The following is a 223,548-nucleotide window of genomic DNA, read 5'->3' on the forward strand; positions in this document are numbered from 1 at the left end:
ATGCGAAGGACAAATTCCTTTTGCGATTGACTTGGCCACACAATCATGTACATCAGCTGCCTGGCAAGGCAAAAGTGCCTCTTCTGAAGAACAGTGAGAAACTTTACAACAGTTATTACCAAAATATTCTTAATAAGATAATCTGTCCTCCAGCTCATTGCAGTACAGAAGAAGGGCAAGCCAGTTTCAAAGAAAACCTAAATCTCTTTTTTCAAAGTAACAGTGATAAAAAAAAATGGAAATTCTCAGTTTCGAAAGGAAAACGATATAAGTGATCTTAACACCAGCTTTAGAAATAATAAGCATTTTGGATACACTGCTTCGCTTCATTCCGTTTATATTTAAATGTGTCTTCTAGAAGAAATATTTAAATTACGTCAGTAATGTATTTCCTGCGTGCATTTTTTTATTGATACTTTGAATTATGCATATTCGATATTTATCTTTGAACTTATAATGGCGTCATCCTGTGCGACACTAACAGCAACTCCAACAGGTACACAAAATCATGTTAGTTTACAGACTTTAGACAGAATAAAATCATTTATAAGATTGCCATGGTGCTTCCGCTGCTATAGGGAAATGTAAAGCAAGCCTAACTCCTTTAGATGAATAGCGAAGGTTAAAATAGATTATGTTTTCTTGAAAATATATTACGAACTCGTTTGCAAAGTTATAAAAGCTGATTGTTACTTTCTCCGGATATTAATTCTGACTTCCAACAGAAAGTAACGGCATTCCAAGTTGAAGGTATGGAACTGAGTCCAGTTTCAGAAGAAGAAAACTAGAATAATGGAAGAGAAAGCTGCTTCGTGTGGGCTGTAGTTGACAGTTGTTAGTATAAAAGTCTATCTCTACACATTCCCTTTGATCGTAGATATTGTGAAGTGGCGCCGAGATCAAAGACTGGCCCTCAGCACTTCATGGGTGGATGGAGGGGGACAGGCAGTCTGTGTCATGTTTCAGGACGGTAGTTGAGTTTCCCCGAACACCATGTCATTAAGATATGGATATCAAAGCGGACATATTCCTGAAAATAGAAAATAAAAAGAATAGAGACAAGCAGTTTTAGATCAATACAAACTTAATTGCATACAATTAGTATATTAAATTTTAATTGTGTATTAAATATACATTTGAATATCCTCTGAGCAGCGCAAAGAGACTACTAGAATAACCGATGGGGTTCTGTCAATTATACAACAGAAACTCTCTGTTGCAGGGACAAAGAACTGGTTATCCGATTGTATCGGACAATGTCCAGAATCCATCGCGAATATGGCATACAGGTTTCAAGAACTAATTTTAGGAAGGAGTGCAGAGAAGAGCAACGAGATTAGCCGGAGGAACCAAAGGATATTTCTTTACAGAACCCCAGAGTTCAGTAAATTACAATCTCTGGAAATGAGGGAATCGCGTGGCGATTCAATTGAAATATGTAAAGCTTTAAAAGGCTGAGTAAACCAAATGATTATCGCACCGAATATACGTTGATGATATTAAGATCTTGAAGTTCCAAGAATCGCACGCTGGTATTTAAATGGTTTGCGCTACGGCCGTAAGGTTGACCTTAGTGCGCATGCATGCCAAGTGGGAACTCGCTCGACTGCTTCACTCGTGTGTCACAGCTGTTTGATTGCGTAATGTCGCAGTTTGAACAGCTTGCTAACATCTAGTTCTTAAAACGTGGGAAAAGTGCTACAGAAAGTTTATGGAGATGATGCTTTGAAGAAAACAGCAGTTTAAGAGTGGTTTAATCCTTTTAAAAACAGCGCAGTGGACGCCCTTCAACGTCACGAAATTGAAGGAGCTCTTGCAAAATGACAGGCGAATGGTGGTGTTCAGATTGCTCATGAAGTTGAATTGTCTGTAGGCTCCGTACACGCAATCCTCATGAAAGATTTAGGGATGCATCGCGTGTCTGCAAAGTTTATTGCACCTTGCTGTCAGACGATCGAATGGACTGCAGGTAAGATTGTCATTTGTTCGAAAAATCTAGCAGGATGCGAGTTTCCTAAGAAAAGTGCAAGGTGGAAATCATCCGAATGCATACAAAAATATTCCCACGGCCCAAGAAGTCTCGTGCGACAAAATCCAACATCATGCTGATCGGTTTTTTTTTTTTTTTTTTTTCATAAAATGAAGCATAGTGCTTCACCTCAGATTGTCACGTTTCCGTGAGAATCTGAGGCGAAGGTGACATCAAAAACGGAAGGATAGCTGGATCCTGCACCATGACTGCGCCCAATCACATGGTGGTAGCAGTTTTTGGCTGCGAAAAAAAAAAATCGCAGTCATGCAGCAGCCCCCCCCCCCCACTCCTCGACCTTGAACTGTCTGGCTGTTCCCTAAACTGAACGGAGTTGGAGGGGGCCCCGGTTCCACTTGACAATCAACACTATGTTCCCTAAATTGAAATGGGGCTTGGGATCGTCGTTTTAATACAATGGACCGCGTCCCTACACGCGCTAAAAAAACGCAATTTTAAGGAATGTTTCAAAGCTTGGGAAGGCCAATGGTGTTTTTGTGTAGAAGATGATTAGGTTAGTAAGAACAACTGTTTACTCAATGTACTTTTATAGTAATATTTCGGGTAAATGTACCTCGTGTCTGGAAGGCGACTAAGAGCTTTATCTACTTCATCTTTTATTACAACTGGTGCTACAGCAAAGAATTAAAGAAGCGGAAACTGCAAAAAAATTAGAGAAAGATGTTATTATCACTCAGCAATAAATATTATGAAATGTTCGCATGATCTGTCGTTGTAATATGACAGATGGTGGAAAGAATACTGATATTTCATAATTTTCGCTGCTGATAGCGATATACGGCTTAAGTTCAAAATAGAATTGCCCATAAAATTTTATTTTGAACATAATAAGCAATGCTTGTTCGTAAGTTACTACATTAGTTGGCCAAAAATTAGAAACCTTTATTCAATATATAGTAAGGCCTCTTTTTGCTACGCCCGTACACGTTGCGACACGGTTTCCACTAAGTGTCCGAGGGAGTCTAGCTCCAGATTTGACCATTCTTCCATCAGGATATTTGTTAGCTGCTCCATTGTGATCGGTAGGGAACTGAGAAGCCCAATCCCTCTTTCCAACTTGTCCCAGACATTCTCAATTGGATTCAGTAAAATCCCAGATTTAACTTCGGCTAGGGTAGATGTTGGAAAAATCATGGGAATATTCCTCGAACCATTCAGATGCAAATTTTGCACAGTGCATCGTTATGTTGAAATTCTTTCAAGACGAGAACGCAACTTTCTTCAAAGAATTTCAAACGACAACATTTAGCGTGGTGGATAATTACGTTGTCATCTTGAAAGAATCCATTACAGTCCGCTTAAAAATGAAACAATGCAGGGTTAAGTTGGTCCGGTACGGTAGAAATAGTCATTGGAGGTAACATGCCTTCTAATGGTATGAGCAGACCCAATCTTTAGGCCTACTAAGAGAACATATTCAATACCACCTCCAGCCGCTTGAGTGTTGAACTCAGACGGTCTGGATGCATGGCTTCATGAGGTTCACGCCACATTTTCACTCTACCGTTGGTACAAAAAAAGTGTAAATCGAAACTCGTCAGATCACATGATCTTTTTCCACAGTCCAGTCTTGGCATTAGTGGCACCACTCCAGTCGATCTTATGATTTTTTTACAGGAAAAAAAAAAAAAAAAGTGGCTTTCGTGCAGGCACGACTGCCAGATCCTACTCTTTAAATCCAGCCCCATAGTTTAGTTGGAAATGGATCTTTCTTTGCTTAAATTTAATTTTTTTTCAGTCATTCAGCCTGAGGTCGCCGCATCTGCTTGAGACAAGAAATTTACTGTTGTGTATGGAGGTTGTTCAGTAGCAGGATTTACATATTTGGCCGTCGCAATCAGATCGTGTTTCAAACTATGGAGTACGATATACCAAATTTCAATCCAGATACTGAAATGAACACTTCATACAATAAAAGCTCAGTAAAATGTGTAACAAAAAGAACTCGCAATAAAGAAATTAGAAAATTCCAGTCTTCATATTGAGTTCCTTAAGATTTCAATCAAGTAAGAAAGATATTTTTTCTACTCATTATTCTTTAATCTAGTTTTATGGGAAATGTATGTAAATAAAGTGAAAGAAAATCCACGTTAGTTTCTTTACTTAACTTCTCTACAATTGACAAAAAAAGTAGAACGATGTTTAACCCAAGCACAAAATAATGTGAGAAACACAGTCAGCAAACCTGTGCTAACCATCTTCCACACAATTTAAAATTTTATCTAATACATACATATATTTATTTATTTAGTTAGTGCGTACCTAGAGAGTTCATAAAGAATCCGTGTCGAGCCGCTGGATCGATGCTTTTCTAAGAAAGAAAGAAATATTAGAAAGAATAAAGCAAAATTATGGAAAGTATACAACATGATCTAGACTAGACTCTGATTTATCGACCACACATTCACTGTTGGTATCCACATTTGTATAAACTACACTAAATTCTCAAAAATACTCTGACTCGCCTCGAATACTGATAAAGTAAATCTTGCACGCAATACGCAAATTTGGAAGTAGTAAAGTACCACGAGATCTTCATAAATATCAGTAGCGACAAGTATGGATCACAGTGCCGATCTTCAGGAATCAGAAGCCAGATGATCATCCCGACAGTCGTTTTTTGCAAATATTGAAGCCGAAGGGATTGAAAACAAAACCTGTGGACCGACAAGTCGTGCTACACACTGTTCGAGTCAAGCAAGAATTTGGAAAAGGCCTTGAGAATATCGCTCAGACTATATTCGTCCCAACAATAAAGTTTTGAGAAGATATTTTAGAACGACCCCCTTCTCAAAAGTATGTCGCTTCCAATAATGTGGACAGACCACTGTTCATAGGACCTTGCACAATCTTATGACCGCGTACGAATTGCAATTTGACTTTTCCGAACTACCTACATTTTAGCAGTTTAAGTTTAAGTGAAGGGATCGTTTATGTACCACCACATAACTCTGCAAACCACAAAGCTAGGTTTATAGACATGTGGTTTCAAGTGAATAACATTGCAGAATAGGGCCGCCTGTGCCAGAACCATGACTCGAAGCTCGTGGAATATATTTGTCTAAGGGACATGAGATTCTGGTTCCGTCCACTTTTGTGTGAGAAACTTTTATTAAAGAACTTTCAAAAGGTAGATGAAAAATGTACCCTCTGGAAGTTAAGTTTGTTGAAATAACGACCGATAGCTCCTGTGCCATGCCCATTTCATGAGCACTTTTACTTTCTTTCATCAATGCATTTCGGTGAAATATTTCTAATCTAAGTTTTCTGACTCATTCATTCACTCTCAGTTTTATACTGTTCGTTTATATTACATGAAGCCAAACTTACTTTTCATTCTCTTCCACAGAGTTCTGCTTTTCGGTTTCTGAGTCTAAACTCCCGCTGCTGTGTTCACCAACTGCCTGTGACCTCTGAAACGATGACTGACGAGTAGTTTTAGCACCAGAGTCTGGTTTGCTTCTGCTCTTTCCTATTGGTAAGGTAGGTTTTTTGCTGATATCATCAAGTGTGTGTTCGGACCAGCCTTGACGCTGACGACCATCTTGGCTAGTTCCTGGACGGCTCAGATCATCCATTTCGGTGTGTTCTTTGATGTCACTTTCTGTAAGCTCGGAATGGTTTTTGGTGCTGCTTCGTGAAGCGCCTTCTTGGCTTCCGTAGGAACTAGCATCGGCATCTTTTAATGACTCAGCAAGATCCTGCAGGTTGATTGTTTCCAGGCCAAGAGTGGAAGGCGATCGCGATGCCATCTGAAGGGTAGATATAGATTTTCGGTCATCGTCTTTATAAGGCTCGCGGTCATCTTCAGTGCCAGGGTCGAGGAACTCGATTCCGTTGTCCCCTTCACTTCCAGACGTACTGGAGCCAAATTTTCCACGTTTCGTTTTCTTAAGATCGGAAGATGACTTTGACTCAGATTTTTTTTTATCTTTACTTTTCGGCGAATCTGCAGAAAATAACAGAATGTAAATTACGTGACTAGCCGATATACATTTTTCTACATTTAGCATAAAGTAAAGCGATTAAATTCTGACACTGAAAACTGTAGTCACTTTTGTTTTAGAGGCAGAATAATATGAAAATATAATTTCATGATATTTTCAAATTCACTGAAATCACTCTTTCTCCTTATCATCGATTTTTAATGGCTGACTTTCCTTCTTATACAGTACTGTTAATTAAAGTGATTGATTGGTTGGTTGTAGGCGCAGCGACTCAGGCCATGTTATATATAATATGTTTGTAAATTGCGTGTTTGCTGTTTTCTGGAAGAAAAATCCAAATTTTCGAGAGAAACCATGCTATCCTCGCATGAAACCAACTAACTCGGCCACATTGTGAAAAAGACCCATAAAAATTGCTCGCGTCATTTGATGGGGTTGGAACTCAGGTCTTTTCCACCCTGTGTGGGGAAGACGATGATTATACTAACTGTACTACCCACGAGGGCAGGCGCAGCAGTGCGTAGCACACGCTTCTTGATTAGACCGGGGTTAGAGCCCGTGACCACCAAATACGGAGGATGCGGAAAGGTCAGGTAATGACCACCGCATATCCCGGAGCAATATGGCCTAAGTTGCTAATGCTACTAAAAACCAAACAAACAACAAAACAACCACGAGGGCAATGTATAAGCACTAAATGAGAATTAATTATGATTTGCGGAGTTCATAATACCCTGGAGTCTTCATTCCGTTACTCGCATTTCGGGTCCTTAACGTATAGTACTACCACCATAATGAGACAAAAGAGTATCCACGAACCAAAACATTTTTATTGCGCTTTAAATTATCTAAATGCCCATTCTGGATGTTGCACTAGTTATGCAACGACAGTTGTAAGTGGAATGCCCCCACATCCTATGGGGGCATTCAAATCTCAGCTGAAATAATTTCAGAATTTCTACACTTAGGCCAAGCCTTCGAATGTTTATAACAACAGTGGCGCCACAGGTATGAGACATTTGATTTTAATTTTACTAAAAAAAAATAGTTTAATTACGCAGGCGCCAATGCACCTTTAGAATTCAGCCTTCCGCAAATATAGTAATTATACTGTATCATGTTTGTGACAGAAATCAATGAATAGAAGACATGGTACCTGAAGCAAAAAGCCATAGTACTGTGCTTCCAGTTAGCTGATCAGTGTATTTTTTTTTTTTTTTTTTTTTTTTTTTTTTGTTGTTAAATTCAACTAACTCGAATTATCTTCGCTGGTGACCTAAACATGAGAGGTAATGGACAATAGAAGTACTTATCGAACTCTGGCACCATATGTGCGTTGAAGGATGAGAAAACAAAAGATGCTAGATTGATGTATTTGAATTTCTATAGATTGTAATTTCCAGAAAATGCATATGAAGGAAGGTTGTTGTAAAAAACAGAAGTAATAGGTTATTATTTTTGTAATAAAGAAGGGTGCCTATGGAAATATCCGCAGAAAAGGCAACAGATTTAACTGTGCGTAGGGAGAGATGCGAGGGAACATAAATTAATTCGACTACTTTGTTTTGATTGAATCTGGCTAGTAGTTTAAGAGAAGTCTTAGTTGTGGGGGGACATCGTCTCAGATGTAGAACAATATTTCATGGTAAAGCACACTATGATTTGCTTTTTAACATGGAGCACTGTTGCGTTGGGGGTAAATAAGGGTTGTTTCCACAATGTAGAGCAAATAGAATTATCCAGAACACCAATGTAGGACGGCACATTCATTGATCTATGCATTACGACCTCTCTGGGCCTAGTTCAAAGTACGAATTCCCTCTCTCCACAAATTGTTGCTAGGACAGCTCGTGGGATTCTGTGAATGGTATACAGGAATTTTTCTAGCAGGAACTAAGAGGTGATTATTTCGTTGTATAAGGAAATGGTTGGGCCGCACACGAGTACTGCATACCTCATTTGAGGAAAGATGTGGATCTGTTGGAACAGGCGCAAAGAAGAGCAACAAGATTGGTTAGAAACACAAAAGTACCTTACCAGGAAAGACTACTTCTAAAAATTGCAGTGTCCGAAAACTAGGCACCTTCGAGAGACCTGAACGAAGTGTTTAAAGATTAAATAAACTGAATGGGATAAGTAAACTAAATGCTGATGTATCCTTACTCTTTCTCGGATGAAGCACGTTAAGCCGCCGTAGGTAGCCGAGTGGCCAAGTTAGAGTACACAAACTTTGAGCGACCGTGATTCAAGCACCCAGTAACTACTAAATAGTAATGATTTTGTATCTCTCTATCTTTTGAACTCCTCTCACAATATGTCCCGGAGTATAAACAGTTTATAAGGTGGCATAAATTCAAACTGAAAAAGAATGATTACAGAATAGATATGTGAAAATTTGCTTTCACAAAGTTATTGATTGTTAAAACAAACTTCCATCTTGTGATGTGGAAGTGAATAGTTTCAACAAATTTAAGAACGGACTAGAGAAGCTGTTAGAAGGAATGGACAGGCGAGTTTTTTATTTTTTGCTGATGATATATAAGCTCACCTCCATGCATCATTTTCCAATTAATAATACTACCTTCATAGTTGGGACAACACATGCAGGTATTACCCGTTCTCCGAGTACTTCCAAACAACCCAAATTCGAACGCGTTAATGTAACTGGAGGAACGTACAGCACGACTGGTCGCTCCACACAACTGACTTCAAGTGATCCGGGTTCGATGTATATTTGTTTTTTGTAATGAGGGTTAGTGGACCGCATCAAATCCATGATATGCAACTCTTTACGTTCCGTGAAAACACTTACAGTTTCCTTGGTTCTATGTTGTTATATGGGAGAAATGTTTTTGCATGCTATTGGGCTAAGTGTCATTCCTGGACGTCTATTTCTTCAACATATATTGTTTTTTTTTTACGTGGGTTGTTTAATTTCTGAGAATGCACAGTCATTTCTCATACATGAGATCCAACTCCCATTTCCCTCTGAAATTCTGTTAACTCGTTCTGCGTGCATGTTCTAAATGAATTCCGAACTATTTTGGCCTGTAAAGATGACCAGCGATCATCTTTACAGGCCAAAACATTTTTATATTTCGTAGTCACAGAAAATTTAATGCAATAAAGGAGCTTGCCACGGTAGGGCAGTGCAGTTATTGAAAACTAGAGATTTTATTATTAAAAATTAATGCTGAATTTCTATTTGTCCCGTCGTAATGAAATTTTGGGTGGGTCAAGTGATCTTTTTAAAAGACTAAAATATAAAAGTTCATGAAAAGTTATTCAGTGGAAGGAGAAATGGTGAATACAATCATACGTATTTGCACCTTAAAAAAAACTACCACTTCAATATGCGCGGTGTTTGAACTGATAACATCTCGAATACATTAATTTCACAACAAAAAAACCTAATCATCTCAGTTTTGTTTTCTTTTCTTTTCTTTTTTCTTCCTAAAAATTTAAACAAACAGTCAGTTTCTCACATTAAAGTGATAATTTTTCAAATTTTTAAAACAACCCATAAATTATTGTAACAACTTGTAAAAAACTATCAATTCAATAACATAATCTGGAAAACCGGTTGTCCAGTAACAAAACTTAATAAAAATTAAATAATTTAGATAGGGAAAATAAGACAGCAAATACAGGCTCCTGAATTGGGTCCCACAGCTGTTGACTGTAGCAAAGCACAATTAACATATGTATATGTTAATGGTGTTAATAATTTATAATCATAAATTATTATGATTATAGAATCGACTACGACTGACTTCAAGTTTCGGTATTAACTTTTAAACTTTTTACCTTAAGATTCACATGGATTACTTAACAACGTAAAAATACATAAAATATCAAAACGTAAGAACAAAGAATAAATTATACATTTTTGGAAATGTTAACTGCAAAGAGGATAAATTGAAATCAAACTTTTGGATGATGTTATTCCTCCAATAGTTTCGCGATGTGTAATATGAGAATAAACCAACTCTACATTAAGTGCTTGTAAGGAGTAATCTGCGACCTGAGGAAAGTAGAATATTAACTACTGCCTAAAAAACTGTTTCTTCTCCATTAATTAAAAATAACAGCACTTTACCTTTGCTTCCCTTTTCTGATATCTGGCTAATAGTTATGACGGGGAGTTCTCCGCTTCCTGTTGAGCTATCTCGTCTCGATCTTCGCTTCTTTTCTAAACTTTCTCCTTTCCTTAACATCTCCACAGACTTCGGTAATGGTTTTTGAGTTCTATCATATGGAAAGAAAGAGAGAGAGAGAGATTTAGTTACACATAAAAACAAAAATTGCTTCTGAAATGTTCTGGTCCGCGAACTACTTTGCAATCAAAAGATTCCGTTAACCAATTACACAACCCGCTTCTGCTACCGGTAACTTGGACGAGTTTCATTTCGGACAGTCCGCGGATCTCTAATAAACCGCAGCTAATAGACCACTGAATCGGGAGAAAAGACTCGTTTTTATTGGCTTCTGGTGAATCCTCCTTGACAGTGGAGTGTCATATACTTGGCACTCGTTTGGAAAGAAAGCTGTAGTAACGAATGGGCCTGGAGTACTGGGGTCCATAGTTTAATATACGTAAGTTAGTTATAAACCAGTTATACAACTGTGGTTTATCCACAGTTATAAAACTGTGGATAACCCATCTCCACCGTGAAATCAAGAGCGCTGACTACAACAAGTCCAGACTGTTACAACATCTACAAGGTAAGGTCTCGCCTATCGTATTTACGAACCTTATACATACCATCTGCCATCGGGCTAATCAGATCTCTGATACCTACCGTTTACGCCAACAACGCAAATTCATAAACTTAAGCATAGAAGCTAACTCCTTAAAGGCGAACACACGTTCAAATGACACAACTTTCTTCGTCTTGAATCTAAGCAGCAAACAACTATCTAGCGAGCAGCTGAATGTTTTATCCAACGGCATGAAATTCGCCGCTATACCATCCAAACCTCCATTCACACAGCTCGCTATGGGTATAGAAGCCAATATTACCAACCTTCCCGAAGAAACTGCCAACGAGATCCGTTTCAGGACTGCCGCAATCCTCCGCAGCACTCGAAAAACTTACTCAAACCTTAACCATCGTCAGCGTGCCGCCTTATCATCTATAAGAAAAGACAACTCCATCGTCGTACTTCCTGCGGATAAAGGGCGCCGGACCGTTGTGTTGGACCGATCAACCTACCGAGAGAAAGCCCTGACCCTACTACTAGACCCAAACGTATATGAACCTCTATCTGATCCACCCATTAAGGTCTTGAAACGTCTAGAGACACATGTCAATAAACTCGTCCACACATGGTTTAAAGATAAGAAGATCTCGACCACAACTCAGCGTCTTCTACGTGCTACTGGCTGCCAACTACCGCAATTCTATGGATTACCAAAGGTCCACAAACCGGTATTCCCCTCAGACCTATAGTGTCGTGCTGCAGTGCCCCAACGTATGAACTGTCCAAACATATCGCGCGCCTCCTCTCACCTCTTATAGGTAATACATCGCACACCGTTAAAAATAGCAGTGAATTCATCCACCTCATTAAGGACCTTTCAATCCCTGACAACACTGTCATGGCATCATTTGATGTGGTTTCTTTATTCACTTCAATTCCCGTCCAACAGGCCGTGCACTGCGCCAGAAGGCTCCTCGAGAACGACTTAAGCCTCCAATCCAGGACATCACTATCCACTGATGACATCTGTACCGCCCTCAACCTATGCTTATCAAGCAGCATCTTCACTTTTGAGGATTCACTCTACCAGCAGGTACATGGCACTGCTATGGGTGCCCCTGTCAGTTCCGTAGTAGCCAACATTGCCATGGAAGATCTGGAGGAGCAGATACACCAGAACCCACCTACACCTATTACAACATGGTGTAGATACGTTGACGATATTTTTACCGTAATACCACGTGGTTCTGAAACTGCACTGCTGGAATACCTCAACTCCCTATCTAATTTCATCAAGTTTACCATAGAATCAGAGATGAACGGTACGCTCCCGTTCCTGGACGTCCTAGTGCATCGCGTAGGCCCACATCTAGAGACCTCAGTATACCGCAAACCCATGTGGTGCGGTCAATTCACTAACTGCAGGTCCGGCCACGCACCAAGCCATCTCAATAGCACTGCCCGCACCCTATTCTCCAGGGCTTGGAGCCATTCCAGCACCGACACAATTAGGCGTAACGAGATCTCCCGTGTGAAGGCGGACCTTACCAAATGTGGTTATCCATCCCATGTACTAAGCAGATGCCTATTACAGGCAGAAGAACTCACATCCAACATAAGACCACCGAACCAAGTCGGTATATCGTCCGCCTACATTCCCTATTATCCAGGCGTGTCAGGACGGATCTCGAAGGTCCTTAGAAGTTACAACATCAAATGTGTGCAATTACCCTGCAGGAACCTACGTTCACTTGTCTCCAGCGTGAAGACCCCTGTCACACCTGTCTTACGCAGCAATGTGGTATATCGCATCACCTGTAGAGACTGTAACAGTTGATACATAGGAGAAACATCAAGACGTCTCCAGGGTCGCCTCACGGAACACGACAGAGCAATCCGGCTTGCCGAAACTGACCAGTCCGCGGTCGCGGAACATTTTTGGGCCACCAACCACGATCTTGACCCCAAACGCGACTTTGAAATAGTAGACCACTCACGACACTTTCGCCACCGCCTATGGCTAGAATCACTCAACATAGTAAACAATCCAAAGGCATTAAATCGCCAGAAAGGCATACGTCTACATCCCATCCTAGAGACAACCGTTTTATTGATGGATGATCAGTGGCGTAGAAAGCAGCACGTCCGCGCAACAACAATGACGCATGATTAACGTTCCTCACTCAGCTCGTTGTATTGTATTTAATTTGTCAGTTGACAAAGGGACACGCGTCCCGAAAGCTACTGATTTTTGTTAATCTATTTGTATAACTGGTTTATAACTAACTTACGTATATTAAAGAAAGCTCTGTTCAAATCCATTCTTTGATTGGAGGTAATTGGAATCCTGTTGTCAACCCATTCTTCATATTTATTCTTCTCTTTTATTATTTATTTTTTTTTCATGTATGGATATCTCTAATGGTAAGAATTCTTATGTACAAATATACATATACTGGGTTTGACTCCACCCCCAGCCGATGTTGAAAAATACTTCCAATTGAGAACTTTAAATGTGCGAGTCAATCGACAGGACGAGAGTTGCACTCCTTTTCCTCCCAGAATCTCTAATCGCTTGTCTTTCACCAGCCATGTTTTATCAATACATTGCGAGAAGGTTTGCATGATTAGTTTGCTGGTTTGTAGGAAGTATCATGTGCGTGTTTAACACCACGCACATGATACTTCCTAGAAGATTTCTCATGAAAATGAAGCAGAAAAAAAAAAGAACTAGAACAATAAAAATGGTAAAACAGGGCAGTTGTTCAAGGGGGAAGACAGTCCATACTTGAAGAACATTCGAAAACTATTAATGTAGTGCAGAAAAAACAGTTGTAAAAAGTAGCTTTATTAGGAGATATCATGTATAGCAAGGAAGCCACAGGCTTTTGCTGCACCGGCAAAAAAAATGTAAACAAGAAAATACAAATTATGCAGTTCCCTCCTTATATAGGTTAGTATCCAGTTGACCTTTGAATTTTTTCAAACTGTCAGTCTCAACTACCTGCGGAGGCAACAACTGTGATGATTAATTGTACAAGTTGGTTGAAGCGACATGCGATTTTAGTTTTGTGGTAGCCTTGAAATGTATTTAAATATTCTAAATGGCTTAAGAGGAAGAAACCTTTTTTTCTCTCATCTTTTCATCATATAAATTTTCCTCCATAGGAAGTTGTATTTATCTTCTTTAAGATGTCTTTTCGCTGTTGCAAAGACATACAGAGATCTCTGAATAATGAAAGTGTGCCATATTTTAGAAATCTACTTCGCGCCCCTGCTAGTAGAAACAAGTTAAGTAGTGTGCACATTGCCTTACATCTCGGGAATGAGACTTTTTGTTAAATTATATTATTCGAATTACTTTTAATTATTTACTGACTCAACAGGTTTCTTACTATTCAGCTATACTAAGTTCCGTAGATAATATTAACGTGTTAGACAACTAAGCATATGGCATGCAGTTTGCGGGTTATGCATCAGTTTCCACAGTAAAATATTTTACACCTCGAGTGCTAAGGCATTCGAGCTGTAACTTAAAATGAAATTTTATAATTACTCTCTGCAATAATAACCGCCAAGCGGTGATGGTTACTATTGCAGAGGAATAATTAACATAATTTCAGTCATAATTCGATTTTCATATGCATCTCTATGGCAAACAGCCGTGTTTAAAAATCATCTCCCAGAAGCAGTTATCAATTGGTCAACCAAATACTCCCGAGCACTGTAGGAAAACAACATTAACCTGTGACCACCATAAGTCAAAAAGAAACAATTTACTTCTTAAAACCAAAATTTTTTTCTAAAATTATGTGCTTTTGAAAATTCATATTATCTGGCTTCCATCTGCGAAAGGTGTTATTCTCATCTTCACTGTCTTAATCTACCTGTTTTTGTTTTGAAAGATAATTTATTCTTCACCGGGATAAATTACCTTTACTTGGAGATTCGCTGTTCTGTTCGTCAGAAAACACAGTTACAATAATGCCACGTTTCCTTATGCCCATCCGTTGTAGTAAACAAATCTTCCAAACTTCTAAATCACTCTCTCACCATACACTCCTCTAAATAAATAAGCAAAACAGCTTTAGAAAGTTAATTTATATCCAGATAAGCTATGATGATACTAATGCAGCTGAAAATTTAAAATGAACATTGTCGCTACTTACTGCTTTTTCTTCTGTTCTTTCGACTGTGATGAATCATCTTGATCCTCCAACTTCTCATCTACTCGCCCTTCCTCTGACGTCACGTCGTACTGCACAACCTTCTTATCTGTATTAGAAGGGATAAAATTATTTGGAAATAATATGAAACTAAATAAAAATCATTTAAAAAGTAGATAAAATATTCCCAATCAGCATTTTGATATTTCTGTACAATCCACCCAGAATGGATATCGCAAAATATTTAATCGCAACTTAATTTAATCAGTCAATGGTAACCTTTGGTTTTCGTGTACGACTGGATAGGTGCAAGAACATAATTTATGTCAGCATTAAAAGAGGACATTTCATTTGAAATAGTAATCAAACGAATTTGTAACTTTTCTTTTATATCCAAGCAAAAGAAGAAGAAAAAGGCATTATCGTATATAAGGTATCAATGCTTTTTTGATGAAATGAAGAGAAGAACATGTGGAAAATATCTTATACAATTATAAGAAAATATAGAATGGATTATATATAAAGATTTCGGAAGAATGCACTTAAATTTTCAGAACTGAATCTAACTATTGGCTCAAACGGTACGTTCGCAGAGAGAGAGATGGTAGAACAGCGCGTCCAGCCTCTCTTTAGGCTATAAGCCAAAAGAGGTAAACTACCGAAAGTCGCGGGCGGAAAGTCCAGTTTCTTACCGTTAATTATGCATTTTTTTTGTTAAAATAGAATTTATTTTTTTGTTATCTACATTGAAAACCGATTTTTCAAGTCAGTGTGAAACGGTATTTCGTAAAAAGCTAATTTTAAACTCGGGGGATGCATAACACTTGAAGCCTGGACCTCTCCGTGGGAGAAGATTTTAAGGTTAGCAATTATATTCGACACTTCTTTCAAGGTGGAAAGTAATGACACTGAAGTCCTGAACAATGGCATTTAATAATTTGCAAGATGGATTCTACGATTTCGGATATTCTCTCTTTTGAATGGTTGCTGGGATAAAGTTAGAAGATAAGTTGGTCAATCTTGATTAAAGCAGTTACTAATAATAGATTTCAAAACAAAGAGCAAGAAATCTCTTTTAACAGTAAGAGGGGAATCATCTTTAGCGATGCCTCCTCTACTCAGCTGAGGGAGAGATTCTCTAACCAAAATTTCATTTTGTTGAGAGACAAATTCTTTTTTTTAATAATAATATAAATTCGCCAATGCAGCTTTCCACTGAATGCGAATTTTGGAATTTCTAGATAGGGTGAATCATCCTACATTGCTCAGACTTCTGTAGAAGCTGTAACATCCAGGATTTTCAAATAAAGAGACGACTCAAAAATATATACAATGTATTTTATGTGCAACGAAAATTTAAATCATTGATATTGCGTATATTAATATTACATCAAGTATTTATTTTCCACCTGAAATGCAGTTAAAAGATGGTGTTTTAACAGATCCATGAGTTAGACCGTAATGCAAAATGACGCACACTCGCTTGACTTTCGAGAGCAAGGTAAAGCAGTTTTTAAATTTGTACCCAGCAGACGAACCAAGAGAAACCTTCTCCTCACTGCTGATCATCATCAACGACGAATGCTGTGGTGTGAACAAACACTAGTTGGACCCTGGAGGACTGGAAATGAGTGTGCTGGTTGGACGTGCCCAAATATACCTGGTGTAACGCCAGCAAGGCCATCGTACATGGTGCCTACTATCAGGCAGGTAGCGAGGGTTGCAAAAATATTCCACATTAATACGTGGCATGTTTGCTGGCAAGAACTAGAACCCTTGGTACCTATGAACTAACGTTTCACTGGTGAAATCAATGGGGAGCTATGTGAACTCTGCCATGTTCCATTTTTTCCTGGATAGAAACGAATCTTCCTTTATGATAATACACAGTATCATCGAGGAACACAGTGAAAATATCACCCATGTTGCTTGGTCTCCATATTCGCCAGTGTTAATCTAGTTGAAAAATTGTAGGATGTTTTGGAATGGAAAGTGAAGCGTGTGGATATGCAACTGTCATCTATTCCGACACTGTGGAAAGCCTTGCATGCAGCATCGCTGCAGATCCCTTTCAACGTCTTTAAGTATCTAGTGGAGTCGATGCCTAGGCAAATTGCGGCTGATAGCTTGAAGAAATTCAAAGGTCAGCTGCATAATTATCTACGGGGGGAGGGACATATATACACTGCTCATACTAAATGTAGCTTTTGTTAATAGCGAAGATTTCTCTTACGACAAACAGCTATGCACTTAATCATCAAATTCCCGAAAAACATCACGACCGAGTTATAATAAAGTATTTAAGCAATAAATATGCTGAATTATTAGAGATTATACTGAATGTAATATATATATGAAAAACAGTTTCATTATAGGTATTGTCCATTATTGGAGAATTCTCCTAATTTTATTCTTTCGCATTAACAGAAATGCCTCTTCGTAAGTTAAGAGGTTGTTTCAAATTATATGAATGAGAAAGGGCTATAAACATTAAGAATTCGAACAACGTGCTTGAACATCTGTTTGTACATAAATGCACACATAGATTCACCAGACACCAGCTCGTGCAACTATAAAATGGAGCCACTTACAACCACCACCCGTCTCTGATGTTGAACCGTTGTTGGAGCCATCTCGATCCTCGTCGCCACTCACATGATTCCAGGAGCGGAATTTGTTTGGAAGGATGGGCAGGACTTTTCTGGCCGATGTCCACTTGCCGGTGGAAGGACCGTCAGTGTTATCTCCTTCACTGGATTGGCCTAGAGACATAACAGTTTTGTACTTTCATACCAATGTAATATTAATGAGCCATGTCAGTTGGACGCCACGACAGACAGGAGAAAAGCTGGACACACTAACACAGACAATACAAGCAACAAGAATGGCAGCTTTCGTGCACGGAGAAGTGAACAAAAGAGTAGATAATTAGGACATGAAGTAATCAGAATGCACAATTTTGGGTTACGAAAACATCACAAATAAATGGACAGTAGCCAGCAGTTAGTCCAAAGTAGTTCGATAGCTAGTTCTAAACATGCATTATGATATTAACAGTCTCTTATAATAAAATGATCTTCAAAGATGTGATCTGGACGAGAGATCTGCAAAATTTGGGATAATTACTCATGTAGAGTTAATTTGGCCCGGCTTTCATATTGCAGTGTCTGTTTACTTGTGAGTAACCCTCTTTTGTGCAAACCCTTGAAACAGCAAAGCAATACAAACATAACAAATTTCTCGTTTAATTTTTAGCAGTAAAAGCGTTAAAATAATATTTAATGATTTATGAAATTCTATATCAGTATGTACCACATTCCAATCATCGAATAGGTGAACAGCTAATAAAAGCACAATCAATAAAGCGACGATTGTTACAAATGAACTTAAGATTACAAATACGAGATAAAGACAGGATCATTATGTTATAGTTTTTTTTTTAATACTCCTTTCTTTTATGTAGGCACTCCTATGATGGGTGTCAACAGAAACGATTAATGGAGCTGTTTCAGGGCTTATTTCGAGATTATCCAGTGCTAAAACGTGGGTATATCATTTTGACCCAGAAATGTTTCTCAACACTGTTCGGAAACATACGCCAGTCTCTACTTCCAAAGATATTTTGTGTCACCGTATTTGCAGGAAATATCATGACCACAGTAGCTTGGGATGTTGATGAAGTTTTATTCGTGATTTCTTCGCGAAAGGAAATTGAGAATCGCAGCTTGGCATTTGACGGATCCTCTCTCAAGGAAATTTAAAATATGGTTAACTCTGTTTTTGTGGAAATCAAGAAGGCGATGACAGACAGTGTCTCCGGTAAATGTCATATCCTGGAACGACATATAGTGGAAAATAATATTCCATCATAACTAAGAAGGCTAGGAAATCACATCTTTTGAGTTGGCAAAATCTAGCACAGAGAGCTAGAAAACCAACATTCAATAATCGTTCAAGATAATAAAATTAGATACTTAAGAATTTTAGTATAAGAGATGAGAATCTTGAAATTCAGAATCGATAAGCGATTTGGTGTTTTAAATACGAAAGCTGTGCGCTTAAGTACTCCCTTAACTGAATTTGTAAATTCTCACTGATATAAGATTGATATCTACCTAGCAGAAGAGCATCGGTTATGAAAGAAGATTAAGTGTGTTTGGAAATCATAGCTGAACATATGAGTATTCTATTATATTCAATCTAAAATTATGTTTTCATGAAATTGTTTATCGACTTCATCGCTCCATTCTTAAAAAAATCGTTATGCATACGACATACTGTGGAATATGTGGATTAAATTCAGAATGACCAATCTTTACGCTTACCTTCCTTAGCTTTTGTGGCTTCATCTTTTTCTTTCTGTTTATCTTCATTCTTCTCCTGCGAATACAAATAACACATAATTTAGTAACAAAGAAGGAGTTTCATTAAAAAATTCATCCAAACAGAAATGTGGCTAAATTTATTACCTTTCAAAGTTTCACAGCGTTTATATTTATCATTTCACTACTACAGTATTACGTCCCTTACTAAAAAGGCATACAAGTACATTAGGTACAACCTGATAGTTTCTTTTAATTTTTTTTTTTCCTGTGGAGGGCATTGCATCCTGCTTTAAGACATTTTTACTTATTTGTAAAGTTATATACATGACGAAGTTTTAATGAATTAATTATAAGAGGATATCGTGGAAAAAGCTTTTGTTATTTAATGATTTAATTAAGCAAACCTCTACTGTTCTTTGATTAACTATTAAAGGATCCCACTTACTCTTCTGAGCTGCATCTTCAGATCATTGTTAGACTCACGCAAAGATCCAGTCATGGAGACGAGGTAGTAAATAATCAAGCTACGAGAAAAAAAAAAGATTAAATTCAGGAATACGTCATATGAAAATCATTAATAAAACATAGCACGCTAACCTTCTGAAATAAAGTACTACTGCATACCCTTCAACAACTGTATAGCCAGATTTTTCCAAAAAAATTTGAATAGCTAGCTTCTAAACCTAAATTAACTTATATTGTAGTTGGATTATAGCATGTTTTCGAGGAATGGTGGTGTTCCACTTACATTAAAAGCAGCAGCAAGGGTATCACCACTGCTGGAGACGTTAGGTATTCCACGATGTTATTCATCCACGCAGGAAGTGACTCTTCAATGTAACTTGTAAAGACCTTGTATATACGCTCAGAGCCACTACAAGAAACAAAAAAGTTACAATTTTAATTTCTCAATAAAGATTTAACAAAAGAATTCACACCATAGATAATACTGTTTGTATAGGAGTGCATATTATCATTATTTGTGCCTAAAATAAGAAAACTTTTCTTTACAAGGTACAAATCATAAGAACTACATGACTGACTTTTGCAATTCGTGCAAATGGAGTGTTACCATAATTGAATTCTATTAATAATGTTTCCACCAGTGAATGAAAAACACCTAGCATTATCTTCTACAATTCAAACAAATTATAATATATAAAAAGAAAATAAAACTGAATTTTAAAATATGTCCAGAGCGATTCAGTAAAAATACCGTTCAGAGAAGCGCCTGTTGTGATGTGACAGATCCCATCGTATCGACAGACAATTTGTGCGCAGAATTATTTGACTGCTGGTGAATCAATGTGGTGTCCTTCACTTCAAGTTTGACCATTAAGCGCCTTCTTCGGGGAAGAGCAAACAATAAATGGTTATGCACGACAGAGCACGGATGTCGGTGGGTGTTGTAGCACATGACATCCCTAGCACCCACTGAAGTAAAAATTTACAATACAAGAGGTACATTTAATTTCACTGATTATCCAACATTTCCAAATAAGATCGTAGTGTCATTTTTGTAGAGCCTCCAACAAATTGCCCGCTCCATATCCCAGTTATCATTTGAATCAAATCGTGCATCAATCATTAGAATTTTTCCCGGTATCTACACATATCAGTCTGATTGAGAAATAGAATCTTGCTGAGTTTTCTGACAATATAAATATTATACACAGAATCCACTTTGCCACTTAGGTGTCTTCTATTCTTATTTTCGCATTTGTGATGTTATTTTTGTCTCATTTTAAGGTTGTCCTTAATTAACTTGGCAATTTCTCTTTACGTTCCTTGTGTAGAAATGGCCTTGCTCTCCTGGCAGACATTAATAATTTCTCTTATTTTGAATATTGTTCCTTTCTGTTAGCTGTTCCTTTTCATTTTTCTGAAACTGTTAGATTATTCCAAGATGGACAGAAAATTCAGCTTACTCTGCAATTTTGCTTTTCACCATCGATAATATCTAATTCCGGTTATTTTGTTTTTATCCTAACGCTACGTTCCATTATACATCGCTCGATAAAATTAACAGAACAAAATGTTTTTTCACGAATATTTCACTGTGAACAATGTCGATCGAAGGGGAATATTTGGTATAAGGGCATTTTGGCATGCAAATTCCGAATATCCAATAGAAATCAATCTACCACCTTACAGAGCCGCACATTATGCAAATGCAAATTATTCATGCCTATAAAAACACGGGTTGCGACCACATCACTTCATTCCCATTTTTTTGCTTTCTCAGTGGGACAGCAACATCTCCAGTACTCAACATGGCTAGCCATCATCGTTATGTGATTCTTTGAGATAGCGGACCGTTAGCTTAATGTGTCATGTAGCGTCGTTCGGCACTATGGAAGCAGTTTCAGAAGAGATGAACCATTACAAGAAGAGTCGCCCGAGGGCTACATCAACCAGAACAGACCGTATCTGGCTCTAACAGCAAGACGGAACCCTACAATGTCCTGTCATCAACTGTCTCTTGAGGTTTCTGCGGCCACAAGTGAAACCATTTCCAGCTGAACTGTGTTAAGAGGGGTCAATTTAAGGAAATCAGTGGTTTGTATTCCATTAACCCCAAATCACCGCACTTGGAGCCTTGACAAATAGGATACAGTTCTGTTCTTTAATGAGTTCCGTTTTAGCTTACTAACAGATTCTAGGCGTTATTTCATCTGGAGACAACAAGGAATGCAGTACCATCCTCCCCAACATCAGAGAAAGGGACAATTACGGTGGAGTCAGTGTTCTCGTAATAATGATCAACGGTCGCACTCCTCTTCATGTTTTTGATAGGAGTACTGTAACTGCGCAGTGATACCGAGAAGAGATCATGGAATCCTATGTGCGACTTCTTAGGAGAGCGGTTAGCTCAGATTTTCTTTTCATGCACGACAATGCCACTGCACATAGTGATGGAGGAATATATTTAAACTGAAGATATCCAACGACTGCCATAGCCAGCACGATCACCAGACTTAAATCCGATCGAACGCGTGTGGGACACGCTTGGGCGTCGCATTACACGCCAGCAGCCAACTCCTCGATGGAATTACTAAAACTATACTTCTTGGATTAAAGGTTGGGTAAAAGCTAGGCGACAGCGGATAATCATATTTGGTGAGCTAAGGTCTACGCTGGCAGAAGAATGGGATTTGTTGTCACAGAATCTTATAAACACCCTTATATCGAGCATGATTCACCGCTGTCTAGCCGTTGGAATTATTATATGGCGTATGATCCTTCCAACGGCTAGACAGCTCGTACTGATGTCATGTGACCTTATTTTCGAGCATACTGTATCAATTTCTGTAATGTGACGTTTTTAGTAATTCTTATACAATCCCGATAAATGTTCCTTGTACCTGTCCGACTTGCTGTCTACTCATTTCATCATTATAAATAAATAAATATTCATTTATTGCAAATGCAGCAAGCCCATCACAGCACTAGGCTAGGGGCATAAATTCAGTACAAGGAGATAAATATAAAAACAAATGTATAGCAGAATTCATATATACATTAACAATGAATAGGAATTATAATGATTTTATATATACATATTTCAGAACATCACATTTGGCTCTCGGATGCAGTTACCGGGTTGCAGGCAGGCAGCTGTTTTTATTCCTCATCAATTGATTGTAAATCTGACTCCTATAGGCTTCAGAGTTGAGCAACCTCTTGCAATCAATGTTGTGATAATTTATGAGGTGAAGGGATGCATTGGGAAACATTCTGTCCATTTGTTTGAGTATGGAGAGTTTGGATTTGAATTGCTGTTGGTTTCTTGAATTTTCTCTGTTTGGGGAGGGAGCTATTAGGGCTAAGTTTGGTGAATCGCTTGCAGAGTAATTAACTTTGCAAGAAGCATGATTCCAGACTCGTTGATCATCTGTTGCAGAGGCTTTTTTTTTAAGTTTTCATAAAGCTGTTGCCTGGATAAAACTAAGCTTACTGTTCAGCCATCTAAGAACTTTTTTATGGTACACCATCGTACCAAATAGTGTTGTAAGGACCCGTCCTTACATTAATTAATAAAAATGGTTAAATATTATGAGAATTTAACTGTAATAACGAATAGTGGTTTTCTGGTAAAAACAACATAAGTTAAGTAGCACTGGAATTCAAAAATACCTTCCAGTCACTCCTTGTGTAGTTGTAGCTTGTTTGTATGGAAGTTCTTTGACGAGTCAGTGAAAGTAATATACCATGACTAATCCCCCATTAAGACAGAGGCAGATGCACCATAGAAAGGGCCTAGAGTGCTTAAGCTGGCCCTCTTAAAGATTTCACGGTGAAACGCTATTAGAGGTAGGCGACGTCACCAGGTGTGCGCGCGTGAGGTCACGGGAGGAGCTGTGACGCTTCTCAGTTGACCTGAACTTCCGCTTCTCTTTCTGGATTGTTCTGGTATGTTCGAGGTCCGCGGAAGTTGGGGCACAAAGAGTAAAGAAGACCCGCCCACGGAAGAGGAGAGGAGACAAATGAGAACACAGGAAAAAGGATGTGCAGATCTCCTATTGGCCAGGAAGAAAGGAGAGGGAATTTTGAGAGGGAGATTCTGAAGAAGTTCGTGGGATTCTGGAAAAGTTTTCGTGGCATTCGGAAGAAGATTTCGGAGGAGTCGGAAGAAGTTCACGGAGCGGTCTGGAGAATGAATTGAAGGAGTTGGAGAACGATACAAACCAGAGCAGTAGTCTAATTTGGGTGATAGCTGCAGACCTGAGATAGATGGAAGCAGTGATAGAAATTCTGCATATCCCGACAGTCCGTAGGAATGTTCACCTGTAAACATGGAAGCCGTAGTGAGGAAGAAGGAAGAATCACACCCTGAGAATTATATAGGCAAAGCCAGTCGAATGAGTGGTCGAACCATTGACCTACCCGAAAACCCCTCTATCCACGGAAGAAGAAATGCTGACCGGTAAAGAGTATGCGACACTGATTGATTCCAGCCGTTCAGTACCCGGTAGGGAAACACCATGATCACCGAGATCCCCAAATGAGCGCCCCCGCATTCCAGTACCTGAATGACCGATATGAAAGGAAGCCGAGCAGAGAGGAAAGTTCCAGGCCAAACACGTAAGTGCTAGAGAGTTGACCGACATAGGTGTGCTTAATTTATTAAGGAGAGGACTTTAGAATAAATAGATATTTATAGTTAAGGAGGGAGGTTTAAGTAATGAATATATGAATAAAAGTGTAAGGTAATTAAGACGGACGTAGCCTATAATTTGAAGTGAAGCTCCTCATATATATGCTTGCTGGAAAGAGAGGGTATAATAGATAACTGAGAATTGTTTAAAGTTGGGAAAGGTTTTCATAATATGTATGAAATTGAAGGTTGAAATTTAAATTTATTATGAGTTGATTTGTGGAGAGTATTTCTGATTTGAGTAGGGGCTAATTAATAAGTGATATATAAAGGTATAGAGGATTAACTGTTCTGAAAGGTAATGTTTAATTGAATTGATTGATATTTCCTGTTGACCTGATTGCAGAAAGGGTGTCTAATTGAATAAATGCAATTTTTTTTACAAATTGAGACACGAACTCTGAAGGTTTTTGTGAGCCAGTTCATTGGCTGGTAGTTGTTGGTTTATTATACAGACTGTTCAGAAGAAGAGTGGGAAGAATCTATGTAAGGTGTATGACACGACCTATTGAAGTCCCTGTAAAGAACATGAAGAGACACCATGTCATAATGAATAATAATGTGTATTAGAATAGAATATCTGATGATGAAACAATTGAGTTTGAACAAGATATTTACACATATAAAGGTTAATGAATTAACAAGTCACCAGCCAAATATAGTTTGACCAAATACTATTGCTAATTTCTGTATGATATGTTAATAAACATTGTTTTATTTTACATTCAAGTGTTGGAGTCTGTCATTCCGAAACTCAGCCAATCCTGTGGAGAAATACTTAAAATAATTAAGGTCCCCTACGAGTCAGGTAATCTTCTGAGAACAAACAAGTCAGATGCTAAAGTGGGAGGATTGGACTACGGGGATATACATATAAAAAAGGGGATAAATTATAATAATTAAAATATAAAGAAATTTAGGGCAACCAAGAAAAACAATAATAACCAAGAACAACCCCCACAATTGGCGAGCACCCCCCCCACAGTGTCCTGCTTCATCGCAAGCTACACGAGTTACGCCACCCGTTAATTTTGTCGAGTAGTGTAATTGACCAATACACATTAGTCTAATTTTATGTTAATTTTTAACACAGCTCTATTATGCCCAATACAGGGGTCGCCACTATCGGTTTTTCTCTAAATTTCATTAGAGGTTGTTATTGTTGCATTTCTCCAAAATTAGATTTTTTCATGCGAGTTTCAGTAGTCCACACTTGGATTTATTTTGGACACAAGTATCTAGCTGATCGTTTTCAATTTGTAATTTGGTTCTCTGTAGGGTGAACAATACGCCTCTTCTTAGACAATGACTTGGTTTGGTTATTTTCTAAGGATAGATTTAAGTTATTTATTTCGTATTTTCATTCAGAAATCTGATGCTTATCTTATCTAAAGAGATCACCAGTAAATTCTGAGACCGTCCCCTTGGATTTAGAACCACATACCAATAAATAAAGAAGGTGCAAAAGAGATGGTGGACAAATATAGACTGGCGAGTCTGACTTCAGTAGTGGGTAAAATCATGATGTCTGTGATTATTGACGACACAGGCCCATCTCGATAGGAATTATCTTTAATAGATCACAGCATAGGTTCGTGAAGGGGAAGGCTCACCTGACCAATCTGGTTAGTTATAACGAATTCAAACAAATACAAAAAACAGGTTTTGATATTATTTTCCTTCACTTCGGTAAAGCTTTTGGCATAGTTACTTATGAAAGGCTTATATGTAACTGGAGCAAATCGGAATTACTAAAAACTATACTTCTTGGATTAGAGGTTGCGTAAAAGCTAGGCGATAGAGGATAATCATAAATGAACATCCCTTAGGAAGAATCAGGGCAGCAAGTGGAGCCCTTCAGAGATCACTGTGCGTCCCCTCTTGTTTCTGATCTTTCCAAAACCATATATGCAAATAATCTAAATATTTTAGAATGGTTGCAGTTATGGTCCTCGAAGTTCCTGATTATTGCATTTGGAAAGAATCTATTTAGTAATTTTTATCCTGTTGAGGCTAGAGCAGAAGTTCGAGTTGCTACTTCTATGTGACTCTACAAGAATTCTCCGCCTAAACATTCCCAAATGTTAATATGATCCTGAATTTGGCTACTTAAACTTATAATTTTTCAATTCTGATTCTGTGTATGATGGAGGTACAGTTAAGGCTGGCTGTTGTATTATGTAGATCCTGTGTTGGTTTTAGTTTGGTAAACCATCCTTAGCCCAATTTCAGAATCCAGTATTCGATACTTAATTTTCTTGCAGCTGCAGAACAAATCACAGAACCATAGCAGAAAATGAATATCAGATAGGCATTAATGTGCTTCATTATAATGGTCTCGTTGTGTGTTCAGCAGAGATCCATTTTTAATTTCAAAATGCTCTTAGTGCTTTTGAATGGAAATAGGAAATATGGTGCGAAAAGCTTAGCTTCGAGGATAACAAGTAGAAACCGGATAGAAGGTGAAGAAGTGACCTGCGGCTAAGGGCAGGAGTTTTATGACCGAGAGAGAGAGTGACACATTTTGATTTATTGGGGTTGATAGCGAAGTTGAATGATTTACAGTATAAGACAAAATGTTTTCTAAGGTGAAGTTGTGCTGATTACTTTAGAAAACCAAAATGAAGTGAGGCCGAAGAGTTTCCGGACATAGGAAGGCTCGGCGGATTTTTATTAGAAATGTAACAAAATAGTTGTGAGGAGTAGTAATAGGGTTCCTCCTTTCGGTAGTCCATATTTAGCTTGTATAATGACTCTCATTAGTGACTGCGAAATGTCTCACTGACAAAAGCTTTTCACGATAATTATAAAATATTCCACAGTAATTCTTGAAAAGCTGGAGCAGACTTTGAGTTTGCTTCAGCTGCAATATAAAATCTTAAGGGGCGACTGGACCTCACGAAATTTTCCTTCGAGCAGCGTGCTGTAGATTATTAGAATTAATTATCTGCCGAGGTGGAAAGTTAAGTTCAAAAGGGTGAGAAGTTAAGTTCAGAAGATGGTCGCTTTTTGGTCAAAGTGAGGATGGAATGAGTGATTATGTTTTTTTTTTTTTTGGATAGATTCATAAAAATCCACTTCCTTGCATCATTTAACCATTTCGGTACAAATACTAAATTCATTCTCAAGGTTTTTTGTGATTCGAATGAAGAATATGTATACGCGTCTTGCACAATCCTTCACAAAAATTCTTAATTTAACGCCTAACTTTTTTTTTAACCTTAACATTATTACGTGAATGCTGATCATTCTACAGAAAGAGTATCTACTTTTTTTTCGCATTCAGGCTTGATGTTATCCTCCAGTAAAATATTACAGACAACTTCCATAGCAAATATAAAACATTAAGATGATATTTAGTGATAAATAAATAATCTTCATTGCTGGAACTTTACAGTGCTTTTTTAACAAACCCATCAGAGTCAAAGCGAGGAATTAGCTATTGTGCAAGTGACTTTGTCCATATCGAACTCTACTCCTCCAAATAATTCCTTTACAGAGATATATGAAAGAGACCACAGAAATACCAACTATACTGAATCTAAATATCGGGAAAATTATTAAAATAAATCTTTTTTTTTATTTAAAGATATATTTATTGTGTTCGTAATGCTGATCTGCCCACGTATTTTACATTAATTAATTAATTAATTTAAAATATTAAATTTTATTAATTTCCAGTTCATTTTATTATCTTTGGTCTGAATATTAGTTATGTGAAACTGTACAGCATCATAGAATATATTTTTATTAAAAGATAGAATACTTTCAGAGCCAAATATAATGAACTGTAATTTTAAGTATGAATGCAGCTTATGACCAATTTAAATATAATTTCTGACGATGTAAGGTAAAATAATTAAATATTTCTCTTTGTACACACTGCAGAGTTAGGTACCAGAAATGGAATTAATAACTCACTACTTTGTGTAAAGGAAAGAGAGATCGCATAGTGGTCCTAAATAAGTTCTATACAGTGGGACCATTGAACACAAAAAAAAAAAAAAAAAAAAAAAAAAAAGACAAATGGTTCTTTTTACTCAGTTCTGCTGGAGTGAGCTTGTATAACTATATGATAATTGGAGTTGCTTCTTCTGATATGAAGCGTAAGTGAAGGAAAGTTTTTTTTTGTAAAACAGTACATAAATCTCATTGGAAAAGTTTTCTATTAATCAAACAGATAGCAATATCCATGTGATAAGGAAACTTAACATAATGATAGTAGAAAAACATGGTCACCATGTTTTTCCAGACATGGTAGTACCCCAAAAAATCCATTAAATTATAATTCAGCAGAAAAATATTGACTATTTATATAGTTCTTACCTAAATGGACCGCAGTGCCAAGAGGGCTCTAACCAGACTACGGCATATCCTACAGGTAATGTACACAGGAATAGCATGATAAGTAGTAGTGCGTAGTAAAAATTGTTGGAACGGGATGCCCTGAAAACAGTTTCATGAGGAATGTTGCAGGTGAGTACTGCCCAACTACGAATATAAACCATGATGCATAGTTTGACTGTGTTAATAGCTGGAAGTCCAGGAGAAAAGAACATTCCCATCCTGAAAAACAAAGAAATACATTATAGGTCTGTTATTTATGCTGACGTCTGAAATGAATCAATTCAATAAAAATAATTAACTCACTATAACAATTCCACTGCCATAGGGTACAATTTGCATACAACAGTATTCAAAACGATCTTTCTGATTTCAAAACAAAATATGAAACACTAAGCAGATGATATTAAAAATCATATTCTGGGAGAGAAATTCAACTTTAACCTGGTCGAATAAGTTACAATAGTCCCCACAAAGTTTGCAATTCCTAGTCTTCGAAGATGGTGATTACCTCCCTGAACGCTTCCCATTTGTCAATTGAAATTTTTTAACAAGATTAGTTGTTAAAAATTTTAGTTGTCAAGTTCGTTTTAAAAATTGTCTGAACCTTTGTAAAAACAAAATTCCTTTACTTTAGCTTTGACAAGGTGTCTCAACCCGAGAAGTATTTTTCCTTCTCTTATTTCACACAGCTAAACCAGTTAGCAAGAGGAACAAGCAGTATTTCGTGGTCATGGTTGAATCCGCTTCATCGTAACATTAATAAACTAATAGTCCTCAGAAATTATGCAGACTTACTCTGGATCCTTTTTGCCATGATTTCTTTTAATGATGAAGCAACAGTTCGTTTATGTTTCAGTTCAGATAACTGATAAAATGTTCCTGTCTGGGGAAGCCAATATTACGTATTAAAATTAGTGATAACTCTGAAGTCGACGCTGCACATTCTTTAATAAAAAGTGTGCGCGCTTGATCAGAAGACAGTAGTTACCTTAATAGGTTACATTTATGCCCGATTCCGGTATTAACTGCTACAGGATAAACCAAATATTGCGTTCCAGGCAAGACGGTGAGCCACCTGATTTCGAAAAACACAGTAACAGTATTCCCTAATGAGGCTCATCCTGATCATCGGACTAAACAGTCTTCCTCCCACGATATCGCCCTCTATGATTTATTTCTATGGAAATGCTCCAAAGGTTTAGTATAGATTGGAGTATATCTATAGAAATAATCCAATCCTTAATTATCACCCTGTAAAACTTATAAACAATGAAAGGAAGAAACGATTGACAATCGTTTTGATGTTGTGCAAGGTTGAATGCATATCGAACATTTTAGTTTTGATATAAAAATATTTTTCTAGTTTCTTTTGTGCTCAGGTATATCAGGTAGATCATTTTGCATAACTGCATAAGGGAAAATGGATTGGATATATCAGTTTAAATTTAAATAGGAGAGATAGATATGTACTCACCAGATCATGCCTTGATTGTTCACTAAATGAAGAATATTTTCAGCAATTTTGAAATCTCCATAGCCAGGCTGCAATTGTAACAATATTGTATTACATATTTTTCTTGCATCTGCACACATATTAGTCCTTCAGAGATTTCATTCCTATTGTATATATATATTACTGGTATTTTTCCTTGAACAATAGTTAAATTCACAGGAAAAATATTCGATTTTATTGATTCTAAATGTATATCAGATAGCCAAATTTAGGTTGAGGCAAACTATTTATCAAAGAAATAAATTCCTGGAGAAGGAGCTCATTCTTACTATTGTGATTCAACTCTGTTCTGCATATTCTTGATATAGTGAAATTTGTTTTCCAAATTATTTCATATTCTGCTGTGAAGTGTTGAAGACTGGTGTTACACAGCATATCTACCTTTAAATTGACCAAAGTATGCATATCGTTATAATAAATAACCCTTTAAAATGTCCCATATAAGCAAAAGGAACAGAAGTTAGTTTTATGGTCGAGTTAAAGAGGAAGCCAAAAAGTGGAAAAATTTAGACTTATGACATGACCATTGGTAAATGTCTCCTTTAACCAGTCCTTTAAGGATGGAGAGGTGGAGTGTAATGTTGAACATCATCTACTGTAAAGAAAGTGTTGCACAGGTCTTAAGGTTTGCAACCTTAAGACAGGTCAAAATACCGTCACAGAACTCTACAACCAAGCGATACTTCACACACACCTATCAGTTACATAAATCTGTGCTTGCCATTATATTTCCCACAGATCATTCGGTTTGAACCTGTAACTTGAAAAAGTTCTCGGAATCTGGTGGCAGAGTTCTGAAACATTTTTAAAATAATTCTCAGCATAGTTAGTTGTCTGAAGGCACCAGGGGTTTCTCCCATCTCCACATAGTGTGAAACAACTTCCGTTTAAATATTCTAATTTCCGATGAATAGTTTGCTCTATACAGTGTCGAAGTTAGTATGTTTTTAACCAATATTATTCCGGCAATAGTTTAAATATCATTTTTTCAATTCTCTCTCTACATTATATATATTAATAATTTCAGAAACTGCAACTAATTATTTCTGAATTGTGTCACTTATGACCTGCAGCTAACATTAAGGTTAGCTGCAGGAACCACCATTGTGTTTCTCATCTCTCAAGGATAATATAATATGAAGATTTCACTTGAATGGACAGACACTAATAGCTCATAGACAGGAAAAGATGGATGCAGGACTGTGCAATGGTATTGGGGACCCCTTTATTTTGTTTAACTATGTTATTAATATTTTTGATGCCCCTACTGTGTCGGGGGCTCTTGCTGCGTCTTATCCAGTGCGCAGCCTTAGAAAGATGAACCTTTATCTTATGGTAGCGGTTTTTTCAAAACTGTTTCTTTTATGATCCTCTTTAAAACAAACAGTATATTATCCTTGTTTACAGATATTGTACGCATAATTTTAAAGTATGAAAATAATTTAATACAGTTCATTATGTTCATTTATGAAAACATATTTAAAAGGTAAACGCTGCAAGTTTTTTCCTAAACTTAAAATTTAATAGAAGTGAATTATTTCTTTCCTTTTAGTCTTTTCTTTCTAATAATTACTTGCATTTCTCAAAGGGGGCGCAAGGGTTAAATGAAACTTTGCCCCATGGGTTAATCCCGGATTGTGACACTATCACCACGAATTTTCTGGGCATTATATTAGAAATAAAGAGCACCTCCCTTACGGTAACTCGTTTATTTGTAATGCGGTACCGTCTGACTGATGGCTATTTAGATGGTAAGTTCCGTCTCTCTCTCTGAGGATAGCTAGGCACTTCAATTGCGCAGCAACTAACAACCGAGCGATGATTTTATGTTCGATCCAATAAATCATGATTTTCGATCTGATTTGGCCTCTCTCGAGAAATCATTTTTTTTTAAATATTCATAGACAACATCTAAGCCTTATGCTCTCTCCCAATCGTCGCAATATGGTACAGATAATTGCCCCTAATATCTAACTTCCCTTCTATTGCTATTGATATTTTAAAATTTATTTTTTTTTTTTTTTTTTTTTTTTTGATTTGGTAGTTGTTGGCGCATCGGCTTCTGTGGCCATATTGCACCTCCCAAGGTTTTTGCAGTACTTTGATCCAAGCCCGAGGCGAGAATCGAACCCGCGACCTTTGGGTTGCCGGGCAGGTACTTTACCCACTCGGCTAGCCCGGTCGGCTTTAAAATTTATTTAAGGTCCTCAATGATAAGGGTAATACTAATACATTAACATCCAATATTAAATAACGCCTTCCTCTCGGAAATGAAAGAAACCCATCCCTCTTTAATCTTTCATTTTACACAGAATTATGGTAAATATGGCCCTTTAAACTTTTAGCTTCGATTTTTATAAATATATTATTATGTTGGTGCGCAACAACTCACTGACATTACTTAGTTATTGCTATTAAGGGTTAATGGCAAGAAATACAAATTACACTACGTTATGAAATTATTGCTCACTTAACAATGCGTTATAATTTGTGTTTCTTACTATTAATGCTTAACTCAACAAGTCTGACATCGATGGTGTTGAATTCTGTGTGATCTATGGAATCTAGATTTCTATAATGACCACGTGAATATTAGGATAGTTTATTTAGCTTTTTAACTAAATCACTGCCGATTAAGGTATCGTTTTGGGAACCCATCCGCAGACCATACAGAGAACGTGCACTAGGAATTGAGACATTCGGCAAGCAGGGATCTGGCAACAGCCTATGTAGGTATGGTCTTAGTATGGGTTCCGGTACGGTTACCGAAACGTTACCCTAATGTATAGTGATTTAGCTAATAACTAAATAAACTATCTTAATATTCACGTGGTATAAGAGTGGTCATTGTAGAAATCCATATTCCATGGAAAACCACCAGGTAACGTCTTTCTCCAACTATATTAGATCTGTGTGATCTTTCAAATTTCACTGAGGAAGTACCAGCGATTCTAATAATAAACATATGCATTGTTAATTCTTGATAATTAAAAATAATCTGCCCTGTATACGATAATTGTGAAATTCATCTGTACTGTACGCACTGAATATTTTGAGTTCCAAGATAGTTTCCTTGGGCTGTGGTGCCATCACCACGAGTAACTTAGATGTTTTATTGCAGATAAAAAGCACTTTCTTCATGAGAAATAGAGTCATAATACGAGGGATCACTACTCCAGATGTATTTAGTCCGAGAATGAAATAAAAATCTTTATATTTTGATGTAAGAGATTTGTAACATGAGCGTAAACTATCAGGAAAATGCTTGATGTTTTTAGATAGGGCTGAAACCGTTTAAAGCTATTTTTTTTTTCTATTATCACCAAATGTATTACTGCGGAAATGAGAGGAATAAATACTTACAAAATTCTTTTCTAAGTCCCAGCACCAACAGTTGTTAGCATAGCGGACAAATAGCGCCCTGAGAAAATCCATAAGAATGGTGGTGATCACAGTCATCACAAGGTCCATTACAGTTAACTTCACCAGTTCCTGAAATACAGCGTTTTCTATATATTAGTATTTATTAACAATAGTCTTTATAAAACACAATCAGCGTGTTATTCAAATAGATACTTCCGTTATTAGCTGTTCGTATTTCGTTTCCTAAGAAACTATATACCAATCTATATTCAAGCTTTCTTGAATACCATCCATCACCTGAGGAAACTAGTATTCCTTAATAGGTTATATTGATATATTTAGCGATCGCACTTTCACATCCTAATGAATCTTATATACATTTCTGCATCTGTTGCCTCAGTAAACTTAACTCTATTATTACAAGTGATGATAAACTAGTAGATACTAAAACCACCCTAGTCTCACGACACATTGAGATCATGTTTGTGGCATACGTTACCAAAGAACCACAACCTATCCTTAAGCAAGCACTATTTAATATACAACAGGGGTGACCAAAAGGTCGATCACGCTGAATTCTAAATATATATAAAAAATAGATTAGTCAAAATCTAAATATTATTATGCGCCCAACTTCATACGCTTATTACAAATCCGTTGAACCACGTGACTACCCTTGCCACTGCGCAGCCCCTAGGCTTGTCTAGCGAAACTTCACGCAGTTATGTTGTGGAGAGCATAGTGTATGTGTCAAATTCTTATTTAGATTACTTAATATTAATACCTAGCCAGTACTTATACGTTAATTTAATACCTTTTGATTTAAAATGAATACTACAAAAAAGAGTAAAACGTATCATTTTCATCAAGAGTCGGAACTAGAATACTTTTTTGTAATGATAAAAGAAAAATGTCTTTTGATTTGCAATGCTTCCGTGGTTATACCCAAAAAAGGAAATTTAGAAAGGCACTTCAACGCACTCTATGGCAAATACCAATCGGATTTTCCACCTAATAGTGACCTTAGAAAAAATAAAATTACCACCATTTAAGCTCGTATCAATAACAACAGATGGAGCTAAAACAATGACGGGCATCTTAATGGATTCATCGCATTGTGCCAAAAGGATAATAAATTCCCAGATTTTTTGAGTTACCACTGTATCATCCACCAAGTGTTAGCCAGCAAAAGATTAAATACTAAAAGGTGTCATGGACATAGCTTTCAAAATCGTGAATTCCATCAGAGGACAATCTCTTAAAAGGAGACTTTTCAAAATGCAACTCGATGAAAATGAACCAGATCTGATATTACACACAGGTGTGAGGTGACTGAGTCGGAGTAAGTTTCTACAGAGATTTCGAAATTTGCTAAATGAAATTAAAAAATTTGTTGATCAAAGGGTGATGATTATGAGCAACTGCAAGATACGGAGTGGTTGTGTGATCTGGCTTTTTTGACAGATTTTACCAGTAAATGAAGTGATCTGAATTTGAAATTAGAAGGAAAAAATAAAAATGTGGGTGACATGATTAGTAGTATTTCTGCATATAGATATCAAATTTTGGCAATGACTAAGAATTTCAAAGAAAAAAAAATTCGATCATTTTGCAAATATGCAAGGTTATTTGCAAAAATCCGTTTTTGAATTTAATAGTGAGAAATATGTTTCTGAAATTGAGAAAGTTGTGGATGATTTTGAAACCAGATTCAGTGATTTTAAAACAATTGAAGCCGCTGTTCAATATATTTGAACTCGCTGACAAAAGCTGTTCACGATAATTATAAAATATTCCACAGTAATTCTTGAAAAAATAAAATTACCACCATTTAAGCTCGTATCAATAACAACAGATGGAGCTAAAGCAATGACGGGGCATCTTAACGGATTCATCAGTGATTTTAAAACATTTGAAGACATTGTTCAATATATTTAATGTCGACTTAGATACGAAACAAATTTCAGAAAATATTACTTGAAAATGAAATTATTACGTTGCAAAACGATATCTTCCTAAAAGCCAGATCATCAAAAAAGGACTTTTGGAAATATGTTTGCCAAGAAAAGTACCCAAATGCAAAAAAATGCAGAACTTTTAAATTCCTGTTTTGGTTCCACATATCTATGTGAATCGGCCTTTTCGTATTTGAAACAAACAAAGACGAAGAATCGCTCTTCGTCTACTCTTATTGACTTGCATACAGACGATTCTTTACGGTTGGCCTTATCGCAGTATATCCCCGATTTTGAAAGCTTGGAAGATGACATGAAGTCACAGACTACACATAAATTAAAAATTTAAGTACGTATGAATTTAAAATAAAAATTCTTAATTGTATTTAATTTTAAAATTTACAGCCAACATATTTCAATGTGTTGATTAACTTTTTTAACCATGTGCAATGAAATTCTTGAGATGGTAGATCGCGGCACAAATTAAGTTGGCCACCCCTGACATACAAGATGTTATTTCTTAGCTGAAATTTTTGAGTTTGGTGTTAAAAAAGTGTTTAGATTTTAAGATTTATAAATTAGGCTCTTGCTTCATTAGTGGTTTATTATTATAAACTATAAAGTATTTAAGGGCAAAGGCCTCATGCTACGAGGTAGAATGACTAACATGTAGGTTAGTGCAAATGCATCATTTTAACATAGCTATCTACCAAAGTAGTTAAATTAATTAATTAAATTGGCATCGTTTTGGTTATATCTCATATTGTGACTGCCTTCACAACGAGTTGCGAAGGCAGTCACAACTGAAGTCTTCTCCACTTGTGAAGTGTTATTCGAGGTAGTACAATACCATGGCAACTCGTTGTGAAGGCAGTCACTATATGAGATAACCAAAACGATGCCAATTTAATTAATTAATTTAACTACTTTGGTAGATAGCTATGTTAAAATGGTGCATCTGCACTAACCTACATATTAGACATACTGTTTATTATTTTTTTTTCTCAATGTATAAGTTGGTTCCCAACCTCAGTTTAGTCTAACTTTAAATTCAAATAATCCGAATTCATTTGAATTTTAAAAAATAACACAAGGGTTAGGCGGGACACAAACTGATCTCGTTCTATTGAGCTAAACGCATGGCGTGACGGTACATAAGTACACGTGCTTTGAGTGACCATGATTCAAGGTCGCGTGACTACTAAACATGCTGCTGTTTCTTGTATCTGTCTATATCTTGTGAACTCCTCTGATCATGTGGTCGTCCTGATAAGCAAAACTTATACAAGTTGGGTTTTTTTTTTTGTTTTTTTAAATTTAAATAAAAACGGCTTACGTTCGTTTCAGAAAAGTACATCCATGACATTTTGAGACTAAATCGAGGATGGAGAACTACTTACCCAATGAGAAAAAAAGTAGCTGATTAGGAAATTTTTCAATTTATAAATCGTAAAATCTAAGCTGTAATACTTAGTCCAATTTGAACTTCACATTCAAAAATTTTAGCCCAAATATGCAAGTAGCCTAGACAAAAAAATAACGAAGCTAGACTCGTTTGCCTTGTGAATGAAAGATAACAGCTCACTATTTATTTCTGAGAAGCAAATGATGCTAACATTGTTTACGTTGGATTCTTCTTCAGTCCTCTGTCAAAAATTCAAGCCGTAATCAAGGGTTCGCGAAAAATTACTTTCCTAGCTCCTCTCCTGGAAATTAGCTTAAAACTATCAGAAATCGAAATATTCATGCATCACACATTTTCTATGCACGCCGATTAACTCAGTACCCTCAATAAGGAAAAAGGTGAAAAAATTACATTTTTTAAAGACAGTATTCTCACTCACCTGTCCAAACATGGTTTCCCAACACAATTTCCTCAATGTTTCTTTGGTTTCCTCGTCCACATGAAGTAGATCTTCCATGCTGGGAGGTGCAAGTCGTTTAGTAGTGTCCCTACACCTCGCCGGACAAGGAGGTTCTGGTGTCACTTTTATTACATCCGGACAATCGGGTCCTACGCACACTGTTCCCGTTCCGTTATCCGGCATCGTACCAGTGGCAGTACCGTTGATATCTAAGTCGGTGGTGAAAGTGGACAGCGTTCCATTCTCGTCGTACATCCATGGCGGCGTGTCTGTAGTCCAAACGTCTGTACCATACGGGACGGTCGTGGGACACACCGGTATAATCACTGTGCAATCCTCGTCCGGGCTCTCGGTAGTGATGGAATCGGCATCCGTGTAGTATTCGGTGGTGTCATTTGCGACGCTCGTTCGATTTGCTAGCCACGTGCTCACGGTACTCACACTAATTAAGAACGGGGGCGTCTCTGTGGTATCGTTTCCGAACACCGTCCGAAAAGTGGAACTGAAGTTTCCAAACACACCCGCTAACTCGTCACTGTAGTCCAAAGGAACGTCCCACGGGATGTTGTGAATAGTGTCAAAAACAGATGAGATATTACTTAAAACCACAGGGGGGAAAGCACCGTGTGGACCTCCTGCAAATGTAGACGTCCAATTAGCTACTCCGTACGCAGTGAGGTTCATTATGCTCCAAAATATGGAGTCATACCCCGCCTCTTGGTCCATTCCATCGGTGGCGACGCCTGTGGGAAACACTGAAACAAAGGTCGTGTTGAGAGCGTCCAGGATGTCAGTGGCATTCATTGACGAGGTGCTGTCCAAAGTGGTACTTAAGAAGGCGAGGGTGCAGTTTTGAACTATGATGAAAGTGCAGTTCTGGAGATCGGAGTCTGTAGGGGAGGCAGTGGGACTCATTACAAGGGATTCTTGGGCCAACACCAAATTGAAGCTCGGTAAGGGAGAGGCGGGTTTAGAGGATCCCGAATCTATTATCATTGCTTCGTCGTTCATATGGAGCCGATTGGTAATGTTCTGCCCTATTTCCAAAAGGGCAGTTGTCTGAAACAAGAAACAAACATCTTTTATAACTTCATTCCGTGTCAGTAATATCAGTATCAGAATACTGTTTTAGTCTAAATATCTACAAATATATGTAGTCGATCGTAAATTTATTTAAAATGAGTACAAACAGTTGTTTTGTAAAAAAAAAAACAACTGGGGTTTTCTTTTATATTCAAGGCATTGTTTTTCTCCTTAACTCTCTGAGTGTTTAGAATTAACGATAACAAAACGCTTCCAAAACAAGTCATAAGAATGGAAAAATAACAGATTTGATCAGCCAAAATCGCTTTTGTCCAATAGTGAGGATGAACTTCACTTATGACATTTCTTCACTCTTTTGTCGTAATTTCTCAGTCTACGATTCCTTCGGTTTTAGAGGTTCTCGCTGTGAATCTGCCCATTTTGATATTTTTTTGTAAGCAACGTGATGCCTTATTTAGATTACTGGTGATTTAAAGCGTGCAGTATAAGTTAAATTGTCAACTCTTCCTATATCTATTTAATTCATAAAAATTATGTATTTAATAACAAGTTCTAGTATCCCCGCTTTTAGTGAGAGATACCATAATTTTTATCGGTCATTGAAATAATTCTTTTGTGGATGCAATTTATCCATATCAGTTAATTCCGAAGAAGGGTGCATTTTTTCCATTCCGTTATTTTCCACTTTGAAAAAAAAAAAAAAAAAAAAGTGGAGAAATGTAACCGTCAGCTTGAAATCTTCCCTTTGATATGAAATTCGTTAAGTTTCATTCCCTGATGAAACTTCACGACTTCTGCCTGAGATCAACTTTTGATACCTTTGGAGAAAAGGTAGGTAGATTGCTAAATCTTCCCTTTGATTTCCCAACTAGCGATTCGTAGGCAGGGCGAAGTACATAGGGGAGGAGATAGCCTCAGGAAGCGTTCGTTTAATATTTACTTATAAATATTTGATAGTAGGAACCAGAGCTCTAATGCTCAATACGTTCTACGTTGATACAAAAGGTCGATTATCTTTAATCAATTTTTCAATGCCTATAAATATTCAACGACGGAATCTGCTTTGGGCTCAGAAATACAAATATTAATCAGCAGATTCTTAAACAGGGGTTACCCCCTGGCTACAATAAACAACAGTAATATTTAAAAAATTCTTTATTTCTGTCTCATATGTTGAACAGTGGCACTAACAGATTCTTTAAAGATACCGAATTTAAAATTGTGGCCAGGCCAATACGGAAATTGCACACTGAACTGAAAGGACTGAACAATCGCTCAGTACTTTCATCGTTCGCAACACAAATAAATGACCTGGTATACATTTCTTGCTGCGATTACGACTCGTCTTATCAAGGTTCTACGCGGTTTCCTCTCAATTTTCGTGTTAATCAACACACAGCTTCAGTTCGTGTGTTGCTCCAAAATCTCGATCAGCAGCGTCAGAATTAGCCTTTCATGCCGTTAACGAAAAATTTTTATTTAACAAGGCCAAAATACTTAATGTCCAACGTAATTATACGAGACTATTACTAATTGCAGAAACCGTCGAAATTAAATTACACGAGAATTCTGTTAATGTTCGCCGGCCATATCTAATCTCCGATTCGTGGTCTTTTACGTGCATGCGCGAAGACAAATAATCCCTATTTAAGGTTCAGGCTCACCCCTATTCGGTAATTTTCATTCCTGTGATCGTGACATTCGGTCGAAAAGCGTTATCAGCTTCAGGAAAGAAAATCGTTTTGCAATTTTTTCCGTTGAATTAATTTTTACTTAATTTTGAATTGCGTTAAATTGATTTTTAATCTTTTACTGTAATGTAAGATTTTCGATTTTTCAAATTGTTTTCGTTTTAATTTCTGGAGAGTATCATACGGAAGTGTTCTACGTGTCATACTGAGGTAAACTTATCTTATTCTTTTACAAATTACTTATAAATAGTATATACAGGGGGTGCCATATCTTATCTCAAGCGGAAAAATGTCAAAACCATTCTGATTTCGTAGTTTCTTCTATATCTGCTTAAAATGCGTAATAATAAATGGCCCTCTGTTTGCAAACTTCTCAACTAATGGTGGAATACTTCGTGTCACTCTTCTTTCATTATCGTCTCCTCATTGGCTAGAATTCTTAACCTTAGGTTCTTCAGTAGAAGGTGACTATTTCTTACTAAAAACGTGATCCGTGCAACCGCATATTATAAACAATTTCCACCACGCAGTGAAAATCTCCAATTACGTTTTCTTGAATGATTCTTGCTGCATGAGTTGATCCTCTCGCTACATCATATCGAAATTAAAATTCCAAGGAGTGGCCAGTTCCTATAACGCGGGCGACAGCTGTGTGATACGGTTCATTGTACTGCAGACACTAGCTTTGGCAGCTAATAAACAGTTGCTAACTCTTTACAAATCTCAAATCAGTCTTGCATTAAAATGTTGTTCTCACATCGAGGGTTGGTGCCTCTAAAATTTCTCTGAACACTCTTCAATTCGATCCAAAAAAGAGCAATCAGGTTAATTAATGATTTCCCTTACAAACTTCGTTACAAGAAGGAAAGAGACGTTTCATTAAATCAAAAAGGCAGACACTGCAATATTGTTCATAGCAAATTAAAACAAGCAAAATATTATTACTATCAATAAAAACAGCACGGAGCATATGACTGAATACAGGTTCAAGGAATGGGCTAATAGCACTTTTTGGTAATCCCAGGACCGAATCAGATGGAGAGAACTGCAAATGGGGCCAAAAATTTGGACCTCGTGAAAGAATTAAGCATGGGAATGGATTCGATCCAAGAGAATCCAGCACGACCTCTTTTGTGTGAAATTCATATCACAAAAAAAGAGCGTAATGAAGGCAATCAACGATCTACCCAATAAGGCTACTGTTGGACCAGATAAATTTTCAATGTTCATACTTAAAATTAGTGATTTTATAATAGATATTTTACTACACATCTATCATGAAGTCATCAAATCGGGAGGGTTCTCACAAGCTTGGAAAATTACATTGTAACTATAATACCAAAGATTAGAAACCTAAAATTAACTATAGATTATAGACCAATTTCGGTTAGTTGTACCCTAAAGAAGGTATTTGAAAAAGCATTGCATCCTACTATCAACCAACACTTCTTCAGCCATTGACCGTCACATTTGCATTCAGTCATTTCAGGGAGATCGACAACAACAACAAACAAACTTACTGGAAACCGTTTTTCGCGTGCAGAAAGCACTAAATGAGGAAAAACAAATGGATATTATTTTTTGGATATTTCTGAGGCCTATGACAGCATCTAAATTCCAGCGCTCATACAGATTTTAAGGAATTACTTTAGAAGAGGGAGAAAATTTGTTAAGCGTAATAAGTGGCCTGCTCGAATAAAGACAACTTACTATTAAGCACCGAAAGCTACAATCTTCCTTCACAATCTCGTGAGGTATGCCACAGGGAGTTTTTTCCGCTACCCTCTTCACGGCCGCCCTGCAGCCGTTTCTTGCTCGGAACTGCGCTTTTTTAACGTATGCTGACGATGTGAACTTCTTCGTCACGTACAAAGACGGCAGAAGGCATTTGCCAGATGGCAAATAGCAAAATCCGGAAATTTGAGAATTATCTAGTTGGCACTGGGTTCCGTATTAAAGCACAGAAGTAGGCCCAAATGACCGTAACTAACGAACAGAAGAAAAATGGCATCTCGATCTTTGTGAACGGGTCTAGTGTGGCAAAAGTGCACTCTCACCTGGACCTAGGTGTTCAGAGGCACAACAGACTTACCTTCGCTCATATGAAGACAAAAATATATGCTGCTTTATGGGCTACTAATTGCTACAAGAGCTTGTAGGAATTAGGTACCCTCATCTTGCGACCAAGTACATTTTAAAGTGTTTCCTTCCGATTCCAATGTATGCCTCTCAAATTTGGTCTTCTGCTCCTGATTCGCATTAAAAGAACCAGTACTCGATCCTTAACGGACGGTTTAACAGAGTTGCTGGCCGCCCATTTACCATCTCAAGGACAATTCTCTAATTGGTATCACACCCTGGATGCCGCGGTCAATCAATAGGAATATACACACTCTCGCACAAATACTCACAAGTGGATTGGTTGCCAGCCCTAGATAATGTTCTAGCCAAACCGCGTAACCACTGCTAGACTTTGCGGAGGAGTAAATCTCCCACTTCGTCCAACCCTCAACAATCTTTGTAGCCTGCAAATATTCTTTCCATCAAATACAGTAAAAATATTTAACTATCTGCAGATAGATGCTGAAAAACTGGGAGAATGCAACATACCGGAAAGAGATCTTCCAGAATTCTTATAGACTCACCGAAATATGAATCAGCTGTAAGATCAAACACCTTGCCATCTAAAAATAATTCTGCAATTTACGAACAGAAATGAGATGTCATGCTATACCTAGGACCACGCAGAACGTTCTCCAAATATAAAGGGACTGTGACAACATACCAAAGATTTGCGACTAAATAAAACTGTTTCATGTATCATAAGTCAAACTTCTACTTTAAGGAAATAATATTTGGTAAGCTATAGACTAAAAAATATGCCTTCATTAACAATTGTGTAAATATATAGTTTATAATTTATATATGGAATACTGGAATTACTGATTTGTGAATATAGAATTAACAATGTATATACAGAATTTTTCATGCGTAAATATATATTAAATATAAAATGTGTATAATATTTTGGGACGAGACTACGTGTTCAGTATATGTAACCCACTGCCCGTAGTATCTCGTACCCTTCTATGCAATTAGAACCCTCATGGCACTTAGCCATCCCGTGGTAGTTCCTTTTGTGGAATAAATGGATAATAATAATAACTTACTCCACTCCCGATCACATAGACATCCAGTTTCTGCTGCATTCCTTCTTACAGATATTTTCCTGGCCACTGTTTGGTTTTTGAATTAGCACTGATTTCCTTTCTTTTCTTCCAAATTAGTCAGTGCCTGCGCATCGACCAGCCTGAATTTATTCATAGTTCCATTCCAAATTCAGTATAAAAAACATATTTACTTCTATTATTCAAAATAACCTTCTCCCTAACGTATTTCCTGAAAATTACAACCTACAGAAAATTAAATTCGAACATCCACAAGTTTCTTCTGTGATCTCAACCGTTCAATTTTCGGGAGTTAGAATAGTTGAAATCACCTTTCATATTTGGAAGATTACCATAAAAAATAAATTAGTTCTATCATTTTGAAAAGAAAACTGCACTATCTCTTACCATTCTATCCACTTTATCGAACAGAGCGAAAATGAGAGTGTAGAGATTTAGGAGGTACAGCAATAGAATCCTGAAAAAAAATAATAAATTAGACATATAAGGTCAATTTATGAATTCATTATGTTATCTGTTATCATAATTCTTACGAGCTGCGGACATCAATTAGATAACTAACGTTGCCTGCTACTGTTTAAAGAGTGTTCCACTAAACCAGTCAAACTGTTAATTAGGTGATTTTGAGTTTAAATTGTTGTAGGAACGCGTATCCCATTCTCAGGCATTACAAGGGTATGAATGCATAAAGTTGAGCTCAGATTATTGTTCAAAATGGGTAAATGAAAAGGAAATCGTGGGAATTCATGAAAATTTTTGATTTGTATAATAGCTTCGGTAATAATAATATTAAGTTTCAGTAAGTTTTGTTACGCAACATAAATTACAGTAATTTTATTAAAAATGTCATATTTCAGTTATGTTACATTCTTTTCAAAATGGCTGCCGCAATTCTCTATAATGAAGTCAGCACCCATGATTCACTGCAAAAATACGTTCTTCCCCTGTCTGCGATTTTTGCTAACACCCCGAGTGCTTCGTGTACTCCTACAGGAAGAAATCATGGGGTTGATGCTGAGGTCCAACAACTTCGGTCAGATTTGTGGACCGTCGAAATCATGGGGTAAATGGCGAATTTGACATTCTGTTACTTTTCGACTGATGTAAGATGCTGCATCATTACTCACAGTTTAAAATGTTCATAGCCTCTTAACGCATGAGAATGGAATACATATTTATAAAACAATTTTGAGTAAAAATTAACTTATTAATAACCTCCTCAAGATTGGCTATCTAAAGTTATCCGTTTGACGTAAATTTCAGTGATAAGCACCGTTTTCTAAAGAACGGATGTCAACAAATAGGGTTCATGTCTTTGTGGATTTTTCTTTTTGACATTATATTACTGTTTTGGGCTTTGCTAACATATCTTAGCTTGGTTTCATAAATCAGCCTAGTCGGTACGATGCACTGTCATCCGTCCCTCGTTTGGAGAGATCTAGGTTCGATTCCTGTCAATGACTGACAGAATTTCTAAAGTCTTCTTCATTCCAGCTGTAGTTAGCCGATATCAGGTGGAGGGGATAGGGCTTTCACTGCGATTTATTTCGGGTATTTCAGCCAGAACAACACGCAAATTGACCCTTGAACTCGCGTAAACACTTAACGGTTATGAGTGAACGCTCGGGGGCGGTTAACACTAACATCATTAATATTTACATGGGTTCCACAACCGAAATAAAGCGCTACGTTACTAGTATTGCTTTTGTGTAAACTTCATTATGAATGGTCTGAGCATTATTCATTCAGTGTATAATAAATAATCTTACCTCGCTAGCTGCCACCGTAATTGAACTCGAGGATGATAGCGTTCCGCGATACCAATCAAGTCGAATAAGTTTGGGAAGATAATAGATATCATGGAAATCACCAGCGTTACCTGGTGGAAAAACAAAAAACTGGATTAGTCTGGTTGCTCGAAAGAAATGTTTAGTGTAATTGCTTTAATATTATATACTCTTAAAGTTCTTCATGCTTAATAATCAAACGCTTTCAGCGTTAAGTTTCATTGAAAATAAATAAAAGTAAAAAGAGACTGATATACTTGGACGGTATGTTGAAGAAAATACATTCTTTCAATGTCAGAAGAGACTTTTATTCTCTATTTATTTCAAATTAATAATAATAAACACTGCCAACCTCATTACTTAAGAAAACACCTTTCTCGTTGCTTATATCACCTACAGAGGGGCTGCTATTCATAAACATTCTCCGTGACATTTACCTCATTTTGTCTGTACCAAGAGTCCTCTGCTTCTGGTTCTTGGGACCTTTGAACAACTAAAACCACAGCATATGCACTGGATGCAAGAAGGATGAGCACAAAAAAATTAGCAGCAATACGAACAGTAATGAGTTTCCAACTGAAATAGAAACGGAAAGTAGAATAAGTAATCCATTCCATACTTTCAAAAAAAAATTAATTAATTAAATTCATACTGCTAAACATGCTTGTCATGTTATGATGTTATCCACAAAGTGCTATTATTTCTACGCTTATCCTTGAATTTATTGGCCCTTTATTGCTCATATCCTTCTTGGCTTTCTTTGAGTTGGTGTATTACTCCAAGATTTCGTTTTCTTCCAATTTCGCGTTAAATCATGCCTCCAAATGGTTTTTAGTAGGTAATTATATGAAGAGCATGCTAATTAAGAAGTTAGATTAAAGATCGTTGGAGGGACACAGGAAGAGGAGACGTCCCGAATAGATCCTTTCCCTGAAAGTTGGGGGGGAAAATGTTTTTGATAGTTTTATATTCTGATCATAAAAGTTTAAGAAAATGAGAAATACTAGCACTCTACGTTGCGCAAATCTTGATAGTTGTATTGCCTAAATTGATAATGAAATTTCTCAATAAGTGCAGCCATCGCGGGTGGCACAGTGATATTTTCGCAAAATATAATATAGCCTTAGCGGTTAACACAAACCCACCTAAGTACATGAAGAAATATGGGAATATCGATCCATTCATCTCCCACCGAGTCAAGTTTCTGCGTTTTAGTTATTTTACAATCCATTACCATAGGTATATGGTCATAAAATGCAAATTATGATATCAATCTGGATTATTACGCATCCACTATCCTATACTAGGATGATGAATCGAAATACTTTACAAAGATCTTTGTTCTGGCGATTTTATTAATTTCATTCTCACTCGCTATGGATCCTACGAGGACAGAATTTCAGTTCAGTTTAATAAAAGTTCGTGACTTTGTGAAATGTTATGTGTTTTCATTCCTGGAGTGATGAATTATTTTACACATATGTCTATGTTTCATGTTCCTTAACCAATGATCTATGGCTGCATATAAACGAATCTCCCGCATCACATCATACTGTATTCTTTAACAACTTTATAATCTAAAATCCAAGCTTCGTATTTTTTCAATCGACTAATAACCCCATTCTGCACTGCGCAACAGAAGTTGTGGATCTGTTATTATATGGAGATGCACCTGCCGATATTGACGACTATGGTCAGGCAGAAAAGGAAGTTGAAGATCTGATAGCAGGCAGTAGAAATATGACAATATGATTTCATCTCAAATACTTCAGTATATGTTTTGAAAACTAAGGTTTAGTGAAAGGATTATCGTTTTAAAATGGATTGAGGAATAAGAAATCATATAACCTGAATAATTTACATAAATATGATATCTTATTTTTGTGTAAATGATTTTGGTGGTACGATTCGGACAAATTATCAGGTTGGGATAGTCTAATATTACAAAGAGCATTCTTTTTAAGTAACTCACCTTACCATCTGTCGTGTTAAATGATCAAAGTATAGATAAGAAATCATTTACCGACTTTCTTCATCCTGAAATGCATTCCAGTCGAATGCCTCCCTCTATTTTAAATACAAATAAAACTTAATTTACTCGACAATGAAATCTGGAAGGAGTTTTTGAAGATAAATGATCTTGTAGCAATAAGAAAAAACTCGTTATCGCTACGAGATGCATTACCTTCAAACTAACAACTCCCTTCAGATTTCATTTTTAAGTAAATTAAGTTTTATTTATGATATCTTAAATATCGTAGGTTTAAAAACAGGCAGGCTTCGACTGGAATACACTTCAGAATGAAGAAGTGTCCGTTTTTTAAATAAACTTTCCTCATAAGTTTTAAAATTCTTTAATCCATACTTTTTTAAGATTAGATTAGGTTAAAAGACACAGCAACTAGTAGCTATAGCGTATAACTAATATCAGATTAGGACAGTTAAAATAGTTGAATAATTTCATTACCTTTAATTGTAATTAAAGTTAATTATAATTTTGTTTGATTTAAAAAATATATAAATTCTGCTTTCTCGTTACATATATTCACAAAATTATACTATATGTATATCGTATCCTTAGATTGTATGGAAAGTTGCTACTCCATCCCTACCATTACTTAGGCTATCTAAGACCTGGATAAAACTCCTTAAAAATACTGCTGGAAGATCCACAGCTATAGATATAGTAAATAAATTTAGCATCTTTAATTCATTTTGCCTGAAGACAAATGAACAATTACACGGATCCATTAGCAAGAAGCTGTAAGGAAAGAGCTAGTTGTTGTAGAATGCCTGGATTTTATCGAAATTATGCATGCACACAAGAGTGTGACCCGAATATCATCTCCAGTGTTTCAGATTCTAAGGGTGTGTGGATTAGAAATACGACGTGCGCCTATCTTCCATGAGAAATATTCAGCATCTGTCTCAAGCACTAAAAGAGGGAAGTCTAGTTCTCTAAATCTTCCTAAGTATTTCTTCTTCCGGTTGGAGCAGCCATCTAAATATTTTTTTTATTCATCACAATTCCAAACCACCACAGACAGCCGTTTAACAAAACGTAGAGTGAGTACTACCGATGCAAATTTTCAATGACAGAGGCGTTTTTATGACGTTTCCATTTTATTATGCGATTTAAGCAATGAAATTTTCTACTTGTTTATAATGATGCGATCCTTTTACTTGCTAATGGATTTATTTAGTGCTATATCTAGAAAGTTTGTCTTACAACACACACTTCATAAGAAATGAAGGCAATTTCAGTGTGTCGGGAATTACTACTTACCTTCGGGCTTCTTTCTTCTTTTCCCTTTCTTCTAGAATGGCTTCCTGTTAAATATAAATTAATTTTTTAATTATGATTACCGAAAATCATTAATTCAAACAGGACATCAATTCAAATTATAACTAATATATAATACCGAAATAAAAAAAATTCAGAAGCTTATGAGAATCAATATTTCGATTTACTGTTTTGTAAACATTACTTGAAGGAACTAGGTGCAATTGACGAGAGTAAATTGATAATTAATTTTAAAAACAATTTGAACATTAAATGCTGAATACGTTCAATACTGAAAAATTACTTGATATTTCTGTGTAAATTAAATGCAGTCATAGTACTGAACAAAATCAAAGTGCACTACTAAAACTGAAACCATGATCATCTTCACCCCGCCCCGTCTGCTCATTATCACTACAGAGTCCTTTACAGAAAGAAGCATCACCGTCGAAGGCAAAAAATTTCTATTTCTTCTCTACGTTTACTCTAGCGTTCCAAGAGGATATCTACACTCGGTTCTTTATTTTTCATCAGAACAAAACAACATAAAGAAAACAATGTCCAATACTAATTACTGTTTGCTGACGAAATAAAAACTGCAAAATGATATCCTCTTATGAGAACGATGTGTAAAGATTTATTCAAGGACTGTATTTATGAACTTATTAACGTAAAATTGTTAATAAAGCTCGCATGGGTATTCGTAAGCTGTGGCAACCCCTGGAGAGGTTTAAGTGAATTATATAGTTTAGAAAATTCGTACCGCTGTCTCTGTGTGACTTCCCTGTAATACAAAGGAGTTGTCCACAAATGATGCTTTCGAGGCTACTTGCTAGCATCAACCAATTGTACTATTGGTTGCCTCAGAAGCTGAGAGCCTTCCGCCGTTTATGAGAGCCTTTCTTCGTTCAAAACTGTTCCATCCACCATCTCTCCCGTTCAAACAGTTTCGTGCTGGCAGTGGATAGCTTACTAATGGATGGTTCACCTTTCTTACTTTTTTTTTAGGCTTGTTACTGATGTAAATTTTGTAGCAAAGCAACTAAGGCTATGAGGCAGTGTACTGTGTTTGTAAATTGTACGTATTCAACAATCTGTTTGCGCGATTTGCTGAATGAAAATGTATATGAACCCAAGAGGCGTAGAAGAACAGCAATCGTAATCACTGCGACTCGCGAGAGCACTATTGATGAGTTCGAAGCATTCTTTTCTCACGTGTTCGTGTATGCTATTTAACTAGCCTCTGTAACAGAGCAGTGTATTTGAGGTTCCATTTTGCGTTACAGATCGATGGTGTCCTCTGTATAGTTTTTTTTCCAGTGGGAGCCGTGGAGTGTTTTCCCAGAAACTCTCTCTGTCATGCAAATCAGTTAGAATATACCGATTTCCCATGACTCTACTTGCCTGGAGGCTTATCCAAAAAGGCGTCTCCGTAGCTATGTGGAAGGAACAACAGTGCGTAGCACACGCTTCTTGATTAGACCAGGGTTCAAGCCTGTCACCACCAAATACGGAGGATGCAGAAAGGTTAGGGAATGACCACCGCATATCCCAGGAGCAATATGGCCTTAGTTGCTAATGCTCCTAAAAACCAAATAACAAGACAAACAAACAAGCTTATCCAAGCAAAAATCACTCCAAACCTCCATATCTGTTTTACCTAACATTTCTTCAGTAATAACTGATAATACGCGCACACACACACAATCATTGTTTCTTAGTGAGTCCAATTCCTGCGATTCCGAAATAGAACAAGCATTTCGTTGTACTGTCTTCAATGCCTACTGGTACTGTTTCACACATTTACAACAGTCGGACACTCGTCGGTTACAATGCGTATGGCCTTTAAGAAAACAAAATTTAGTGCATTGCACACAGGGAAATTCATATTTAATATTATAGGGCGGTCCCTTAGATAAATGGTTTATAAAATGAAAAATGAACTGTTTTAAATCTAAAAAAAAATGCACGTTGTTGTTTACAAATATTTAGAAATTGGATTTTTTCGTAAATACTGATTATCGAAGATAATCATAAATTTTAATACTAATTATCTACGATAATCAGTATTAAAATTTAAACTACGACAGCGGCTGTGTATTTTTTTATACTCCTTGATGGCAGAATAATATAAGCGTAGTTTGTGGTTCGAAAATAGTGTGCATCTCTCTCTCTCTCTTTCATATACCTCTAATCGCAGGATCCAAGTGGACATAATCTTATTGTGATCATCATCATTGAATTCCTTTATTCCGAATTTCTGTTTATTTATCATCCATGTACACTATCGTACTACAACGTGTAAAAATTCTTGAACAAAATGGTAGACATATTGAGGATCTTTGAGATACTGATAATAAATAAGTCTACTTCGGTTACTCTCACAGGCGACATAGTCACCGTCCTCCTACACTTGAAAGAAGCGTGTTCGAATATACGCGAGAAATGTAAGGGCTTTTGTACAGCGTGGCCGAGTTAGTCAGTCTCAATCGAGGGTTGCACAATTCGTTTTTTCCCGTAAACTCGTGGTTTTTCATCCAACAAACTGGCCGAAGAATACACGCCAATACAGATAAAATATGCTGATAGCTCATAACATTAGTTGCTTTAACACTTACCTCATCCCTAATTTAACCTAACTTACTTTGGTTAAATTCTATTATTTTTACTGATAATTTTCAGGTTATCCACTGCAGTACCAAATTCCCTCTGGTGTTTACTTGCTACCTTCTAGGGAATTCCCTGGGATCTCAATCTTTTACCCGACAGTTCAGTTACGAATTTTAAAAGTCATTGCAATTGCAGATTTAAAAACACCCTTTTTTTAACAACGTGCGAGACGTATTACGGCGCCTTTCGATTAAAATATACGATTACGAGTATTCACAAAATTTAAGATAAGGAGATAATTTATATGTAAACTTCACAATACAAACTTGCAAAGAATATGCAAATGTTGTAATGAATATAGCGAAAAAAAAACTCCATTGTCTACTTACTTTGAACCCCATCACTAGAGAGGCCACTTTGTTGTAGGCAGTTTCTTGATTTCCGATCATATAATCCCATCCTGTGAACAGCTTCCAGGCAAATGTACATTCATCGTCTTTCTCGGACAGTTTGCTCATTCTGGCATTTTCGGCCATTCTGGAATATGAAAATTAGTTGATTAATTCTTTCTTCTACATTAGTATACTGCAAGTTAACGAAGGTATCGAACTGTAGTGTCAGCATCGATTTAATCAACTGCGAATTCAGCAACTTAAATTTTAAATGATTTACACCCGTCCAATGATTTCGCTAAAAGCGGATCGAATCAGTTCTCTCTTACTGGTTACAAATTATTTTGTATTACTACAGAACAGAACTGTAAGGGTTGAAATGTGGCTCCATATAATCCCAGACACATGTCCCTGTCTTAATCTTTGAATGTAATAATCACCCCCTAGCTTACTGCTGTCCAGGGGGGGCTCTAAAGCAAAGCAATAAACAGATATTAATAATAATAAATAACTTACGCTATTTGAATGGGCTTACCTCCTTAAAATAGCAAAGAAACTGAAAATATATACACTTAAGGAAGTGAGAAAATATGCCAAAGGGAGCCGATAGCCTTCTTCTGTCTTCACTCTGTTGCTATAGTAACCGTAAAATATTGGAGAATATTTGAGATAACCCTATAAATAAAAGCAAAATAAAGAATTAACGATGTTGAATTTCTAAAATTATATTCTACATAAAAAGAGAACATAATTTACATATAATTAGGTCTTATTATAATCTGTGCATTTTTATCCATATAGGATATCCTCAATATTTCTACATAATTCTACCTTTATTATTTTTTTCCCCTTAAATTTTGTTCACCAAATAAAATTTTGGAAAAATACGCCACTGAAAATGCTTATATGCCTTTTGGATTTTTATCTAATCAATGAATTGGATTTTACTAAATCAAGTTGTCGTTAAAACAAATGTTTATATGGCAGTATTTTGGTACAGATTGAAAGCGTCTCCCTAGGCGAAAAACAGACCTCTTTGTTTCTTTGCACACAGAGATGGAAGGAGCTGGAACATCCTATACAGAGGTGGAAGGATTAATATTAGAATTATATGTATATTATCTTGTAGCTAGCAGAGTAACTACAATCGCTGTAATTCTATACTATTTGGAAAACGCGTGGGTTGGTTTGAATTTCGTCTTGATGGGAAGAATTTATGGGCTTTATCAATATTGTGGCCGAGGAAGTAAGCCTCGGGCAAGATTTTCATGATTTCGTTCCCTTCCCCAGATTACTCAGAAAAAGAATGATTTTTTTATCTTGCAAAATAGGCATACCGATCACAGAATATATGCATTTTTATTTATTTTATTATTATTTTTTTAATACTCTTGCATTTATTTTGAAATCTCAGAATTACAGTGATGGAAATTGCTAGGTTTAATTTTTAAGCGCGTTATAATATGCTAAGGGCATCTTATCTTCACCATGTCCGTCCGCATGTAACAAAGGGACTCCCAGTGGGCGGATTTTTATGAGTAATTTTGTATTTGAGCTTGTTAAAAATATTTGTCGAGCGAAACCAAATTTCTTTAAAATCGGACAAACAGAAAGTGGAGCAATTATTTCTTTTTTTTTTTTTTACGAACAGTTTGTAGGGAAAAGTAATTCATATATTAAATGTAGTTTTAATGCACTACCGCGTGTATTGTAACGTAAGACTCGTAAATGTGGTTTCGCTTGTGAAGAGATACGTTTAAACAGAGAGAAAATACTTTAAAAAAGAGTAATAAATATTATACAATTCTAATTAAACTAAATGGCTAAGTTTAGAGAACGTAAAGTTATAGAGTTTTATTACGTGTTCTATAAAGTTATAATCTTAGTAATTAATTGAAAACGAGATAACTATATTTACTTTTCACTTCAGTTAATCACAGAAAATGAAAAAAAAAAGTTTAATTTAAGGAAGAAAAAAATCGAACGCACCTGAAATGTGGCGCACTGCGTAAATTTGCACCGAGGTGATCAAAGCCATGGAGGCCCAATCTGGACCTACCTTCTTAGAATAGCAAATAAGATGAGAATATGTACACTTAATAGAGGTGAAAAATAAGCAAAACATAGATAGCCCCCCCTTCTTCACTCTATTGAACTATCACTGGTCAGTACAGTACAGTAATGGAGTATTAACGGATAACGAGCGATTAGGGATGCAAATTTATATTTCGACACACTGCCACGACAACATCGAACTTATAAAAGATCGTATGAAAATTAATGAGACAATGAACACGTCAACCAGCCCAGCTTGTACAGGTTTTTAATATTAAATCCAAATTTTTGACGATTTCAAAAACTGAGTTCAGCACTGAATAGTACTGAAGGGCGACTTTTAAAGCGATTAAGTTCCTATATTTAAGTACAATGATCTTAGTTTTCCCGGACTGAACATCGATACTTTTTATGGTCTGTCCTCGTTCTACTTGGCATATAAACAACTAAAAACTAAAACTTGCCTCAAAATCCCAAATGGCCTGCAAGTTGAGGGCACTGTCTTGTTCATCGCTCTCTACTTCTTTTCTCATTCCGGTAGCATCGACATCACCTCTAAGCACCTGTATAAACAATATAGAAGTTTGAATTACGATACGAATGTTCTCAATTTCATATATATTAAAATCAAAGGCCTATAGAATTAATTACCAATGACCCTTAATCAGTTAATATTGCTTCTGTATGCATCCTTAATGCGCGTATGCGCAAAATTTTAGATTAAAATTACCAACTTAGCGAATAGTCTACTTTATTTCTTTCTACCTTAAATGAAAAAAAAAAAAAAAAGATACTAACTTCTGGTACCATTAGGAAGCAGCACACAAAAGCAGAAATGAAGCAATTAATCCAGAATACCCAACGGAGAAAAGTAAAGTAAGAAGCCACTACTGAGCCGAAATGACCTAGAAAGGAAAAAGAACATCTGTAAGTAAATATTAAAAAATAAATACATGTATACAAAAAGCCATTGATCACGTGCGAAATTCGCGCAACAGAGCTATATAAAACTGACTCTAAAAGACAGAGATGGGAGCGTTGTTGAGAGTTGAATGCATCAAAACACAATTAAAAAATATCCACGAGAAAAAAAGGAGCTGGATGCAAAGATCAGCAGCTTTTTTTAAATTTTCGTTTCAAGAGGCATAAATCTCATTTACATTGGCGCGAAATCTCGCCTACAAATCCATATGCCCAATGGACAATTTTTAAGAACACTACTTCAACTCGCCCTTCCCCTCCGAAAGAATAGTTATTTGCTATCCATCTCAGAACTCACTTTCTATCCTTTTGATCCTCATTTCCCACGGAGTTAGGGATACCATAAAATTGGCCACCTCTCTTTTGAATCTGTTCCACCCCTGAAAGAGAGAACTGAATTTTATTATTTATAATACAGGAAACCACTGCTTAATTTTTAAAACATCGGTTAAATAGTTTGATGAAATCTAATGTTATCTATTTTAATGTGAATTTTTCCAAGTAGATAGACTTTGTTCGGCTTCTGAAATGTCACAAATTTCATCTTAAAAAATATACTGATATGAAAGATACACTAAGCAAATTCCATCCCCTGTAGCATTGACAGAACAGTGTTCGATAAACATTTTTATTTAAACTACTCTAAAGTAAACACATATCTTTGCCATGTAAATCTTACTCGTTTTATCCAGACAGTTTAAACTGTCGAAATAAAACGAGATAGGGATATCAATCGCTCGTCTTCCTCTACCTTGGGCGAATACTTGCTTTTTATTAAACCTCATGTAGGAGACTTAATAAAAATGCAAATTTTGGAACAGCGCGTGAACCTGTAGTTTATAGTTAAATTAAAAGTTATGAAAAAATACTTCAAGATACGAGAGGATAAAAATATAACTCGGGAAAGCATATAAGAGTTTTGTATGCTCCCGAATTTGGCTCCACCTGACTTTTTTTTTCTATTCCCAGGAAGTCAAGAACAGAGTGAACTGTATTTCGAGAGAGGACTGGATGAAAGAAAAGAGTTTTCGTGAATTTTATACGGTAGCAACACATACTGTGAATGAAGATTATGTAATATTTCTAAGATGAAACTTTTATTTGAGGTGGCTTTAGGATAGATACAGTTTTCGAATTCTCTAAAGAAATACAAAAATAAAATTTTATAAACAATAAATTCAGATTAGTAAAATAAAAGCTGTCATGGAACTTTAATAAAGTTTGAAATAAATATCTAAAGACGTGCTATTAATATTTTCTTTTTACCTGAGTAAAACTGCGTGGTGAGTGTCTTAAAAAGAAAAAGTTAATACCACATCGTTAAATATTGATTGATACCATTATCGACACTTTAGGTTGCTGTAGGGTTACCACGCGTACCCGGATTTGATTGCCTACCTGCTCCATTTTTACAATGTGTCCCGGAAAGTTGAAAAATTATCACGTGCTTCAGGCCACTATTTCCAGGTCAATATTCTGCACTTCACATAAGGAACTCGCTACAAATCGCCAACGATGACGTTTACCACTTCATTAGAGCATGGCAAAGTTGTTTGAACGGCAGAACAATCTTTATCTTTACAATCAGTTTCGCTAATATTGCGCTACTTCCAAATACTTTTTTTTTATCTCTTCTTTTTTTTTCTTTTAATTAACGAGAATATTAACCTGTCAGAGATGACATTACATCGAACAAGGTTAATCTGCTATTTAGCCGATACTGAATAAATGGTAGATGAACCATTTCGTGATGTCATTTATTTGAAAGCATTGCAATACCAGTGAAACTCGCTAAGAAGGTAAAGTTAGTTCTTGTTTATAGGTCAGAGGAACTTGACAATAAATTATAATTACAATCATTAACCATAATTTAGCAGTTCACGGTAACCACTGTCACTCAAACAGCGTGTACTACTGCACTCTCGCTCCTGACCTTGGCTACGTTCTGCTGTCAGAATGAAGATTGCATAAATTAAGCAGAATAGAGCCTACTGGCTGCAAAAAAACAAAACAAACATAAAATAAAATACAAAATAAGAGCACAAAATAGTACACTGACTCTATATAATTTAATACACACGTGTAATTAATTAATTTCTATAATATATATATTATAATCTAATTAATATGACAATTAAATTAAAATCATTTATTAATATTATAACTATAATTAGCGTAATTAAATAAATTCGTAATTTCATTTATCAAATAACAATTATTATTATTTCGTAATTTCTATCTCCAAAAATGAAGAATAGTAATAGTATTCGCCATATAGTTGTTATTTGGTTTTTAGGAGCATTAGCAACTAAGGCCATATTGCAACGAGGATATGCGGTGGTCATTCCCTGACCTTTCCGCATCCTCCGTATTTGGTGGTCACGGGCTCGAACCCCGGTCTAATCAAGAAGCGTGTGCTACGCACTGCTGCTCCTGGCTATATAGTGCAAGAAAGCCACAGGCTTTTGCTGCATTGGCAAAAAAAAAAAAAAAAAAAACAATCGACAAGTAGATAGAAAACAAATTATATGCTTCCCTCCTCACATAGGTAACTATCCAATTGACCTTTGAATTTATTCATACTGTCAGTCTCAGCTATCTGCGAGGGCAGCTTGTTCCAAAAATCAACGACTCGCTGGCTAAAAGAAAACACTTCCTACAATCTAATCTAAACCTCAACCCCTGTAATTTGAATTTATGCCCTCTAGTTTCTTTATAACAGTGAGAATTCAATCTTCATTAATTTTTATCTTTACAATAGATAAAATATCTTTACAAAAGATTTGAGGTTTATAAGGCTCTGGGCCTTATAAACCTCAATAAGATCACCTCTGTGGTGCCTGGTTGCCAAGCTCTGTAGCTCACATAATCGGAGTCTTTTCTCATACGGTGGTCCTTCTCCCGATCTCATCATTCCAGTTGCCCTGGTCTTTTTTCAGATGAGGTCTCCATATTTGAAAATAGTATTCCAATTGCCTTATACAGTAGGATAATGACCTCGCTATCTCCGTAGGGTACCGTTCGATAAATCATCGATACGACACCATGTGCTTTCCTGACTACTGTTTCTACAGTTTACACTGTTCAGAAAACTTCATATCTACCCGTATTGTAAATCCCAGATCCCTTTCCTCCTCCACTGTTTTTAATTCAACCCCACCAGGTGCATAATTTATCTGTGGGTTGCTATTCTCCAAGTGACCTTGCATTTAGCAGCATTAAAACATAGCTGCCACTTCTCTGACCATCTTTGAAGCCTGTTCAAGCCATCCTGAAGGAGCGCTACTTCGCAGTGATCATTACCGACTCTGCCAATCTTTAAGTAATTTGCAAATTTCGACATCACAACTTCTATCTCTTCGTCGATGTCATTTATGAAAATGAGAAACAACAGTGGTCCAAGAATCAGTCCTTGAGGGTCCCCCACTCCTAACGTTACACAAATCTGAAGAATATCCATTAATTACAACCCTCTACCTTGCAGCCATCCAGCAATCCTTCTCAGTAATCCTACCTGTTCAAGCTTATACAGTAACCTCTCGTGAGGGACAGAGTTAAATCCAAATAAACAATGACGAAATTGTTCCCTAAATCCAGCCTATGAGTAACTGTGATAAAATAGCCTACTAACTTAGTTAAACATGATTTTCCCTTAATAAATTCACGTTGTGTCCTTCAGAATGCCATATCTGTCTAAATGTCCCCCTGGATTGCCCTCTTGGAAGCAATTGTTAAAATTGCTTCTAAGATTTTTCCTACCGCTGAAGTCAGACCAACCGGCCTGTAGTTACCAACAATCCAAAGGAATCTCTACTGAGTCTAAAAATGCTTCATAATTAATCTCAAATGGTTCAATATACACTCCCTCGCCCACGGCGCCTCCGTAGCCAGGTGGGAAGGAGCAGCAGTGCGTAGCACATGCTTCTTGATTAGACCGGGGTTCGAGCCCGTCACCACCAAATACGGAGGATGCGGAAAGGTCAAGGAATGACCACCGCATATCCTGGAGCAATATGGCCTTAGTTGCTAATGCTCCTAAAAACCAAACAACAACAACAACCCTCGCCCACAAAACTACACGGTATATGGTATCAATTCCTGGAGCATTACTTGCTTTTATGCTTAAAAGTTTTTCTAAAAAATAATCATCTGTAATAACGATTTCACATGGCTCAGCCTCACTCGCACGGCCTCTTCTCAGCATGAAAGGTCTTTCATTAGTAAAGGTAAAGCCGATGTAACGTACCTATTCAATTCATCCGCAACATCAGCTGAGTTATCTAAGACTTTCCCATACCCAGTGCACAAAGGTCCTATCTCTATGCTTTCTTCTTTATTGAATTCACATACATGAAAAATTCTTTGTCTCCATTCTTTGCTCTCTTAGCCAATGCTTTCTCATATGCAGCCTTGCCCCCCCCCCCGACCTTATTTGTGATACTATTACAGAGCAACTTGTATCTGTTGTAGGCTTCAATACTTTTCATCGCTCTGTAACTGTCCCATGTTGCTTTTTTCTGCTCTATTTGACCAGCCAGCTTCGCAGTCATCCTCCTCCTGCAATATTTTCTTACAGGTATGTATGCGTTCATGGCTTCTGTGATTTTTGCTTTAAAAAGTATTTATTAAAAGGTATTCGCCTAATTCACGACGCTATACAGTGCCTTAAACTGTCAAAGTTCCCTCTTATGAAGTTAAAACCGTGCCTTTACCTACTGCAAATCTTTCTTTATCTTCCAACTGACGATTGCATGATCACTTCCTGACAATGATTCCTGCACTTTAAGCCCTGTGATGTCATCTGATTTGTTAGTAATGATGAGGTCAAGAATATTCTCAGCCCGAGTACTTTCTCTAACATGCTGGTACAAATAATAATAATCCAATTTATTTAAAAAAGTTTTTCCCCAACGTGAGTTTTCCTCCCGCTTATTCCAATCAATTCGGGACAGATTAAAGTCACCCACAATAAGACATTCACGCTTGTTTGTCCATTCCATCTGCGTGTAAAGACTCTCGTCATATTCTTTACAATCTTTTGGTCTGGAGATTGCTTCCATTCTCATTGTTCCTTTGCTTCAAACTAACTCACACAACACAGATTCTAAGCTGGCAGACATAACTTCAGGCTCAGCAAAAGCTCTCGTCGCGCTCATAAGAATCATGATCCCTTCACCCCTTCTATCTTCCCTAAATGCATAATACATACCATAGTGGGACTCGTCATCGCCAATTTCCGTGTGGCACCACCTTTCTGTTAGCCCTATTATATCATAATCCTTCCTCTCGTGTCTGGGCAGAATTGCACACAGTAAATGGTAAGTGTTTATTTTTCATTCTTTATGTTGGTCATTTTTTCTCCGAATTTGATGGGGAAAAAAAAATGGTAACCCTAGGTTATTTACTCTTATAAAGTTTTAATTTAAAATATGAAATTAAAAGATAACGGTTAGCTAATTTATAATGATGGATGTTGATTATCTTATATGATTGTGCTTGTTTTAGTTCTTTGTATAACATTCAGTACTCGTATCAAATTTTGTTTGTACACTGTTATTGAATTTTTGCCTATTGTGTATCGGATGTTTTAAATAAATAAGGAGCAATTTTACAAAATTTCTCACATGTGTATTAATTAATAACGTCTGTTTCAATTTGTCATCGGGAAGGTTAGTCGGTCTAGGGAGAGGGTCGCATGGTTCTTCGAAAAGTGGGTTTATCGCCCAAGCAAACAGCAGTTTCACCGAAGAATACACGCAATTACAGACAACATACTGACGCCTCATTGCCTTAGTGGCCTATGCTTAATGACACGAACGCATATCAATAAATTTGATGTTTCAAACATGAAATGCGATGATTTTTCAAGTTAATTTAATTGAAATACGCACATTAACCGATGCGCTTTAATTCGTTTTGAATTCCTTTAGGATGTTTAAAATTAGAGCTGAGGAAACTACGGCCATGAAGAATCAATAGATAGCTCTGTAAGATGTGGGTATTGTATGGCCAGTTTTCCTCTTTTATGAAATGAAAAAACCGAATTTCTGGGTTGGGGGAACCGTGCAAAATCAATCCGCAAAGTCGAATTAACTTGAATCTTGTGAAAATTTCTTCAGGCCCGACAAAAAAATTTCTCAGCTTCAGTCGGCGAAGGGAATTGCACGTACGGTGTTATTTTATCGTTTTTGGTATTTACGTGTCTTCCTACATTGAAGAAGTGTCTTACTGAAAAAGTTTTAATATTACGAGAACAAACTTACCCTACTCCACAGAATTCTGTACTTCGCTAGAATGTCCTTTGATTTCTTGCTCTGAGCCAGTTCTCCTTCATGCTTTTTCACATAAGCTTTGGCGCGTCTGAAATGGTGTATAATAGTTTTTATATAACCAATGAAATTAAAAACACAGGCTACATGTACAACTAATGATATCAAGAGTAGGAGACCGGCAGAATTGCTTAACAAGTACAGGTCACTGTTGAAAAAAAGCGGTGAAATAGGGTTGAATTTGAAAGTGTCTGCAATTCTGCCCAGACACGATAGGAGGGAGTATATGATGAGAGCCTTGTCGATCAATTCGGCCCTGGAAAGATTGTGCAAGGCTCAAGGGGTAGAATTTTTTGCAGCCTGGACTGTACTTGTTAACAGGAGAGATTGCTTCTACAGGGATGGGATACACTTAAATAGAAAGGGTGCAAGAATATTTGCTGATGCTATCGAGGCAGTGTTAGGTGGGTCGGGAAACTGCTAGCTTGGGGGGAGACAAAGACGAATAGATTAACAGTAGCCACTGGCAGAGGTGAAAGAATTCTTCCACTGCTTCTATTGGAATGAGCAGAAGCCTGAAAAACAAGATGCAGGATATTTCAGAGACTGCTGGGAGTCATTGGGGTACAAGTAAACACATGGGTTGTGTTAGGGTAGCTAAGAATAGAAATAGGTGCATGTATACTTACGTGTACACCAATGCTAGGAGTTTAGTAAATAAATTTGAGGTATTGCTCAAAACATCAAAGGCAGATATTGTTGGGATATCAGAGACGTGGTGTCACACAGATATAAAGAATGCAGAACTAGAATTTGGGGAGTACAACGTCTACAGAAAGGATAGACTGGATAGGAAGGGAGGAGGGGTTATGCTATTAGTTAAGAAATACATAAAATCCAAGGAAGTGAAGCCAGTGGACATCGCTGGACAGTGCAGTGTCGAATCAGTTTGGTGTGACATAAGCATTGGGAGATCAAAATTGAGAGTAGGAGTGTGCTATAGGCCTAATGACTCTGATGAGTATAATAAGAAACTGTACAGGGAAATAGAATGGGCCAGTAAATCAGAGAGTCTTATAATGGGAGATTTTAATTTCCCAGATATTGACTGGAATTTGGGAGCTGGTCACTCACACACTAGCAAGGCTTTTGTGGATTTATTGGATGATTGTTTTTTACATGAGCATGTTCGAGAGGCAACTATAGGGAGTAATACTCTTGATTTGATTATCAGCAGTGATTCTTCATGCATTAAGAATCTGCAGATAAATGAACCACTAGGTGGCAGTGATCACAGTGTGCTGAAGTGGGATTTACTCAAAGAGGTAACTACCATTAGGAGTAAAGGGAAGGGTTATTGCTTTGGTAAAGGCAACTACGATGGACTGAGACAGTATTTAAATTCTATACAGTTGGACCAACTGATGATGTTACCAAGAGCAAATGCAAAATGGGAAGCATTCAAAGAACTTATCTTGGAAGCTACTAGGCTTTACATACCAACCAAGAAATATTGTTCAAGGTTTAGGCCTAAATGGATGTCAGATGAACTGATGAGGCATATGGCAGAGAAGAAACATGCATGGGATACATACAAATTAACACATGACACAGAAGCCTATGACAGATACAAGTTGATCTGTAACCAAGTTACCAAGGAGGTTAGGCAGGCGAAGGCAGATTAAGAGAAATCTTTGGCAAGGGATGCAAAGAAAAACAGCAAAGAGTTCTTTACTTATGTAAACTCTAGAAGGAAGGGGATGAATCAGATTGGTCCACTTGATATCGATGGGTCAACTGTTGATGATCCTGCTCAGGTAGCTAATAAACTAAATGAATATTTTGCATCGACATTCACACATGAGGAGTTATCTAACGAGGGGAAAGCCAGAGATGTATTCAACTCTAGCAGTAAGGTAGAGAATCTTGTAATAACTGAGAGTAAAGTGGAGGAGAAATTGTTGAAAATAAACACAAGAAAGGCACCCGGGGTGGATGGGATCTATCCAGTTATATTAAAGGAGGCAGCAGAGGAAGTAAGCAAACCCTTAGCCATAATTATGAGAGCTTCCTTGGACTCAGGGGAGGTACCCACAGACTGGAGATGTGCAAATGTGACCCCCAATTCACAAAGGAGGATCAAAGGCTGACACAAGTAATTATAGAACTGTGAGTTTAACTTCTGTTGCAGGAAAATTAATGGAGGCACTAGTTAAAGAAGCACTGCAGGATCATTTAGACAAGACTTCAGTTATAGCTCGGACACAGCATGGTTTTGTTAAGGGGAAGTCTTGCCTGACCAATTTGATTGGATACTATGATGCAGTCACAAAGGAACTGGATGCAGGGAATAACTTTGATATTGTATACTTGGATCTTAGAAAGGCTTTTGATACTGTTGCACATGGAAGACTGCTGCATAAATTGGAGCAGTGTGACATTGGAGGCAAATTGCTGCTGTGGATAAAGGGGTGGTGAGGGGGAGAAGACAAAGAGTGGTAATCAATGGCCACTGCTCATCTTGGACTAATGTTATTAGTGGAGTCCCTCAAGGCTCAGTGTTGGGTCCATTATTGTTTTCTGTATTTATAAATTATATTGATGATGGTATATCAAGCTTAATGTCGAAGTTTGCAGACGATACAAAGGTTGGCAAGGACACTACTGACACTATGCTGCTGCAACAGGATCTGCAAAGGTTGAGCAGATGGGCTGAGAGGTGGCAAATGAAGTTTAACTTTGACAAATGTAAAGTACTACACATGGGAAACAGCAACCCCAGAGCAACGTATCAACTCTGTGGTACTACACTGAGAGTGGTAGAGAATGAAAGGGACCTGGGAGTGGTTGTGCAGGCAGATATGAAGTTCTCTGAGCAGTGCAGACGGGCTGCAAGAGTAGCTCATGGTGTATTGTCAATGATATATAGGAATTTTTCTAGCAGGGATAAGGAGGTGATTATTCCCTTGTACAAGGCAATGGTCAGGCCACACCTACAGTACTGTATACAGGTCTGGGGGCCTCATTTGAAGAAGGATGTAGAGCTCCTGGAACGAGTACAGAGACGGGCAACAAGATTAGTGAATGGAACAAAGGGGTGCTCTTACGAAGAAAGGCTTAAGTTTTGCAAATTACAGTGTCTGGAGACTAGGCACCAGCGAGGTGATCTAATTGAGGTGTATAAAGCCTTGAATGGTTTGAGCATGCTCAATGCTGATGGGATTCTTCCTCTCGCTCAGAATAATCACCTGATAGGGCAAAAATTCAAATTGAGGAAAGACAGATGTAGGATAGACGTGCGGAAATTTGCCTTTAGCCAGCGGGTGGTTGGTTGGTGGAACAGACTTCCATCCCTTGTCGTGGAAGTTGATAGCCTAAATAAGTTTAAGGCTCAGCTGGACAGGTATTTTGAACGAACAGAGTGGTGAAGTGGAAGTGTTTTTTTTTTTTTTTTTTTTTTTTTTTTGGCTGATGCTGCATAAGCTTGCTTTCTTGCATCAAATGCCTCTACTAATGCTAATGCTAACTAAAATTACAGCGTGATAGAAAATTGTCGTTATATCAATATTGGTTGAGTGGATTTTAACAGTGACGTATGAAAATGTTTATATGTCTAAATCAAAATGCGTGTGCATTCATCCCCTCTTTGAGGCGGTAATCCTTGGAGGGGATGAACGTTTTTGCCTGAAACGCTCCCGAGCCACTTCCGGTTCTGACGGGAACAGTACACGTTCACGTGAGATGCACCGTGAACCTGCTGGTATTTAATGATGCACCGCAGAACAGAAATTACACTGTTGAGAAAGAAGGCAGAAGCCTTTGAAAGCTTCAGTTAGTATTTTAGCGCTTTTAACCCAGTATATTTTATTGCATTTTAAATTCGGCATTTTATTATTATCCTGTATATCACAGTTGTTTTATTTTAAAATTACTATCAGTAATATTTTGTTTGTAAATAATTTATTGTAAATATTAAATATTTTAAAAATTTGGGTTTTTCGTCTTTCGTTTTATTCCATGGTTGGTGGAAAACACTAAAAATCATAGTATGAGTATACCCAACCCCAGAGGCCTATTTGAAGAGTAGTAAGCAGAGTATAGATCATAGCGCGCCACTAAAATCTAGAAGTGTATTGTCAACTACTGAAATCTATTTGAATCTCCCAATTAAAGCATAGTCAACCTCGTGAAAAGACAGAAATATGAGTATCATGAAACTATCCGGTAGAACAAGGTGATAGTATGTGTAAAGCACCAAGGGAGCTAAGACTAGGAGGCGTCGGTATATCGTATTGGTATCAGCATATATTCTTCGGTCGGTTTTTTTGTTTGCAGGACGAAACCCTAGTTCAAGGAGATAAAAACCATACAACCCTCTGAGGTCTTCGCGTTGTAAAAAATTATATAAACCTATAGAGTGTTTCAAAAGTATGTGCAAAAAATTGTGGGATGTATTCTTTGTCCAAAATAAGAAAGAAGGGGAAAAAAAATTGTGTGCCGAGCACGCATAGCGGAAGTTAAGTGAAACTTCTTTAGGCGAACATCTATCACTTGACCGAGGATCCTGTATTGACCGTATGAATGCCGCAGGCGACGAATCTGCATGAAATGGAGCCTCGAAGTTATGAGAAGTTCCGTTATCAAATCTAGTTCCGGAAGTTCTGTGTCCTCAGATGATATTTAAAATTTGATTTGGATAGAGCCAGAATCACTTTGTCCTTGAGAGGCACCACAGCTGTTACGGGCAGATATTTGACTTATATCCTCATTCGGAAATGCTATTTGAAGAAGATCTCGAGCTGCTACAATCTTCACATCGTTCTCGAACCGAAGCCGATCACACACACGCAACAGACCGAACCGAAATCATCATCCAGGAATGTGCGTTTAAAATGTCCGTGGATGCTTCGGTGTTTCTTAAAATCCTGTCGCTGTTCCTGCTATCTATTACAAGTTGAAAGGTTTCATGAGTACTTCTGGCAGTCGGTTTTGGCTTCTTCGCTTTTCGTTTACGACTAGACTTCGCAGACTCTTCATCGTTTTCATTTGCAGTATCGACTTCCATGATTCCTTCTTCCAAATTCACTTCTCACATTTCTGGGGAGATGCAAGGCTCTAAAGATGGGGATGGACCTTCTCCGGCTTCTCTGTTCAACTCCATCGCACGCTGTAATTTCTTCCGCTGTCGAAATAGCTTAGATCTCTCCGGAGTGGTAAATTGGTGGTGGGGGAATCATTTCGTGTCGCATTTTCTTGGCGACTTTTGTCAATCTACGGACGCATTGTTGCACGTGTACTATACGCCTTACAACGCTCAGTACAGTGGACTCCCGCTTTACGATTGGTTCACTGTACGATCAAATGACTTTATGATGGACACTCCATAACGGACTGTTCACTATACGATATGCAGTAAACATTGTGATTACGTTTACGAATTGAATTTTAATTATATTAAGGCCGATTCTAATAAGCGAAAATAGGAGGAATATCCACAGGCTATAGAAGTAAAGTTCAGAGTGCCTGTAATGCGTTTACTTATCGCAACGGTCGCATTTTCGTTGCTTTTTTTTGTCAATCCATGAACTCAAGTTACTCCCATCTGAAAACTGCCTGGAGCGCGCCTAAAGAAGTTTCACGTCAAAAAATGCCAAGTAAAAGCTTCTCCCGTCGAGAGAGATTCTAACCCAGGATTTTTCAACAAGGAGTTGAAGGATGATGGTCGTAACCACTGTGCTAATCGAGAGGCTGTAAGATAAGAACACTTAACGAAGAGAGCTCTGCGATTACTGAAGAAGATAGTTACTTCCTACCAGCAGTCTTTCTTTCTCTGAAAACAATGAACTCAAAGGTCAAGGCATCAGCAGGAGTAGCCTTCAATGTGTTTCCTATCTGTATGAAGTTGCAGAGTTTAATTTCAGTAGAAGAGCTTCAGATCCAAAGCCAGACATGACACTAATAAATGCTAATTATCGCATACAGTTTGTTGGTCGTCGTTCTTAGATTTTAGAATGTAAAGATTATATGCCACGAGAAATCAGGCTACGCTGCTAATATTAAACATTGATTTGGAGTGTCTGAAAAAACATGTGAGAGTGCATTTTTCCCAAAATATGGGTTGGAGGTAGTGTTAGACTGTCCGACACTTGCTTCTCGTGGTTTAGACTGGAACTGTTATTGGTAATTCCAAGAATTTCGAATCCACACATTTTCCTTTCTAAAGTCCTCTTCAACTGAGGCTGTAATTCTCCCATCTCATGTGGAGGGAGTAGGATTCCTTCGTGAGTTATTCCAGCCCGCACATATCACATGCAAATCGACCACGAACCACACAGGGATTTGGATAATGGCCGGACTGTTAAAACTAGCAATTATTACGTACACTGTGATAATACCATGAGTCGTTTATGTGCTAGCATAATAGTGCTTCGAGTAATAGCCAGGCTAGTACATACCTAGCTTCAGGAGAAGGATATTGAATTCATATGAATCCTTTCATTGATCTGAATTCTGTGCAACAGCCCGTAGAGATAGACTGGATCATGGCATGGCATGGCTAGCACTTCACTCTCCGAGTGACTTGAAGAAGACATTAAGTAAAATATTACTCATTCTTTTTACTCTATAAAATGGTTAAATGTATTTCAAGAATACTGCTGTAATTAAGCAAAAGGCAAACTCAAGTTCTTAATCTCATTTAAACATGTATTCTTGAAAATCAGTGTCCGGGTAACTTTCAGAGGGTTTTTTTTTTGGGGGGGGGGGGAAAGACAATTCTGTCAATACGAATCAGATAAGTAGTAAATAAATTGAATTGTACAATTTAAAAAAAATTGTTGTAGGAGCCCTTCGCTCCTAGAAGGAAGATAAGAGTTAAATGTAATTAAGGTACGTACCTCAAAATTTTGTACTTTTTCTTCATCCTCCAGGGCTGCTGCTTGATGGTCTCGATTATCTGTTTGTTCATTCTCATATTCTCCCGTATCTCTTCCTCCGTAACCTCCCCCTCGTCGATGGAAATTGCTGTCTCACTAGCAAATAAAAATAGAAATAAAATAAAAATGATCAAGTAGCAAAGTAAGGCGGAAGAAATGAGACGCGTGCATCGCATGATTTTATAGTAAAGAACTTTAAAAGGATATAATGTGGCCGATCTCAAAGTTATGTTAGTAATTAAGGCAAAATTAGTAGCCCCGAACACTTAAAAGTATTCTAATATTATTCATTAAAATATATTTATTAAAGAAGTCATGCGGCGTTTGTCTAACGGGCCTAAATAGAAAAGTGAAACAGGATTAATTGTAGGAAATTGATACGGAGTGATAACATAGTAACAGTAACCTTTCAGTCGATTGGCAAAGCAGCCCGGGAGATTATTAGTTCTTTTAAATCTTGTTTAGGCAATACAGTAACAACGGAGGTCATCTAGAAAACATCAGCAGTTGGAGATAGTTTCTGAAAATGTTTCACCCTCGTGTGGTAAGATCGCCGTCCTCCCCACACAGAGTGGAAAAGACTTGAGTTTGAGAACTGTCGATGACGGGAGGGAGCGGAAGTTCAGCAATGACGTCACATTACCCACGCGACTGGTAAGAAACGATGTGAAATACTGGAATTAAAGCGATAGGATTCGGGGCCACGGTAGACTTGTGGCAACGTTGCTGAATAGTTGGTTGAGGTTCGATTCCAGCACTACGCTAATGGAAATTTTCCCAGGCGCATTGAGTTTGGCGGTCTCAAACCGTGGTCTGAGGTTTTTTCACCGGGATTCACTCCGGTTTTCCTCAACAACAGACAAATCACCCTTCGCGACGAGGGGAACGCGAAATTTTGATAAGGCTACGGACGCGTGTAGACTAACTTCGCTGCGGACTTTACTCTTGAGGGAAGGGAGTTAGTGGGGCAGCTGTGCCACCATCATAAGGTCGGCTGCGGGCAGTCTCTTTAACAGACATGTTCTGCTCCTTATAAGAATGCATTGCAATGCACTAATTTCAGCTGCAGCTAAAATCCATCGATTAAAGCGAATAATTGTGTTGTTCAGCAAAAATCAATTGCTGGAGTTTGCACCTGAAGGAAAATACAAGTTAATTACAAAAAAAAAAAAAGAAAAAAATACTGTACCAGGTACATAATGAGTTCTGCCGCTAGCATATTTAACGTGTTTTACATTTAAGAGTCATCGGCAGGCATTAAAAACGTTTTAATTTTCAGATATTAATAAAATTCATGGATTATTGATAACAGCTACAAAACATGCCTGAGGGTGAAGCTACAAAGCATTATTACACAGCTCCAAAACAGAAGCTTGGAGTATAAATTTCCAAAGTAAAGAGAAAAGTAAAACTACATAAAGAGAACATAAAACAGTAAATTGAAATCTATAGATAAAAATAAAACTAAATAAATAAAAAGAGGACGGATCAGTCAGATTTAAGTGAACAGGTAGGAGTATGGTAGAGCGCTGGTATTTCTTCACACACACACACACATTACAGAATCAGTCTTAGAACTTGCAAGAAGAGTCAATTTTAAGGTTCAGGTAACGGATGAGGTTAGCAATTTCAGTTGCCTCTTGAAGTGTCGAGGGGTGTCAAATATCTCCAGATTGCTTTGTTGATTGATCTTGCAGTCATGTTATAGAAGTTGTAGTGTCCATAATTTGTTCTCACATTGGATGGGTTCAGCAGTGGATGGTTTCTAAAAGCTCTTGTCGGTGCATTGAAGTTTATTTGTGAGATTATTATTATTATCTGTTTATTTCCATAAGGAAACCACCCCGGGACGGCAAAGTGCCAGATGAGATGATTGTTGTTATTATTAGGTTTTTAGGAACATTAGCAACTAAGGCCATATTGCTCCGGGGATATGCGGTGGCTTCCCTGACCTTTCCGCATCCTCCGTATTTGGTGGTTACGGGCTCGAACCCCGGTCTAATCAAGAAGCGTGTGCTACGCACTGCTGCTCCTGCCCACCTCACTACGGAGGCGCCTAGAGACGAGATGAGGGCAATCCATGGTACCGTTTAACAGCTGGTTAAAAAGGAGTAAGTCGACTTTATCTCTTCTTTCTTCCACTCTTGGTAAGATTTCTCATTATATTCAAGGCCACTTTTAAAGCAAACGTACTGCATTGCTCTTTTTTGAATATTTTCAATTTCTAATTTTTGGTAAGCTGGGTGTGGGAACCAGACCTGTGAGACAAAATGGATAATAATATAACAATGTTTTTATTTTATTAATAATAATTACATATCGGTTACTGAAAGTATTCGTCTGCGATCGCTAAAGTAGGATATACAATTTTTACATTGAAGAGTTCACGACTAAATACACCATATTTGTATAGTTGTTCCATTACGTGTAGTATTTATCGAAAGATCTTATGACATGTCCAAGTTGAAGAATGTTTTCATAAATGTGCACAACTCTTTTCCAGCCTCACAGTTTACTTGTAACGAAAAAATTATTCAAACTGAAAACACCAGGTGACTTGAAACCAGATGCGTTTTCGGATTAACGCATTTCCCAGTTTCCGTAAGTTTTTGTATTTTTTAAAACCTTAATATTTCTGTTTCTAAATTCGTAAATCGTTAGCCTTCCAACGATATGCTATACGTCCACATTATCCCGTTTATTACATGAGAAAATTTCCTCGATCACATGTTCATATTTTCCACTATCCTGGAAAAACTACCGCAATTTTCAGAGATTTTTCCTCTAGTATTGAGCTAAAATGAAGCTCCGTGAAAAATTTCATTAAATTTGGTCCAGTAGAAGATAAATTATTGTTGCCATCATACCCGTATGATGGCAGCATACAAGTTACAATAACTGGCTTCTGGCCGAAGTCGACGTCACTTCTGTAACACTTCGCATGACGGTTTTTCGTTACAAAAATTTTGGAATAACGCCAGTAAAAAGTTTTTAACGTCAAAAAGATAGTCAATGTGCGCGGAGCATTTCATTCCAGGCGCGTTAGCAAATGTTAATAATTCACGATTTACAACAAAGAGCATTATTTATGTGCGATCAGATAAAATTTCGTTTCTGCGCATGTCAGCAGACAATATCCAGTGCTTCAGCTACAGCATGTGGATAGACCATGTGATATATATTAAAAAAAGAAAATAATAATAATTGCTGGAATTCTATTAGTGTGATTTTAATGAAACATAAAAAAAATCCATCCACTGGGAAGAGTTATTATTACGTGCAGACGGACGGACGGACAAAGAAATAATAATTGTAGCATTGCTATCAGTAAGATTTTAATGATGTTCGGAATGCTCAACAAACCTTTCTAATAGGTCCAAACATAAAATATACTTCTTTATGATTGTGATGTCATACTATTCTACAAATGGATTTCGCTAACATCTTCCAAGTCAAGGATGTTTTTACTTAAAACATCTTTCGTGCGTACAGGGTACTCACGCTCTAATTTCTTTTCTCCTGGAAACTCGGGTTTTTCTTCCAGCAAACAGAAAATCGACCTCAGACACACTCAATCTATACGCTGAGTAATATCGCCTTAGTCACTGATGCTCTAAAAACCCCTACTACTACTACAAGAACAAATGTTTCTCCACAAATTATGCACTTTTACTCATTTGCTGTAACTGCTGGAGAATCACACCAGGGAGAATCAACAGGGTTGTCTCTACGAAGATTTCTTTGGTAAGGACTGGAAGTCAGGATTTCACCTTTTGAGCTTTTCTATTTCTATTGCTGGCATCAACCAATCGCAATAGATTTTTTAACATCTTTTCAGTCCACTTATTCTTAGGCCCATCATTTTCTTTAGTTTATGGCTAACTTAGGTCTAACAACAATACTCGAGTAATGTTGTTAGACCTAAGTTAAAGTTAACACATTGCGTAATACACTTTTTCGTGGATTCTTCATTCTAAGAACCTCATGTGTTAACCTTCCCTTCAATTTAAGAGTTCTGATCTTTGCACCAGCATCAATAAATAAAATAATACGTTCCAATACTTCCTTTCTGTCCGGAATACCCATTATTACGTCGTACATTAACACAACAGTGAATGAATGAATGTCACGAATTATCTACTCTATTAATGTGAACATTGGAAATTATTAAAGTACGCTTCTTAAATTATGCTCTGTGCGCTGAAGTAATTTTATTTACCAGATTTGACGTATCCAGTAAAGTCATGTTTCTCTGTGCCAAATGATCGAAATAACTGAAATTAAGATATCACAACTAGATAGTTTAACTAAAGTTCTTCAAAGATTTGCAGCCTAGAAGTTCATTAAATGTCCGGGGTTACTCTTTTGTCTCCGTTGAGATCGGCTGACTCAGCCCCGATTAGAGAGGATCTTTTATTCCTTCAGTCTACTATAGTCCAGCGCACTAGAGCGCAATGAAAGATTCTGATAAGTCAATGCATTGACTATTAACAGAATGGTTATACTTTTCGGGATGGCGTGAATCCCGTGTTGACTATTCTGGATACTTTTTAAGTTAAATAAGTTTTTTTCTAAAATATTCAAAAAGTTAAGCCAATACAGGAACGACATACTTAGAATAAAATTGCCTTTAAAAGTTGCACCTCAGTAAGCTTTGAAATTCCATTACCACTTATTCTACAACTTCAAGAATTTGACACGTAATGTGAATAAACGATCTGTAAGCAAACTTATGATTATTATTATCCATAATGCAATACCGTCGTGCAATTGCAGCAAAATCATAAATCAGAATAAATAATAAATCGCCATTGAGGTTATCCGGTAGGCTTGCAGCAGTTGTCAGAAGTGGGAAACAGTTACTTATTCTATAGCTTGTGTCGTGACTATGGCAACGACATCACTGTCAGGAATCTTTTACATCAGCAGAGGCAAAATGATGCTTTTGTAAAAACAGAGCTCTCCCCGTCGGTCATTATATTAAGAGGAGTGAAAAGAAACACCTGCTGAGAAAGTGCTAAAAATAAAAAAATTGGACCAAGGCTGACAGTTTTTTCAGTAAAACTATCTATCCATGGCAACTTTTGGACATAATGATCAACTGGAGTGATGTGTAGTAACTCAGCGTCTGTGTGAGTGTCATTCTATAGCATCTTTATTCAATAACGATATAATCAACCGCTCTTAAAAGAAAAGCAAAGGGGGAGAGTAAATAAGGTTAAACAAAATTACAAGAATTCGGTGTGCATTTCTGTTATATTAAGAATATTTTATACGGAAATTTGGATTCTTCATTCGCATTAATATATTCTACTCTCACCTTAAATCACAAAAACACTCAAATTATGGATCGAATATGAGACATATTTTGTAACAACTAATTCTTTCTTTCATTTCATTGACACGATGAAAGTTTCTCACTTCTTTGGAGTATACTAATGATGGTTTAAAATAAATTTCTTAGCAGAATGTTCTTTCTGATTCAAACAGATATTAAAAATTGCACTTTGGTATCAAGTAAAATTTGACAACTTATTATTACAAAACCACTTAAAACTAAACCTCTGAGATGAATATGAGAAGGAAACGTCCCATAAAAATTTCATCGATGCAATTCACACGGAGTATTCTAGAACTAAGAGATATATTAGACCGAAAGGGTTCAATAGGCCTCCTGCGCAAGCAGTAGCGGACATCAATTGTGTGACCCTTTGAGTCAGTATAAGAATGCTACCACTAAAATGTCAACTGATGAAGCTTTAAGTCTGCCGAGATTATTTAGGCATCTCCTGTGGCGCAGATTTATTATTCGGGCCAGTTAGTTTAGCATTATAGATCTGTCAACCCCGTCTCCCTGTTGTCCTAAACCTATTTCGATGAGACGGCCTTCTGCATACCTTTTTAAAACAGATGAGGGTTTTCATAAAGCGAAATGTAATGTCCCAATAGTTTTGTTTGGGACAAATCCCTCGTTTAATACGGTGCATTCATATAATCGTAAAATCAACAAAATTATTAAACTGATTAATTAATGCTTCTTCTTGAAGAGCTTTTCTTCCAACTGTCCGAAGGCATGTAACTGGCATTTATATTACGTTTCCTATTAGAAAGCCAAAAAAAGGAGCTGAAACTTCAGAAAACGCCCGTTTTATCTTAGAAACCGCAGGATCCTATCAAGTGTGTCACAGGCTGATCAAGAATTGCAGTAGCGTCACTAACGAGATGCGAGTTAATGAGATAATTAATCCGGCAGATGGACCAGATAGTGGAGACATTTCAATAATTTACGAGACATAAAAGGTGGCGAGCGTTGTCACCTTGTGGCTACGTTTTCCGATTACCGGACTGAGAAGGCAACGTCAGCGACCATCTATTCCCCCATTGTCAACCACGCCCTGTTACATGAGTGGGATGACCCCACCGTCACACAAAGGTAGCAGGCACCTTTGTATCCATCCATACTGCTCTAATCTATTATTAATCGTCCGAGACGACAATTTGACGATATGTAGGGGATGGTGACTAAGAGGATAGTCAATGTCAAAATATCATCCTCTTGGCAGCAAGACGGTCATTTTGGAGAATCGCTAAGATAAAGTGACAGAGTTCTGACTGCGTGATAGTCCGCTGTTCCTGGAAAGAACAGAGTGATTTTCGTAGGCACTTGCAATAGTTACTATGGTAACATAAAGAATGGTAATGTCCAATAATTTACCAACGAAGAAAGCTGAAAATTCTAACTAGCGCTGTGGCAATATCAGGCAATCAGAATAGTGACTATTATAGATAATCAGCTGAGGATGGCGATCATATCTCGCATCAGAAGAGTGCATGCTATAATTCCAGCAGCATTCTCTCTTATCTGCGGTATATAAACTTTCCAAGATTTGAAAATTCATTTCTGTCTAAAGTATTGGGATTCACTAGTTTCAGAACAATTAAGATGAATTAAAGAACCAGTTCCTCAGATACCCAAACAAAAATTCACCTGTAGGCAGCGAATGCTCAACATTAGAATAAGTTGCTTCCCAAAGTGGAGGCAGTTGTTTTTTTACAGGGTTTTAGCGCAGCAGCGATTTAGGCCATTTTGTGCCATATATATTATTTTTATAAATTACGTGTGTTTGGTCGATTTGCCTGTTTGCTGGACGAAAAACCATGCTACCCTCGTCTGATACGGACTCACTCAGACATCCTGAAAAAGACCCATAAAATTTCCACGCATCTTTGACGGGATTCAAACTGGTCTTTTCCACCCGATGGTTATATCAAGCGTGCTACCGCGAGGGCTAAAAGGCAGTGAGTCTGTCTAAGTTAAAGACAGAATTGGATGGTTACCTTGCTGGAATGCTATGAATATTATTTTTTTTTATTATTGACGTTAAAAACGTTTATACCGGCGTTATTTGGAAAAAAGCGTTACGTTAAGAAATCGTCACGAAACCCAAAGCGCATGCGTTGTACCGTTATATCAGCATAATATTCCGTAATATTAGCAAGGCGTAATATTCAGTCAATTTCTCATATACTAATAACGCCAATTAGTGGTACTTTATTAGTATATTGGACGTTATCAGTATATGAAAAAAAAATCTCATTTAACCAAAGAATCAAAAAAATACTCTGTGAGAAACTGTTATTAAAAGACTGCAATAGCCACAAATCATACTTACATATTTCAATCATTTTTACGATCTTCGTTGGGACGTTGGTGTTGTACTGACCGAGAACCATCTAAGGCAGTGTTTCCCAATTTAATTTGGCCACGGAACCCTTTCACCATCTTTAAAAATTAAAAAAATAAGGAAGCCTGCGATCAACGTCCCTCCATCTATGCACTGCCCATTTGAGGCGTACTGACAATTCACAATCGGTACAGCATAGTACGGCACTGCCAAAGGTTTGTATCTTCTCTTATTTAAACAAATTATGTTCATCATTTGAAATTACATACATATAATTCGTTTGATTAACATATGAACATGCTGTGATTTCTTAAATTAAAATTATTATAAAAATATCGAATTCATTTTGAAAAACATTATTAAAATTTTTTCCCTTTTTTTTCTGGCGGAACCCGCACTTTCTAAAAGTTCTGTGGAGCCCGCGTAACACCATTACGGAAACATTGATAAAAAGAGATGGCAATAACCATAATTATTAAAACTTCTATCTGAGTAGTGGCATCTTAGATAGTACTGATAAAAACCAAACACTTTTCGTTAAGGTGCCGAGACAAATCGCAATACCATTGACAGATTCAATGTCTTTCTATAAGGGTTTATGCCCTTCTCGCAAGCAAACTTCATTTGTGTCTCCTATCCAAAGAGAATTCATTTAAGGATACAAACTATTCAACGTAATGGTCGTCTGAAATTATCGTAATGGACAGATGCGCCATCAAGCAATAATTACTGTGGGTTCTAGCATAATGGCATATAGCGATAAAATAACAACGGCATCTACAAGTGCCACCAGTTGCTCTTTTGTGCAATCCTGCTCCTATTGTTCCGCTTCTGGTAACAAACTTCTCACAACAGTCCCCTGAAAGTCATTATTGTTGTAATGGCGCATTGGAAATACTTTGAAAGCTTGCGTTAATAAACGCAAGCTTTCAAAATTCTCCTTTCAGTCGCGTGACAATGGTGTCAGTCAATGTCACGTGTTTTACTTTAATCAACTTAATAACATCCAGCTATATTTCCATCTTCTCGCTGTCCCGGCATTGAAGGATGCCGCACCTAGATAAAGTAGGCCATACAGTAGCACGCAATCTCTATAAGAAATATGCGCACGCCCTTTTCGTGAGCTGCTGGAAAAAAAAAAAAAAAAAAAAATGATGATGTGGGGGAGGGGGAAATCTGCTATTCGGCTTTCTTGTTTTGTTTTTTTTTCCCCTTTTGTGTGGTCACATTAGAAAAACTGTAAACTTTTTAGCTGTGGTTATGTTTTGAAAACAGCCCTTTTACCCTTGTACCGTGTGAACTCATGACCAATCTCGAAACTCAATTTAAATTAGTTTTTTTTTTTGTAAACGTTTCATAGTTTGCAAATGGTCGTTGTCATAATATAATATAATATGGCATACACAGGAATTGAGAAAATCTTATCCCGTCTCGAGGGAAGAGTACCACTTGGAGCATGTAAGATTCGAACCATAACTTCACTGCCCTCCACTCATATTAATCGCAGATGATCCCTGAAATGGCGAATCTACGTGAATTGTGCCGCTTTCGTTGTTTCTATAGCGCTTTATCATTTAAAGCCAGAAGCGGCCCCAGGAGATTTTTTGGTGTTCCCTCTTCTACTTGAAGTTTACAGCAAATCAGAATTTTCGGGGAATTTCCCACCCCCCTAAATTTTGGCACCCTGTTCGGGGGAAATCGCTCGATCGTGCCTTAAGCCAGCCCTGATTAAAGCCATATTACACTGCGTGTATCATGCAGTATAATATGGTTTTAATATGGTTAAAGCTGTAAATCGGCCAGTGAACACACTTTTACAAGCGTATTCACTGGCCGATTTACAGCTCCGAATTTATGTATTTACTTAATGTTTTATGGAACGGGTCAAACCACTACATAAGGCCGTCATATCCGAGTGGTCAGGAGAAGGTGCATAAGTACACGTGCTTTGAGTGATCGAGATTCAAGCCCATGACTGCTAAATAGTGTGCTGTTTCTTGTATTCTCTCTATCTTTTGAACTTTTCTGACCATGTCAGAAAAGTTAAATTCGTGTGGTCGTCCCGGAGTATAAACAGAATTTATATTATGAGAGCTGAAAAACCAGGGATAACTAATGAGGGAACTCTATTCCTACCTAAAATTTGCTAACTACAGTCCCGATTGAAGTGGCTTTTAAAAGATTTTTTCTAGTCTCTGATGGGATTGAACCAGACCTTTACAAACAAATGGCACGCGGCCAACCCACTATACAATCAGGGAAACATTTCAGTCGTTTAATCTTTGCATTTGTATAGTTATACAAATACAAAAATTACGCCGATTCCTCTCTATGCTTCAGAAATTTGGTCATCTGTCCCTGCCTCATACCTTCAGAAGTATCTGAGTTTAGAGTACTGGTTGCTTAGATGGATGAACAGGGTGGTAGGCCACCCCCCTAACTATCTCCAGATCTATCCTACAAGCAAATCTGGGCACCACTCCCTGGAAACATATCATCATGACAAAAAATGTCCTCACGCTTGCACGGCTTATAACGAGGCGAATTGATGCTCCATCGGTATCCACATTAATCTCTGGCCCTAGGAGGGCAAGAGGGGAGCACTCCGACTCCTGTCTCCCTCTACGTCTTACGCTGTCAAGCACTAATTTCCTGAGGAACATGTTTCCAGCCAATTGGTCCTCGGATCTTCAATAAATTTAGGATCCATCCTGATAGGTTCTGTGAAGACAAGCCCTACAGGAAGGAAATCCTCAAGAACTGCTACCAGATTATGAACTTATAATACTCACCTGCTCCTGGACAGACTGTTTTTTTGTTTTTTTTTAACTTGCCTATTTGTATATGAAAAAGACTTTTTGTCTTCATGCAATCATATATTTTGTATATTACTGTATATTTTGTACATTATTGTATATTTAATGCTGTAAAAGTCTCGGGTCGAGCACGCATGTACTCTTGTTTATTGTACATTGTGTTCCTCGCACCTTAGTCTGTAAATATTCACACCCTTCTGGCACAGAGCCGTTCCGGGGTGACCCAAGGTTTCTTGGGAAATAAACTGATTTTAATAATAATAATAAATCAGTTGTACGGTCTTTGTGTAGCTGCGTAGTATAACTCTGGTGAGACTTATGGAAAATTAATAACGTCTGAATAAAAATTCCAAAAATATCACCAAAAAATATGACCAATGAACTCTAGACCGAATTTCTTAAACGAAACATTGATACGACTTTACAAAGAACGTTTAGAACATAATGAATCAAAACTAATTATTGAAATAGGTCTAATAAATGCTAAAACCAAACCTGAAACAGAATAAAAAAAATTAGGCTGGAGGATGAAAAGAAGTATGTATTATTTTGAAGGTAAAAACAATTTGAAGAAACCAAAAGCTTTAGGATGTGAATTGCGATATTCAATTATGAATGAAGTACGTGATAAATATAAATTATGTTTATCAAAAAGAGGTTTCAGAAATAATAGTAAAAAAACCCGTGAAACTATGGAAATGTTAGATTTTTTTTTTTTTTTTTCAGACAAAATGTTATTACTCATTATCAACACAAGCGATTACACGAGTATAATATGAGAACAAGGATCATTTTTATCCAAGATAAACTAGTTATATAAAGCCAAGGAATAAAAACCATGCTATTGGACAATATATGCGTTTAATAATATGTAAAAAGTATCAGACTTCAGGGATGCATTTTCAAATGTTATCTATGCGGGTTGTGTGGGTTTCTGTTGAGAGCCAAAGCAACTGTCTGTAGTTGCGTGCATTTTTTGTTTGGTTTGCTGTTTGGAGGACGAAAAATCCGAGTTTCCAGGAGAAAATCCATGCAACTCACGCGTGAAAAAACCCACCATTCCTTGCGTCATTGACGATTCCAATTTTGGTCGCTGATTCCACCCGGTATGGAAAGAAGGAAGGCGGTTATAACTACTGAGCTACTCGCAAGGGCATTTTCAAATGTAATTTCGGGGATTCAAGGTGCTCTTATTCCGATTTTTTTGTTATCTATAAAGTTTTATTTTTAATATATTTAATGCAGAAATAATGAGGCTAAATAAGAATGCAAATTTATAAAGTGCACATAAAAAAACAAACATGTTGACGATCTAATGTTATATTCTGCCATTAATACACTTCTGCTTAACGCGCCTCGTTCTATTTTCTTTATTATATCAAGTTTAGTTCGGCGCGGTACCACATGTCACCGTCCTCCCCACACCGGGTTGAAGAGGCTCGGGTTCGAATCCTGTCAATGACGCGAGGAACTTATGGGCTTTTTTCACTCCATGGCTGAGTTAGTCGGTCTCGGGCATAGATAGTAAAGTTTTTTTTCTCCCAGAAAATGAAGTTTTTCGTACAGCAAAACAGGAAAATCGACCAGAGGACACAATACACATGGGTATATAAATTAACTAAGAGCACGCATAGTACTTTTCTTCTTCCAAGGCTTTCATTCATCAACGTACTTATTTAGAGTTTTCTGTAATTCTTTATCTTAGCTGTCTTTCTGGAATTAATTTCATCACTTAATAAACTTACTAATGAAAGTGTCACTGTGACATGAGCAATGCCCATATCTTGCTATAAATAGCTAAATAAAAAACTTTCTCTTTATTAATTTCCTTAGCTTGTATAAATATTTAAACTTCTCCTGGGAGAGTTCTCTTTCTGCGTACTCCTGTTACGCGGATTAAAAGAAGTCCGAGTTGTTGAACCGCATTAGACAACGTGGAATGTTGTGTCAGTTATGTACACGATGACCAGCTGAACACAGAAGTCAACCCCACCCTTGAGATTAGTTAGGTGTGACTAGAAACGCCTACAAGAGGTGTTGTATATCTCATAAACAGGACCCTGCTATTAATTCCACTGAAATTTCTAACAAGGGTAGTCATAATTATTTGCGCGACATTTGACATTTGGGTAATAAACAAGGAGTATACATGTTGCGATAAAATTGAAGGTCAAAGTAGCTTTACTGATCTCGTCAGTCTCGAAAGGTTAGTAGCATGATTCAACCCGCTAAAACAACTTGAAAAGGCGTGCCACCAAAGAATTAATAGAAATAGAATTAACAGAAGTATTAAAAAGAATTATTAGAAAGTAAAGAACTTCATATAACAGGACATAATGCTACGCAATGAAAAGTAATTAACTAAGAGCACTCATAAGCCAAATTTTTCATAATTACGTGGGTGTTGAGTGGCTTAAAGTTTTCTTCTGTGTCTTCCCGAAACTCCTTGGAGAGGGTAAGAAAAAGCATTCTAAAATTGTTCTAAAAAGCATTCGTTAGAAACCTGTGGCGTTCGGGTTTCTGCTGGAGCAGCCTTAACTTCTTTTGCCAAGAGAAGTTAATGAAGTTAATGAAGAGAAGTTAACTTCTTTTGCCAAGAGAAGTTAATGATGGTCTTACTAAATTCTAGCAGAAAATTAATTATTTGTGGATGCGGGAGATTTGAATGCGATCTTCTGTATATTAAGACTGATAAATAAAAATGTGAGATGTAATCTGTGAAATGAAGGAAAGGGAGATCGTTGTAAAATAATGCTCATTTAGAAGAGACAAAATGTTACGTTGATATTTGGAAAAAAAATGTAAAGAAAAAATCTCGAATGATAACTTATTATTCAATAAAAATAGTAAAGAAATTTAGCCCGTATATTCAACAAAACCAGGCATAGTATGCTATGAAAATATGTCGCTTAGAAGTGGCATTTCCGTCCCAATTTTTTTTTTAGTGGTAAAAAGAAAGAAAAAGATGAAAATGCCACTTTTCACTGAATCACACAAAGTAAACCATATTGCTCCGTGTATACCTCCTGCAAATCTCGTATGTTCTGAGGTCTATTTTCTGTTTTCTGGACGAAAACCAGAGTTTTCAGGACGAAAAAAACCATTCTAACTCATTCGACAGAACTCGAACTCAGGTCCATTCGGCGTGAAGAGAACGGCAATTCTACCAACTGCGCTATCCACGAGGACACTGAACAGTCAAACCTGTCTCTAACAATTCTTTAACTTCTTTAAGAGAAATGCGCATTTCTCTTAAAGAAGATTTTAACCACAACATTTGCATTTCCGTTACATTCTATCGTTAAGTGTCGCTATAGACAAACGTCTATAGCGGCACCTAATGCGCCTATTGCCCTCACCATGCCTGCCGCCCACTAGCATGTAACAACTCAACTCTCAGGATGGATTTTCATGAAATGTATATTTGGACCTTTTAGAAAGATTTGTTGAGCATTCCAAATATCATTAAAATCGGACTAATGGAAATGCTGCAATTATTATTTCTTCGTCCGTCCGTCTGCATGTAATAACTCTTCCCAGTGGATGAATTTTAAGGAAATTTTATATTTCACTTGGTAAGAAAGATTTGTCTACCCTTCTCATGTTTCATTAAAATCACACCAACAGAATTCCAGCAATTATTATTATTTTCTTTTTTTGGAATATATATCACATGGGCTAACCATATACTGTAGCTGAAGCACTGGATATTATACTTGCTTACATGAGCAGAAACGAAATTTTTTCTGATCGCACATAAATAGTGCTTTTTGTTAGTGAATTAGTAACGTTTGCTAACGCGCCTGAAATGAAATGCTCTGCGCACATTAACTACTTTTTTTTTTTTTTTTTTTTTGTAATTAACTTATATTTTGCTGCAGCTATAAACCCCAGCAATTGATTTTTGCTGAAAAGCATAATTATTCGCATTTCAATCGATGTGTTTAGCTGCAAATGAAATTAGTGCGTGCAATGCATTTTTTTAAGGAGCAGAACGGGTCTGTTAAATAGACTGCCCGAAACCCACTAGCCGCTTCCCTCAAGAGTAAAATCCACAGCGTAAACGCTGCGTAGTTTAGTCTACACGCGTCCGTTGCTCTATCAAAATTTCGTGTACCCCTCGTCGCGAAGGGCGATTTGTCTGTTGTGAAAGGAAAACCGGAGTCAATCCCGGTGAAAAATCTCACGACCACGGTTTGAGACCGCCAAACTCAATGCTAATTGAAAACCCCTGGGAAAATTCCCATAAAAGGTAGCAGCTAGAATCGAACCTACCCTATTCAGCAAGCCGCCAACGTGGCCCCCGATGCTCTCGCTTTAATTTCACATCATTTCCCACCAGTCGCGTGGATGGTGTGACATCATTGCTAAACTTCCGTTACATCCAGCAATTAGGTGCCGCTGTAGATGTTTTCACATCAACAAAGAAAAGACGGAAAACAAAACCATTTATGGCAAATATTTAAACAAACAAAATCATTTGTTTGTTGCAATATTTTTCATGAATATGTGCCACACAGTTCAAATTGTAATACCCTATAATTTATCCAATAATCATTCCAGAATAGGAATTATGCTGCACCAGTCAAAAAAAAGTAAATAAATAAAAATAAAAAATAATAATATTATAGCATTATTGCTACATACACTTAAAGGGACATTCTACAAATACCTATTATTGTATAAGACTACTTTCTAGAGCAACAGATTTTTGCCTCAATATTAACCTACAAAATGATGGTAAGGTTTCTGCAACAACAACCCAACAAATGAATTCTTGCTCATGCCGTAGATTTTTTTTTTTTTTTATGAGCTATATACAAGGACACACGCACTCCAAAATTCTGATTGTTTGTTTGTTATTTGTTTTTTAGGAGCATTAGCAACTAAGGCCATATTGCTCCGGGGATATGCGGTGGTCATTCCCTGACCTTTCCGCATCCTCTGTATTTGGCGGTGACGGGCTCGAACCCCGGTCTAATCAAGAAGCGTGTGCTACGCACTGCTGCTCCTTCCCACCTGGCTACCGAGGCGCCTCCAAATTCAGGTCCTCACAGATATCATTGCTTTTCTCCAACACTGGGTGTAATAGATCTGGGCTGAATCCGGCCGAAGTTGAGAAATGCTTCCTAATCGGAGGAACGTACGACTTCTTTCATACTGCTGCCAGATTATTCGGCAGTTACGGTTAGATGGTTTTCCCTCCATGAAACGCCGGTTTTTCCATCTAGCAAACAGACTGTGGAGTACACGCAACAGATATATATGGATGGCTCCTACCCATAGTTGCTCCTATAAATGTTCTAAATGAGTGGTGTTCTATAGATGTGTTGCCGAAATTTTGTAATAAAATTTCTTATGTAAAACGTTAACACAAGAACCTCCAACCTCTATTGGCTGGGCCAAAACATGATAAAACGTTGAATGCCGTGGGCAGCGTTAGCAAGGGCAGACCATTACTACTAAAGCATTTTTTTAAATGGAATTTAACTTCTTTTGTTCAATATTCACATTTACAGTTTAATTTTTTATGTTTACAGTTTAATGTTTTATGTTTAATAATTAAATACTAAAGTCCAGCTAACAATAATAACGTTCTTATTACACGGTTGTAATATTAGCGTTGAATATTGAGGAATATGCATAAAAAAATCATAAGAAAGCAGAAAAATGGAATATCACTAAGACCGGAATTACATGGCCGCAAGTTGGACAATACTTTAACAAAACAACCAGTTATGAATTCCGGGATGAAAAACCAAAGTTGAAAACCGCGCTTTAAAACAGCTTCATGAAAAACTCTACCTCACTTATCCTAGAATTCAATATGCTTGTGAGAACCAAAAATTTCATTACTATGTTAAGTTTGGGAATGAAATTTTTTTTTATTGGTGCAAAGTTTTCTTAGTCATGTAACTTTAACTTTCTCTAATAAGCATTTCATTTTCTATTGCAAAAAGTAACTGATAATTATCATTTCAAAAGTATAAGCTAAAGCTTTCGATTACTTCATTTTATCTTCACTTACTTTTTGGTCAGTTCATCTTTCGAATGAATGTTTAGATCACAAATATCAACGATGTCATATTTGGCGTTTATATCACGAAAAGGGTTGCCTAACGCAAAGGACATAAAGGTTAGGAAGCTGCAAAGAGAGTGCGCGTTAATATATTTTTCCTGTTTTCCTATCCACTTGGGAATAAGTAAACGAACCTGACACACTTCCATTAAGTAGCTCAAATTAGATTTGCGTGTCTGTGTGGCGCAAAGTAGAGCTGTAGCAAACCCAATGATAATATCAGAGTGTGAATTGTTCCAATCAATTTCTTAATTACATCACTACTACAAAGATACGAAGTACTTTTTGATAATACTTAAATTTCTGCGTCTTGCTGGGAAACGGAAAAGTTAATTGATCTTTTACTGAAAAACCTGCTGGATTAAATCTGGTGCCATTTGAGTGGTTACTAAGCAACATTTTATTCTCGCACGAATAACAAAACAGACTTCCAGTTGATGAAAGCACCAATATAAGCCAATATTTTATCATCTGAGGAACTTTTCGAAATTTAGCCCTCTCATCAAACAGTTGGTCCAATGATTGATTATGTCATTGTGTTTCCGAAGATGTTTTCCTCTGAAGTATCTGTCCTAATTAGAGACAGTATTTCCCAATTTTATTTGGTCACGGAACCCTTACATAATCTTTAAAAAAGAATTACGGAATCCCAGTAATATTCTTACAGAACTAAAAAAAAATAATGCAGAAGCAGAATAAGTATGGAATAAAAAACTTATTATTAATAATAATAATTAATAAGATTATTACTAATTAAAAAATCACATTTAATATAAACACAATAAAAATTTTAGCATTTTTCTGACAGAACCCCAGGGTACCGCGAAACTCCATTTGGTAAACACTGGTCTAGGGTTTATATTCGTGGGAGTAATCTGCTTCGCCGATTTTTATTCAAGAATGAACATATTTCAGTAGGAAATAATAAAGTTTACTTTTAATGCCTAAAAACACTACTAAATAGAGGTTAGGAGTGTCAGAAAGTAGTTAACATAATATGCTATGATTAAGCAACTTTATTAAAACTTCTGGAATGGTTGTCAATGATAATTATAACTTTATTTTTGAAAATGATAATTAACACTGATGTAATAGCTAAATTCAGCTTTGTGATTATGATAATTAATTATGTAACGGGCAATTACAGTGTTCTCTCTCTCTAATAACAGAGATACTTCGTTCACGTGAGTGAATTGTAATTTTAGCTTATTGGTAAAACATCAGAAGCACAATCCAACGAAAGAATTCCAAATACTAAACTAAAAACTGGCAAGGTCTCTGGATTCTGCTTTGAAATCTCGTTTTAGGGGTTAGTAGCAGTTAATGGAGTCGTTATAAAAACGAATTCCGACCAGAATTTGTTTTTATAAGACCCATTTTGTACGAAGGCGATTTACCAAAGCATTGTTGGTTCTTAGGTTGGTATTTGGAATTCTTTCGGATGCAGTATTTTATTTCTGACATTCGACTAATATGCTAACTAAACCTTCCATTATTCGACTAATAAGCTAAACTAAAATTTCCATCAAAGAGAAAAGTCAATAATTAACAAATTCATATATAAAAGTCAGTATGGAATAATTTAATATCATGTAAATAAACAGAATATTTCCAAAGCGAAGTGACAAGGTTAAAATCCGTCAATGCATCAGCTCATAGAGAAAATAGAGCAAAAGGAGCTCTAGTGGAGGAGGGGGGGATATCATTCCAAACTAAAAGCCAATTGCACAATAGAACCACGGTTAATGACGTAATAAAAACTTACACCGAGCACACAATTGTCTATTCATAAATTACAATCAGAGGGAGCTTTTCCATCCGAAAGAAATTTAAATAAAACTTCCAAGTATTTGTTCTTTCGATTAATGACTGATATCCTATTAGGATCCAGCCTTCCACTTCGATATGGAGTTCGCGTGAATTTTTATTTTCTACAAAGCATCAAATAATTAATGGTATTGCCGAAAAATGCCGAGTAAATTAGATTTTTTCCACCGTGATTTCTTAGTTCTTGCTTGGTTCCTCCCCACCCCCTTTCGTTTAGGATGAAACATGGAACTAGTCCAAATATCATTCAACGTTCTTTCGTTAAGAGGGTAACGTCTCTTTGGGATGATTCTTTGGCAAATACCCAAACTAGGCAGCTGTCTTGCAGTCTGAGTTGCGATGTTATGCTGCAAAACTACATATCAGAAAACAAGTATTTTATAAAAGGTACGCATGTATTTTAGGGGAATAGGCAAACGTTTCGCTATCAGCATCCGGTTGATGGGGGAGTTAAAAAGTTCCCTGCGCTCACAGGAACTGTTGTCGCATGAAAGAGCCTTCTCTGCGTATTCTTAGCTGTATGGTGGAAATTGCATTTCCATTACGTGGCAGTTCTCGTGACAGAAACTTTTGCATGCAGACCGCTGTTCAAATCAAGAGAAATCTTTCCCGACCACGTCACGATTATGCGAACAGCAGGAGCGTTTTCGTTCGAAATAAAGACGGCTGCGACTGGCTCCCCCGCGAAGCAGCCGAGTCTGTGCGGTTCTATCGCGCATCCGCCTGGCTGTTAAAAGCGGCAGGGCGTAGACGGGTACTGGTGACAAGGAGGTTTTCCCCTCATCTCGGCCTGCGTTCGCAGCATTAAATCTGCGGAGCCGTGGGTGTGGTTACGTGAATCTGCACGAGTGGCATGCTCGAATGCGAGCCTGCGCAACACTGAGTTGGGTGGGGCACCGCTAAGCTCCCTGTGTTCTCCATTATTGATGACAAACTCGGGGAGAGCGAGAGAGAGAGAGAGAGAGAGCTCTTGTCGCGTGGGACGACAGGCGTCTCAGATGCGAAGCAATGAGCAAGGCCGAATCTCTCACTAATACAAAGCATTTATAAATGGATGGGTCGGTGAAGAAAATCATGGTGATGATAGTAGAGGCAGAACACGTGATGCTCTTATCAAATGATGCTGCAGCGAGTTAGTGAATTCTGCGAAAGAAAGAAATGCTTTTTATATCATCTCTTTCGTGTCACATGATGTCTTATTGCGATTTCGATACATCTGTTTGCTCATGTACCTCCACAGTGCATCTGACTGTTTCGTTTTCCTTTTATCTCCACCCTTGCTTCGTTTAATGCATCTGTCTGTCTTTCGTAGAATGCTTTTAATAATGCATACGTAGTACGCATTTTCGTTGTAAATTTATTCGCCACAGAACATTGCTTTTCTAAGTAATGGAATTGCTTTTTTTTGGAAGAGATATTATTCATTTTTTTCTCGTTGTTTCTGTAATGAACGTAAGAAGAGGTAAAACGCATCTTGTATTTCTTCGCTTCTGCTAAAAAAAAAAATTATGTAACTTTATTTGTGTCAAATAAAGTTATATGGCGAGACCTAATACTTCACAAGATCTCTACAGAGTTCCCCTGCTCGATCCTTCAATTACTTTATAATACAATTCATGACTTGTCCTATTTAAAATGTAGAAAAAGGTGGATTTTTTAATTAATTTATTTAAAAACTTCTCCCGCAGGGCATGCAGACCTAGATAAGGGTGAGAACGATGAGAATTATAGAGAATCAGTACAAAACAGTCACCAGTATTAAAATATACGCAAAATTTGGATTAACAAAATAGAGCAAATAGCAATTTCTCATACATAGGTTTAAGTGTAAAATCAATATTGTGATTTTTCAATACCTGCAGGAAACGAAACAGAGGACTTCCAAGTAAGCGTTGAGTATGAGGGACAGGCAGTAAGAAATTAGTTCTATAACGAGAATTCAAGAGGGGTATACTGAAAGGAATCTGTTCAAGAAGAGATGGAGAATGGATAATAGAGTTTATGATATTGCAGACAAAAACAGACCCATGGAGTTGTCTGGCTTCCCCAGTTTTGATCAAATCATCAAAGTTAAAGATGTCGATGATTGCAATTACTAATATTGTAGTTGCCATCGTTTCAGTATTCTGCTACGACTTAGTGGAATCGAAGTTTTTTTTTTTTAAGCCAACAAGAGTGTGCTGTCTAGACCGTTTTTGGCGCATTCCTCGTATGATCCACATATTCACGTCCAACAAGAGGGAATACCAGTGCCAAACAGTCTAATTAGTCGAATGGTGTCGTCTTGTCCAATATTTAGTTCTCCCTTGCAACTAGAATCGGAAGATAATGTTCGCTGCAACATTCCACTAAAACAAATTGTTGAAAAAGAACAGGCTTTAATATTGTGCTTATACTCCGGCACGATTGGAGTATAAACAGAATGTTAAAATAACAGAGGAGTTGACACTTAATCATTGAAAAACTGAATGCAGTCGTTTGCTGTATACAGAAAATTACATGAGCCACGGTCCATTCAAAAGCGTGTGCATTACTGGCTCTCTCGCTTTGACCACTGTTACGTCGGGACTTGCTCATGAATTGGAAGTTTGAACCCCTATTAGCATCAGAATTTCAAACCAAAACCGTGAGGCACTGCTGGACAAGATGAGTCCGTTACACATGTTCGCGCTTTTATCAATCAGTACGTTCGCTTCTACTTTTATCCCACTTCATCGCAAGCTGCACGAGTTACACCACATTTTCTACGTGTTCTGTTAATTTTGTCGGGCAATGTATTATTAAAAAGATTCAAATGTTGGTGTTCTCCACACGTGTGAAGGACACTGCTGCCCTACCCAAGAAGACTAGATAACATATTTTAGTAAAAAGAATCGGGATTATTGGGGTGATTTCTCCATCAAGACCACACTGAAGAGGGAGAAGTGTAGCGATCATCTTAGCCTGGTTAGCTGTGCATCCACATACATATTGACTCCTTTGACACTTTGCAAATTTTGCTGAGTAAGTAATAAGACAAATCCCCTATAGAGTTAAAATCACTAATCTCAGGCTCCAAAACTCTTGAGAACTGGAGAAAGCAGTCAACTTAACAGGTCCTTCATCAAACTGGTCCTTCTTGTAGTAGGATTTTAAGAGCACCAGCGACTAAGGCTGTATTGCTCCGTGCATACTGTTTGTAAATTGCGTGTGTTCTTTGGTCGATTTTCTGTTTTCTGCACGAAAAACCAGAGTTTTAGGGAGAAAAAATCATGCTTCCCTCGCCTAAGACCGACTAACTCAGCCACGTGAAAAAGGCCCATAAAAATTCCGCACGTCATCGACAGGACTTGGACTAAGGTCTTTGCCACCTGGTGTGGGGAGGACGGCGATTCTACCAATTGTGCTACCAGTGAGGGCCTTTACTGGGTCATTTCAGCTTTTGATATAATTGAAGGTACTCCTCCAGAAACCAGACCATGTGTCATTAGTCTTCCTCTTCTCTGTTTGAACAATTAAAGGTAAGCCTTGCCGACACATAATAACAATAAAAACAACTCGCATTGCTTGAATCCAGACAGATGCTAGTGGCATAGTATTTAAAGTTAGGCGCCAACTGTGGTTTCCCACATCTGCGCCGTATGTACTCTGTGATGGAATGTAGAACTACTGCATAATCCAGAAAAAAAGTGTAGTGTCTGGTTTATGCAGCAATGTGTTATGTTCTGTTGTTATGTCTCTGGCTACTTGCTCGCAAGGCCCCTAGTGGGACCCTACGTTTCCCGCCACAACCACTGGGAGATGAGCCAGGCTGCCCTCATGCTCTGGTTGATCTCCGCCAGGGTCGCCTGAGCTTTCTGGACGGAGACCAAATAAAATAAAAAAAAAAAAAAAAAACCGGAAGAGAGTGGGGAAGATAGTACAAGTGGTGGAGTCAAAGTAGGCAAAAGGAGGAGGATGAGGAAAGAAGGCATCGTCCAGCGGAAAGAAGAGGTGGGAAGGGAGAAGTAGGAATCACCCCTGGTCTGTGAGCCCACCGAAGGCCAGGGAAAGGAAAACAGCTTGCAGAACAAGGGGGGTCTGCAAAGTTGGGTAGGTGCAATGGGAAGTGTACGAGTTTGATTGCAATCAGTTCAGTGCCGTCATTCCTACGAGGAAGATGTCCAGTTGGGCGTTCATTCAGTTCTGATTGTGGCCAGTGATGAGGGAAGAGCAGGTAAGAGGAGAGATCATAGCGGTTTAAAGAACATCTGGTCTGAATGTCTATGTTGTGGGATCAAATGTGGAGAGATGATACCAACACCTTTTAAAGACTGCTGTGGCATACCTACTAAAAGCTGAAACGCTTCTTTTGATTTTAACAGGTTGCTCACCGGACTAAGTGTGGCTAAATTTAGATCCAGTAACAGTTTATTACGTAGGTCCAGATAAATGTTTCACGAATGCATTACGTGGTGCCAGTCCTCCAGTTCTCCACATTCACAATGGGCATCATTTACAAGCCCAAAGTCCTGAAGTCTCTTTTTGAATGATCTATGTCCTGTCAGAAGAAAGGTATGTGTTTCGGATCTGCATCGACAATAGTTTTTATCCCCAGGAATTCAATTTCTTTGTTCTTTCTGATAGCATGGGAAAGCCCTGTGAACGCCACTTGTAGGTCAAGGGGGATACAGCCTATTAATACTTGTAGTGCTGCTGTTGATGTCGTTCTACAAGTCAGGGTCATTTTTAATAACATTAACCGTTGTATCTGCAGGATAACGTTCCTAGTGCTGATGATGGACAAACGATAGAACCATACGTCAGCGCCGTATGTTACGAACGGTACAGAAACAGCTGAATAAAGAAGGTGGACTGCAGGTCCCTTAAGACTCCAGTCTTTACGGGTGAAGCAAGCAAGTATATTGATATAATTTTTGGCCTTCTCTTTCATGGACTTTAGATGTGGCACGAAAGTTCTGCGATCATCTAGGGTAACACCTAAATATTTGAATAAACGTTGATTTTTGAGTGCATGTCCTTTATAACGAATGGTTGGTGGTCTGTTGATGTCAAGACGTCCTTTGAGAAGCAGGATTCTACTTTTATCTGTAGAGATTTCCAGCTTATTCTCTTCAGCCCAAACCGACAGGGCATTCAAAACAGTGTTGGCTCTGGTCTCAATAGCTGCACAAGTAGGGCCCTAAACAATGATAACCAGGTCATCTGCATATGAGAACTGCGTGGTATGGGGGAAGTCCTGCAGGAGCCATTCATCCATAATCATAGTCCAAACAGCTGGCCCCAGAACAGAGCTCTGCGGGCAGCCTCTGGTGAGTTGGCGGATGACACTATGAAATTTTGTTTTCACGGTAACTTTTCTGTTAGAGAAGTAATCTGTAAGACATTTGAAGATGTTGAAGGAGTAGCCAGATATTCTGACTCGCCGCAGGATTCCTGGCCACCAGACGGTGTCAAAAGCTCCCTTAAAAATCTATAAAAAGCGCTTGTTATGTTATTTGTTTGTTATTTGGTTTTTAGGAGCATTAGCAACTAAGGCCATATTGCTCCGGGGGGGGGGGGGGAGTATGCGGTGGTCATTCCCTGACCTTTCCGCATCCTCCGTATTTGGGTAAAAAGCGCCAGTACATAACGGGCATCAGAATTATCTGCTAGCTGAGTGATTTGCAGTAGTGCATCAATAATTGAGCATCCCTGCTTGAAGCCAAACTGGAGTGTGGAGGCGAGTGCTTTGGTTTCATAGACAGACTGAAGATCGGTGAGAAGTAATCTCTCAAATACTTTTCCTAATATTGGTAATAGAGCAATTGGACGGTATACTTTGGCTGTACCAGTGGGACGATTTGGATCTTGTGTAGACAGATGCTAGTATGCAGCTTTATGCTCCCATGAGGCTTTCACCAGGACTGTTACTTGGATCTTCAGCACAGACGATGACATTTCATAACCTCTATAGCCAAGCCATCACAACAGTCCATAAATGCCTATCACTAGCCACTTGTTTTGAAACGAAAAGTGTATGTAACAGTTTAGTCAAGCATTCCCTTCATTCTACATGGAATAACCACTAATAACCCCCTTAAAAAGAACAGCATTCCCAAGAACTCTGCAACATAAAAAAATTGTAAAGCTTACAAAGGAAAAATGACCCAACAGAGAACATGCAAATGAGTTTCAATGGCAATTCATCCCCGAAAACTAGTTTGTACATATTCCTAAATAGTAAAGTGCCTCCACTCATTGTCCCAGATAATGTGATATAACCTGGCTTTTTGACATCTCTAGAGCAAAACTCATAAATACAATTAATGCTCTCCCCTTTTTCCATATGCATAAGAGGTAATCTTATACCACAATTCATATGCAGTCGATAATGCTCGCTTATCATGGATACCCTAACGAATGGTTGGATTACTAGTGAATGACCCTGATTCACCTATAGAAATTCTCTACTATGTATATCGTAATAGCCTATAAGCATAGTATGCAACCTGCAACCGCTAAAGTTGGCATCTGGAACTCTATGCAGGATAAGTTTCCGCGTGCACTTATTCTGCGGCGCCAGTGGTATTTCTAAATTTTCTATATTCTGTATCACAATTCGAATATTTGTACAAGAGGCACACGGAAATTTTTATACATGGAAATAAATACCCCATCAAGAAACTAGTTGAAATGAACAAATGTAGCACTCGCTTTGCTGGCATTAGACTTTGTTTAAGTCTAATGTCAGCAAGTATCTTCTTTCATCTTCTCAACCTCCAACTCACGCACGGTACTAAGTACTATAGTTTCTAATACTGTACCTCTCTTTCTCGGAGTTCTCATTTAAAAAAAAAAAAAACTCACAAGGAAATAAAGGTTGCCGATTTTTGCACTAAAGCAACCTCGTCCCTAGTAAATCGCTTTATAAAAGTAAATCTTCCGTACAAAAAACGGAAAAGAGATTGAGACAACCCGATAGATTTCTTCTGCACATTATGTAGCACAAAGTACCTTCAGAATATGAGAGCAGATTACGCCAATTTATTGCTGGCCACACATATAAGATTAAATTTTATGAAGATTTGCTTTTTATGAAGTTTTTGTTAAATTCCTGTCTTATAAATCTGCTGGTTGGGGTAAGTTAAGTACCAAATTAACTGAAGTTGTGAGGTATTGTGTGTAATGACATGATTCGGTTTGGATGTTTGCTGGACGGGAACCAATCCTCACCGGGAGCACCTAACTCACTCAAGTTCTGAAAAAAAAACAGCCAGTAAAAGTTCCACAGTCCAGACAGGATTCAACCCCGGGCTTTTTTCCACACAATGTGGAAGGAGAGTATCGTAACCGCTGAGCTAATTGCCAGGGCTTGACATCAGTAACCTTCCCACAGGCCAATTTGAGATATTTAATCCCTCACAAAAAAAAACTTGCGGTTCCAAATTTATCTATTAAGCCCATCGTAATTGCGAGGATCATCTGCCATTAGTATTCTCATTATCAATTTAAGCATCATCTATTGGAACTCGGTAGAATATTTCAGAAGCTCGTCACTGGAACCCGGTTTCTAGGGACATTGCTAATCTGTTAAACCGCTAGCATTTGTTTCAGTTTGAAAAATTTACAACTTCGCTTATTTTTATTTAATTTTTACTTCAATTACTATTTCATACACTCATTAATGGTGAAACCTAATTTATACCCTCAAATTAAATTCCTGGTCTTATTAGCATTAATAAGTTCTATACAACTTAATTCTTCCCGCTAATTGCAAATAAATGTTATTGTTGTGGATGACAACACGAAGCAGAAACGGAAATAGATTTGAACTTGCTCAAATATCCCCAGCGTGCTGTATTGCAATTTTTGAGTAGAGCTGAATAACCACCGAACATTTTGGAAACTACTCAGGATCCTCTCACTCGGATCAAGCATAGAATTCCCTTAAAGAAACTGCTGGTGGGATCGTTCTATAATCGTGCAGAAGATCTCCAGCAAGCTCAGCGTAATTGTTAGTAGCGTCTACACCATATTGAGGGAGCAAGATAGAAAAAAAAAAAAAAAAGGATGCAAACCCACTTTTATTAAACATTTTTCTGTTTTCATGGTGCTTGAAAGAATTCCACAAATTGAATACAACTTTCAAATCTCAGTGCGGTTCAAATCAAGCTACGCATTCCAAGGTAACGCGAGGTTCAAATTTCGTTCGAATTCCATTCATTACATTGGTACAACTACTCAACACGCAACACTACAGTGGTGCCCTCTGCAGACAAAGGATAAAAGTATTGAACACGCGAACAAGTGAAGCAACCACATCGCTGCTAAACAATATTTACGACCTTCATGTGGATGACTGTCGAGACTAATTAGCTGTCACAGCGGTTAATTACTGCATCCACGATGAAGTTGATTATTCGCGCGGTCACGTGTTGCGACAGACGTTAAAAAATAGATGCAATTACTGGAGCATTGCTATCAGAAGGAATTCATGTTTTGGGACAGCTGTTAGATTATTTAGCAAGGTTTGCAAAAAAATACACGATTTTTTATTGCTCCACTTTCCGAAAAGAAGGGGGATTTATACGATCGCCATGCCTGAAACGCCAAAATACTTGCGTTTTACATTCCGTTCCAACACAACACCATTAACTGAGATAGGATATTCGGATTCGTCTCGCGTATTGCGGCTGTGATCCTTCTATGGAATGAACAGGCGAGCTCCTGATGATTTCTGATGTCCCTGCACATGTAGAAGATAACTCCCATGAGTGATACATACCAAGGAGTATCAAAATGTTCGTACCCTGACCTAGATAAAATATCAGTAGGAAGATGCCGTTTTTAATACAAGTTCTCTACATATTCAGTAACTAACACGTGAAATTTCATTCACGTAGGTGATCGTACACTACAGGTGGAGCCCGAAATCTGAGGAAGGAAGCTATGGTTGATAAAGTGGAGTATCGAGCAGTAATCAAGTTCCTGCATTTGCAGGGCAAGAAAGCTCAGGAAATTGACGAAGAAATGAAAGCTGTGTATGGGCAGAATTGTCCATCCTATGACACTGTAAAAAAGTGGAAACGGGAGTTCCAATGCGGTCGTACAAGTGTCTTTGACGAGCCAAGAGAAGGAAGGCCAACATCCACAAACAGTGAGACGGTTGCAAACGTTGAGCAGATGGTTCTGAGTGACAGACGTGTGACAATTCATTTCATTTTCATTCCAAATGCAGTGGGAATTAGTTATGCGTCTGCCCACAGCATTTTACATGGCCGTCTGCACATGTCTAAGGAGGCGCCTCCGTAGCCAGGTGGGAAGGACCAGCAGTGAGTAGCACACGCTCTTGATTAGACCGGGGTTCGAGCCCGTCAGCACCAAATACGGAGGATGCGGAAAGGTCAGGGAATGGCCACCGCATATTCCCGGAGCAATATGGCCTTAGTTGCTAATGCTCCTAAAAACCAAATAACAAACATGTCTAAGGTCTCCGCATGATGGGTTCCAAGATTGCTGACGCCTTTGCAGAAGCAATGTCGAATGCAATGTTCTCTTCAGCTGTTGGATATGTGTAATGCGGACGTTGAGAACTTTTTTGATCAGTTGGTTATAAATTACGAATGCTGGATGTACCAGTATGATTCGAAGACTAAAGACATGTCAAAACACTGCGTGGACGCCGCTTTGATTCGTCTCAGGAAGTCGTAATTCAAGTGGAATCGTGGTTTCAGGCATGCGGACTTCTGTGATCAAGGCATTAAACAACTTATCCACAGATGGGAGAAATGGAGAGTACATAGAAAAGGATTAAAGTTTCTGTGAAGTTTCACCCTTCTAGGGCTATTATTTCTAGGTAAGGGTACGAACTTTTTAATACCCCCTCTAGGTGTGTATATTAAGCGCCAAAGAAATTACAGCTATGAGGAGTCATTATTTGTGTCTGTAATTGCGTACATTCTTCGGTCGGATTGCTGTTTATTGAACGGAAAACCGAGCTTCAGTGGGGGAGAAAAATCGTGTAATTTCTCCCCCTAACACATCCACTTTGTAGAAAAAGACTGATAAAAATTTCTCGCGTCACTGACGGGATTTACCCCACTTCCTGTCTGTCCACCATATCCTGCATCCCAGGTGTCGGAGATTCACCGTGTTTCCAACATTCCTATAATGGCCAGGGTAGGAAGGACGTGATTATAACCACTGTGCTATCCGAGACGGTATCTGAGGATGTATGGTTTTGTTAACAAGCCCCTTAACAAAACCACAGCATCCTTTTGTTAAGGGGAAGTCTTGCCTGACCAATTTGATTGGATACTATGATGCAGTCACAAAGGAACTGGATGCAGGGAATAACTTTGATATTATATACTTGGATCTTAGAAAGGCCTTTGATACTGTTGTACATGGAAGACTGTTGCACAAATAGGAGAAGTGTGGCATTGGAGGCAAATTGCTGCTATGGATAAAGAGGTGATGAGGGGGAGAAGGCAGAGAGTGGTAATCAATGGACACTGCTCATCGTGGACTAATGTTATTAGTGGAGTCCCTCAGGGTTCAGTGTTGGGTCCATTATTGTTTTCTGTATTTATAAATGATATTGATGATGGTATATCAAGCTTAATGTCCAAGTTTGCAGACGATACAAAGGTTGGCAGGGTTGTCAAGGACACTACGCTGCTGCAACAGGATCTGGAAAGGTTGAGCAGATGGGCTGAGAGGTGGCAAATGAAGTTTAACATTGACAAAGGAAGGCACTAGATATGAGAAACAGCAACCCCAGAGCAACGTATCAACTCTGTGGTACTACACTGACAGTGGTAGAGAATGAAAAGGACTTGGGGGGTAATTGTGCAGGCAGATATGAAGTTCTCTGAGCAGTGCATACGGGCTACAAGAGTAGCTCATGGTGTATTGTCAATGATATATAGGAATTTTTCTAGCAGGGATAAGGAGGTGATTATTCCCTTGTACAAAGCAATGGTCAGGCCACACCTAGAGTACTGTATACAGGTCTGGAGGCCCCATTTCAAGAAGGATGTAGAGCTGCTGGAACGAGTACAGAGAAGGGTAACAAGATTAGTGAATGGAACAAAGGGGTGCTCTTACGAAGAAAGGCTTACGTTTTGCAAATTACAGAGTCTGGAGACTAGGCACCAGCGAGGTGATCTGATAGAGGTGTATAAAGCCTTGAATGGTTTGAGCATGCTCAATGCTGATGGGATTCTTCCTCTTGCTCTGAATAATCACCTGAGAGGGCATAAATTCAAATTGAGGAAAGACGTACGAAAATTTGCCTTTAGCCAGCAGGTAGTTGGAACAGACTTCCATCCCTTGTCGTGGAAGTTGATAGCGGTTTAAGGCTCAGCTGGACAGGTATTTCAAACTTCAAACGTACAGAGGGTTGAAGTGGATTTTTTTTTTTTTTTTTTTTTGGCTGATGCTGCATAAGCTTGCTTTCTTGCATCATATGCCTCTACTAATGCTAATGATGTACCGTTCACCCTAAATTTCACTGTTGACAAAGGAGGAGGTTGCCTTTGAAAGTTTCGATGTGTTTTAGTAATTTCTTTTATAGATTTTAACTTTATCAATGCATTATATTTTATTTAAAATTACATTTTCGTATAAGTTTTAACTTGCACTTAGTATTTTATATATTATTAAATTTTCTGGGATGTTTGTGTGTATTATACAGCTATATGAGAAATCCAGAAAAGTTCTGGTATTGTGCGAGTGACCAACCACAAGTTCCAGTCAATATCAGAAAAGTTAACCCCCATTATAATGACAGATGTTTTTCTTTATTGGCCCATTCTTTTGCCTCTGTAGCTCTTCATTATAATAATCACAATCATTGCTTTCAAAAAGAATTCATGCTTATAACATAATCCTATTCTCATTTTTGGTTTTCCCAGTGCTTATGTCACACCAAATTTACCCAACGTTACACTAGCCACCCACGTTAACTGGGTGCACCGGTTTAGAATCTGTGTGCTTCTTAATCAAGAGTACAACTGCTCTCCGTTTCGCGTGAAAGTATAATGGTTTTGCCACTTTTCACTTGTTCGGAGAGGTCTAGGTTCGAGACCCATCAATGACTGGTAGAATTTCGATATGTCTCTTCAGGCGGGGGCTGTAGCTAGCCGATTTCAGGGGGATAGGGTAGCCCCCTCCCTTGAGTTATTCCGGGTTTTTCAGCCGCCCAACATAAAATTGGCCCGTGAACACACCTTCACAGGCAATGCACAAAAGGCGCCTCCGTAGCCAGGTGGGAAGGAGCAGCAGTGTGTACCACACGCTTCTTGATTAGACTTGGGTTCGAGCCCGTCACCACCAAATATGGAGGATGCGGAAAGGTCAGGGAATGACCACCGCATATGCCGGAGCAATATGGCCTTAGTTGCTAATGCTCCTAAAAATCAAACAACAACGCAATGCACAACCGCAGAATATGTCCTAGGTTTTCGACACTTAGAAAGGTGACATTTGTGTGTTATCAATACTTCGGGTGAGGCCAAATTATTCAACTTCTTATGCACAGTTGGACAGATCCGGAAACGAAATCTGTAAATATATGAAGAATACTATTCATAAAATCTATATGCAACCCTGCGGGCTAGCTATTCTGGAAGGAAAATGACTAAGACTGCTATTCTGTTATACACAACAATAAAAAAACCTTTCCTATACATCATTATGGTTAGGCCATGCCACCTTTCTAATACGGCAAGTTATTTACTCAACTACTCCCACTGATAGGAAAATATGAAAGAATGGTTGAATATTACGGAGAATATTAAGGAAAAACTCACTCTCCCGATGAAGTCGTAAACGAGGAAAGTCGACGTCTCCTACTGGCTTCTGAGAGAAATGGTGAAGAAGGCCTCCTAATAGACTGTCTCCCCCATCTACTTCTTCTCCTTTCACCTAGGCTACTCCGGAGAAAGGCTTCCAGATTCTCATCATCTGGGTCTTCATCCATAGCGCCCTGGAGTCTGAAATAAACAATATCGAAAAGGATATTTCACACACACCTCTATACAAAATGCTTCATTCATGAATTTTAATAAAATTTATGAGTTCAGTTCTGATCGGAATTGACTGTTTATCACCTTTAAGCGCTATTGCAATTTTTATAAAAAAATCTGTATGTACAGGAAGACTTAGGTGTGCCATTTTTTTTCTTTTTTTCCAAAAAGGTGAAATAGTCTAATTATATCCAACCAATCTGAAAGGAAAGAAGAGATACTTATAGATTAACTAGACGAATTATTTTGCTTGCCACCCACCGTAATGATCTGGTTCCTGTTTAAAAAAAAAAAAAAAAAAAAAACTTAAAATAGGTTACGAAGTCTGAAATTTGAATTAGAGAAACTTTCGAAAGAAATGAATTAAGATAGTTCGAAATTCCATTTCCCTGGTGAGACTGGATAAATCTTCCAAATCAGAGCCGTAGAGATATTAAAATTAAAGCGAACTGAAATGAATGCAAAACAATTTAGTAAAAATTGAATTTATCGTTTTTGAAACTGGATAGAAGAAATGAAAAGCATAAAAGAAGCTAAGAGTAGTTGGTGTTTACATTAGGGTTAGTAATACCTAACACTGCCAAACTCTTGTTACACATTTTTTATGTTTGCTTGTCACTCACACAGTTCCTGTTGGAAAGGCTATTTTCGTGTGGGTGTGGACAGGCTGTCACACAGGAACCATATATCATCATATAAACAATGGTTCTTCCACACAGCTAATGGATGACGCTATTTCTAAGCCGGCAGAATTAGCCAGTTTCGCATCATCCAGATAACAGGCGTAGACCATTTTAATCTTCTTTGTCATCGTGGTGTCAGCGGCTGTAACGTTAGTCCTTGAATAAAACCACAGAACATCCCGTTTCTTTCCAATTACAATAAGAGAGGAAGTGAAAAAAAGAAAAAACTTAGTAGCACTTTTATTGCTTTGTTTCTCCATGTACCACATAATGGCAGCACACATTATTTCTTGTTAATGAATCCTATGTTAACGAAATAGATCCGAAGTCTGTTTTATAAATGAAGATACAGCAAGATGAGTTTGGCAAATTTTCCTAATACAGTCTATTACCGTCGAGAGAACACAACAACGCGATTGATTTTTGTATCTACAAAAATAAATCAAATACGAGAGCTGTTCAATATGAATGATCATAATTTTTCATAAACAATCGTACTGCTTGCTATTTCTAGCTGAGCTGCGGAATTCAAGCGCAAACCAAGTTATATCACGTAGCAACTGCGTAAGTGTATTTTGTTTGATACGGCACCAGAGATTTCCCCCATCTCCCCGTTGCTTTCCCAGTTTGCTGAGAAGGCCACAGATTTAAAAGTGTATGGATTTTGTAAGTGTAGTGTTTAGTATCTTTGTTGTTCTTCTGGCTATTTAGCCGCTGGACCACTGCTGAGGCCCAACGTTCCCCACACTTAGCCCCGTGGAGGCAGACCAGGTACCCAGTAGTTTGATATTTATACTCTGGCAGATCCTGAGATTTCAGTGGCTAGAACCTAAAAAAAAAAAAAAAAAATAGAAGGCGCGCGCGAGACGTAAAATATTAGAGACCAATCAGGATCTTACTCAAGAGCAAAGTGATCCTGTTTCAAGAATAAATTCTTGAAACAGGATCACTTTGCTCTTGAGTAAGATCCCTCATGCTGCCTGAATGAGCGATAATTATAATCAAGAGTAATATAGATACAGTCCTCAAGGTCTAATTTACCGAAGCAATAGCTTAGTTTCTCCAGGGCCATTGCACCTGTGACCTTATCTTTAGAGAATTTAAATATGTGAGCCAGGGTCCCAAACTACCTAAATTTGGGATTAGCGTTTCCTCATTCTCTGTATTCTTCTAAGTGCGGAGAGTTTGATGTTTAGAAGTGTTTTTGATCTTCTACACCAAGAGATGCTGAAGGAGATCCGAAAACAGGTTCTCCAGAAATGCTTCTAATAGTGGCATAACTGCTATACCAAGTCTCAAGTGGGGGGGGGGGCACATATGATAGCAAAATATCGAACATGGACTACCGCCAGGTAGGTGACATATATTATATACTATTATATAAGACAAAGAGACTTATCTACCAAACAATAGCACAAAGCATTATGCTCTATTGAGCAGAAACATGGACAGTGAATAAAAGACAACAGGGGAAACTGCTTGCAACAAAAATGGACTAATGGAGAAGAGCAGTAAGAAAATCGAGACTGGAGAAAATAAGAAATGAACAGCTTCGACGAATGATGGAAGTGAAAACTGATATAATATAGGTAATTGAAACAAAAAAGCTGAGGTGGTATGGACATACTAGTAAGAATGGAGAAGGCCAGACTTCCAAAAGTGATTATGAATTGTGTGGCATCAGGAAGAAGGAAGACCAAGGGAGGTGTCGATGGATGGAGTCCATAAAGGCATGGCAGTTCGTGCCATGCCTTTACGTGGCGGAAAAGTCTAGAACAATAGAAGCATTTTATTATTTTTTTTTTTAGGTCGAGGAAAACCCATTGCATAATTGGGCATGTTAAGTCCCCAGCCTATGCAGACGATTTGATCCTTTTCGTGCCTGCCAGCTCAAAATTTCTGCTAACCGAGCAGAAATTTTGGGTAGCCCACTCTGGCTCCTCCAAGAGTGGGCTACCCAGCACAACCTGACCATGAGAAAACCTGAAGCATCCTCCTGAAAGGGAACCTAAGCTGAACCAGACCACCGCAGATTAAGATCAATGCCACATCCATCAAGCCCCAAAGTGCTTCAAATGTCGGAGCAATATTTTCTCCGACATTTGAAGCACTTTGGGTAAACGTGTTAACAACGCCAGTCAACCTGTGGCCATTGTGCCCAACATGGGCATGAATTCAGCACATGCCCTAAGAAAGACCAATCTGCCATTTGTGCAAATTGCAAGAGCAACAAGCTGCCACACGACCACTCCATCAAAGACCTATATGAAAGCCAAGAGTACTTACCAAAATAGAACTAATTAGGGATAGACACCCCACAAACAGAACATACCCAAAAATTACTTTTCTTCAAATTAACGCGGAACGTGCAAAACAGTAGTTGACCAGCTCAAGCATAAAGCCCAAGAAATAAAAATTGACGTAATTCTTATACAGGAACCTTATACATATAATGGCAATGTAATTGGATACCCCTCCTACTACAGAATAATCCCGTGCGCAACTGAAACCCCGTGGACTGCAATAGCAGTCAAAAATACTGAAATAACCATTATTAAGATAACTTCCCTTTGAACTTCTATCAGTGCCTGCGCTGAACTTTCCACAGCCATGGAATCCCTGCACGTGCTTTCGGTCTATTCTAGACCGGGTGCCGACATCACTATAGTAAAAAATCTTCTTAAGACATCTCTGGATACTCTCCCTGGCTCTAAAATTCTTGTCGCTATGGACGCTAACTGTCGTTCTCAACTTTGGCACAGTACCACACCTGACCGGACTTGGACACATAGCGGCGAGGACCTCGGAAATTTCATCACAGCAGTAAACCTTCAGGTACTCAATCGGCTTGGAAATCTCGCTACCTTTAGCTCCACACTTTGGGAGAGTACAATAGACATCACTTTGGCCACCGCTTCAATAGCTCCAAAATTTACAAAATTGAAAGTTCAGGAATCCTGGAAAACGTCCGAATATCGACCCATCACCTTCTCTCTTGGTCGGACTGTTGACAGAGCTCCACCTATGCAGCAGGATACTGTTCGCTTTTGCCCGAAGAAAGCTAACTGGACTCCCTTTCAAGAAGGCTTCAACAGAAAACTATCTGAAGATCCATCTGAACAATGAAGAAAACTATCTGATGTTCAGGATCCATCTGAACAATGCATCGCAATACTAACCAAAATCATTCAAGAAGCATGCATTGAATCCATCCCTAAAAGGAAGGGTTGGCTTTATTAGGAACGCAGAGCTGGATAATCTCAGAAAGGCTGTCCACCGTTCCAGAAAGGAGTTCCAAAGAGCACGATCCACACTACCCCAGACAGAAGTGGATATAGTCAGGGAAGTTTATAGAGTCTTTAGAAATACATACACTGAGACAATACGAAAAAGCAAAGGAGCCTCCTGGAAACAATTTGTCACTACTGCAAGAAATAACCCCTGGGGACTCGTGTACCGCATTGTCATGAATAAGCTCCCCAGATGGGAAACTTTAAATGTAACTACAAAACCTGATGGAACTACTACCAAGACTTAGTTCAGAATCTTTTAAACACTCTCTTCCAATCACAGTGACACTCTGACCTACGACCAAAACGAAATTGCCACCATAAACGACTACTACTCCTCAGACAACGATGAAGGACCATTCACAATGGATGAACTACAAGCTGCCCTCCACACAAGACTAAGGAAGGAAAGACTCCAGGCCATGACCTAATGGAAGTAGATATCATTAAAAAATTTGCAGAGTACTACCCTCTGCGGCTGCTTGCCACCTTCAACAGGTGCCTCGAGTATGGTGAGCTCCCTTCAACCTGGAAGAATGCTCACCTTAAATTAATCTTGAAAAGTGCAGACAAACCACCAGAAAACCTGAAATCGTACCGTCCGATAGCGCTCCTCCCCGTGCTAGCCAAATTAATGGAGAGACTGCTACTTTGACTCAACAGCCATTACATAGCTGCAAACCTAGCTTCAACGCCCCAATTCGGATTCAAGCAAGCAACCAGCACAGTATACGCAATTCACCACCTGATCTCTACAGCTACAACCACAGATTTGAAGTGTTCTATAGCAATAACTGTTGACTTCGAGGGAGCATTCGATAGGATATGGTGGCCCAGCAGCCTTAGGAGGCTCCGTCAGGTCAATATCCCAACCAGCTTATACAAAAATCATACCTAACCTACAGAAAGATTACTGTTGCTGCAAAGTTTCAGCGTTTCACCAGGCAAGTTTCACAGGGCTGCCCTCAGGGTTCTGTCCTGGGACCATTCTTCTGGTCCATTGTCCTGGGCGAGTTCGTGGGGATGGACCTCGAGCAAGCCTCCTCTATGGCATTTGCCGATGACCTCATCCTGATAGTCCATGCTGAGACTAGGGCACAGCTGGAATCCAGATCCAACCATACAATCAGAAAACTACAGGACTGGGCTGCCTTACATTACATAGCTGCAAACCTAGCTTCAACGCCCCAATTCGGATTCAAGCAAGCAACCAGCACAGTATACGCAATTCACCACCTGACTCCCCATTTCCAGAGAAAAGACCAAATCAATCCTGTTGAAGGGAACCTTGCAGATTTCAAGACCTCCAAAAATCAAGATCGCAAACAGACCACTCACGCTCTACTCTGAGATTAAATACCTCGGAATCTTGATAGACGCAAAGCTAACATTTTTCCCCACGCAGTACCTAGCCTCTAAGATAAGGAACTACACAGTCATGATTACATGCATCAGCCAGGCGGACTGGAGGCTTAAACGGAGGGCCCTCTCTCTCTCTCATCTGCAGAGTTATCTTCCTTCCCATAGTTTGTTAAGGTGCAGCTGTGTGGTGTCACAGAGTTATACTTGACAGAAATCGCAGAAAACTGGATTCTATCCAACGCTCTATGCTTTTAACATCAAGAATTACAACAAGAGCTTGTTGCACCGTAAGCACCCCCCCTCTCCAGGTCCTGGCTGGCTGTATGCCCCTCCACCTTGAAGTCATCAAGAGCGGACTACATCATAAACTCAGAAAAGGGATCCCTTGCACAGTCGCTGGCATTCAGCTTGCTATGGCAAATGACCCAAAACAAGAAAAGAGAAGAATAGCAGACAAACTGCGTGAAATATGGCAAGATCACTGGGATTCGACAACAAAAGGTGCTGTTACCAAAAATTTTATTCCAACTGTACCACTGACATACCCAAAGCCTCCTCCCTGGTTTACTCCAGGTCTCCAAATCACCTTCCTGCTTACAGGGTATGGCCCATTTAGACATAAATTAACCGCGACTGGAATTGAAGAAAACCCATTTTGTCTCTGTGGCTATGAAGAAAACTGGGAACATGTCATGTACCTCTGTCCGCAGTATGACGACTACCGGACTAGACTATTCACGAAGATACAGGAAAATCCCCGAAATTCTGAGCACCTTTTCTCACGGAAGAAAACTTCTATATAGCTCTCACTGAGTTCGCCCAAGATGTATTCCAGAGAAGGCGTTCTACCCACTTGAGGCACACATTACCAATTCCAGGACAACCCAACTGATGACACTAAATCTGTGCACTTTTATTTATTTATTTTTACACCTGAATACCTTTGGATTGGTCGGGTGCAACTGAAATCTGGTTTGCCAGATGTGGCATGCAAACATGGCCCTCTCCTTTGAAGACCTCCCTTGTTCTGCAAACTGCTTCCTTACCCTGGCAATGGGTCGGCTCCTAATGCCAGGGGTGATTCTTACTTCTCCTTCTCATCTCTTTGCTCTGCTGGAGGATACCTTCCTTCCTCATCCCCACTTTGATTCCACTTCTCGTACTATCTTCCCCACACAATCTCACCATTTTTTTTTTTTTTTTGTTCTCTGTCAGGAATCTCAGGCTAACCTTGACGGAGAGCAGCTAGTGTACCGTGGAAGTCTGGCTCATCTCCCAGTGGTGGGCAACGTGGAGTCGCACTAGGGGCCCTGCGGCTAAGAAGCCAGAACATTACAACAGCACCCCCAAAACAAAACTTTTCACATACAACACACTACACTTTTTCTGGCTTTTACAGAGTTCTGTATACATCACAAGAGTACTGATGGCGCAGATGTGGGAAACCACAGGTGGCGCTTTACCCAAACACTATGCCACTATGCATAATGGAAAATTTCAAATGAATAAAAAGGTGACGTATAATCCAGAATTTTTCATTGCGCCTCGTGAATGGCAGAATGAACTTCAATAATGTTAACGTCTATGAATTCTAAGATCATTCAAAAGATTGCTGACCTTATTCAAAATAGTCGGAAGATATCGGTCCGTCAATTGGCAACGGTTGTGGATATCAGTATAGAGCAAATCATCCATGTAAAATTAAAATTCAGCAAAGTCTGTTCTTCGGTAAAACAAAAGCTCTGCAATTCTGGTTCCATTTACAACCATAAAGGCTTTTCGAAAAATGCATTCAGAGGTTAGCAGAAGTCGATCTCGAGAAGTAAATCTATGTATTATTGATAAGTGCCAATAAAAGTTTAAAATTAAATTCTCATTCATATTTGACTCTCCCTCGTAAATTCTTTTCGTATTATTTGCTGATGCTTCCTTTCCTACATTAGCTGGTATAATTAAGAATTCTACTGTACACACACTAAACCTTGACATAATTTCACTTCGTAGGGTTATACGATACTCATCTTCAGTCTAGTCCTGTACAGTCTCAAGAGAGAACTCCATCGATTTCAGTAATTGATGACTTCAGTCACGTTAACGAGTGCGACATGCACAATGGCTTATAGATGTTGATCACTGTACTAGTGTGAGAAACGACCATTCAGCACTTAAATGAGTTCAAAAGTAAAGGGAGTATCCATAATTTACACACGTCACAAATTCTAATCAGCTGTTTAGGATACCAGGAAGGAGCGCACCTTTTCACGAGATCAAATTGGAAAAATCCTTTTTGTACATGTGGATTACTATAAAAATTCTGTTAGCATAACTACTTATTACTCGTGCGTCTGATTAAAAACTTACAATCAATGCATATCTTAATTTGTTTCTGGATCTTAAACTTTGAATAAGCAGTACTCATGAAGTATCACTTGAAATACATTACTTCCAGTTAGATGAATACGATATTCATAAGGGCAAACTACAGTATTACCTGAGGTATTTCTTGCAACTTTATTGTAAGAAACAAAAAATAAAAACTGCAAAGCAAAACTGAAATGAAAGAAAATATATTTAGACAAGAGGTTATAGCGAAAGTTCAACGATATCTAACTGAAACACTCCAGAAAGAGGAGAGATAAATCAGGTACAGAATAGATTACAAAAGAACTGACTATAAATGTTTCTTCAGGGATTACATTAATAAATATTCCTAAATAAAATCTTAATCAATGTTGTAAACAAACTGCCTAAGAAATCTAGGAGTTGCCCGGCCTGCTTTTATTGTAAAGATAAAAATTGGGTATTTTATTTTAATGCTATTTTGCTATCCACATTCCAAAAACGCCCTATACCTTATGGACGGAGTCCTTCAAATATGGGACCATCTTTGCGAAGCCCTTACTAAAAAAATAAGAATAACTTCTCCTCGGACTTCGGTCTATATCGGTTAATTGCGTATTACCAAAATCTTAACTCTCTCCCCCGCATCCCCCCCAATGTCGTAGTATGGAAGATGTCTGTCACCACATCATCACACCTATTGTATGCTGTTCAATGTTCAATTATGAATTAAACTGACACCATATTCCTTGATATTAAGTTCAATTTTTTATAAAAAGTTTTTAATACTGGCTTTTATTTACACCTTTTTGGAGGATATCTTGATGGCATTTAATAATAAAACAAGGATTTTTATTCCAAATTAGCACTGACTTGATCTGTTATCAGCGAGTTTGTTGGAAAAGTTCTCGACCCAGGTCCTATTTTTTTTTTAACACATTATAGTTTTATATCTTATGTTGATATAAAACGCTTAGTTATCTGTAAAAAAATTACTTCGCTTGATGTCAACAGATATGCCTCTGTTGAAATTCTCAAAGTGGAGAACTATAGTCTTATCTGAAATAGGATGATAACTAAATATTGAGAAATCACTACAACTTATCATAATCAATATTATTCAAATTATTATTATAACGGGCACCGGCATCTAATATACGCATGCCTGTTTGTAGACGTATGTATTCACGGGTCGAATTTACATGTTGACCCCCTGGGATAGTCTAATTACGGCCTCGATTGAGGAGAACATTAGAAATTCCTCCAGTCGTTGATCATAACTAATAGGAATTCGATTTATTCGTCAACGAATCTCAAAAAAAGGAGAGCTCTCACTCCCAGCTGGGAGAGAGTGACGTGGGACAAAAATCTCGCCTTTCAGTAGCACTTTGAAGGAAAGGTTTTAGTAGTTATATAGGATAATAAATAAGAAGTAACAAGAGTTCAGAACTCACATGACATCAAAAAAATCTCCTGTTCCTGTTTTATTACGTGCGTCTACAATTTAGTGATCTGCTCAAAATATCTATTTAAAGAAATTTTTCAGCCTGGGATATTGGGAGAAAACCTTATTCAACCACAAGTGGCTGAAGTATTACGGGGCACCTCGTTTACAATCTCACGAGATATGCTATGTTCAAACCGGAATAATTCCTTGGATGATTTTCAACTGGTGGTTTAGATGTCTTTCAAACTCAAATATTTGTGGTTAGACAAGATTTTCAGTTCAAGATCCTGGAAGAAAGCAAGGCAATCCCTAAAGCATATATAGTTCTCTTCAGAATACTGAAGTACTAAAACGACTATTCTTGGTAATACCCTGGAATATTAGCGAATTATGATTAATATCGAACAAGTACTATTAAAATAAAATCTCTATGAAGTTGATACACACACACTGTTCTCTCTAGTTTTAGCGAGAATCAAGAATGGCAGAGGCACAATCTATAAAAGTCGAAAACAATTAAGAGAACTAATGTCACACACTCTTTAGATACGCTAAAGAAGCTTATATTTTTAGCATTTTGCAACACGTCTGACGAATGTTACAGGAGAACTGTTTAAAGTAATGATTTCCTGTAGAATGAAGATAGGCATTCAAATAATAAATGTAAGGTTTAAATAAATATTATGATGATTGGTTGCTTGTTTTGTACGAACAAGCGAATTAGCGATTAGATCACATTGCACCTGTATTCATTATGTTTGTACAATTAAATTTATTGTGTCTGTTTACTGGTGAATCTTTGCGTTGTGCGGAATAAAACTCCACCTCCCCCGACTCAGATCTGCTGTGCAGCCTCGATTAAAATGGACACGTAGCTTTTAATTTACACTTTGTTATATAGCATTAACTATCCCTCGTTATTTTTAACGCCAGACGTTAAGTAATAGGACATGAAATTTGATCGATGGAATGACTTTCACAGTCAAAACATAGGTTTACAGTTTCAAATTGATATATCAATTCTTGATGTGTTCTCCGATCCACATTATTTTACAACAAAATTTAAAACTGAAATCAAACCAATTGACACAAAAATCCATTCTAAATCAAAACCAATACAGTGTATATATATGTACAATACTTCTTATTTATCATTTCACTATGCATGTTTTCTAGGCAACACAGTGAGAGCTACCATATCACCCATTTGGAAAAGTTCTGAGGTTCAAGACCCTTTGTAGACTGCAAGAATTCTGATTTATTTATTTATTTATTTTTTTTTTTTTTTGAGTTGGAGAATGTTATTAGCTAGTTTAACAGACACGATGTTCAGCATTCAATTTCCTCGGAACTTACCTTAAAAATTAGCTTAAATCTCGCTAGGTCACGTTTCTTCTTCATCTTATTAGAAAAAAAAATATTTCAACAAGCTGAGCTCGCTATCAGCAATCTGATAAACCTGATATCAAATCAAAGATATCAAAGACAGCATTTTAACGTTCTTATCCTTTAGAAGTCTGATGATATGAGGTAAACGTACAATAAATGCCACTTATTCTACCAGTTGTCTTGTGTCAGAGGGCGCTTTAGTTCGAGTAACTTTTTTCTTTTCTTTTTTTAATGAAAAAGTATCGATTATTTCTGCAGGCCATTGTGTCTGTGTGTAGATGTGCGCGCGTGTCTATGTGTGATTAGCTTAAGAAACGTCTTTACCATGACTTTAATTGTTCAGAAATAATTTTCTAAAAAACTTTGTTCCACAAATGAGATATAATGACTGAACACGCAAGTAATTTAAATTTGAAAAGCAGCTTTCGAAATTGTTTGAATGGCGGCAACGGTTGATAGAGTTCCATTTTCAGTTAGCCAAGTTTTTTTTATTTATTTATTGCATGTCTGCGCTATTTATTAAGAATTTCTTAAAAGGAGCTAATTCGGAAATAACTTTATATTCCTTCGGTTCATAAAAATCTTGAATAGTTCAATAGCAAGACCTTTGACATGGACAGAATTTCGATACTGCAAAGCACGTTAGTTTATATTAGTGCCAGATTTCTAACCTTGGTGCTTTGAGGAAAAGAATTGGATAGAATAGAAACTAGCGCAAACAAAGTAAAAACCAAAATCGAAGACGAAAAGAAGTCAAACCTGCGAAAGCCAATTCTGCCATTTGTTTCATGACCTGAAAAGCGAAATCCAGAACCAATTTACTACTCATAAAATAAAGCAATACTTTGAACTCTAGCATAAACATTACCAAATAAACTTTCCTAGAACAAAACAAAGCCTTCATTCCCATAAAATGAATCGCTGAACTTTCGGGTTAGTCTTTATCACATGTCACCCCCTTCCGATCGACCGTAGCAAGTAGCAGTGATTGACAAGCCTAGCCCCACCTACTTTGTTTTCCTCGCAGTGAATGGAAGCTCTGACTTCTTCAGTATAATGTACCCGTTTTAGTTAGGGTTAATTCTCTTCCCCCCCCCCCTTGCCGCTGTTTTAAAATCGGAAAACGAGTTCCAGATTTTAAAACAGCGGCAAGGAGGGAGAATTCATTCTAATGCTAAGTAAAAAGCAACTGCTTGGAGGGGCTAGGCATGTCAGTCATTGCTACTCGCAACGATCAATCGGAAGAGGTACCAGATTGTAAAGACTAACTAACTTCTGATTGTCCCTCGTGCGTGGTAGCCTTATGAAAGTACCTTTGGAGCTCAGAAATGAAAACACAACAGATTCCCATCCCAGCTAGAGTTTCAAATGTCCTTTCACAACCGTACCAAACTAATTGCTCATCCGACTCTTCAGGACCCCTTTCAGAACTTATAGAAGCTTGAAGCGGGATGCGTAATTTATGGACTTTGTTGAGTGGAATTTCAAAAACCAGAATGGGAAGTTTTTCGGTGGCTATTGGATATATTCTTTGGAGATGAGAGCCATTTGAACTCTTCAAAGTATTAATTATACTACAAGGAGCTTTAAAAATATTCATATATTCGGTTTATTTAAATTATAAGAAACCCTGTAAGTTTTTTGATAGTCATTTATCACAATTATTTCTTCGAAGAAAGAATAAAAGCTAGTGAAATTATTGTGAAGTCACCTTACCTTATTCCAGATCTGAATAAAAAAAAAAAAAAAAAAAAAAAAACACAAGTTAACCTTGAAATTTTTCATGTCATTTCTCATCTCAGCTTATTCTGGCAAATTTATAATTTATTTTCTTCAGATGGGTGCTAGTGATCACATAACTCGACACCAGTTAAAAGCAAAATGCAGCACTTGGGTGTAATTCTTTTACTTTGATTTATGAGTTTCAGAGTAATTAATGGAAAAATACCTTATTATACACGTGCTAAACACAGACACCCAAAAATAAACTGAAAACGTTATTCATAGAACAGACAACTATTACCGACCTTAAAATAGAAGCGCCTAAGATTATTCACCCTATTAGTTGAAGACTGGAAGTGTCTTCTCACAGGTGAACGATCCCATGTGGCTTTATCTGGTTTGGGAGGATGAAAACAGAGAAATCAATACGTTAAGAGGAGACGCTTCGGGACAAGTGCAGGGGTATTCTGTAACGGGATGGAGCTCTTTTACAAACAGTTGCTCGTTTTTAATTTCACAGTGAGATCAACAAATCCCCGGTGAGAGAAATGAGAACAAAAATAAGAGCGGGTGTGAGGAGCCATTATATGTTAATTCGATTAGTACCACTTCTAAAATACGCGAAACTCTGAATAGGGGGAAAACGATCTTTCTTTTGCAAAAGGGGGTGTCTTAATTTAACATATGACGAAATAAAGTCCTCCGTTGCAGTATAGCGGTTTCTTCACTAGTTTGATGAAGTCGGGGTTCGAATCCGGTCAATGACTGTAAGAATTTCTAAAAGCTTTTTCAAAAGGGCTGTAGTTGATTTTTCAGAAATGAACAGAAGAAAAAAAATTAGTTAATTTGCACAAGTTTTAAATTTTTCTTGTTTTATTTTCTTATTTATTTTCAAAAGTGCTCTTTCCATAACAAATTAAATCTTACCGCTCCAAACAATTTCTAACGTGGAACCTGTAGCGCAAGCGCAGTTTGTAATAATATTTTAAACTTATTTAAGCATTCACGTAATATCAAGTTTTTATTTTTTTTTTACATAGTGACATTAAGCTTTTTTTTTTTTTTTGTGTGTAAGTTTCTTTTTATATCCCGGCAGCCACCATTATTATAATTCGCCCGCAATTATTGAAAGTTTTCACAATGAGGGCTTTCAAGTTTAAGACGCCGTTCTATATTGTTTGTTTATAAATATTTATTTGAAAACAGCAGCGAAACAACAAATTGGGCCCCTAGTGGGACCGCCCGTTGCCCACACTTGCCCCGTGGAGGCAGGTCAGGGTACTCAGTAGCTTTATATTCAACACTCTGGCAGGCCCTGCCACCTAGTTTCCGGAGATTTCTGTGGCTAGGGCCTAATAAAAAAAAAGTTATGCGTGGGGCTTATCGCTTAATGCTGTTCCAAAAGGATTAAAGGTTGATTGACTTTTGGATTAGAGTTAAATTTAGTTTGAGGGCTCACGTACATGGTTACAAAGTTAGAGTGCGGAGAGAGAGATTGAAGACTCAATCAAGGAGGTGACAGCTAGAAGTATGGGGGCTACAGGGAAGGCGCCCCCAAGTTTAGCAGTGGTAAGAAACACCAAAGGGAGAATGGGGGTAGCAGGAGAGCGAGACGACGAGTCGTCTCGTCCCCCTGCCAGGAAGAGGAGTTAAAGAGAGGGCCGGGCAAGAGTGCTTGGCTCAGGCCACCAAAGTCGGCCACTGTTCGTCTTCATTCAGTTCTTTTGTATATCTCCATGGTTGCTCTGTGGGGGGCGAAGAAGAGTGTCCTCCCCCCGACAGGGGAGAGGAAAGGAAGTGGGCCGGCTAGGGTGCTCGGTTCAATTAGCCAAAAAGCGGGAGGCAGATGCTTCATTAGAAGCTTCACCACAGTAGCTCCCTCTCTCTCTCATAGGTGCAGACTCAGTCTGTCTTCTGGGGGCTTTCTTCTCATTTTTATGGCTGTCGTGGTTGGTCGAGTTGTGCAATCAGGTTACGTCTTCTGCAAATTTGGAGAAAGCTATATATTCCTATTTGCTGTCAAGAAGATGGTTTTCCCGGTCTCTAGGCAGGAAGGTGATCCTAGTGATAAGCTGGAAGCGGAGGTCATCATAGAGATGACATTCATGCACAAGATGGTGCCAACTCTCCACAGCAGCAGGCAGGATCGGTATTGATGCCCAGGGCTGTGAGTTTGGCTCTGAAGGCTCCGTGTCCGGTGAGTAGGAAGGTTGAATGTAGTCCAGGTGAGGACCATGGCGGTGCTTTCGGGAATAATTTGTCCACATTTGGGAGGAATTTTTTAGTGATTTCTCCTTTGGGGGGGGGAGGTGTTGTCCCATTTGGATTGCCAAATTTTTGTGAGATGGGCAGCAAGTCTCTTCTTTTCTATCGAGAGACTGGTGGCAGGGTCCGCATTTAAGCCCATGAAGGTGCATGCCTTACCTTGGGACAGCTCATAGAGGACTCCACATCTTGCCACTTGGAGATCGAGTGGGAGGGTTCCTGCCAGCACTTGCAAAGCATGAGTGCTTACTGTTCTGCAGACCCGGGTAATAGCTAGTAGCATGGCTCTGTGGGTGGATTCTAATATTCTATGGTTGACTTCCGTGGTGACTTTGGAGTACCATGCTCCTGAAGCATATGTAACTATTGGAATGAAGGCAGCTTTACAGAAGAGCTTGAGTGTTTTGCAGTCCAGTCCCCAGCTCATTCACTTTATCCAACGTGGTGTTGGATATAAGGTATAAGGTATGTTCGTGTCAGACGGCACCTGGGATTTCTCCCATCTCCGCGTGTGTTTCACTGTATCGAGGACAGTACACTGTCAAGCCAGAGACTTGAAAGTGTGTGGGTCGTGTCTGTGCAGTGTGATATGTTGTGCCCATTGTTTATCCGGCTAATTGGCCGCCAGGCCCCTAGTGGGGCCCGACGTTGCCCATACCCTGCCACGTGGAGGCTAGCCGGGTGTATCCAGTATCACAACAATTTGCTCTGGCAGGTCCTGCCACCTAGTTTCCTGGGATTTCAGTGGCTAGGGCCTATTTAAAAAAAAAAAAAAAAAAAAAAAAAATTATGCATTTGACATTAATGCTTAATGGGATTGCTGTTAGGAAATCGCTGGTTAGGGTTGAACACTAAAGAGATGTGTTAAAGGCCAAATAGGTCGGGCAAAATTTTGATGTTATTAAATTTAGACATGTAACGCTAGAAAAAAGCTGATAGTGTTAGATATCTTAGAGATTTGCACAAAACCGGTAGAATTTAGACGTTGGTTATAATTTGGCGGCATTGTTAAGGGGTGTACTAGGTCGATTTAGTGAGAGAGAGAGGGGGGGGGAGATTGAAGACTGGGGAGGAAACAGATAGAAGAATAGGGACGGATAGAGTAGGCATCCCCAAAGAGGTCAGTGGAGACGAGCCCCACCAGGCGAAATATGGGGGGTAGGCAGGGAGGAGAGGAGACAGAGATCCGTCTCCTCCATTCCCTGCCTGGGGATGGGGTTTTAAAGGGAACCAGGTTAGAGTACCCAGTTCGGATCGCCAATGGCGTGTTGGCAGCAAAGCCGCAGAATGTCTTCGTCGGTGTCATGTCCAAGGAGTGTCGAATCCGGTATGAAGGTCCAGCTGCCCATCCCGCTCTGGGGGTGGGATATGTTAGCTGGCAGTGGGGAACCTACCAGGTGAAGGGGGGGGTACACACACATTTACTTCATTCGTAATGTGCATTCTCACTCTACTTGCATTCTTTTTTTTTTTTTTATACTTTTTTCTTATTTTATAATTATTTTTTTTTTTTTTATTTTTTTTTTTATACTTTTTTCTTATTTTATAATTTTTTATATATATATATATATATATATATATATATATTTTTTTTTTTATTTATTTATTTATTTTATTTATTTTTTTTTTTATTATTTCACTCAACTCATTCATCTTTTTCTCACACACCAGGAGGGGATGCAATGATGGGTAGCGTAAATTTAAATACTAATTAAAACCAGGGTTAGTGTGTACTTAACTTAGCATTTGTGGTTTGTGTTCTTTTCTCTCACGCTTGCACTTTTATTCATTCTTCTAGCTCTCATCTCATTTATTCAACTCTTTCTTTCTGCACTGCATTCTCTGGGCACCGCAACTTACTGTTATTCTTCAGTTGTGGTGCAGGCCTAGCTGCAAGGTTTTTTTTTTTTTTTTTTTGCAGGCCAGGGGAGAATGCAGTGATAGTGTTTATGTGGTTTGTAAATGTTTGTTGGTACAATATATATAAAGTAATGTAAGTTATTTTTAACTTTGTATTCTTTTGGCCAATTACATTTGCTCTTCTGCTCATTCCCATTCACTTTCTCTGCATGCATTCCCATCCCCCTCCCCTACACTGGTTTGGGGCCCCAGGTTCCTACACATGGCATGGTAGTCATGGGGAGTTTTGTTATGTCAAGTTTCTGTCAGGGTGCAGAATTCTGCTGGTGTTGGATAGGGACAAGGGACAAGGTATTCTTGTATTGATTGCGGCCTCCAGGGTTACCCCTATATACCGCTGTAGCATCTGTAGGTTATTTATAGCCGGCAAGTGTGTGTGTGTGTAAGTATATATGTGTGTTGTGATGGTTGTTGTTTGCCGGCCCTGGAGTCTTAGCAGCCGGGAGGCAGGGAGCAAGCTACCTGCGTCCCGACTCCCGTCCCTAGCCACGTGGAGGCGCTCCAGGAACTATCTAAATCACACTTAGTGGGATTCCAACAAGTGGAATCCCGGTTATAGTAAATAATGAATAGGGAGGATAAAGTAGGAGAAAAGAAAGTAGAAGAAGAAATGAGAGCAAAACACTCTCTCAGGAAAAGAAGAAACAGGAAAGAGGAAAACACTAGTTGGAAAATCTAACAAGCGAGAGAGCTTGAAGAGGTAAAATTTTGAAGCCTGAAGGCTTGTACATTTGAAAGAAAGATTCCCCAAGCCGGGAAGGAAGCCCAACTTGCACCGACAAGGGGAAAAAGAAAAGTCTCTAGGAAAGAACATAGGTAATGTACAAGTGGCTATTAGATAGCCACTTAAAAAAAAAAAAAAAAAAAGCTGGTGTTGGATAAGGTGAATGAGCTATATACGATAGTCGGTACATCACAAAAGGACAAGGGTACCTTTACTTCAGCAATAAGTCCAAGATAAATACCGCCGTACAGGACTTGCCAAGTACTGTTGAAGTCATAGCCCTTTTGAAACTTTCATTCCTGAAGCGATAGTCTTTTGTTCATCGAAGATTATGATCCCAAACTATACGATTTCTAATCTTGACAATATGAAATGACACTTCATATTGTCATACATTCACTAGGCAAGGGTCCTTTCAGCAGGTTCATTTTACTGCTGGAATGCTACAAAAAAGTATTTCCAGTTAACGTATCTTCTAAACTAACAAGTAATTAGAAAAGTAAATCTCAGTTTCAAACTGTATTATTAAGGTCCGCGAACAGCACAGTTCCTTCTTTTTCTTGTCAGGGTCACGAGTGCATATGGTTCACATAACATATGCACCGTTCTCCAGAATGAAATTCTTCTCTGGTTCAGTTCTTTCGCGATGCAGCAAAATATGGACAAAATTCTGCAGAATTTTATCCACAACCATTCTCACAGACGCTTTGTTCGCAACACTTCGGAGAGGCCTAAGCACTATTAACGCACTGCTAATTTGATGAAACTTGCGTATTGGAATCTGTACAACTCACTTCGTTGAAAGCCATTTTGGAAACTCATTTTCATACACAAGCCTAATTGCTTTAATAATTTGTCCAACATCCTTACCATTTCCATATGTGAGGGGGGGCAACGATTTACAATAAACATCAGGCCCGACGTAGCTGAGTGGTCAAACGCATTAGTTCACTATCCTACTCGTTTCAGTGGACTGTGGTTCACGCTTGCGTGATTGCTAAATATGAATAACGATTGTATTCATAATCGAAATGATTAATTCCTTGTAAACCTCTCCGACCTGGTGGTCGTTCCGGAGTGTAAACAGAACCTCTTTTTTCACAGAAATTCAATTTTATACTCTTCAACACAGCAGTGTACATAACTAAGTAACCCACTTGCTTTACAAAATAACCCAAATGAGATCAAGTGCACATACGGACACCGAGTATAATAGCTTGTCCTCTATTTTGTTTCGCTGCTCGTTTCATTCTTATTTTATTTCGCTTCACCATTTATCCCTCTCTTTTATGGTACTCTTATTTATTTATTTTATTATTATTTTTTTGTGTGTGTAGACGACTCGTTTATCCGAAGTTCCAAACAAGAAATAAATCGAACATGTTGGTTATAGTTCTAGAAAACGCCACAGTAAAAAGAAGCTGCTTGAATTGTACATTTTAAATTTAGCTAAATGAGTGGTTTTTAAATAGTATTATCGCTACTTAATATTTAGGAAATTTGCCACAATTAATTCCATTCACTATCAATACATTTATAGCTTGCTTGAATTATGGTGAATTTTAAATAACCTATTCTTCTAGTTATCGCAATTTTAGAAATATGCAGTATTAGTAATTTTATATAAATAAAAAGAGCTGTTATATATAAATTAGAAATAATTGCCCATATTCTCATAAAGAAACTGCAATCTTAATAATGAGTAGCAAAATAGTATTTGGTGTTGATTGGTTATGTATCACTATTGAAAGCCAAGGCCATGAGACTTCAGTATACAAGTAATCTCCGATTTACGTCGTTTTGAATTTTAAATTATAAATTTAAAAACTGCAATTCTGAAAATTGCAAAGAACAAAATCTCAACAAAAATGAGGTCTTGTTTATTTGATATGTCTTACCATCTTGTTAACAACGTTGAAAACCTGGCTCAGTGATGGCAGATGTGGCTGACAACAAAATATGATCCTGCTCACCGAGAAAGGCAGCGAGGACTAGCCGTCAGTTGTACGATCCGCCGAAGATAACAGGCTTTGAATGTCTTGGAAATTAATATGGATGTGGAATATTAAGAAGTCCATAAACAACACCACGGGAGGAATCATTTGAACGACGAATGGTGTGTGTGTGTGTGTGGCAGAATATAGACCGGAGTGTATTCATGATGTCCAGAAACTTGTTTGTGTCCAGAAATTCAGTTACAGACTGTGGAAATAGCAAATGAGATTGGCTTAGACGAAGTCGACTTAAGTAAAGTGATAGAGATGCTGGACTGATTTAACTGGGAATTGATTGAGCTGGAGCTACAGAGTAAGAGTGCAAGAGGAAAAGAAAAAACACCCGGCACCGCAAGTAAAACCGTTCGCTAGAAAGGGCGATGATGATGAAGCTTTCAGTTTGTTCTAGGAGGATGGCCATTCCGTTTAACATGATCCAAGCAAGGAATGGAGCGACAAGTTGAGTTGTCCAGTTTGTGTAAAGTGTAAAGATGTCTAACGGCACCAGGGGTTTCCCCCATCTCCGCGTTGCTTTCATTGTGGGTGTACCAGTTCACTGGGAAGGCCAGAGATTTAAAAGTGTATGGATTTTGTATAAGTGTAATGTTATGTATCGTTGTTCATCTGGCCATTTAGCCGCTGGACCCCTACTGAGGACCAACGTTGCCCACACTTGGCCCCGTGGAGGCAGACCAGGTACACAGTAGTATGGAGCTTTACTCTGGCAGGCCCTGCCACCTAGTTTCCTGAGATTTCAGTGGCTAGGGCCTATGTAAAAAAAAAAAAAAAAAAAAAAAAAAAATTGTAATGCAACACGCGGCGATTTTCAGGGTAAGACGCTAAGAGATTATCAGAGGCCAAAAGGGCATGCGTGACTTGATTTGAACAATTAAAATTTTGGTAGTGTGGGGCATACACTATGATATTTAGTCAGAGTGGGGAGGAGACTGAAGGCTGGGGGGAAAAGTCAGAAATATGGGGTCAATAGGGAAGACGGCCCCAGAGAAGGTCATTGGGGCATGCCCATGCTCCACCAGGAATAAAAGAGGGGTGGGCAAGGGGGAGAGAAAAACAGCAGAGCCGTCCCCCTCTCCCCCGCCCAGGAATTGGGCTTTCCCTCTTTTCCTCCTGGTGGAGCATGGAGTTGTCCAGTTTGGTGATAAAAACTAGCCAAAAAAATACGAACGTTTATTTAGTATCGAATCAGGAGGCCTTTGTTTCGAATAACAGCAAGTGTGCGCGCGGCATGGATTCTATAAGGTGTTTTTAGTGAATTTTGGTCTAATTGTAACCACTATTCCAGCAAAATATCCCGAGGGCATCATTTCCGAATAGCTTTCTCCAACATATCCCACACATTCTCGATAGGATTTAGATCAGCTGAAAGTGAGGGCCAGGGAAGATGGTGGAAGTCGACGTGTCATGTCCTCCGAACCATTCTTGCAAGATGTGCTGTTGCACTGTCATTCATAAAGTGACCCTCACCTTCGGGATAAAAGAATAACATTTCAGAGTGCAGTAGATCTGATTCAAAATTCAGGCACTCCCTGGATGGCATTCGATCTTCCACCGGTATCAACGGACCCAGTCCGTGCTAACAAAATATTCCCCATACCATGATAACACCTCCAGATGCTTGGGTTCTGTTAAAAAAGCAAGCAGGGTCCATCGCTTCGTGCCACACCCTTTGCCTACCATCAGTGCAAAATCACGACGTTCTCGGTGCCACTGCAAAGCGGATTTTTCTATTTTTCTCTGAAATAAGTTGCGTCCAAATAGGCAGGTGACTACCAATACCCAATTTCTTCAATTCCCTGAGCATTGTATGGGTTGAAACAGGCCAGTTTTGGGATTTATTAGATTCAGATGTTATTTGCTGCACACTGGATATCCTATTTTTCCGTATACAATACTACTTAGAGTACGATGTATTCGCTCTTGAAGAATTGTTTTCCTGCCACGTTTATGTCTTTGAAATGAAGAAGAAAAGAACGTCTTGCTTTCCAGTCATTCAAACCTTTGAGATGGATGCTTTCGAGAAACCATTTATGTCTTTCCGTTTCTTGAACCGTGGTTCCAACTAAACGTGCACCCATGATAAGACGTCTTTCCAAGTCTGATAGATCACGCGTTTTCCCCATTCTGGTTTCAGATTATTGTAATCGAACAACTTGCACAACCTTTATACTCAATGAGGCAACATGTCTTCACCTCAGGCCACAGTTTTCTTTGCCTTTATTCGCATTTCTTCTGTCTGTGATTGTCTTAATACAAAGGTTCGTATTTGTATCAGGACGTATAGAAGTCCTGATACAAATACGAACGGTGTGTAGGTATATAGCTTGAAGAAATAGCGATTCCAAATTTTTGAAAATACCATTAAAACAACAAAGCAATTTATTATTTTGTACAGAAAACACGTCATATAAAAGAAACCTATCTGAACCAAGGAATGCGAGTTTAATTAACAGAGCTGTTAGCTTAACTTCTGTTCCAAGGAAATAAGCGGAGTCATTGGTTAAAGAAGTAATGCAGGACCTCCTAGATAGGAATGAATTTATACTGCAGTCACATCATAGATTTGTTGGAGATTGGTCTAGTCTGACCAATCTTATTGGATACAATAACACAGTGACAAAGGAACTGGATGCAAAAAATAATTTTTACATCATATATTTAGATTTCAGAAAAGCTTTTGATACTTCTGCACATAAAAGACTGCTGTACAAATTGGAGCAGTGGCATTGGGAACACATTACTGCTGTGGATTAAAGGATGGTTGTGAGAGAAAAGACAGTAGTTATCAATGGGCTCTGTTCTTCTTGGACTGCTGTTATTGGTGGAGTTCCCTAGGGTTCAAGTGCTAGTCCATTTTTTTTCCCTATGTTTATTGATGAAGCCTGCTATAGTCTTCATATTGATGAAGACAATAACAGGCTTAATGTCGAGGTTTGCAAATGATACGAAGGTTGGCAAAGTGATTAATGGCAGTAATCAATGTATGCTACAGCAACAACGAAATTAGGCAGATGAGCTGAGAAGTGGCAATTGAAGTTTAACATTGACAAATGCAAAGTACTGCATATGGGTGTCAGTAACCCCAGAGTAACGTACCAACTGTGTGGTACTACACTCAGAGTAGTGATAAAGACCTGGGAGTAATTGTGCAGTCAGATATGAAGTTCTCTGAGCAGTGCAGACAGGCTGCCAGGGCAGCCCACGGGATTTGGTCAATGATATATAGCAAGTTTAATAGAAGGGATAAGAAGATATTATCCCATTGTACAAGACAATGGTTAGGCCACATCTTGAGTACTGCATACAGATCTGGGGATGCCTTAGAAAATGTGGATCTAGAAAGGGTGCAGAGAAGGGCAACGAGACTGGTGAAGGGAACAAAAGTGGTCTTACCAAGAAAGGCTTCAATTCTGCAAATTACAGCATCCTGAGACAAGGCATCTGCGAGGAGATCTGAATCTGTAGGGCCTTGAACGGATTAATTACGTTTAGTGTTAATGGTATCCTTCCTCTTGCTCAGATTACATACGAGGGGGCATAAATTCAAATTGAGGAAGGCTGGTTGCACGATAGAGGTGTGGAAGTTTGTCTTCTGTAAGTCAACCTGCGCGTGGTTCATTGTTGAAACAAACGTCCATTTATTGTTGTGGATATGGGTAGTTTGAATAAATTCAAGGCAGAACTAAACAAATTATTGGAGGGGATGGGCAGGTGATTTGGAAGGATGTTTTTTTTTTTTTTCCCCCATCGTTTATCTCTACTATTAATATAATTCTTAACACACCGTCTTCAGTATATACATACGAGTTAGGTAGGCTATAGTTAGACGATTTCAGTCGAATGGAGTAGAGTTCCTCTCCTTTTCACGGGTTTTTAATCCGCACAATATGCACATCGGCCCGCGAACAAATATTTTTACAGATATAATACACGATTTATTTGTGGCGGGAAATGAGTGACGTTTTACAGATGAGTGATTGTATAGATATAATAACGCGATGAGAGAAAATGAGTGACGAAACCACGTTAACGGCAGAGTCCTTAACCATGGGGCGGGGGGGTGAGGAAATCTCTTGGTAGTATTTTTCAATGTGAGAGATTTTAAGATCAATGCCGTTCACCAGATTTTGGTTTGACGTCGTTGTGAACTGCACTGGGGGCATCCGTTCGTGAATCTAGCACGGGGGCCCAGAATATTTAGTTTCACCACCGAGGTCACCTGACTGAAGACAGCACGCTATTTAACGTTATTCCACCCCCTCCAGTAATTTGCTAATACATGCCGAAGTACACGCGCACTTAATGTGAAATGAGAACCCACAAGAATGTCATGCCGTGATTTAATTGTCATTTCGCCACGAGCCATCTCATCTACAGTTGTAAATGCCCACTTATTTACTTACGATAAGTAGATGTTTAATACAGAAAATCAACTTTAATGATTTTTCTAACAATCCTCATTTGAATATTTTGTTCCACTGACAATTTCTTTAGAGCCATTAGAAATAAAAACACAAGAGGGGCTTCTCTTACCATTATCCGCCCGCCATCAAACAACAAAAAATATAATTCAGCTTCGTAAAGGCAAATAATACAACTTTCTTCAGCTTGCAACCAATTATAGAATTAATCCGTCTTACATAACCTACTCTGCTGTTAGAAGAACTGGAATACGACTTGTAATCTGCATTTTGGATTAATCAAGCTTTTGTGTAGCTCAAAGTTTTGAGAGAAAAAAAAAACATTTTTCATTCTTACTTTTAAAATCAAAAAAGAAACGTGAACTTAACTAGCGTTTATACAATAACGTTGTGTAATAGTTCCTTGGGAAGTTTTACTTTAGTAAAACATGACTTGTTTATGCTGCAACAAAATCGTTGGCTTATAAAGAATTCCTCACTCTCACAGCTGCTGTAATAGTGGTAATATTACTTATATCAAACTGAGTTAAATCGGCATCTTTGGACTCCAAACCGATTCAAAATACGCTGCTCGATTAAACAACATGAAATCTGAAACGGCTTAAGGGCCATTTATTATTCTGTTATTAATTGCTTCACAGGTTTATCTAATTATCGAAAACAGATCACCCAAAATGGCAACTGGATAAAATGAAATTAAAAAAGCGAACACCCTCAAATGAAATTACGACAAATTTGAAACCCACCATAATCGCCAAAGCGAAGAAGTGACCATATGCTTAGCTGTTTTTCCTGCTATCCCTAAAAGAAAGATTTGACACATCATCAGCAACGGAGCCATGTGATTTCATCATAATGAGCGATATTAATTGTACCCCAGGTGATTTGGAAGCTGAACGGATGCTGTTCAGCTTATTGCCACGACCCCACTAAACATGTAACTAAAAGATATCAGCTACCCAACACAGAGCCAATAAATTTCCCTACAACTCATTTAAAATTACTTTCCCTCCTCCAATTTATTAACACATCTATATTATATATATTTTGCTTGACAGTTTATTTTCGATAAAACTAGCACAAAATCTATAGAAATAAAACCAGCGCAGTGAGCATTAGCATAAAATGAAAGAAAAAGAGAGAGAATTTCCAGTCCATTGGATAAGTTTCTGTGTAAGAAAATTCCACAGTTTAGCTCGACTTCCTGTAAATAAGATTTCTCTACTCTTCAATTCTGAATACAATGTGCAGTTTAAGAAATTAAGAAAGCAAGATAGGGGAAGATGGATGCCATTACTTACCGGTTAGGTCCGGAACTATGATGCGAACTTCACATGGACGAAACAAAACTTAGAAAACAGTCGACACAGACAACGACGAAGGGACCTACCTACTCCCACACTACGAACGCTGCCACCACTTCCGTCTACATGGCGAGCGTCTGTTTGAAGCATCACTTCTATCTCGGAGAGGGTATATTATGAGCACCACCCGACTGCATCAGCAGTGGGACGGAGGGTGGGGCCGTGCATGCGCTTTCCGTCTCCTCCTTATGGAGGTGAGGTTTAGACGGAGCATCACACGTTAAGATGACAGGTGCGAAGATGCTACGGTAAGAACGATCATGTGCTTTCCGTTCCTTGCAGAAACCTTAATATTATTCTGCGATTAATTAATCTTAACAACCTCTTAATATTATTTTTCGATTAAAGAATGATGGGTAAGATTTTGGTAGATGCAATGTTCCAATATCAAGTGATAATGTAATACCTGGAATTCTAATTGCACTGAAGGTCTTAAACTCTTTCTTCAAAATAATTTAAGGCATAACATATGATAAAAAATTTGAATTTTTATCATCGCAATAACTAATACACGATTACAGAATATTGCGTAATTAGTTATATTCTGCATTAATGAAGTGCAAACTGGTTAATAATCTATTATCCATTCATTATATTCATATAACTGGATACATTATTTTTCACTTTCACTGACTCAGATTTAACGACGGAAATTATGATGATTCTTCACTTATCAGAACAGCAATAATAACTGTCTTTTGTCGTGTCCTTGTTTTTCCCTCTAAGCGAGACTGCGTCGTTGCTGACGAATGTGTGAAAAAGGCAGGGCTCTGTAAGTCGTAGAGTAAAACTGCTTTAAAAAGAGGTTTGCTATTTGAATTCTGCGGATAAAGGAATAAATCGAATTGCGGAATAAACGAAATTGTAACTGGTAGAATTCTTAAATGCCGTTTCAGTCGAAACTGCAGTTATTATTATTTGCTATATGGTGCAAGAAAGCCTGAGGCTTATGCTGCACCATCCAAAAAAAAAATTCCCGAGTAACCCTGAGAGAGAGAGAGAGTCAGAAGTAGAAAGGAATCACCAAGAAAGAGAAAAACGATGATATCTAGCTCAGGACCCAGAGAGAGAGAGGGGGGGGGGGGAGAAGGACAAGCCTATACTCACTAGATGTGAGCCCCTAGGGTCAGTTAGCCGATCTGGGACGGGGAAAAGTATGTTTCCTCGAAAGGTAAGTATTTCGAATTTTTCAAACCGCACAATATGCAAATCGCCCACCATCTACACATGTGCATACCTCATATTAGAAGTAGAAGCCTTCAATGACTTACACTATGAAGAATTTTTTTTTTTAAATCAAAATTTAGGATTTCGTTTTTCATCAGCGTGTATTTATCAAATTTCCAGTACAGTAAAATTTTCATTTATACCACTACAGCTCCAAAGGGCCCGAAAAGTTCCATTCTCACAGTAACTTTTATTTCCCCCAGTAAACCAACGTAATAGTTACGATTGGCTGTGCATTTTTGTGCCGGTGTACCTGACCCAGAGAGAGAGAGATGGGGAAATAGTAAACTGAGCCCACTGAATATGTTACTTATTATCGTTAAAAGCTACGACTCCAATCACGAACATAATGATTCGTGAATTATTATGGTAACAGTAATTTGCATGACGACTAATTTTGGCTACCTGCTCGTAGAAGTTTAATTCAAATTCAGAAAGAAATCTGCAAGCATTAGTAAATAAAAAAAATTAATGGTATATGATGTATTTAACTCAATTTTTAGCCTTATTGTTTAGCGATGATAATGATATTAATTCAGTTATTTAATAAATAATATCAGTTAAAATTCATTTAATTGATACAATTTATTCATCAGATTAATTAGTAGAGAATTGTTAATTCAAAAAGTAGTTGCTTAAACTACGATAAATTAAATTATCAAATTGAAAATATTCACAACCGAGTGTACGGAATCATATAGAAAGTACGAGATTTATTCGCAGTTTCATGCATCCCGAGAAAATTTAAAGAAAATTCATAATATACTAGGAGGCTTCGCCCCCTACTCACCCATCCCCGCGCACGCTTTTCTACGTAAAATGTAGAGGTACACCAAGTAAGTAAAATCTTTTCTACGTACAAGACACACATGTCGAAACGCACTGGTCGATATCTAATCAGGAAATAACGTATGTATTTATTTACCTTTGCATTTGTAGTGCGCGTCATTCTCAAGGTCAAATAAATATCCCGGTAAAAATCCAGAACGGTGTAGACCCTCCAACATGGCGGCAAGCAAAACAGTGGGAAAGCAGTGATTGACAAGTTGTGACTCCCATATTTCGACAAACGGACAGGAACAAAGCAGTGATTGGCAGATGTCACTGCTTTCCCCGCCCACTGACTTCCTAGATTGATATACCTAGGGTGTTTTCCCCCACATTTTCTGCTGTTTTTAAATCGGGAACTCGTTTTCCCTTTTTAAAACAGCGGGATAGAGGGATAAACACCCTACCTAAGCTATGCCCCCTCTTCGACGACGAAAAACAATCAGAAAAGGGAGGTACTGCCAGTATATATTATCCTGGAATTCAATATCATTGAATTCCATTATATATCATTAGCCAATTATGTAATTATTTACTTGCATTCACTTAGGTAAAGGCCTTTTGCTTCGGGTTCCATAATACATGAGGAATATTGTTGCATCCGAAAGAGCAGGCCTAAAATATTTCACTGAAATATTTATAAACTATACCAATATTTAAAATATTTACAAAATACTAAACCACAGTATTTACAAATATACAATATTCACTACTATACAAAAAGCGTTACAATGGAACATCAAATGTTAGACAGTGAATCACGTGCACGAGGTTGGTGAACGTTATGGAGGCAGTAGTCAATAATTAATTGCATTTGTAGTGACGTACTTGCCTCGCCCTCTTCTCCCATTGGCGCGAATAAATACCACTAGGAGGAAAACTTTTTTTTAATGTATACATAGATATTATTATATTTCAAGAGAACAAAAAAATTCATTTCTGTACTTCAATAATCATAGGTTTTCAGAAATGGGCTAAGTAAAAGAGGTTAGGAAACTGTTTTAATAAAGTAAAAAATAGATTGCAAATTTCACATTTTGAAAAACTGTTTGACTTATTTTAGAAAACTATTCTTTGTTAACAAAGCTCTATTTGCATCGGTGTACGTTCATATTGCGACAGCAAATCCAAGGGAGTTTGTTTTATTGTACCTTAACCAAGCTTTCAATATTCATAGAAGTTTAGAACTTTCAGCCTTACAAGACGAATTTGACATACAATATCTCACTATTTTTAAGTGCGTCTAACTTTTTGTAGGAATCCTCTTCAAAACATCCACATCTAAGTAACAAAATATCCCACAGTTCTTCATTGTTTCAAAATTATTTATCCCATACTGCTGAAATTGGGTTGAAGATTTCCTGCCTCCAACCTATCACCCATTAAAAAAAAAAGAGGCACATTTCTGGAGGAATAGAAACTGAAAACATTTGCAAGGTTGGAGAGGAAAGTCAGGAATGCCTCTTCATTTTCTTTTCAGGAAGTAATGTTCCGCCTAACTGGTATGATATCACATTAAAAAAATCTGCCAAGTATTATGCACTTAGTAACTATGTACTTTCAAGACTTACTCAGTAAATAAGCTACTTGTTATGATTGAATTCGATTGCTGCAGAACTGCCTTGTTTCTTGAGGGGGAAGGCGTAGGAGGAAAATACTACTATAATGTAATTATCCTGGAATTTAATACGCACCGAAATCCTTTATTTAGATTATCGAAATTTACTTTTTTCAGTTATTTTCCTCATAATCAGGAGAATATAAAAGCGTTATTAAAAATCATAATTTCTTGACACGAGCGAGCAGAAAATATCGCAGATGCTGTTGGACGCGGCCATTTGCGTCATTGAATTTGAAATCGAGATCAAGTTTAACTTGTAATGTATTAGTTATAACAGGATGATTCATTCGTTATCAGTTTTTTTCAAACATTAAATTAATCTAACTAAAGCTTTACCATTTTTTTGTTTGTACTCCAGAAATTTTTTGGTTCTTCATTGACACTTTCATTTCAGGGGATAGGGTACAACAGCTGAGTTACCTACAGGCTAGGAAGGTGTACATCTGTTTTAAAACATTAGATATAAATGTAACTAGTCAGTTATATATTAATACTGGTTACAACAGAGAAGAAATTGGTTTAAAAAACTCAATGTACGCAGTAAATTATTACTCATCAGTTTTACAGCTGTAAGAAATTAGCATTACTAGAGGCATATGATACAAGAAAGACAGCTTATACTGCATCAGCCAAAAAGATTTATTGTACGACAGATTGGTATATGACAAATTAATTCGCAATTTTACAAAATTGTACATCGAACTGACAAGCACCGAAATGTCATGCACAGAACGGTCGTACATTTGTGTTGCAACCAATTGATTCCAAATTCTGTGTTAAAATACAGTAAGTGTTCAAGAAAGGTGGCTACTTAACTATAATATACTGTACATATTATGATATCATTTAATTATACTAATACTGAATCATTTGTTACATGCTGTTTGCAGATATACATTTTCGGACTAAAAGTCATGGGAAATGCATGAAATCGTCTGTAACAATGAAATATGAAAATATTTTGGCCTATAAAAATGATCAGTGGTTAGCCTGGGATTCCTTTCAAATATACGATGAACGCACGGAAAGAACTAAGAGTTTCAGGGTGGGAATGATATTTATTATTTTAACGTTACCCGGGACGTAACTCTCGTATGTGTGTATTATGTCTGTGGAAGTGTATGTTCACGGGCCGGTTTGCGTGTGGTGTGATCTGAAAAACCCTGCTCCCTCCGCCTGAGATCGCCTAATTACAGCTTCGATTGAAGAGGACTTTAGAAATTCCTCCAGTGATCGACGAGACTCGAACCAAAAACTCTCTAAACGGGTGGAAATTGGGGAAGCCCCTATACCTCACAGAAGACAGTGGAAATGATAAAAAAAAAAAAAAAAAAAAGTCAGCGTTAACCGAGAACAATCTCATTTATCCATGTGTATACGTCCTTAAATTGCGTATTTTCTGATCGGTTTACTTGTTTTACTGGAAGAAAAACCCAAGTTTCTAGGAGAAAAAACTTTGCTGTCCTCGCCTGAGACTGACTACCCCAACCATTATTCCTCGCGTCGTTGAAGGATTTCGAACTCTTTTCCCACTGGTGTGGGGAAGAACACGGACAGTTGGAGGAATACGCCTTTGCATGTATTAAACATTCCCAATGACCAGACCGAAAATGACCTGACTGATAAGAGCCGACGTGTTTTCAGATAGTTGATTACTTCGCCATCACATCTTAGTGAATCTGAAATTGGAGTTGCGAGCGGTAAAACTTGTGTTTGTTTCCAAGAGGTAGGAAGCGGCATGGCATGAAGTTTCAATGAAAAGCTGCAGTTACAAGTCGTTAACCAAAAAAAAAAAAAAAAACAGACCGTTAATTAGTATTAGCTATACATTTCAAGGAAGCCAAAAGAATTTACAGCACTAGCCAGAAAATATTAAATACATAAAAAAAGTAAGTGTTCAAGAAAGGTGTCCTCGCTTCTCCTTGTGTTTCCTTCCTCACTCGGGTATCTATCCAGCTAATTTTAGAATTTTCCCAAGTTGTCAGCTTGGGAAATCCTATAATCTAGTTATAGGATTTCCAAAATCCTATAATCTAGTTTAAATTCCTTCCCATAAAAATATTTACATCTGTAAATTGTATTCCTTTGTAGATGGGATTTGTGAAAACCAGAAAACAGTGGTCACAAAACTGATCCTTGGGTACCCCAATTAATGGCCCTTATTTCTAGTGAAATAGGAGCAATAAATTGGGGTACCCAAGGGGCCATAAATTGGTCATAATCCGACTATTTCTAGTCGGACTATGGCTTCCTCATTTCATTATTACTGTCCCCCTCTAAGGGGTCTTATAGATCTCATTCGGGTCACTACTCCCCTCCAAGGTGCAAGCAAAGCTCTGTATTCCACATAATCGAAACAGGCGCCTCCGTAGCCAGGTGGGCAGGAGTGGCAGTGCGTAGCACACGCTTCTTGATTAGACCGGTGTTCGAGCCCGTGACCACCAAATACGGAGGATGCGGAAAGGTCAGGGAATGACCACCGCATATCCCCGGGGCAATATGGCCTTAGTTGCTAATGCTCCTAAAAACCAAATAACAACAACATAATCGAAACAAGTGAGCTGTGACAATACCACACTACACAGAGGTTAGCAAGAATGTAGCGTGTATTTAGTATCAAGCGGCACCACGGGTTTCCCCCATCTCCGCGTTGCTTTCATTGTAGGTGTGCCAGTTCACTGGAAAGGCCAGAGATTTAAAAGTGTATGTATACGTATAGTGTTATGTACCGTTGTTCTTCTGGCCATTTAGCCCCTGCTGAGGCCCAACGTTGTCCGCACTGAGCCCCGTGGAGGCAGGCCCGGTATATCAGCATTATAATTATTTACTCTGACAGGTCCTGCCATCTAATTTCCTGAGATTTCGGTGGCTAGGACCTAAAAATAAATAAATAAATAAAAAAACATATATATTTTTTTATCTTTCGCGTGGGGGTGAAGTAATACGCTAGGATTTGAAAGGCCGAAAATATTCGGCCTTTCAAATTAGGATTTAAAGGGTCGATTGACCTACACGTCCAAACAGTAATTTGGACGTGTAAGGCAATCGCTTGTATACAGATAGAATAGGGGAAGGAGACTAAAGACTGGGGAGAGAGACAGAAATATGGGGTCAATAGGGAAGGCAACCCCAATAGGTGTCAGTGGGGCATGCCTATGCCCCACCAGAGGAAAAAATGGGGGTGGCGAGGAGGGGAGGAGACAAGAGGACAGTCACCTCCCCCCTTACAAAGGGGGAGGTGACTGTCCTCCCCCCCCTTTGTAAGAAGGGGCCATGGAAGTGGGGTGGAGAGAAAGCCAGGAAAGAGTGCCCATCTCTGTCGCCAATTGGAGCACTGGCAGCAGACCTGCTGTTCAAGGTGTGGAAAAGATATGGGTCCAACAAAGCACTCAGAACCAGTGCCTCCATGTCATTCATGGGTTTGTGCCCATCCAGGTAGGTTGAGGACAGTCACGTTTATGGTTTATATATCCAACCAGGGTAGAGTGTCTCTTTTGCATCCCGGAGGGGTCTGGTCCATTGATACTGTTTCCGTCATCACGGAAAGCGGTCCAGTACCTTTCCATCAAGTGATCCCATTGTTTCTGTGGTGTGCGTCCTATTCAAATAGGTTGGTTGGGTCAGACAATTTGGATTTCAGTGCTGCTGTATTTGCTCAAAGTCCGGTTGTTGTCGAAGTTTAATGTCTGCTCCAAGGCATACTGTGCCCTCAGTTCCTGATCGCAGAACGGGTTCTTCTTCTGGCAAAGAGTTCCTGTGCGAATCTAGTGAGGTTCTTATATTCTTCGCTTGTGTCCAAGAGATGATGCTCCTGGCCTCGCGGCAGGTAGGTCAATCTTGTTATTAGGTTTCCACGTAGGTCCTCGCAGTTTATACATTCGTGCATGAGGTGGGTACAGCTTTCCGGTTCGCCACATGAACAGTTGGGGTCTTGGAGGAGGCCCAGAGATGTTAGTTTCTCGTTGAAGGGGCCATGACCCATCAATAAGTAGGAGGCATATAGGCTGGGTGGAACCATACAGGTAGTTTCGGGAAAACCCTGTCTACATCAAGTATGAAGCATCGTGTCACCTCCCCTTTGGTTGAGTCTGTCCACCTGTTTGCCATTCCTGTTTTAAGTATGCCAAGAGCCGAGCCTTTTCCATTTTTATATTGTTTGTGGCTTCAGTCGTAAAGCCCGAGTAGGTCACAGAGATTCCTTTTGACACGTAGTAGGCTAGTCCGCATCTGACTACTTCGAGATCTAGTAAGAACCTGGAGCGCCTCCGTGTTCACAGTATTGCAGGCTCGGGTGGATTTGAGCAAGATTGTTCGTTGTGTCGAGACCAGTATTCTTTTGTTGGTGGTCAGTCTGGTCCTAGGGTACCATATTGGTGCACCGTATGTGATCGCCGGGAGAAAAGTGGTCTTGTAGTACAGCAACATAGTTTGTTTACTCATCCCCCAGTCTTTGTGTGAGACTCGCGCAATCAGGCCCGAGTAGTTCCTAATCTTGGTTCTGAGTTGCCTGAAATGCGGTTGGAATTGTGAGCTTGCTGTCAAAAATGATCCTGAGGAATTTCAGTCGTTGGGAGAATTTGATTGTAGCGCGATTTATTTTAATTTACGGTGGCCTCCTTTTGTCCAATGTTCCCTTAAGCAAGATCGAAGTCTTTTGGCAGGCGAGATCTGTAGAAAGTTCTCCGTAGCCCACCGCTGTAAAGTATAAAGAGCTTGATTTGCTCTAGTCTCAAGTTGTGCCCAATTATCTGCCGTCACGGTGAGAATTTAATCATCTGCAAATGCTTCGGTTACCACCTACCTAAGGCCGGTGTTCAGAAAATCATCAAATACTATATTCCACAACAGTGGTCCGAGCACGGAATCCTGGGGGCATCCCCTACGGATGTTCCTGCTGATCTGTTGGTATGGTACTTTCACTTCTATTTTTCGGTGTGAGAGGTAGCTTTTGATATTATTATAAGGGTTGCTTGGGACCTGTGCCATTCTGAGCCTGCCTGACGCTCGGCCACCAAAGTGAGTCGAACGCCCCGGCAAAATCCACTGCAATAGCGAGAAAGTACTTCTGTTGGCAATCATTCAGTGATATCAGTAGGGTTCTCATCGCATTGACCAGGCTTGAATCCGAATTGGTTTTTTGCCTCAAGGTTAGCAGTGGAGTAGTAGTAGTGTTGTATCCGTCTATGAATAAGCCGTTCATATAGCTTACTTAACACTGTTAGGAGCGCTATGGGTCGATATGATTCCGGGAGTGCCGGATTCTTGCTTGGGGCTTTGAGAATTAATTTGACATGTGCTGTTTTCCACTCCACAGAGAATTAGCCAGCCTCCAGGCAGCAATTGTACAACCTTAAGAGAAGTTGGGGTTCTAGGTCAGCAACCTTTTTTATGATTTCAGATTCAAGCATATCTCTTCCGGGCCATCTTTTGGACCTGATCCAGGCAGCCGCTTCGAGTTCTTGCATTGTAAATGGTTGTTCACCCTGTTCCGTGAGGTATTCTTCGTTTTCTTTGCACTGCTTGAGTTGTTGTTCACTGGCGTGCTGTGCTGGTTCCTTCAGTATGGCGTTTAGAAGGTTGTTGACTGATTCTTCCCACGTTGTTGTTAGAGTGCCTTATGGAGTTCGAGTCCTCGTGAGGACTTCTCCCCTAGGAAGCTTGAGTTGTTGTTCACTGGCGGGCTGTGCTGGTTCTTTCAGTATTGCGTTTAGGAGGTTGTTGACTGATTCCTCCCACTTTGTTGTTCGAGTGCCTTGTGGAGTTCGAGTCGTCCTGAGGACTTCTTCCTAGGGAGTTTGTTCGTGGTTACTTTGTATATAACCCCCCAGGGATCCGCGTTTCCAGCTGTGGAGACAAGCAGCTCCCAGGATTTTCTTTTACTCTTTTGGATTTTGTCTGTGTATAAATTTCTTGCCTCCCTACAGCGTTGTCTTAAGGCCTTCACCTCAGCCTGCGGCCAAGACCTGAGGGCTCTTTGGAATTGTTTCCTTATATTTGGGACCTCCCTCCAAAGGGTCTGCAGCTCCCGGGTCCACCATGGGACCATTCCCGCGGAGGGTCTCTTCCTCTTTATGGTTGCAATGCTGGACTCTGTGATTATGTTAGTCACTGTTCTTTGCATGATGTCTGGATCGTTTCTTCTTCTCTATTTGGTGTTGCCTAGCTTTGATAGATGTGGCTAGGTGATCTGCACACTGATTCCAGTCCGCTTTGTGGATTGCAAATCTGTTGGTGAGATATCTGGTGATTCGGATTCTAGTCAGAGTTCTTGAGATTCGGTAGGTGATCAGATGTTGTCCAGGAATTTTCGACTGTCCATCCGTCAATGTGCGTGGCCATATTGGCTGTGGCTAGTAATGTCTATTTCTGCTTCCCAAAGCAGGTTGCAGTAGGTGGGCAGCTGGTGTGGCTGGTTAAGGATCACGAACGGCGAGGTGGCTAGGAAGTCTTCAAGTAGCTGACCATTGTGCGTTGCTCTTCTGCCCTCCGTTTTGCTGTGCCATGCGAGTGACCCGTCTTCTTACAGGCCTGTTACCTTGCTATCTGTTCTTGGAAAGACGTTTGAAAGGCTTATCATGAATCGCTTGAATAATGTGTACAGAGACAAACACCAGGAGTCCGACCGGCGGTTTGGCTTCAGATTGGGCCGTTCTGCTGAGGATGCCGTGGTGAAACTGCTCTCGCTGGTTCGTGGTTCTGAGAGCAAGTACGTGTTGATAATTTTTCTCGACTTCAAGGGAGCTTTGACCGCCTATGGTGGGAAAGCATTTTATGCCGATTGAAGCTTGTGGACTGTCCGATGATATCTACCGTCTCATGCGTAGCTACTTTCACGATGAAATGTGATGCCATGATTTTTTAGATGACGTATCTAAAAAATATAAATACTATTCGTAGTGCTCAGAGCACTACTTGAACCGAAGGTTTCACTTTATTCCCGCATGCCTGCGGATGTTAGCATTGTGTTGCAACTGCTTGTCGTTGCTTATTTAGTTTTGTATTATATGTACATGGTACGTTTAGACTTCTAAATTGATGTAAAAAAAAATTTGTTTGACTTCTAAATTGAGATAGTTTATTTTTAGGTCCGGATTTCCGAGTCGGTAGGATGTTGTTAATTCAGTAGGATTTGATTTTTGGTGCAGGAAGACACCCGCTACAAGTTCGTAGCCCAATTTGGTGAATTTCTGTGCACGAAAGAATATTTTGGCTGTCTCCCACAAACAGGTGCGGGGGGGGGGGGGAACAGATATTCACAAAACACCCCAGAAGACCGGAACAACTTTCTCCTGGGGGTTTTCAGGGGCAGTGAGCACGAAGATGATATTTGTTTTTTCCGTAGGAGCAGTATTTGTGGAATTCGTCTTCCATCATAGAGTGTTTATGGAAGAGAGAGAGGGGGGAACACAAAAGTCATGTTCTCTTCGTTATATCCACAATCTTTGGAAATTGTTGGAGCATAGTCTTTGCCCAAAATTACACTGTTTTTGGATCACCTCCCCAGTCAAGAGCTGGATCCAAGCGCGGCAGCCAGAAATAATTGGACGCACGCTCTATTTCCCTGTTGTCAGCAGCATGGTGACCAGTACCGTCTGGCAAACAAAGGAAACAGATAAAAACGCTTGTATTCAACTAAGCCCACACAAACACAAAAGTTTCTCACCTGGAGAATCCACTGCAGTTTAAAAATTCATTGATCTACTTTGCCTGAAAGGAAACACACTTAATCCACATGTTATTAACTGAAATAGCGGAGCGGTGAATAATGTGTCCGAAGCGGTTGGCAGCAATATAGGCGATCGAAGTTGGCAAGAGTGAATGGGTAAAGGAACACGACGAAAGAATACAGAACGGGAGGATCGTCTTATCCGTCAACTGGTTTACACCGCACCTGCAGCCGCCACTTTGGTAACATCCAATGAGCCGTGACATCAGCTGGCTGTCGCACCAATACCTGAAAAAACCAATGCAAATCCGACTGACAGAAAGGAGCCGCCATGCATTCCGGCCGTTGCATGGATTACCACTGGCTGCTGCATATCGACAACAGCAACTGGAATGGGGCCAAAAACAAGAAAAACCTTGATACAGAATGCTTGAGGTTCTTGAGGTTCTTGAGATTCGCTAGGATCTCATTAAGTAGTGGAAAATGATGCAAGCTAATACAGCAGCAGCCAAAAAAAAAAAGCCTGTTCCATTTCAACTATTCATTCCCTCCAATAATTCGTCTAGTTCTTCCTTGACTTTATTTAAGCTATCAACTTCCACAACAGATGGAAGTTTGTTCCAACAATTCGCCAAACGCTTGCTAAAGGCAAACATCCGCTTACCTATTCTGCAGCCGGCCTTCCTCAATTTGAATTTGTGCATCCTCATGTGTGTGGTCTGAGAAAGAGGACAAATTGCATCACCACTGAGCTTGCTCAATCCATTCAAAGCCTTAAACATCTCAATCAGATCATCTCGCAGGTGCCTAGTCTCCAGACATTACAATTTGCATAATAAAGCTTCCTTGGTAAGAGCACCCCTTTCTTCCCCCTCACCAGTCTCGTTGCACTTCTCTGTACCAGCTGCTCTATATCCTTCCTAAAATTAGGACTCCAGTATGCAGTACTCAAGGTGTGGTCATGCTACCCATAGGTAGTACTTTGCATTTCTCAATATTAAACTTCAATTCCCATTTCCCTAACTTTTCTAGATCCTGTTGCAGCAGTATATTATCATTCCTGTCATTAACCACCCTGCCAACCTTTGCATCATCTGGAAACTTGAAAGTTAATACTGACATACCTTCAATAGTATCATTGTTAAATATAAAACAACGGGCCCAACACCGAATCCTGGGGGACTCCACTAATAAAGTTAGACCACGAAGAGCAGTGTCCATCGAATATCACTTACTTAAAAGGTTAACAGTAGCCGCAGGCAGAGGTGAAGTGATTCTTGCACCGCTTCTATTAAGACGAGCAACGGCCTGGAGGACAGTGTGCTGGGAATTTCAGGGATTGGTGGGAGTCATCATGAAACAAATAAACACATGGGCTGTGTTAGGGTAACTATGAATGAAAATAGTTGCATGTACACCAATCCTAGTAGCATAGTAAATAAATTTGATGAAGTTTAAGTGCTGGTCAAGATATCAAAGGCGCATATTGAAGACATGGTGTCACACAGATATAAGCAGTGCAGAATTAGAATTTGGGGAGTACAATGTGTACAGAAAGGATAGGAAGGGAGAAGGCGTTAAGCTGTTAATTATTAATGTTATATTCGTTTAAATTCTGGAGAGTAACATACGGAAGTATTGTACGTATCATATTGAGGTAAATTTCTCTTTCCCTTATGCAAATATTGAAATCAATGTAGAATATGTTGAGCATCATAGCTCTGGTTTATACTATCAAATTAAGAAACACATACACTGGATTGCAAAACGTAAGGACCAACACTATTTCTAAAGGTTACAACCACAAAATCTTTACTTAAGGTACTCTTTACTGATGAGAGTAGATTCAGTCTCAGCAGCGATTCTGGACGTCAGCTAATCTGGCGAGAGGTTGGCATACGGTAACACCCCGCAAACGTCACCGAAAGGGATCGATATGGCGGTTGAGGTGTTCTCGTCAGGTGAGGCGTTATCTTCGATGGACGTACACAGCTCCAGATACTGGAAGGCGGTAGTGTAACCGGTGCACGCTACTGTACTGAGGTATTCCTTCCCCATGTGCGTCTGTTCTGAGGTGCGATTGGCCCCGAGTTCGTGTTTAAGGATGATAACACCACACCCCATTGCACTGCAGCTGTGATATGCTTTTGGAAAGTGAGGACATTGTTCACATAGATTGGCCTGCCCATTCCACGATCTAAATCCCATCGAACACATATTGGGCACTCTGGGGAGACGCCTAGCGGCACGTCCACACCCACCAGAAAATGTTCACCAGCTGAAGATGGCGCTGACAAAGGAATGGACGATGCTACCGCAAAAACTTATCAACAACATTGTTCTAAGTATGGACAGGCGGTGCAAATCCTGCATCGACATTAGGGGTGGCCATATCTCCTACTGAGGACCGTCTCTTCCTTTTGTTCCATCTTTGGCAGTGATGCATCTGTATCATGGCAGCCAGTGCTACGTTGGCATTTTTGAATAAAGTCCCTATGTACCGTTTTGTTTCTATTGTTGTGTCGGTGTTGTTTCCTTCATCTTTCTGTACCTCACGAAGTTCCTTTGGTATGCTTTTCCCATATCCAGGCCACTCCTATGAGAAGCTACAGGTGACAACCTGACTGGTCCTTAAATTTTGCACAGCAGTGTATAATCTAAGGAAGTGCATCCAGTTGATATAAATGGACAGTGCAATGTTGAGTCAGTTTGGTGTAAGCACTAGGTAAGCAAAAATGAGAGTAGGAGGGTGTTATTGGCCTTATGACTCTAATGAGTACGACGAACAGTTGTACAGAGAAATAGAGTAGGCCAGTAAATCACAATGTCTTATAATATAGGAGATTTTAACTTCCCAGATAATGACTGTAACTTGTGGATTGGTAACTCGAACACTAGCAAAACTTTTGTGGATTTATTGGATGATTGTCTTCTGCAGCAGCACTGCTGAAGTGTTCCAGAGACAACCAGAGGGTGTAATACTCTTGATCTGGTTATTAGCAGTGATTATTCGTGCATTAAGAATTTGCAGATAAAGAAACCACTAGGTGGCAGTGATCAGAGTGTACTGATACGGGATTGAATTTACTATATAGGGGTAAAGGGAAGGGTCTTTGCTTTCATAAAGGCAAGTGGTCTCAGAGACAATTTTTAAAATCTATATAGTGTGACCAACTGGTGGTTACCAACAGCAAATTCTAAATGGGAAGCATTCAAGGAATTAATCGTGGAAATCGCTAGGCTTTTGATACCAACTAAGAAATACTGTTCAAGGTTTAGGCCTAAAATGGATGTCGGATGATCTAATGAGACTCGTGGCAGAGAAGAAAAATGCATGGGATGCATATAAATTATCAAGCAACATAGAAGCCTATGGTAGATGTACACTAGTCTATAATCAAGTCATAAAGGAGGTTAGGCAAGCGAATACAGATTACAATAAATCTTTGGCAAATTTTCTTAACATCAATTTTCTAATAGTTTTTCTTAGCATCAAAAGATGCTAAGAAAAACATCAAAGATTTCTTTAATTATATAAACTCTAGAAGGAAGAGGATGAATCAGATTGGCCCATTTAACATAGATGGTTCGACTATTACTGGTCCTGCTCAGGTTGCTGATAAACTGAATGAGTATTTTGCATCTACATTCATGCATGAGGAATTCGTTAGAGAAGTGGAGGACAGAAGCTTATTAAACTCTATCTTAATGATTTTGTAATAACTGAGAGCAAAGTGGAGGAGAAATCGTTGAAATTAAATTTAAGAAAGGTACCTGGGGTGGATAGGATCTATCCAGTTATATTAAAGGAGGCGCAAAGGAAGTAAGCAAACCCTTAGTCATAATTATGAGAGCATCATTGGTCCCTACGGAGTGCGGATGTGCAAATATATCTCCAATTCACAAAGGGGGATCAAAGGTTGACAATGGTAATTAGAAACCTGTTAGTTTAACTTCTGTTAAAGATGAATTTCAGAATCATCTAGAGAAGACTGCAGTAATAGTTAAGACACAGCATGGGTCTGTTAAAGTGAGGTCTTGTCTGATCAATTTGATTGGATACTATGGTGTGGAAACAAAGAAGCTGGATGCAAAAAATAATTTTGAAATCATATACTTGGATTTCAGGAAAGCTCTTGATACTGTTGCGCAAGCAAAACTACTGTAGAAATTGGAGCGATATGCATTAAAGGCAAGTTGCTACAATGGATAAAGGGATGGTTGCGTGGGAGAAGACAGTGGTAATCAATGGACACTGCTCTTCCTGGACTAATGTTATTAGATTCGGTGCTGGGCCCATTGTTGTTTTGTGTATTCATCAATGATATTGATGAACTGATTGACGGCTTAATGTCCGAATTTGCGGATGATACAAAGATTGGCAGAGTTACTAACGAGAGTAAAGACAGTATGCTACTGAAACAGGATCTAGATAAGTTGGGCAAATGGGCTGAGAAGTGGCAACATTGATAAATGCAAAGTACTGCATATCGGTAGCAGTAACCCAAGAGAAACGTACCAACTGTGTAATACTACACTCAGGGAAGTGGAGAGCGAAAAAGGCCTGGGGTAATTGTGCAGTCAGATGTGAAGTTTTCTGAGCAGTGCAGACAAGCTGCCAGAGCAGGTATGGGGTTTTGTCAATGATATACAAGAATTTTGCTAGTATTGAAAAGGAGGTGATTAACCCTTTGTATAAGGCAATGGTTAGGCTATGCCTTGAGTACTGCTTACAGGTCTGGAGGCCTCATTTTAGGAAGGATGTAGAGTTACTTGAGCTAGTACACAGAAGGGCAACAAGATTAGTGAGGGAAACGAAGGGGTCCTCTTACCAAGAATGTTTAAGTTCTGCAAATTGCAGCATCTGGAGACTAGGTACTTGCGAGGTGATCTGAATAAGGCGTATAATTAAGGTGTATAATAGGTTGAGCAGGCTTAATTCTGATGGTATTCTTCCTCTTGCTCGAACTTGAGGGGGTATAAATTCAAATTGAGAAAAGACAGTTGTTGAGTAGATGTGCGGAAATTTGCCTTTACGCAGCGGGTAGTTGATTGCTGGAACAAATTTCCATCTATCGTTGTGGAATTTGATAGCTTCAATAAATTCAAGGAGGAACTGGACGAATGTATAGAGGGAATGGAAGTGTGACTTTTTCCCCTTTTGGCTGTGCTACTTAAGTTCATACGATTTCTTCTTACTATTGTCTTCTTCCAACCAACCATTCCTTTATCCATAGCAGCAACTTCCTCTTTATGATATACTGCTCCAATTTGTACAGCAGTCTTTTATGTGCAGCAGTATCAAATTCATTTCCTGAAATGCAACTATATGATATCAAAATATTATTTTTTCATCCAGTTCCTTTGTGATCACATGGTATTAACCAATCAAATTGGACAGACAAGATTTCCCCTTAATAAACCCATGCTGTGTCTGAAATATAATTGCAGCCCCGTCTAGATGATCTTGCATTACTTCTTTTACAAGTGATTCCATTATTTTCCCTGGAACAGAAATTAAACTAACAAGCCGCAATTACTGGAATCACCCTTTGATCCTCCTTTGTTAACTGGGGACGCCTTTGCACATCTCTAGTCCTTACAGACCTTCTCTGAATCCAAGGACGCTGTCATAATTATGGTAACAGTTTGCTTACTTCCTTTGCTGTTCCCTTAATGTAACTGGATAGATCCCATCCAGACCAGGTGCCTTTCTTATGTTTAACGTTCTGCTCTCAATTATTACACTCAATTATTTCGCTCCCCGTTAGAGTTGGATAAACTTCTGGCGTCCTGTTCCCTACAGAATTCCTCGTCCGTGAATGTTGAGTAGGATCAATAACAGTGAGAGGCATCGATATCAAGTGGACCAATCTGATTAACCCCCGTCCTTCTAGAGTTTTCTTAAACAAAGAAATATTTGCTGTTTTTCTTCTTCTTCTTCTTATTATTATTATTAATGGTCTTGTATTATTTCTCCCTGATTGGGGGTGCTACCTCGTGACGGGTATTGCTACCAAGCACACAGGATAGTTGTTATTTCCGGTGTTACTGTTGGTCGAGGAACTCTCTGACTATCCTACAGGTGTTCACCATTGCGACTTTCTGGAGTTCCTTGTAGGGGTACGCTGGGAAGTCCTATTCCTGCTAGGCTGTTATGTAGGGTCTTTGCACCATAACTATGGTTGACACGATGATCGGGATGGTCGTTACTTGTTGCATATACCATATCCCTTTGATCTCGTCTTAGCTTCACGTACTTCCTGATTTTTTTCCATGAGTTTTCTGCAGGTTGCCAGTGTTGGGTACCGTTATGTCAACCAGACAGGTAGCCTTTTCCTTCTTGTCCACAAGGGTTATGCCATGGTGGATAGCGGGTTAAGTGCTAGAGAGAACCATAATGGGCTCAGGGCATCTCCCTGAAAGATTCCTCTCTTGATGGGGATTAGCGTGGTTGTGATGCTTTTGACCTTAATGGTGGTACTCCATTTCCCCATTGTTTCTCCTAGGAAGTTTGTCACTATCGAATTGACTTTGTAGATGTTCTATTAGCCAGCTATGAGGCACGGAGTTGAAAGCCTTGCGGTAGGCTTGTAGGCTTGCTCCATAACTGCAGAATCTATGGTTAATTGCTCCTTGCATCCTTTCTGCTGTTCGGCCATTATATTTTGGCTCTCCAAGTTGTCTGATATCTTCCTCGTTATGCAGCTGGTCAGGATCTTGTACATTGTTGGGAGGCAGGTGATTGGCCTATATTTCGCTGGGCGTCTTGGATCTTCATCTTTAGGCTTCAGATATGTGATTCCTTGAGTGAGAACTTTGGGATTGTCTCTGGGTGCCTTATCATTCGTGTGAACTGCTCTGCCAGGTGCTTGTGTGTGCAAGTGAGCTTCTTGTACCAGTAGTTGTGGTCGTTATCTATTCCTGGAGTTTTGCCAGTTGTGAGAATTCTTGATCGTCTGTTTTACTTCTTCCTGAATCTCCCATTTCTTGTACATCCTTGGTTTTCTTGCGTTCTAGTTCTATCCAGGGGGCTCAGCTGTTATGTCTTTATTTCCCCATATATTTCCCCAGAACTCCTCAATCATCTTCTGCTCGGGTGGTCCGTTCCCTTCTTTCCCGTCTTCTCCGAGATTCCTAGGTCCTCATCGAATTCGATAAGTCTTTGGTCCTCATTGAAGATTCGGTTATTTTCCTCTGGGAGCTCTCTTTGTATCGGCGCAGTGTTGCTGAATGTAAGGAGGTTCTGCTTCAATGTGTCCAAGTACTCTCCTATACTCTGATTTTTTGTCTCATATTTGGTGTGGATGCTGTCTCTCTTGAGAATGCTCTTCACTTTTCCAATTAGTTTCTTACTCCTATTGCTCCGTTGGTACTGGGTCAACTGACCTATCTTGACTCTCAATTCTATCTTCTGCTGAAGTCTTCTTTCTCAAGTTGGTGGTTCCTTCTGTTTTCGGTTCTTTTGCTGCTGGTCTCTCGTTTCTCTTTCATTAATTCTCGTGGCTGCTACTGCAGCACAATACATGGCTGTGAGGATGGCTTCCAGTGTTGGCACCATTGCCGTCGAGGTAATGCGGTATTATGTGCCGATTGAGGTGGTCCATGACTCTCCACAAGATTATATTCTGCCTCTGTTTTGGTATCACGTGAATCTTTCTGGGGGTCCATTCCTTCGAATTTAGTTAGGGCCTTCTTCCACTTGTCCTCTATTCTAGATATCATGACCTCATCTCTTTCCACTTCAGCTGCTGTGGGTTGTATTTCTTCTTGATCTTCCTCCTCTGGTTCGATGGTGGTATGTTCTTCCTCCTCTGGTTCGATATTCTTTATCCTTTGTAGTTGATCACTTACTCCTGCTTGATTTTTTCCAAGATAGCAGGAGCTATCAGATTCTTCGTGACGATGGTCCTTCACTAGTCTGCTCTTCGCTGTTCAGTGACCTTAATATCTGGGAATCGTTCCAGCCACTTGGTATGTAGTCTCACCCTGTCAGTTGTCATTTCGGTCTCCAGATTCATCATTTCGTAGTATGCTTGCATGATGTACGTATTCATTTCGATGCTCCACTTCATGCATTGGCGTTTTCTCCCTTCCTGGGTTGTCACTAGCACAGTTGCACAGCAAGCACTTCCAGTTGGTATGGGTTGGATGGTCTTGCCCTTCTCTTGTAGTAGCCATATGGGGGACAGCGCAACTTGCTCCACTGTCTTCCTCGGAAGACCGTCTCTGATTTTTCGAACCAACCCCTCTGCCTAAGGCCTGAACGGGAGTGAATTTATCCTGTGCTACATTCGATGCAGTATGATTAATATTTCTCTGCGACATCCATACGAGGTTGACCTGTTTAGCTTTGGCTTATGTCCAGTGGTAGTTCTCGGGAGTTACGCCAGATGGCACCACAATCTGTCTTAGCCGCCACTCCGACCTTGCGGTAAGTAGATCCCTTGGAGCAGTTTCACGATGTTTATTTATTTATTAATTATTATTACTATTAATTTAATTATTATTCTAATTTAGAATAATAATTAATAATAATAATTTAGAATAATGAGAGAGAGAGAGAGAGAGATCCAGCTCGGAACCCTGGGTTTGCCAAGCCCATATTCACTAGATGTGATCCCCTGGGGCTTAAACCTTTGTCAGAAATTTCTCGTAATCCGCCTTCGCTTGCTTGCTTCTCTGTTACTTGATTAGACTAGCTTATATCTACCATAGACTTCTGTATCACTTGATAATCTATATGCATCCCATGTATTTTTCTTCTAGCCACGAGTTTCCCTAACATCCATTTATGGCTAAACCTTGAATAGTATTTCTCAGTTGGTATCAAAAGCCTAGTAACTTCCAAGATTAATTCCTTGAATGCTTTCCATTTAGAATTTGCTGTTGGTAACATCACCAGTTGGCCCACTGTATATATTTTAAAAATGGTCTGAGACCACTTGTCTTTATGAAAGCAAAAACCCTTCCCTTTCTCCCCCGCATATAGTAGTTAAATCTTAAAGTCAATCCCATATCAGTACACTGTGTTCACTGCCACCTAGTGGTTCTTTTGTCTGCAGATTCTTAATGCATGAATAATCACTGCTGATAACCAGATCAAGAATATTACACTCTCTGTTTGCCTCTTGAAATTGCTGCTGTAGAAAACAGTCATCCAATAAATCTACAAGTCTTGCTAGAGTGCCATGGCCAATCCACAAGTTCCAGTCAATATCTGGAAAGTTAAAATCCGCCATTATAAGATATTCTGATTTACTGGCACACTATTTCTCTGTACACTTGATCGTTCTAGTCATCAGAGTCATTACGCCTATAATACATTCCTACTCTCATTTCTGCATTCGCAGTGCTTCTGTCACACCAAACTGACTCAACACTGGATGCATTGTCTTAAGATTTTATTGTTTCTTAACTAACAGCATAACACCATCCTCCCTTCGTATACTTTCCGTACACATTGTACTCACCCAAATTCCAATTCTAAATTCCTTATATCTGTGTGACACGACGTTGCTAACATTCCAACAATATTCGCCTTTGATATCTTGAAGCACTTAAAAGTTCTCAAATTTATTAATTATACTGCTAGTATTGGTGTTCATGCACCCATTCTTACTCTTAGTTACCCTCACACAGCTCATGTATTTACTTGTTCCATGAGAACTCCCACCAGTTCTTGAAATCCCCAACACCTTGCTTTCCAGGTTGTTTTCATTCCAATAGAAGCAGTGCAAGAAACACTTTCACCTCTGGCTGCAGCTCCTGTTAATCTATTAGTCTGAGCATCCCCTCAAGCTAGCACCCTCTCTATTCAATTTTCATTTTTTTACCCTTTTTATTTTAAGTACCCCATCCTCGTAGAAGTAGTCTCTCCTATTAACAAGCGCAGAACACGCTGAATTCTATCCCATGACCTTTGATTGTTTGTTTGTTTGTTATTTGGTTTTTAGGAGCATTAGCAGCTAAAGCCATATTGCTCCGGGAATATGCGGTGGTCATTCCCTTGACCTTTACGCATCCTCCGTATTTGGTGGTGACGGGCTCGAACCCCAGTCTAATCAAGAAGCGTGTGCTACGCACTGCTGCTCCTTCCCACTTCATATATAGTCATCAACTTTTGTCCCTGACAGATACACGCTGGTCTTATTCCACCTATATTTTTGCACAAAAAAAAAAAACAGATTATTATATTAGGGTTACCTGTAAATGATTACATTAACCCGTATTCGTGTCTGTAAATTGCGTGGGTTCTCTGGTCGATTTTCCTGTTTTGCTGGACGAAAAAACCCGTTTCTGGGGGAAAAACCTTGCTATCTACGCCTGAGACCAACTAACTCAGCCACGGAGTGAAAAAAAAGCCCATTAAAGCTCCTCGCGTCATCGACGGGATTCGAACGTGGGCCTTTTCCATCCGGTGTGGGGAGAATGGTGACGATACGACTGCACAATATACAGTCCATTCCGGTTATTTTGGACACATCGGGACTAGTGCATTTTGCCCCGATTAAGCGGCTGCCCCAATTATCCGAAGTTTCACGTAAATAGTTAAAAATCAAAGTACCCCCCCCCCTTTACAATTCGTTCACAGTACAATCAAATCACGTTACGACGAACTCAACTCAACATAAAGTACCGTTCACTATACGATGTGCAGTAAGCGCCGGTCATTGTGATCACGTTTGTGAATTGAATTTTAATTCTATTGAACAGCGATTCTAATTAGCGAAAATAGCAGGAATACAGTATTCTCCACAGGCTATAAAAGCAAAGATATATTAAGCACAAATTTACCCTTTATTACCTTACCAATTAAAAAATTAAATAACTGAAAATCAGAAGAATATACGTGATAATCGGAATAATTAATATGTACTGTAATATGTACATACGAACTAGTTGAAATTTCTGTTTGCTGACATTTGTGGGTGGGGATTAAAATTTAAAACAGTAAAAAGATAAGCAATCAATAACAAAGAACACGGCACACACAAATTGCAAGTAACACAATACGCGCAAGTGAGAACGGAGTAAAGAATTACAAAGCTTTAAAAATAGGAATGAAGAGAAGAGCTGAAAATAAATTTTTTTATATGATTGAAGATTCCATGGAAGTGTAAACACATTTCACCATAATAACCCACAGAATTCCAGCTGTCGGTATTATCGCAAATTCAGTAAGATCGAGTTTACTGTCTGTTTATGATAATTTCACTAACAGAAAAGCCCAATAAACAGGTGACTGCTAATTGTTTTTGTTTTATGGTTGTGACCTCCAGAATTTCGACCGAACCACATGGTACCGTCGGAGACAATTGTTGGGTAATCTCCAGTGCTGCGGTCTCCTGCCCCAATTAAACGGCATGTTGTCGCAATTAAGCCCTGGCTATTTTCTTGATTGGTTTGTTTTTTTTTAAGATTTGCGCCAAATAAATGGCTGCCCCGATTAACCGGTGGCCCAAATAACCGGAATCCACCGTATTTTCCATTTCACTGATAACAGTCTCCGACAACTAGCTCTTGTGGGACCAGCGCATTCTGCCTTGGGGATTGCCGCTGTGTTACCTGATGAAGTGCAAGCTCTGGCATTGATGTCAGCAGCTGAGCACTTGATGCCCCTCCTCAATTTAAATCCATCGAGCACATCCATCCTGTTCTTCAAGCTCTCATAAAGGCCAACAACGCTGAGTTGGCGCCTAATTTCCTCACTCTTTACATCGACCATACAAAAAGACACCCCCTTTGCAATATCATGTCCCATTCCTGCGAGTTCCACAAACAAACAAGCAGTAGATTTCACAAGACTGTGATTCAGAGCAAAACCACCCTCCTCAGTTTTTGCTGGAGCCAAGGCACTCCCACTACATTCTGTAAAATTGTCTTTTTACTTCACGTTTGCATTTGGGGGCTGTTACTTCGCCGTCACCTTATACTTTTTGTCACTACTGTACTTGTAGTGTGATATTCACTCCGTGTATAAGGCTGTTTTTTTTTTTAGCCTACGCCCGTTGGCGCAGCGCTAGGGAAAAAAAAGAGCAGTTGAAATACTGTTCCATCTTTATGAGTCCGGCTGATTCACAGCAAGAGATCGTTACTCGATCGGATCTGACGAATATCGTGAATGTATTATTTATAAAACTATGAGAAAGTAAATGACTTTCGTCGGAGGAAAGAGTAATGACAATTAAGAAACATACTTTAGGGTGAAATCTGAACCATATAACTACGGGATGATTGTTGTCTGGAAATTGCTTGAGTTGGGGAACGGACTTTAGATCTAGTGACTACTGCTGGGCAGTCTAGAAATTTCACCCCATGCAGATGTGAGGTTCCTCTTTCTCCTCATAAGTTCCTTTTTTTTTATTGCATCAGGTCTCCAAAATAACAGTCCCTGGGATTTTCATTTCCCCACGAAATTAGTGTTTTAACCAATAGAAGCATTGGAAACTCTAAAGGGGGGGAGACATATATATATTCAGATCAGAGAAAAAAAAAAAAACGACGGAGAGATACAGAGAGAGACGGGAAGACCCAGAAAGAGACAAAGAGAGTCTTTTCCTGTGCAAAGCACTTCTCTTTTCTTGAGGCTATCTCGTCAAAAACGTCTTGAGAATCTTTTGCTGCTGGCCCGTTCCTGAATATATCAAAGATTATTCTGGTAAGTCTCACCCTATATTTACGACACGATAGTTTAATAGAATGAAAGTGTTGGACGTTCATACCTGACACTTTCTTCCATAGTCTACTAAGAAACATCCCTCCTCACAGGAACATTCACTAAGATAGCATCAATCTCACAACGCTTAGAAATTTGAGTATAAGATTCGGAGAGATCCATTTCTATAAATATATACCGTAAGTTATGACTGTTAAGTCTGTATAGTACACTTACATATACACCCATATACTCAAGCTGGAGGATGAGTGTTGGTTCCGAGAGTACGGCTGTGCCAACTGAAGACCACATGAAGAACACACACATTTGTACACACGTATTATTAGCCTTGTAGTATATCGTTTTATCCTCTTTGATAAGAAATAGATCTCTTATATAATCAGTATTTTACACCTATTTTTTTTTTGTATGCTAAAATTAATAAATCACGTTTTGTTCAATCATCCTTGCCTCAGCCATTCTCTTGCTACACGTTATCCATAGCACGAGTTTTATAGTAAAAGAACCAGTTTTGCAGCATTTGAGGTCTAACTTATGGATTTCAGAATGAAAAATAACGGCCGTTTCGATATTGCGAGTCTATTCTTGAGAGCCTTGAGAACACGAGATTGTTATCCTAGTATATAAACCACTAGTCAATCATAAGCGTTTTCTGGAACATCAATATTAATGAATAATCTTGCCTGGAAATCTTGTTATACACATTTCATCTTGAATAATATTAAGAATGGAATGACTTAATCTCCATTTGTAGAATGATGCCCAGAAAAACCCCTGTGGAATAATTCAGTCATTTGCTTTCCTGCTCTGTTCGGAGGCATGATTTCAACTCAAATTCAATATAATTGTAAAAATACTACCATAAAGTTTTATCCTAGTAAAACTCCAGATCTTGGGCAAGAACAAAGCAGTGATTGGCAGATGCCAATCACTGCCTTTTCCACAGTCTTTCCTAGGTTGATATGCCTATCATGTTTTTTCCCCCGACTTGCCGCTGTTTTTAAATTGGGAACTCGTTTTCCGATTTTAAAACAGTGGGATAGAGGGGGATAAACACCCTACCTAAGCTAAGCACCCCCCCTCCTCGATGACATAAAACAATCAGAAATAAAACGCCTTCACAATAATCACCCTATCACCGAACTCGACCGTACAATCACTCCATTCTATGAACATGCCCAGACAAGTGGTGTCCAAATAATGAATTTAGCCTTTATAGGAAGGGGAAAGACCTTCCTATCTACGCTTGAGACTGACTAACTCAGCTATGGAGTGAAAATTCCTCGCGTCATTGACGGGATTCGAACCAGGGCCTTTTCCACCCAGTGTGGGGAGGATGGCGATGACACCATGCTACCTGTGTCGCCATGATGTTTAGGTAAAGTGTATTTAGGGTCAAACGGCATCAGGGGTTCCCACATCTCCACATAGTTTACTTTGTGTGGTGATACAGTTTGCTGTAAAGGCCAGAGATTTAAAAGTGTATGGATCTTAAAATGTGTGGTGTCATGTACCATTTTCTTCTGGCCATTTAGCTGCCAGGCCCCTGCTAAGGCCCAACGTTGCCCCGTGCAGGCAGACCATGTACCTAGTAGTATGGATTTACTCTGGCAGGTCCTGCCACCAATTTTCCTGATATTTCAGATGTGAGGACCTGAAAAAAATTTAGTAAATAAAATTAAAATAAAAAAAATTAAAATTAAATAATTTTTGGGCGTTGTATGTTGATCACGTTTCCCATTTTGAAGGGGTTGCGTTTGACAATTTAATGGCCAAGGAGCAGGCGAAATAATCTGTGGGTGCATGACAAGGGATGCAGATGGTCTATAAGGATGGACACATAACCTGGACCATTCAGAAATGCATCTAGACATACCAGAGGTCCCAACATGTGCATGCTGAACATACCCCAGATCCTTACCAACCATGCACTAGGCACTGCTTGAACAGTTCCTTGTTGACATGACAGGTGCATAGCTTTGTATGGTATGCACCAGATACGCACCCTCCTGGAAACGGGACTCATCTGACCAGGAGACCTATCTCCAATCTTCCAAGGTCCCATGCCAATGTTCTTTTGCCCAGTTGGGGTATTGATTCCTGTCATGGTGTTAGCAATGCCATAACCTATTGCAGAAAAACCTAATTGTTTTGTTGGAGACGTTTCTCGTTGAAGTCAGTGGTGATTTGTGCCACTGTCGCTCTCCAGCTAGCTGAAACAATGCAAGACAGACGTCGATGGCCAAGTTCATCCACCACCCTCTGTCCACAATGAGGTGTTATTCCGGAAATGGCGTATTCCTGACACTTGATACTGTCGAACGGGGACAGTGCAATTACTGTACCCACACATCTGGCACCCACTACCATCCCTCTTTCAAAGTTGATTAACTCCCAACGTTTACCAATACTGACATCAAATTACTGTCTACGTGAATGCAGTGCCAAGTGATGAGTTCATCCACTAGCATCCTGATTTCTGGTTGCCAAGGAACCAAGTATCCCATGAATTCTGTCCTTCCAGTCCACAGCATCAGAGAGAGAGAATATCAGTGAATGTGCTTTAGAGAAAACACTTTCACATTGTAGAATAAGAAAAAAATTAACTATTCTTTTTAAGGAATAATTATAACACATTATGTGCCACCTTTATTAATTTACATGGCATTTTTCTTTTAATAATGTACTGTGGAGAAATTTTATTAATTTCTCAGACATAACGCTAGGATTTGAAAGGCCGAAAATATTCGGCCTTTCAAATTAGGATTTAAAGGGTCGATTGACCTACACGTCCAAACAGTAATTTGGACGTGTAAGGCAATCGCTTGTATACAGATAGAATAGGGGAAGGAGACTAAAGACTGGGGAGAGAGACAGAAATATGGGGTCAATAGGGAAGGCAACCCCAATAGGTGTCAGTGGGGCATGCCTATGCCCCACCAGAGGAAAAAATGGGGGTGGCGAGGAGGGGAGGAGACAAGAGGACAGTCACCTCCCCCCTTACAAAGGGGGGAGGTGACTGTCCTCCCCCCCTTTGTAAGAAGGGGCCATGGAAGTGGGGTGGAGAGAAAGCCAGGAAAGAGTGCCCATCTCTGTCGCCAATTGGAGCACTGGCAGCAGACCTGCTGTTCAAGGTGTGGAAAAGATATGGGTCCAACAAAGCACTCAGAACCAGTGCCTCCATGTCATTCATGGGTTTGTGCCCATCCAGGTAGGTTGAGGACAGTCACGTTTATGGTTTATATATCCAACCAGGGTAGTGTCTCTTTTGCATCCCGGAGGGGTCTGGTCCATTGATACTGTTTCCGTCATCACGGAAAGCGGTCCAGTACCTTTCCATCAAGTGATCCCATTGTTTCTGTGGTGTGCGTCCTATTCAAATAGGTTGGTTGGGTCAGACAATTTGGATTTCAGTGCTGCTGTATTTGCTCAAAGTCCGGTTGTTGTCGAAGTTTAATGTCTGCTCCAAGGCATACTGTGCCCTCAGTTCCTGATCGCAGAACGGGTTCTTCTTCTGGCAAAGAGTTCCTGTGCGAATCTAGTGAGGTTCTTATATTCTTCGCTTGTGTCCAAGAGATGATGCTCCTGGCCTCGCGGCAGGTAGGTCAATCTTGTTATTAGGTTTCCTCGTAGGTCCTCGCAGTTTATACATTCGTGCATGAGGTGGGTACAGCTTTCCGGTTCGCCACATGAACAGTTGGGGTCTTGGAGGAGGCCCAGAGATGTTAGTTTCTCGTTGAATCCCAACGAAGAAGGAAGAATCCCACAGCATTCAGTTTGCTCAACCGATTCATGGCCTTATACACCTGAATCAGATCACTTTGCAGATGCCTACTCTCCAAGTGCTGCAATTTGCAGAACTTAAACCTTTCTTCGTAAGGGTACCCCTTTGTTCCCCCTCAACAATCTTGTTGCCCTTCTTTGTACTCGTTCTAGCAACTCTACATCCTTTAGCATTAGTAGAGGCATTTGGTGCAAGAAAGCAAGCTTATGCAGCATCAGCCAAAAAAAAAAAATAAATAAATAAATAAATAAAAAATAACCACTTCCACTTCACCCCTCTGTTCGTTCGAAATACCTGTCCAGCTGAGCCTTAAACTTATTTAGGCTATCAACTTCCACGACAAGGGATGGAAGTCTATTCCAGCAACCAACCACCTGCTGGCTAAAGGCAAATTTCCGCACATCTATCCTACATCTGTCTTTCCTCAATTTGAATTTATGCCCTCTCGGGTGATTATTCTGAGCAAGAGGAAGAATCCCATCAGCATTGAGCATGCTCAAACCATTCAAGGCTTTATACACCTCTATCAGATCACCTCGCTGGTGCCTAGTCTCCATACACTGTAATTAGCAAAACATAAGCCTTTCTTCGTAAGAGCACCCCTTTGTTCCATTCACTAATCTTGTTGCCCTTCTCTGTACTCGTTCCAGCATCTCTACATCCTTCTTGAAATGAGGCCTCCAGACCTGTATACAGTACTCTAAGTGCGGTCTGACCATTGCCTTATACAAGGGAATAATCACCTCCTTATCCCTGCTAGAAAAATTCCTATATATCATCGACAATACACCATGAGCTACTCTTGCAGCCTGTCTGCACTGCTCAGAAAACTTCATATCTGCCTGCACAACCACCCCCAGGTCCCTTTCATTCTCTACCACTGTCAGTGTAGTACCACAGAGTTGATACGTTGCTCTGGGTAGTACTTTACATTTGTCAATGTTAAACTTCATTTACCACCTCTCAGCCCATCTGCTCAACCTTTCCAGATCCTGTTGCAGTAGCATAGTGTCAGTAGTGTTCTTGACAACCCTGCCAACCTTCGTATCATCTGCAAACTTGGACATTAAGCTTGATATACCATCACCAATATCATTTATAAATACAGAAAACAATAATGGACCCAACACTGAACCCTGAGGGACTCCACTAATAACATTAGTCCACGATGAGCAGTGTCCATTGACCACTCTCTGTCTTCTCTCCCTCAACCATCCCTTTATCCATAGCAGCAATTTGCCTCCAATGCCACATTGCTCCAATTTGTGCAGCAGTCTTCCATGTGCAACAGTATCAAAAGCCTTTCTAAGATCCAAGTATATAATATTAAAGTTATTCCCTGCATCCAGTTCTTTTGTGACTGCATCATAGTATCCAATCAAATTGGTCAGGCAAGACTTCCCCTTAACAAAACCTTCCTAAAATGAAGCCTCCAGACCTGTACACAGTACTCAAAGTGCGGAATGACCATTGCCTTGTACAAAGGATAATCACCTCCCTGTCCATGCTAGCAAAATTCCTATATATCATTGACAAGACTCCATGACCTGCCCTGGCAGGTCATGGAGTCTTGCACTGCTCAGCAAACATCACATTTGACTGCTTATTTACCCCAGGTCTTTTTCACTTTCCACTTCCCTGAGTGTAGTACCACACAGTTGGTACATTTCTCTTGAGTTATTGCTACCCATATGCAGTACTTTGCATTTGTAAATTTTAAACTTCAGTTGTCACTTCTCAGCCCATTTGCACAACTTGTCTAGATCCAGTTGGAGTAGCATACTGCCTTTACTGTCGTTACAACCCTGCCAACCTTTGTATCATCTGCAAACTTGGATATTAAACCTGATATACCTTCATCAATATCACTGATGAATACACAAAACAACAATGGGCCCAGCACCAAACCCTGGGGAACTCCACTAATAACATTTGTCCATGAAGAGCAGTGTCCATTGATTACCACTCTCTGCTGTCTCCCACTGAACAATCCCTTTATCCATTGTAGCAACTTATCCTTAATGCCATACCTCTCCAATTTGTACAGCAATCTTTCATGTGCAACAGTATCAAAAGCTTTCCTAAAATCCTAGATATTACATCAAAATTATTTTGATATAATATTCAGTTTCTTTGTGACCACATCATAGTATCCAATCAAATTGGTCAGACAAGACCTCCCTTTAACAAACCCATGCTGTCTTAACTATTACTTGTCTGGATGATTCTGCAATGCTGCTTTAACCAATGACTCCATTATTTTCCCTGGAACACAAGTTAAACTAACAGGTCTATAGTTACTTTTGTCACCTTTTGAACCCCTTTGTGAATTGGTGATACATTTGCATACCTCCAGTCCATGGTGACCTCCCCTGAGTCCAAGGAAGCTCTTATAATTATGACTAAGGGTTTGCTTACTTCCTTTGCTGCCTCCTTTAATATCACTGCTTCTCACTGCTACCATCTTTTATGATCACACTTTTTGAACTTTTATCAGTTTTGATAGTTTTGTCCAGCCAAAATACAAATCTGCCGATCAGATGAACACTTATGAAACTTTTTTTTACGAAAAGTACATGATATTTGGATAAATTCAGTAATAAAATCTGGAGTAGGTGGAAGGTACGATAATAGTATATCAGCAGAATTCATAGAAAGATTTGCTTTTCGTTAGAACATCACACTGAAAGATGAATCAAATTTTTCATCAATGTTGAGATGTTTGTAAAACAAATGCTCACCTTCATGAACAGCCCTAAAATTCTAATACACATTCACTCCTTATATGAATCATATATAGAAGCAATGGTCCATACTAATACTTTTTTTTTTTTCCACCTTAGTTCCTTTTTATTTCTATTCTGCAACAAAAAAAAAAAAAAAAAAAATGAAAATGAGACCATTTTTAAACTGAATGAACACATTTTTCAAGGAAAGCTTTAAAAATTACTAAACATCATATGCAATAGACAACTGCAGTTTAAGATTTATTAAATGGGAAACACAGAAGCCAACATGGTAAAGAATGAACTGTATAAAATTAAGAAGACGTGTCTTTTTTTTTTTTTGTTTTTTTTTTGTTTAATGTATTAAAAAAAGCATAAAAACAATTATTTCGTTTAGAATTTCTATACATATACACATATGGAATGAAAGTTTAAATTTACAATACAGATATCTATATATTTTTCTTCCATTTTTCAAACTGATAATGATAAAGCACTTAAAATTGTAAGCCAAATGATTTTAAACTACATTTGATATTAACTAATATATAGTGCATTTCTGCTAATATGTGTGCCTTCATTTGACAAACCTAAAATAAAAATCAGTCATCTACCAGAATTACAGCTGGAACAAACTTCTGAAATCTGTTTTAGTTGTATTATGCTCAAAATCTTCTTACCAAAATTTTACAAAAAAAATCTAAATAAAGACACATATCCTATATATCCATTTCAACCTTCACAATCTGATGATTTGAGGATCTGGAAAAGAAATATAGTGAAGAATCAATGTCACCTTCTGATGGCAAATTTCATTCAGTCTTAGGTTTCTTTAACCATTGGGTTAGGAATGTATCTGTAACTTTTCTCTTTGATGACCTATCAAAAAATATACAAAATTATGATATAATCTCTCAAGACATTAAATAACCAGCCTTCATAAATCCTGGGATAGACAATTAATCATATACATGAAAATACATTAATGCAAGTGTTTTCCTAATGAGAAAGCACACTCAAAAACAAAATTAAATTATCAAAACTGTGAAACGAATTAACCACTTTATGAAAAACTGAGTGGCAAAGGAATATGATATGGAGGAGGAACCCCCTTATGCAGCTTCCTAGCAAAGTTGATATGGATTTCTTATTTTATTTATTTATTTTTTTGTACTATTTTGTCATTGTTTTTCAAAACAGAACATATTTTGTTCTGTTTCTAGGATCTGAGGGCTACATATATAAAGGGCTCTTAAGATAAGGAGCTTGATTATCCATGCTTTTAATCTGATGGGACAATTTTAGTTTAGGAGCATTCCTATGTCAATGGGCTTCAATACACTGTTATGAGAGCTCAGTCTTTATGGATACATCCAAGAATGCAAGTGTCCTTTTTCCAAGATAAATCAGATCTTGTTTCTGCTATTTAGATAATTATAGAATTCTCAGTTTCTCTTCTTGGGGCTGTTACAAGGATTTTATCTGCAAATCAAAGCCACAGCTTGGGGTGTGTGTTGATAAGCTTCCGAAGTCTATGTGTGTAACTCTGAGATGCACATCTCTGCTAGTATGGGAGAAAGGTGATTTCTCATAGTGAAGTCCTGGTGTTGTTTATTATATTCAGGGCATCCTCTTTTGATAGAGATGCAGGTGATCTGTATTGATATGCAAATCTACTTTATTACCTATGTGCAAGCTTTGGCTTCTTCCAGAGGAGCATTAGTAAACATTCAGGATGTGTCAAACTGGCTAGTATGTCAGTCACTACTGCTGAATGAGATTTGTTTTAGGTTCTATAGTAGTTCTCTTGAGTATTTTTAGGAAATCTTTTCTATGCAACTTGTTTGTTGGGACCTAAACAAGGCCATTTGGCAAGATTTTTCTCTGGATGTCACTTGTTGACAAATTCAAATTATTTTAAAGATACTCGACCTTGCTGCTCATATCTGTATGTAGAGCTGTCTATAGAGGTGTGCATTTACAAATTTGCATATTGCACAAATTGAAAAACTCACAGTGGGGAACTCTACTCCCTGTGCCTGAGATTATATAACTACAGCCTCACCTGAAGAGGATTTTATAAAGTCCTCTAGTTGTCAATAGGAATCAAATCTAAACCTCTCCAAAAATGATAGACAGAAATGTACCATGCTAACTAAGCTGCCATAGAGGATGCTTGCTGCGGGTAATAGAGAGACTTTTTTGCAATCTCTGAAGTTCTAAAACACAGAACTTCAGAAAGGGGATTTCTCATAGTGAAGTCCTGGTGTGAAGCCAAGGACTGTTGTCTTTCTTAGACAATATATAAGCAAAAATATATTAAAATCAACAATGAATGGTTGCAGAACAGATGTGCAGAGCCAGAGAGTAATTGATTATTGAAACAGACAAAAGTTTGTTCCAATAACCTTTTTTGGGCAAATGATATGAGTGGGTGTAGTGTTTTTTGTATGTGTGTGCATGCTCGTGTGCAGATGGTTTTGTATATGCCTGCTTTCTCGCCTCAGCTGCCACTTGATGAAGTTTCCAGATTACTTGAGCAGAAAAAGACAGCATGGAAGCATTACAAGGCAATAAAAAGTACTGAGGCCCATAACAGCTACAAATTGATCTATAATAGTTCCACAGAAAAGGTTAGGCTAGCAAAGGCAGATTACAAGAAAATAGCTGGCAAAGAGTGGGGATAAGGAATTCTTCACATATATAAATGCAAAGAAGAAGACAAACCAGATTGGACCCTTATTGTAACGGATGTGGGATAGTATTAGATACCCCAGCTGATGTTGCAGATGAATTCAACAGTTACTTTGTTTCGATATTTACAGAAGAAAAACCCTATGTCAATGAGAAATTATGGGAGTGAAGTTGAAAAATATGTAATTAATGATATTGAAATTTCATATGATTATTTAATGAAAAAACTTTTGAGCCTACAGGCAAGTATGGCTCCAGGAATTGATGGCATATACCCTACACTTTTAAGGGAGGCAGCAAGTGAGTGCATTGAACCATTAAGGCTAATTATGAGAGCATCGCTGGACTCAGGAGAAATTCCGTTGGATTGGAAATGTGCCAATGTATCGCCAATACACAAAGGTTCTAAGAGTATAGTGGGAAATTACCGACCAGTCAGTCTAACTTCAGTAGTAGGGAAAATCATGGAGGCAATGATCAAGAGTGGAATTCAGGATCATTTAGAGAGAAATGGAATTCTGAAGGATACTCAGCATGGTTTGTAAAGGGAAAATTAAGTTTAACAAATCTGGTTAGCTATTTGTACAGGGTCACTCATGAGCTGGATTTAAGGAATAATTTTGAAATTGTTTATTTAGATTTCAGCAAAGCATTTGAGTCAGTCCCATATAAGTGGTTACTTTATAAGTTGGAACAAGTTGGTATCACAGGGAAAAATCCTTAGATGGATAGCAGGATGGTTTCGGGGCAGGAGGCAGATGGTTGTGATAAATGGTTATTCCTCGGATTGGGTTAATGTAAGAAGTGGGGTTCCCCGAGGATCAGTATTGGGACCACTGTTGTTTTTGATTTTCTTAAATGACATCGATGAAGGGATAGAGGGCACGATGTCTAAATATGTAGATAATGTAAAGATCGGTAGAGTAGTTGTTAATGATCACTGCCAAACAGACTTCTTCAGAGTAACCTAGATAGACTGGGATGGTCAGAAACGTGGGAGCTTACTTTAATTCAGCAAAAAGCAAGGTCTCTCAAGGAACAGCAACTCCAAAATCCTTTTATAGACTTGGAGTTGAACTAAAGTCAGTAGTGGAAGAAAGGGACTTGGAAGTTACGATACGGTCAGACATGAACTTCTCCGAGCATCACAGACGGGCTTCAAGGAAAGCCCATGGTGTCCAATCGATGATTTATCGAACGTTTTCTAGTAGAGATAAGGACGACATAATCCCATTATATAAGACTATTATTAGGCCAAATTTGGAATACTGTGTTCAGGTATGGAGGCCACACCTAAAAAAGAAATTGAGCTTCTTGAAAGGGTCCAGATATCAGTAACTCACCTGGTGAGATTGGCAAAAGTGTTCATATGAGGAAAGACTTCGAATATGTGGGTTGTACAGCTTGGAAACCAGCCACCTTAGAGGAGACTTGGTGTTTAAGGCTCTGAGAGACAAAAGTAAAATGAATTAGGATAAATTTTCACGGTTATAAATGATTCTAGAACTAGGGACCATAAATTCAAGTTACAGATGGAAATGTTTAGATTGGATTGCAGGAAGTTTTATTTTAGCCAGCAAATTATAAATTACTGGAATAAATTATCTACATGAGTAGTTGAGGCTGACAGTTCAGGGGAAATTCAAAGGTCAGCTGGATAGTTATTTATGGAAGGAGAGAAATGCATAGTATTAGCATTAGTTGAGGTATACGATGCAAGAAAGTAAGCTTATGCAGCATCAGCCAAAAAAAATAAAAAATAAAAACCTCCCATTTGACCAATCCATTCACTCCAAATGCCTGTATAGCTTATCAACTTCCACAACAAGAGATGGAAGTCTGTTCCAACAATCAACTACCCGTTGGCTAAAGGCAAATTTCTGCACATCTATTCTACAACTATCTTTCCTCGTTTTGAATTTATGCCTCCTGAGGTTCATAATCTGTGCAAGAGGAAGAATCCCATCAGCACTGAGCTTGCTCAAAACATTCAAGGCCTTATACACATTAATCAGATCACTTCGCAGGTGCCTAGTCTCCAGAAGCTGCAATTTGCAGAACTTAAGCCTTTCTTGGTAAGAGCACCCCTTCGTTCCCCTCACCAATCTTGCCCTTCTTTGTACTCGTTCTAGCAACTCTACATCCTTCCTAAAATGAGGCCTCCAGACCTGTACGCAGTACTCAAGGCGTGGCCTGACCATTGCCTTATACAGAGGGATAATCACCTCCCTTTCCCTGCTAGCAAAATTCCTATGTATCATTGACAAAACCCCATGACCTGCCCTGGCAGCCTGTCTGCATTGCTCAGAAAACTTCATATCTGCCTGCACAATTACTCCCAGGTCTTTTTCATTTTCTACCACCTTAAGTGTAGTACCACACAGTTGGTACGTTTCTCTGGGGTCTTCTACCCATATGCAGTACTTTGCATTTGTCAAGGTTAAACTTCAGTTGCCACTTCTTAGCCCATCTGCCCAAATTATCTAGATCCTGTCGCAGTAGCACACTGCCATTACTGTCATTAACAACCCTGCCAACCTTTGTATCATCTGCAAACTTCGACACTAAGCCTGATATACCTTCATCAATATCACTGATACAGTAGACCCAACACCGAACCCTGTGGGACTCCACTAATAACATTAGTCCAAGAAGAGCAGCACCCATTGATTACCACCCTCTGTCTTCTCGCACTTAACCATCCTTTTATCCATTGTAGCAACTTACCCTTAATACCATTCTGCTCCAATTTGTACAATAGTCTTCCATGCGCAACAGTGTTAAAAGCTTTCCTGAAATCCAAATATATGATATCAAAATTATTTTTTGCATCCAGTTCCTTTGTAACCACATCATAATATCCTATCAAATTTGTCAGACAAGACTTTCCCTTAACAAACCCATGCTGTGTCTGAATTATTGCTGCAGTCTTGTCTAGATGATCCTGCAATGCATGTTATTCAGTAACATCGTTGACTCTGAGTAGGATAGATGTTATTGCTTATATTGCTTCATCTGCATAGTTCTTTATGCATATATATGTATATAAGTTAACATATTTTATATAATTATAGGTTCTAAGGAATTGAAAAGTGGAATAAAAATAAAACACGTTACTTTAACTATCATTAACAAGCTCAACGTGATAGAACTTGAAAATGGTGTTCCTGGAAAAAAAAATTACTGAAGAATTTGGTATTGGCCAACAGGCTGTGTTAGATATTAAAAAACAAAAATAATCTATAGACATTTGCTTTAAAATTCAATGTGGAAAGTGATAAAAGCACCATATCAAATAGACATACATTAAAAAACCAAAAGAAGTGTTGCTGGAAGAAACTGTATTTAAGTAGTATTCACAGCAATGATCAAGTGGCATTGGAGTGCAACACCAGTGCCACCTGATAAATGTATAAAAAGACAATACATTTATCCATCTATAAATGGATAAATGTATTGTTTTTTAAAGTTTTTAAATAAAGGCTCTATGATATTTTTTTATTTATTTTCATCAGCATTACTTATATTTTATTTATTAAATTTTCCATTTATTTGTGTTCTGATTTTGTTCTTTTAAGGCTATCTTTTGCTTCACTAATACAGATTATCGCTTAATTTGGATGGCTTCCCCCCCCCGCAATTAATCCAAATTAGGCGATGGTTTACTAAATTATTTTTTTGTATTCAGTTCCTTTGTTACTGTTTGTTTTGTTTTGGTTTTTTTTTAGGAGCATTAGCAACTAAGGCCATATTGCTCCAGGATATGCGATGGTCATTCCCTGACCTTTCCGCATCCTCCGTATTTAGTGGTGACGGGCTCGAACCCCGGTCTAATCAAGAAGCGTGTGCTACGCACTGCTGCTCCTTCCCACCTGGCTACGGAGGTGCCCTTTGTTACTGTATTATAGTATCCAATCAGATTGGTCATACAAGACTGCCCTATAACACATCCAGGCTGTGAGGGTAGTATAATTGCATTGCTGTCTAGCTGGTTCTGTAACCAGTGACTCCATTTTTTTTTAAACTGGAACAGATGTAAAGCTAACAGGTCTGTAAATACTCATGGCACCTTTTGATCCCAATTTGTGAATTGGGGAGATATGTGCTCATCTCCAGTCCATAGGGACCTTACCCGAATATAACGATGCTCTAATAATTATGGCTAATGGTTTGCTTACCTCCTTTGCTGCCTTCTTTAATATAATTGGATAGATCCCATCCACCCAAGATGCCTTTTTATGTTTAGCTTTGACAATTTCTCTTCTACTTTTCCTTCAGTTATAACAAAATCATTTATCCCCTCATTACAGTTTGATAAACTTCTGGTATCTTCTTCCTTAAAACATTCCTCATATGTGAATGTAGATGCAAAATACCTATTCAGTTTGTCAGCAACCTGAGCTGGGTTGTCAACAGTTAAACCACTGATATCAAGTGGCCTAATGTGAATCAATCCCCTTTCTTCCATTGTTAATATAGGCACAGAAGTCTTTGCTGCTGTTCTTTTCCAGAGACTTCTCACAATATCTGTCTCAAGCTTGCTTAACCTCCTTTGTGACTTGATACATGCTAGTTTATATCTACCATAGGCTTCTGTGTTGCCTGATAATTTATATGCATCCATACATTTTTCTTCTCTGCCACGAGTCTCATTAGTTCATTTGACATCCATTTAGGACTAAACCTTGAACAGCATTTCTTAGTAGGTATGAAATGCCCTAGTAGCTTCCAAAATGAATTGCTTGAATGCTTCCCATTTATAATTTGCTGTCATCTAGAAGTTGCTGTTGGTAACATCATCAGTTGGACTCATTGTAGAGAATTTAAAAACTGTCTAAGATACTGTAATTGCCCTTATGAAATCCCTTTATCCTTGAGAGTAGTTGTCTTTAATAAATTCCACATGAGTACACTGCAATGACTATCGCCCAGTGGGTTTTTACGTGCAAATTCTTAATGCATGAAGAACTGCTGCTGGTAACAAGATGTTGATGGGATAGTTCCACTTGCTAAGATTAAGAACCTGAGGGGGGCATACATTCAAATTGAGGAAAGACAGTTGCAGAACAGATGTGCAGAAAGGCTAAACTAGACATTTGGAGTGACTGGATGGGTGAAATGGGAAGGGCTTTTTTTTTTTTTTTTTTTTGGCTGATGCTCTATAAGCTTGCTTTCTTGCATCATATGCCTCAACTAATACTAATGCTAAAAAGCACTGATTTCTCTTGTTGCCTCTAACATGCTGCTGCTGTAGAAAACAGTCATCAAATAAATCCACAAAATTCTTGCTAGTGTGTGAGTAACCAACACTCACACCCACAAATTCCAATCAAAATCTGGAAAGTTAAAATCCTGCATTATAAGACATTCGGAACCACTCTATTTCTCTATATACTTGTTTGGTACACTCATCATGGTCATTAGGTCTATAGCACACTCCTAATCTCATTTTCATTTTCCCAATGCACATGTAACACCAAACTGACTGAAAATTCCATTGGCCACTCATGTCAACTGGATGCACTGCTTTAGATTTTATGTGCTTCTGAACTAAGAGCCTAACCCCTCCTGTCCAGCCTTTCCTCTCTGTATACATTGTATTCCTCACATTCAAATTCAGCATTGCTGGATGTCCGAAGGTTGAGGTATTAGAAATCAAAATCCACAGACCTTCCAGACTGTTACCAACACGTGGTGTCTTCAATCTGGATGGGCACGTGACAAAACAAAGAACCACCCACTGGAACAGTTGTGACAATGAAATCTGGAAGGATAGGCCATAACTGAGGAACAGTTCAGATCTAGTGTTTGTTACAAAGTGAAGAATAAGAAATTCAATGTCCTGGCACAATCCAAAAGATTCTTTTGAACAGGGTGTGAAACCTCTTAGTCACAGTGCTATTGCTACATGGCCTTTGATCCTCCTCCTTTAATGATCCTCCCAGTTGTGTGAACTGCTGGAGGAGGAAGCTCCCATTGCAACATGCTGCTGTGGGCAGGAACAGTTCAGAGTATGTGTGGTCATTTGATGTGGTCTGCCACAGAACTGATTATGGGTAAATTTGTCTATGAAGAGGCACTCCGGGAATTGAGTTGAACCATGGTTCCACCTGGGAGTGACTTAGAAGCTGAATGGCTTGATTGGTTGAGAGAGATGTGAAATTATCTTATAACATAAGCAGTGCGAATAAGTTATATTATTCTTAAATAACACGTGTGCCCTGCATAAAATGTTATTATCTATAACTTACCCTGTCTAGGTAAGGGATTGTTATCCAGTCATCTTAAAATGTATATATTTACATATTTACAAGACTTACTCAGATTTTACAGGCAAAACACAATCCAGAGTGTTGTTTCTGGAATTATTCACCACTGTAGACACTGCATGCCACTGAAGAGAACTGACAGGATGTAACAGCTTTAGAGCCTATGAATGAGGAGGAAAAAGGTTTTTATAGGAAATAACACTTTATAAGATATTGCAACCTATGGAATTTACTGCATACATATAAATTGAAAAAGACTTCCAAATATACAGATTTATATTATTATACAGGCAGTTCTCGCTTTACGAGTTCCCAGGTTTACGAGTTTTTTTCCCAAGTATCAACAAAATCGAAAATATGAACATTAATTGCAAAAAATGAATGTTAAACATTCATAAATACTGCATTCCAAACCACGTGCATAGCTATACAATACAGTCTACCCCGCTTTACGATATTAATCAGTTCCAGAGACACCATCTTATTGTTAAAATATCATAATGTGAACCCAATAACACATTGTTTTTTTGGTAATTCATTTCAAGATCCTGGAAGTTGAAATTTTCACTGTATAACTAAGCTATTTATCTCTCTAAAAACGCCTTTGTGATATTTTTCTAAAGCACATTTCTGGAGGCCACGACCATAAAACAATAAAAACAATTTGCACTTTCTGGTTTATTGGGCTTTTCTGTTACTGCAGGCAATTATAAATCGGTAGTAAACTCGATGTTATTGCATTTGCGAAAATACTGATAGCTGGAATTGTGTGGTTTTTTTACATTATTATGGTGAAATGTGTTTCCCCTTTACTGAAATTCTTCAATCGTATAAAAAACAAATACATTTTCAATTAAAAAATTATAATTTAATTATAAAAGATTTATAATTAAAAGAGATGATTATCTTGGAAACAAATGCCCCTTGAAACATTTCTGAAGAAAACGACTTCTTGTGCAACAAACCAACGAGTGCCGAGCCAATAATGAGTGATCAACGAGTGTGCATTTAGTCGATGACGATGAAGAATAAACATTCTTTAACATTTGTAAGTCATAAATAATTTCTCTATTATTGTAAAATCAAGCAAATTATAATTTGCTTGATTTTACAGGCCACATTTTCATTTCTTTTGATAAATCAATCATTGTTTAAACAAAATAATTAGCTAACTAATTTCATTGTTGAGAACATAACCCCTATTTTTAACCACATGTCTGTGGGAAATAAATTTCCGCTTTACGAGCACACGCTAGGAACGAATTAACCTGTAAAGTCGAGAACTACCTGTACTTTATTTCTCAGTGATAATTTGGAAAAAAAATTCACTTTTTCCGATGGTCTGCGAGTCTTTTTCATAAAGGCTGTGTGCTCTCCTATTAATATGAAGATATTACTTTTATCAGGCACATTAGCATATATGCACATAAGCACCTATCACATCCTGTCCCCCCTCTGTCTGTCTGTCGATCCACATGTAACAGAGAGACTTCCAGTGGACAAATTTTCATGAAATTTTATATTTGGTTCATATAAAATGATTTGTCAGGTTATCCCATATTGGACAATAGAAATTTGACTATCATCGTTTCTTTTTTCCATATAATTTGTATGGAAAAAGAAATTCATAGATTAAGTGTAATTTTAATGCTATACTGTTAGCTCCGTGCACACTTTGCAGATATTGTTATGTAACAGTCATGAACATGCTATCACTTGTTGACATATACATATATACAAAACAGAGAGAAAATAGACTTTAAAAGAAAATAACTATATTTACTTTTCACTTCAATTAATCACAGAAAAAAAAAACTTTTTTTTTAGAATGAATGCATCTGAAATGTAATGCAGTACGTGCATTAACTAACTTGTAATGACAGTATGTAATTGGATGTTTAGATCTTACTTAATAATAAATAGTTCAATCACTATCACATTTTCTGCAAAAGTTCTGTTGGTCCCCGAAAAGCTTTTAAGATCAATCACAGCCCCCACCACCGCAACCGCAGAAATTATTCAGATAAATGAAAGTATATTTCACATATTATTCTATAAAATGTCTGACTGAAGCCAAATTTTCAGCTTATGTTCTTGTGCCAGGTGTTCTTGTGTGGGAAAATTTCAGGTCTAGTCAGGATTCCGCTGTCATCATTCCCTCTTCCCCCACCTACTAAAACAGCATAAATGAAAATATGTTTTCACATTAATCAGCAAGAAAATGTAAAATGCTACCAAACTTGCAACTTATAATCTGTTGGCCCCTGGGATGGTTCTAAGTTCAATTTCCATTTCAGAACATTCCCTCAGTTTCCCCTTACAGAAATATTAATATAAATTTGGAACAGGAGATCTAATCCATATCAAAATTTCAATGCTTGCTAGAATATTTTAGGAATCTTTATAACAAATTTTCATGTTGATATGGGTTGACTTATTTTGTTATAAATTAGCATTAGTAGTGGCTTATGATGCAAGAAAGCAAGCTTGTATGGCATCAGCCAGAAAAAAAAAAAAATACACTTCCCATTTCACCTATCCATTTTGTCCAAAGCTCTGTCCAGTTATTCTTTAAATCTATTTAAGCTATCAACTTTCACAACGACCGATGGAAGTTTGTTTTAGCAATCAACCACTCGCTGGCTATAGACAAATTTCTGCACATTTGTTCTGCAACCCATCTTTCCTCAATTTGAATTTATGCCCACTCAAGTGCTTAATCTGAGTAAAAGGAAGAATCTCAGCAGCAATGAGCTTGCTCAAATTATTCTAAGCCTTACATATCTCAATCAGATCACTTTGCAAGTGCCTCATCTCCAGATGCTGCAATTTGCAGAATTTAAGCCTTTCTTGGTAAGAGCACTCTGTTTCCCATCACCAAACTCATTGCCCTTCTCTGTACTCATTCCAGCAGCTCTACATCTTTTTAAAATGAGGCCTCCAGACCTATATGCAGTACTCAAGGTATGGCCTGACCATTGTCTTATACAAAGGGATAATCACCTCCTTATCTCTGCTAGCAAAATTACTGTATATCATTGCCAAGACCCCATGAGCTGCTCTGGCAGCCTGTCTGCACTGCTCTTAAAACTGCATAATCTGGCTGCACAATTACCCCCAGGTCTTTTTCATTCTCCACTACCTTGAGTGTAGTACTGTATAGTTGGTACGTTACTCTGGAGTTACTGCTACCCATATGCTGTACTTTGCATTTGTCAATGTTAAACTTCAGTTGCCATCTCTCAGCTCATCTACCCAACTTTTCCAGTATTCTGTTGCAGCAGCGTACTGCCGTTACTGTCATTAATAACTCTGTTATACCTTCATTAATATTAATAAATATAGAAAACAACAATGGTCCCCAGGGGATTCCACTAATAACATCAGTCTATAATGAGCACTGTCCATTGATTACCACTCACTGTGTTCTCCCACTCAATAATCATTTTATCCATAGCAGCAATGTGCCCTTAATGCCATACTGCTCTAATTTGTACAGAGGCCTTTTATATGCAACAGTATCTCACGCTTTGCTGAAATCCAAGTATATGATAACAAATTATCATATACTTGGAATAATTATCACTAATAATTCATGATTTTCAAGAATTATTACTGATAATGTGCCTGAAATGTAATGCATTTCAATCATTAACTAACTTGTTTGTTTTGTATATATTCTCTTAATCTCACTTAATCATTAAAGTTTTTCATTAAGGTTTAATTTCATTTAATCATTAAGGTTCATCAGTAAATTACCAGATAAGAAGTAAAAAACCAAAACTAGTTTTAATCATTCCAAAACTGGCTCTGTGGATCTAATAGCGATACAGGCAAGCAAACAAAGTTTGTTGGATACTTTCTTCAGTAAAATGCAACTGTGAAGACAAAACATTGAGTGTTTCCCATTTGAAAGCTAACAGCAAATAAGAGCATATATCACTTGTGGTCGCTTCTAAAAAAGGTCCTTGCCACAACTATTGGCCATAGATGCCAATCCACCAAAAAATAAATAAAAAATTAAAAGAAAAAACAAAATATCCATGAGAGAAACCATCCCAAATATAGTAAGAAAAATGATACCAACATGAAAGTCATTCTTCTCTTTAAACAGAGTGGATATATAAAAAAAAAAAAACTATACATAATAGCAATATAGTAATAATGATATAGTGCAAGGAAACCAACCATAGACTTTTGCTAGAATGGCCAAAAAAAAAAAAAAAAAGCGAGTAGATAAGAAAAACAAATTATTTGCTTCCCTCACATAGTAACTATCTAGTTGACCTTTGAATTTATTCAAACTGTCAGCCTCAACTACATGCAAAAGCAACCTGTTCTAGCAATCAACAACTCACTGGCTGAAATAAAACTTCCTATAATCTAGTCTAAACCACTTCCCCTGAAATTTTAATTTATGCCCCCAAGTTCTGGTATTCTCTTTAACAGTGAAAAGTCCACCTTCAATCATTTTACTAACCCTTCTCAGAGCTTTATAAACCTCAATCAGGTCATCTCTGAGGTACCTGGCTGCCAAGTTCTGTAGCCCACATAACCAGTCTTTCCTCGTATGGTCTCCCCCTAAGAAAATCTCACCATGCAAGTTGCCCATCTTTGGACCCTTTAAAGAAGTGCAATCTTTTTTTTCAGATGAGGTCTCCATACTCGAACACAGTATTTCAAATGTGGTCTTACAATTGCCTTATACAGTGGGACTATGCCCTCCATATCTCTATAGGATAATGTTATAAATCATCAATAGGAACCTATGGGCTTTCCAGGCTGCCCACTTACACTGCTCAGAAAACTTCATATTTACCTGTATTATAACTCCCAGATCCCTTTCTTCCTCTACTCTTTTTAATTCAATCCCACCAAGTGTAAGACCATGCATTTTTCTGCATTAAAACAAAGCTGCCATTTTTTCTGACCATTCAGTCACCCTGAAGGAGCACTGCTTGGTACTGATCATTAACTACTTTACTAATCTTTATGTCATCTTCAAACTTTGACATCAAGCCTTTTTATCCCATCATCGATGTCCAAGATGTTTGGGGGATCTCACTTTACACCAATTTGAAGAATATTCATTAATCACAATCCTCTGCCTTCTGCAACCCAGCAATCCATCTCAGAATTTTTCCAGTAATTCCAACATGTTCCAGCTTACACAGTAACTTCTCATGAGGGACTGAGTCAAATGCCTTTCTAAAATTTAAATAAACTATGTTGAAATTGTTCTCTACATCCAGCTCATGAGTGACTGTGTCAAAATAGCCTACTAAGTCAGTTACACATGATTTTCCTTTAATAAAACCATGCAATTTCTATCTAAATGTCTCTCTGGATTGCACTCTTAATCACTGCCTTTAAGATTTTTCCTACCACTGATGTCAGACTAGCCAGTCTGTAATTACCGACTTCACTCTTAAAACTGCCTCTATGTACTGGTGATACGTTCTCACCTCTGGCACTTTTCTAATCCAAAGATTCCCACATAATTAACTTCAATGATTCAATATACTCCCTGGCAGCTTTCCTCAAAATTACTGGGTACATACCATCAACTCCAGGAGCATTACTTGCATTTATGCTCAATTTTTTCCAATAAACAGTCATCTGTAATTTCGAAATCAATAATTTCATATAACTCAGCCTCACTGGCACAGCCTCTTCTCAGCACTAGGTTTTTCTTCAGTAAAGACAGATGCAAAGTACCTGTTCCATTCAACTGCAACATCAACTGAGTTGTCTAAGACCTTCCAAGCACACAAGGGTCCAATCTGCTTAGCTTTTTTCTTCCTTTTATTCACATACATGAAAAATTCCCTGTCCCCCATTCTTTGCTCTCTTAGCAAGTACTTTCTCATATGTGTCTTGGCCTCTCTAACCTTATCTGTAGTACTATGACACAGTGGCATAGTATTTGGGGTCAGATGCCACAGGTGGATTCCAATGTGCATGATCAACTGGAGCATTAGACTTCTTAAAAAGCATATATAATACGCTAAATTAGTTACTTTTAAAGATTTCACAAATCATTTCATTGTACTGAAATTTCATTTTAAGGAATATCACTGAAAATTATTTCAAAAGAACCGTTATCTGTTCAGATAAATTTTGCCATACTTTTCTAATTTATAGAAATAGCAATTTTACCTTATTTTACTTGAATGTCAAATAAAGAAAATGATGAAATCCACAGTACAATCTCTGATCAAAAAAACCATATTACATAAAAATTTTAATAAATGCATTTTTTCATTCATTTAAAATTAATTTGTTGTATTAAATATTTTGTCAAAACTATTTTGTTCAAATGAGAATTACAAAGGACTAATAATAAATAAAGTCATCTGGGACATGAAACAGGAGTTCTCCAGGGTACAGTGCTGGGCTTATTGCTGTTTTCACTCTTTATTAATGATACTGATGAAGGCATCAGGTTGAATGTTGAAGTTTGCAGATAATACAAAAGCTGGCAGGGTGGTAAATGACAGCAATTAGAATATGCTGCTGCAACAAGTTCTAGTAGAAAAATTAGGCAGGTGGGCTGAGAAATGGCAACTGAAGTTTAACACTTACAAATACAAGGTAGCAGTAATTCCACAACAACATACTATGTGGCACAACACAGAGTAGTGGAGAATGAAAAAGAGTTGGGATAACTGTGCAGTCAGATATGAAGTTCTCTGACCAATGCAGGCACAGCTAAGCCAGCTCATGAGATTTATATACAATTATATACAGGAATTTTGTCACAAGGGAGAAAGGGGTGATTATCCCTTTGTATAAGGCAATGGTTAGAACACATCTTGAGTACTGCATACAGCTCTGAAAGCCTCATTTTAGGAAGGATGTGGATCTGTTGGAATGGGAGTAACAAAATTAATGCAAAAGAGCAACAATATTAATGTAAGGAACAAAAAAGTATTCTCATCAAGAAAAGGCTTCAGTTCTGTAAATTGTAGCATCTGGAAACTAAGGCACCTGAAAGGAGTTCTGATTGAATTGTTTAAGGTGTTGAATGGATTGAGTAAGCTATATTATGCTGTGGCATCCTTCCTTTTGCTCAGACAATGAGGGGGATATAAATTTAAATTGAAGGATGATTGCAGAACAGATATATGGAAATTTGCCTTCAGCCAGCTAACTGAAGGCAAATTGACTTCCACAACACCAGATGGAACAAATTTCCATCTAGTGTTGTGGAATGGGTTGTTTGAATAATTTCAAGGAAGAACTAGACAAATTATTAGAGTTGGACAAGCAAGTGATGTGCAAAGTGTGTGTGTGTGTGTGTGTGTGTGTGTGTGTGTGTGCGCGCGCGCGCGCAGGCACACGCCAATATGTCAATTTTTATTAATGTTTTGCACTGATACATAAATTTGTCATCATCATGCAGATCAACATCCTTTTTATGACAAAGGTGCCATAGGCCCTATCATTACATACTGGGTGGGGGGCTGAGCATAATCACTCAAAGATATGGAAAATGTGGTAGAGGGTGTGATATTGGATTAGTTGTAATTGCAGTATGCAATGCACACTGTCATTCACTTTCACATTAAATTCTTGTTTGACTGTCAGCTAATACATTTTCAGCATTTGTGAACTTCAAAAATAATCTGCTGTATGGAATTTTTTGCCAAAACTATTTTATTTGAATAAGGGAAATCAGCTAAGGAAGGTAAAGAAAGCCATCACGAGAACCACAAGTAACTTCAGAAACTTTACCATGCAAACTCGTTTCCCGCTAATGCAGTTTCTCCCTGCATTTTCAGTAAACAGATAGTGTGTGTTATCGGTAGTGGCAGCAGAAGTTGATAACAATGTATTGATTAGTTTTTTCATTTATTAAAAGCAGTTTATTGGAGTTCACGAGTGGGCTGAAATTTACTTATGGGTACATCCTCCCGACTGCCTCGGTCTTAGGGTGTCCCCCTCTTCTCCGCTGTTTTAAAATAGGAAAACAACTTCTACTGCCACTACTGATAACACGCACCATCTATAGAAGTCGTTTTCCTATTTTAAAACAGTGGGAAGGGGGGGGGGCTAAACACCCTAAGACCAAGGCAGCCTGTAAGTAAATTTCAGCTGTGTAGGCATTACACTCACAAACTCCAATAATCTGCTTTTAATAATGAGAAAAAAACTAATCAGTACATCGTTATTGACCTCTAATGCCACTACCGATAACACGTACCATCTGTTTATCAAGAATGCAGGGAAAAACTGCGGTAGGCGGAAACAAGTTTGCCTGGTAAGTTTCCTGAGGTTCTTGTGTTGGCTTTCTTCACCTTTGCCGAGAAATCATGTGGGAACTGAAAATATTTTCATTAAGACAGTATTCACTGCAGTGGATTTTACTGTATAATTTAAACTGCATAATGCAGTCTTTCTGGGTAATGCACACCTAGTCAAAAGTAGTTCACTCTAACCAAGTAAGCATTACTTTTGACTAGGTGTTCAAAGTCTTTCAAAATTCCTACTCAATCTATATTTTCTCTTAAAGTAAAACTGTTTAGACCTTTGCTTGAAAATTCCTATGGTTCCACTATGAATTCTGCATTTCAATTTCTAATATGTTTTATTAATTTTACTTTGTATGCATATTGTAATACAAAAGGTATGGACACAATAGTTGTTGTGATGGTGGTAATAAATAGTGATGATAGTGTTAGCCACTACTGTTACTATTAAACTAAAAAATCTTTCCAACAATTTTACCTTTTACAAACCCTTCCTCCAGAATCACATTACATACGTTACACACTGCTGTCACCTCTAACAGAAATAAACAAGAACAAAACAAAGACAAATGTTACCAATATTTGTGGAAGAGGCTAGGTAGTATGTCTGCAGCAAGAGCTTCACAAGAAAGCTGGTTTATTACAGTCAATTGTGTCCTCTTATTCATATAGCATGTATAAGAGTATTTGTATGCAGTATCACTCATCAGGCTGTTCTACGATCAAAGGGATCCCAAGCAATATATAGACCCTGATGATCCAGTACTCAGTAATATAAATCGGTGGTAATATGAAAAGAGAGCAACATTTTTTAATTGTCTGGAGAGGAAACAGCAAGTAGTTAGCCACTATTAGAAATTAAAATGAAATAAATGCACTGTTACACTATATGAGTAAGCTTTTAAGGCATTTATCAAAAGCGTTATCACATCAATCCACATTTGATACACTTCACTACATTTCAAGGTTCTACTAAACCCCGTCTTCAGGCTTGGGGGAGTATAGAAGAAGACAAATCAATTGCAAAATGATTACAGTAATGTGAGGCTACAGATGGTGAGCACATCTGTAGCCTCACATTATTGGCAGCTCAAGTGAGTACACACACTTGAGCAGCCAGATCTGAAAAGTTGTCTTCTCTTTTAAAAATAAATAAAGATAAAATATATCTATAATTTTTTTGATAAAGAGGTACAGTTGACTGAACTGAACCTGTTAGCTTGCTTGAAACATTTAATCAACAAAACTATTTGCTACAGACATATTGCCACTATGATCATATGTGTGTTTGTGTACACATATGGCCTGTCTTAAGAGAGTTACAAAAATTCTAAAACTGTATGTAAAATTAACTATGTGATTGCTCTTGAGATGGCACCCTGCAGCAATCTCACAGTACTTTCTCAACTTTAAAAAATAATAAGAAAATAAGGTGGTCAGGAGTTATCATCTATAAACTTCACTGAACTGTAGAAAAATTTATAAAGGTTCCATTAAAATGCTAACTATGAAAAAAAAAAAAAAAAAAGTGATGTATGAACAGAAAAAACCTGAAATGACAGCATTTTCTTCCCAATACTGGAAGATGGAACTCAAGACTTCAATATTAATCTTGTACCCAATATCAGCATATGGTGTATCAAATATAGTGGGCTCACCATTTGTTTGGAGAGGTATCGGCCCCAATTCTTCAGAGACTATAAATTCTTTCACAATGAGGGCAGTAGTTAGCTGACCTCAGGCAGATGGAGTAATCCCCCAACCCGTGAATTATTTCAGGAACACATACTGTTTATGGGATGAACACACACCCCACAATATATACAACAAATACCATACAAATGGACATACCATATAAACTGGTGATTATGACCAAAGTAGTCAATGTACCAAATAAAACCCCAACAAATTAGTATTTTAACTAGAAAGCATTTCAGTTGACTAGATTTTTAAGAGGACTTGCCAATTAAATCACAAAACCTTGAACCAATACCCCACAGAAATTACTAATAAACACACTTCAAGGAAACAATTTATGAGGCTAAATAGATATTCCCCAAATAGTCCATTCTATATTTCGTTCAGAATAGTGCCAAGCTAGGCACAAATAAGGTACAATTCTGAGGTGACTTTACATACTTCCAGTAAAAATTTTTTTATTTATTATTATTTTTTTTTTCTGTGACTTCCTTGCACTATATGGCTAATACTAATACTAAATAATTTCCTCTAAAGTCATAGATGATTACAATTCCTAAAACATTCACACTCTATGAGGAAAGTAACTAACATTTATATTAAAAGCCAGTTCCTGTTCAATCAGCCCACAATAATATAAAAATACTACATAGTCTTGTCCTTAGCATGATATGAAGTATGATGGATGACAATGATACTTCTCTACATACAGTTCTTGGTTGCAGAGCATCCCAATCACTGAACTTTATACATGTTTGCATCAACCATTATAAAATCAGATGTCTAATCTGATTATACAGAAGAATCTGTCAATTTTCATTTGTTTTTCATGCACCATTTTAGTTGGATAAACATATACAAAAACATAATACAGCCATTCTCCAGCTTACGTAATACTCGACTTATGGAAGTTCAACTTTACGTAAGTTTTTGCCAGCTGGTGCAAACTTAAAAAAAATTGTGGAAACGTATTTTGAATCCCATAGGAATAAATGGAGGTATCATGAAAATATTGTAACGTGAACCCAATAACACATTATGTTTTTTTTTGGAATTCGTTCCAAGACCTTGGAAGTTGAAATTTTCGCCATATAACTAAGCTATTTATCTCTCTAAAATGTCATTTTTATAATGGAAATTGCACTAACTTTCATTGTTATCATATTTTCCATTATAAAAATCAATTTTGAACGTCTTTGTGATATTTTTCTAAAACACATTTCTGGAGGTCACTACCATAAAACAATAAAAACAATTTGCATTTTCCAGTTTATTGGGCTTTTCTGTTAGTGCAATCTATTATAAACGGGTAGTAAACTCGATCTTATTGTATTTGCTTGTTTGTTTGTTATTTGGTTTTTAGGAGCATTAGCAACTAAGGCCATATTGCTCCGGCATATGCGGTGGTCATTCTCTGACCTTTCCGTATCCTCCATATTTGGTGGTGACGGGCTCGAACCCTGGTCTAATCAAGAAGCGTGTGCTACGCACTGCTGCTGCTCCTTCCCACCTGGCTACGGAGGCGCTATTGTATTTGCGATAATACCAATAACTGGAATTCTGTGGGTTTACGTTAAGATATTATGGTGAAATGAGTTCCCCTTCACTGAAATCTTCAATCACATAAAAAATAAATAAATTTTCAGAATCTTCTCTTCATTCCTATTTACTTATTACAATGGTGAAGGGGAAGGGACCAATGGAAAGTGCAAGTGCTGGCAGTGCTAGGAAACAAAACAAAATTGATTTAGAAAAGAAGTTAATTAAGAATTACGAAGCAAGACAAAGTTTGTCATCTATTGCACGGAATTAGGTCTCGTTGCTTCAACAGTGAATTCTATTTTAAGGGACAGTGTGCGTATAAAAGAACATGTTAAAGGATCAACGCATTTAAGATCAACATTGATCACAAAACAGTGTTCAGGTGCTATATCAAAAAAGCTATTAATATGGATGGAAAATCAAATTCAGAAGCAAGTGCCCCTGAGTTCAATGGCCATTCAAGCAAAAGAAGGAAGTATTTATGAAGATATTAAGGATAAGTACGGCAAACCCCAAGCCAAGTTTGTGGCAAGCAATAGGTGGGTTAACAGGTTCAAGCATTGCACTGGTTTCCAAAACATTAAAGTATGCAGTGAAGTTGCCAGTGCCGATTCTGCAGCTGCAGAGAAATTTTGTGATGTGTTGGGAAAAAACCCCTTCTAAATCTCCACAGCCCTCAAACTTCCTCAGTGGCGTGCTTATCAGCTGGAGAGTTAATTCTGGTAATGATGCTTGAAAGATAAAACTTGCTGACATTGTCTGTCTCCTCTCTCTTTTTGTAATTTTATAATTTTGAAATTTTTGTAATTTTGTATTATTTTGTCATTTTTCCTGTACATGAGATAAAAAAATTGAATAAATAATTCTATTTACACGTTTGACAAACATTCCTTTTTTTCTTCAATCAAATTTACAAGTTCTGCATAAGCATTTAGGGAAATTTCAACTTACATAGAGTTCCACGGAACGCAACCCTTACATAAGTTGGAGAGTGGTTGTATACACAATTTACGCATGAAGCTGAACTGTACATTTTATTCAAAAAATTTTCATGTAATAGTTATTCTAAGTAATACAAAATCATATTAAAAATGTAACAGTGCAACATATCTCATTGTATTAGCTACTTTTGAAGAAAACACATTTTCAATTTTTCAACATACATGCAATTTTTTTATAATTACCTCTTTAGCTGGAAGAGAGTCATCTAGCCATTTCTTAATGATATTATCACCATCCAAAATTGCCTACAGTAGATATGACAATTTATGCTACTGCTCTATTAATAAAAAGATCTTATAAATAACAAATGAGAATATCATTAAAATCTGTATTCTAAAACAAGGAGAGAAACCATAATTCATATTATAAGAGACAAACAAAAAATATTCTCCAAGAGTTTTGGTATATGCTCTTGCAATATCATTAAGTACAGATGAATTAAATAAACATAATCATTCACTTATTTCAAGAAAAAGAACCCTTCAGTCCCTGTATAACATCTGCTGAACTTGTGTGAACCAATAAATATGCCATCTTACACTTTTGCATCCAACAATTTTGGAAACATAGATTTATATGATTGAGGGTGTCATCTTGATGCAACAAGTAGTGGTGGAAGCAAGATTTTGTTTCTTGAAACTGTGGGATTGTTTAATACATTGTGTGCACCAGGCTGCAACTCAATTCTGGCAGACTAATCTCCTCTCCTCTGTGCTAATCTATTGCCCTGCTGTCTCGGGGGCAAAGAAAGCAAATAACTTAGTAAAACCACCTTGCAACCCCAGATGGAACTTCAGCATCTTGAAGTCCCAAAAGATATCCCAAACAAATCAAAACAATAAGCAGATTCTGCAACAGAGTAAAAACGTGCATAATTACCTCTTTAGCTTTTCTTGTCTTTTTCTTTACACAGAAGTTGTGCAACTGGTATTCAGAAGATTCCACTCTTTTAAACAAAGATGCTCCTGCATTTTCATTTAAAAGAGTGGATTTGGTTGGACCCAAGTCCCTCACGTCATCCAATTACTATTTACCAATGACCTTGCACAGAATATCCTTGAGGTTTGTCACAGACACACTCTCTTAGGTATGACGAGACAGGGCTTGATACCCGGGAGTCTTTAAAATGCTGATGGAACTGATATTCAGGTGATACTTGTGAGTCGAGAGGCCTGAATTTAGGTAAAGATCAGTCATTCTGTGACAACCAAATCCTCTGCTTGCACATGCACAATACTGGGAGAGTTAGTAACCCTAGGTATACCCCCCCCCCATGTGCAGGTACTGAAATGCTGCACCTAGCATACTGGAGATGACCAACCAGGTTGAACCGTTATAAGCAGGGGTTGAGGTGTGGTACCCACATGACACAGGGATTCTGCCCTCTGTGTTACCAGGCCACAATAGATGCAGATGACTCATCAACTGGTACAATATCACCACTTTACTTACTGGAGGCTCTAAGTGGTGATACCTATGTTCAGTCTCCATAGCAAAGTTCTGAAAACCTCCCTCATCTCTTCCATCATGCAGTATGATTAAATCTCTTTTGAGATTATGATGGGTATCAGGTGAGATCCAATCTTCCTTACACTTCGAAGGTGTAGCTCTAAAATGAGATTCACAGGCTTACCGCTAGATAGCCAACTAGACCGAACCTATTGGTAACTTTCTAAGAGGTATCTAGATCAGCCAGTGTTGATCTAGATACCTCCTAGAGAGTGGAGCCAGTGCTCACTGGCTCCACTCTGCTAGACAGTGACAGGAGGGAGTCTGAGTAGCGTGTATGCACTGTCAAAGCCACGTTAAGTCAAGAAGCTGGGTATAAATATCCTTGCTGTGTGTACACCATATACAACATTTACCCCTCTACTTTTAGTTTAATACTGAACACATCATGAATAGTCCAATTAATAGAACAAACTTAACTACAAAAAAGATCTAAACCTCCCAAAAATTTCCTCATTCAATTCACAAATATACATGGTCTCGGTTCCAATCTCAGTGATGTCCATTTCTGCCTACAGTCTGCCTAACCCCACTTCCTTTTTCTGACAAAATCCCAATTATCAATTTCCTCAACCACTGCTCATCTCAGTTGTCCTAATTATTCACTGTACAATTTCTTTTGCTTCAAAGATGGAACTTGTACAAACGTCTGATATTATCTATCAGAGATTATGTAATTTGGAATCTCCTCTTTTTGATTTTCTCTAGCTTTAAATCTATACACCAGCAGTTCCCAATCTTTTTTGACTCGCAAACCCCTTTTGACATATTTTTATTGTGAGCCACTAAGCCTATATTCTCTGAAATCATATAATAGTTCTGAATTTTTTTTATAAAATATTTCCAGTACTACATTTTTATAAGTGATATAATAATTTAATATAATAATTTTATATTAAAAAATATATAAAATTATTATTAAGTAGCTATACATAACAATGGTGTTTGACAATGAAAAAAAATTTAATTTTGTCATGCATGCTTGCTATGTAAGGATGCATGACCCACACCACAACTAAATATTAAACTATTTTGTAGTACAAGTTAGTGCAATCACATCAGTTTAATTCATAGCCATCTATCAGAGTAGTTAAATTGGCATAATTTTAATTAAATCTCATATTGTGGCAACTCTTCACAAAGAGTTGCCACGAATTCGAGGTAGTTGCCACTACCTCGAATAAGTAACGCTTCACCAGTGAAGGCTAATGTTACTTATTCTTGGCGGATAGTGGTATCCACAGAGATAAGCGATACCATAGATGGTAGTATCCATGGCGGTATGGGCTTTGGTATCTTTATAGACACAATATCACTTATCTCAGTGTATATCACCACACCCACGGTGGTGGTGTCCGTCGAGAATAAGTAACATTAGTCTTTTTCACTGGTGAAATGTTACTTATTCGAAATAGTGCAATACCATGGCAACTCGTGAAAGTATTCACAACATGAGATATAATTAAAACAATGCCAATTTAACTACTTTGGTAGATGGCTACAAATTAAATGCGAACCTCCAAATGGTTCATGAACCACCGGTTGGGAACTGCTGCTCTATGCCATGCTGTCAAATTCATCCTCTTTCATTCTCCAAACTCTGCTAATCACTTAGAACTCTTTGACTTCCTTTCTTTGAAACTTGGGTTTCTTCAGTCCAACTTTCCTAACAGTGAAGTAATTTTCTTGGTGATTTTAATGTTCACATTAAAATCCTACTCTAGCTGACTTCCATATCTAGTCAAAATGCTGAGGCTTCTCCAATTACTAATAACCTCATTATTAGTAATTGGAAAAGATTTTCGTTTACCTACCAACACCAGACAATCCTAACAGCATGCCCAACATTCTGGATATTTTTCTCAAGAACATCACTTCAAAGTACACAGTCAAGGTGAGTACTTCAGATCAAAACTTGGTGATGGTCTCTTCTTCTCACAGCTATTCTCAACCTCATGTTGTTTGGCATTAGAAGAATGCAAAATGGGATGATTGTGAGATTTCTTTTCTTCTTTTCCTTTGTCGGATTACTGTTTTTAATCTCTCATGTCAATGTTTTCTTAGATCGTCTCTGTGAAATTATTCTTATAGGGATGAAACCCTTTATTCTACCTTAAAATCGAATCCTTTATCTAAACCCTGGTTTACTAATAAATGTGCTAAGGCAGTTCAAGATAAGAATTTTGCATATCACAATTGACCTATATCCAAATCTTCAGCTTCATTTTATGCCTACACCAAAGATCACAATTGTAAAGCAGTTATTAATCAGTCCAAACTAGATTTTGAACAGGCTAGAAGTAGAAAACTTGCTTCTTGTCCAAATGGTAGTCAAGCATTCTGGTCTGTTGCCAAAACTAATGGCTGCAACTTTTGCCCATCTCTATTCCCACCTCTGTCAAAACCAGATGGTTCTATTGCTATTTCAGCCAAAGATAAAGCCGACTTGCTAGCATCCTAATTTTCTTCTAACTTGTGTATTGATGATCTTGATAAACCATCTCCTACCATTCCCAGGACACCCCACTCATTCTCTAATGGTACAAATATAGCTTTGCCCCATCGGAAAATTACCTGGAGATCAGCATTTAAAGTTACTGGTGGCAGATATTTGAGAAGTTGAAGCTTGTACAGGGCAAGTTTTCTCAAACCAGAAGTTGGAATGCAATGTGTGTGTGCCAATCATCTGCAAAACTATGGATAGGATTTTCAGTTAATGGAAGAAAGTCATAAATATACAAGAGGAAAAGAGTGGGAGAAACAACTGAACCTAGGGAAATATCAGCATTAGTTGAGAAGGCTAGAAGACAGTCATCTACCATCACAAAATATTCAGTTTTCTCTCTCATCACAAAGAGTGGTGAGAGAGAAAACTGGATACCCAACTGCAAAAAATATTCTACACTCCATAAGATGGAAGCTTATTAAGAAGATCTTTATGCCAAACATGATAAGCCTTAGAAATTTAAGAGCAACTGTTTGAGTTTCACCAAACTTTTCCATTGAATATGTTCATAGATGGGTAAAATAAGCCAAAATATTACCAGTGGATTGATTCTGACAAAATCCATATTGGCAATCACTGATCAGATGGAAGGAAGGAAGGTTAGAGATAGTTTAGGAGTTGATAATTAATTGATTTCTTTATTATTTTATTATTATTTATTTCTTTATTATTTTTTATGGAAAGAGTAGAGGTAAGTGCAATGGGACAATAATTGGATGGGAGGGATCTGTCACCCTTTTTAGTAACTGGCTGGATGTGAGCAAATTTCCAAGCAGAAGGAAAAACACCAGTGAGATAAGAAAGTGTAAAAAGGTGACAAAGAACAGAAGCTCAGGAGCACAGGTTTTGAGAACAAGTGGAGAAATGCCATCAGGACCTGGAGATTTCTTGCTATCAAGATTGTTCAAAATTCATCTGATATCCTTTTGATGGAACCAACTTGTTAATTTTAATTAGTTAACCAACTTAGTTAACTTTAATCCTTCTGAAACTTAGATTTCTAGAAAAGATCACATATCTTTATTAGTGATTACCCTGACTTCTAATCTTTCAAGTATTGCTTCCTTTGCATCTAAAAAACTGGATTTCGCTCTCAGCACATTACATTTATTGAATTCTTCTAAAGCTTACTGTGTACAAATCTCAAATCCACCCAACCATGGAATATTGTTGCCACATCTAGAGTGGTGCCCCCCAAAGCCTTTCAGACTCCATTCAAAAGACAGTTGTCAGGTTAATTAATGACCTGTTTTTAGAAAGTTTCTCCACTCTCTGTCACAAACATTCTGTTTCTGCCGCATACCTTTTCTATAGATATTTCCATGGACACTATTCTTCTGAATTTGCTTCTGTAATTTCCTCCTTTTCTTCCAAACAAGTCTGAACATGTGCCACAACCAATCAACATCCATTTATTGTCCGACTTTTTTTCTTCTTCCTCATTTATCCCTTCAACTTCTGCTTTCTAGAACAGCCATCCTGAAAATTACAATCTAATGCAACAAGTATCTTCTTCTGTCTTTTCAACCTTCAAACCCATATAAGGCACTAAGTGCTACAGGTTTTAATGCCTTTTGTGTATGAGGTTTTCATTAAAAAAAAAAATCTTGCTGATTAGAGAAATGCAGGACTCTACTTGAGCAGGAGTCTGAGGTGCAATCCCAATTATCCTGTTCACTAGATTCATCATCCAATCTTAAGACTATCCTAATTATTAATGGGCTGGCAATTGAGAGATCGTCACTATGTAGCACCACAACAAAAGAGAATGATATTTTGGGATACAATATAGCTTTTCAATCCACAGACTTTTTTAAATTTTGATATAGCCACTATACAAAAGTAGCAGCTATCATAATGGTTTTTCGACTCTCTCCATATCCAATGTATAGTAAAAAGCATACACTTACAACTATCACAAAACCATCGCCATAATGCTGATCTGCAAACTACCACAGAAGAAATGAGGTGTCCGCAACTTGCCTTACTCACCCTCAAGCATTCCAAAACAGGCTTCATACGGAATGCAAAACTTAGTGCCATTAATGAAGTTATGCTTTGCCTGCTTGGGTTTACACAATATCAACAAACAACCCACAATGAGCCTGCTATTTAAAAAAAAATAAAAAAACTTATAAGACTACTATATAATGTTATATATCACAGTATTGGTACACACTTATATGGCATGATCAAAAAATCCAACTATTCAAATATATCTACTATTCAAATACTATTCAAATATAATGGATATATCTACTTCAAAGTAGTCTCCTCGACATTGTATATGCTGATTCTAATGATCCTGCAACTTCTGACCATTCTTGAAGGGTTCTTGTGGAATTAATAACAGTTCCTGTCATGCATTCTAAATAATTTCTTCAACTCTTGCAAATCTGTAATCTTTCTAGGGAGCTTTAAGCTTGGGGAAATGAGAGAGCCAAATCCACTAAGTATGGTGGAATGCCCGAGTATGCAAGGACACTGTCATGATGCAAGCACCAATAAACTTGGAGTGAGGAAAAGCTACAACTTATTACCACTTCTTTTTATAATTTTCACAAACCATTTAATGAAAGAGTGTAAGTTACAGACAAAGTTTAGTGTGGGATACAGAAAAATTGGATCATTATTATATACAGATGGTGATAAATATTAGCTTCAAGAATTGCTAAATAAATTAGATACAGGTTTTGGGAATTTCGCATTAAAATTAGCTGTGCAAAAACAAAAGTTATGAAAGTTGACAGAGACAGGGAAAATTTAAAGTGTACACTAAATAACCAAAAATTTTGGAACAATTTTGTATATCTAGAAATGGTCTTTAATGATTAGGCATGAAAATAAGCAATACACAATATATAAAGCATGGTGTACAGAAATTAATAATTAGTAAATTAAACTAATTTCTCTTTTGTTTCAAATTAATTTAAATTAGTTAAAGACAAAATTAGCTATTCAAAACATACTTTTTAAACCTATTTTAACCTAAAGAGCTGAGAGATAGGAAAGAAATAAGGAGGGGAAAAAAAGAGCAATGAATGCCACTATTATTTCTTACTCCAAGGGAAAAACTTGGGGATTCACCTTCTTTTATCTCCTTCCTCTTTTCGTGTGATTACTTCACATTAATTATGACAAAGTTGAATAAAAATTAAGCAAACTAGTCAGTAATTTTAAACAGATGGACAAACTGGCTTTAATGCCTTGGTTATCTTACATAAATTGGAAAACAAAATTGGGACTGCCTAATAAAAAAAGAGATTAATTATGCATATAAAAAATTTGATTGTAACAGACAGATTTAAAAACACTTACTGGCATTCTGCTGTGCAGCCAGCTGAATGATGAAGAAGCACTAACAGTAATCACAGTATAGCTGTAAAATTCTTCATCCTATATAAGTATATAAATTTCGATTTAGAAAAAATAATCTCATCTTACACTTCAATACAATGCTAATTTTACTGGGTATTCACAAAGTCTTTTAAAAATCACCTAATTAACATCAAAATATATTATAAGGCTACTATGGTAGGTTTCTGCATATGGGTGGGCTCCTCAGAGTAGTATGGGCTCTGTGGAGTGAGCTTTTTGTGGAATTTTTAAATTTTGTAAAAACGAAAATTTGGTACATAAATGCCTTAAAATATTAATGTATACTCATTTTTAATTTATTGTCAGGGACAGAATAGGGTACTCTTACCAAGAAAGACTTTTGAGTTCTGTAAATTGCAAATGAGGTGCTCGAGGAAACTTGACTCAAGTTGTCTCCTCAGAAGATTATTTTCCTGGCACTTTAAATGGGTTGCATAAACTGAATGCTGATGGTATCCTTACTCTTTCTGCGATGATACACATAATGGGACATAATGGAAAAGGCTGTTTGCAAGGTAGATAGATGTGTGAAAAAATGTTTTCAGCCATTGATTATTGAAACAAACTTCCATCCAGTGTTCTAGTATGGGTAGTTTTGAATAAATTTACAGAAGGATTAAACAAATTATTAGATGGGATTGGCAAATTAAGTGGGCAGTGTGTTTTTTGGTGGGGGGGTGGGGGCTGATGCTGTATAATTGCTTCATTGAATCATCTTCCCACTACTACTAATAATAATCAAATAAAATTATAACTAAAAAATTAAATAAATACATAAAATAAAACAAGGTGGAGCACAGTACAATTATAGAGCATCAAATAAAGTCAAATAAAATAATTTATCAATATTTCCCCTCAAGTCAATTTAGAAATTATTTCATAAGAATACTGCAACAAAAATTAAATATTTTTTTACCTCATGTTTGCAGACATCAAATAAACCAGCCATAGTAAGCAATCGTGGTCCTAGCCATCCTCTTTCAGAGTCCCACAGACTAATTGTGTCATCTTTTTCCCACAATCTAATTTTCATATCAGTAGCTTCTGGCTGATTAAAGTACACAAAGTAAGGCTGTTTGCATGATTTCTCAGTTTTCCATTCAAAAAACCTATTACATAATAAAAAACAGTAAATAAATCAATTAATGCATATTGGCATAATATCAGGATTCTTGTGAAAATATCATATTAATTATCAGAAGCAGTATCAAATAATGCATGCTCTAATATTTTGTGTAAAAGGGCATTAACAAATCCTATATATAAAGGAAAAAACTTTTCCACGTAAAAGAATTTTACTTTAGTCTATTGCATTCCTTAACAGTGGATTACATTTATATGTAATCTAGTATTATCCAATTAGTAATAAAATATTACAGAAAAAATAACTATTTTGTATACAGGTAATGTTTCTTAATACACTATAGCAAACTGTTATCATTAGCATTTAGCACTAAAATAAATTTTCTGTTTATACTCCGGCACGACAACCAAGTCAGTAGAGTTTACAATAAATCGTCAATACAAATATTTATCGTATTTAGTAGTCACGGGCTTGAACCCCGTTCCACTCAAGGAACGCGTGCTAGGCACTCTCGCTCCTGACCACTGGGCTACGTCAGGCCTAAAAATAAATTTTCTGTTTATACTCCGGCACGACAACCAAGTCAGTAGAGTTTACAATAAATCGTCAATACAAATATTTATCGTATTTAGTAGTCACGGGCTTGAACCCCGGTCCACTCAAGGAACGCGTGCTATGCACTCTCGCTCCTGACCACTGGGCTACGTCAGGCCTAAATAAAATAAATTTTCTGTTTATACTCCGGCACGACAACCAAGTCAGTAGAGTTTACAATAAATCGTCAATATAAATATTTATCGTATTTAGTAGTCACGGGCTTGAACCCCGGTCCACTCAAGGAACGCGTGCTATGCACTCTCGCTCCTGACCACTGGGCTACGTCAGGCCTGGTTAAGGCATATGATGCAAGAAAGCAAGCTTATACAGCATCAGCCAAAAAAAAAAAAAAAAACACACCCCCTTTTTCTCATCACCCATTTCACCCATCCGGTCACTCCATTTAGACATTTTCCTATAGTGTTCTAAAATAGATTAATGTTTTCAGTAAACATCATAAAAATTTTGATTAATTTAAGTGAAAATTTAAGCAAAAAATTCAAAAGTACAAAATTTCATTTATTTGCCACCTAACTTTTATTTATTTTTTATTCTTTGGGGGGGCCCCAAATATAATTTGCCTAGGGGCCCCAACTATCCTTAATACGCCACTGGATTTGATTACAGACTAGTTTATACCTGCCATAGGCTTCTGTGTCACCTGATACTTTATATGCATCCCATACATTCTTCTCTGCCACAAGCCTCATTAATTCATCTGACATCCATTTAGGCCTAAACCTCAAACAGTATTTCTTAGTTGGAATGGAAGCCTAGTAGCCTCCAAAATTAAGTCCCTGAAGGCTTCCCATTTAGAATTCAACGTTGGTAACATCATCAGTTGATCCCACTGTACAGAATTTAAAAACTGTTTGAGACCTCTGTAGTCACCTTTATGAATTTTTTTTTTTTAAATGAAACCCAAGTGTTCCTCCTGGGTTTCAAATACATGATATTTAACTAACTGACAGCTTAAATCTCTGATTTATGTGAATCTTACCATAGCATTATAGGAAAAAAATATCTATCCATCTAATTGATATTAAAGGAATTTTCACTTGCCACATACAGATGTTGCAATGACATACTAAACTACAACTAAATAATAAGACAAAGTATCTGAAGGATGCTAGTAGACTTAGAAATTTAATATCGCAATCCTAACGCATGTTCATCCAAACTGATATTGGTATCAGTTTGGCAGTAATCATGATGTATGGGATTTATTTAAAGATATAAGTCTGTCAAGGTTAAGGGAAGGGGACCATTGTAGTCACCTTTTCCAAAGGTGACTACAATGGTCTTAGACAGTCTTTAAATTCTTCTCAGTGTGACCAACCAACGTTGTTAACAACAGCAGTTGGTCCTACTATATTCAATATCGCAAGTTGAATTACATTTAATACAATTAATGGAGTTAAGAGTTTAATAGTTTACAACCCTAAATTTTTGTCTTTCCTTATCTGCTTAAATATGTTGTAAATTTCATTTCTGTAATTTTATATATTTAATTTCAGTATTTATTTTTTCTTTAATATTTTATAAATTTAATTCTAATCTTTTGTAAAGGTAATTTAGCTAAGTTCATTCCTAAGTTCTGTATTAGGTAAAGTTTTCAAAACTGCTTAATTATCATAATATATTGTTAATTTATATTCTGTAATATTTTGCCAGTTTAATTCTTAACTTAAAAATGGTTGCTACAGGATACAATCTGAACACTTCATCCAAAGATACCATGACCCAGACATAAATGCTGTAGGCAATTCTAGGCATCACAAGTTCATCATTTGTGTAGCCTGTTGTATAGTCATTTGTGTAAGGTCAATCTAATAGATAATCCTACCTTAAGTGATAATTCTTTTCTTTGTTCCTAATGTAAGGAATATATCAAACTCAACTGAAATTTGGTGCATTAATAGATGAATCTGAGTCAATGAAGAAATGGGTGGATATACTAGAGAAAATTAAAATTAGGAACTGTCAGGAACTCATATATATCTGCCTGCCAAGGGAAGCACCCCCAATTTCAGTTACAGAACAGAATAGTCTCTAGTAGGCTCTATCACTGCTCTAGTTCAAAAACACTTAGTTTATTGGGAATTTCCATTTTCAGGGAAATAAGGTAACATTTTTTGTAATAAGGATAAGACTAGAACCAGGATGTGTAAGTGAGGAGAAACAACTGATGATGACACCAACAGATTGTCAGATTTTTAGGGGGATAAAGAGAGCATTATTATTAAGGCGAAGATTAATGATATTAAATGTACAAGAACTGAAGACTTCTTTGATAAATATAGAACCATACTGAAAAAATGTGGCAAGTTAAGTCATAAAGTATGCGTCTGAAATTTTTCATGATAAACATGGTAAGAAAGGAATTGGTCACTGGGGAAAAAAAAAAAAAAAAAAAAGGAAGTGCTATTATAAACTCTATAAAGAAAATTATTTAATGAGAAGTATTGAGAAAAAACTATTATGCTTCATTTAAAGGAGTACAAACTACCATTCAATGACTCAAGGAGACTGGCAGTTTAAAGGACAAACCACAATCAGAATGACTGCACATAACAAAAGAAGCACAAGATAAAACATAACACTGATTTCTAAATTCAATTGACAACTTACTGCACCTGAAATCTGAGCCGAGTTCAATAGGAACAGAAACTCTACAAAGCTCAGTTCAATAGGAATAGAGAAACTACCATGTCTACATTCACTGTAAAACTTTTGTCTTAAATAAGCAGGATGTGATGCTCATGTAGTGGTCCAAAAATCATTATTAAAACTAGAAAAGATGATTTATAGAGCTTTTATGGAATCATCTAAAGAAACGGTTGGCTGGGGTTAAGAGCCATCAACATTGGACAACTGAAGAGTGAAAATAACGTATTGTGGACGGATGAATCCAAATTTGAAATTTTCGAATCCAAACAGAGTTTATGTGAGATGATCAACTGAAGAAAAAATGATGCTACCTTGTTTAGTGCCTATACTCAAGCATGGTAGTGGATAGTTCCATCATTATCTGGAGTTGCTTCTGTTTTCCTGGAGTAGATGATATCATCAGAATTGAAGGAATTCTGATGATGTCATCTTTTGAACCATAAATATTCCATAAAAGCTCTATTGAACCCAATAGAGCTTTTATGGAATCATCTAAAGAAACGGTTGGCTGGGGTTAAGAGCCATCAACATTGGACAAGTGAAGAGTGAAAAAACGTATTGTGGACGGATGAATCCAAATTTGAAATTTTCGAATCCAAACAGAGTTTATGTGAGATGATCAACTGAAGAAAAAATGATGCTACCTTGTTTAGTGCCTATACTCAAGCATGGTAGTGGATAGTTCCATCATTATCTGGAGTTGCTTCTGTTTTCCTGGAGTAGATGACATCATCAGAATTGAAGGAATTTTAAGAAAAGAAAGCTATAAAAACATTCTTGAACATAAATGCAATATCCTGTGGACTTCGACTTTGTTGAAGGAATTTTAAGAAAATAAAACTATAAAAACATTCTTGAACATAATGCAATATCCTGTGGACTTTGACTTTGTTGAAGAAATTGTATGTTACAACAAGGCAATGACCCAAAGCACAGCCCTAAGCAGGAACTTTCTAGCAACTAAACAACAAGGACATTGCAAATTATGGTGTGGCCACTCCAATTGCCTGACTTAAACCCAATAGAGCTTTTATGGAATCATCTAGACCAATGCTTCTCAAACTTTTTTGGATCACCGTCCCCCCCCGGTTGGATCACTGTCCCCCTAAAAAAAAAAAGCCCTCACCAGGGCTTTGTTTTAGCCAACCAATATAAAGTGAAGCTAAATAACTGAAATGAATATTTGTCTGTTTGTCTCCAAAAACATAAATGCAGCCCTGCATGTATGTGTGTGAATTATAAAGAAAACTATTTACTGCACTTTATTCCTTCTTTGTAAAAAATTACAACTACATAAATAAAGTCAGTTATAGTCACTTAAATTAAGTCATAAAAATGAAAGTTAATTACATAAATAAGTCATGATATTAATGGAAATAGTTAATTATATTTTAATATTTAATGTGATGGATGAGCTTGGTGGACATTTATTAGCTTATCAATATTAGGTTTAATATCTGTAAGTAGAAGTCGTAAATCGCCACGTTTAACAACATACAGACAATTTCTTTGTTTTGTGATACAGCAATTGAGATACAGCACTGAAACCGGTTTCGACTAGATATGATGTTGGAAAAGAAATAAGTAATTTTTTACAATTCCCCACAATGCAGAATAATGGTCATGGATTTTCTTTTGTAACCAAAATTCCTGATATGAATTTTGAAATTTTGGCTTCAGTTCAACTTCATTTTGTAACTCAATCAATTCTTCTTCTACAAAACGTTCACTAACATCATTATTTAAAAAAGGATTTATAACCCAATCTGGAATTTTAAAATTAAGGAGATCTTTGAACTTTTCCTGCATATCTCTGTGAAACATTTCTAGATGATTCCAAAAAGTTAGAGTTTCATCAGCTATTTTTTCTTTATTTCCAACAGATTTGGAAATTGATACAATTCACGTTGTCCTACATTGCGCATAAAAATCTTTAATTTTGAAATAAATGCTGAAATCTGAGTTTTCGCCTTAATAAGAGTTTTCGCCTTATCTTGTCCTTGTAAATGTAAGTTCATTGAGTTGAATCTAGTAAATAAATCTGCAAGATAAGCAATATCAGTTTTCATTTTCTTGAGGTCATTACTAAGGTCGTTGTTCCTATCTTCAAAAAACTCAACAACAGTATCAAAGAGTTCATAAAATCTGTTGAGACAGTTGCCTTTTGACAGCCACTGAACCTAGGAGTGAAGTAGCAATCGTTCAAAATCTTCACTGTTTTGATCATAAAGCTTTCAAAATATACGATCATTCAAAGAATGTGCTTTAATTTTGTTTATAGCAATAATAACAGTTTGTAGAGAATTGTGCAGTTGATCACCAAGTTTTTTCACAACTAAATGCTGACGGTGAATGACACAATGAACAGTAATAATATTTGGCACAGCATTTTTTAAATAAGCCATAAAACCCTTGTAACAGCCAATCATTGATAGTGCTCCATCCATTGCACAAGCAAGTACATTTGTAGGTGGAATTTCCCTGTCTTTAAAAATATTTATATAAAAAATATAAATACATTTTCAGAATCTTCTCTTCATTCGTATCGTGTTGCATTCAGTTGGAGTGATTCCATGTTCGACTACCATTTCTTGTAAATGCAAAGGTTTGTTTATTATTTGGTTTTTAGGAGCATTAGCAGCTAAGGCCATATTGCTCCGTGGATATGCGGTGGTCATTTCCTGACCTTTCCGCATCCTCCGTATTTGGTGGTGACGGGCTCGAACCCCGCTCTAATCAAGAAGCGTGTGCTACGCACTGCTGCTCCTTCCCACCTGGCTACGGAGGTGCCTAAACGCAAAGGCGAATCGTGCATAAGCGAATTCGGTTCGTGTCATATACGATATCGTTCCCCTATTTATAAATCATGTATGATCGAATTCGTGTAGTGTAAATACGTGTCCCCCTGTCACCCCCTTTCATGCTTAATGCCCCCATGGATAATTCAAATGCCCCCCAGGGGGCAATACTGCCCACTTTGAGAAGCACTGATCTAGACCATCAGGTCCATGAAATCTGCCCATCTTCACAAAATTTATGGGGAACCTAGCAGACCACTCGGAACAATATTAGTCAAGGCACTATCAAAACTTGTACGTCTGTAATTTTTCCGTAATCTGAAGCCTTTATCTCTAAAATTTTGATCAAGTACTAAACTATCGCATAGTCTGGCATCTTTAATATTGTGGAATTATTTTCACAACTGGGTTGTCGGTCGTTATACAACGGGATACCTACCTGGCCACCGATGAAGGGCCAAATAGTCCTGAAACTGCCATCTGGGTGGAGGTATCCACTAAGAATAAGTAACAGTAGTCTTTTCTATTTGGGAAGCATTATTTATTCAAAGTATAACCAAATAGGCAACTCATTGTGAAGTCATTCGCAATTTGAGATTTAATGAAATGATGCAACGTAATTAACTTTAGTTAACTTACTCCGTACAGAAATGATGCACTACGCTAACTTGTACATCAAGACACTATCATAAAATTAATTGCCAGAATGCCAGAGACACAATCTTGTGGAGGATATTTTGATGAACAATCATATAGCTGTTAATATTAATCATTTCAATATTTTTTACTGTATATTTTTCAATGCTTAATAAAAAAGCTTAAAATAATCTGTAGTGCGTTTTTTTTTTTTTTTTTTTTTTTTTCATATTAAACCTTAAACTGGTCACAGCTAATTTCAAAAAAATTAAGGAAAACTGTTGTCATACACTGATTCCAAACTTTTAGGCTGGAGTGTATGCTCACACATTTATTACACATACTGCATAAAAGCTTTACATAGAAAGAATATAAAATATTATTTTGTTAAACTGAATGGAAATTACAGAAAATATACCTCCTTTTAGAACTCAAAATTTTTTTAATCACTTCCAATCAAAGGCCATTTCATCAACTTACCCTTCAGCAAGTACCACACATCTTCTACCCTTCTGCAAGGAACCCTTAAATGTAGGCTTTTTTTGTACTCCTTCTGCTCTACAATTAGCAGTTTTGAACTCAAAGGAATGGGGTGAACCACGATGCCACGATGGTACAAGCCCCCACTTCATTAAACATAATCCCCTCTCATTTGCAGCTGCATTACCATCTATAAAGCTTGTATTTATCACAACAGGTCTGGAATATAAAATTATAAAATTCCCTATTTTTAGGAAATAATACAAAGTAATACAAAAATTCTATTCAAAATATTATAATAATTAAATTTAATATAATGAAATGGAAAAGACATTTTATTATATTAAATAAAATAACAAGAGAAGTTTATTGGTAAAATTGATATATTAGTATTAGCGTAAGCAAAATAATGCAAGAAAGCAAGTTTATGTAGTACCAGCTGAAAAAAAAATTAATTAATTAAATTTAATTTATTTAATAAATAAAATAAAGTAACCAGTCACATCTTTCCTCAATTAATTAACCTATTTCTTTCAATTATTTATCCAATCTCTCAAATTTTGACAAACTTCCAAATTCCACAAGAGGATGGAATTTGTGACTTAGTCAACAGTGACTGACTGTTGGAAGTTGACTGTTGACTAAGGGAAAACTTCAGAGTATGTCATTTGACTGCGTGCAAAAATTCCTTGACATTTAGTTTACTCAAACCTTTCAAGGCCTTAAACACCTCGATCAGGATACTACACAGATGCCCAGTTACCAAACACTGCAGCTTACAAAACTTGTGTCTCTCTCTCTTCATAAGAATACCCTTTTATGTACTCAAACTTGTTGATCTTATCTGTACACTGGTTCAGCCTAATCATTACATTATATAATGGAATAATCACTTCTATCTCTACTGGAAAAGTTCCTACACAATTGACAAAACCTCATAAGCTGCCCTAGAAGCCTGTCTACATTGTTGAGAAAACTTCATACCAAACTGTACAGTTACTCCCAAGTTTTTTTTTTTTTAATTACAATATTGAGTTTGGTAGTACCTAATGAAAATTACTGCTGCCAGATGCAAGCCCTTACATTTTCCAGTGTTAAACCTAGTACCACTGGCGCCTCCGTAGCCAAGTGGGCAGGAGCAGCAATGCATAGAACACGCTTCTTGATTAGACCGGGGTCCTAGCCCATGACCACCAAATACGGAGGATGCGGAGAGGTCAGGGAATGACCACCGCATATCCCGGAGCAATATGGCCTTAGTTGCTAATGCTCCTAAAAAAAAAAAAAAAAAAAAAAACCTAGTACTATTTCCTATATAAAATAACTTATCTAAGTCTTGAAGTAGAATACCCTGGTTACTGTAATTAACTGCTCTGCACACCCTTGTATTATCATAAAACAGATATTAAACTTGAAATACCTAAATGAAAATCAGAAAGAGTAAGGGACCAAGAACTGTACCCAGTGGGACTCCACTCATAACATTAGTCTGTGAAGTCTATGAAGAGCAATAGCCATTTATAACTATTTTCTGTCTACCACTTAACCATCCATTTATCCATAGTAGTAACTTGTCCTTAACGATGCACTGCTCCAACATATACAACACTCACTTGTTTGGGACTATATCGATCTTTACTGAAATTCAAGTAAACAATATCACAGCGATTCCTTCCATCTAGTTCTTTATACTGAAAATCCTCACAGTAGCTAGTTACATTGGTCAGACATGATTTCCCTTCAATAAAGCCATGCCATGATTCCTTTATAATTCCAAACCTATTCAGATGATCACACATTGCATCCTTAACTAAAGGGCTGTAAAATCTTCCCTGGCACAAATATGTAGTTGCTCATTTCACCTTGAGCCACCTTTGTGAATGGGAAATACGTTTGCATCTCCAGTCTACAGAGACTTTGCCCAAATCCAAAGATGCTTGCACTACAAGCTAAAGGTTTGTTTATATCTTTTGCTGTGCTTTCTTCAAGATAACTGAACCAATTTTGCTAAACCCTGATGACTCAGTCACTTTTAATTGTAATAACTTCGTGTTCTAGTCCCTTATCAGTTATCAAAAAATCACTCAACTCTCATTCATCTTCTATAAGCTAGGCCATTTATCCTTAACTTTATTTCCCACTATGTGCTCGATTGACAGAGTTGCTTTTGTTTGTATGTCCACCTGTTCATCAAGTTATTGCTGACTGTCAATTAATTTTCAACATAATTTTATTGGCTGGTATACTTATTTGATAAATGACATTTCATTTTATTTGAAACACACCTCAATATATTCTGTTAACGTACGAATTACAGAAACAAAATTAAATGAATTTTATCTGCTATTTGAGCTCACTCTCCTTCCATATGTGTTGTGGTGAAATTTGCACAATAGATCGTGGCATGCAAACCTCAATATATTCTACTAGGTGTATATTACTACAATAAACTGAATCTTATCTGCCACTTTCATCTTTCTTTCTTTCTTCCTTCCTTCCTTGTATTATACCAGGTTAACATGAAGAATTCTGCAACACACTGAAAGGAAAATTTTGAACAATAGCCAGAGAGATATCCTTCATATGAAAAGAAAGTTAATCACGTTAAAGAAATTTATGACTTTAAATTTGTGTTCCTAAATGCAAAGTATAGCCAGAGTCATTGGTAAAAGTTTTCTGTGTTCTGCTTACCTTTCTTGACTGCAGGTGTTTCATTTTTGCCTGTAAAAGCAGCTAAACCGTATCACCCAGCACATGATCCCCGAGTCAAAATTCACGTTTACTGGCAATCAGAAAGTTGCACACTACATGTTCTCCTGTTTTTACCAAAGGCATGGGGAGGTATTACACATATGGCTTTAACTTTCATCCCTCTGTGTAGGGTGTTTCTCCTTGGGTAAAAAATTTTCTGTGTGGTATATAAGCTTTAATTCTGCAGCTTTTTTGCATCTGAAAGTAGCTCATGCTTGCTGATAGACAATATAAGCAGTGGGTGGAAAAAAAAAAAAAAAAAAAAGGCTCCAATTGCCTAATGCTAAAAAGTGCCACAATGACAGATTATGGTGTCGAGGGTACAATGTACCTGCTGACCCTACCCTGGCTACGCCATTGAATATAAGCAAATTTTCATGGCAGCAATTCTGGTAGCCTAATAGTGTGCCCAAAATATAAAGTATTCATCTGTCTTTAAAAATAGAAATTTAAAGAATTTATAATAACTGGCATATAAATTTGGCATATTGGTTTTCTGTAATCTTATCTAAATTACAGTACATATTCCTTCTACAATGCTTCTTTTTTTTTTTTTTTTTTTTTCTGTATTTACCCCACCCTCATGCTTGCTTTTTCTTAGTACAGTCGATACCGGTTATTTTGGACACGTCGGGACTAGTACATTTTGGCCTGATTAAGCGGCTGCCCCAATTATCCGAAGTTTCACAATACAATGGACCTCCGCTTTACAATTGGTTCCCTGTACAATCAAATCATGTTACAACGGACTCAGCATAGTAAAGTACCGTTCACTATACGATGTGTAGTAAACGCAGGTCATTGCGATCACATTTGTGAACTGAATTTTAATTCTATTAAACAGCGATCCTAATTAGCAAAAATAAGGGGAACATTATCCTCAGGCTATCAAAGTAAAGATATATTAAGCACAAATTTACCCTCTATTAATTTACCAATTAAAAAATTAAACGATCCTTAAAAATCGGAAGAATATACGTGATAATCGGAATAATTAATACGTACTGTGATATGTACATACTAATTAGTTGACATTTGTGGGTGGGGGTTAAAATTTAAAACAGTAAAAACGTGCAAGTTAGAACGGAGTAACACGTTACGAATCTTTAAAAATGGGAATGAAGAGAAGATTATGAAAATTATTTTTTATATGACTGAAGATTCCATGGAAGTTTATTTCACCATAATATCCCACAGAATTCCAGCTGTCTGTATTATCGCAAATTCAATAAGATCGAGTTTACTATCCATTTATGATGGATTGCAATAACAGAAAAGCCCAATAAACAGGTGACTGCTAATTGTTTTTATTATTTTATGGTTGGGACCTCCAAAAATCCGACCAAATCACCTGGTACGGTCGGAGACAATCGTAGGGCAATCTCCAGTGCTGCGGTCTTCTGCCCCGATTAAACGGCATATTGTACCAATTAAGCGAAGTAAACCCTGGGTATTTTCTCAATTGGGGCAGCTGTTTTTTAAAATAAACAGCTGCCCCGATTAACCGGTGGCCCAAATAACTAGAATCCACTGTATTATAATGCTAATACAGTCAGTCCTCGTATGGCATGATAGTTGTGTTCCTAAAAACCCTCGTGCAATGCAAAATCGTGCAATATAAACAACAGGCCCTATGGCAAAAATAGGGTTGGGTGCCGACTACCCAAGATTGAACACACATTTGTAACCAAAACATTATAATCGTAATAAAATACTTACGTATTTTATTACGACTATTACGTAATAAAATATTGCTAATGCTTTTGCTTCTATCGTAAGCAAACTTGTTTTTTGTTTGATTTTCTATCCAAACAGATGACAGCCATTCCATCTCTTCCAATTCTTTTTTGTCTTAATCTAATGGATTTTAATTAATTACACTGAGTTGTTTCTGCAATGAAGGTTGTTTTTATCTTCTCTGCATTCTTTCTAATTCTCAGCGTTGCCTCATTTAGGCCTGCAGCACGTGCAATATCACATGGTCTTTCATTTCGCTCAAAGCGAAATGAAAGCGTTTCACAATTTCATATTTTTTCTCTATCAACAGAGGCGGACTGGCCATAAGCCTTACCGGGGAAACCCCGGTGGGCCAGAGGACAGTGTGGTTTTGGCCATACGTGCTAGTGTGAGGCCACTACAAATTTTCGCGGATAAGAATTTTTGATCCCGTCCACCTGTGTTTATCGATATTGCTTTTCTTTTTCTCTCTGAATCCGTAGTGACTTCACAAGGACGTTTCATTTTCTCACCTTAAATATTTTATTCATTTTTAGGGAATAAAGCACAATAACAAAATGAGGAGGCACGCTCGATACTTGATACACATGAACAAAGCTGAGCGCATGTAGCAACTGAATAAACAACACCATAAAGGCAGAGACACACTATTAACACCTCACTAGCTCACATTTTACTAAAGCACATTTCTGGGGGGTTACTACCATAAAACAATAAAAACAATTTCCAGTTGCGTTTCTGCTAGTGGAATCTGGTAGTAAACTCGATCTAATTGCATTTGCGATAATACCAATAGCTGGAATTGTGTGGGTTTTTACGTTATTATGGTAAAATGTGTGTCCCCTTTATATTTATATAAAAATAAATATGATATTATATTTATATAAAAAATATAAATACATTTTCAGAATCTTCTCTTCATTCGTATCGTGTTGCATTCAGTTGGGGTGATTCCATGTTCAACTACCATTTCTTGTAAACGCAAAGGTTTGTTTGTTATTTGGTTTTTAGGAGCATTAGCAGCTAAGGCCATATTGCTCCGTGGATATGCGGTGGTCATTTCCTGACCTTTCCGCATCCTCCGTATTTGGTGGTGACGGGCTCAAACCCCGCTCTAATCAAGAAGCGTGTGCTACGCACTGCTGCTCCTTCCCACCTGGCTACGGAGGTGCCTAAACGCAAAGGCGAATCGTGCATAAGCGAATTCGGTTCGTGTCATATATGATATCGTTCCCCTATTTATAAATCATGTATGATCAAATTCGTGTAGTGTAAATACGTGTTATACAAGGACTGACTGTACTGTATACATTCATTACTAGTAAATCTAGTCCTAACTTCTTTTTAATCCTAATTTAGTATACATATGGGGCATATAGACATAATTTGCACAATTTAAATCCAAAAGTCAATTCCATCTACATATTATTTTATTAATATTATATTTACACAATGTTCTTTACAATATTTAAATGAATTGTTCAAATTGTTTTCAGTATTTTACTTCTTGGTAAACTGCATCTCTTTATATCAAACTGATCATGTGTGTAGTCATCGGAAATTTAAAATTATATTTGTACCAAAAAAAGGTTGCTGCATACAAATAAAAAATTCAATATACAGTTGCGGAAACAAAATATAAGCTTGCTATACAAAATAAATATTATTATTATATATAATTATTATAGCTGCTACATTGCATCAGTAGTTCATTATTTGGAATGGAAATATCAATCCAAAAAACCAAAACAATGGCCATCCAAGGAAAAATAGTAATTAATGGACATATAATAGAACAAGTAAAAACGTTTAAATACCTTGGCAATATGATTTCAGATTTAGGAAATGCAGATATGGAGAGTAAAGTTATAAATTTTATGAAAATGAATTGTATTATTAGAAGACATTTTGGTAAATATATGTCAAGAGATATACAATTACGAATTCACAAAATTATCTCAAAGCTAGCTTTAATGTTTGGCTCCGAAACTTGGATCTTGAAGAAAAAAGATGAAAGAAGATTGGAGGCACTACAAATGAGATTTCATAGGCTGCTTGCATGGTACTCGTTGAGAGACCATATCCCAAACCAACATTAAAGAATGTTTAGGCATCAGCAATATAGTGGAAGATATTACAAGATATAGAACACAGTGGAGGGAACAAATATTCATGATGACTGATGAAAGGCTACCTAAGGAGGCTCTGTTTTATAGGCCACATGGATGGAGGAGTGTTGGAAGACTGAGAAAAGATGGATGGACCCAATCAAGTCTCAGAACGGACCTTAACAGCCCAATCACTGTTCATTGAGAAGAAGATGTTTGTTGTTTGGTTTTTTTTTAGGAGCATTAGCAACTAAGGCCATATTGCTCCGGGGATATGCGGTGGTCATTCCCTGACCTTTCCGCATCCTCCATATTTGGTGGTCATGGGCTCGAACCCCGGTCTAATCAAGAAGCGTGTGCTACACACTGCTGCTCCTGGCTATGGAGGCGCCAGAGAAGAAGACATTCCATCACTAGGGATAATATTGATCTACATTAATGAAAATAAATGTTTAACAACACTGTAATAATATTAATTAACAATCCTTTAATATAATTTACCTAAATAAAATTTAGTCAAACAAACGCAACTTCCTTTACACAGTTAAATACAGGAACTCCCTGACTTACGTAAGGGTTGCGTTCCGCAGAACGCTACATAAGTCGGAAGTTCCCCCATGCTTGTGCAGCACTCGCAACTGTGTTCGCTGAATACATTGAATCAAAAAAAGAAATATTTGATGAACATGTAAATAGAATTATTTATTGTATTTATTCAATTTTTTATCTTGTGCACAAGAAAAATTACAAAAGCATGCAATTTAAAATTACAAAAAAAAAGAGGAGACAGGCATAAGTTTTACCTCTTGAGCATCGCTTCCAGAATCAATATCTTCAGTTGATAACTATGCTGCTGTGGAGGTTGAGGGCTGTGGAGATTTAGAAGGGGTCAGCCGCTCAACCTTACGGAAAAACATTAATGGATGACTGGACAGTGGCTTTTTTCTTTTCATCATAGATTTCTTTGTAACAAGTAAGTGTATCATTCACCCCTCGGTTAACTTTTAAGAATCGTTCACTGTCAGGATCCATCTTCTCAAACTTCGCCATTGCCGATGCAATTTCACGAAATGTCATTGCCATCTCTCTGGTGATGAAGCGTCTCGGCTCCTCATTTGGTTCATCATGAGCTTCGTCGGCATTTTCTTCTTTCACTATTACTGCCTGCAAGTCAATAAATTCCTCGTTAGATAATTCCTTCTCTTCTTCCTCTATTAACTCCTCCACATCTTTGGCATCAACCCCCAACTGAAGTAGCTCTGCAACCTTTACAATCTTCATATGATTCATCTTTTTCAAATCCTTCGAAACGTTTTATATGCTGTAAGCATATTTTCTTCCATGCACCATTTAAACAACTTTTAGTAATTTCCGCCCATGCCTTATTAATGTTTAAGATGGCGCTGCTAATGCTCCTAAAAACCAAATAACAACAACAACAAGATGGCGTGTAAAATATTGTAAGATTTCCGAAAGTCTCTTATCGTAAAATGTTTCTCATCTTCTACTGCTGACAATGCCTGAGCAAATTTGTGCATAAGTAGTATGCTTTTAAATTCGAAATAACACCTTGATCCATAGGTTGGATGAGTGAAGTCTTGTTTGTGCGGAAGAAATATGACTCTCACATTCGAAATGAAATCATCTAGATGCATAGGATGTCCAGGAGCATTATCTCATAGAAGCAAAATCTTGAAAGGAACATCGTTGTTCTTTACAATATTTTTCAACCTCAGGAATGAAGCAGCATTTAAACCGATCCTCAAAGAGAGATATTGTTATCCATGCTCTCTGATTCGATCAGAAATGTACAGGTAGGGTTGCTTTATTGATGCCCTTAAATGCACAAGTATTTCCAGAATGGTACACAAGCTGTGGTTTTAATCTGTAATCTCCCGCTACATTAGCCCCAAAAGATAAGAACATGGCCCCATCTTTTGACAGCTTGAAACCTAGCATTGTATTTTCCTCTTTGGTAATGTATGTTCGATCCAGAATTTTTTTCCAATACAGAGCAGTCTCGTCAATGTTAAAAATTTCCTGCATTGAATAGCCGCCTTCATCACTAATTTTTTCCAACACATCACAAAATTTCTCTGCAGCTGCAGAATCGACACTAGCAACTTCTTTAACGTTGTGGAAACCAGCATGATGCTTGAACCTATTAAACCACCCGTTGCTTTCCACAAACTTGGGTTGGGGTTCACCGTACTTATCCTTAATATCTTCATAAATACTTGTTGCTTTTGCATGAATGGTCATTAGACTCGGGGGCGATGGCTTCAGAGGTAATTTTACTTGGTGATATTAATGTTCACAACTCCAGCTGGCTTCCGTTTTCTAGTCACACCGACCCAGCTGGTTGAGATGCTGAGGCTTTTGCAATTACTAATGACCTTGCACAGATTGTTCATTTACCTACAAGAATACCAGACAATCCTAATCATACAGCCAATACGCTTGATCTTCTCACAAACAACCCTTCTAAGTACACGGTCAAAGTGAGAGGTCCTTTAGGCACCTCAGATCACAACTTGGTGATTGTCTCTTCTCCAATGGAGTCTTTATCTCATGGCTATTCCCAAACTCGTGTCGTTTGGCATTACAAGAATGCAAAATGGGATGACCTGCGAGACTTCTTTTCTTCTTTTCCTTGGTCGGATTACTGTTTCAAAACTTCTGATGTCAACATTTGCTCAGATCGTGTCAGTGAAATTATTCTTGCAGGAATGGAATCCTTTATCCCACACTCCACTTTTAAATCTCATCCTTTATCTAAACCTTGGTTTTGCAATAAATGTGCTAAGGCTCTTCAAAAGAAGAATGTTGTATATCTTAATTGACTTCTTTCTAATTCTTCAGTTTCATTTTCTACCTACACCAAAGCTCGCAACAACTATAAAGCAGTTATTAATCAGTCCAAACTAAAGTTTGAACAGGCTAAGAGTAGAAAACTTGCTTCTTGCACTAATGGTAGCCGAGCATTCTGGTCTCTTGCCAAAGCTAATGGCTGCAACTTTTGCCCATCTCTGCTCCCACCTCTGTCCAAACAAGATAGTTCTGTTGTCACTTCAGACAAGGATAAAGCTGACCTGCTAGCATCCCATTTTATTTCCAACTCGTGTATTAATGATCTTGGTAAAACACCTCCGACCATTCCCAACACACCCCATTCAATGCCTCCTGTGGTCTTCCGTCAAAAGGATGTTAGAAGGATTTTGACGAATCTTGATGCTAAGAAAGCTCCAGGTCCTGATGGTATTTCTCCACTTGTTCTCAAAATCTGTGCTCCTGAACATACTCCTATTCTTTGCCACCTTTTTTCACTTTCTTATTCTAAAGGTGTTTTTCCTTCTGCTTGGAAATTTGCTCATATCCAGCCAGTTCCTTAAAAGGGTGACAAATCCCTCCCATCCAATTATCGTCCCATTGCAATTACTTCTACTCTTTCTAAAGTAATGGAGAAATCAATTAACTGCCAACTCTTAAACTACCTAGAAACCTTCCGTCTGATCAATGATCGCCAGTATAGATTCCGTCAGTGTCGATCCACTGATGATATTCTGGCTTATGTTACCCATTTATGGACTAATTCAATGAAACAAGTAGTTGCTCTTGACATCTCAAAGGCTTTCGATCGTGTTTGGCATAAAGGTCTTCTAAACAAGCTTCCATCTTATGGTTTGCCAACTGTTTTTAGTAATTGGTTATCCAGTTTTCTCTCTAATCACTCAGTGAGGGTGATGGTAGATGGCTCTCTGTCTTCTAACTTCTCCACTAAGGCCGGTGTCCCCCAAGGTTCAGTTCTTTTCCCCACTCTTTTCCTCTTGTATATTAATAACCTTCCATTGACTGGAAATCCTATCCATAGTTTTGCCGATGATAGCACATTGCCTTCCACTTTCCATTTTGAGAAACCTTGTCCTGCTCAATCAGCTTCAACTTCTCGAAAATCTGCTGCCAATTTCTTAAATGCCAATCTTCAGGTAATTCTCCAGTGGGGCAAAGACAACTTAGTTGATTTCAATCCTTCTAAAACTCAGTCTTGTCTTATATCTCGCAAAAAGGATTCTTCTGCTCCTATGCTTATCTTTAGTGACACTCCGATTTCTATGCAAAATGATATATCTCTTTTGGGGATTACCCTGACTTCTAATCTCTCTTGGCACAAGCACATTACAAATATTGCTTCTCCTGCATCTAAAAAACTTAGTTTTCTCTTTCGCTCTCGGCGTTACTTTTCTTCCAAACAGCTGCTCACTCTGTATAAATCGCAAATCCACCCTGCCGTGGAATATTGTTCCCACATCTGGGGTGGTGCCCCCAAAACCTCTCTCAGGCTTCTTGATTCCATTCAGAAGAGGGAAGTTAGGTTAATTAATGACTCATCTCTAACAGAGTCTCTCCACTCGCTATCTCATAGTCGTACTGTTTCTGCTGCATGCCTCTTCTACAGATACTTCCATGGGCACTGTTCTTCTGAATTGGCTTCTATAATTCCCGCTCTCTGTTTCAAAACAGTCCGAACACGTGCCGCCCCCAGCCAACATCCATTTACTGTCCAACTTCAAACCCACAGAACCAACTTTTCATCTTCCTCATTTATTCATTCAACTGCCGTTTTCTGGAACAACCTTCCTTCGTACGTATTTCCTGAAAATTACAATCTACAGAAGTTCAAGTCCAATGTCAACAAAAATCTTCTTTCGTGTTCTCAACCTCCAACCCAAGCACGGTACTAAGTACTATAGGTTCTAACACCTTTCGTGTTTGGGGTTTCCATAAAAAAAAAAAAAAAAAAAAAGAATTTGATTTTCCATCCATATTATTAACAGCTGTTCCATCTTTGATATAGCATCTGAATTCTGTTTTGTGACCACTGTTGATCTTAAGTAAGTTGATCCTTTAACGTGTTATTTTATATGCTCACTGTCCTTTAAAATAGTATTTACTGTTGAAGCAACGAGACCTAATTCCATGCAATATAGATAACAAACTGTCTTACTTCGTACTTCTTAATCATTTTCATCTTACTTTCTAAATCAATTTTGTTTTCTGGCACTGCCAGCACTTGCACTGTCTGTTGGTTGTTTTCCCTCATCATTGTAATAAGTAAATAGGAATGAAAAAAAGATTCTGAAAATTTGTTTTTTATATGATTGAAGATTTCAGTGAAGGGGAACACATTTCACCATAATGCCGTAATGTAAAAACGAACACAATTCCAGTTATCGGGATTATTGCAAAAGCAAATAAGATCGAGTTTATTAACCGTTTATAATTAGATGCACTAACAGAAAAGCTCAATAAACTGGAAAGTAAAATTGTTTTTATTGTTTTTTAGTCATGACCTTCAGAAACATGGTTTAGAAAAATATCACAAAGGCATTCAAAATTAATTCTTATAACGGAACATAATGAAAGTGTAGTACAATTAACATTTTAAATATGACCTTTTAGAGAGATAAATAGCTTAGTAATATAGCAAAATTTTCAACTTCCAAGAACTTGGAACGAATTAAAAAAAACAAACATGTTATTGGGTTCACATTACAATATTTTCACGATACCTCCATTTATTCCTACGGGATGCAAAATACGTTTCCACGATTTTTTAAGTTTGCATCGGACAGCAAAAACTTACGTAAAGTTGAATTTCCGTAAGTCGAGTATCACATAAGTAATAGTAATTGTGGCATGTGATGAAAGAAAGCAAGCATATGAGCTTATGTAGCATCAGACAAAAAAAAAAAAAAAAAAAAAAATTCACACAACCATTCCCTCCAAATGTTTGTCCAGTTCCCACTTCCTGTAATATTAAATAATTATATTGTAATGAATTGTTATATTATTTAAAGATACATAAAAAATAACATACGTATATGATCCAGGAGCTACATTATAGGATGGCTGATATGTATATGAAGTGTTTATATCCAACCAATTTGGAGGTATCCATTTTTGTTTGTCTATTTGATATGAACAAGCTTGGCCAATATTCTTCTTATTTAAGGAACTGAAAAACAAGTAAATTTTTTTTAAATATAATATTTAATGCAATTTTTAATACAATATTTAATGTATTACAATACAATGTTCATGCAATACTAGCTGCGAAAATTTTGAAATTGGTAGCAGAGTTTTTCTCTAGCTGTCCTAAAGAAATGTAGTCCGTGTTTTGTTGTGAGCAGGTAATCCCGTATGCATCAAATCCTTTCTTATTTCTTGTATCTGAGGAAACTTATTCATTTCCTTTCATTTCACCATCTTTCCGATTATTCAAAATGTGCAAGTTGCGTAACATTTCAGTTTTTTTTTTTTTTCTTTTTTAAACGAAAACCCCAAACACGAGGTACTAGAACCTATAGTACTTGGTACCGTGCTTGGATTGGAGGTTGAGAAGACGAAAGAAGATATTTGTTGACATTAGACTTGAACTTCTGTAGACTGTAAATTTCATGAAATACATATTCATGGTGTATTCACTGAAGCAAACTCCTTCTTCTCTCCAGCCTTTGGTCGGCAACACCCTCATCCCAATTGTGTCCAGCCATCGTGATCTGGGCGTTGTATTCAACTCCAAACTTCGATTCAACACCCACATAGACATGCTCCTCACACATGCTTCAAGACTCCGGTGGATAGCAAAACAGCATCTTTTTCATATCATAGATAAAAAGACAACCGTGAGGTATGTAAGAACCGTTATCTCTCCACCTTTACTCTATGCTGCTGAAATTTGGGCATCAGCAGCACCGTCAACAAAGAAAGAAACTACTCTTTGCCACAGAATTCTGGCTCCTAAAGTGGGCCAACAGGAAGGACAACCTTCCAGCTCTGATTCGCACCACGCAGCTTGCCGACTCTCCGGGGATTCCACGGCTTTCCACCTTAGTTGACGATCAACACCTCCTAACAACAGTCAAGATGATAACAGGCATAATTGCAACACCTTCATTCTGGGATACCTGTGGCTGGAGGATTCCCCCTGCTGTCTTTAGGTCCAATCCCAAGCTCTACTCGTATTAAGCACGACTCCATCTCTTCGACAGGTTCCTCCCTCAGCAGATGCTCAAGCAAACCCAGGCACCTGACACCGACCTGAACAAATATGCTGTTGACCGGACTTACCAGAAAGAAATTAAAACTAGTAGGACTAATCAGCAATGACTGATGTGTACCTTGCATCTGTTCCTGTCTTATCTCCTATTAAGCCAGCTCAATCAGACTTAACTCTCGTAACGAGTTCTCTCCTTTGTATTAAAATATGTTTTCGTTTGTAAAATTACCTTTTTTTGTAAATAAATTGTTCAATTTTCACTGAGGTTTTGGAGGCTTAAATCCCTGGCTTTTTGGCCGTGAAGGGCAATAAAGATTATCTCTCTCTCTCTCTAATAGATTAACAGCAGCCACTGGCAGAGGTGAAAGTGATTCTTGCACTGCTTCTATTGGAATGAGCAGAAGCCTGGAAAACAGGATGCAGAATATTTCAGAGACTGCTGGGAGTCATTGCGGTACAAGTAAACACATGGGTTATGTTAGGGGTGGCTAAGAACAGGAACAGGTGCATGTATACTTGCTGTTTGTTTGTTATTTGGTTTTTAGGAGCATTAGCAACTAAGGCCATATTGCTCCAGTAATATGCGGTGGTGATTCCCTGACCTTTCCACGTCCTCTGTATTTGGTGGTGACGGGATCGAACCCTGGTCTAATCAAGAAGCGTGTGTTACGCACTGCTGCTCCTTCCCACCTGGCTACGGAGGCGCCTATGTATACTTGCATGTACACCAATGCTAGGAGTTTGGTAAATAAATTTTACGAATTTGAGATATTGCTCAAAGCATCAAAGGCGGATATTGTTGGGATATCAGAGACATGGTGTCACACAGATATAAGGAATGCAGAACTGGAATTTAGGGAGCACAACGTCTACAGAAAGGATAGACAGGATAGGAAGGGAGGAGGGGGTTATGCTATTAGTTAAGAAACACAAAATCCAAGGAAGTGAAGCCAGTCAACATCGCTGGACAGTGCAGTGTCGAGTCAGTTTGGTGTGACATAAGCATTGGGAGATCAAAATTGAGAGTAGGAGTGTGCTATAGACCTAATGACTCTGATGAGTATAATAAGGAACTGTACAGGGAAATAGAGTGGGCCAATAAATCAGTGTGTCTTATAATGGGGGATTTTAATTTCCCAGATATTGACTGGAATTTGTGGGTTGGTCACTCACACACTAGCAAGGCTTTTGTGGATTTATTGGATGATTATTTTCTACATCAGCATGTTCAGGAGGCAAATAGAGGGCGTAATACTCTTGATTTGATTATCAGTAGTGATTCTTCATGCATTAAGAATCTGCAGATAAAGGAACCACTAGATGGCAGTGATCACAGTGTGCTAAAGTGGGATTTACTCAAAGAGGTAACTACAATCAGGGGTAAAGGGAAGGGTTATTGCTTTTGTAAAGGTGACTGCAATGGTCTGAGACAGTATTTAAATTCTATACAGTGGGACCAACTGATGATGTTACCAACAGCAAATTCAAAATGGGAAGTATTCAAAGAACTTATCTTGGAAGCTACTAGGCTTTACATACCAACTAAGAAATATTGTTCAAGGTTTAGGCCAAAATGGATGTCAGATGGACTAATGAGACATATGGCAGAGAAGAAAAATGCATGGGTACTTATAAATTAACACATGACACAGAAGCCTATGAGAGATATAAGCTGGTCTGTAACCAAGTCACAAAGGAGGTTAGGCAGGCAAAGGTAGATTATGACAAATCTTTGGCAAAGGATGCAAAGAAAAACAGCAAAGAATTCTTTACTTATAAACTCTAGAAGGAAGGGGATGAATCAGATTGGTCCACTTGATATCGATGGTTCAACAGTTGATGATCCTGCTCAGGTAGCTAACAAATTAAATTAATATTTTGCATCGACATTCACACATGAGGAGTTATTCAGCGAGGGGGACGCCAGAGGTATATTCAACTCTGGCAGTAAGCTAGATAATCTTTTAATAACTGAAAGTAAAGTGGAGGAGAAATTGTTGAAGATAAACACAAGAAAGGCACATGGGGTGGATGGGATCTATCCAGTTATATTAAAGGAGGCAGCAAAGGAAGTAAGCAAACCCTTAGCCATAATTATGAGAGCTTCCTTGGACTCAGGGAGGTACCCATAGATTGGAGATGTGCAAATGTGACCCCAATTCACAAAGGAGGATCAAAGGCTGACACAAGTAATTATAGACCTGTGAGTTTAACTTCTGTTCCAGGAAAATTAATGAAGGTACTGGTTAAAGAAGCACTGCAGGATCATCTAAACAAGACTTCAGTTATAGCTCAGACACAGCATGGTTTTGTTAAGGGGAAGTCTTGCCTGACCAATTTTATTGGATACTATGATGCAGTCACAAAAGAACTGGATGCAGGGAATAACTTTGATATTATATACTTGGATCTTAGAAAGGCTTTTGATACTGTTGCACATGGAAGACTGCTGCACAAATTGGAGCAGTGTGGCATTGCAGGCAAATTGCTGCTATGGATAAAGGGGTGGTTGAGGGGGAGAAGACAGAGTGGTAATCAATGGACTAATGTTATTAGTGGAGTCCCTCAGGGTACAGTGTTGGGTCCATTATTGTTTTCTGTATTTATAAATAATATTGATGATGGTATATCAAGCTTAATGTCCAAGTTTGCAGATGATTCAAAGGTTGGCAGGGTTGTTAAAGACACTAATGACGCTATGCTGCTGCAACAGGATCTGGAAAGGTTAAGCAGATGGGCTGAGAAGTGGCAAATGAAGTTTAACATTGACAAATGTAAAGTACTATATATGGGAAACAGGAACCCCAGAGCAACGTATCAACTCTGTGGTACTACACTGACAGTGGTAGAGAATGAAAAGGACATGGGGGTAATTGTGCAGGCAGATATGAAGTTCTCTGAGCAGTGCAGACAGGCTGCAAGAGTAGCTCATGTTGTCTTGTCAATGATATACAGGAATTTTTCTAGCAGGGATAAGGAGGTAATTATTCCCTTGTATAAGGCAATGGTTAGGCCACACCTTCAGTACTGTATACAGGTCTGGAGGCCTCATTTTAAGAAGGATGTAGAGCTGCTGGAATGAGTACAGAGAAGGGCAACAAATTAGTGAATGGAACAAAGGGTTGCTCTTACGAAGAAAGGTTTAAGTTTTGCAAATTAGTGTCTGGAGACTAGGCACCAGCGAGGTAATCTGATAGAGGTGTATAAAGCCTTGAATGGTTTGAGCATGCTCAATGCTGATGGGATTCTTCCTCTTGCTCAGAATAATCACCTGAGAGGGCATAAATTCAAATTGAGGAAAGACAGATGTAGGAGAGATGTGCGGAAATTTGCATTTAGCCAGCAGGTAGTTGGTTGGTGGAACAGACTTCCATCCCTTGTTGTGAAAGTTGATAGTCTAAATAAATTTAAGGCTCAGCTGGACAGGTATTTCAAACAAACGGAGAAGTGAAGTGGAAGTTTTTTTTTTTTTTTGGCTGATGCTGCATAAGCTTGCTTTCTTGCATCATATGCCTCTACTAATGCTAATGCGAGCTTGAAGAACAGGATGGATGCACTTGAAGGATTTAAATTGGGGGGGGGGGGCATCAAGCTCTCAGCTGCCCACACTAATGCCAGAGCTTGCATTTCATCATTAGGCAACACAGCCGCAATCACGAAGGCAGAATGTGCTGGTTCCACAGGAACTAATTGTTGTGAGTGGCTCTATTGTCAGGGAAATGGGAAATATATTATGCAAAAAGGATAGGGGGAATAGTAAGGGCAAAAGTTGATGACGTAGAGCAGATATCTTTTAAGGGCAAAAAAGGTAATATTGTTTAATATTGTTATACACATTGGCACTAATGACATTAAGAGGAGTTTCCCCCAACTCTGCTTAGTAACTGTGACGAATACATGATTCTGTAAAGGCCAAATAGGTGAGTTAGTGAGTTTTTGTGTAAGGTTACTGTTGTTGGTCTGTTGTTCATCCGACCTCTTATCCTAGTGGCATGTGGAACACCGAGACAACAGGGAGAAAGACTGATGGGGCAAACCTTGGTGTTTCCCATGCTTACAAGGGAGAGCAACAAAAAAAAAATAAAATAAAATAAAAAGGAAAAGAGTGCAAGAGGGATAGTATCAGTGTAGGATGAAAGGGGAGGAGACAGAGGGGAGCAATAGCTGAGGTGCCTACCTGAATGAATAGGGTGACGGTGGTGACACCTGAGGGAGAAGGCCCAGCCTCACCCCAAGGTGGGAGACAGCAAAGATTTGGTAGTATCAACCACCAGGTGAAAGGTTGGGTAGGTACTGCCCACGTTGGGGGCACTGATAGTACAGAATCCCCCTAGGATGAGAACAGAAAGGACATAAGGAAGGAGATCCTTATGGTTGTAGGTCGCCTCTCCGGATGAAGTGACCCCACACTGACCTGGACCAGCCAAACAGTCAGTGTCAGCATCCCATGCCATGTCAACCGAGAAAAGCAAACAGCATGGCTTTGGCAGCATGGTTCAGAAGGACCGGGGGGGGGGGGGGGCATCAGTCTTGTCTGGCGATGGGAGCTGAAAGAAACATACAAATTGTTCCATTCACACATCTTTCATCTTTTTACAATTTTCTTATTTTTATATTTTTAAACCTTTTATGCTTTTTATAAATTTTATACTTTTTTCCCATTTCTTTTAATATATGTATATATAATTTTTTTTATCAAGCATCCATCATTCTCACTCCCACCAGGGGGGAGATGTAATATAAACTTAAAAAAAAAAAAAACCACACCATCTAAGTAACTTATATTCTTAATAATAGAAGTAAATATTCAGGTGGTAGATGACTTTCATCAACCGGTGAAATACCACCACTTTGCTTATTGGAGGCTTGAAGTGGTGAAACCCATGTTTAGTCTCTAGAGCAAAGGTTCCGGCATCCCCCTCTCCCCATACTTCTCCTTCAACCCATGCACGGTACTAAGTACTATAGGTTTTGATACCTTTCGTGTTTGGGGTTTTCGTAAAAAAAAAAAAAAAAAAAAAAAAGGAAATAATTAAGTAGCAAGATAAATGAATTAAAATATACAAGCATATCCTATGTATCATGCAGCTTACTATATCTATTCAGCTGCATGCAACCCAGTCTGCATGCCAAGTCCAGTCCCATAATCAATTCAGGGGTAAGTCAAATCACATAAAGACTCCAAGGAGCTATTCATACAGGAGAAAGGAATAGTGCTATATATTTTTTGTCAGTATAGTGGGGATCACTCATAGTGCTATTTCATATAAATTTTCTATTGGCAATTTATCAAGGGATTCTTGGATTGGCTGCTTTTATAGTTCTGGAGTTTACTCTTTTTGTGGTCTCTAAAAATATTTATGACTAATATTGTTTGGATTGCCTGTTGCTGGGCAGTTCTAATTTGGAAGACTTTCTGTGAATATCGTGCTAAGGCTTCATAATATGTCTGTTCTGTAATGAACAGATGTTCTTTGTTTCTTAGCAGGGGTCCTATTTTAGTTATTAAAGTGCTCCTTTGGTTGTCATACGTTGGACAGTCATAGAACATGTGCCCAGTCCTCAACATTTCCGCATGCACAGTTTGGCATTTAGTGAGTCATACAGGGGAAAGGATAATGTCCAGTGAGTAGGAAAGTCATTAACGTGCTTGGAGAGTACCGTGGGGAGGGGTAGGATAGACTAGCCCCACTTGGGGTATGTATTTCCTAGTTGTTTCACCCTTGGTTGACTTCCCGTCTTGTTTACCATAATTGTTGGAGGGCTGTGGCGATTTTCTTCTATTCTCTGATGTTATTAGTCAAGTCCAGTATAATACCCAATATTGGGTAGAAATTCCTTCTTTGAGTCTGTAATGCAGGCCTCTTCGTGTAACTTCTAAATATAAGGGCATAGTTCCAGCCACCATGCCCTTATATTTGGAAGTTACATACTTGCAGGGCAGGGGTACTTATGGTACGGCATGCTCTGGTGGTGGTCAGCAGAATAGCTCTTTGAATTGTATCCAGTCTTGCTTTGCTTCTTACTAATGATGTTCTATTGTACCAAATGCCAGTTCCATAAGAGATAACTGGAAGGAAAACAGCTTTATATAAGAACAATGGTTTTTCTTTTTAATCTCCAGTCGGCTTTCCTGATTGTGGAGATTACGACTGCCTATCTTTTGATAGGCAGTCGTAATAGGCCGTTGAAGGCAAATCTTTTGATTACCTTCACCTCCAGAAGGTCATTTCCAGGACATTTGTTTGTTTAGTCTTTTCTAGGGTTGCCTTTAGCTCATCTGGGAAGAATGGAGTTCACAGACATCACTGTAGGATTGTTTTCTATTGTAAATCTCTTTTTGTTCTGTTAGAAATTGGTTTTCTGTATGAAATAGGGTATCGAATATTGTTTATGAAGTCTTCCCAAGTATGAGTAAGGGTAGCATCCATTTTTGTTGTTGTGGCATTTACTATTTTACCATAACTATACAGTAAACTACTTTCCATGGGTCAGCATTTCTGACAGTTCCCACAAGGGCTTTCCAGGATTATTTTTCTTATGAGAGAGAGGTATATTCATTCCTATATTCATTGTGGTTAGGTTTATTTAGCTCTTTGAAAATTTTTTCTGGGTTGGTGGATCCTTTGCCAAAGATTTTCCAGCTCAGGGCACCACCAAGGAACTGCATTTTTCCCTCAGTTTACACTTTTTCATTGAGATATTACATGCTTTATTATGATTTGTTATTTTTGTTACATGATCATCTGGTTGGAGTTGTTGAAGGCTTCTGAAATTATTCCTTGTAATGAGGTATTTATTAGCGCTGTGAAGATATCTCAGTCTGCTTTCTTTATATTCATCTGATTATGTCATAGTATGGTGGGGGATGTTGAATCTGTCTAAGTTGAAAGTTATAGCTTTATGATCAGATGCGGTCCATGATTCATGGACACACCAGTCTGTAAACTTATGTGCTATTGAAGTTGTTGCTATTGTTACATCAATGTTGCTTTCCCTGTGAATAGAACTAAAGGTAGGTAAATGATTTAGTCTATTTAACATGAAAGGGGATGCTGCAACGAAATCCTCCAACAATAGGCCATTGTGGGTACCAGTTTGGTCATCACTATGGCTAAGTCATAATCTGTACCTACAGTTGGCATCCATGCAAACTATTATTCTTTGCCCAGGTAGTAGTAGTGCATGAGCATTTTGGAGATATTGTATGCTTGGTGTTATATCTTCTCCAGGTGTACAAGAGGGAGATGATATGAACAGATCCAAGCTGGGTGGTTACATGAGCACAAGCTGCATGACAGTTACATACTGAAACCTCCTTGGCAGCTATCATTTATGACAGCCGCCAAGGAGGTTTCAGTAGTGTTCTCCACAACTCTGTAGGAGTGTGAATATCCATGAATTCCACCCCCATGGGTGTAGGGTTCCTGAACTAGTAGGATGTCAATGTGCTCTTCCTCCATTTTTAATTTTATCTGATCTACCATGGCACGGGCTCTTTGAGCATTCAGCCGTAAAAACTTCGATGCACTGTGTCCCATTCTGGTGTCTGAACAAGCCATAATTAGTTCTTGCCTTAGTTGTTTCACAGCTTTTGGATAGCAGGGGCATTTAGAGTCTCTGATGGAATGGGTATATTCTAGCCCTATAGTTTTACAATTGACAGACCAGCTAGGAAGGGAGGAGGGGTTATGCTGTTAGTCAGGAAACACAAAATCTAAAGCAGTGCATCCAGTTGACATGGGTAGCCAGCACAATGTTGAGTCAATTTGGTGTGACATAAGCACTTGGAAAGCAAAATGTTATAGGCCTAATGATTCTGACAAGTACAATGAACTGTACAGAGAAATAGAGTGAGAAAGTAAATAAGAATGTCTTATAATGAGGGATTTTAACTTTCCAGATATTGACTGGAACCTGTGGGTTGGTCACTTGCACTCTAGCAAGACTTTGGTGGATTTATTGGATGACTGTTTTCTACAGCAGCATCTTCAAAGTCAGCCAGAGGGGGTAATACCCTTCATTTAATTATCAGCAGTGATTATTTATGTATTAAGAATCTGAATATAAAAGAACCACTAGGGGGCAGTGATCACAGTATACTGACAGATGATTTACTTAAACATGTAACTGCCATACGGTAAAGGGAAGGATTTTTGCTTTTGTAAAGGTGACTACAGTGGTCTCAGACAGTTTTTAAATTCTATACAGTGGGACCAACTGATGATGTTACCAACAGCAAATTCTAAATGGAAAGCATTCCAGGAATAAACTTTGGAAGCTACTAGGCTTTTCATACCAACCAAGAAATACTGTTCAAGGTTTAGGCCTAAATGGATGTTAGGTGTACTAATGAGACTTATGGCTGAGAAGAAAAATGCGTAGGATGCATATAAATTGTCAGGTGACAGATATCAGCTAATCTGTAATAAAGTCACAAAGGAGGTTAGGCAGGCAAAGGCAGATTACGAAGGAAATCTTTGGCAAAGAAAACCAGCAAAGACTTCTTTACTTATATAAACTCTAGAAGGAAAGGGATGAATCAGATTGGTAAACTTGATATTGATGGTTCAACTGTTGATGATCCTGCTCAGACAGCTGACAAACTGAGTACTTTGCATCTACATTCACGCATGTGGAATTCTGTAGAGAAGTGGAGGTCAGAAGTTTATTAAACTCTAATAGGGAGCTAAAAGACTTTGTAATAACAGAGAGGAAAGCAGAGGAGAAATTGTTAGAATTAAACATAAGGCAGCTGGGATAAACAAGATTTATCCAGTTATATTAAGGGAGATAGCAAAGGAAGTAAGCAAACCCTTAGCCATAATTATCAGAGCATCCTTGGTTCAGGGGAGATCCCCATGGACTGGAGAAATGCAAATGTATCTCCAATTCATAAAGGGATATCAAAGGGTGACACGAGTAATTACAGGCCTGTTAGTTTAACTTTTGTTCCAGTGAAAGTAATGGAGTCACTGGTTAAAGAAGCAATGTAGGATCATCTAGACAAGACTGCAGGTACAGTTCAGACACAGCATGGGTTTGTTAAGGGGAAATCTTGCCTAACCAATCTGATTGGATTCTATAATGTGGTCAAAAAATAATTTTGATATCATATGCCAGGATTTCAGGAAAGCCTTTGATACTGTTGCACATAAAAGGCTGCTGTAAAAATTGGAGCAGTATGGCATTAAGGGCAAGTTGCTACTATAGATAAAAGAATGGTTGAGTGGGAGAATACAGAGAATAGTAATCAATAGATACTGCTCATCAGTGGATTCCCCCAAGGTTCATTGTTCGGACCATTGTTTTTTTTTTCTATATTTATAATGATATTGATTAAGGTATAATAGGCTTAATGTCCAAGTTTTCAGATGATACAAAGGTTGGCAGGGTTATTAATGACAGTAATGATGGTACACTTCTACAATAGGATACTGGAAAAGTTGGGCTTTTACAGAGGTGGCAACTGAAGTGTAACAATAAATGCAAAGTGCTGCATATGGGTAGCAGTAACTCCAGAGTAACATGTCAACTGTGCAGTACTACACTCGGGATAGTGAAGAATGAAAAAGACCTTGGGGTAATTGTGCAGTCAGATATGAAGTTTTAAGAGCAGTGCAGACAGGCTGCCAGAGCAGCTCATGGGGTCTTGTCAATGATATACAGTAATTAATTTTGCTAGCAGAGATAAGGAGGTGATTATCCCTTTGTATAAGGCAATGATCAGGCCACACCTTAAGTACTGCATACAGGTCTGGTGGAGGCCTCATTTTAGGAAGGATGCAGAGTTCCTAGAGTGAGTACAGAAAAGGGCAATGAGAATGGTGAGGAGAGCAAAGGGTTGCTTTTACCAAGAAAGGCTTGAGTTCTGCAAATTGCAGTGTCTGGAGACTAAGTACTTGCAAGGTGATCTGATTAAGGTGTATAAGGCTTTAAAGGTTTGAGCATGCTGAATTCTGATGCGATTCTTCTGCTTGCTCAGATTACGAACCTGAGGGGGAATAAATTCAAATTGAGGAAAGACAGTTGTAAAACAGATGTATGGAAATTTTCCTTTAGCCAGAGAGTGGTTGATTGCTGGAAGAAACTTCCATCTGTCATTGTAGAAAAGTTGATAGCCTAAATAAATTCAAGGAAGAACTGAACAAACTTTTGGAGCAAATGGATAGGTGAATGGGAAGTGGTTTTTTTTTTTTTTTTTTCTTTTTTTGGCTGACACTATCTTTCAAATTCCGGAATCCATGGTATTTAAGTTCTCCAGGCCAGAGAAGTTAACTATATTCACTTCTTCCCTCTTCATCTATATCAAATCCATGATTGCTCTCATTTTCAAAACAGTTTGAAAAGAAGCGATCTGCAAACACTACTGGATAGTAGACTGGACTAAGCCTAACAGTTGAAGGATACCTCCTAGAGAGCTTATTAAAACATCATCCACTCTTTTAAAAGAGAGCTTGTTAAAACATCATCCACTCTTTTAAAAGATTACTTTCAGAGAATCCAACTGTCGTGTGTAAGTGAAGGGGAAGAGGGAGGTACATTTTTTCAATGCCTACAGATTTCTAAAAATTCATCACTTCCGAACTTATACCTATTTACTCAAATCAATCATAGAAGTTTGCCTGCAGATGAAAATATCAAATGAATAAAAAGGAAAAAAAAATTCTAAATTTACTAACCTTTTAGTGTATACATATGCAGAGCAGCTCATGGCTGAGCTGCTCTGTATATGCACACTACTGGTGGAACAACCAATAGTGTGCATATGTATGCACTAAAAGATGCAAAGTATCATTTTGATTTCTGCAGTGGGCTAAATATTAAGCTGCTAAAATTTATCACCAACTGACAGACATTTTACCCTTGAGCAGGCACACCAATTTCCTTCTAACCGACAAGCACACCCTGTGATAAAGTACAACTTTCATAACTTTAAAACTGGCAAGAAATAATTCAGGTCTGTTGAATTTTTGATGCTCTCTTTTAGTGTAATACTATAATGGACACAGCTATGAATAAGGAATTTTTCATATCGAAAACATATATTTTTAAATAACTTTTTTAATCTATACTTCAATTAGAATACTTTATACAAAGGTGCACCACTCTTCGTGTGTACTAAGTGATGTGATGGGCATTACTGTATTGCCACATTACTTAATGCTTAAAAAAGTAAATGCTTATGTGAAAATTGGCTTTACAGCCACAAGCACACCTTTGTACATTTGCAAAAATGAAATTAAACCTGCTATTTAATTTTTTTGTGATAAAACTACTTCAATTCCAACACAATTAATGTTGCAGCTCGAATGAAAACATTTAGGAATAATAAAATTGACACTGATGTCAAACTGACAGATTTTTTGTTTTTTAGATTTTAATGGCTCTGACATACTTCATACAAGGGGTGCACTGTAGTTAGGCTAATTGAGGAAAAATATGGTACTACACTCCACTGAAGTATGAGCAGATGATTACATTTGGATGCCAGCCTGTCAGTAACAGGAACACTCACTACATGAGACATAAAACGACTTCAACAGTTTGATTCCATATGATGCACATGACAGTAGAGCCAGCTTGCTATCAATAACTATAAGTAAGGTAAAGATAAAGTGCAGCCATTATCAACCCACTGCAGGATGGAAGCCTCCTCAACAATTCATGCTGAGGGAAATGGACCATAATCTGCCACGCTGGTCCAGTGCGGGTTGGCAGATCAACTGTATTCAGCAGTCAGGTGCTTGAACCCCGGTCTACTCAAAGAGCGTGTGCTACTGCACTCCCGCTCCAACTGGTACATATAATTAGGTTTAACTTAATTTGTGAAATTTTCCTAATTGTACAATAATTAACAGAGATTTCTGGAATTTTTAGTAGAGAAGTCAAAAAATATATTTTCAAAAACAAGTATTAGGAATTTCAGCTGTGTGGACAAAACAGATGAAGAGCATGAACTGCTGAAATACTGTCTGGAGTCTCACTGAACCCATGTGGCCAGCTTAGGGTTGATGGACAAGATATATACAGATTGAGCTGTTACTGAAAATGTTAAGATAATTGAACATCTTAGCAATCTTTCAAGAAGTCACTGTTCCTCATCATTGGGCCTATGGAGCAGTTAAAATAATAATTAAATTAAGAAATTAACTATAATTATATATACAATTATTTCAACAGTATATATATAATATATACTGTTGAAATAACTGAGTTACTCTTGTGGGTGAAGGGGAAAGATGGGGAAAATGGGGTAAGAAAGAAAATAATCTGCAGTTGACCCTTAACTACATTATACCTATAAGAGCCAGGAGAGATGGAATGAGGTGCTCTCAGTTCTTCACAAAATGACAAGGTAGGAATTGCACTAAATAACTATAGAAAAATGTTAATTTATAGTGCCAAAAGTTAATAACCTCACAAAAATGGAGAAGGCTTATGTGTTAGACTAGCTCCTGGATCGATGAAAACTAATAATTTATTGGAACTCGGGTACAACTCTCTTATTTTCGCTTTCATCCGAATAACTCTGTGATTTCAGTAACTTAGTTACGTTATGTAATTATTATATCATATGTGCATATAATTAATATAATTATATTAATTTTAATTAATTTCTACCCTGGGCTATAATTTTAACCCACTCAGTATACCTGATGATGAGAAACAGCAGATTCCTGAAGTGTTCAATAAACTCTGCAGCATGTTTGATAAAACAGCTTTACATGCAGTAGATAGCATTACTTAATGTATTTCATATCTATAAAATGAACAACCATGTTACATCCCTCTTTCAACTAATTTAAGACATAATGATAAATGTCTTAGGCACACTGTACATGTTCCAATATATTGGAGTCATAATGTGCTTGATCAAGCACATTATGACTATATGCAGGATTTGTATGCCTGTTTGTAAGGCCCACAAATCCTATATATAGGAGTGCCATATATCTGGCTTTACAAACAGGTATCCTCCTTCAGATATCAACTGTCTGACTTTCCAAATTAATACAAAATAAACAAATTCAAGCGTTTAACGTCCAAAATTCTTAGAATTTTGTCAGATTCCTCAAGTTGGGTTCATTCTAAGTGTATGTATCAACTGATGCTTGCACATACACAGTGGTGTTCTTTCTGTGGAAACCACAGCAACCCACAGTCACACAGTTGTTGTAAAGTGTGTCAACAGTTATTATTCTAATGTGGCATTGGTTAGTTAAGGTGTGACACAGAATCTTGTTTTGTTATTTATTGTGTGGCCATGTTAAAAATTTATCATGTGCTCATGTTTTATTATAAATTTGTTGTGTGCCCATGTTAAGAATGGTAGGAAAAAGAATACCTTCACCAGTATGTTGGTTTTGTGTTGGTGCAATTAGCATTAGCATTAGTAGAGGCATTTGATGCAAGAAAGCAAGCTTATGCAGCATCAGCCAAAAAAAAAAAAAAAAAAAAACCCACTTCATCCCTCTTTTCGTTCAAAACACCTGTCCAGCTGAGCCTTAAACTTATTTAGGCTATCAACTTCCACTACAAGGGATGGAAGTCTGTTCCACCAACCAACCACCCGCTGGCTAAAGGCAAATTTCCGCACGTCTATCCTACATCTGTCTTTCCTCAATTTGAATTTATGCCCTCTCAGGTGATTATTCTGAGCTAGAGGAAGAATCCCATCAGCATTGAGCATGCTCAAACCATTCAAGGCTTTATACACCTCCATCAGATCACCTCGCTGGTGCCTAGTCTCCAGACACTGTAATTTGCAAAACTTAAGCCTTTCTTCGTAAGAGCACCCCTTTGTTCCATTCACTAATCTTGTTGCCCTTCTCTGTACTCGTTCCAGCAGCTCTACATCCTTCTTGAAATGAGGCCTCCCGACCTGTATACAGTACTCTACGTGTGGCCTGACCATTACCTTATACAAGGGAATAATCACCTCCTTATCCCTGCTGGAAAAATTCCTGTATATCATTGACAATACTGTTGCAGCAGCATAGTGTCAGTAGTGTCCTTGACAACCCTGCCAACCTTTGTATCGTCTGCAAACTTGGACATTAAGCTTGATATACCATCATCAATATCATTTATAAATACAGAAAACAATAATGGACCCAACACTGAGCCCTGAGGGACTCCACTAATAACATTAGTCCACGATTAGCAGTGTCCATTGATTACCACTCTCTGTCCTCTCCCCCTCAACCACCCCTTTATCCATAGCAGCAATTTGCCTCCAATGTCACACTGCTCCAATTTGTGTAGCAGTCTTCCATGTGCAACAGTATCAAAAGCCTTTCTAAGATCCAAGTATATAATATCAAAGCTATTCCCTGCATCCAGTTCTTTTGTGACTGCATCATAGTATCCAATCAAATTGGTCAGGCAAGACTTCCCCTTAACAAAACCATGCTGTGTCCGAGCTATAACTGAAGTCTTGTCTAAATGATCCTGCAGTGCTTCTTTAACCAGTGCCTCCATTAACTTTCCTGGAACAGAAGTTAAGCTCACAGGTCTATAATTACTTGTGTCAGCCTTTGATCCTCCTTTGTGAATTGGGGTCACATTTGCACATCTCCAGTCTATGGGTACCTCCCCTGAGTCCAAGGAAGCTCTCATAATTATGGCTAAGGGTTTGCTTACTTCCTTTGCTGCCTCCTTTAATATAACTGGATAGATCCTATCCACCTCAGGTGCCTTTCTTGTGTTTATCTTCAACAGTTTCTCCTCCACTTTACTCCCAGTTATTTCAAGATTCTGTAGCTTACTGCTAGAATTGAATACACCTCTGGCATTCCCCTCGCTGAATAACTCCTCATGTGTGAATGTCGATGCAAAATATTCATTTAGTTTGTTAGCTACCTGAGCAGGATCATCAACAGTTGACCCATCAATATCAAGTGGACCAATCTGATTCATCCCCTTCCTTCTAGAGTTTACATAAGTAAAGAACTCTTTGCTGTTTTTCTTTGCATCCCTTGCCAAAGATTTCTCGTAATCTGCCTTCGCCTGCCTAACCTCCTTTGTAACTTGGTTGCATATCAACTTGTATCTATCATAGGCTTCTGTGTCATGTGTTAATTTGTAAGTATCCCATGCATTTTTCTTCTCTGCCATATGCCTCATTAGTTCATCTGACATCCATTTTGGCCTAAACCTTGAACAATATTTCTTAGTTGGTATGTAAAGCCTAGTAGCTTCCAAGATAAGTTCTTTGAATGCTTCCCATTTTGAATTTGCTGTTGGTAACATCATCAGTTGGTCCCACTGTATAGAATTTAAATACTGTCTCAGTCCATCGTAGTCGCCTTTACGGAAGCAATAACTCTTCCCTTTACCCCTAATGGCAGTTACCTCTTTGAGTAAATCCCACTTCAGCACACTGTGATCACTGCCACCTAGTGGTTCATTTATCTGCAGATTCTTAATGCATGAAGAATCACTGCTGATAATCAAATCAAGAGTATTACTCCCTCTAGTTGCCTCCCGAACATGCTGATGTAGAAAACAATCACCCAATAAATACACAAAAGCCCTGCTAGTGTGTGAGTGACCAGCCCCCAAATTCCAGTCAATATCTGGGAAATTAAAATCTCCCTTTATAAGACTCTCTGATTTACTGGCCCACTCTATTTCCCTGTACAGTTTCTTATTATACTCATCAGAGTCATTAGGCCTATAGCACACTCCTACTCTCAATTTTGATCTCCCAATGCTTATGTCACACCAAACTGACTCAACACTGCACTGTCCAGCGATGTCGACTGGCTTCACTTCCTTGGTTTTTATGTGTTTCTTAACTAATAGCATAACCCCTCCCCCCTTCCTATCCTGTCTATCCTTTCTGTAGACGTTGTACTCCCCAAATTCCAGTTCTGCATCCCTTATATCTGTGTGACACCACGTCTCTGATATCCCAACAATATCTGCCTTTGATGTTTTGAGCAATACCTCAAATTCATCAAATTTATTTACTAAACTCCTAGCATTGGTGTACATGCAAGTATACCTGCACCTGTTTCTATTCTTAGCTACCCTAACACAACCCATGTGTTTACTTGTACCGCAATGGCTCCCAGCAGTCTCTGAAATATCATGCATCTTGTTTTTCAGGCTTCTGCTCATTCTAATAGAAGCAGTGCAAGAATCCCTTTCACCTCTGCCAGTGGCTACTGTCAATCTATTGGTCTTTGTCTCCCCCCAAGCTAGCAGTTTTCCGACCCACCTAACACTGCCTCGATAGCATCAGCAAATATTCTTGCACCCTTTCTATTTAAGTGTATCCCATCCCTGTAGAAGCAATCTCTCCTGTTAACAAGTACAGTCCAGGCTGCAAAAAATTCTACCCCTTGAGCCTTGCACAATCTTTCCAGGGCCGAATTGATCGACAAGGCTCTCATCATATACTCCCTCCTATCGTGTCTGGGCAGAATTGCAGACACTTTCAATTTCAATTTTGTTGAAATTTCAACAAAATTTCAATGTATGAAATATGACTGATGTATGAAATAAAGAAAAAGGCAACTTCATCTTAACACATTGCAACTGAATATAAGTTGAATCAAAGGAATGAATAGATCCATTTTTTTAAATATTATTTATATATTTATAAAATATTTCTTTTCTTTTTTATATAATTTTATAGGACACTAAGTTTAGTGTCCCTTTTTTTTTTTTTTTTTTTTTTTTTTGGATTTTAAAATGTGGCAGCCTACACTCTTATTTAGATTGGGGAGGAGGGGGGGGGGGGGTGTCATATAATATACATAATTTTTTACGTTTTTTGAGTTGCCTTCCACCACTTTTTTTTTTTTTTCACTACTTCCAGGTTCGTCACAGCTTCAAGTGTGTGTACAAAGTATCCATGGAACTTTATACCACTTTTTTTTTTTTTTTATTATTTTATGGATTTATTTATTTTGAGCCATCTTGATTTAATATTAAAATTTGTCCATAAAAATGTTTTGCTGTCCACAAAAATCATTTTCAGAAAAAAATTTGGCAATCTTCGGAAAAGGAGGAAAACCTAATGGGCACCAAAAAATCTCTAGGATCCGAATTCCCTCTGTAAATGAAAACATACCATCAGTAGTGCATTCAGGATCTTCTTTTGTGGGGGGGGCGGAGCAACTGCTTTGTACTAGAGAAAATCAATCAGTATTTTTGTTTTCTCGCTTTGATCGTTTCTTTGGGGAGGGTTAAAGTTTGGCAGCCGTAACCGCCACCCCAACTCCGCATGCCAAACTTTACTTACATCGAGTATGATTTTTTTTTTTGTTTATAACTTAATTTTATGGATAATTAATTTTAATTTTTAATGAATTTTATGAAACATTAGAAGACAGAATTTCCAATGAATCGAGATTACAATTATACAAGCAGCCCGGAAAAGATGATGCCGCAGTATTAACAAAAACAGTGACACTGCAAAAAAATAAAATAAAAAAGGATGGGATGAAATTTCTTAAGACACAACTTGCGATTAACAATAATGATTATTATTATTAATCACAGCACATACCAAGCAGTTCTTCCACACATTGCATCATCCAAACAGTACGAAACGATCACATAATATGATAAATGCAAAAATTCGCATTAAATCATGAGCAATAAGATACTACTTTGTACATCACACGTAAAACCGTACCAAAAGACAAATGAACATCTCCTGGCGGATGGAGCAAATTAATTCAAATTCCCCACCTCCATGCGCTTCCTTCGATATCGCAATACACATCATACCTGCCCTCTCTCTCCTACAGTCTAAATATTCATGGAAGTCTAGTTTCCGGCGCCTTTTTTTTTTCATCCGACATAGATCGGATGAATAAAACTAACAGCTCCCGTTGTAACGATTTACAAAAGCGTGTACGCGATCTTTCCAGCTGCAGTTCCAGAATTATCCGTCCAAAAAATACGATTAATACCTCTGTCCGTGTTAGTTTCTCTGTTCAGGACAGCACCGCCATCCACCTTTTTCTTTAGGCTTTTCGTTTCAGATTTTTTTATTTTGGGGAGGCTCTGCCACCCAAAAGAAAATAGACAACCTCGAATCGAGTTCCGACAGTGAGTTATCAGTTTTTTGTTAAATCTCTTTCAGGATTTCGCATTTGCCATCCTCTTAAATCACAAAGGAGGTTAGACAATCTAAAGCAAATTAGGAGACATCTCTGGGAAAGAAAAACAGCAAACTTCTTTACTTATATTAATAGTAGAAGGAAGGAAATAAATTAGATTGGTCCACTTGAAGTCGATGGTTTAACTGTTTAATGGT

The 223,548-nt window shown here is 38.0% G+C and overlaps 2 protein-coding genes across 2 annotated transcripts; both read right to left on the minus strand.

Annotated features, from left to right (window-relative positions):
• Positions 1-384: 384 nt before the first annotated feature.
• Positions 385-124,008, minus strand: LOC150089569 (transmembrane channel-like protein). The gene is made up of 26 exons (XM_090389548.1): positions 123,904-124,008; positions 98,812-98,994; positions 67,590-67,724; positions 60,688-60,784; positions 54,723-54,804; positions 54,242-54,348; positions 53,908-54,006; positions 51,924-52,063; positions 51,386-51,533; positions 48,390-48,433; positions 45,541-45,679; positions 45,086-45,195; positions 43,704-43,773; positions 37,373-38,452; positions 33,574-33,702; positions 30,172-30,239; positions 28,677-28,916; positions 19,941-20,066; positions 19,638-19,716; positions 19,193-19,247; positions 17,459-17,629; positions 14,871-14,976; positions 10,097-10,245; positions 5,381-5,999; positions 4,313-4,361; positions 385-1,030 (listed from the first exon to the last, which is right to left on the minus strand). The coding sequence occupies exons 2-25, from the start codon at positions 98,979-98,981 to the stop codon at positions 4,322-4,324; spliced, it is 4,203 nt and encodes a 1,400-aa protein (XP_090245674.1). The 5' UTR covers positions 98,982-98,994; positions 123,904-124,008; the 3' UTR covers positions 385-1,030; positions 4,313-4,321.
• A 31,221-nt stretch (positions 124,009-155,229) lies between these two features.
• LOC150089570 (abasic site processing protein HMCES) lies at positions 155,230-222,926 on the minus strand. The gene is made up of 8 exons (XM_090368671.1): positions 222,793-222,926; positions 204,087-204,224; positions 191,613-191,831; positions 184,264-184,456; positions 183,288-183,365; positions 176,137-176,199; positions 163,512-163,621; positions 155,230-155,376 (listed from the first exon to the last, which is right to left on the minus strand). Exons 1-8 carry the CDS (start codon positions 222,810-222,812, stop codon positions 155,310-155,312), a joined length of 888 nt encoding a protein of 295 aa, XP_090224797.1. The 5' UTR covers positions 222,813-222,926; the 3' UTR covers positions 155,230-155,309.
• Between the last annotated feature and the right edge of the window lie 622 nt (positions 222,927-223,548).

The sequence above is a fragment of the Mastigoproctus giganteus genome, chromosome 2 (assembly GCF_048544385.1).
Source record: "Mastigoproctus giganteus isolate SK-2022 chromosome 2, ASM4854438v1, whole genome shotgun sequence".
In the NCBI taxonomy this organism is placed as follows: Eukaryota; Metazoa; Arthropoda; class Arachnida; order Uropygi; family Thelyphonidae; genus Mastigoproctus; species Mastigoproctus giganteus.

Coding starts and splice junctions, on each gene's coding strand:
- LOC150089569 (XM_090389548.1), bottom strand. CDS start 98,981: ATGGATGAAGACCCAGATGATGAGAATCTGGAAGCCTTTCTCCGGAGT. Junction 45,680..48,389: donor AAGAAGAAAGAAGCCCGAAG/GTAAGTAGTAAT, acceptor TTTCTATTTCAG/TTGGAAACTCATTACTGTTC. Junction 20,067..28,676: donor TGGCACTGCGGTCCATTTAG/GTAAGAACTATA, acceptor TGTTTCTTGTAG/TGGCTCTGAGCGTATATACA.
- LOC150089570 (XM_090368671.1), bottom strand. CDS start 222,812: ATGTGTGGAAGAACTGCTTG. Junction 204,225..222,792: donor ATGTGTGGAAGAACTGCTTG/GTATGTGCTGTG, acceptor CTTGTTTTTCAG/TTCCTTAAATAAGAAGAATA. Junction 176,200..183,287: donor GGCTGCACAGCAGAATGCCA/GTAAGTGTTTTT, acceptor TATCTACTGTAG/GCAATTTTGGATGGTGATAA.